This window comes from Cyrtonyx montezumae, unplaced genomic scaffold (genome assembly GCF_038088225.1).
Source record: "Cyrtonyx montezumae isolate F1298 unplaced genomic scaffold, pur_monq_1.0 scaffold_8, whole genome shotgun sequence".
In the NCBI taxonomy this organism is placed as follows: Eukaryota; Metazoa; Chordata; class Aves; order Galliformes; family Odontophoridae; genus Cyrtonyx; species Cyrtonyx montezumae.
In genome coordinates this window covers 76,563,707-76,822,574 of record NW_027072089.1, presented here as the reverse complement: position 1 = coordinate 76,822,574, position 258,868 = coordinate 76,563,707, and the positions used below count along the sequence as shown (strand labels likewise).

Below are 258,868 nucleotides of genomic sequence, written 5' to 3'. Positions count from 1 at the left end.
GCTTGCAGAACACCGCAGCGAAGAATAAAATGTGTTTTAATTAGAATTATGCAAAACAGCATCCCTAAACTGTTTACAGAAAAAAAGTGTGAACAGTCAGTGCTAACCCTCTTATCTATCTGTCCAGAAGCTGATTGTGCTGCAATGAAAGAGCCTATTTATTAACCAAGTAAATGTCATGGAGATTATAATAATCTTGCGTGCATCATTCAGACTTGCCACAGAGCATCAGTCAACTCTTAAATGTTGTTTACACACTAAACCATATCCCAGTTTCTCATATCCATGTGGCTAGTCCATGGCATTTTGTTTAAAAACAAAATAGACTTTAAGGTACTGTATGTTAGGTTTCTACTTTCCTAATGGCTGTTTTGTCCTCTTCTAGTGACACAAAGACTTGAATCAACAAAGCTCTCCTCTTTCATTACAGACTGTGAGCAGAAATGGAGCGGAGAGTGGGAAATCGTTCGAGTCTTACCACATCATCCCAGATTGCTAGCATTTCTTAGTTGGTCCCAGGACAAGGAAGGTGAAGAGTACACATTAAAAAGCTGCATAAACCCATTTTATCCTTCTTTATTTTATGCTGTTTTCTGTTCTCTGCTTAGGGCCTGATGGGCTCACGAATCATTCCAAATCCTTACAGTTATTTGTCAGAGCAGTTATCATAATACCCCAGGATAATATTTTTTCACATTGTCATTACAAAATAGTAATTCTAGAATTACGGTTAATTCTAGTCATGTTGTTATGGTTGGTTTGTTGTTTTTTTTTTTTTTGTTTTCTTCCAAACAAAAGTTACTGTTGACTATCATAGAAGATAAGCCAAATGGGAGTTGTGAATGCCTCAAGACGAAGCTTGAGGTTTCTGCTTAATTTGAATATAGCTTTTCTATCCGAATAAAATGTGCAGGATCAGAGTTAAATGGATGCTCAAAGTAACATTTCTTATACTTGGACAAAATGTGATTCAAATGAAATGCAATGCTTCCAAATAGGAAGCATAGGAAGGATTACTTGCACAACAACACATCATCAGTAGGGTAAAACTAACCTGTCTCACGACGGTCTAAACCCAGCTCACGTTCCCTATTCCCTGTTCTCTCCCACAGAGAGACAAAAATGAATTTAATGTTGGTAGAAGAGGACAAAGGGAGTGAGAGCAAGTCCACTGATCCATTCCAAAAAGGTAGGATAAATAGTATGCACGTGAAGGTAATGGTTGAAAGTACACTCACCAAGTCTGGAAAATACTTGAGCGTGTGCCTACCTCCATCCCAGTCTGTGATAGTTCCCAAGCTGATACTTAGTTTCATAAATAAACTTATGAATCTGATTAACTCAGCCCTGTTTTGTTTCCCTTTTTTAAATGGTTTAAATTATGTTACTTGAGGAAAACAGATTTGAAAGATAGGAAAAGAAAACCAGGAAAACAAGTAGTGGGGGAAAGGAAAAAGAAGATATTCTGAGTGAGCTTAGAAGCATTTCTGTAGCTCACAGAGCTGGCAGCAAGGAGAAACAGGATAATGTGGAATGAGAACTGAAACTGAGTGTCCAGAGGAAATGAAAGTGAAACTCAGGGCTGTAGGTGGAAGAAGAAAGCAGTGGGGATATGCATGAATACTGATGTGACAAGCTGACCTTGAGAGGTTTTAACCTGATTTTCTTATTAACCTGTTAGAGGAGATGAGAGAAAGAACTGCAGCTTTCTGCAATACACGCCATAGTCTCAGGGGAAAACAAGGGCAAATCTCTTGAAGCGGCTATTCACTAGCTGGTCATGGTGCAGTGCACACAGAGGGAATAATTTGACCAGAGCAGGAAATACAGATCTCTGGGAGATGTCTGAGAAGTTTTGCTCACTCATGATTTGTCTTTTTTGTTATGATAGTTGGCATTTTTTTGAGTATCTTACCTTTTGTGGAACAGGTGTCCATTACATTTTAGCTGTGAGAACTGGAAGAAGAAAGCCTTGAGAACATGGTAATTTGAAATTCACTGAATACAAAGCCTGACAAATCAATAGGTTATTACCTTTTTTTCCTCATTGTATAGATTCTGAATATTTGAGCTCATCTGTTCTTTCCTGTGTCCTGTTTTTCAGCGTGAGCTGAACAAGCTTATATTCTCTTGTGCATAACAGGCACACATGGGATCTAATGTCTTGGAATAAGGGAATCTGGTGGCACATGGAAGGCTTAGGATATCTGCATCACCTCTGAGGTTGGCTCTCTCAATCAGAAAACAAGTCGACAGAACAAATGGTGGCATTTACTTAACAATATTCCCAGCTACACTGCTTGTAGCCTAATCATATTTTCAATAATAGAAGGATACATTTAAGTGCTCACTTTAATCACAGATCTTCTAAATCTGAGATCATAACTTCCTCTTGAAATAAAACTGGTATTGGCAGGAAATTTTATCACTTAAGATTAGTCATGTTGGATGGACCATTTCAAGGTGTATTATTAGGCACTTTTGAAAGCTTAAGCTATGTTTAAAAATGTTGTTGTTTTTTTTCAATACACATGTGGAATGAAGACAGGTGTTTCTACAGCTTAATACTCAGTGTGACCAGTGAAATGCAAATGACCCTTAGTCCTAATCACGTTTGCATCCCATGCAGGAACAAACATATGGATTTAAGCAAAGTTTAAATCATTCACACATCATTTTCAATTTAAAGTTACTGAAAAATAAGTCTAGAGTAGGCAGAAGGTGTGTCCCCAGGATTAACATGATTATGAAAGACAATTTCTAAAGTCAAAGTTGGTTACTGATTTGCAAAGGTCACCTGTCCCAGGCCTCTGTGGCAAGCTGGCCAATAAAGTTACTGTTATGAAACACAGCCACAAAATTCAGTTCACCATTCAGGGAAAGCCGAACTGAGGCTGCAACCCTTTTTTTGCATAACTATCAAAGGTGAATTATTACTATTTTAAACTGGATGCCAATCAAAAATGTATGAAAGATCAGAAACATAAAGCTGCAAAGATTTTGGCTTATGTGCAGGTGGAACAGGCTACTTGCCTGCATGGGGTTACAACCCATGGTACAAATAGCAGACTGCATTGGTTACTCATCTCTGTGTAAAATATTAAATGACAGCTAACAAGGGTGAGTGAAGAATACAGGAGCTGGGATATTTGTCTCCTTTGGATCTTCTGGCCAGCAGTTTTCCTAATGGAAATTCTCATTGTGGCTTTACTGCCACAGATCACAGACTGTGCTGATTTAGATCACAACTTCAAGCAAGTACAAACTGAGCTGGAACTGGAATTTACACAGAGAACTGCCTAAAGTAGGTGAGAATTCATTCTGGGGAGAACAAATGCAATTTCCAAAAACATTCAGCTCTGTGCTTTCAAATTTTGCAGAGGACAGTGGTGAAATGCCAGTGACTGGAAAACTGCAAGAGAACCATTGCTGTAAGCTTTCACAATGCATGTGGACGATCTGCACACACGGTTCAGCCAACGCTGGGGTTTTGCTATCATGGGAAGTCCTATTTGAGACTATTTGAGCACATGCCCAAATCATCCTCTGCTCTAGTTAGCAGCGAACTACATCCTTAAGTACAGAGCGGTGAAATTTGAACACCTACACATGAAATAAAAGACCTAGGCCACCTTAAACATCTGATCACAGTTAATTGAAATCTGTTCTTAAACGAGGGCCTGCAGGAGGAATGTAGGTGTGGCTCAGACACGCCAGAGCCCAAGCATGAGGCCTGCTTGGCGTTAGTCATGTACATGATAATTATGTGTGCATTTAGGACCCAGGAATCAAACTCCCCTGAGAGATTTATTGGCTGGATTATTTCATCACCTCTATGCTTGTGCCAGCAGGAGAAGAGCAAACTCCTGGTTAGACTATAAGGAACTTCCGTGCACACCAAACGTCCTGCAAAACAAAACCCTCACCAAGATGGACTCAAAGGTTCTTGGAAAAGAAGCATTACATCCTGACCTTTAAAATGTGCAGTCACGGTTACAAAGACCAACTGATGCCAGCATGAGCTGCAGAAGAGTCATGAGTCACTTGTGAAATCTCTGCTGCAGAAGGAACACATTATCCCTTCCCTCTACTGGTAGTGCCAGTCTCTTGCTGTCTTAAGAGTCCCATCTGCTGCTGCCCAAATTAGACACGTAGTTCTCACCATCACTGTACAAAACAGTCGTTGTCAGTGCTCAGAGGATGGAATTCTATGCAGCCTGAGCATCTTAGCTACAGCCAGGGAAACCCCTCTCTTGCCGTGTGTGGCTTATGTCCCATGGAAGGCTTCAAGAGGGGAGCTGCTGCTGCAACTGCCAGAGCTCATTTCTCATCACAGGGACATTGCAGGTTTTAGCCAGCAAGCCAGGCTGTACAACAAGAGGAGAGATCTTCCTCCAGGCTGAGAGTTGCCATCATAATCCTGCGGATGAGATGAGGTCTGGCAAAAAAAAAAAAACAAAAAAAAAACAACAAGAGGAGCTCCTCAGCTGCACATTTCACAGTATTACTTGAGGTGTGGGGTACTCAGCTGCTACTGCTCATCTGACTCCAGCTCTGCACACATTAGCTGGCTCAGGGTGCACACTGTTGCTGTTGATAAAAAGCTCAAGCTTCAGCTGAGCTTGTTGCGCCACTGCTTTGAATCCACAGCTCACACGAACCTTAAAATAGTGCAAGAATGCTTGCCAGACCAGGTGTTGCACACTGCCATTCAGTTTAAGTACACTGTGAAAACACATAAAGGCAAAGAAAGAACGCTCACTTTCCCCATGCTGTCTCCTGCAATGTATGTGCTCACGTTGAGAAGTTCATAGTTCAAGTTATCAGTCTATGAAGGCTTTAAAGTTCTGTCTTTGGGGATGTCCAGTATTCAGTTCAGGCGTAAATCCATGCTACTAACCTCTCCATTTAGCAATCCTCTTGAAAATAGAACAAAGAATTGGAAATCTCTTGATGACTAGATGTTTCATTCTGGAGATGCTTCTCATTTTCTAATTCTGAAGAATGAGTAGGTTGCACTGAAATAATGACACTTGTGTAAGCTTTTTAAGTCTGATATATATTTATTAGGACTTTACAGCACATAAGTGGGATGGCTTACAATCCGGGCTATTTGAGGAAAAGCACCACAGAATCATTCTGGTAAAAATAAAATAAAATAAATCATTGAAAAATAGAGTTGATACCTCCTAAGGGAAAAGAAATCTAAATAAATTCCTGGTCCTACTGAAACAGATAGCCCCACTTCAGAGATCTTTGAAGGTCCAGTGTATCAAATTTGTCATTTAGTACCAAAATCAAGGAAGCTGAGCAAACCTTAAGTGGGAAACTGTTTTATAAAAAATGGTAGTGCATCACCATTACTGTCCTCAGCTCAGATAGTACTGAGCTGTAGCCCCTAGAGTGCCTACCTCAAGGGATGTTTTAACGGGATATAATTATCACCCAAAGTCATCTACTAACTCTTGAAAATAATGGGCTAGTCATCCTTGTTTGCGATCCGTACTTCAAATAGGAGCACTGTTCCCCCAACCCATGATCTGGAAAGCATTACAAGCTCTGAAAAAGCTAGAAAGCCTGGCTAAAGAGGGATTGGTCAAAGGCTTTAATAACTAATGGTTTTAAATTTTCTTCTGTCAAAAGAACTCTTAGCACCTTCTTCTCAATTAAGTTAATCCCAGGTTTACTGACTTCATCCCATTTTTCTCCTCTTTATTTCATTTGATGCTTCACTGCTCTTACTCCTTTAATACTCACCATTACATACTGATGAGATGCCTTTTGATGGTCTTTGAAAGACACTCCTTTAATAAATCTTCTCTTGGCCCAGATGATGTTTTCTTGCTGTGACTTGTGCCAGATACCTCAGTCCCTCCGGTTTCAGCCTCAGCATAACTTAAGAGCAACTTTGAAGAAGGCTGGAGAACAGAGATGCCAGCTGACACTAAGGAGACCCCAGATCTGTGCTTGAAAAAGGTTGGTAGCCTGGGTGCAACTAAATGCGCACCTACACACATCAGTGACCAGTTCTTGCAAGTTTCAGGGGCCTCCATTTCCTCCTATCACTATAACCTTTCTTCTCCTGCAGTGCTGGCCAAACAAATTTGCTCAGTACCCCTTCCCTAGAGTTGCTAAGATTTGTCTGCTCCAAGGGAAGACATTATCTGTAGAAAGCCATGCTGCTGAGAGGACAAGGTGAATGAGGCCTGCACTGCTTCCAAGATGGGCAGTGATGCTCCTTCCAGAGCTGGCTGGCTCAGGTCTAGTGTGGACTAGTGTGTTTGCCTGAATCCTCCATTCAAGAGCTTCCTTTTCTTCCACTCTATACCTGAACCATCCGTTTTGGAGGTAAACACACCTATCCGTGACAGAGCCTTTCTCTGTATTTGTGCAGTGGCCATGGCATTGATCAGGGCCTCTAGAGAGTAATAACATACAAAATGAAATAGTAATTATAGAAATTCTTAGAAATTATAGAAATCCTCTCTTAGTTAGGGACACATTTTGCTTTTATTATGCCCGAAGGTGTACTTTGTGCTGCTAAAAGAATAACAAACTACAATACTTTGAGTTTGCCTAGGGTTGATAAAAAAGCCCCGATGACAGAAAGCTTAAATTGGAAAATGCTGTGAACATGCAGTCCACAGTGCAGCTTTCTTATCTGTCTTGGCAACGAGCTTTATCATTTCCTAGAGAAAAGGTGGAAAAATCAATTAAACCACATGAATTACACTGCTGAAACCTTTCTGTGGGATCTCTAAAAAGGTGCTCCAGTTCCTTGGGAAGGGATGTTCTGTACCAGGATTTTAAATCCTTTCACAATCTATTTCTTTAACAATTTAATTGCTAGCTGCAAGACAGTTTTTGCCCAATTCTTTTCTTCTCTTCCTTTCCCATTTTTAAGGTTCTCCAGGAAACACCGTTCTTCAGCTCTGAACATTCCGTTTAAACTCTTCAAAGGCAAAAAAGTTCCCAAACCCTTTGAAATGTGAATGTCTAGCTTGGATAGGCTGCTAAAATCCAGCATCTTATGAATTCCAATGGGTTCCCAGCTCCATAAATACCTCTGAACATCACACTCTGGCTAATTTTAAATTTATGCTGTCCAAAGAGCTCAAGTTTTTGAAGCACTTATAGAGTGCAATAATGAACACGAGAGAAAAGCCAAAGGAGTGTGACAGATACATGAATTTCAGACTGCAAGTGCCAGAAACGTGAACGTGTCTTTTCCTTTTAAAGCTCACAATCATAAAAGGAAAAATAAATCTGCTGAAGCTGATTTGAAACATGCAGCCTAACAAGAGGTTTCCTCTCACCAGAGCTCTGAAAATACTTTGACTTCTTTTGCCATCTGCCAAGTGCTTTTCAGACACTGTTTACTTAATCTTAACCCTCTCCTGGGGGACCATTAAGAAATCACTGAGTTCTTTTCCAAGGTGCAGAAATCAAAATAAACATAGTTAAGCTTCATCATTTACAAATTAATTCCCAGCAGATGTAATCTCTTCAGCAATTCTATCTTTGGGAGCTATGGCTGAAGGAAGCAACTGGAGAGGACAAGAAACAGGAGTTTCCAAAGGAAGCGAGCAGGGATGAAGGAAGTAGAATGTGATAACCATACCCTACAGTGGGAACCGCTGTTCAGAAGCTCTGTAAGATGCCTGGAAAGTAAGGCAAAATCCACAGGGGCAGTGAAGCAGCAGGAGGTGAAGGTGGTGCGTCCAAGCAGTAAACCTTCCCTGATGGAAGCAAGGGGCAATCCACACAGCTCGTGACAGCCCTGCGCTTCACTCAGACCATTCTCAGGGAGTTCTGTATTCCTAACCTGCATTGCTCTTTGCAGAGACCACCAAGCAGACATCACAGACATAATATTAATTAGATGCTACATCTGAGAGTTTATTTAATCTGGCAATTTATTTGGAGCAGACCTAATCTCCTGTTACACACACTTTGAACTACTCAGTCTCTGTTTTCAATGTTCTTTGCTTAAATCCAAGCAAATCCAGAGTCTTTCCTGAATCCCAGCCCACCCGTGATACAGAACTATCAAAAAACTTTAAATATTTTCATTTGTGCTCCCTTTTCAAAGAAACAGAACATAGATGTGTACCATACTTGTATGTGCTAGCACTCAAGGAAATCATCCTGCTCTACTTAAACAGCTGCAGAGGGAGTTTCTTGATTTGGAATAGTAAAGCATGTGCAGCCATCCTCAGAGGTGCATCATGTCACCTCCTGCATCCTCTTCTGAACCATCTTTTCCACTTGCTGCCAGTTAGGGATGCAGCACTTCAGCAGCGTGGTGAGACGAGAACAAAATGGTTGCCACTGTTCACTTGTGCTGACTTCTAGACCAGTTATTAACTAGTGTAAATGTAATTGGTACAAAAAAATAGTTTGCTAACCCCATTAACAACACCCAGAAAGAAAGGATATGTCCATGCAAGACTATAGAATCACAAATGTCCTCAGCTGGGAGAGACCCAGGAGGATCATTGAGTCCAGCTCCACACAGGATCACCCAAAATCCAAACCCCATGTCTGAGAGCTCTGTCCAGACACTCCTTGAACTCTGGCACTCAGGCACTCTGGCACCCAACTGGCAGAAAGCCATGTCTTCTGTGTTCCCTGTGGCCTCTCCAACTACAGGAACCAACCCATCCTGGTCTTGGGCTGCAGAGGGAACCCTGGCTCCCTAATGGTGTCTGACATAAGCAGGGAGCACACTTGTGGGAGGTGTGCCCAGGGAGAAGAAGACAGAGCTCCAGGGAGGAGATAGGCAGGCTGAGGGGCATCACAAAGTTGTAATGAATCAACTGGTGGGATTGTGCTCTACCATTCCTGAGACAGATGTATCAGCTGCTCACAACACAAGATAGAAAGGATCCCCTCTGCTGCTAGATAGGAAGACCTAAGAGGCAAAGTGAAATGGCTGCAAATTTCTGCCTGTGGCAGTGGGAAAATCCCCTCCATACCTACCTCACCCTCCGAGGTGTCTTTATACAAGGTACAAGGATGTGGAACTCAATAGCCTGAGTGAACAATTGTGTGAATGAAGGTTCATCCAGGTTGAAAAGTTCATGTAGGGTTAGTCAGGCTGTCCTTCGTATCGTGACTACAAAAGAGAACTGTGGTCATAGGTGACTCCCTTCTGAAGGAAACGGTAAAAGACATTACTGAAAAACTCTCCGTCGTGGTGTGGCCCTCTGATTATTATCGAATATCTGAGAGGTCCCAGTCAGCTGGAAGCCAGTAAATATTGTCCCACTTCTCAAGGATGGCAAGAAGAAAATCTCTCAAAATTACATGCCGTTCGGTCTCACTTCATTGCCTAGGAAATTGAAAGATTATTTGATTTTTGTGTTGTCCTATGCAGAGGCAGAACTTGGAATCAACGGTCCATGTGGGTCCCTTCAACTTGGGATATACTATGAATGCAGTGATGGCTAAGGAGAGGTGGCGGAATAAAACTGATGAGATGTTCTCCTACTTCCCATAGCAATAAACCATAATGCAGAAACTTAAAGAAGCCATACATAGTGTGACATGAACAAGCCAACTCCACTCCTGGTAACAATAGCAACACAAGTGTGTCAGTACAGGCTGAGGATTGGCACTGGCGGGTGCTGACCCTGCCCTAGTGCTCCCCACACAGCCTGAGCGTCCTCCCAGAAGTGGGCCCAGGCCCTGTCCTGGTTGGAGGACATCTTTGCTGCAGGACAGGCTGGGGAGAAAATCCAGATTTGCTGGACAATAGCTAAGATAAATGAGTGGGTTTTGTTGTTTTTTTCCTATCCCTGAGGAAGAATCCCCGCCTGTCACTTTTAATTAGCCAAATCATGGCTGTCATTGTGTTCCACAGCTCATTAAGTGCTAGGAGTCTGCCTCAGACATTATGGGGAAACTACAGAGCCAGATTGCTAAGGCTCCTTCCAATCAGAAGAATACATTCCCCTGAATTACACCCATGTTTCACCAAGCTCATCTTTTTCTCTTGCATTACACCTTTCTAGTAATAACTGAGGACTTCTGTACAGCAGTGCTTTTATCAGGAAAAATAAATAAATAAATAAATGAAAATCAAGAGACAGACAGACCTCTGTTACCAGGCTTAGTGACCTCTTACTCTTATTGCTGGGACACCTGAGTACTATGTATGTTTTCTTCAAGATATCTTACTGTTTTTCTATCAAAGGTACAGAGGCCGTGTACCCCTGCAATAGAAGTTCCCCTCACTTGCAGGGGTGTATGAGGTTTTGCTTATAATTGTGGCACACGTCACTGCTGTAATTCTTCCCTTGCATAATGATATATCTGTCTATTGGGGGCAGCTGCAGGACAGGGCCCAGTTCACAGTGAGGGTGACGGAGCAGTGGCACAGCTGCACAGAGAGGTGGTGGAGTCTCCTTCTCTGGAGACGTTCCAGACCCGCCTGGACCTGTGGTTACCTGTGCAACCTGGGCTAGGGAGCTGCTTTGGCAGGGGGGATGGGCTCGACGACCTCTAGAGACCCCTTCCAACCCCTACAATTCTGGGATAGCGTGTTACAGAAACAGGCTATGCCTTCCCACACTGATCATATTTTTTTCTCACCTTGCTGTTCCTCTAAAAAAAATACAGCTCTGAACCCGATGTACACATTCCTACCAGAGCACACATTTATATACAAAAAGCACAAGAGGAACCACTGAATAAAAGACATCTGTCTGTGAAACCTGCATTGAAATCTTACTATATCCACAAAAAGAGTTGCTAACGAATATATTTCAGTTACTCTTACTCGTGTGTTTAATTATGGAAAGTCTTTGAGATCACAGGCAAGGATGCAGGTTCCATTACACACAGCACAAACACAGAACAAAAGGACAGCATGTGTGCAGCACGGGTGTAAGGGTGGGCACAGAGGTCAGGCAATGGGGAAATGCACAGAGGCAATGAAGAGATATTCATCAGTGTGAGATGTTCTGATCTCAGCGTCCTTTTGGCCTAGCCCTTGTCATTTCTTCTTACCAGCATTTCTTAAGAAATCAGTCTCACGCACGCCTTTAGTAAGAAAAGTAGCATTGGAGAAAACCTGACAGCATTGATTTCATTGTCTTTTTCAGGAAGTGGAAACAGCAGCGCCTATGGGGATGCAGCTTGAGGGGCTGGCCATTGTGGTGGGGACAGGGATGGTGTGGCTCTGAGCATGAGTGCAGGAGATGGCAGAGGAAGGGAAGAAGCAGTTCCAAACCAAGATCAGGGAAGACAGACAGTATGTCATTAAAAACAAATATGCTCTTTACTCTCTTTTCCTTAGAAATACCAAGTCTCCCTGGGAAAGTACAGTTTCTTTTACAAAATCATCACTACAAAATTTGGCAGTTTTAGTCCCATCCGAAGCCCGCGATGAAGTTAAAAACAGAACCACGTGCTTCCTGTTAAAGCAGAACACCGTGCCCCACCTTGGAAGGTGCACTCTGGTCAAGTGCTGGCATTTAGCAAAGCAAATTAATAGGTCTGGTGGGGCAGGGGATATAAAACCTCTGCTATGCTATCCGCTCATTTACCGGGGCTGCAAACAAGATACTGACCTATTAATGAAATACGTTTCAGTTTCACTTTCTTCAGGGCAGAAAAACAAAAGGAACCCCTCCCCCTCCTCCGCAAAAAAAGAAAATCTTTTCTTTTTTTTTTTTTTTCATGTGCCTGAATGTTTGCCTGGTCATTTTCAGAATCTGCTTTTATTTATCCTCTGGTTTGCATTGATCTCTAGTAATAAACTTGCCAGCTGAGAGAATTTACTTCTAACAGGCGACTCTTCCCTCTGCCAAAAATGATTGGGTTTCCTCTCTGAATGGTGCTCAGGAGCCTTCAGCCAAATTGAAATATATCTCAATTCAAAGGACTATAACTAAATTAAGTACAGCTTTGCTCACAGAGATTCTACTTTAAATGATCTTCAGAGTTTGTTCTCATTCAAGTTTGTGGACAGCATGTGTTGTTTTCTGAAATCCAATGCAAGTTTCTCACCACACCTTTGGGTCCCACAAAGCCTCCTCCTGTTTCCTCAGACTGCCTCAGCCTTCCCACCTCACCCTCCTTGGCCAAACACCTCCTGCTGTCCCTCTTCTCACTTTCTGTTGCTGTTCCCAGACCCAAGCGCTCACTCATCATCCTGCTGGCACAGGCACCTCCACATGCTCATCAACACAGGTCCCCAGCATGGGAAAGAATGCCCCAAAGCAGCCATAAGACCCTTATCCTGAAGCAAACATCAGCTGGAGCCTGCATGCTGCTGGCTTGCTACTCAGGAGCCCCACACCCGATGGGTATGAGGTGAAAAATAACTTATCATGGTCTTGAACAAACAAACATAACCAGCCCACCTCCTTCTTTCTGCTGTTGGTGAATCCCTTTTTCTGTATCCTCTACTTGGTTTTCCTCCTGGCCTCTCTTTGTGTATATTTGGATATTTTCTGACTGTGAGTGTCTCAGAGTGAGCTTCCTCCCAGCGCAAGGATTTGAAAAACCCATTTGCAGTATAGGAGTTCATTCAGTGCCAAATCCCAAGGAGCAACCAATTCAAATATTGGTTATTGAGGGCTATAATGTGCTTCTTTTAGCCTAGATTTCACATATTTGCACGTAGCCATCCCCACTCCCCACCAAAATAAACAACCCATGGACTCAGTGGCTGAAATGGCTCAGTGCTGCACACCACAGAATGCCATATTTGCAGCATGGCACGTTTCATTATGACACTGGGGACAGGGATCCCATGTAGGAGAGCTCCTACATTTGCATACCAATACTTCTGAACTTTCACACTAGGATCTCTGAATTTCCCCTATGACTGAGATCTATGAAGTGTGTGTGCATGTGTGAAATCAGCGCTTGCCATGAATGTATTTCTACTTGGGGTTTCCCCAGCTCCTCACTTCTCTGTCTGCTGTAATGAAACCTCCCAACCCAGTTAAAACAGGAGCTGTAGAGGGTCAAGTAGCCCAGCACAAAAAGCAATAAGCAACATGAGCACTGACTATGTTTCAACAAACTGGGAATTATTTGGGGGTCATTAGCTAGCAATGCCCCTGTCTTTATTGAGGAGTTCACAACTTGACTGTCTCTGCTTCTGGCCGCTTGACACCACAACATAAATGTCCCTTGATTGGGGCTAACAGGGCTTTCTGTATGCAGACTCTCATGGTTCAAGTAAGAAAGTGAGAGTGCACCCAGCCAGGAGCTCTCAAGCAGCACGAGCAAGCTGAAGCCCAAAGGTCTGATGCTGGCAGAGCTGAGCATAGCAGGGGTCCCTGGCCCACAGACAGAGGGGAGCTGAGCGGGGCATCCTGACCCTAGCTCACATGGGAGGGCGGCTGCTCCCCATCGCGTTCCTGAGGAGGAGGATGTGGAAGCAGACTGACATTGTTTAGCTTGGCCATCCTCGCCTCCCGCCACAGCCGCTCTCTGAGCCACTTTCCTTCCCTGGCTGCATCCAGTCATTCCCACAGTAAGCTCAGTTTGGGCATGGGATGCTTATGTTCAACCATTGCTTTGGGTGTAGCTGAAGTTTTCATGAGGAGTTCAAGCCCGTACTTCAAACCCTTCACAGCTTTGGCCAGACAGGAGCAGGTTTCCCTGGCAAGGCTGGAAGTGGCTGTCCAGCATCCAGCCCTCCTCCTTGCTGAGTGGTGGAGAGGCAGAAGGTGTGAGAGCTCTTCACAAAAACCCACAAGAATCCCACAGTGGAAAGCGTTGGCAGCTGGAAACACAGGATTCAAGCCAGTTGCCCTGAATGTGGAAACAATCTCCTAGTTTCATACCCTCCTCTGTGTCTCTACAGCCTTGTGGCACAGGTGGGCTGGCATTGGCCCTGCTCCATAGGCAGAAGTAGACAGAGAGATCCAAAAGCCTACAGCAAATCAGTGAGTCACATTCAAAACAGACAAGTACATAAACCCATAGAATAAAAGCAAAGCACATTTGCCTGTAACACTGTTTTTTCCCGAGATCTCTGTGTGAGCTGCAACTCCAGCTGATGATTTCAGGTCTGTGAGTAGACAGCGGATTCACAGCGAGCCCTCATTTCCTGCAGAACAGCACAACGGAGAGATGCTTGGACAGAAAGAAGCAGCTTGGATAGCAGCTACCTGACCTGAAATGGGCTTCCTCTGTTTCTTATTTCACGTTGATTTAAGACTTTGGAGTTTCATAACAATTGGCTCATAACTTGTTTTACGTAAGTCACCACATCTCCATCTCCTGTGAGAAGGAGAAGACTCATTAATGGTCTGTCTTATCCTTTCTTAAAGGAAGAAAGGAGGGGGAAAAGTATTTTGCTCCATTAAGAAAAGGCACAGCCTCTTAAAATAACATTTTATAAGAAATTAAACACTGGGTAGACCCCCACCCTTGTTCCAAGTCCCACACAAATACCACCTGTACAAGCACACAGATCTGCAAGATGATACGGCAACCAAACCAACACAGATTATCATCAGCAGTGGCTCTGAATTATCTGGGAATATGGCAGGATCACTCCTAGAGCGAGCAGTCCTCTAAAAAGAGCAGTGCTCTTTTTATTACCAGAAACGAGTTTCATGGCAGAAGAGCAAGCTATGCTTTTATTGTTTGTCACACAGATCCCCCAGCACTGTTTTGTGTAGCTGTCCTCATTAGTTTATGTGCAGAGATATCATATCACTTGGCTTAGCTGCATCTTCCAGCAGCAGAAATACGCCCGTAGGACAGAAGCCGTAACTTCATTAGCTCGGCCAGCAGAGGGAACTGCTAATCAGCATTAATTGCTCTCACAGGTCTTAAGTGCATCCTGTCCAGTCCAGTAAATACCCAAGAAGTGACCGTACTTATCACATTTTGCGGTGTGTCAGACCATGCCAGTGCCCGAACACCCTCCATCATGCCCCTGCTGCCCTTCTCCCCTCACCTCCACCTCACAGCTTAAGGTGTGATGAGCTCTGGAGCCAGCTCTGCACAATGACATTTTTGTGTCTCTGATCGCTTGAGAACTCAGCCAAGCTGAAATCCTGGCAGAAACACGCCAAGTTTCCACTTCCCTCCTATACTGCTCCCTGCCCTAGCACACTTGGTGACCCAGCAGCTGTAACTCAGCTGAACTTCTGCAGAGCCAAGGTATGACATACACGTCAGAGGATGTGGCTTAGAGATGGGACTCTGTCAGCCGGGCAGGTGGTTGGACCCAAGGATCTCGCAGGTCTCTTCCAACCTGGATGGCTCTATGATGCCAGTGGGCTGGGCTGCCAGCTGGTGCCATGGCAGCCACAAAGACCTGGGTCCTTCTGCAGTCTTCCCCCAGCTCTCACAGGCAGACCCCGCTTACAAGGGGAAAAACACCCCTGGCACTCACGGTGCAGGTGGCCAACAACCACCAAAGGTGGTTGGCACGGTTCATGTGCAGCCCCATCCCACCTTTGGCCAATGCACTTCAGAATCACAGAATATTCCAAGTTGGAAGGGACACACAAGGATCCTCAAGTCCAGCTCCTAACTCCACGCAGGGTTTGGGTTTTGGGTGGTCCTGTATCCAAAGACTCCTTGAGCTCTACCTCTTGGGGCTGTGCCCCTGGGCAGCCTGTTCCATTCCCACTGCCCTCTGGTGCAGACCCTGTTCCTAACCCCCAGCTGCCCCTCCCCTGACACAACCCCACGCCATTCCCTCAGGCCAGTTCCCACAGCTCCCTGTAAGGAGATGCAGGCCACCATGAGTCCATCCCTCAGCATCTTCTGCTGTGGGCTGAACAGACACAGGGACCTCAGCCACTCCTCATACTTAACGTCTTCCAACACCACTGAAGGCTTTCCAGTGACTTCTACTGCTGCATTCATAGCAAAGGAGGCAGCTGTGACGGCCCTCAACTCCCTTCCTTGTGCCACTCCCTTCCCTGCACACAGGGCAGAGCAAAGAAAAGGTATTGGTGGGTGGGCATCTAGCCTGCTGCATGCAAATAGAGCCAGCAGGGAAGCTCTGTTTGGAAGAATATAATTAATTAACCTGGAACTGGGCCAGGATTCAAGTAACACTAATTAGGGGTTTTAAATTAATGTAACGCTAAGCACCTGCTTCCCTCAGTGGTGAGAAAGGTTTCCTGAAAGGGTGCAGTGCCTGATGTGTGCTTTGACAACCTTAGGAGGGAGGGTGCTTTTACCGCCTGAATTAATCCTCACACTGGACCCTTATGTGGAGCTGTCCCTTGCAGGAGGGAGGGAGGTGCAGGAGTGCAGCTGCAGTGTGATGCTCACTCTGGGATGTGGCAGCACCTTACCAGATCCACTCTAATTTTCCTCATAACGCAACCATGCTTTGGAGTTTTCCACCCTTCCTTTTCCTCTGCAGCTTATTTAAACAAAACATGCCTTAGCTGCTCCTTCTCCAGCTTGACTATATATATATGTATATTAATTATTATGATTTCTTTCTTTTTCCTGCAAAAATTGATAAGGACAGCCACGTGCTCCAAAAATCCCTTCGCAGCTCTTCTGTGGAGGGAACTGGCCCTGGGTAGCTTAGTTCTGGGCAGCGAGTTACAGCACTTGTCATTCTCGCACATGTTGATGCTATTTCAGTGCCTTCATCTGCAACATCTGGTTGCCTTAGATACACGAGGTAACTACGGCAACTAGATATTACAGGGTGAGGGATGAGGAATGCATCAACACTGCTGAATTTGGCAGGCTCTAAAATAGCTTTGCTGTGGGGCAGGGAAGGAGGTCCGGCAGCGCAGAGCAGCCTGCAAGCATCAGTGATGCCGGGGGTGCTCGGAGAGAGGCACCCAGCAAAGGAAGGAGCTAGGAGCTGCACATTTCCTCCCCGGTCTTCCAAGAGAATGGAGGAGGTGGGAGGGTTGTAGTGAGCAGGATTGCTGTGAACCTGAACAGCTCACATCCCAAACGGTGCTGCTTTAATGGCACCTTGGTGACAGCACAATGCTGCAGAGCAGATCACAAAAGCATGCACAGTTGCCATTTGCTGATTTTAATAATTAGTTAATACGTGAGAAGGTGAGCAGCTCTCGGGCTGTGCGTGATGGGCTGTAGCCCTGCAGACGGTTGCTAAAGTGCACTGAAACACCCCCGTGGCCTCTCAGCTCCAGACAGCAGGGAGGAGTGGGTGTTCTCAGAGCTGAGAGTGAACCAGCCGAGGTTGCCAGAAAGACGTGTTTATGCCCAAAGTGTCTGTCTGACTCTTTTTTTTTTTTTGGTTCCAGGAAAAGCTTTCTTAATAAATCCATGTGAAAATTTGGATCTGTGTGCTGCATGAATATCCTTCACCAGGATTATTCCTACACAGAATTGTTCTCTATGCGGTCAGGACAAATCCTTCATTTCTTACTTGACTCAGTATTACAGACACTGGGAAACAGAAGGAAGCCAGTGCTATGGTGTGATGTGGTCATCACAAGTTGGGTCGGGGTGCTCAGACAGTTCACCAGCACCAGTCCTGCAAATGGAAGTCATCCCTCCTTAGCCCAGGCAGCATTGCCTTCAGTCACAAAGGGCTCTGCTTCATTGCCTGCATATGAAATCTGAGTGCCTAAAACAGAAGGTCCCCCCTTCTCACCTCGGCACGCCGTCTGAGTGAAGTCTGCATGGACTTTTCCATAGGATGTCTTCCTCATTACACAGGCCAGTTGGTAACAAGCATAAAGCCATACTTCTCCTGGTAAAGTGCCCTCTTGGAATTCTTTGCTATTATCTTTGGAGACTTGAACTAGTTAGATGAACATAAATTAAATTTGGTGTCAGTAAATGCAAAGTAATCCAGGCTGGAGGCGTAATGAGAGCATTTCAAGCACCTTAAGGGCTCTAAATTAACTGTCTCGGTTTCATAAAGTGACCCAGGTGGCAATGCCGAGCTCAACAGGCAATCAAAAACATTGACAAGACATTAGGAAGTTTAAAGAGTGGGCTGAAAGATAGAAAACAGATTTTAAGGCATTTCAAACCGCCAAGCATTAGGCAGATTCAGAAATAATACCTTGCATTTGCTGCTCCCCAGATTTCACAGAAGGTATTATCACAAAGGCTTGGGGAAGTTAAACACAACAAATGTGAAACCTTCCCAACTAAAGAGAGATTTGAAGGAGTGAGACTACATGCCCTGCAAAGCAGAAAAGCAGGAGAGGTCCTGAAGTGGGCAATGAGAAATGGAGAACAGACATCAGGGGCTTCTCGTTTTCCTTCATTGCAGAACAAGGGAATATCCAGAAAATTGATAGATGGGAAGTGAGCACAGAAAACAAGAAATATTTTCTCACAAACCATGCAGTATAGGTCCCTGGAGATGGCTGAGAAGGAGGTTACTGTCTGGCCATCCTTTCCTGTTTGGTACCTGCAGCGCAGTCCCAGGTTCTGGCTCCATGGTCACCCCACATCACAGTCTGGCTCCTTAGCTCAAAGCCAGGGTGAAACTGGCCATGTAGCAAGGTACATAAGGTCTGGCAGCTCTCTTCTGCTTAGCTGTGGGGCTGAAAGCCACTGGCAGAGGTGTAGTAACAAATATGTGATGATTAAGAGCTATAGCTGCTGGCTCAATGAATGTAGGTCAGAGCTGCAAAAACCTTAATCTAGAGAGGAAGTATGAACGTCAAAAACAATCAGATTCATGGAGGATTGCAAGTTGTGTGGGTAGTCTGCACCCTCAGAGCTCACCAAAATTAACTGACAGAGGATATATCTGTTCTCAAGTAGATGTGAATGGACTGAGCAGCACGACCTTCTGCACACACAGCGACCTTGTCAGGTACTTTGTGAAGATTACAAACGTCTTCCATTTGACTCGCAGCACGTGGCCTGGACCTTCCAACAGCAGTGCAGCAAACAGACTTCAGCTTTACGAGACCTCTATGAGAGCATTTTTCCTGACATGTGCCAAACCCCACATGGGATTCCATCATATAAGTGGCACGGCTGGGTGCAGAACACCTAACCATTTCAAAGGAGACGTCGTGTTTGGGCAGCTTGCACAACCTGGGAACCCTGAGCTACACGCAAAGTCTTTGCTACTGTGTCAGCCTTAATATGGGATAAGCTACTCTAATCAGACACCCACTCAGGGAGGGAAAAAAGAGCCTTTGAGATTTGCTCTTTGCAGACATGTATCATTCTCACTGTTAATCTGAGAAGTGACGTTGGTTATCACCTCTGTGTGGTGCCATCATTACTTCATTTGTATGTATTGAAGTCTACAACAAGAACTTTTGTGAAAAGAGCCATAAATTGTGGCCATTCCCTGATATCAAGGACATTAAGCCCCACTTTTGTCTACTGAAGTGAAAGGGTAGCTTTGCTTTGAGTGATGGGACCTGGACTTTATAGAAATGGATTATTTAGACAGGTTTGAACTCGGGGAAGGCAACTGATTTTTAACCTAGAAGGTGACACAATCAGAACTGTAAATACTCCCAGTAACCTCTTTGTATACAAGGAGGTCTGCAGTGGTGCCTGCAGACTGAATAAAACAGCCCATGTATCAGAGTGGGAGTGTGGCTGCTGCTCAGGGGGCCGCCATGCAAACCTGGCCCATTTTACAAGCCCATAAACACTGCAAGGTGTGTCTGCTTCAGTTAGTGATTTAGATGATACTGGTTCATTTAGAGGTGGTTTGCTGCATGTAAAAGAAGAAGAAGGGATAATCTGCTCTGAAACCAAGCGCTGTGTAACCTCAGCTTTGCTCAGCTGTTAAAATCTATCCTAAGTGAAAACAAGTCCTGTTTGTGGTGTTCTCCATCAGATCTGAATCTGAACACAAGTGTTCCACCAGTTCCTGACACTGTGGAAGCTGTTCATGCAAGGGAAGTCCATAAGGGTATCAATCATTCGGCTTCCAATCATCACTTTAAAAAAATGCATTTCTACAGTAGCTGTGTTACATTCACATGCTATTTTTTAATCTCAGTAAGTAGTCTTTGCTCACAAATCACCAGGCTTAGATCACTGTTTTTTTTTAGACTTTGAAGTGGAAAAAATGTCCACAAGTACACTCCACCTCTGATACTATGTATGTCATCATTCAGACTCTGCAGAAGTTTTGGTAGGTATTTCATAAATTGAATTGGTTTTGTTGCATTGTGCAAACATGACTTTCTCCCTCACTTCAGGGAAGGATGCACAGGTGGGGATCTGTGAGTGAAACTATTTCTGTACTGTGATTTTCCATACCGTGTATTTCAGGGTCCCTTCTCTTTTAAGATTCCCCCCCCCCAGAATTTCTGCTCTCAAAGGCAGCTCAGAAATGAGAATACTTCGAGGAAAGGATTTCAAAAGGAGGCAGCTCGCGCCCCAGCAGAACACGAGTCAGATAAGAACGCTTTAATACCAGCACAAAACAGTCTTTGACTTCAAAGGTTTAATTTTTAGCCGGCACAAGATGGATAAGACCAATCATTTCCTCCTCAGATTTTGTTTTCTCCTAATTGAATGTCTGCTCTCGCAAAGCGTGCTGGTGAATGGCACGCAGTGCTGGCTGCAGCCCAGCTTGCCGAGCTCCTGCTTGTATCTGTCTGATAAAACACATAACTGTGCACATTGTGTGCACGCAGCCCAAGGTCCCACTGACTTTGACGACCAATGAGATCTCTTTTGGAGACCATCAGCATCTGTGAGGGTGGTGAGACACTGGAACAGGCTGTTGTCCTGCGCCTAGTCACGCCTAATACAACAACAGGTTGTCCAGCGAGGCTGTGAATGCCCCCCCTTTGGAAGCATTGAAGGCCAGGCTGGATGGGGCTGTGAGCAACTTGCTCTAGTGGGAGGTGTCCCTGCCTATAGCAGGGGGTTGAAGCTACATGGTCCTAAAGGCTCCTTCCAACACACACCATTCCTGTGCAGGCGCTGCCCCAGGGCTCCACCTAGCGGCGCCGGTGCCGTCTGGAGAGGGGACAGGATGTGTACTACGCTGAAATCACAGAGATGGAGGTTTCGTCTCCTTTTGCTCCGTTTTATTTAAGGTCTCCGAGCCTGAAGAGTCCTTCTGAGCTGCCTGGCAGCCCGAAGCGATGGGATCACCCCGATGGCCAGGGAAGGACTGCCTGGTGGATGCCAGCCTGGAAGAGATAATTAACTCCTCGTGCACACCCACAGATGGGGCTGTTAGGGATGTTTACATGCATCATGGAATCAGAGTCACTAAGGTTGGAAAAAAACAGAGACCACCAAGTCCATCCATCAGCCCTACACCAGCACCACACCCACTAACCATATCCCGCAAGCTGCTTGTTTCAACTCAGCCCTGTGCGGCTACCAGCACATCTTTGCTCAGGCATGCAGCTCGCAAACAATCCCAGGACAGCAAGCACCCACCTCCACGTGTACCCACGTGGGTATGGGGAACACACACACACACGGGGACTTCTGTGCTCCCACACTGATCACATTGCTCAAACATGAGAGTGAGTCATCCACCGCACTGACAGCCACGACCTTTGGCTCTCGCTCGGCTGCAGGTCGAGGAAGTTGCTGTTGGGTTTGTGTGCTGTGCCCGTGTGAGCTACGGGGGCTCCCATCAGCAGCCGTGTTCTGGTGACAGCGAGGCAGAGCAGAGCTGTGTGTGTCCATCTGGTGGAAGACTCACACGAGTTTCATATGGTAACACCTTTAGCTTACAGCAGTCCTGCCCCCCTGCAGCAGAAAGGGGCTGTGAGAGGGCAAAATGGTGGCACCACCGTGCTGTTCGCTGCCAGCATAACATCTCAGCAAAATGCAGGGATCCAAGAGCTAAAAACTCTTCAAGGCTTCTAAAAACAGTCCGAAGGAAAGAATTCTCGAGTCTGTTTTTCCCATGTTCAGTCTCCTCCTAAAGAATGAAAATATTAAGCTGATTTCTGATATGTTTTTTCTTCACCAAATCATCAGCTGCAATATTTACTATAGAACAGATAAAAGCGAAATGCAATGGACCCAGATGGGACCCGATTAAGAAGACAGCTCTGGGAAGGAAAGGAAAGGAAAGAGTTAGTGTGGCAACATTTACGTGTAGCAGGCTGACCTGGCTGACACGACCCCGAGCACTGAAGCAGGTTTATTTCCATAATGGCATCTCTCTGTGCCATCCATGCAGCGTCCCTTCAGACAAAAGACACAGCACCTTGCAGAGACCATTTTGGTAAATGAAGACCATGAGCTGGATGAGCTTCTGACGTGGTGAATTGCTGCCTGCCTGGCAGAGCCGTGTGCTCCGCAGGGTGAGGTTGAAAAGAGCGGGGCTGCACAGCGGGATGCCCTTACAAGCAGCCTGCTGAGGAGATCATTAGAGCCATCCACATCCATCCCATCTGCAGTGCTCCCAGAGGGCATCCTCAGGAGGAAGTTTGGCTGCGCACCAGCGGGCAGCTGCATTTTTAAGTGGACGCCCCTGGTAAAGGACCGCTTTCCACCTTACAGAGGGAGCTCTGCCATCTGTTGTCTGGCTCATTTATCACCAACTGAGCTTGCAAAAAGCCCAGCGAGGAACTGAAATGATGCAAAAAGCTGATGTCCTTAGGGAAACGGTGCTCTGTGTTCCCTGCAGGGAGTGGGAACTTCTGTACTTTAGGACACAAAAAGAGAAATAGATGCTAGGAAGAATCAAAAGCGGAGGAAGTAAAGAAAACAAGCCGCTTCACGAGGACTAATTAAGAACTTTAATGTCAAGCCCACATGCTGAAAAACACCTCCTAAATCCTCATTTAAGGAGCTCCAAACAACTGAGACTTCACTGGAATGGTCTGCCATTAAAATCCGGTGCAGATCAATAGGAAAAGCCTATTAGGGCCATGGTTTCTGCATCTGGAACAGCTGCTCCTCCTGTGCTGCCTTGTGATTCCTTCTCTTCCACAGCTGCCTATGGCCAATTTCACCTTGTTTTTGCTACACCGATCTTTTGAGAGAGGCACAGATGGAAACCTGAGCCACCTGCTGGCTGCTGAGCTCCTTCCTGAAGGACAGGAGAGCAGCTCTCTGCGGGCTTCACCTGGCATGGAGCACAGGGGATGGCAAAGCTGAAACAGTGCTGCCACCTGCCCTGCCTCCACAAGAGGCAAAACGTGCACAGCATGGTTGAACCAGCATGGTTCAACAGTGGGATGCTGAGAGAACTCAGCTGCAGAAAAGGAGTGAGAGGTATGGAAGAGAGAACAGGCTCCCAAAGGAAAGAAATAGTGCTGAGGCACACAGAGGTGCTGACTGGAAGGCTGAAGCCAGAGCTCAGACTTCCAAGAGATGTCAAGAGCAGCGAGGAAGCACTAATGTACTGTATGTATGCTGTCATGCAGGTCAAGGAGAAGGCAGGCCCGTGCAGCAGCTGAACGGGCGCTCAGGTTAATTACAGATGACAAAATGTGAAGGTTTTCCTTCAGGCCTTCTTTGCCTTGATCTCCACAGGTACAGTCAGCATCCTCTGTGGAAGCAATGAGAAAGCAAATGGTGAACTCCTCTGACAGTGGAAGAGGGCTGGGTTAGCTGAGGTAGGCATTAGCTTCTCTCTGTTTTCTTCTTGGAAATAACTTTTATGAGAATCTGCTCCATAATTTTTCCAGGGACTCAAGTGATGCTGACTCATCTGTAATTTCCCAAATCTTTTTTTTGCACTTGTTGTGGATGGGTGTAATACATGCCCTTTTCCAGTCATCTGGGACTTCCCCTGCTACAAATGTCAAAGCATGGCTTTGCAGTGACATTGTCCAGCCCTCTAAGCCCCCTCAGATATGTGCTACCAAGGCCCATCGACTTGTGTACGCTCAGCTTGCATGAGTGGTCCTGACACTCCTGAGCTTCTTCAGCCTCCTTGGCAGCTTTCCTCAGGAACAACTTCCCAGAAACTGGGTGCAGTTTCCTTGAAACTGGGTGCAATTCCGTGTATGATCTGTTGCAGATAATGCTTAGAACCTTGAGTCTATCAGTGGACACGTCAGATACAACAGACAACTTTCACACTAACAAAAGCTAGCGCAATGTCTGCAGATCAATCAAGTGGTTAAGCAGTATAAAGAATCCTCAGCCAAAATAAAGAGGCCGCAGCCAGATAGCCAAAAGGAGAAAAGGCAGAGTTAAGACACATCCAATTGGGCACTCTGGGTTCTCATCCACCACAATGGGGCACCCAAGCATGATGCTGCGCCCTGTCATTGCCTCCCTCATAAGCCAGGGAGAATTGTAGCGGTGCATTTCCCTGTGTTCTGGCCCATGTATGGTCACACTTTACACAAAGACACAACAAATACTTGACAATGTGGAGAGCTGCACTGGTGGGCCCTGAAGGCAAGACTGGAGAGGCAGCCAGTCCAGCTGTGGAGAGGACACCAACACTGGTAGCCAACAACAGCTCTGAAGCCCCACAGAAGGCAAAACCAGGCAAGCAGACCTATGGCACTGAGAGCAAGGGGAAATGTATTGGGCAACTGCCAAGGAGAGAAGACCCTCGTGGTGTGACTTCTGAGGGTGCCATCACTGGGTGACAGCACAGGCCTCCAAGGCTATGCAGTAAAACTGCACACTGCTCATCACTGGTCACTAAATTGTCTTCTAGAATGGGTCTGAAGGTATAACAACGACTGAAAATAACATTTAATCAGCTTAAATAAATCATCCCATATACAGTGGAATTGGAAATAATGTATGAAAAAACGTTTAAGAACAGGGAGAAAAAATGAAAAGAGGATTTTCTCCTGCACTATCTCCTCGGGAAGGGATGCCACCTACAATCAGCATCCTAACAGCAGCAGTTCCTCCTCTTGTCTCGAGGGGGAAATGCTGCTCTTTGCTTTGTCCCTCAGCATTTTTGCTGATGTGGACTCAGCAATCACACATAAAGAAACATCTTTTACTGTGTGGATGGATTGGATAGACTGGAACTAAAAGGAGCTGTGTGAATGCATCTTCCCTACTCCAGTCTTCCCACTCAATAAGTTGATTGACATCACAGCACAGAGGCAGAACAAATTCCTATGGCAGAGCTCTGGGAGAAATAATTTACTGTATAGAATCAACTCACTCTTCATTCTAGAAAGTAATACAGCACCAAGGAAAAGAGGAGAGGAGAAGCACATGCCATGGCAATCTTTCACTCTGAAATGGAGCTTATTGCTGTCAGCACTGGGCATTCAGGTGCCCGTGATGGTCTCAAGATGAGCAGTACGATTTTCCAAGGGATGCAGGAATGCAGATTGCATTCAGCATCCTGTGACAGTGCTGGGTGAGAATCCTCCACGAGATCAACTTCTGCCTGGCAGAGCTCTCTCATGTCCACATTTGCAAGTGAGAGTGCTGCAAAGCACTGCCCTGGGCAGGCTGAGGGGAGCGTGTGCCTTTCAGGTCAGGGTGAAAGATTTCCAACGGACCAAAAGGATCCCTGGGATACCCAAAAGAGCCACAGCCATTCAGAAGGAGCCCAAGAAAACCAACTTGTAAAGTTCAGAGCGGTTCAGCCTTCCTTGCAAAAACCTCAGGCAACGTGGTCAAGTGCACTTCCATTTTCTGGTGGCTATAATTAAGTGCTTATTAAGAACATATATATTACATGCTCCAGAAATATCTTTTCCACACAAGGAATTTGCAGTAACTTACCGTGTCCGCTGGCGTGTGCTGACAGCAAGGAATTCTCCAGATGCTGTAGATGGCTCTTAAGGCAAATTACAGTTTTACTACAATACCTGATGAGCACAAGGTCAGCCTTCAGCAGGGTTCTCTCTTCAAACACACACAGCAGTGTAGTTGCTGAGGTACTGTTGCTATGGTAAGAAGGGAACCTGAAGGAAGGGAATGGGAAGGTAGAAATGTCAAGATTTTAGCAATGCTCCTCCCAGGTGTACAGTGCCCTCACAGAGCAATTTCTCATCTGTGCCTGAATGTGCAGCAAGGCACAGAGATTGTGCATAGTGATCTTTTTTTTCATTGCTGTAGTGAGGGAGCAGACTGTCCAAGAGAGTCTACGCAACATCAGTGTATGTAAATCCATGGGCCCCGATGGGGTGCATCCACATGTACTGAGGGAGTTGGCAGAGGTGATTGCTGAACTGCTCTCTATCATCTTTGACAGGTCTTGGAGAATGGGAGAGGTGCCTGAAGGCTGTAGGATAGCCAATGTTACTCCAGTCATCATAGAGGGCAAGAAGGAGGGTCCAGGTGACTACAGACCAGACAACCTCACCTCTGTCCCTGGAAAGGTGATGGAACAGTTTGTTCTTTATGCCACCTCCAGGCAAATGGAAGATAAGAGAGTTATCAGGAGTAGTCAGCATGGGTTCACCAGGGGGAGATTGTACTTGACCAACCTGTTGGCCTTCTATGTCATTACTGGATGGATGGATATGGGGGCAGAGCAGTGGATATAGTCTACCTTGATTTCAGCAAGGCATATGACACTATTTCTCACAGCATCCTTATAACAAAGTTGAGGAGGTGTGGAATAGATGAGTGGACAGTGAGGTGGGCTGAGAACTGGCTGACTGGCAGAGCACAGAGGGTTGTCGTTGGGAGAGCAGAGTCCAGTTGGAGGCCTGTGCTTAGCAGTGCTCCTCAGGGCTTGGTGTTGGATCTGGTCCTGTTCAACATCTTCATGAGTGACCTTGATGAGGGGATAGAGTCCATTCACAGCAAGTTTGCTGATGATATAAAGCTGGGAGGAATGGCTGACACACCTGAAGGCTGTGCTGCCATTCAGTGAGACCTGGACAGGCTGGAGAGCTGGGCAGAAAGGAACCAGATGAGGTTTAACAAGAGCAAGTGTAGAGTCTTGCACCTAGGGAGGAATAACTGTGTGCACTGGTACAGGCTGGAGGATGAGCTGCTGGAGAGGAGCTCTGGGGAGAGGGACCTGGATGTCCTGGTGGATGACAGGCTGGCCATGAGACAGCAGTGTGCCCTGGAGGCCAAGAAGGCCATTGGAATCCTGGGGTGCATTAAGAAGAGCGTGGCCAGCAGGTTGAGGGAGGTGATCCTCCTCCTCTACTCTGCCCTGGTGAGGCCTCACCTGGAGTACTGTGTCCAGTTCTGGGCTCCCCAGTATAGAAAAAGACAGGGATCTCCTCGAAATAGTACAGCGGAGGGCTACAGAGATTATAAAGAACATGGAACACCTCCCTTACGAGGAAAGGCTGAGAGATCTGGGTGTGTTGAGCCTTGAAGAAAGAAGACTCAGAGGGGATCTGATCCACGTCTGAAAATATCTAAGGAGCGGGAGGCAAAGGGACGAGGCCAGACTCTTCTCAGCAGTGTGTGGTGATAGGACGAGGGGAGATGGCCACAAACTGAAGCATAGGAAGTTCTGCACACATGTGTGTGGGAACTTCTTCCCAGTGCAGTGACGGAGCAGTGGCACAGCTGCACAGAGAGGTGGTGGAGTCTCCTTCTCTGGAGATGTTCCAGACCCGCCTGGATGCCTACCTGTGCAACCTGGGCTAGGGAGCTGCTTGGGCAGGGGGTTGGACTCCATGATCTCTAGAGGTCTCCTCCAGCCCCCATACCATTCTACAACTCTGTCATTCTGTGACCTTCAATCTCATACTGATTTTTGGGGGGATACGAACGGCTGCTCCAGTGCCCTTGAGCAAAAGCCCTCATTTTCCCACAGTAATACAAAACTTTCTGTTAAAACAATTCCAAGTATAAAGAATGTTACAAAAGCCTATCTAGGAAGGTTTTTATATTAAGGATTTATTTTTGTAAAAATGAGCATGGGCAAATAATAACATATTTGATTCTCTCCGTTAATTCAAATCTCCGCTCATTCTCAAATAGGCCTTAAGATTTTCATTACCATTAGTTATGTGTATTACAATAGCAGCCAGAAGCCTCCAAGTTAGTGCCCAACACACAAGGCCCCATTGTACAAAGACGTGTTAAACACCAGCCCCTGCTCCAACCTGACAGTATGCGAAGTCAGAAGTCCCTTTGGGGTCCATGTCTAAGCAGCCAGGTAGAGACCTGGGGAACACGTGGCATGCTGACGACTGTGATATGACTTCTTCACTTTTGGACAGACTCTGGAGGAAGACTAAGAACTGTGTCTTTCAGTGTGTTGTGCTTCCCATAAGGGAGTGGCCACAGTGCTGAGATCCCGATGACCCTTTTCTTCATGCCTGCTGCTGATCCCAGTTTCAAAACCCACTCAGCAAGATCCTACAATTCAGCAAGGGAAAAACATTTCCTCACTGAGGACACATCACAGTAAACTCCCCATTGTCTTCTCTGACACCAGGATTTTGAACCTGCTCCTGGTGGTGCGTAGAGACCACAGGATGGAGGAGCCAGATGTGCAGGCAGTGGTTCACCCAGTGCTGCTCACACTAATTCAGTCCCTCCTGTCCTGTAAGTGGGGCTGCCTGAATGCTGTCCTGGATAAACGCTTTCCAGAAAAATACAACTGCAAAACTGAAGTGGGAAAGAATCTGCACCAGCTGGCATGAACCTGATGTGCAGCTCTGCTTCCTTGACCCCACAGCACCAATGTCTGGAGGATACAGACACAGGCCTGAAGAAACTCCAACGAGGTGGCTGCAGGATCCAGTAGGAAAGACAAAACAGTACCACAGATAAGACAGCCCCAGTCTCATACCTCCTTGGAAGAGGTAGAGGTAGACAGAGGCCATCAATGAACAGCACAGCCTTCCTGCCTGGCTGAGCCTCAGCTCAGATGATCTGCTTTCCTGAAGTCCACACAAAGGTGAAAGGCAGTTGGGTTGGTCGCATGCCCCTCCCCCAGCCACTCAAGAGAGAGTCTCGCACATCCGTGCTGAGCTTTCCACCCCAGCTATATAAATAATGCAGAATTATTCTCCTGAGAGGTGAGGGTGGCTAAGGCCATCCTTCTGTTCTGTGGATGAGAAGTTCATCATGGCACAGTGGTCAACCTGTTAGCTTCATGGGTTCTCTTCACCCTCAGAGCAGTACTACTGCAAACAGAGCAGCTACCTGGAGAGAAGCCCTCCCTGCAGAGATCTTTTCCATCAGAGCAGATGAGAACATGCTTCACTAGAGGTCCCTTCACTCTGGTAGAAAATAAGCACTGTTCTTCCTATACATTCACGCTCCTGCAACTCTTGCACACACAGAGAATTAACCCCTGGTCAGGAAACATTAAAAAAATACCATTATTTCTTCTTGGGGGTTCCCTGAGGCTCTTTTCCCTTCACCTTTCCACAGTGGCTGGTGGAGGAGGCTGAAGGATACTGATCTGAATCAAAGCCAATTAAGTAGCTGAGTCTTGACTAACAACTGCTATTGCTCTTTAAATGCAACCCCTTGGTCCCATGGCTCTAAGTGTGATGGTGGTTACACTGATTTCAGCTCAGGCAGCCTGAGCTCTGGAAATCATTTCATGCTGACTAAGTAAAGCTCTACTTATTAATGAAAATATCAGTGAGAATGACAAACTTGTTTGGGCAGATGAAGGAACACGTGCCTGACCCTGATCAAATTCTTCATCTTCAGGCACTCTCTACTCCTCCTGCCACTTGGGAAACATCTGCAGCTAGCTGTCCGAGATCCTTCCTCCACCTGCTAGCAGTTCTGTGGCTTCATGTCAGTGACAAGATTGTGCAACAGAGCGCTGGGCACACACTGCTAATCTTCAGCTTCAGGGGCTTGCGTTCCTCAGGGGAGATGCAGTAAGGTGGCAGCGAATCAGGGTTCAAAACTATAAATGCTACTTCTTCAGGATTAATCTGATACACTTTCAAGGCGTATCAGTGCTAATTTGCCTGTTATTGTAACCCAAGGCAGTGCTACACCCATTCACACCCATAAGTTAGCAAGGGGCAGACAAGGATCTTGAGTTTCACGCTGGCTTAGGACTGGAGCTCCTGCTCCACTTTGATGGGAAGGGCTGGAGCCACCGACTCCATCCCTGCCTTGCCAGATGGGCACCAAGCTGAGCAGCAGAGGTGGCCATTGCTTCCTTCCCCCGTGAAAGGTATGGAGGAGGACTGAGGTCCCAGTGAGAGGGATCACCTTACACAGCTATTAAAATTCCCACCCAGTAAAAAAACACCCTGGCCTGGGGCCTCTTTCAGCACCCTGCCCCTCTCCAGGAGGGGATAACTGATGATCCACGTCCTCCCTCTCACCAAGTCCCCCAGCGCAAGGGGTTTCCCTCAGCTGTCCCTCGCTGCTGTTGGGGAGAGGCATGGAGAACTTGCCGCCCCGCTGAGGAGACGGGCAGCCCACAGGGCCCAGCTCCCAGTCCCAAGTCTCCTGGGGGACCCCAAGGCCAGCAGCGCTCTCGGAAGAAATGAATCTGTCCCAACAACTGGGATCTGGGGACGACCCCCTCGTGGGATGGTGCCTCACATCAGTTCAACACCTTCTCCGAGCTGTGCCCCAGCCTGCTCTCCTCCTGCACGGGTGGTGAGGCCTTGCTGTGTCGCGCCAGGCCTGGCACTGGGGCTGTGTGCTGCCACGTCCCACTGCTGCCCCCTGGGATGGCGGCATGCAGCTCAGCGCACTTCTCCTTGTAGTGCTGAGCATTGCCGGCAAAGGTCTCGCAGCGGCTGAGGTTCTCCTCCTGCACCGGGCTGCCCACGTTCTCCTCGGCTGCTCCCGAGGTCGCTGCTCCCTCCTGGGAGTTTTGGCTAAGGTAGACAACGATGATGTCTCCCTTGAAATTCATTACTTGTCCGCTGGAAATAAACGTGGAGTTACTGTTTCCAGTCACATTTCCTGGGGGAAGAGGGGGGGGAGAAAAGAAGACATGCATGATTAATATTTTCTCTCATGAGGACAACGTTTAGCATGGCGAATTCAATCCACTGCAACAGCTTTGCTTTTGTTCCATGATTTTATCCCCGTGACATAGGGATGCTCTTATAATCAATGCCTTCCACTGAGCTTTTTCACCATTTCCACTTGTGCCTCCTCAGAACGAAGCACACTGTGCTCCTGCAAGTGAGACAGCGTGATAACCACATCATCCCCCTGCCTCCGGACACACAAGCAACCCCTAGACCACCTCCAGTTCGTGAGGAAACAGCTACTGTTTCTAATTCCTATACGCTTTTTAAAACCCCGGGAATCATGTTGTTTTATTTCCCCCTGATACACGATCACTTCTGCCGTGTGGGCAAGGCAGCAGGTTTAATCAATAGATGCTAAAAGACCTAACATCAGGCCATGCAGTCACAGTGGAACGGAGCTTATAAGATTACCTCACGCTGTCTGATCTCCCACTCCTACACACCCAGCACTCACCTAGCGCCTGCGTGGATTTATTGGGATATATCCTGCTACAGGGAACAGACAGTCTACATACATCAAACTAGCAGTGTTACGGTTTCAGCAAGTCTCCCTGTGGTCAGAGATTTCTCAGTATGAATTCAATCTTTCTCTAAGTCAAGGACTGGGTCACTGACTCAAGTGGCAGCAGGACCAGGCTGTGGAATCAATAAACTTCTCTCAGAGCAGGAAGATAATATCCAAAAACACACTTTCAACGACAAACTAACAACCTCCTTCAAAATGAAACAAAAGTGACCAAACCAACCCAAAAAGAAACTCCTGACGCCAATGAACACCACTCCTTATAAATGGTCATTTTCTTAATGCTCTTCTAGCCATGAGAGGCACTGAGCACGGCCCACCCAGAGATGTGCTGTCTCTCCAGCAGCCAAGGGTGCTGCCTACATTCCTGGGTGTTGTTCACACACCACTGCTAGATTCCACCAGAGCTGAGTGAAGACCTCATATGATAGCCAACTTAGCTCAAGTAGTGCTGGAGCATCTTTCTAACAGCTCCCATCAGGCAATCCTATTTATTTCAGCTATTTCAGCTATTGTGTGCCACTCAAAAACCGTACTGTAAAAGTTCACCTGAGCTTGGTACGAGATTAAGAAGAGCAAAATGGACACGAGAACTCCCTGGGTCACACTAAGAAATGTGCTTCCAACCAGAAAAGCATAAAGCGCTCCTTCAGAGTACAAGTGAAGGCACTGCTCTCTGCAGCATTTCAGCCTTTTGATCTCTTGACAATGTTCATTACAAAGACAGATTAATTTCTGTGGTAAGTGTTCACTAGGAATTGGAACAATGCAAGTGGATAATTTCCTCAGAGCTGTCTGATGTTGCTTCTTGCAGCTGAACTGGGAAGGGGCAGGCTCTGGATGTGAAGGCTCTGCAAAGCCATGAGTCACCAAAGCTCTCCACCACTCGTGTCTTATGCTCAGGCCCTGCGCAAGGTTTGAGGTGGCCGTGATCCAGTGCTCCACGTTCTGAGCTTCCAGGCTCAGGGAGATTTGGAAAGCCTTTGCCTGAAGGCTTATGTTAATTGCTATCCACAAAGCCTGGACTGGCACCTGTCCAGAGGTTTGCTTTGGTCCTCTAGGGTCATTTCACAGCTGGGACAGATGTTGCAATTTCCGTTGTCATTCTGAGTACTAAGAAACTAAAACTAAAAGTTCATGGAATTTACCCACATCATTTTTCTTCCTATTTCTTCATCCACCCACTTTCATACAGTTTTGCCTTAGCTCAGCTGCATCCGAAGTAGTTGCCTGAAGAAGCTTTATTATGCATGCATATTTATTCCACCTGGGCATTTCATAAGGCCCAGAAAAATCAGTGATGCCCCCACAGCTCCACCAGCAGCCTCAGCATCAGTTGGGGTGGGACACACCAAGGCACACCATCACACCAGTGAAGCACATCAGCTCCACACTGACTAAACCTGCACTCTTTCACTGCCCACTGCTCAGCCACTACCTCCAGGCAGTCATGCCAAGGTTGGGGTAAACCAGGAACGCTGTATCTGTGCTCAGGGTTCACCAGATGGCACTACAGCAAGCACACAGCCAAAGGTACTGAAAATCATATATAAAGAATTACAGTGCACAGTGAAGATGGCGTTTTCCACCACGTTACTTAAGCCAGCTTTCCCTCTTGTTTCTTACTATTCTCTCTTCCTCTTCTCAAGCAATTTAGAAAGAAAAGCAGTACTTCTGCAGAGCCAAATATGACTTGACTCCCAGCAGTACCCCACAGTCACTCTCCAGAGAAATAAAATCCATCTTCTCTTCGCTACTGCTGATTTCTGTACAGATCAAGCAGTGAAACTGCTTGAAGTATTCAGGAAACTGAAGCAGCAGGAAGTGTCTGCTCTTAGAAAGATCACTGCACACTTTGAGATTCCCGCACAGCACTGTATGTTTAGAAGGGAAAGGCCTTCAAAATGTCACTCGTGGGTCTTTATAAAGTGTTGCTTTTGGTCTCTGGCAGACTGACAAGAATGTCTGTGTAAGAAACTTTAAGGCGTGATGTGGTTTTAAAGAAGGGCAACTGCTTATGATCACTCTGTGTATTACAGTAATACTTAGATGTCCCAGACAAAACTAAGGTCCCGTTAAGTTTGGCAGTGCACAGGCAAATAAAAACAGAACATCTGTCTTCAGGAGATTATCCTCTAAAATGACTAATAAGATATGACAAAAAGATTGCAGGCTTTTAATAACGAAGGAAATAGATGGAAGTTTCATCCAGAAAAGGCTCATAACTTCCCTTCTTCGGTTTTTATCCTTGCTTTCATTTAACTATTTTGCTGTATTCACTGAATTAGTAAATTAGGAGCCAAGCAGTAAACTGGAGACATCAGTGTTTCAGCATTCTTTAAAGAATGAGAGCTTATATTTGGAGAAAAAATGTCTGTATGAAATTATTTTCAGATGAATTGCAGAATTCACCTACTTTTTGTTTATATAATATACATATGTTTATACATTAGCAATTTAAAACAAAGAGAAAGAGCTAAAAGCAAAAAAATGGATCACAGCCCCTCAGACCCAACCACGACCACCAGGTTACACCTCCAGCCAGTTTCACTGACCACCACATGATTGTAACTGGACTGCAACCTAATGGCAAGGACAAAAACGCATACGCAGGCTGCAGAACGGAAAGATGTCCTTCACAGTTCTGCATCTCTTCTCAACTCAGCCTCTCAGTTCTCTACTCTTTCTAAGACTTCTACAGTTATTGCTTGTAGTGCTCACACTACACGTGTACACACTTCACTACAAACCAAATGGCCTTCCTATTTCAGTTTTATCTTTCAGATTAGCTTCAGGGCAACTAAGTGAAAAAGCATCATTCCATTCTTTTATTCTCCCACATCAGAACTGAAGAATAGCATGAAGAATAGCAAACAAGCACCAGAGATAACCCTATACAACTGTTCACAGGTCAGGCCTAGTGGGCTTACCGGATGCTGGAGGAAGGTCTGAGGCGCCGCTGTTTGTCCCTGAAGTGCTTCTGTTTGTGTTCTGGTACTTTGTATTGGTACCATCAGAGGACGCATCTTCCATACCACGGTCACTTGCTAGAGTGCTCTGACCAGCAGAGGGAAAATTCAAACCACAGGTGCACTGTGTGTAGCATCCACTTTCTGGGGAGGTGGAGGCACCGTCGACTGCAGCACAACGGGGTCTGCTCCCCTTTCTGGGAGTCTCCCTGTATGAAATGCCACACCTCACACAGATCTTCTCTGAGTCATGGTTCATTGCAGAACCATCTGTGTCTTTGCTGTCAATTTCCTTTGGGCAACCGTAGGAACGCTGGCAAGGTTTCTGGAGGTATTTGTCCATGGTGGCATGTGCACCATCCACACTGGAGGAAGGGTCGGAGCCTCGGGGGACAGACACGTCCTCTGTGCTCCCGATCCCTGAAAAGCATTGATTTAAGCTATCGTTCTCCCCTATCTCCACTGGTTCTGAAAACAATGACAAAGTTTTACTGTCAGGCTGACTCAGTAAGGGTAAATAATCAGCAGTATTGAGATCCTTATCCATATATTCATCTTCTGTGGGAACGGGTGGGAAGTGGTCATCTGTGGTCTCAGCTCCCACAGAGATCTCCTGGAGGTTGCCCCCAGCCCCACAGGATGCTGAGCCCAGGCTGCTGTGCCCACACGTGGAGTGAGCACAGGGCAAGCTGCAGGCGGCAGGGGAGCCAGCAGGGCTCAGGAGACGCACATCTTCGGAGAGCTGCGGGATGGCAGTGTTCGTTATGTTGACAGTAACGTATGCGTCTCTAGATGGCTCCTGAAATAGATTCAAAATAGAACTGTATTTAATAAAGAAATTGGCTGAAGCTTATTCTCGGAATGAAGGAGAAACAGGCCTGCCTTAATGTTTCCTCAGCGTGGAGCTGGTGGGATTGAGTGGCAGTGCCAGACTCGAGTCTTGAGAAGCCTAACTCTATTCTGTTGTAAGAGCTGTGACTCAGCTGGTGTTCCAAAAAATATCTGGTGTCTTGTGGGATGATAACATTTAATTTCAGTGTAACAGAGTTGCTAGCTCTTAAGAATCACAGAATCATCTTGGTTGGAAAAGGCCTTCAAGATCATCAAATCTGACCATCAACCAGTCAAGAGGGCACTGGAGAGCTGATAAATAGAGAAAGGTTGCTGGATTCTGTGCAGCCTGCTGAAGGGAGTCTGCTTTGACGGAGGGCTGGACTAAATGATCTCTAGAAGTCCCTACCAACCCTTACAATTCTGTGATTCTGCTCTTTCTTGCAGACATCACTTAGATCTTACCTAACTGCTAAAAAGATTTGTAACTCCCCTAAACAATCTACATTTTTGAAGGGCTGTTGATCTGTGAGGATCTCACTGTGAGCAAAATCTTTACTAGCAGTAATAACTGATTTGAACACTGTGTTCACTCAGAGATGTGCTAGAAACAGAAGCCAACAGACAAGGTTGCTTTAACCTCGAAAACTTTAAGACAACAGATGCAAAAGCCCGTGACATCACTGCCAGCAGTGTTACAGTTAAGTTATATTTTTGGTGGAAGCTCCATAAAAAAAAAAAAGGTTTGGGAAATACTTAAAGGGTTCCCTTCAGTTCCTGCTAGTCATGCATAATGATGGGTATTTGGGAACCGCTACCTTTCATTTCTAGCATCTGTTCCCTTCCTCCACGGTGGAGGACACAAAGGAAATGCTGCCAGCCACTAATTGCTGTTGATTCACTCCTCTGTCCCAGAGGATCTGAGCAGCTGCCAGTGCAGGACACTGCAAGAGCAGTTACAAGACAAAAGAGGAACTGCCTGCTCAAAAAGTTGCTGGGTTTGTTTTCCTTTTTGTAGCAAGGGGATTTGAGTGTTACCACATCTAAGCTAGACAGAGCTCCTGGAATGGCAGGTGGGGCAATGGAAGAGCATGCACCTGGGAGCTAGGGGATGTCAGTCCATGACCCCAGTGTCAGTCAGACAATGCACATGCATATGAATCCATGCTCCAAACCAAGAGTTTCAGGCAAGAGCATGTGGAGCTGTTCTAGAGCAAAACCCTTTGCAAGGTCACATGCTCCTCACACACAAGGATTTTCATGACTGACAGAATTCAAGGGGATTGTGGCCATTTCCGTTAGCTGATGGCTATGTTCTTAGTTCCTCGGTGCTGTCTCAAATCCAGGTCTCTCTCCCGTGGGGACTCCAGTATGTAAAAAGATGCAAACACAAGTTAAGCTTTTCCCAGCTCCAGCATTCAGAAAGGCTCTCTCCTAGGTGAGAGTATCAGGTGTTCACTAACATGGGCTCATGTTCAACTTCCTCTTGTGAGTATTTAATCATCACAGAGACTGTTACCACTGTTAAAGCTGGCTGAAACCAGAGAGCAGGTTCAGAAGCTATTTGAGAATGGTGATTTCATAAGCCTCACATTTACAGAAAACCAGACTAAAAAAGCCAGAGCTGTGAGTGGTTTTTGAGAAATTTAAAACTCGTTTTCTTGTCCAAACACTAACATGAAGTCTAAAGTAAGGAGGGGTGTCAGGAATGTTGTGAGGAAACCATAAAACATAGGGAAAATCTTAGTGTCACTGATTTTACCTTTGTTCCTTTTATTTGGCTGCACACCTCGTTAGCCCAGTTCTGTAGATCTGCTGTAAGGAGAACAGAAGAGTAGCTGTAACACAGAGCAGGCACTGAAACTAGCCATAGACCTAAGCACCCACAGTCATTCAAGATCCATAATATTACAGTCAATGAAAACCAGCAAGACTGTTTTTACTGACTGTTCAAGTGTCCCACCATCAGGTTAGCTGAGGATTCATTCTAACTGGAACAGGGATATATTGCTGTGGAACAAATGTTTCCAAGTTCCTAAGACAGATCACGTTAAACTGCGTTCCACATCAAATGGGGTTTCTTTCCTGGTCATATGTCACCACACTATGACTGGCCCTGTACCCATCCACTTACAACTGCACAGTCTACTTCAAGAGAAGTCACCCGGATGGCACAAAGACCATTCCCAGACAGGAGTGAGCAGACTGGAGAGAAGAGGGTAAGCCACCGAAACCACGGGGTAGCAGGCTCAAGTATAGTGCATTCCACGTAATGGAGATGTACTTGATAGGGAAATGCAGTTAATCAGAGTTGTCTCCCATGGAAAAGCTTCAAGTCCAATAATGCTCGAGCTGTTTTATAGAGTTAGCAACTATTCCTCCTTTCTACTTATTCTTTCAGGACATTACGCAGGGCCCAAGTTTTGCTTTAGGCTTGTGCTAGTTTGTATATCTGAAGACAGTTAAGCTTCTTAGCCCCTGCCACTTCCCAGCAATGACTCCATACCTCTGATGTTAGGTCTGTTTGTTTAAAATCAGTCCCCAAGCAGGCAGTTTCTTCCTGAGCCTGTAAGGCTTTGGGACCCTAATTAGCAGGATCTACCGTGCAAAGGCAATGGAGGACTGTCACTGCAGAGCAGCAGGTCAATAGGAATGTTAAGCAAAGAGTGCTCTTCTCTAACCTGCTCTGAATCGCAAGTATTTGCTTTGCAAGGAGAGTCACCATTTCCTTCAGCCCATCCCAGGAATTCCAGATTTAGCACAACCCATGTTTAGTGTGGTAGAGGCAGCATATTTCTAAAACATGGGCTGAAAAATACTTCACTGCCTTTCCTTCCACTGCTCCCAAAACATTTCACAGATTTCTGGGGTTTGGGAAAGGAGATCAAGGGAAAAATATAGTAAGAAATGCTTTTCATGTTTAGGAGAAGAAAATAAAAAAAAAGAAGAAAACAATAAGACTGTGTCCTTCACTGTGAAGACCCAGATCTTAACACAGATTTGAGTAACTGCAGGAGATCTTTCTGTGCTATTCACCGTGCAATCCAGCGCTATCCAGAGTATATTTGCCAGATTTAAATATATATATATTCACTATTTACGCTATTCCTTCTAGGATTCAGCTAAAAACATTTCCTCTCTCACATTTTAAAACACACATCAGTCTTAAAATCTACATTTTAACCCATCCAAATGCAGTATTAGGGGAGGAAGGAAAGCAGGAAGAAGGAGGCAGGAGGTGGTGAAGACTCTACAAGTGGCCCCCTGCTTCCCTCTGGCCATGAGCTCTGCTGTGCCAGACAGCACAGTTGCCATGCTGATACCAAAGCTCCCATCACTGCCCCTACATCGTCTGTATGTCGTGGCTACATGCACCCTGAAGGAGGTCACCCTACTGCCAGGGCTGCAGGAAGATGCTGAGCACAATGCATTATGCATAGGTGTAATATAGTTCCTGACTATAGGAAGGTTTCTCAAGACTGGCTCTTCGCCAGTCAAGACATTCATACTGGACAGGACTTCCAGAAGAGTTCCTGAGTTTGACATCTCAGTGGGTACCTGTAAAAACAGTGTGTGCAAAGAGACATTCAGCTGTCACGTTCATACGTATCATTAGCTATCATGTACCTGTCAGCTTTTTTCCCTTATTCTTGTAGTACACAATGAAGATGACAATGCCAATTAGTGCCACAAAAAACAAGATGACGATCAACACATACAAGATCTTGTTTGTTCCTGGAAGATAGAAGAAAGATAATACCATCAACATGCAGCCTGTTCTCAGTGGTATGACAATCCTTATTCCTGTCACCTGCTTTTCCACAGGAGAGGGGTTTTGCTCTTCCTAACTGATTTTCAATTTCTACAATAATGTCCAGAGCTCTAGTTCTTATGGAGTTCTCTGACAAGCAGCCTCACTAAAAGTACATGGTACAGAGCCATCTTGGTATTTAGTGTCTGAGAGAGGTGAGACTCAGCCACACTCCTCTGAAAGTCCTCCTGCAATCTGCCTGCAGCCTATGGGCTGTGCTTGCTCTGCCTCAAAATGAGAGGGACACATCACTTGTGGAAGCTACAGACTTCAGCCAGCAAAATTTTGCCTTCATCTAAGGATCACTGCATGCCTCACAGGAGAGAAAGGAGAGCAACTGGCAAGAAGGGAGAGCTGAGAACATTAGGCACTGCTAAAAAGGAGACATGAGGAGAAGCTGGTGGCCTTTAAATAAATAACGTACAAAAACTGGCAGGCTGACACATGAAAGAGCAGTAAACGTGATGGATATCATGGATGTGTAACAGCAACACTGCTCACCATGCAGCCTCAGGGAGAGGTGTAAAGCACTGCTTAGCACCAGGCATTGGGCCCTAGAGCTGCCAGGCTTCAGGTAGTCTTTAAAGGTAAGATTTTGCAAGAGCTCTGTCTTGGTCTAAAGCTGCTTCCCTGTCACTCATCCACAGTGGGAAAGGAGTTAAACCAGCCAAAATCCCTAGTAAACATACACTCCTCCTCCCTGGTACTTTCTAATAGGTAAGCTCTATACAGACACATACCATACTCCGGTTGCTCAACCATCTTCCGTTTTGCACAAACTGCATCTGACTTATCAGTCCCAGGGACCATTTCTGCCAATCCCAGAGACGTACAGCTAGAAAGGAAAGACAAAGAAGCTAGAATCCCGAAGAGGGAGCTCATTGTGGCTCCTACACTTATGCAGAGTAATACTTCATGTTGTAAAGTACTCTTGCATTCCTCCACCCTGAAGAAGCTCAGATACCTTCTTTATCTTCACCTATATCAGCTCAACAGTTGCTGTCCTAGATGTCTTCCTCCCACCCTGGAAAGACTTGAGATCCAGCATGAGAATATCCTTATTGCTATCCAATCTGCCCAGATGCCCCATACATTCCACTGAGAAGCAGAGACACTGCCCTGAAAAGAGTGTTTGCTCAAGCTTCTCACTGCCCTGTGGCCATAATAGGTTTTTTGGAAGGCAAAGGGACTTACTTGGTCCAGGATTTACACTCATCAGTGGATGAAGCAACCTCTGAGAAGTAGCCTCTGGGACATGGCATACAGTTTGTGTCCTTGTCTTGTTGCACTGTATGTGGCAGAGGAAGAAAAAAACATCACAACTAAGTTTCCGTGGGTTCTTTCCCGGCGGGGGGAGGGCAACTATGCCCCCCCAGACCACCCACTCCACCCAACCCCCAAAAGCTTCCCTAAGGAGAGAAGGATCTAGAAGTCTATTAAAGCAACAGTGATAGTCACACATAAAAAGAGCTCGGGTACGATGAGCATATTCCCCTGCACAATCAGAATAAGAAATGACCAGGCACCATTTCCAGTTATTGCAAAATAACATGCTGTTCTCATATGAGGCCACTTCCATTAACTTCCTCTTGTCAATGCTACAACACAGGCAGTGACGTTAACTGGTATTGTCACTTCTGTGAAGCCACAATAAACCAAGTGCTGTATCAGGGTTTGCTAGATTGCAGGGAAATCACCACCACTCTGCTCCAGGCCCATGCAGCATTTCATCCTCTATCGCTCTACTGTGTGCTGAATTTTTGGTGCTCCTTATGCTTGGTACAGGTGTTCCCAGCGTCCACTACAACCCTGAACTTAACCACACACAAAATACCTGCATTTTGTTTTCAGTCAGACTTTGGTCTAAATTACACGTCTGTAATAAATTCTTGCATTGCATGTCATCTAAAGCAGGGAATACTTGCGCTGTCTTAAAGGTGTTTACTGCTTTTAACTCATAACACCATAGAATGGCAAAACAAAGCCATCTGACAAAAGCTGGTGTCAAATCTGACCTCAGCAACAACCACCAGTGGACCACTTCTTTGAACCTGGGAGCAACGCATAAACTAACGATCCACAGCCACGCACCTCAGCAAACATGAGAAATGCACTGAGGACCTTGCTGTCATTGCCATGCCCGTGTTAAAGCTCGATCCAAGATTCCACCTAAACTACAAAGGCAGAAGCCTTTCAAATGCAAACTGTCCTGGAGCGTTTCACACAGCAGTAATGGTGTGAGAGTCTCCGGTATCTGCTCTTTAGTGTCACAACCCACATGATGCAGGCCCGAGTCAGGCGTTTCATTTGTACATCCCCTCTCTGTATCTTACCAGGATGCCCAACTCCAAACCCCGGAGCACAAATGCTATTCCGCTGACAGCAGTCGCAGTCCTCGTTCCAGTGGTAACCTGTGGTACAGGCACACTGCCGCTGGAATGTGCTGTTTCCTGGGTTTACCTCTCTCAAAGCTTTCCCTAGAAGAGAAAGCAGATGGCAGTAAGTATCTCTCTGATAACAAACCTTGAGTTTACGAACATCCTGTTCTACCTATTTACTTTGCTTGAATGCCAGAGGTGAAACCATTCATGCTACAGGAATCTTTCAAGAAGCGTGGGAGGCCCTTGATCAGCATGGGGCACCTCACTGATTGGGCTCCTGAGCAATGCTTTTCCTTGTAGCTCCTGCAGAAAATAAACAGAGCTTTTGCAAGAGTGAGACAAGGGCAGAAGCAAATGCCAAGTATGCTAGGCAAAAGGACAGCCTTTAAGATCCATCTCACAGGGACTGAATGGCCTGACTGAAAATCTTATCAGCATCATGAAGACTATAGTTGCAGTGTTCAGCAGAGAACAGAAGCAAAACTCTGGTGTCTGGGGACTTCCCCATCCACCAGGTTCTTGTGCAAGCTCAAACTTCATTACCACGTACCCCAAAAGGAGTATATTCCCTAGATCCACTCGCCCATCTCATGCTTCACTAATTTGGATTAAAGGTTTCTTCAGTATGAACAAGCTCACCTTGATCACATATTTTATGCAGCAAGCATTTGTCTTCCTCATTCCAGACATCCATATACTCGTTTGGGCCACATGGCTGGCACACACTATCAGAAGTCTCAGTGCATTTAGCAGACATATACTTCCCTGTGAAGGAGAAAAGGACAAGCAGATAATTTGCAACTTGCACACCATTTCTCTGAGCACAGGGAAAATGAGATGGGCTAATGGTGACAACCATTTCTTCCTCCTGCCTCACACATTTCCTCACTCAGGTGACCAGAGTGGCACCAAAACTTCCAGATGACATGGGAGCAATCCTATCTACGTGGATGAAGACCAAGCTACATTACACCATGTACAGTAGATAAGTGCAAAAGAATTGCTACAGCTTTTGCTGAGGTCAGCGAGACTACTCCTACTAGAAGGCACTTGTGGGCCTGAAATTATGCATTTGCAGTGGTATGTGCAAATAGATCTGTGGAGTCATGAGAGCAAGTTTCCTGGTTGACCTCCAGAGCTGTTTGTATGGAGCTTTTCAATTACTGAGGCAGTACAGCCCAGCACTCACATACCTGGCTCACACTTTTTGCAGCACCGTCCAGAGTATTCATAGTGTTGCTCGCTTTCACACGGCAGAGTGCTTTGTAGTGACAACTGAAGAGGAAATGAGAGAGAGGACATGAGACCCAATATACCCAGAAAGCTTCAGGCCTATCCCATCACAGTGCTGACAGAGAGCAGGAAAAATTTTCTCCAGCATAGCATTTTGGGTAGCTGAGCAGTAAAACATTACACAACGTTTATGACTTCAAAGGTTCTTTGTAGACAAGTACATGTATGCACAGGGACCTGTGATACAGCCAGGGGATAAATCAATAATAGCACAATCCTGCAACTGTCATGAACTCCTGGCATGCTATTAAAGCTATTTTTTTACAATACTCTTATTTCAAACCTATGACTTCAAAAAAAATCTGTAAAAAAAAAAAAAAAAAGAAACTAAAAAAAAAGCTGTTGATGTAATTCTGTGGTCTCTTCCATGTATATGACCTCAGAACAAGACCTGGGCCACTGACAGTTTTAAAATGTGGCATTTGGCAAACAAATAAAGTGAATTATTTATACGCTTTGAAAAGAAGAAGTTCCCAGCTTCCCACTGCAATACTCAACACCCCTGGCTAGTCCCAGAAAATGCTGGACCTTATTTCTGCAGCTTTTTATGGCTCTCCAGGTGTTCTGCAAAGGTGACTTCACTTAACCGAGGCAGCCATCCACCAAAGGGCTACAAACTAAGACAACAGCCTTCGTTCCTCTCCAAATCCAAAAAATCCATCACAATCAATCCCAACCAACCAGGTGAAAGTGCCACATGAGAGGCCCTTGCTTTGAGTTTGCCTGGAGCATCAGTGCCAGGAGGCAACCAACGTTTTATGCCTAGTTTTTAATCTTCCCATTGGTAAAATGACTCCTAATCAGCTCACAGCAAGAAATTACTCGTTATGGTTGAATGCTGTTATCAAAATCTCATTTACTCAATTTTTGCTTGGAGAAAGATGCACCAGGACTTCTGCTGCTGCTCAGCAGGAGTTTTTCCTGTCTAATAGTATATAGAAGTACTGTGCCTGCTGATAATGGTCTCTATTCCTCTACCTAATATTCTACCCTGGTTTGCTCCATGTCTTTTCCTCTCCTCCTTCCTCCTTCTCTAGTCAAACTGACTGCAATATCTTGGATATAAACTATTTTCTCCAAGCACCTTGATGTCTTCTAATGCTGGGAAGGGATCTTGTGACTTAAAAATGACCAAAGAGGATGTATTTTTTCTTTAAAGCACCACCTCCTCGCTTGGAGACTGAGCCATGAGTTGGTGTGTAACTTGTGTTTATCAAAATTGTGCCTGAAATAGAGTAAGTGCCTCAAGTCAGAGCTCTTGAGTTTTCAAATTTTTACAGGTTACTCTTAGAGCCATTTTTTATCACCACAATGATGTCAGGTGAAATTAAGAGTTCAAACTTGCAAGAACACATCTTTTGTTTCATTGTTTCCTTGTCTCTTTCTTTGCCCTTATTATCAGTATCTTGCTTTTTGATTAGATCATATGTTTCTTGGAACAAAGATTGCACGCCATGTTTGTGCAGCACCTCACACAAAAAGGTAACCTACCATAATGTAAATAAGCATTTGCACGCTCCCAAAAGCTCTCGTTCAGCTTTGGCTTCCTGACAGCCACTTTGTTTGTCTTCCCAATTACCGGGACAGTGACCAGTGTTGGTGAAGCAACAGGTGATCTAGGAACAGAAAGCTGGCCAGGATGGCAGCTGAATGGTGATGCTGCCCAGCACCCCAGAAGATGCTCTTGAAATTCTCCAGTATCCACGGAGCCAAAAACAAGATCAACAGAATGGGGCTCACAGTAATCTGCTGGACTGAGCAGCAGAGAGATCTTGAGCAATTGATTCCTGTTTCCAGCAGTCTGAAGTGGTGAGAAAAGCAGTGAGACCAAGAATGAGTCCAGTCACTTGCTTTATCAACAGAATGTTCTTTTCTTCCTTGTTTGCTCCATTTTGAAAGTTCCTCTTTAGAAGACTAAGAAATTACTGAAGTGTCAAACAAGGGCAAAGTTGTCCTGTTTAAGGAAGGATATGCAAATCTGCTGAAGGGCATTCAGTGGAAGGGTTTGGGATCATTTCTGAGAACCAAAACTCGTCCTGAACACAACAAGCAACTCCCTTGCGTGGAGGCCAGGAGCTAATTGCTCACTACCTTTGGTAAACTGCTTTGGACCTTCCTGCTCTGTAGCATGAAGAGGGCTATTATTGCAAAATGCTCCCAGCTGCAGCTGCGTAAATCTATGCGCTGTGTCAATAATCATTCTCCTCTGTGACTACGTCCTTCCCCTTTTGAGACAAGGCAATGCATTTATAAAGCTGCAACATTCCCTTCTGTGATTTACTCTGTGTCCATTCGCTAACTTCCTCCTGAGCCCGGTCCCCTCACGAAGGTGGGAGATGCTGGTCGGATGTGGACTGGCAGAGGGTGGAGAGGAACAGAACCTTCATATCTTCCTCAGGTAGCTCCAGTGATCTCAGAGCCTTCTTTTAACAGGGCCCCACTGAAGTCAGATTGTTCCTTATTCAACCATGTGCCAGAGGGCTGCAGCGCACTGCCAAACAGGGCATCAGCTTTCCATAGGTGTCCATCTGAGCTAAGGATGTGTAATTCGCTTCACAGAGGAGGAACTCACACCCAGAGGCCAGACGGCTTCAAAAGGTGGCAGGAAATTAGTGACAAAGCAGGAAAGAGAAGCAAGCCTCCAAAGTAAACCCTAGGACATCCTTCCTCTCCTCAGGCAACGGTGATTTTGACATCATGGAGCTCTTCTCTTAAGAAATGGGGCCTTGGCGAAAGCAAAGATGCCAGCCTCATCTGAATTAATAAAGCAGAACAAAGACAACCCAGGCTGGTCATTCCCTTAAGTCTTACTATTGGTAAAAGCTTGCATTAAATACCACCATAAGATGTCAATGAATGTTTCAGAGCAGCCTAGGTGCTTCTGCGCATTTAATTTGTCACTTAAAGTGTATGCAATGCACACAAATTTGTACCAGTTCCTAAATAAAGTTAGTTCTCCTTCTCTCAATTGGTCCTGGACAGACTGCTCCAGGGGCCCTGCTGGAGCAGGGGGCTGGGCTGGATGAACTCTGGAGGTCCTTTACCTCCTCAGCCGCACTGTGATAAACACTTCCTCAGAAGAATACTCAAGAATACTCAACAGGCGAAGAATCCAGAGAAAAAAACAGCACATGTCCTCTGGGCTCGGTGGATCGTCAAAGGCTGTTAGGTAAAGCATGCCAACACCTGCTTACCTTCAAGCACATGAGTAGCACCACTGACTTCCTTGGAGAAACATGCGTGCTCCTGTCAAGGTTTGCAGGAGGAGTGTGTTTTGGTGCCAAGCTCTTTTTTTGTTGAAAAGGACGCTAAGCAAGAGCGTGCTTGTGCTCAGAGGGTCGGAGAACTTCAATGAGTCAGCTACAAAGCACAACCACGTTACTCAGACCTTGAAAACACACACACACACAGGTGCTTCTGAAAGGGGAACCAGCAGCATTCAGATTCCTGTCCTCGGGCTTACGGAAATATTTATTCTCGGTGCTGTTGAGCAATCGGATGACAGCAGAAGCTGTGTGTCATGGATGCTAAAATTACTTTCTCACTCAGATGAATATTCAGACAGACATTTCAGAGAAGATAAAGTTGCACGGGCCTCTTTCTTTTAAAAGAAAAAATCTGGAAGAACAAGCTCGGGGGTTTCCATGGCCTTTTTCCCATGTCATCTCTGAACAAGAACCTGAGGCCTTAATGGGGACTGCTCATTAGCGATAATCTTAGTTTAGAAAAGCTGAGATGTAAAGGGACACGCCAAGGCCTAACTACCTTGAGACGACACCTTTGTGCTCAGTGTGGTTGTTTCTGGAGAGCATTCAAGACATCTGTCATCATCTCACTGAGCAAAGCACATTCTTTCTCAAGTTAGTACTGCAGACCCAAAGTACCTATGGGAGAGCAAACCCAGGTGGCTCCTGCCTTACACAACACTTGTTCTGGGATCTGAATGCATCCATCCTACTCGCATTTGAAACTGGAGATCTCCAAACTTGCTGTAGAACTATAATATTTCTGTGGTTCCTTGGGATTCATCTGCCTCTGTCAACAGGACTGAGCTTTGACCAACAGTTTCTCAGCCAATCTGAAGTAGACCCTGCAGCCTCAGCACCTTGGTCTTCAGCAAGGGCAGGCTTCACTGCTGATAAAAAACCAGGACAGCACACAAGTCACCACCACACAATTCCAGTTATTCACTTGCAGGTCTGTAATTCAACACAAAAATTTCAGATTGTGAATGAAATGCTTTTGGTGATGTCAACTTTCCAGTGACCAGTAAACCACATCACAAAACTACCATCACGTGGTAAAATACAGCCGGGAAATGGCAATGGCTACTAACTAAATATTATTTCAATCTTAAAAATAGGTCCTTGAAACCCTGCTAGAGCCTGAATACCTAAAGAGGACATAAGGAGTGTGACAAATAAAACATAATAAAAAGACTTAAGAGAAAAACGTAACTTGCAACCAGGAAGTGAAAAAGCAGCGGTCAAAGCCCAATCCTGACTATTCCCATTGCCCTTTGGTTTTAATATGTGGCAAAAAGCAAACATCTGAGCAACAGGTGCTGCTCCAAGATGAGGAAGGACCAGCAGTCAGTGCTGCTTCGAGCAGGCAGACCATGCAAAGAAGTGCTGCACAGACCACACTGGCAGTAGCATGCTGGGAACCTCAGGAATAGCAGATGGAAGGTGGATGAGAAGATAGATGGCAGGGCTGAGAGCAGCCAAGTGAGCGTGTCCATCGTGCAGCTGTCTTCTGCAGGCTGAAAACTCAGCACAGCACAGCTCATCCACTTGCAAAGTCACCTCTGCAGAACAAGCTCCAGGCTAGGATCTCTCTGTGTACTGTGAGTGGGTCCTCGCTGCCATGGTCACTCAAAGACTGGCAGCTGCTAGGTAGGGTGCTTTAAAGATGAATCAGAGAGCAGAAACCAGAAAGCCAACGAAACCAAAACATTTCACAAAGAGGGCTGGTGGCAACACAACAGTCTCTAACAAGCAGGAATAAAAACAACAGAGTAAGGACATAACATCATAATAATAATAAGGCATTAGAGACACCTTTACAGGGAGTACTTTCCCCTTGCATTTTAGTTCAGAAGAATATTTTTCCATGCTTCATCAGCTGTAGTTGAATCTTAATGCAGAAACAGTCACAAGAGATTTCCAGGGCCGTTCTACAGTGCCTCTATCAAGAAGGAACTGGTGTTTTTACCAGAAGAGCACACTGGGCTGAGAAATGGTTAATTTACTCTTCCAGTGTCATCATGAGGAACCAACTCCGCCAGGGTTCAGCCAAGTCAGCAGGAATACCCCTCCCCGATTTGATGGGGCTTTGGCTGATTTCCATGATAAGCCTGCTTTACCGCACGCGGTATTACAGCAGGGGAGAGCTCTTTTCTTCCTGTGAGGACAGATTCATGGGATCATCTCATTGTTCCTGATGCCGTGCGACGAAATGTTACAGAGAACACGATGCTCGTAAGGCAAAACTATTTGGTGCTGCAAAATAACAGGCTCAAAATAGATTCCCCTGTGTGCTACATAAGCAATTTTTAAGCCTTCATATGAACCTAGCAGCACATTTTTCCCTATCTGTACTCCAGATTAATAGGTTGCCTAACAAAACTTCACAGTTATTTTTTTTTCCATGTGAGACTTTTTCTTTTCCCTCCATTTTGACCACTGACTAAATATACTCTACACCAATGTGCAGTCACAAATGTTGTTCTTTGCCATTCTTGAACAGATCCTATATGCTTCTTTTTCTTCTGGAGTAGCCACAAAGTGGTCAGGGTGAATGACCTCACTTTTATTTTTTTATTTTTTACCCCTCCTCAGCTAATTCCTCTTGCAGGGTGGATTAAATCGGCCAGCTTGACTCCAGCACCACGTGCAGCCTCTCCTGGTCCCTGCCACTGGGGTGGGGAATAAGAGTGAGGGCTGGGAATGGTACGGTGTCTGTGGGCTGCAGGATATATCTGCTCCCTTCCCAGCAGGCCTCCCTGTGACTTTGTTGAGAAGAGGACAGGGCCCTAACCTGCCACGATTAATGAGCCTTCAGTTGTGTTTGCAGCCATGACACCCTAAGCACTGTGCAAACAGAGAAGAAAGCCAAACCCTCCGCCCAGAGAGCTCATGCCCGGCAAAGACAAACAGCAAGGAAGCAACGCAGAGCAGCTGAGGTAGGCATGCAGGCATGGGACAGAAACCAGGGTGTCCTAGGGTCTCTAGCAGCAATTAGTATAGCCTGTGGAGAGGGGCTGAGCCCAGTACAGTGCCTATGGCAGTAACAATACCATATCCCAGGCATGATGCCTCAGTGTGGTGACAAATGGGGAGCGGCCCACCAGGACACCTGTGTTTCCTGGAGCCCTGCCATGTAGCCATGGCCACCCCTGCAGCCCACCCTGCAGCTTCCAGCTTCGGGTTGCTCCATCCCACATCTGTGTGAACTTTGGGCTGCGTTTAAAGAAGAGTAAGTCATAAAACAGGGCAAGTTCTTGCAGGCAGACTATTGCATTACACAGACTGAGGCCTACCCTAGTCCATAGTGCAACCTAGTTAAACAGCACTTAATTTTTATATTGCATCCATACACACAAATGTTTGCCTTTGTGCTTTCCATCGGTAATAATGAGCCACTCTCAGAGCAGCTGCAGCAGAAGCCAGCAACTCGAGGGGTGGCATGTCAGCCTTCCAATGAAAGGAAAGGGCAGCCTTCTCAAGAACACAGCTGCAGCTGAGGACATGAAGAACCATATAGTCCAGTTTCCCTCTTCTCCCCGCTGTCCACCTCCTGTGAGCTAATCAGACTCGTATGGGTTGGAAGGAACCTTTAAAGGCCACCTAGCCCAACTCCCCTGCAATGAACAGGGACACCTACAGCAAGATCAGGTTGCTCAGAGCCCCATCCAGCCTGACCTTGAGTGTCTCCACTGGCTTGGTCACTGCAGACACCACCAGGAGCCCTGGTCACACTGAGGGGAAGTGGGCAGGGAGCAGCAGGACAGCACGCGTCATGTCTTCATTGCATCTACACGTGTCCCTGCTACAGCTGGGCTTACAGCATTTGAATTCTGAGGGACAGATAGGTAAACACTGAGACTCCTCTGAACAGCACGAAGGCATAAATGCCAGAGGGCGATGCTTTGAGGTTTCTGAGCCCCTCTGTGCTGTAAACGCTGAGGGCTAGTATTGCTACAGACAGCTGACAGACTCTGAATTCTACTGACTTGTGGAATGCGGTGAAGGTTTGTTTTGGTCCTGTCTGTGGGAAAGTAGAAATTACATCAGGAAGATGATGCTCAACGTGAAAAGAGAAGCAACAGCAGTTTCTTAAACCATGTGTTGGTTTGGTTTTATACGCAGTGCGTTATTCCTCTTACATGCGGTGCTCTAAAACGTAATTTCAGATTTTTCACAGGACCCAGGGGAAATTGTAAAGCAATGAAAAGTGTTCAGGTGCCTTTCTTGCAAGGGCATTTGGACAAATAAACAAGCTGAACACAGGCTGCTTTTACACTGTTAACACCAGAATAAACCCAAGGCTTTGGATGAGCTGTTACAGAAGTTTTGCTCTATCGAGTGATTCCTTTGGTCCTAATCAGAGCAGGAACATGGACCAGGAGGACATTTTTATGCTCTGTTTTTTTTCCCTTCTCACCCTAAATAGAGTGCGTTTGAGTTAACAGATGTTGAAGTTAACAGATGTTGACCAAAACTCTTCTAGATTATGAGAACTTCTGGAAGCTTTCACTGAGCAAACGTTCCCTGTAAAGCGAAGACTGAGATAGTGGAAGAATCCTGTTGCCATACAGGAGAATAAGAAAACTTGGCATTACATCAGGCTACTGGGATACCATGTCCATGTAAATGCTCATTCTTAAGGGCTTTAACCCCACCTGACAGAAACAATTAAGCTGTTCCTCGCTGTGAAGCAAGGAAAGGGATGCGACTATTCTGCACAAAAGACAGGCAGATTGTGTCTCAGAAAGCCAAACACCTTGTCCTCTGACAGCTGCCCAGGATGCATCACTTGGAAAGATCATCTTGTGGCTGAAGCACAAGACAAGGAGGGTGAGCTCTGCTCCCTGCAGTTCTGCTCCATGCTCGGTGTGTGACCTACAGCAAGTCACGAATTCTCTGTTCCTGTTTCCTCTTTGGTGAAAATGATGACGATGATAATGCCTATTCTCAGCAGCACTTATCAGTACCCATTAACTTACATTTGCAAGTGTTTCTCATTCCTGACAGGAAATACATTGCCAATTTCACTGTCGTACCACCACCCATATTGGTGATTCTATGTATGTGTTTTTTTTCCATGCAAACTTAACGCTACAGATTCCCTGGCATCCCTTACTACCTTGCTTACTTGTCTAAAGCATTGGCTATGTACTTACAGACTCAGAACTAAGCACATGTTGAAAGCAAAGGGAAGACTTCACATATTCATCCCAAGTAAACACAAGTTCCCTGTTTTGCATCCTCTTAAAAGCTATGAATTGACAGACCTACTGGCTTGTACATCAAGGCACCTAAAGCATGGGATCTGACTTTCCAAGGCTAGAATACAGCAGGTTTCAGGCAACGAGGAGATCCCAAAGGAACAAGTGCCCCAAAACAAAACAGCTCCAGAAGGAAGAAAATGTCATGGGAGCAAAAGCACAAAGACCACTAAGGTCTGCTTGCCACAATGTGTTGATCATAGTTCTGAAGAGCAGGCAGAAAAGGTAGATAGAGGTTACAGACAGGAGATGGGAGAATCCACCCGAAATCAGCAACAGGCAAGTCACTTCTGAAACATGCAGGCTTGCTCCTATACATATGGAGGACACCTGGAAAGCAGCTATTTAAGAGAAGCCTAAGGGGTAAGAGTGGACAGAAAGAAACATATATTTTGGTGGGGGAAAAAAGGCTTGTGCGGTTTCAAGGCGACATATTTAGGAACAGAGATCCAGAGGGAAGGCTCTCAGGGCCATGTGGTCAGACATTAAAATTGTAAGCTGCAGACAGCAGAGGCTTCTTTTTTTTCATCCGTAATCTCTTTTCCTTGAAGCTGCACCTTGCTCTCAGGGAGCCCAACCATGACCAGCGCAGCTCTATGATAGCACTCAGTTGAGGGAGGCACTTAAAAATGACACTCGCACGTAATCAAGAGTAATGAGACAGAGAAACTGTAGAAGTTCAAACGAACGAAGTGCACATGGCTGCCAAACAGCAATTAATGGGGGGAAACAAAGCGTCTGTAGTGCAGGAGTGATGAGAAACCCGCTAGTCTAAAAGGCCCTAAACAACCTGGAGAAAATTATTAGAAAAAGTGAGAGCAACGCCCTTACGGGGAAAGGCTGAGGCCAGGGACTGTTAGGCCTGAAGAAGGCTGGGGGGGGGTCTTATCAATTATTTAGAATACCAAAAGGGTAGAAGTCAAGCAGACGGGGCCAGGCTCTTTTGGATGTCCTGTGACAGGCAAAGAACTGCAACATAGGAAGTCCCATACAAGCACGAGATAAAACTCGATTCCTGCGAGGGTGCCAGAGCGCTGAAGCAGGCTGCCCAGAGAGCCTGACGTCCGCGCACACCAAAAGCACTCGGTCGCACCGAGGCTCTGCAGAGCTGCCATCCAACCCGTGCCATTCCGCGGGCACGGCGGGCCGGGCTCTGCGAGCCCACACGACACGCGGCCACAGCCCGCGCCCTTCGGGCGCAGCTCACCACGGCGAGAGCCGACAAGCGCGCTCCGCCGTGTAAATCCTCTCGGCAGGGTGGAGCCCGCCTTATTCTTCGCTCTCCGCGCAAACGCTACCCCCAGCAACCCCACCGTCGGCCGGCCCCGCCGATCCCCTTGCCTTCGCCGGGGAGCTTGTTCCCGCGGGCCCCGCGCTGCCCTTACCTGCGGGCGTCCCGCGGCGGCCAGGCAGAGCAGCGCCAGCCAGCCCGGCGGGCCCGGCATGGCGCCCGAGCCGCGCTACCGCCGGCCGGCACAGCCCCGCGGAGCGGCACGGCTCATGGGGCTGCCTACTTCTGCTTCGTGCCGCCCTTCCTCTCAGCTACGCGAGGGGAGAAGGAGAAGAAGGAGAAAAAAAAAAAAAAAAAAAAAAAAAAAAGAGCAGCCTGGCTGTAGTTCCCACAGCATTTCCTCAGACTTGACGCGCAGGTTTTTTTTTTTTTTTTTTCGGTGTGTGTGTGTTGTTTTTTTTTTTTTCCCTCCCTCTGGTTATTTATTTATTTCATTATTCCGCCCCCCCCCCCTCCCTTCTCGTCCCTCCCTTTCCTCTCTCCGCCCCCTTCTAAGTCACCGTGTCCCAGCCTCGCTCCTGCCCTCGGGCACGTCTGTTGGGCGTTGTGCCCACCTGCCTCCCCCTGTCCTTCCCCAACGCCCACTCCTCGGCCCGTGGGACGTCCCTTTCCACGGGGTTTCAACGCGACGATCCCTTCCCACTCGGGACGGGCTCTGCCTGTTGAGCTGGACACAAGCCAGTAGCGTGCTTGCAGCCCGGAAGGCCGGCAGTGTCCTGGGCTGCAAGCAGGATGGCTGGCGGGGACAGGAAGGGATTGTCCCCCTCTGTTCTGCCCTACTGAGCCCCACGTCCAGGCCTGGGAAACCTCCAGTGCCAGAAGGATGTAGAGATGTTGGAGCGGGTCCAGAGGAGGGCCATGAAGATGATCAGAGGGCTGGAGCGCTTCTCCTACGCTCAGTGGGCTAGTTCAGCCTGAAGAAGACATAGACCTCAGTGCACTAGGGACATGTGGCAGTCTGCCTGGAGGGTGATGCCCAAGGCCTCCCCATCTGAGCATGTTTCTGCTTCCACGGATGGGCCTTTCTGCCTAAGCCCCCTCCGGCACCGCGGGCAGCTTGCAGTCCCCAGTGCGTTTTGAAGCATTCGTATTTGAGATACACAAGGAAATGTTTCTCTTTAAACAGAACAGTTTTATTAAGGCTCTTCCCCTTTTCACATTTAGCACAATACCAAGGCTATGAGCAGTGTTTATCTACCAGCTGCTCTCTAACCACAGGGTTTACAGGATCAAGCTGGCTGCTGTAAGCAGTTGGACGTGTTATCCTGGGCCCAGGGAGGTGCTCAAGGCAGCTCTATGCTGCACAGCAGCTGCAGCATTTCTGCACTCTGATCCCTAACCCTGCCTGAAGTATGTGCTGTTCAGGCTGGAATTTCTTCCTTCCACACCCCCCCCCACACACACACACACTATGTGAAAACAGTCTCTTTTTGAAAGTTCAGACATTTTTTCTCTGAGTTAAATGTAACGTTTCTGAGCCAGAACCCACAGAAGCCACTACTGGGTGCTTTATAAGTCCCAATCATGTACTGCAGTAGATCGTTAGAAGCTGAAATGTGAATTGAATGCTTGGAAATACAAACTATGGAATGGATCGGAGAAAGTGCCATCAGTGCTTTTACACTTATTGCATATATCGTTCTATGTAGCACAAATAAAAATTTAAAATTTACACCCTAAGTGTCAGCTTTTGTTTCATAGAAAATATAATTTTTGTTAATTATAGTTGATTTTTATTTTTTCTTTTCAGATGTCTTTGCAAAATACCAATTCTGAATAAAATGGAAATGCTTGAAATCTGAAAGTTTTGAACTTCAGATGGTGCCTGAGTGCCTCCTGTTTCCGTGGGGTGCAAGCCTCACCTGGGCCATCCTTTTTGATGCTCTACCTTGAGAAGAAATGGAAAACCATGGGCAGGCTTACAGGTGCAACAGAATTGAAAGGCTCTGATCAGTGTCAGAAACCCTTCCTTAGTGAAGCCCTCAGTAGAAGAAAGCATGAGAGCAGTTGATAAGTTAGCAGTGCCGTGGTCAGGATGGATCTCTTCTTACCTCCATCCTAGCGTGAGAAGTGGAAATTGCAGAAGAGCACCTGCCTTTCAGTTGGGACAGGTGAGAAGTCCAGAGCACCCGCAGAGCTGCCGGAGCAGCAGCAACTCATGCAGGGAACCAGGGAGAAAGGGTGTGTTGGCCGCTCCTCCACCCACTGCAGGGAGAGGCCCTGCCTTATGGTGCAGGGTGTGGGCTTGTGAAGAGAGGGAAAGAAAAAAAGAATAGACATGTCTGCACATGCTTAGCACAGAGGACTCTAATTTCAGTTGAGATTTCTGGCTGTTAAAATGAATCCATTAAAAAGCTGTGTTATTTACCTGCCAGAAACCCACACACAAATAACGCCGTCAACTTGAAACTGTCTTCTTCTTGCGAGGTGCATGTTTGGACAGCAGATGGATGCCCAATCTGCACACCGTGCATGCTTCAAAATGTCATGACAGAGCAACGTGGGTCACATCAAACACACTCCTGGCAGACCCACAAAAATGTAGCAGTGCCGAATGCCTGTCAGAGACCTGTGCTACATTCAAAAGAATAAAAGCTCCCAGCTCGCCACTGTGAATGTGCTGAATATTCAAAGTACACGCAGGCACGAATTGAGCTGATATGTTATCACCAGCCTCTGTGGCCATAACGATGCTCATGTAGTTCTGCAAGGAAATACAGACATTGTGGTGAATTTTTAACTTCGAATTTTTGTGCTTGTGAGAGACCAAGCTGATGATCCTCCAAGACTCCAGTCACACAGCCATCCTTAGGGCAAGAGGAATGGGGAACATTCCTTGCACCACTCAGGACACCCCTCAACCTCCGTGCAGCTTGGAGCCCCCGCCAGCCCACCTTGCTGTGAAGATGGGCACTGTGACACTGCTCTGAAACACCAGCTATCAGTTCCACAGAGCCATCTGTCAGTACTCTGAAGCTATGGTGAACTTGGAAGTTTCACCTGAATACTTAGGTGACGCATACTTGGATCGATGAGCACACTGGTTCCTCAGCAAATGATCAAGCTGAAACTCTGTCCCCACCCCAGTCCCCACACAGCATGTGTAAAGGGAAGGTGTGACCGGCCCAGCAGAACAACACACAGGATCTTAGGTCATGATGCCTGCACCTCATCTGCACCTGGAGCCAAGGAAATTTCTCAGCTATTGGGAGATAGGAAAGTTCCTCAAGGTCACAAAATCATTTTTGGAATGGCCATACTGAAATGCACAGCAGGCAGTCTTGTTTGTGTGCAAAGTATTCAGACATCAGAATAAAAGGCACCTGCTTCTCGAATGGTAATGCTGGAGGTTGTCCTCCTGGGGACCCTGCTGTTCCAAGGGCTTTCACAGGTGAGGGTATGGACCAGCCCAAAAAGGCAAAAAGGACCAAGGAGACACTGAGGACTGCATCTAATGTAAGTGCTGAGAAAGGAAGCAGGCAGGTTCACCACAGTCACATTTTCAAGTCACCGATTTCTGCTGTAAAACTATTACGATGAAATTTTCTAGCAAAAAGAAAAAGACATCTTCAGCAAAACAAAACCTATACTGGAAGTATGACACAAGTTCCATATAGAGCGTGGATGCCTCCAAGGAATCACGCTGTTTGCCAGTGATGCCAGTGTGTCTTTTGCAATCTCCGTAAGCAGAACTGTGTTTTCTCACAGCTTACCTGTAGCACTGGAGAGCATCAAACCTAAAGGCACATGGCACTTCAGAAACAGTATTCTTGGAAAATGCCTACTCATTCACAATTACCTGTCGAGATGAGCTAACACATGCTGCGTTCTCATGCACTGCTAACATCCAGGATCTCCTTAGCTTACATACTCAACAGCAGCACTACTCCATACCTTTGTTGACTCATCTTGCTGCCCAAACCAATCTCGTAACTCCTGTTGTCTCATGATTTCTAAGTGCTGGAAGCGTTAGCCAGATATGCTCACTAAACCAGCAAACCAGTTTCCTTCAAGTGCTGTTGCCTGGCACTGTACTGTGCTCAGCATTAGCGTGCAATCCAACTTAACATGTCCAAGATGAATGCCATGCCAGTCAGCCTGTTCTATCAGCATACTAATGACTTTTCTGCTCGGTTAGGCTTTCTTTTGTTGTTCACAGTGTGATTGGTACATTCTTCACAGAAAATTACTTGCTGAATGGAAGACTTACAGAACATTTCTACTAACACCATCACAACAGGGAGTACAGAAATACCGCACACTCATTTTTCTGCACCATTTTAAATCTTACCTGCACGTAGCAATAAATTACCGCAATACTACAGAATTCCCCCCTGTTCTTCACAAGAGATATTGAAAGAAAAATTACCCGTGAAACCTTAACATTTTAATTTGCAGTCTTAATGACTTAATGCCATGTTCCTCATTTTCTCCAGCCTTGAACTCTTCCATACTGTTTTCAGTTCTCCTAACCAAATTGTACTTCTTTGCTCAGCAATAGGAGGATTTTTGTCCTCTTCTTGATGGGGAGCGGGAAGGGGATGACTAAAGAATGTGCAGCTCTTCAAAGACAAAGTCAAAAGACAAAAACTAAACCCCCTGCAACCAACATATACTAAAAAGAGACATGAAATTAAGGAGCTGAAACTCCTGAAGACCACTCACAGAAAGTTTGTTGAGTGCAGAGTGTTGGTTTTCAGCTTGGATTATTACAGTAGAGCTGGTCTTCCTGGGGTTTCTCAGTCCAATTCCACCTTGAATCGGCGAGTGTAAAACACTGACTAACAAGAGCTAAACTTTGCAAGGCGCTGGACAAAGATACTACGTTTGCCTTCATGAAATAAAGAGACTCTCATCCCATTATCACCACAGTTAAATGGCTGTCACAGCTTTTTGGCTTGCTCAGACCAGCAGGTTTCCAAACACTGGCAGAAGCTCAGTGGGGGCTAGGAACCATGCTCACAGACAGGCTGAGTGCAGCGGCCCTCCCATCAAGAGCTGTGCCATAACAAGTCCTTTTGGTCTCAGGATTACAGCGCTACAACCTCAAGCACTGCAACTACTAGCACACGTAATGACAAAAAAATCAAGGCTAAAGACGTTCTGTGTACGGACGCATATATATACACACACACATGTATATATAATGTCTGTTTTGATGTGACTCTCTTTTTGGAGAAGACTGTAAGTAACAAGACAAGGCAGGTATACAAAACTTTTTATTGACAACGGAACAATAGAGAGGAAACATCACCACTTCCCATTCCTCAGGAATGTGCCCATTTGACAGTCAGTCTGCTAAAAGCATACTTTCATGGTAACAAGCAACAAGAAGGCATGGAACTGTCTGTAATCTCGAGAAAAATGTTTCAGTGCAGTGTAAAGGGACTGACAAGTGTGCAGCAGGCCCTGTCACAACACAGACATGGCAGGCAACCATCTATGCAGAGCCAGCAGGCACAAATACGAAGCAGGCAGAAGCCTCAGGTGATCTTACTTCTGAGGGCAGTATGGGAAGTGCTGCCATCTATATTCTGTCTTGGGAGACAGTAATTTCTCCCATCACTCCTTTTGCTTCGCTATCCTTAAGATGTTCATACGTCCAACTGAAGGGCACTGCATCAGAGAACGCCTGATTCTTTTGTATTGTACCACGTCTTACCGGTTTATGCATGCACTTGAGTTTACCCTCAGAAGTTTACACTGACATAAAGGAAAAGAATAAGTGTTGCATAAAAAACGAATGGATTTGATTCTTAATGCTTCCTGGCTAACAAAAACACTTGATTACAAAATACTCCTTTTAATTTTTCAGTCTAGCTAATGCTTGAAAGAAACGGCGTGTGTCAGACTCAGTGCAGTTTCAAATACCCTGAAATGAAATGTGAACTGAGATTTAAACTAAACAACTCAATCTTTTAATTTTAGCTTTCACAGTACACAGAACTGCACAGTGAGTGCAAGATGAAAGCATTCTTTCTCCTGCATAAGGTTACTCTGCCAGCAGAACTGCACCGGGACCCCTGTAGTGGCTTATACATTTGTTAATATTAACTTATCACATTTTTCCTTTACTTAAGCGTATGTGTCTCTGGATGTATACACTGGTTGTTAAAGTGCTTCAAAATAAAACAAAAAACTCCAGCAAAACAAAACATCCCTCAAAAAACCACAACAGATGTGAGAACTTTATCTGAAGGATTTTGTACAGCATTTACAATGTCAGCATAAAGCATCTGGAACATGAGCATTCCCTGCAGACTGATGCAGTGCAAGCAGTCTTACACATTAGATACTGCAATTCCTCTGGATTCAAGATGCACAATACTTACAAAAACAACCCTATAGAAGCGCAGACAAATGCTGGTGGCTCCTCCTCTTCATTTTAGAAACATAATAAAAAAATCTGCATTACTCTTTCATAATTTAAATACATAAGTAATCTTCACTTTTATTACTTCATGACATTGACTTCAAATTTACATTATTTTAAGTACCATCATAATAGCTCCATGTATAATACAGATATTTGCTGATATCCTGTCGGAAAATAATAATAATAAAAAAAACAAAAACAAAAACAAAACCCTTCCACTATATAAAAAAATGCTGGAAAGACAAGAACACAGAACAGGGACTTGGTACAGACTATGATTTCAGTTTTATATCAACCACAGTTAACCCAAAATTAACAGATACGCAGCGATATTCAAAAGCAGTGCAAATATCTTTGGAGGTTAGAATAAAATTATACTACAAGAACATAAGACAGAAGAAATTAAAAGGCAAGTACTTCAAGTACGGGAAGCAGTCTCTGTGAGGTCCATCTTAGTGTTAGTTGGGAGCTCCTTTTCCCACCTTACTTCTTCCTCTGGAACACATTAGCCAACATTGCACCTGATGTAGTCAGCTGGCCCATTTTGTTCAAAAACTTGGTCTTTGTATCCTCACTCACAAGGCTCGCAGCAATTGACATTGAGCTAGGAAAAGTCAACAGTTAGTTACATAAGATTACAAGCAAAAAGGACGTTGTGCTCTTATTTAATAAGCAACTGAATCGTCTTGGCATGTTTATGGTTTCAGGAGCATAAAAGGTCATTTCACTGAGAAGAACTGAAAAACCATCAACAGTAAGCACAAATGCATACCATTAAGAGAATGATCATGGCCCCAAGAACAGCCCCAGTGAAAAGGTGTACAATATTTTTATGCATGCTATCTCATATATACATGCACACACACACATATTTAACTAGATCTTTCAGCTATGTGTAGCAAGGGAAAAATCATCTGGGAACAATAGTACATTCCAAGCAAGAAAATAAAATAGATCTCTTCAAAAAGAAAGTCCCAGAACTGGTGTCAAAGCTGCAGTTTTAAGCAAACTGGGTTGTGTAATGCACTTGAATAAGCCTAAGGAAAACCAGGTACTGCACAAATGACTTCTGAAACACAGCCTGGGGTGATAACCACTATTGTCTTCACACTGATAACATTTAAGAACTAGAATTCTGGTTCATGTTCCCCAACATTATGCTACAGTTATCAACTGAATATTTAGATGAGGTACAGCACTTGGATTACTTAAAAGTCAGTATGTGCAAAACAATACTTCCGTTACTAAAAAAACTGCATACTCCAATGTAGTAACAAAATCAATACGAAATCAAATCATCTGAATCTCATGTCTTTAAAAATAAGCAGAGAACCCAAAGAGGCACTGACATACCTTGCCTAAAATGAGTACTCCTATAGGAAAGTCCTTGCATTTACATAATTTTAGAAATTAGAAATGCAAATGTCAAAACATTATTTATTTTTTTACTGGTGTTGAGATGGATTATATGCTGCATAGAGTTCTGCCTCTTGTAGGGGAAGCTCTGAGTCAAAACAAACATTTATGCTGGACATCTTATAAAAATCAGTTTGCAATAAGTTTTTACCTGAGCTTTAAGTATCTTGTTAACTGCAGAAGAAAATGTTTAACAAGCACATTGCTATAGAAAAGATCCAGCTTTCAAAAAGACACAATTTAATTTTTTGTTATCCCATATTATTTGACATAGCTTTTCTTGCAGCAAGGGCAAAGATATGGTAACGAGCATTATCTTACTTTTGCATCAAGGATTTTAAAAAAACTGTAAGTTATGTCCTAGTTGCATTTAAATCTTCATCAAACAGATATTTAATACTAAAACTAGGAACTGGTATCAGTAGGGGCTTAGTGATAAAAAGGAGATTCATGTATAGGAAAAGGTCATTTCTTCAGTACTAAAATATTATGTTAATTTTGTGCAGTAGAAGTCTGCAACCATAGCCTCACTCTGAAGAAGAAAGAGGAAAGAAAGGCCAGGACAGAATGAAGCAACAGAAAGACTAATCTTTTCCAAATCTTACAGTCTTCAGCAACTGCATTCTAAAAGAAAATAAACTGGAAGTTGTATCATGTTTGTGTTTATCTGTAATGGCTTAATAGTACTAACTTTGGTTTCAGAATATTTTCATAGGGGGAATTCTAAGTAGTAGAAACCTCTCACATTAACAAACCACATTAATATAAGCTAAAGCCAGGTAGTCTAAAACCTACACGAAACAAAAGTTTACCATTCAAACTGCATCCACGTAGAGAATAATTTTCTGAACTAAATTTAAAACAACTTGAGGGATATGACAGCACAAATTAGACTCAATAACAATCCCCCTTGTCCCCGGGTTTTTTTTGTTATAAACATATAAAAATGAAGAAAAAAAAACCTGGTCAAATGAAGAGCACCATTTGAGAATTCAGAAGAGCTCAGTCACAGCATGTTGTTTGGTAACCTTTGGTTTTCCCGTTCAGTTAATACAGGTTAAGATTCTAGTATTTTTCTTTACCTTGTTAAAATCTGGTGGCTTTTTGTTTTACAAATAAAATAATTAAAATGAAGAAAGAATATCAGTGAGTCTAACTGCATATAAGAACAAGTCCATAAAACCCAGGTGAGGGAAATATTTGCAAAGTAATAGATGCCTGTATAAAATATACACAACCAGTTCTAATGACTTCATTTGTTAGCCAAAGGCACTGCTTAGGTGGAGAGATCCTAGCACAACTTGGTTAGTGAGCACCTACAGCGACTGTTATATCCGCAAAGGGCCTGACTGCTGATTCTGTCTGATCACAACTACCTTTTGGGCACCTACCTATGTAAGGTACAGAGTATAGCAAAGACCTAAATAAATCTACTGCTTACTGGCAAAAAGTAGGACAGGTTTAGTGCTGGACACTATTAAGTTTATATCTTGCCAGGAATTGTTATTGCTAGGTAGTAATTTGAGGACACTGATGAAAGAGAGGGAAGCATTCACCATTCTTTAAAAATGAAAAGGAAATACACAGTTGCTGAAGAATCTGAGGGTGAGTACACAGGTACAGATGTCAAAGAGCTCCTCTGAACTGAAGGCGAAAAGGAAAAAAGCAAAAACAGTCCCTTTCACCTGCAGGCAATCCCCGTGAAAGATGGCTGCAGTGTGCACTGCTCTAAGCTTAGGCTAAGCACCTCGTGCTTTCTCAGATTCAAGACAGAGAGTCAATCGCTGTTTTCTACAGATCAAAAACCTAAAAATAAGGTAACATGGGAAAATGAGAACTTCATTACTAGGATACAAATAGAAGTGTGTTGCTCTGTGCTTCATACTGGAAGCAGAAGCAACCACAGACTGAATAGAAGTTCCTAAGATGAGCTTTTGTGCGGGATTTCTGGTCACAAGCACTGGACACCGTTATGGAAGACACTTTACAGAACATTATGCTGGAGCCACAGAAAAAAGAGAAGTGGAAGTCTTACCCCTGCGGTTCTTGGACGGTCTTATTTTCCACTTTCTGTTCACACTCTTTTATCATGGAGCTTAAAATAACCTAAAGTGCATAAGGAAGACATAGATAGGATGTTTTTTCTTTTACACCAACACTTGGTACCAAATCTGCTCCCCAGCTCATTCTGACACCAGCAGAACAGTTTTGGAAGATTCCCCCCTGTTTGTGAAGTGCATTTACATGGCAACTATTTGATAATGCCTTGCGGCTAGAAACAACAAAACCATTCAAAGTACTTTAAGGAAGAAAAGGTTTTTGAACCCGCTACAAGAGTTCAAAACTCCTCCCCATCCCCCATTTATTTATTTTTAAATAGAGTCAAGCTGAACATACTTCTGTTATACATCTCCATATCTTCCCTTTTTTAAAGCAATAGTTTTATTCATTAGCAATTGGCTTTCACATATATCCACGTTCTGTGTATTTCCAAGCACATTTTAAAATTCTTGTAATTACCAGTGCTGTGCATAAAAGCAATGAAAGGAAAGAGAAGGAAAAAATGATAGTGTGTAGAGGCAACATCTTAATGGAAAGGGAGAGCTAAAGCAAACTTGAAATTTCATTTCACTGATGCCTTACAGGGTTTATATGAATCAAGATTTTTTAAAATTTTACTTCAGCAATTCCAGTGTTAAAGTTTTCCACAGAATATTTTAGACTCAACTTCCCTGCTTGAAAGACAGACACTAGAACTAACTGGGTCTTTGTCGTGGTTCCTACAAACACATCATGCCACAGCAAGGAGCAGATTAAAGCCTAGATTTCCATTTCTGCAGTAAAGTTGTAGTGAGGTTTCTAACTCACTGCAGCTGGAGTAAATATTTTAAATGTTATGCTTTCCTTGGGATAAGAAAATAAAATGCTTGGAATAATGCCTCAAGATAATCAGTCACAGTGAGGAAGAAAGTGATAAAAACCACTCCCAATCTTCTCTTATTTATTTTTTAAGCCTATGTAAGCTTTCAGTTCCTTCTCTGACTACAAGTCTCAAACTGAATCACATAGACTCCTTTGTTCTGATTTAGAATATGCCTCCAAATCTTAGAATTTTCATTAATTACTATACAAGATGAAGTATTAATATTTTAAACTTATTTCATTAGTCAATAGGACAGAACAAAGAAAATTAAACTAAATCCAGCTTTTATCCACTGCAGCTTTCAGGTATACTCTTACACTTCACATTATACACGTCTCCCAATTCTCTCTGAATACAGAATACTAAGATGCATTTGATGGATGCTCAGATTGCTCTTAGTGCGACTGAATGCCCTCTAAAATCACATTCTTTCCTTCTGAGTTCTGAAAGTCCTTCACATTAGTTTATCCTCAGTTCCACATACCATAAACAGTGTAAAAATAATATAACAACATAAAGGAAACAAAAGAATGAGACTACAGATCAGTAGACTAAAAATGCAACTGGAAGAAGGGATTTTGTGACCAAGTATGAGAATTTAGTATTCTTGGAGAAATACAGTACAGTCTGAATTAAGTCACCTTGCAAACAAAAACTAATCACTGTAGAACACTGTTAGCCTTCAAAATAAAAGACATCCATATGGAAATACCTTTCTTTACAGACTTTGATTGAACTTCTCCCTCCATCACTTGAAGCATTCAGACTGTCAAGCTTCCCCTGGCATGCAACCAAATTACTTATTTTTCAGCTTTACTTCTATATGTCAATCCCTATTATTGTTCATCCTCTTTAAGTACTTCAAGAAAAGACAAGCATATGATTAAAATGTTCAAGTTTCTCAAGTTAGCTTCTCTAGCTACCTCCTTCAGTACTGTCTGGGAAGTCCATTTACTATGGAAAATCTTCACAGTTGCTATGTTTTCCTGTCTACTTATTGGAGGCCATCTAGTCCAAACCCTCTGCTCAAGCAGGGCCACCCAGACTATGTCCAGATAGCTTTTGAATACCTCTATGGAGACTCCACAACCTCTTTGGGACCAGCGCTTGGTCACCCTCACAGTGAGAAGTGTTTCCTCGCATTCAGAGGCACCTACTCCATTCCAGTTTGTGTTCATTGCCTCCTGTCTCGTCCTCTTTTCAGGCTCTCTCCAGCTATTTATGCACACTGATGAGATGCCCGTAGCCTTCTCCTCTCCAGGCTGAACAGTTCCAACGCTCTCAGCCTCTCCTCATAGAGGAAATGCTCCAGGTCATCATTGTTACGGTCCTTTTCTAGACTCTAGCATACCCCTCTCTTGTACTAAGAAGCCCAGAACTTCTCAGTAGTCTAAACATGAAGTTCATGTCACTTATTTCAGGACTATGTGTTCCTCATCCCTTTTCTTTGCTAAGCTTGCTTAGCATTATTCTCCTGCACTCCATTAATTTTCATTTCTATTTCCTTGGACATATCGTGGCTACAGATTTTAGTATATTCTTGTTTTAATGAAAAAACAAGATCATAAAAACATTTTATTTTTCTTCAGTCTGTAAACATCTGTGATCCTACTTGCATTTCTGACCTTTCAATATTTCTCTGCAGAGTTACTCAGCCTAAAAATGCATTTTAAAAGATTTTGCATCATGGAACTTATTCCTTGTCCCAAACCCCTTAACGCTATATACTGTGCTACTATTTATGAGTAGCTCTTCTTAACTTCTAGTTTTAAATACCATGACATTTCAGCTCTTACTGCCACTTCCATCTCATACTCAGTAAACATTGCTGCTCACCTCATGCTCTGGTGAGAGATGTTCCATGTCAATTCGTAAACACTTAAGTCCTGGTAAAAAGTGATTGACCATCAAATCCTCTGAAATAACTAAAAAACAAGCTGTTAAGGTATTATAAAGATGGCCTTTTGAAATTGTGTATTTTTTTCACTCTTCTGATACTGTACAGTTCTGTTCTACTGAACTCAGAGACAAGCTACAGCAGCAATACCCAAGAAAACAGAATTGATACTTCCAACAAACAATAAGGAAAAGATGTCTGAAACACATTTAACTTCATACATGATCAATTTTTTCATATATATACACACATACATATACACATAGAGGTACAGTTTCAGTTACTAAGATCAAGGGATATTTTTTGTTCTGTCTTCTGTCAAAATCTCATCTTTATACTGAGCAGGTCATATTTTAGATCACACATTCAAAGCCAAACTTAGTGATTTCTCAAATAATCATCTTCTCCCCCTACAACACAATCAACGACACTTTGCCTTAAAAAAGGATACAACAACAGGAAAGAGCACTGTAGGCTTCAAACAGGTGGGTAGCAATATCCAGTCTCTTAGAATCCACAGACTGCTGGTTGTTGACCAAGGCTAATTTGTGCAAGTGTGGAATAACAACTGTAAAAGTAAATACTAGAGTAAGTATTTCAAATTGCTTTCCATACAATTGCTTAGCATTAAGAAGCTGCTAAGTGATAACTGCACGTATCTGAAGCATCACAAATCAATGTGGGATAAAAGTTGCAAATAACAGCTTTTGATAGGACTTCTCACGCAAATGTGACTGACTAATGTAAACTTGAAATAAAATTGTACTAAGAATATCGAAAAATAAAAAAGGTAGCTCAGTGTAGCAACCATTTACAGAAAACATGTTGTGGTATTATTCCCCTAAACGCTGAAGTATTCTGAAGTACGTTTCTACTAATGGTTTTAGCCTGCTAAACTAGCTGCCTACAACTGTGGGCATAATAGGTTTCCATGTTTTGTTTACAAGCACCTCTTAGACAATCTAATAATGAACTTTGTTCTTGAATCTGCTTTACATTACAGGACCATGGAAAAAAAAATCAAAAACAAAAACACAACCCACAACCCTATCTTGTTAATCTGGTCATATTCAAGATGCGTGGAATACTTCCTATTTATCATGCCAGAGGCTGTGGTGTCAAATAATTGTACAACAATAAAAAAGGCAAATTTAGATGTATTTTGCAGCTAAGTGACCAGTGCCCTTCAGCTCTGAAGATTAATTGCTGCACGCTGGTGTTCTGTATGTATAACAATGTCAGGTAAGGAGAAATTTAATTGGTAAGGTAAAATAAATAAATAAATAAAGGGATACAGGCACATCAAACTCTGAATACAAAAGAGTTTTCATTGATGCTTTGGTAACAACAAAAATTAATATAACCAGGAAACTATTAGTTTTGCATCAGAAAGAAGAAGAAAACATCCTCCTGCTAACGCAACTTACATTCATCTCTAAATCTGGGCTCAGCATTAGGTCCAACTCTTCCAAATGTTTTTATAATTTCTGTATGTAGAGAATGTTGGTCTTGATATTGAGGGTCCTCCAGGAAAGACGCTAGCTGCATTTTTACCCTTTCCAGAAGCTTAAGTTTTAACAGAGAAATAAGTACAACAAAGAGGGAAGAAGTTAGAAATCATTAAGCTCAGAGTATGTCTATAAAGCTTATGTAAGTCAGATGATAAGCCCTGGATTTTCTATTAACTTACACTCTTTTCTGACAGGATGTTCCAACCTCTGGTCGCTGTTCCCTATTTTGAAGACTTAACAGTGTTTTATTCTAAACTATCCTTAACTACTAGATATGTGCTCCTATATAGCCCATCTCTTCCTGAAGTTTGCTTGGTTTTGATAATCACAGTTTTTACCTACTGTAACTTCCCTCATTATTAATAGCTTTGGAGTTTTCTTGTTTAAATAGAACTGAATTCACATTAGTTGCTTTGAAATACATCTCAAAAGTATCCTTTTTTTTTTCCTTCTGTAGAAGGCAGATAGATAAACATCATAAAATCAAGGGAATTAGACAGATTTCTAAAGGGTAGGAAAAACTGAAACAAAATTAAAGTAACTTTTCTAATACATTTTGTAAGAAGCTGTCACTTCTGTACTCTAGTTTATTATAAATAGTGCAATGAATACAGTAATTTCTGTGTGGTAACAAAACCATATTCTTTCCAAACTGATTATAGGCATGCAATCCAAACTATAAAATGGTAACTTATCCACCTTCCAAGTACTTGTGAGTCATCACTGACTTATTACTCACATTTCCTCAAGCGCATTCTTTTCGAATGCATCAAGATTACAGGAAGAATGCAAGCTCTGCAGAATGCTGTGAGGACTTTACACAGAAATCTGGTTGTACAACTATTACGTAAAACAAAGCACAGGATTTCTACTACTTAGAGCAGAACTTCAAGTGTCTTTTTCAGTTTTCTGATCTAATAGCAAAGTGTCATCATTGAAAAAACAGATATTGCATATCTACGTTATCCTCAAGGATCACTTCAGTTACTTCTCTTCAATTTCTTTTAATGTCATTTTGGATATCATGAGCTATCTGAGATGGCTGCAGAGGACCAGTAGACATGACATGACATGAACTTCAAGTGATCTGTGCCCTTCTAAATTAATTGGACGCCAAGCTTGACATCCTATGCAACCAGAAAATGATATCATACATACACACATGGAAGCAAATGATTATCATCGTGACTTTTTGATGCGCATATTAAAGTTAAGTTACCTCTTTAACTTAGAAATAATGGATTTGGATTTCCTAACTGAATGTCCAAGGGAATGTTTAAAAAATATTTTATTCATCGTTTTCCCATCCTCTAGCACAGGCCTCTACCCATTACACGTCTCTTTTTGTTGTTGTTGTTTCTTTTTTTAATGTTTGGCTTGATATTTATAAGTAAATGTTTTTCTTAGTTGAAAGAGGGCTTATGTGATTTTTAAACACAATCAAAACAAGAGAAAAAGACGAAAAACCCAACAGCACAGACCAATCAATCAAAAATGACCTCTGCGAAACCAGGAGGCATTTTAGACAACAATACTACAACAACAACAAAATAATTTACATTTTTTCTCTTTTTTTTCCCTCCAGAATTAATTATGAAGTTAATGAATGCATCAAAAAAATCTCCCACTTATTATTCTACAAAGCAAAGGATGACAATAGGACTGCTACCTCTCTTTGTGTAACAGTTTCCATGATGGTCCCAAAAGCAGGAATTGTTGCAATCCTCACTGAACTACAACAGAAAAACATTGTCTTTAATTGAGCATTAAAGAATAAAATTGGTTAAAAATAGAGCAAAACTCAAAGATTAGTACTTTTAAGTTACATTAGTTTCTAACAATAACAAAACAAAAAAAGCAGACCAGGAAAAAGACAGACAGGATTAACTCAAGGTCTCAATCTGAAACTCACAATTCAGGATCACTGGACAAGGTAACAAGGGCCGGTGCAACCCGCTTGTCAACTAATGCTTCACTCATGCCTCGAAGAGTCAGCTGTAAACCAGTCAACATGCAATAAAAAATGGTTTGGTAAACTGGAAGGAGAACTGGATTAGCTGTGGCTGAGGATGGGCAGGCAGACTCTTGGGATTTATCTTGGTTTAGTCACCACACGATACATTAAAATGATTAAGACACGTCATGCTCTAGCATTCATTGGTAACAACCTGTTAGATTAGCAAAGCATCCCTCCTTAGCTTGAAAGAAATATCACATCAGAATAGTATAGCTCAAACATGCCCAGAATTGAAATGTTAAGGTTGTCTATCAGAAATTAAGTACTCCCAAGATCATTTCATATTTTGACATTTCCATATTTAATTTTAAATAATATAATTGTTAGAACTGCCCAGTAAATTAATTTGCAGCTTTCTGCTAGAAATGATATAAGCAAATTTCAAAATTGAAAGTATGAAAATGTTTTTTTCAATAACATTTATTTAGGTTTCTGTTTAAAATTTATTCAACAACTGTATTCTCTTTAGTTCTATGTATTGCAATAAAACTTCATTATTACAGACAAGTGACAACCATGTTAAAGTTACTTTTGTTTAAAAGGAGTTTCCTTATTTTTCATCTTGGATAACAAACACAACTGATGGTTATTTCTTCCTAAGTATTAAGAGGGATGCTAGGTGTATAAGACAGTCAGAAAACTTACATTTCAGGGTCACTGGAGAGAGTAATGAGAGCAGGAACAACTCTCTGAGCTACCAGAGTTTCATGTACCCCCTTCACCAACAGCTGAATGGTCGGAGCAGGGGGGTATCACAGGTGATGCACGGAAAGAGCGAGCACAGTATCATGGGAAGAAGAACGGCACAACCAAGAGAGAGAAAGAAAAAACACAAAAAGCAAACCAAAATTAGAAGCTAAGCAAATACTGCTACACAAGTGCTTCCTATATGCAAAGGCATGAAGAAAGCTGAAGTGGTCTGGTAATCAGCACAAACCTGACTAATTTAATGACACAACGTAGTCTTCTCTCTTTTCAGCCATTTTATAACTCCAACTCTAGAAAGTTTAGCAAGTAATTTATGTGGTATACTTCAGACCTGTTAAAATACTAAAATGATGCCAATTGGAGTTTGGCAGCCTAGTCTAAAAGGTGCTCTACCTCAATGGAATGGTGTATGTATGTGAAGAATGCAAAGACTGCCACATGCCAAATAAGATTTCATTAATCAGGCCAAGTATGTGTGTTTTTCCAGCACGGAGCGACACCTTTCAGACTTTTCACAAGGTGATAAACAGTCACTAAGCACTATTCAAAGTCATTACCAACTATTTCAGATTTAACAGCCATCCAAGCAGTCTATACATGTAACAATTCAAGTTACAATTGCTGGTCTATGCAGGTAGAAAACGGGTAATACCTGAGTTAACGATTATATTAAAAACTGAGATCACATTGAAATACATGTCATTACCTCCAAAATGTATGAAATTGCTTACATTTAGAATTGCACTACTCATGTGTTCATGTATGTATAACTATGTGTGAAACAGATGCCCTTTACATGTTTTCTACATACACTAGAAACTTGAGTTTTAGAAAATTGCAAATTCTTAACTTTCCACTTTAGAAAAACAGTTGTGGGTTGTCGCTTTTTATTTATTTATTTTATTTATTTTTTAAATCTGTATTAGTAAAAAATGGAAAGCCTTGGTACTTATATCTCATGTAACAGAGTCTGCATGTACTTTCTGTTTCAAGGATAGGCATAAATGGTTTGTCAGCAACTTCTGAGAGAAATATGAAATATCTTCTCAATATTTAACTATATTCTAATAACTCATATTCCATCACGAACACCAATTAGATTCGATGGCATAGGAAAAGCAGCATCTGGTACTGTATCATGCAGTGCTGAAACAAGACAATGTTTATACTCTCTAATTAGGGTTTTACAGTATGCTATTTGTTTGAGCATTCCATTTTACTGATTGAATTTACAACATTAACTTCATGAAAGACTGTAAAGACTTCCTACACAAAGCAGTGATTTCTACTAAGCAGTATTTAAGTGTGCATGTGTGTGGTTATGTTCAAAGATGCTGCGAACATATTGTGGTCTTACAGGTATTAACTGGACAAGGAAGCACAGGGGAGAGAATAGTTAAGCTGTGTAAGCATTACAGCTGCAAAATACCCGGAAGTATAAAGCTGCAACTTTCTAGACTCACAAAGTACTAGCAATGCCATTTACTGTACTACATTTTAATATTAATGCATTTCATAATTATTTACAGTAGCAGCAACTTATTATTTGTTGATGCATTCACCTTAAATTTGATGACTGGTTGGATACATCAATGTAAGGTTGATGTATTCACCTTCAGATTGATGCTAAAGTCAAAACACTCTGTTCAGCCATGACAATCTTTCTATCATAGTTTTCCCACTGTCTAAACTAGACAATGCTTTCTGTTTTTAATTAGGGACAAATAGGGACATGAGTTTTCTTAATCAATTTTTGTTTTGAGAAAAGTCTGAAGGCCTGAATAAAAATTCTTGGGATGTGAGTAATTAGCAAACATTTTAGAATGATCTCAACTCCACGACTGTGTGCACTGTTGCACTTCTAATCATGGTAAAACATGGTAAACAGCATCATTCTGTCTTAAAGAAAATAGAACACAGATCATAATTTAAGTGTCATTTTGAAGAAAAGAGTTCCTAACCTCGAACAGACCAACAATGCTTGTAACAACTACATGCTTCATTGTTCAAACCAGCAGCAGACAAATCTGTTTGCATCAGCATTCGAATAGGAAACTACTGACAGAAAACATTAATGCACAGGCACAAAGAAAACAGCTGGATGGGCAAAGCCACGTTGCAGCATTTAAGGCTACAGTGAGACAGACAACACAAAGCTTTATCCTCTTTCGATTCTTACCAAGGAATGCATATTCATTACTTCATATATACCACACCTTAAAAACCATAGCACAGAGCTTCCTGTCCCCAGGGGGCGAGCAGAAATACACTGGCTATAAATCACTTGTGTTCTAGTCCAGAACAGACTGTAAGGGTTTGGTAACATGACTTGGCAGGCCTAAATCACAGCAGTCTCTGAACTGCTGCAGATCTCTGTACTGGTTTAAAACTTTGCAGTACATGTACAGCTGTCCAACTCGTGACACACTCTTCTTATTATCTAATCATTACTGTCTATCTCACGAGAGAATTGCTGTGCTTTGCCAGTGAGTGACCTCTGAGACATCAAAATTCCTTGCATGAAGGATTCCTCCAAAATAAAATGGACTGTTTCCATCTCTTTCTACAGTTAACTTCCAAAATTCACAGAATGCCACATATAAATACGTATGCTGCAGCTACAAAATGGCAACACAATAAAAGCCAGTTTTCAAGTGAGAAAAGCGTCTTCAGTGAAGTTGCCTATGCACTAGTAAAAACTGGAATATGTTAGAAAACAAGCAGGTAGCATGCAAAACTACCCAAAAATAATCAATTTGCAGCTGGAACATAAAAGAAACCGCAACCAAGACAACAGCTTGTATTAACTGAAGTTTTTTTACATTTAGGGTTAATGGTTACACAAAATAAACATTTTTACAAATATGAAATATAAGCCATGTGCTTGTTAGATTTTAAACAAACTAGAATGTCCTACGGGTGACCAAAATTGCCATCTCTGTTTTGGAGGAGGAAAAAAGAAAAAGAAATGTGGACATTTTCAAGGGAAGTTACACAGTATGTCTTAAAGTCACTGCTTAGTGCTTTATCAGCAATGACTTGTACAGTTGCAGTAGAGATAATGGTAATAATGGTTTAACTAATGGTAATGTTAAATACTTTTTTCCTCAAGGCAGACTTGAGATTTGTTTTCAGAAATGGACACAACATGGCAAATTCACCTAGAGGTCAACAGCAAAGCTAACCAGTGAGTCAAGCTTAATAGAACTGTAAAGGAAATAAAAGAAAATGGAATTTGATTTTTAAAAAGAATTCTCAAAAATATGAAATAAAAAAAGATACTCTTTGTTCAGCTAGTGTGGCCGCAGTCTTTTGGTAAGCCTTCTCTTATTAGCACTTGATGAACAACTCGGTCATGGTATGGAAACAAACAAAAAAATTACTAGTTACATTTAGCAGCCTCTCATATGATCTATAAATCTGTTCCAGTAAAAAGATAAACTTGCCAGACTGTGGTAAATTAAAAAATCCTATACTTTATCAATATATACATTTTTATTTTTGGTGTCAGTGGAAACTTGCCGGAGTTACAAGTGCACTATTTGTATACTGAAGAAGGTATTTAAAATTGCTAACTTGTAAATAACAAAAAACAAATGTTAAAACTCACAGAGAGATGATTGCTTATGTCTACCTACGGATCTATGCAAACACATTTGATGATATATTTTGTTCTGGTTTGAACATAACTTTGCCAAGAAATTCATTTTCATCCGAAAATGTTTTTCAGCATGCAATAATCAGAATGCAGCAACGAAGTCAGCAGTAGATCAAAAAACACACATGCAATTACTACAGAAACATCCTGCAAGTGGCTAATGACAAATTGTATAATGAGATGTGCTAGTGAACACAGAACAGATAGAGAAACAACTGTACAATTTCTGCTCCATCACACAGTACGCAATTTATTCAAGCCATGCATAAGTTTTAAGAACGCATCAATTTCACCTGAATCAGTTTTTAAAAGCACATGTCTGTTTCAGAAAAGTAAGTGAAAAAAGTCTGGATATCGCTTACCTCAAACATTCTTGCTGCTGTGCATCGAACAAGAGCTGAAGTATGGACAACTCCATACCATAAGACAGTTAACAGCAACTCATGATAAGCTGGGTTTGCACTAAAAGGAAACAGTTGGGCAATCATAAAAAGAAAAAAAGGAAATTCCTCCTAACCTTTGTGGATCTTTAGCCTACAAAAAGCTGTCTCAGCAAATCTAACAATGCAATTTTTATCCTTTATGAAAGAAGCATAATGTTTACTCCATTCCAAAGGACACGGAACATGCTGCTGTCTAGAAAACAGGTTGCGTTTTGAAGTTGATTTTAAAAGTTCTTCAGAATATAGATTTCAATATATTACAGTATCAAACAGAATGAAAATGTATATGAGAATGCACAGTAAGAATATGGGAAATACTACATCAATTTCTATTTTTATCCTTAGTGAGGATTTTTCTGCATTTAGTTTTTCTCCCATGTGTGTTTTTCTTGGTTTTCCTTTTTTTTACACATGAAAGATGATTATTATTTTTAATAAACACTGAATTTTTCATTCAGGAGATTACTAGTTTAAAGTTTGTAAAATGTCCAGGAAAAACATAAGCCTACTCATTATTCCCCTGAGGCAGCACAGTGAATAAAACTAATGCCATATCAGGATGTTTTAATAAAAGCTTCCAACATATTCAGATTTATTCAAGACCAAGGTTCTTTACCCCAGTTCCACAAAGGAAGCTTTCAGGCTATCAAGAGGAGCATGGGATAGTGAAAGCATGGTCATGACATCTTCCAAGAATCCAACTAATAGTTTGCGGTCTTCTTCCTGAAAGAAATGCAATATTAAAAGTAGTACAACTGTTACGGTTTGATGACGTACAGCTATGAAAAAGGCAAACTATGAGAGAGAGCAGACTAGATTTAGCACTTAATTTTCTTAGAATTTCCAAAAATATGCTTTTAGAACAAGAACATTTTAAAGGAAATACAGGACTATTTCTGTATTTTATCAGCTAAGCTCATACTTAAATGCACAGAATTCTGCAAAGACATTTACTAAATAAACTTAAAACCATTTTCATGGCTCCCAACAGTGAGCAGTTGCTTACAGTCCACTGTGAGGAATGCAAGTCCATCTGTGAGATGATGAAGGGTTTAGTTTCCCTTGTAAGTCATGTATACGCCAGTTCGTAACTGCTGGCTACTGGAGGATTAGGTAGTGTTATTTATGGGGTGTTTATTTTAGTCCTAAATAGTACTAAAATTTTAAGACTCCAGCTGTGCCCAAAATAGCAATTTATCTGCTTATTTATTTCAGCTGCAAAATTCTGACTTGTAAGGGCCACAGCTAAATGGCTGAGAGCCCATTTACTGAATATAATTAATATTTTGGATAAAGGCACAGAACAGCTGTCATCATCTGAGAATTAGCAGTGCTGGCAATGCCTGATGTCATTCTAAGGTTTACTGAATTCAGTATCTTTTAACACTGATGGCTATCACCTAAATGTAGTAGTAAATGTAGTACCTAGGAAATTTAGTTTTTAAATAAGTTTAGGGCTGCCAACTTAATCTACTTATCTTCAATGCATGAGAGCACTAGAAGTTAACAAAGAGAACGTTAAGGTGGTGGATTTTCTTTTTCTTTTATTTTGATAGAATAATATGTAAAATCTATCAAATAAACAGAAAAAACAAACCTACCTGAATATAACACGTAAGGACTCCTGTTGCATAGATGGGAACTGTAGCTTTTGTTAGCACTCCGTTACCTGCTGTGGAATCTAATGAAACACATTAAAGAACTTATTTTTCATATGTATATATATATAAAGTAAAATATGTGTATATATTTACATTTATGTAAAGAACGTATACACTCAGGCATACATACATACACACTAAAATAATGCTCCATTAATGTTTGGATTTAGGAGTTCATTTGTAATTTACAATGTGCAACTTTAGGAGTGTTCCATTCATTAAGATTAAATTTTCTACATTTCAGAAAAATGACAAATTTGAGAACTGTAGCCTGAAAATCTTATTCAAACAGGAGAATAACATTTTTCCCCAGCTGCTTTTAGGATTGATTTTATTCATGTGAATAAAATACTACTCACCTATGTTTTCCTCTGACAGTCTTAGTATTTCCTGAAACTGTGGTTTTACCTACACAAAGGATTATGAAAACCACATGAGAATGCTTATTACTAATATCTATTAATTTACAAAAAAATAAGACAGAAGACATTTTGAAGATACCTTTAAGAAGTGCAGCTATTCTACCAAAATTCAAAGTATGACAGAGAGTAAGAATTTCTAGTGAGCTGCTGAGGTAACAGCATTTAGCACTCTGAATGCTAAGAGTTGAAGCCTTTTGTCACTTTGCTTGGTTGGGGTTTATGATTCCATCATGCTATATGTAAAATCAATCAATCAGTAATAAACTTATTTTACTTCCTGCCTTTGTTGTCAACGAGTGCTCTCTTTGAAAATACAGTTGTAGTGATTTTTATTGAAGAAAGAATTGTAAAGATAAATTACAGATGGGGCTTTCAAAGACTGGAGAGAGGTTTTAGTCCCTTTTGAATCAGCATGTAGGAGGTAGCATGTAGCACACAGAATGCTACCCTTGTTTCATTTTATCTTTAGATAGTACTGTACTGTGTCAGCATTTCTCTTTAATATATCCTCAATTAATATTAAAAAAATATCTTGCTGAGTAAAAAGTTAGGATACATCCTTGATAAAAAATATCTACATATAACCCGTGGAAAACATTTTTGGCAGAGAATACTTGTTTTAAAATTACCAGTGAAGTACAGAGTGGAGTAAAAATGGACAGAAAGCTCTTTTGAAGGAAGATAACTGTGAAATCACTAGAATTAGAACAATCTCTAGTTTTTCTCAACACAATACAAAAGGATGCAAATTGAGGTTTAAAAATATCCTGTTTAACAGTACTTATGGAGAGCATTAGTATGGCACATCAATAGAAACATCACGTGAAACACGAGTACTCGAACACACCATAAAATATAATATATACTTATTATCAGTGTATTATGTTGGCATAACATTTAAGGTACTACCTTACCTTAGTGTTTGTAAAGATTTTCCCAAATGTCCTACAAAGTCTCCAGAAAAATCTGGAGAACTCATGCACACATGCGGTGGATGCTACATTGATCTTGCCAACTATTTCTATAAGCTGTGGTAACCTGCAAATTGGGAAGAAAAAAGGATACTGGCCACTATCCTCATCTTTTGTTTCTCTTCAGTTATATTAGTACAGATTTACTGTATATGCTAATAAGTATACATACAAAGCACTAAAAAAATTATCTATATGTTCCATACAATTGCTAAACCTTGAAGAAAGCGAGGTTTAAATCCAAGGAAAGTCTGACATGCATTTTTAAACATCCGTTACTGAGGAACAGCTTATCTGATGAAATAATCAGAATACAAGAATCTTCCTTTCAACAGAGAATTGAGAAAAAATTTTCAGGAGTGAGCAGTTGACTGTACATTCCTTTAGCTAGACATAGCTTCTGAATAAATCAATAAAGTCAATTCAGAATATTTAAGAAAAACCATAAAAAACCCCAATCTTCATCTCTGCAAAACTGAATAAGTCTTAAACACAATCATACTTAAAACCATGAAGTTCCAACACTGCTAATCATAACCACTGATTAAGAATTACTAGTTTTGACAACTTTTAGGAACTGTAAGGTACAAATTAACTCACAGTTGATTGACTACCCATAGCAAAGTCTCCCAGCCTGTGGTCCCCTCATGTTCTAGCTGATGGTTGTAAAGCTGCAATAATACTGCCAACTGCTCCCGACTTCCGATGATGATAGCCACATCCTGAAGAGGTGATGCAGGTCGGGGAAATCTAGTGACTGTATAAGCAGAAAATAAGCAATCAGGAACAAAACAAGAAAAAAAAATGGCTCAGAAGTCACATCAATAAAGATAGTTAAGAAAGTCTGAAGCTCCTTGGTAAATTCAGTTTAAGATTATCTAATTGCCTTTTAAAAATCCATGTGTTAAATCCAACTCCAAAGAGATTACTAACCCCCATTTTTAAAAAGAGAAAATGCAGAGAGAGTGGATGACCCCGGAGATCATGCTGTAGATTACTGTTGAATGAGTATAAGACAAAGTCTCCCAAATTCTGCTAAACTATACACTATCTCTTCAATTATTTGCATCAATAGAAAAATTTACAAAGAAAAAGCAAGAACTCAAAAAATTCTAGACAGTAAAAATATCTTGGGATCAAAAGTCTGCTACAACATTTCTTATATTGTATTCAATTTACGTGAAGAATACTTAAGATTATTCAGTGAATATGTTAGCTGCAAGTACATAATCTTTCCTACTGTGGAATTCAAGATAAGCTTGCAGATCCAACAGTGCTATTGTATTAGAGCAAACATGGAAAGTGTAGGAGATTTGTTTCCTCCACTTATGTTGAGGAAGCAACTGCCAGACTCCAATGAAGGCTGAAATTCTTGAATTCCTTATTTAAACACTAGCAATTCAGGGAAAAAGTGCTCATCTTCAAATGACTCAGGTCAGCTGAAAGAACTTTACTGTGGCATGGCTAACATTTTTACATTCATGCATGTAACACCACTTGCTCCTTTCCAAATTGCCTTTCAAATGTAAGTTTCTTAAATATTCTTTGACTCCTGATGTACAGAAATACTACCAGCATGTAGCAGGTATCACCAACAAAATCTTTAAAAAGTATTTCCAATAAAAGGAAACGTTGAAGAGGCAGGGAGTGCTGATTTAAGCGTGTAATTTCACTTAAGAGACCATTCTGTTTGCCAAGATGCATAACAGATGGTGAAGCTCCTGCACCAGGATGTATTCTTTCCACTTGTTACAAAAAAAAAAAAAATAGTAGTAATTCCCTAATTCTAAAGACAGCCTTCTTGAGCTATTATTGTCTATCTGTAGAAACCAGTTGTTCGAAACTCTATAGGAAGTCTAATTAAGGACTGTTTTGCTTTCTCAAAAGTTTCTTTTGTGAATGAGAGAAAAATATTGAGATTAAATAAAGGAAAACATTATTTTATTTTGTTTTATTGATAATTATTTTGTCATTATTGAAGTGGCTCAGGCGTAGCAGAGAATGGAATAAGGAAGCGTTATTTAAGGATTTGCTAAGAGAATCCAATATGAAAAAAAATTACGGGGGAAATCAGAAGTTAAACTTTTTTTTTCCCCCTCCACAATTTATATGGTGTAGTAGGACAAAAAAGTGCTTTGTTGCAAGAGGATTATGTAAGCCACTCGGCACAGAAGATATTTTGCCTATAACGGACAGTATAGAATACTGCTAAATAAATACAGAAATTTCAGCCAAAAAGAACCTAAAAATACAATCTAGTTTTTTTTTCCAGTACTGGCAGTCATTTGGTAAATATTCATGATTTATGTATTTTTTTTCTGTAAGAATTAGCTGATGTCTGTAATTAGTTACATTTATGACAAGAATATTTCTAAGACTTATTCCTTTCATAGCAATGAAATCGGATAGGGGGGGAAGAAGGGAAGTAGAAAGACTTTTTCCCCAAAAAGGAAAAAAAAAGAAAAAAAGAAAAAAATGTCATGACAAATCTTCCTATGTTGGAACCTAGCTTAAAAAAGATAATAATAATTCTCTCCATCAACTCAGTCACAGTGAAGGAAATTCATAACATGACAAGAGGTTCCCTGACCTTTGCTCTTGCTATACCTGAAAATACAATATAAAAAGGCGTCTTAGAAAAAAATGCCTGGGGACAGGAACTTATTATTTTATAGATGTGTTTTTAAAAAAAATGTAAAACTTACAAATCCTGCAACTTACCTTTATCTAGTAACCTGAGGTATGTGTGAGTTTCAGGTAAACGTGAACTATTCCTGAAATTCTTCCTTTGTATTTAATACTGATTTGAGACTTCTAACTGAATTATACTTGTGTTTCCAAAAAATTCCACTTAACAGAAATTAATTTACCTTCTATTTGTGGTACTTCTCCCTGAAGTTTAGCCTTGCTTGTGAAAGGTGCATTCTGTAGCACCAATGCAAACAATGACGGAATCAGTGACTGCAAAGCAGATAGATACATGTGGAGCTTATGTTCATCCAAACCGTGTTCTCCTTCCTAAAACGAACAGGACATTTAGTAAACATTTTCAGTTTGTGATGAACTACCCAGAAACACTAATTCACAGCCATTTATCCTGACCACTAGCATACTTCGTGTTAGAATCCAAATGCTCTTGTCATTCTTAAGGCACTTCTCAAAAGAAGCCATCAATATAAGCTTTGGCATTAAGTGATTCACATTATTGAACATACTGATAACTCTGAAAGAATAATTTTAAGCACATTTTGGTAACAGGATTCCCTGGTCTCAAGGATCAATGCATCTAAAAACTGAATGAGTTATCTGTTCTGTGAAAATAAGCATCTTGGTTAAGAGACACCTACTCTGCAGAATTTTCCTGACATCTACCAAAATAAGTGTGTGCAGCAAAAAAGACACAAAACTGCACATCATTTAACTAAACCATTCAACTACACTTTTTCTTATGTACAATAAAGGCTGAACTTTATTAAAAGTGATACTACGTGACACAATTTAAATATAGGATAAATGCATTCAGAATAACACACACCATCTGGTCACAGGCTCAAGAAAACATTTTCTGAAATGTACATTAAATAATCAATCACCTATGAAGCAATATACTGTTAGAGGAGAATCGGATTTGTTTGGTTTTTGTTTGTTTGTTTTCATTCCCTATCAAAGCAAATGTTACAGTTACAAGAAAAATCTCCAGAAAATTTCTCCCTCACAGAACTTACACATAATAAAGCTACAAAGAGAATTTTCCAATGTAGAAACAGCTAAACACATACCCTGAGCAGTTTTTCAATTTTACTGAGCAGTGTAGGTATAAGATGGAACTGCAAGTTTCCCAGCTCTGTTGTCCAGGCAGCATAAGCAGGTAAAAATACTTGGTGCGTTGCACTAACTACACGTTCTGAAGGGTCACCTAAAGCTGAAAGCAGCAGTTCAAAGCCCTGGAAAAATAAGTAGAAAATTAATTATTTTTCTACAATTTATTTTAAAGGTTACTGCACAAAGCATACACAGACTAGACTTTTACACTAATAAAAAGTAAACCAGGGTAGTACGTGGAGGTCTCTCAACTTACATTTCTACCTCATCCATGATCCAATGATCTCGCTAGCATTTCTCTACTGTTATCAGAACATTTACAAACATGCTTTTACCATTCCACTTTCAAAAATTTAAAAAGAGGAATTCTTCACTTTCGTGAACCTGAAATACTATTAGCCAACATTAAGAACTACAAGTAAGCCTTATTGCAGCAGATGAATCTGTTAGCAAGTGATGACATCAAAACAGCTAATAGTGGCAGGTGGGCAATGAAGTGGAAAACACCTAAATCACAGGTTATTAAAGAAACTTCTACGTGAGGCTGACATCTGAGGTTCTAATGATATTTGAATGTATGTGCTCTCTTTTCAGTCTTAGTGATGCAATAAAAGACATTAATACAAAACAAACCATCAACATTACAATTATTCAGAAGTTTTTAATGTAAATACGTAAAAGAATGTACCCTCCTATTCAAAGAAAATATAAAATACTTTCCATACATACAGAATCCAACTAAGATTGTACCTGTTGATATTTGTCTGGATCATCAATATATCCCATAATGATGCCAAGGCTTTTGATCACAGCTTCTCGTACCAGATCTGCCTTATCTTCCATTAGCATTTGTTGCAGCATGGAAAGTACTAACGAACTACGAATTTCTTTCTGAGTGTAAAGAAGAAAAACACTTGTTCAATCCAATGAAACAAGATCTGCTAGTTTGTATCAATTTCTATAAAAGATTTGCAATTCTATTTAGTGCTTACAAACAACAATCCCTTTCAACAGCCATGAATCTCCCAATGAAAAATACATATTCAGCTGTGACAACAGTAGATGAATGAAAATAAAGTGTTAGCAGCCTCATTAGAATCTTTTGTTCTGGAGTCTTTTAATTAACATAGAAGCATATATCAAAAATAACTAACAGTAAAACACTACTATAGGTCCAGACATGGCACGATTACTTAAACAGAATCTCCAATCGTTCCACTGCTAAATTTGAGAAGCATGCTTTCAATTTTGGTTATTTTCATCTTCCTCTGAAGCTTCAGATTTCAGTTTGCCACTGACTAATCTTTGCTGCTGCTTTTGACTAGCAGCACTCTTCACTTTAAACATTTCACAGTGTCTGAAGATGTGCGCCAATTATTTTTTTCACTCAAAGTATGAAAATTTGCTCAATCCACAGTGGTCATTAAGCCATTTTATAGGCAGACTAAACTGCCCTCCTTTGTTATAATCCAATTCCTCTTTATTGAATTTCATGTGTGTTTCATGTTAATATAGAACATAATGTTCCTGCCTATAAGATCCACCTTTTTTGAAAAAGATAAAGGATGTTTAAATTATGTAACAGATTTTAACCTTGGTTTCACTAAAAGTATAAAGGGTCATTACTAATACTTACTGGAAGGTAAGGTGCTAATGCTCCACAAGATTCTGCTACCAGTAGCCGTCTCTCTGGGTATTTGTGGTTGATCTGGTGAAGACAAGGAGAATGGCTATTTGCTTTGCAGTGATCAATATTCAAAACGTGGGTTAGTATGAACTACAATAGAAGGATACTGGAAGATAGAAGGTTACTGGCACAGGCTGCCCAGGGGGGTTGTGGAATCTCCTTCTCTGGAGATATTCAAGACCCGCCTGGACGCCTACCTGTGCGACCTGGTGTAGGGAACCTGCTTTGGAAGGGGGATTGGACTTGATGATCTCTACAGGTCCCTTCCAACCCCTATGATTCTATGATATGCGTGCATCTCTTAGATAAACATTAGCTGTGCCTTGTAGAAGTTGCATACAGCTTTGAAGCAACCTCTAACTTTTGTACTAAGGCATAAAGACAAGGCAGATGCAGCCTTCTCCAGTTGTACTGTAAATCAAAGCTTACAGTAAGAGAATATTCTGGGAAGCGTGTATGCATACAAAGTAAAAACGTTCATCTAAGAACCACACGACTGCCCTCTAGTGATCTGAGCCAACCACTGTAGCACAACTGCCCAGGTCTTGTTAAGTAGTAAGGGTCAAAGGAGGACACAGGTACTAAGCCAAAAGTATTTCATTTTTTTGATATTCTGTTTCCAAGCCTAGACTAAAGGTATCCCGTTTCTAAGATAGGACTGAAAATAGTTCCTGTTCTTAAGCATCTCTTGTTCCTGCACTGCCTGCCTCACTTTTGCACTCGAAGACCATTCAAGAACTCTGCCATTTTTGAAAGAGGTTTACTTCTGTAAAGTCAGCTTTAGTGGTCAGTAGAGAGAAGAGTGCTAACGGTTGCACAGTAAAACACAGGTGACACATTTCAATATACCCTGTGAATTAAAAAAAAACATTTAGGGGAAAAAAAAAGGCAATGAAAAGTGGTTTCACTGTGTCAGATAAAACAGGATATGCATCAGGTGAGACAACTACTTTTTCTCTTGCTGTACAGAGAGTCAGCTATTTTACCAAGGCAAAAAAACCCAACATGATAGTCATTGCTTTCTTTGTCTGGGACATTACTGGAGATGCTTGTCTTTAGCAATCTCAGGCTCCTAAAACCCAAGGGGAAGTATGGAGAAAGGAAGACTTATCCTTGGTAGAGAATGATCAGGTTAGGAAATACTGAAACAAAACAGACATGCATGAATATATTGAGCCTCCCTGGGATGATAACTGAAAGAGTTGTGGCAATATGTGAGGTTCCCAAGGACAGTAAATCAGATACGACTGCTATGTTCAAGAAGGACATGAGAGAAGGGCCAGTGTCCAATGATGTTGATTCTGAGAGCAATAATGAAGATGTGCAATAAAGTGCTGCAACTGGGCAGAAATAACTCCCACGCACAGGAACAACTTCAGAGTCAAGAGGCTTGAAAGCAGCAGGGAAGGACTTGGAGGGCCTGCTGGCTACTAAACTGAGCCAGTAACATACTCTTGCAGCCAAGAATGCTAAGAATTCAGCAGTAGCAGTACGATGAGCGTAATCAATAAGAAAGTGACTATTCTTATAGAATCAAAGAATCCTTGGAGTTGGCATGGACCTTTAAAGATCATCTAGTCCAACTTCCCTGCAATGAAAAGGAACTAGATCAGGTTGCTTAGAGCCTGATCCAGCCTGGTCTTGAAAGTCTCCAAGGATGGGGCATCCACCACATCTCTGGGCACCCTGTTCTAGTGCCTCGCACCACCTTCACTGTAAAAAACTTCTTTATCTAACTTAAATATCCCCTTTTATTGTTTGAAACCATTTCCCTTGTCCTAACACCACAGACCCTGCTAAAAGAGTCTGTCCCTTCTTTCCTGTAGCTTCTCTTTAGATACTGAAAGGTTACTATCAGATTAGCTCAGTCTTCTCTCCTCCAGGTGCTGAACAGCTCCAGTTCTTTCAGTCTGTCCTCACAGGAGAGCTGTTCCATCCCTTGCAATGTTTTTGTGTCCCTCCTCTGGACATGCTCCAACAGATCCATGTCTCTCCCACACCACTGAGGACTCCACATTTGGAGACAGTACTCCAGGTGAGGGCTCAACAGTGCAGAGCAGAGGGGAAGGATCACCTCCCTAATCCTGCCGGCCACACTTCTTTTGATTCAGCCCAGGATACAGTTAGCTTTCTAGGCCATGAAAGCACATCACTGGCACATGTCCAGCTCACCATCCACCAGTACCCCTAAGTCCTTTTTATCAGGGCTGTGCACAAGTTTTTCATCCCCCAGCTTTGTACTAGTAGTAGAGATTGCCTCAACCCAGGTGCAAGACTTTGCACTTGGATTTAGTGAACCTTGTGAGGTTCTCCTGGGCCTACTAGTCAAGCCTTTCTAGGTACCTCTGGATGGAAACCCATCTCTCAGGTGTGTTGAAATGCACCCCACAGCACTTCCCTGCTCAGCACTGATGGTACCACAACTGGAGTGCTGCATACAGCTCTAGGCTCCCCAGCTTGAGAAACATGGAAATAATTGGAACAAGACCAGCAGAAATACACAAAGATGATTAAGAGAGGAGTATCTGATATATGAGGGGAGGCTGAGAGAGTTAAATTCATTTAGTCTTCAGGAGGGAAAACGCTTGCCTTAGTCATGAATAACCTAGTTCAGTTGACTCTGCTTTGCATGGGGAGGGGGAGGGTGTGCACTAGATGATGTCCAAAGGTTTCTTCCAACGTCAGTCACTCTATGGTTCTGTTAATTCTATTGACTTGGGAGAAACTACAAACACACACTAATAATCAACTTTGGACAACTTTTTACTCCCAACTTCTTTGCACAGCATGCTGCACAGTAGTATCTGACAATTGCTGTCTATTAATGCCTTCAACTTTATCACTTTCCAGGTCTGCTATCACCAAGAATTTCTCAAGAAGAAGAAATATTGCAAGGACCATTTGAAAGACACTCAGATGAACAAACCATCAACCTCAGGACTGAACTTAAGTCTGAAGCGTGAAATAACCTTTGAGTCTTTCTGATTATCTTTTTCTGATTCATCCATCAACAGGACATCTTCAATACTTCAGAACCACAGAGATTTCATAGACAAAAAATAGGGACATGCAGCAAGCTGCCTGAATAGCTGTTTTATCTTTGTCTTTTGTGACATTTTGCTCAATGAAGATACAAATACATTCCACCTCCTGAACTTTTGCCTATATAAATTCTGTTCCCTATACAGCAAAGACATAATGACATACTGGAAAGAAAAAGGAAAGAAAATACTCAAAATTTTGATAAGGCTTGTCATTCAGGGAAAATTATTAGCCCATAAGAATTTAAGCACAATGGGAAATGGATTATAATTTCTTTTCCTTTCTTTTTACTTAGTAGTATTACATTTTTTGAAGGCCAATTTATCTGTTACTAGCTCTTAAAAAACTTTTAGCATCCATACACTAGACTCAGATGAGCAACTCATAAAATTCTACACGTGAAAGTGTGAAAAGCAGGTAAAAAATGGCAAAGACTAGCCTGATTACTCTGAGTTCCAGAATGGATAGATAAAAATGTTGAATTTTCTGATGCCCTAGTCCTTTACATCTGTAAGTAGATTTTGACTGGGGTCCAACTATACTAACCCCTTCATGATTTCATCACTGAAAGAAGGCAGAAAACTACACTGGTATTTTTGCATTCTTTTGACAAATTCATGGCAATGAGATTCCGATGGTATTTTGCTAGAGAAAATATGCTGACCTGGTTTCAGTACTGCAAACGAAGCCTGGCAAACTGCATTAAGTAAAAGCATGATGTCATATGGCTTGGCAGCCTGATAGGTGGCAATGATACAGCTGGACTGGTTTTTCATGTGCATCAGCAATTATCATGAAAATGGTATAATGAAGATGTGTTCTTACTAAAGTGAGGTTGGTTCCTTTAAAATTTCACGAGAAGGACTAACACAGCAAAATGTGATTTATGTTCAACTGCTATAGGTCTTTCCCTTAATCAATAGACACATCAGTCATACATATAATGCATCTAATTACATGAATGTCACATGAATTATGCATTTAATATGTAACTTGTACAGTCAGAAAGTACAAAGTCTATGAAAGATTGGACTTCATTGCAAAACAGAAAGGGCTAAGTTATGTCTTTGGAGAAACAGTAGACAAGTGCCACACCAGACAGACTGTGTAATCAGAGCAAGCATTACCACTCTTGTCATGGATTAATAATTCATCGTCTTTTAGGCAATCAATTCCCTTTTCTTCTTTATTGCAGGAAAATAAATACATTCATCTGAACTCATGTTGTCATGTTGTCTCTCCCTTTGTTGTCTTAGATGAAAGAGAACATTTCAGTTTGGTTGTTCAGTGATTTCTATTAATTTACTGTACCTGTGGAAAAACTCACTGGAATTCTGGAATTCATGTGTAAGTTTCAGGTTCATCTTACACATAAAAATTCATCTTCATCTACAGGGATCTTATTTCTGACTACTTTCACCTTTAATTTCCTGTTTAAGAATTTAAGCTAGCTGAAGTGTAGACACTGCCCCAAGGACTTATCACTTACAACATAAAATCAGTAAACGACATCTTCGAATGACAGTGGAATCCAGTGGATTTGATTTAGTAGCTGAGTGGGTAGGGATGGTGATAGGAGGATGGTTGGACTAGATGATCTTGTAGATCCTTTCCAACCTACCTAATGTATCTATGTATCCCAGTAGTCTGGAAACAATGGTGTGAAATTTATAAACACTCCTGCTTGGCAATAGGTTGGGTAACACTGCTGACAAATGCACAAATATCTGCATCTCAATACAAAGCATGCAGGTATGTGACATGCAGGTAACAGCCTCCAAATACACCTTCAAATTTTCTGTTTATGAATTCTTTTCCATGCCATAAAAATACATATACGAGATCAAAGAGCATCCAAATACCCTTCCGAAAAATATTCTGAAGTCATTTATTGAAAAACAAAACTGAAAAAAAAAAAACCCTTTCAAATAAACAAAACTCAACATTTATGAAGTTGTTAACTAGTTTACCAATGTAAAGCACAAAGTAAGCTGTTACCTGTTCCCAACACTGTGGTAAAAGCTCAGCTTCTACACGTGTTGGTCCAACATGTCGGGCAAATGCCACACAACCCGTCAGTATCATCTGCCTGAAAACATAAATATAAAACTTAATTTCCTTATGAAATAAAGTTCTATAATATATGCTGCATTAATTCTTTATGTTAGGTAAAACAGATACCATCAAGCAACCATTTAGAGTCAAAATCTTACACCATACACACTGACTCATCTCAAATTGAATGCAGACGCACTGTTCTCTACTTAATATGTCTTTTCCAGAAACTAGAAAGATCCAAAACTCCATGAACCAGAGCCTGAGACTCTCTAATCTGGGAGTCTCTGAGCACTTATTTTCTAAAATCTGGGACTGAGAGTTAGACTAAATCTCTGATTTAAATCCTATTTTTGAATACTATGATTTGCCATGCAATAAATGGATCGCAGTTGCTTAACACGCCCTACTGTTTCTATTTAGAAGCATCTGTAAAATTTAATAACCTTCAATTCAAAGTAACAACTATTTTATGAAATGGTTTTGCAACATCCTAATGTGCAAGTTATTGACATCTCTTCCACCATACTGGGTTCCTGTCAGAAATTTCCTTCTAAAGGAAATAAGTTAAAAGGAATATAATTAATCAGTAATGTCTATGATCACCTGAGTTATTTTATTTATATTCTTGCTTATTTTTAAATTCATAAAAGAAAACTTCCATCAATTAGCAGGAAATCAGAGGTATGTAGACATATTTAATGTTTCAACAAGTTTTTACGAGATATAAACATACAGACTCTGATTTATTTTTTATTTATTACTAAGATCCAAAAACCTGAAAATATAAATTGACCCTATGATCCAGCCAATGAATGCAGCTGAGTAAGAAAATGTGGGGTCAAAATCCCTCATTATTTTTCCTATTATCTTATCTACATTTAAGCTGCTTGAAGAACCGCCTTCCTCACAGGCAGCTATACATAAAATGAGGTTCTATTTATATTGCAGATTACTGTAAAATTACACTAAAAAGTAGATGTATATGGAAAGATTCAAGATTCAATTTATTGCAAAGTACATAAGGAAGGAAGTTCGAAGGGATGGGGCAAAATGAGATCAAACTACAGGCATCTGCAAAACTGTACTTTGTGATATTTAACTTCTATTTAATGAGTGCTTATTTTGCAGGGATTTTTGAGTTTGTTAATTCTCCTGTTAATAAAATGAGAATCATTTCAAATTTGCATGCAATTTACCAGTTCTATCTAGTTTTAGTACTTACATCAGAACTTAGATAAGTAGTTTTAAATAATAATGCGTGGACCAGAGACACTCATTTTATCATCTTTGCAGTAAGATCAGAATACCACTGTGAATCTGTTCATTATTACTTTGTGGAAACTAAGTTATAATTAATTTGTTATCATTTTTGTGTCACGTTCTAACTCCCAAATATCACTGCAGCTAATAGTATGCCCTTAAGGTTGAAAGGCAGAGATTCTGCTGATCATCTCTTAACCAGTAATATAATATATTCCATCAAAAAGTGATATGTTCACTTCCTTAGTATTTTAAAGAAGAAATAGTCTACTTAAAAGATTTTTTTCCAGCATTCTTTAAGCCAAACAGAACAACACCACGTACAGAGAACTAGACCTTCGATCAAGGTAAAAAAAGGTTCAGGGAAAACCAAATAAATGATTAGATAAGGCTCAAGATATCAAAAGCTGATTTGTGATAGCAATATGGAGACAAAAGCCTGTAGCAATTGCAAATTCTATGGCATATAAAAGAAATACTCAAGAGCCTACGTTTTGCTTGATCTATATGCTGCACCTAATCCCATAACTAGGCAACAGAACATACTTTCATAATGTATTAATAACATATAGTAGGATGCATAAATCATCTGAAATCTACTGCACTAGAAAAAGGGAAAAGAAATACACTGTTTTTTACACTAAGCCTTCTAAAAAATGTTTAATGAAATCTCAAAATTAGGTCATTTTTTTTGCCTTGCTCATAAAGTTGGGAACTTTCAGATGTTACAAAAGTATTCAAAAACAATGTTTTGAATATTTTAATGTAACCATCCTAGAAGCATATGACAACAGCTAGTAAACTAGAACTTCAAGGGAAGGAGAGTAAAGTTCTCAATGCTAGGTCACTGAAACAAAGTTTGTTAACACCTAGCTAATGCAAGAATTGCAGCCTAGAGTGGAGGAACATCTTTCTAGTTACTGTCATGATTCCTTTCATTAACAAGATGCTGAGAAGGCTCTCCTCCAATAACTCTCTTCAGGCCATGCACTTAAATCCACTAAACAGGAACATAAAGAAAGCAAGTCTGTACTACTCAGTAGAGCATTACTTTGCTTCATCAGTACAGAAAGCAAAGCAAAATCAAGAATGACTAAAGGAACATGTCAGAAGTTTGAACAGAACACAGTTTAATAATTCATAACTCTTTCTAGAGGTTTTGTAAAGTGGTTGTATGCACTGGTAATTCAATTTTTTTTTTTTTAATAATACACAGTTCAGAGTCTTTAAGTCTTTAAGAGTGCTGTTTCTATATGTATTACCTGCAAACCTTCTCATAAGTTCACATAACAAACTGTGTTTTAACCTTGTTATAGAAGACCCTAACATTAATTTGCTTTCTTCATGGGTTCATAGCTTCCTAAAAGTAAAACTAAGATACATTTATTCCTTTTCAGAAGAGAATTTTATATGCATATAGAAAATCCAAATAGCATATTAATGAGCAAAGCCCTCAGGTTAAAAGTAGGCTTGTTAAATATAATAAACTTATGAAACTATGGCAAAATGCTACGCTTGCAAGCACCAAAATGTCTTTCACAGAGGCAAAAGTACAACACAAGTTTTCCACATAACTGTTAACATACTTTACAAACCAAATATTTATAGTAAGTAGAAGTTTTATTTTGATGTGTTGGTTATTATAAATGTGATGCCATGTTCCAGTTGCTTGTACTTAACAAACTAAAAAAGTCAACTTTATAACACCTGCTACTTTAATGTAGAATGTAAGCCTAGATAGTGTGGCAAAAGGTGAATGAGTAATGTAAGAACTAATTAACATAACTGTTCTTGTGATAAAATGTGAATATCTTTGTGCACAAGAGTGCACAAGACTGCTAAAATATTACCTAAACTTATTTAGATAAAAAGCAGGAATTAATAATACACTTTCACATAAACACATGATTTAAATATATACATATGTATATATTAAAAAAAGACGGAAATGAGTTCTGAAAAAGCATTCTTTAAGTTTTATTCAAAATTTATTTTATTTGATGGAATGTTACTTATTCTTCAGTCAGGTGCTATGGCTACATTAAAACAAACCACAATTTATGTGGATGCTAAGATGTGTTATGCATATATGGCATGTTCCTTCATAATTCCTGGAATGTGTGACAGAACATTGTCCCCATATTTCTAATGAAATTAAGTTATTCTTAGATATAAATCTCTACTTCACAAAGAAGAATGAAGAGCTTAAAAGAAGAAAAAGCAAATTGGATTTGCCTCTTAGCTGCTGGACATAACACACCCATAAGCAGCTAAACAGGCAAATCAAAAATCAACTTGACAGGCCACAGTCTTGCGACAAACGAACTACAAGAGATTACAAGTGACAAGGAACTTCCCTCTCAATCACAAAATAATTTTAGCTTCATAGTCTGCATGGGACATTCAAAACGTATTAGATAACAGCAGAATGTTCAGAAGCAAATTTCTAATGCATTTGAAGAAGAACAACGACTGCTTCTTGATGCAACTTCAATCTGCATGGTACTACCACTACAAGCTGTTTTTATTAATGCCTGTTTTACCATGGAAAAAGTTTAGAAAAAGATCTCAGAATACTGGAGTTCCAGAGAATCTTCAAAAGAAACACTTTCCATTTATTTCATTCAAACCAGTTTTGTCTAAAGACAGAATAGAGCAACAGTAAATACAGATGCTTTACCAAACATCTTGTAACAAAAAAAAATGGAAGAGCTCTACATTGCCAGACATGAAAAACGTTTTTGCGATTAGTAAAGATGACATGCCAGTCAGCATACTGTCTTTCAACCTTAAGGATAATCTTGCCAACACTGGCATAAAATCAGACTTCCTGATTAAAAATAAAAAACAACTATATTTATAAGACACAAAAGAAAGTATTCTTTGTTCCAAAGTCTTAAAGTACAAAAATGCTCCCAACACTTGTGAAAATTAAAATTAAATTAAATAATTGTTTCAGTCAACTGAATTTTTATCACTACCACAGTACTGAACTACTAAACAGAAAAAATACTATTTTTTCAAGCTATTTTCCCACACTACACAAGATAGTTAACTTACAACAATATAGATAGGTTAGATACAGTAAGACAGTGCTTTGATCTCTGTAACTACCATTACTAAGAATTATTTTAAAGCATATTTTAGCAGGGAACATTCTAGATCATCTTTAAGAAAAAGAAACGTCAAACTGCAGCTTAGCGCATTCCTGAGTTTCAGTAACTAGAAAGTACAGGTTATGAAAATGCAAAGTCTTGTCCCGCAATACACAAACGCAAACACACCTTTGCTCATCATCTGGTCGTTTGATCAAATTGAACAGTATGTGTAGAAGCTGATCTCTCTCTTTGGGTTCAGGATGAAGGCAGGCTGTGCACAGTATGAGTGGGATCAGTTCCTAAAAAGTTGCAGGTAGGGGAAAACCAAACAAAGTAAACATGCTTTGGGCATATATATATATTCATTAATGGCAAAAGAAACTAAGACTAATCTAGCCACATAACATCAAAACAGTTAGAGAAGATGTTCTGGAGTCTTGACCTCTTAATAAAGGTGGTCTGAGAAAGTTAAATTTTATTTTCCTGCTAGGAAAGATTTATATATAATCAAGAATTCTGCAAAAAAATTACAATTAACATACATAGGTCACTTTTAACCAAAGTTAGAAGACTATGGTATACATTTCTCCATTACCTAATGAACTGAAGAAAGCTCCACAGACATCTACAGAACAAAGCTAATGTGGAGTTAAAGGCAAAATCACCAGTTAAGCATGTGCATAGTTCTATGCACGAATAAGCACTGAGGAACAAACATTAGTAAAGATTATTGCAGACAAATGTCCCCTATTCTGTGTTGACTGGAAAGTATATAATTAAAGGTATTTCCCTTGTTGTTGTTTTCCCCCTCCCCCCCGATACAGAGGTAAGATCTGAGGCTGAATTTTTTTTCAAAGTAACTCAATTTTCTTATTGAACAAATTACCAATAAAACACAAGTGAAATACTAATTAAAAAGAAAAATAATCTTTTTCCATATATGCCTTCAAACCAAACTGTTATTAATTCCCAGAAGAAAGAAATGTTAGTAAAACATGGACTGGAAGTCCATAACATGGACTATCATGGCCACAGATTTCAAGAGGATTTTATTGTCTTATGGACAGAAACATTGCAATGGGAACTCTTGTGGAAAAGATCAAGAAAAACCAAGATGTCTGCAGAGAAAAAAGGCAAGGATCCAAAAGACTTCCCCCGTGCACACTCTGAGCTACCTTCAACAGACAAGCTTTCTGCAAATTAATAAACAGTGATAAGCAAGGAGGTGACACTGGTAAACACTTATTTAAATCACCAGGAAAAGCTATACAAAGCCTAGAAAAATACATAGTACCTGTAAAAACTTTAAGAAATTCTGCTCGCAGACATTCAAAGGGACCTATTCTTGATGCTCTGGAGAAGTAAGCCTATTAAGCAAGCTCAACTTTCATTTTCCTAAACACCCAGCGCCACGTTTACTATAAACAGAACAATGCTCTGTTTTTGAGTATTGCATTAGATTCCAGTTTTTTTGTCCCCCACTGAAAATAGTCAAGATATATCATAAAGTATATTTCAACACTCTAGGAGATATTTCTGCAACACTTAATGCAACAATGGTGTCGATTAAGGGGATTTACAACAAGACAGAGGAGTGCATGTAGAAATATCACACTGATCACTTGAAAAATCTAGAAGTACAGGAGAAATGAAAAATATATCTGAGCAATTTAGACATTTCTCTTTCCCAGTATTGTACTATGAGCTAGCTTTTGGTTTTGTTTTCATGAGTTTAGATCGGAGTAAAATAACATGATTTGAAAACTTATATTTAAAGCTAAATATTGCAAACATTAGTGCAAAAAGACCTAAACAGCTTTCTTTGAGTGAAAGCTCCCTTCCCTCTAGAATTTGAATGTTAGGTTTTATTCTTTGCATACTTAACACTTGGTATTTGCTCCTGCTTAAAGTTCTGAGAAGGCAGGAATTTTAACCTATTTATATTTTTGTTTTGTACTTCACAGAAGCATTTTTTCACTTGCAAACACTGTTTTAACTCAGAAAGACTCTAAAAAATTAACTCTAAAAAATTACCAAAAAATGCTACTCTGAATACCAGTACTTATAGATAAAGACAAAATCTTTTTTAAAGATGAACTCAGATTGCACTTTCTATATACAAAACGTCATTTCTAATTTCACCATATTGATTATAGCACTTGGAAAACATTTATACAAAAAAATAACTATATTACTCAGCTGATATATCATTTTTTGCAATCTAAGTTCATATCATACTAATAAACTTGCAAGTATTCCTAAATATTTTTATAAAGATTTTATAAAATATTTGAAATAGGATGCATATTGCCATGGTTCTTTTGATTCATCTGTTGAAACCATCGCCCTGACTCCACTTTCCTAGTATGTTTGAGTACCTACTACTCAAAAATCTCAACTACTCACTTAGAATTTCCAATACATTTCATGATTATTATTATATTTTTTTGAAAAGTTTCTTTTCAAATTAAAGGAAGTTAGTAAAGTTGTTGCATTTTCCTTTTCTCTGTTGAATCTGTATGAAGGGAAAATGTTCCTGAATATTAACCTAGATGAAGACTAATGAGTTACCTATTATCATTGACATGGGGGCAAATACAAGGCTGATTCTTTACCTTGCAGAAAGCTGGTTATTATAGCTGATGGAATTAGCTGTTTTTTCTTGTCCATTGGTCATTCTTTCATGCATACTATGGGAGAAGAGAGCGTTCTCTGCATCGTTGCATCAGTGCTGCTACAGTTCCTTCTATTAAGGTGAGCGGAGAAAGAGTGAGAAGACTTGAACAGTGCTTTGTGCTTCCTATATACTTCATGGATGGGAAGATAAAACTGGACAGGAGAGGGACTCACTCTAGGTCAAGAACAAAATTGCTCTCACAGATGGACAAGATAGGCCAAGTTAAATCTTTTGAAGGCTTTACAAAAGGGACAGACAGATTCATGTCACGATATTCAGGATGATTTAGAATACAGTTGTACAAAACCAACTTACTGGCAGGTTCAAGCTCATTCCTTTCTGCTGTTAAGGGCCATTCCTTAGATATATACTTTTTTGATAAATCCCCTATTTTTCACTCCCCAAAACAGTGGAAGAACACTGTAGAAAACTGCATATTTTCTAATAACACAAAAATGGAATTAGCAATCGTCTAATCTAGGAGAGGATTTCCAATGCTGTTTGAAGCATTCTGCCTTCCCTGAGAAGGAGGAGCAGTTGTGCACATAGTTATACATTACAAAGTTAAAATCTCTTCTCCATTTAATTTGAGACTACTCCTAAATGTCCAGTTCATTACCAAAGTCACCATTCCTTTTTGCCTATGATTTAGGAAAACAGTTTTAGTGCCAATAAACAATACCAGAGTGATTTTAAGAACTGAGATTCTGTTTTCTCATTAGGTGCCGAAGAGATTGTCATTATGTCAATCCCAGCATTTGTGACACAACAAAAAAGCCTGGAAATAAAATACTACATGCCGGAGGTCTTACTTCCACTACTGAAAACTTAAGTTTGCATTTGATACAGTTTGTATCTGTGAGATATCCAATTACAGAAGGGAGAGGAACAAAGTTATCTTGTCTTTTACTGGGGAATGAGCCACAGAGAAAAGTCTCCTGCTCTCATTGTTGATATGCCTGTTGGCAAAACTATTATCCAATGAATAAATGCAATCAGCATTAAATGTCAAGATTGGTTACTTTCACAGCTATGAGAAAGCTCCAGAGAGACCTCACCAAAGCTTTCCAGTATCTAAAAACTACCTACAGGAAAACCGGAGGAGGACTCTTTATCAAAGTGCAGCAATAGGACAATGGGAAATTGCCTTAAACTAACAGAGGGGAGATTTAGGTTTGGTTCTTTTTTTTTTTTTTTTTTTTTGAAGAAATACTTTACTCAGAGGGGAGTGCTGCCCAGAGAATCTGTGGATGTCCCGTCCCTAAAGTCACTCAAGGCCAAGTTGGATGGGTCTCCGAGCAGCCTGATTCTGTGGGTGGCAATGCTGCCCACAGCAGAGGGCACTTGAATTGAATAGACTTTATGGTCTCTTCCAACCTAACCCAAACAAAAATTCTATGAATATGTTCTTCTTAATCTCCATTAGTCAATGTTTAAATTGTGAACCAGTGCTACATTAAATGCTTTCCATAACATAACAGCTCGATCCACAGTGTGCCCTTGTGCCCAAGAAGGTTGACGGCATTAAGAAGAACGTGGCCAGCAGGTTGAGGGAGGTGATCCTCCCCCTCTACTCTGCCCTGGTGAGGCCTCCTCCAGCATACCATGTCCAGTTTTGGACTCCTCAGCTCAAGAAAGATAGGGAGTTACTAGACAAGAGAGTCCAGCAGAGGGCCACAGAAATGATGAGGGCCCTGGAGTATCACCCTTATGGGGAGAGTCTGGGAGACTTGGGACTGTTCAGCCTGGAGAAGATTGAGGAGGGATCTTATCAGTACATATAAATGCCTGAAGGGTAGAAGCCAAGTGGATGGGGCGTGGCTGTTTTTGGTGATGCCCAGAGACAGGACAAGGGACAACAGGCACAAACTGGAACACAGGAAACTCCACATGAACATGAAGAAAAATGTTTTTCCTGTGAGGGTGATAGAGCATTGGAACAGCTGCCCAGAGAGCTCTGGAGACTCCTTCTCCGGAGATATTCAAAACCCACCTAGATGTTTTCCTGTGCAACCTACTCTTCGGAATCTCCTTTAGCAGGGGTGATGGACTCTATGAGGTCCCTTTCCAAACCCTACGATTCTGTGATTCTGTCTGTGAAAGACAGTGAAGCAAATGAAATTTTGAATGAAGCAACTGAAACAGCTGCAGGTACTACTGAATAAATAGATACATCCTTGCACAAGAGACTATATAACTCAGAATTCATCCTTTTAGACAGAAAATGAAAAAAAACCCTGTAGGATTAATACATGACTCAGAAATTTGTACTACTTAAAAATAACTAATTCTAATTACAGTTCATGGGATGACACTATTCCAGGATTGAAACTAAGACTTCCATGGATCTCCAAAGGATGCTGTTACATAAGAATCAATGCAGATATAACCATACTAAAAAAAAAACAAAAAAAAACCCAGCACAACTGTGCTTCTTTGTTTATAACTGCTTTTTTAAAAGGTTGCATACTGTAAAAATAGTAGTAACTGGCAATTCAAGTCAGAACATTAAATACAAATGCTTGAATCCATTAATTGTGTATATTTCATTCAAGGACATAGTGCTGAAAGACTAGAGATGAAGAGGATACTTGGCAATCTTCAGCTATTTAATTCTAAGAAGACTACCTCACCAATTCATACCCTGAGATGGGAACTAAAGAGGCAAAGTGACTGCCTCTCTTTTATTTGGAGAGAAGAAAGTGAAAAACAAAATACATATATGGGAAAGAACCAGCAAACAGGCTCAGGCCAGCAGAAGAAAGAATGTATAAAAGCACCATCTAAGAGCCTACCTCAGCCTATGCTGTACTAAGCATTAGAAAAATTCATTGCTCATTAATTTTTTCTCTTCTCTTTTATTACATTTCTTTATCCCAACCCTGTTATAATTCTCCCCTAAAATAGAAAGTTGTTTGAAAGTGAATGATGGCTGACAGTTTTCATGCCTGGGAATTCAAACTTCTATACATTTATCAATACACAATCATAACAGTCATTACTGTTAAAAATCAGCACAATGATGTCTTAAGAGACAAATATCTATAATACCTTTCAAAAGAAAAAAGGTACCTCAGTAATGTCTGCATACAGTTACTATATGCTCATGAAAACAACTTGAGATCCACAGCATTACTTTCTTCTTGCAATGAATGGCAAAGTTTGCAGATTCAGCATTACCTTTTCCTTCAATTTCGCAAACAGCACAACTATGCTCTTAGTACATTCAACTCTACACAAATAGAAATTTCCCAATACAAAAAAAAAATTAGTGGAGGACATTCAGTAAGCTATTACTGTTATCAACTTGCTAAGTTTGCATTACACAAATGAAAGCTTACAAGTTAGACAAACTAACCTTGAAATAAGTGAACTGAAGGATAAGAATAGTCATGGAAGAATGTTCCTTAAGAACAAGATCTCCCAATACTAAACCTAAAACTTCACCATGGCCTAAATTCTGCTCAAAGGCTACATACTGCAGAACAGAGAAGTTAAATATACAAGCAAGGTACTTCCCATCACATGAGAGAAAGACATCGATTCTTACATCTCATTCAGGTTGACAGATCAATTAAGGACTGATCATTATTTGTGGATGTGAACTGCAAATAATTATTTACTGTAAAAAATAATTAACTTTAAAAAACTAAATGACAGCTTTTATCTAAAATTAAGACAAAGGAATCTTTTTAAGTTACAGCTCCAGACAAACACAAACAAGGTGATCATTTGATTTTAAATGTACTTTTGTTTTAAGTGGCAAACGCATTTCAGGACTGAGATTCTAATGCAGATGAAATTTTATTAACTCAAGCTGCTCATCTGCAAGAAGCATTACTGCAAACTACATACCCAGAGGTTTTTTTTGAAGTTTTTTTTTTTTTCATTCCATTAACTTTTGGCTTGCAATATATCCATTACAGGTGAATGCACATATAGATTTAAACGCACACTCATTTTCCAGCAGTTACGATAAAGTGTAATTTGGATTTTAGGGGATAAATTTAAAACTAAGCTTTATGTTGACACCTGGAATTTTCATTGCCTTCATTATGTGTTATTGATTTTACCTAGTTGAACTGGTCTTTCAGAAACAACTAAAATCATTTCCATAGCCACCTTGTTTACTACTATGTTTTTACTGCTTTCTGATCTTTCATCAGAACCTAAACCACCAACATCAAATAACAACCAGAGCAGTACCAATACAAAGAATAAGTCATTTCAGAAATGTGCCAGCTGTTCTGACACTAAGTAGTTGCTCAGATGTCAACTATCACATTTACTGGACCACTTACTACCAAATCAGGAAGGTTGCCACTGACTTCTATGAGTGTGAAAACAATTGGTGAAATGGTCTCTAAATCTCTGGTTAGGGACAAGACCTATTAAGAGATCGTCATCCTCCACAAAACAGTTTCTTCAAAAAGGAAATAGACAACACAGCATGTTTAGCTTCAGATTTTGTAGTCAATCTGATGTGATGAATACTTAAGGAACAAAGATGAGGGGAGACCTCAGAGATTCATCACAAAACTATGTTTAATTATCACATTCAACACACCAACAGTGTAAGATCTTAAATATCACCACTATATAATTTTAGCACAGCCTGGTGATCACTTATGAAGTATATTGCTCAAATTGAGGATTTTTAGTACTTTTAAAAAACAATTATCTATAAAATTCTGCTAAGAATCTTTAACAGTAATACTGCTTAGATAAGATCCAAAACAGTACCTTGTTGAAGAGAGCTTAGTTCTTAATTTGGCTTTTCATAATGCTAAGGTTCAAAAATACTAACAGATGGTCTACCCAAAAAGTCCTTCAAATTCTGTAACTACGCCTAAAGGAACATTATAATAGTTATACTGATGAGTAGTAACTAAGCATAACTATTTTTGAAGAAAATTTCAATTCTCAGAACATTAAGCATCCCATGCAATCCAGTTACAAAATCCTCAATTATGAGATCTTCAATCAAATTGAAACAGATGATTCATTTAAGGCAAAAATATATGTAATCAAACACATTTCAATTGTAACTAAAAGATCATGGAAATATTAAGCATACTGCACACATTATGCTACAAGCTGTAATAAGCCAAAATACCACATCCTGCCAAGCACAGGGAAGGAAAGGAGTAATTAAGAAATCAGAAATTAGGCACTGATCCTAGAACATTCATAGAATTATTTCTGGAAGACTACTAACAAAATCTTTACCATGAAAAGTAAACAAAAGTCCTGCTGCACGCACCCCCTCCAAAAGACCGTCATACAGTTTATATTCCATGACACCTTCAAATACAGTACACATCTGTAATCAAAGTGTGGTGCAGGTCAAATTGATCATATCAACCACTAATGATTCCTTGTATGTTACTAAATTTTACATTGTAGGATCAGTACAAATTTCTAAAGGAGTTAAGCCTTAAAACAAACTTATGCAATATGCCCTACTAAATGTACCGTACTGTAGGTCCCCTCAACAAGGACTGAAACTTATTCAACAAAATGGTCATTATGGTTTTCTCCTTTGCTGTAATTGCATCCTTAAAATAGAGATCTCTTAGACTTTTCATCAGCGCTGACTCCTGGAATGATGAGGGCAGTTGATGATGATGTTTTTAGTTTGCTTTGTGGTGCTGCAGCTTATTGCTGGTGCTGTGCTTGGAGGCTGCACTGTATTGGAGGATCCTCTTGTTCCCCTAAGCAGCTCTAGATAATACTGCATCAGCCCATTTAACAATAAAATAACTCATTTTGTGTTCAAGTTCACTTCAAACATACTATGTGACTTCTCACTGCTGTCAAGCAAATATATATGCTAAATGGGCTAAGAATGATTAAAGATGCTTCTGTTTTTCTGTTTAGTAAGTACTTTTCTTGACAGTAGACTTGAAGCCTCATGGTTTTCTTGTAAGAGATGTTTGGTGTTTTTTGTTGTTGTTGTTGTTCAGACAGAGGAAAAGGACCTTAGTTCTACTTGATGAGCCTGAACAGTCAATATTCAAGGTTTTAACACACAAAATTGTATCCAGTTTTCAAATCCAATCCAGCAGCATCTTCCTTTGATATAGACTGGTTGCTTTTATTTTATTTTTTTATTTTCTCCTCAGCCAGAGTTGCATCTAAATGCCTTTTGCAACATTGTTGGCACCTCTAATGAATGTGGCAATGCGTAGATTAAATGTTAAATCTGTGAGCTTTTAGGTTTATCTGAGTTAATGGATACCTAAGCAGAAGCCCACAAAAATTGTCTGCAAAATAACAGCTTGAAGTGTCACACGTGTGACATACGCATGCCACGCTGCCCAGGAGGGTTGTGTAGTCTCCTTCTCTGGAGATTTTCAAGACCCCCCTGGACACCTACCTGAGTGAACTGGTGTGGAGTGCTGCTTTGGCAGGGGAGTTGGACTCAATGATCTCTAGAGGTCCCTTCCAACCCCTACGATTCTGTGATTCTGTGACAATATGCTATTTTAGTCCCCTTCTTTGGGATTAAGTATAGGGCAGCTGAACTTCTGCTTAATTTCTTTTTACATGCTTTTAATAGCATGCAATACTTACAGCAAAGTGTAACCAGCATTCTTTTTTCCCCATCCTCAATCACCACCTTCCTTCTACGTTACACAGTGTGAATAACTATATGGAACACTAACTTCATTTAGTATCAAAACAAACATCACATTTTCTTATTTAATTTCATTATGAATTTAAGGCAAATGTATGAATAAGATCAGGTATTTTCTTATGAAGAGGTGCTTTTGATGAACATTGTCTTGGCTGATATATGGATCTTCAAGAAAAAGACTAATTTTTTAAAAGTACATTGCGCTGCAAAATAATCTTCTGAGTAAATAAACTCAATTTAATTTTTGAACTTATATCCTCTGTTCTTTGTCACACACGTGAGCCAGAATCTTCTCTAACAAAAATACTTGTGCTACCACAAACAGATGGACCTACAGTAAGAGTTAGTCTCGCTGAATGCTAATGGGTGCCTTAAGCAAAAGAAGAAATGCTAGGATACCATGCAGGTTTACTGAACTCACCTGACAGAGGTGTAAAACCATTCTCTAGAAGTAGAGACGCATGCACAAAAGTGAGAACATGATTGCAAGTAACATCCTTCAAAATGAAGAAAGCACCCTGGTTAAAATAAAAAGCAAAATTCCCGGGTTGCTCACCTCTCTCTTTGCAAGCAGCACATTGGGAACAATATGGGGCAAGCAGCGTCCCAACATTAGCATGACACTTCTTTCACTGTCTGCAATTCGAGATACCTAGAAAATCAAGTATATTTACATAGTTTAAAATGATGCACAGGAATAGAAAAACATCCTTTTTGATGGGTTACTCATAGCACCTTGTAAGCTTGGGTTTGGTAACTGATGGGCATGATTCAAATCATGAGTCCACTTGTTTAAACTCAAAATTTCCCAGTAATTATGTAGCTAAAACTAGGCAACATATTTTAGCTAAAATACTTCCTTCTTAATTTTCAGGCCCATAAAGTTATCTTTCCATTTACCTTAATAAGTCTTGAAACAAAACAATTGTTGGTTTAACTACTGCTATCATACAGAATAATACAGAATAAAGTATCTCCTAGTCTATGCCAACTGGGAAACGTACCTCTGATCCCAAACGACTGTCTGCTGACATCCGACAGAAAGACAGTAGTGCTTGATGGAAAGCTGGTGACAATTTCCTGAAATATCATCAGAAAGGGAGGGTGAGGGAAAACACAGATTAGAAAGGTAATGACTTCCATTCTGGTTCAGCCAGCTACATAAAATAACATTCAACAGCATGTTTTCAGTGGAGCAGAATTATTTTAAACTATCATGCAATGTTATGATTTTTAGCTTGTAACAAGAAAACAAGAGATGTCCTAATTAACAAGTCACTTTCATTTCCTAAAAATGTAATATTTTTTCAAACTGCTTCACAGACAAAAATAGGACCAAAGCTTAAAGAAAAGGAAGTTTTAGCAATACAAGAGGAAGCATACCCATTTGCTAACTGAAGAAAAAAATACTGCAAGCAAACAGCAGTTTTTGCTCAGTGCTATGATTTTGTACATTGGATGAAAATGTTTGAGTAGTCCATCGTTTACAAGTTTCAGCATTAAATTCAGACTGAACTGCCACTCTAGAATTGAAGTGTTGGATTCAGATGGATAGTGAAATCCCACCTTAATTTCCTGATGTGTTTCTCTAGAATTACCACATCATGGTCATGCACAGTACCAGCAAACACAGTCCAGCTACTCAAAGCCTCAAGTATAAACATTGAACTCTGATAAGAGTCCCAGGACTATTTTGTCAAAAGAGGATAATTTTGGCAGAAAGGATCTCAGAAAACTATTACTGATCGTTACATAGAACAGGCAAACATTGGTAGCAGCATCCTTTATCTCTGTATTTATGCCTTTATCTCTGTATTCAGGTGCTAATCTAACTGCTTCATCCGCTATGCTTCAAGATAGAAGGAGCATTCGTCTTCAAAGCAGAGGGCAATTCCTTTTTCTTATGTGGAAAATACTTGTTTTAACACTTCAACTCTTAAAACTGCTATTTTGAGAGCATAAGTGAACAAAAGCCTACACGTGTGATTGTACATGTATGGACATAAGTATTGTCACTCAATGGGTTGAAAAGTTATGTTATCCACAGGAAACACATACAGATCTCTAACCAATGAAAGAAAAACATCAAACACCAATGTTAAGAATCTAATTCCTTACTTGAAACTGTTTAATCTAAACCAGAAGGATTTAGATAAATATAGCAGAATAGTCTTCTGACTCTGCTTACATAATATTATAAAAATTAAATTTTAATGAAATCAGTTTATTTTAATTCAAATCAGCTTCATTTTCTGGAAGAGTTCTCTTAAAAAATAATAGAAGATCCAGAAGGTAGTGAGTTTAAAAGGACTCGGTTTAATATTATGCTAGCTCTTACTGCATAAAAACATTATCAAATCCCACATTTGCAGATGCTACTCAAGCCTTCATGTACACTGGAAGAAATGTTGCAAAGCAGTACTGTAATATTAACAGAATCAAAGGCAACCTTTGTCTTGGCTGTTTATTTTTGTTTTATCTTGGCACTCCACACAATGTCAAATTCTCATCCACCTGAAACTTTAATTAAAACACTCACATTAGGGTAAAGTTCTGTCCTTGTTTTGCAGAGAAAGAAAATCGAGTGCAACTACATGTCACTTGAACTTCCCTAGGGGTTAATTAACAGCAAGCTCTGGGCAACGTAGATTCCATGAACCCTACTGCCTCCATTTACATTCTAGAAAGCTTCTTCTTGATGTCATCTAATAAAGCTTCTCACAGAAACTATGAAAAAGCCAGGCTGCTTGCACCAAGTCAGTAGAAAGCCTTTTCAAGGACCAACAGATGCCAGTAACAAAGACGTTCAAATATAAGAAAGCACAATGAAGACAAAACGTAAGCACTACCCTTTCCCCTACATCACCAGGAGAAAAGAGTCAATTTGCCAAAAAAAATTTAGGCCTGACTGCTACAGAAAACACCTTGTACTACTCTACTATACAGAAAACACTTTGTATTTGGTTCAAATTACCAAACACCTAAAATGAGTTGAATAAACATATGCGATGGAGTCTATTTAAACTTCTGCTAGTGCTTTCTCCTGCAATCTGTTACACAAGGCACTTTTCCAAGGATCCCCCAGGCCCTCATTTTTGGGCATGAACGTACACCTGTTCCTACTGCAGTCACACCAAGCAGGCTCACTTGCGTTTTCCCATATTCTTTTCCCATCTGGTCAAGACTTCTGCCAAGAATCCATCTTCTAGCTACAGCAGTAACTGTCTTGTCTTTGAGAACTGAGTCCTAGCTTTTAATGCAGCTTTTTAACACCTCTTGAATAAACTGTGGTAATTGTTTTCTTCAAATAACTGCCTTAGACTGAACGAAACAGATATGCAGTACTTAAGTATCTTGAGATCTGTGGGAGAAGCAGCATTGTTTAAGAAATAATATAATTATTTCATGAAGTCATTCAGAGATATGAGTCTATAAAACACTATCTAATATTTCTTCCATTGATCCTTCACTGATATGTAAGATAGGAAATTTGGTATCAAAATAGCAACATATTACATACACATTACTTATTTCTGTAGCAAATGCTGTATCAGTGGATCTCTAAAGTTAATGGAGTCAGTAGAGTCTGAAGGTTTTATTCAATGTAGATGTTTTTCTAACAAAATGCTGTAGCAGCCGTAATTCACTGCATGTGGACTTGTGAGCCAGCAAAACAAATTAATTTTGTTATTCAAGAAACTTGTCATATGTTCCTCTGGAATTCCTTCCTTATTCATTAATCTCATCGTATTGTATTTTAATACCCATGCTTTACTATCTCCAAACCATCAATCTACTATTTGTCTTAATTCCTCCCAGCACTCCCAATTACTCTGAACAAAAGAGAGGCTTGCAAGGCACAGTGAAAGCAAGCATGCAAATTTATAGTCATAAGTGTATGACAAGTATAAATTTTGATTATTACTCTGCCTCAATGTTCAGCTGGAATATGAAAAAAATATAAAAATCAAACAAATCCTGAAGGTTTAAATGGAACCACTGAAAATTTTTCATATAAGTCTCAACTGAGTTCTACTTTCTTACTAAGCACTAACTTCATCTGTTCTAATTGAACTAGTCAGAAGTAACACTCTAACCTACTGTATTTAGAAATTAAATAACTTTCATGCTGCTCTACTCTAAAAACAACACTTTCATCTCCTAGAATTAATATGAGAATTTACAAGACGCTTAGGATTTGCAAGCAAAGTTAATTACTAGCAAGGGTAACTGCTTTCCATTTATTTATTTATTTTTGAGGGGAGTGAACAGGGGAGGTAATTTTCAGCTCCTATTCTTTTTTTTTAAATCTGCGCAGAATACCACACATTCATTTCTGCTTGGTATCACTTTCCTATGCATGCTCTCAGTTGTACATACCTTACTATCTCAGTGGCCCACTTAACTCCTAATAGCACACAGTTGATTGTCTGTTACTTCCCCTCTTCACTGTAATGCTTAAAAAGCTTGCATATGTTGGGGAGAGACTTTCCCAGCAACGCTCAAATGCACAGACTCATAGTTTTCAAGTAATAACATAAAAACATTCTTTTAATTAAAAGAATCATAGTTACCTAATGAAGGCTAGCCTCAAATTCAAACCTCAAAAAGGAGAGAGATATTAATTGATACCATTTATTGTTAAAAAAAATTCTAATTTTTTAAGTAACCTAGGAAAATAACTATTAGACCTTCATCTCCAGACAGAAAAACTAACATTTTTCCAACAACTCTTCAAGTGAAATAGAAGAGATTTTATTTCAAAATTAAAGTGTAACAGAGAATGCAAATAACCTGTTTTCTCATTCATCGTTTTTATTTTGGCTTTTTATTTTTGACACAAGGATTATAGCAAGTTTCAGAAACAAGTAGGAGGTAAAAAGAAGCCATTACAGTTGATGCTAAAAATTCTCTTCCCTCAGTAGGAACACTACATGAAAGTATCATCAGTGATCAATAAAGGCATGGTAAGCCTTTCATTTGTATTCAAAACACAAATGACTTACGCCTGTTGCAAGGCTGTGTTAGAAAAACATCTATACACTTCTTAATTAAAACACTTCATTTTAAAACTAATCACTCACCTATTCGGTTTATCAAAGTGTACTGCAGTTTTAGTTGATGGAGCACAAGAGGACACTTTCTCTGTGTCTTTACAGGGCACAGAATTTAGTGTATCATCTTTAGAAGTCCTTGAATCATGTTCAGCTGATGAAGAAAGGCTTTTTTCCTCAGTGCTTCCAAGTTTATTGTTGTTCTCAGAACTCTTGATATCCAAGTACCGTCCATTGTCCTCTGAGACTGTGTGAGGCACTTGCTTTAAGGAAGGATGGGGAGCTACACCATAAACTGTAGACACAGCAAAGTTTTCATTCTTGAGGAAATCTATTTCACTGAAAAAGTTCAAACCAAGATTGAAATATTTTTGTTACTTTCTTGAGAAGGTTGCTAGAATCACAATGCAAGTGCAGAAATAAGGACAACATACTGAACAGTTCTTTCTTCAACTCCAGTATGTTCAAAGTTGCCTTTAAAAGAGATAATTTATATCACACAAGTTCTTCAGTCAACAGTTATTAAGAAGGAAAAACGCTGCATTCAGAATAAACGATTCAATGCTATAAAGAGCTAGTGTTATAATGTTTCTGGCTGAATTCTGAGTGCTGAAACACAGTGTAGAGATACAACCATCTATAGTCCATCTCTTAAGAGGAGTGGTACCTTATAGCTCACAGAATCACGTTTTGACCAAACTTTTAAAGACTTTTTAAAGACTTTTTTGTTGTTGTTCAAGATCTTGCAATTTCTACTGCCTTGCTTTTTAGAAAAAAGAACAACTACATTGAAATAAGTCATTTAAATAACAGTGTTTGCAACATATACACAGTACAATACTGCAGAGTGAAATACAGCTGACTGAAGAGAAAAACCTACACAAAACACATCAGAACTGATTCCGTTTTCAGTTACGTAAATAAAGAAGTTGCACTGAGAGAACAAAGGTAATTACAAAGTTAAACACTGTCAGTAATCAAAAGGGAAATACTTAGTTTCAAGTCTCATTTTTTTCACCAATCAAATACCATATACTAAAAGGAAAGACTGCACTGTTTCAAAGAATTGTTGGCAATTTTATAGGTAAAAACTGTTTTTGTTTTGATATATGCACTAGAAAAACACTGACAAGTTATTCTAATATTTATTAGCAGTTAAGCAGATGGATAAGTACATACCTCTCAAGCCTTTGTATTTGTTCCATCAAAGACCATTTCTCGTTGTTTAACACACTAATTTGATCTTCTAATTTTTGCACTATTAAACATTGCTAAATACAAGATAGAGACAAAAGAGTTTAGTACAATGAAGTCAAGTAGAGATGCAAACAGTTGAAATTTCTTGTGTGCAGCCTCTTACTTCTATTGATTGCGGTGTTTCAAATACTGGAACAGTCCCAAGTATAGGGGTAGCAGTCTCCAACTCATCATCATCTACACCAACTGATACATCCACCATATCTCTTGTGGTAACATGATGGTTTCCAAAGTCACGATAGAGTTGTAAAAGGTCAGGAGGTTTTGGAATGTTCAATCCCACGTCATCCCACAATTCAAAATCCTTCAAAGGAATATGAGAAACCAAACCTCGTTTAACTCAGGCAGAGTTCATATTTTTTTTTCCTAGGATGCAAATATTTTGAGAATCAAATGATCAAATTCTAGCAGAAGTCAGTAAACATGGTAGAAGACCTTCTACTGATAAGGCTATCATTTTGTTCCCATCTCATTCACAAGTACAAGTATACTCTTCCAGAAGAAGACAGTCAAATAGCTCTGAAGACAAATGATAGTGTATATTTTCAGTAAAATCTGGACATAATTGTATTAAATGTATCCTGATTAATACAATAATACAGTCTTCCATCTCAAACTGCTTCGACTTGACCTTGCTTTTCTCACTGTAACTATTCTACTATTACAAGATTTTTCACATTCATATACACCAACAAGCACGTACACTGTTATAGAGTTGTGATGCTCTCTCATTTACTGTGATAGTGACCAAACACTGCCACAGGTTGCCAGAGAAGTCATGGAGTCTCCTCCTTGGAAGTCTTCAAAAACTGTCTGGACATGGAATTGTACACCCTGCTTTTGATGGTGTTGTCTGAGCAAGAGTTGGACCTGATGAATCGCAGAGTTGCCTTCCAGCCTCAAAAATTCTATAATTTTATGATACTAAGCATTTGGAAACTGGCTTTCTAGATATATAAGCTGAATAGTGAAATATAATTTGAGATAGTTATCGTCACCTTCTTTTGCTTCCATTACAAAAAGCAGACTATCTCCATCCTACAAATTTTAAGAACATACCTTTCAAATGGCTGTGTTTTCAAACCATGGTTTTTATGTGAAAATGCCAACATTTAACTCCTAGAATCCTCATCCTAACATCACTTATGCTCACTTGAGCTGATGAGAAGATTTGAATAAGGAAAATTTACATGTAAAAAATAATAACAACACAAGAAAACCTTACCTGATCGTGGTTTTCATCTGAAAACGTTATTGATGTAAGCTTGTAACTATTCTTCAATAAAAATTCATTAACTAGGAAGTTTAGAGCTCTTTTCTCAAGAGGTCTGATTGGCTCCTGGAAAAAAAACCCACAATACTTTGCATCTTTGGTTCATCTTGCTCCCAGCTACTGAAACGTATCTGTACACAGAGCCATGCAAAGCTGAGTTTTCACCAGCCACATACCTGAATTTCAGGACTTGATTTATAATTTTTTCGTTCCTGCAAAGGAACTTCATTTTCTGGAGAGGGAAAAAAAAAAAGTAACTAAATTTTACTCTTTCAAACAGGATGAGCTATGCTACTTCTACATTGTTCAAAGTAGAGACTTAAGAAAAGGTTTATGTACACCACCTGCAGCCTGAGTCAGGTTGGCTCGGAGGGCCTGTATGGTCTCCTTGGCTTTCCGTAGTTCAAACTCCAGGACTGGACAGGGATTTGGATTAAACACACACAGGCATCCAACCAAGGCAAGGGAAACAAAAAATAAAATATAAAAAGCAAGGATGGGTATGAAAAAAAATATACAGTTTGTATTAAACAGAAAGCATGCAGTCTTCATGGAATTATGAACACATGCAGCAGAGTTGGTCAGAAAGCAAACTGGTGAATATTTTCCGTTATTTTATTGGGTTTAATTAGCTAAAACAAAATTTCAAGCTGTCTGACAAGGACTCGCTGTAGGCTGTTTTGATTTTATTGGGCTGTTTGTTTTTAACTTTGCATTACTGGAAAACGTTTGTTATTTCTTCTTCACTTATGATCAGCTGATACTGTCAAACGTTTTAATTTCTAAGCGGTAAGGGACTAGAAGGGCAATCAAAGATCAGATCTAAATAAAGCAAATACATGTTGGTGGCAGTGTTAGCTGTCCCCATGTAGCAAAGCTGAAACCTTAATGTGAATGCACTGTCCCATTGAGACTTCTGATTTCTTTGAAAATAAATTTATACACTTAAATTACTGAAATATTAATACACTAAAATATACAAGTTTAAAATGGCAGAATTTTAAGCTTACCTCACTTCCTTACTAAAATGAATCTCTTTATATATTTTTTTTTGTTTTACTATACATCTTCAGGAATATGCTAGAAGTAGTTAAGATTTAGATATATTCAGTGAAATTCTAAGAGATGCAAAATATGAAAAAGCAAAATCTGCAGCACTCTCAGTGCTTACAGAGAAGCCTGCAAGAAAAATATCTTTGCTCCATTATTCCTAAAAGATTCCAGTGAGTCTTGGGTATAAAACTTTTTTAATCATTAGTGTAAGTTTTAGAGACTTCAGAATACAAAATTCTAGGTGACACTTTTACCTGCTCTCACCCCTATTACTGTTGTGAGCTTCTCATGTTCTGTCATTTTCTCTGACAGAGCCAGGAGTGCTTTGCTTGCACAGGCATTCCACATATTTTTAATTTTAAGCCACATGTATACTATGGCATCACATTTTAAAATCTTGTATTTTGCAAAACATATAGTAAATGCCTTAATAGTTATTTACAGTTACCGTAAAGAGAATCTTTGTAATTAACTAGACAAGAGAAGCTTACAACAGCTAAAGTACCATAGCTTTAGAATATTCTAAATGGATGCCTAACATTTACTTAATTTTTACTTCAAAGCAGAGCTAAAAATATTGTAGCTGTTCTTAATAAGATTATATTAGTAAGACTTTTAATCGTTGCCTGGAAACAATTTAACATGGCATTCTGAAATACTTGCAGAGGACGGCACATTGCAGAAGTACTGCATTGCCTCTTGCCTGTAAGAAACACGACTGAAGGCTACAAATACTGGTTCCCTTTTTGAAACATCTGACTAAGAACTTTTTTATCAATAGCATGCGTGGAAAAAAAGATTCACTCAGTTTGCATTTTTCCGTAAAAACGGAAGGAGTAACTACAGTACACCACATTTGCTACATGAAAGGAACTTGTTTGATGCACAGAATGTTACTGCAGCGATATAAAAACACAACCAAGGATATGATGAATAAAATATGCAAAATATCTAGTATTCAGCAATGCTGATCTGCAAATACTTCTGTGCAACAAAGTCAGAAAGTGTTCTTGTAGTGAAGCATCTGATCATTTTAGTACTTCCTTGCATTCACAGTTAAGATTCTAAGTCAAAAGCTACTTGTTTTTCTTTTAGTTTTCAAAATTTGCAATGAATTCAAATTGACTGATTTGTCTGATGGAAATGACTCTTAACATTTTATTCTCTGAAAATATTATCAATGATCAGAACAGTTGCAGATCAGGAGTGCCCTGCACTAGAATGATAGAAATTTAAAACAACAACATAAAAAGTTAGAAAACCAACATAAACTAGAAAAACTCAGGTATCTCATCAAGGAAAATAGGAATAAGACATGACTGAAGGTATAGAAAGCCATAAAATAATCGTGTCAGACAAACCCATGTCAGACGGCAAGAATTACTTTTTTAGTGAACTCTGATGACACCGAAAATTCTTAGAAGCCACAAGGACTTCACCCAGTCAACCCCAAAAGAAGATTACTCTGCTGCATGTTTCTCTGTATTTAGTGGAAGATTCTCAACGTGCCACATTTCTAAAGAACTCATGTCACAGCCTGTCACAACAGCCACGTAATTCTGCTACAAAAAGCACACTCATAATTGAACCTCATTCCTCATCTTAGGAAGGTAAATGTTACAATTGTCACTATACAAAACATAGTGCATCTGGAAGACACAAATTCAGCTTTTACTTGAAGAATTTTGTTTCTATGGTTTAGTGATATGTACAATGCAATTTTAATAGCTTTGTATTACGACTAGAAGCTTTTTATTTTAGAAACTATGCTGAAATGCAGTATTTTGCCAAAATATGCAAAGATTTTTAACTCAACATGTGCACTAATGAAACAAACATTGGAAATCCTCATTTGTTAATGATTTGACTTTTCTTTGTAATCATTTACCAAGCAATGGTTTATAAAAGAAAACACTTGGTCCCTCTCTCCCCCTCCCTCCTTCTCCTAATGTTTACAATGCTTAGAGAGGTTAACCCTTCAAAAACATTGATAAAGTCAGCTGAATTTTAACTTAATGCTTGACTGAATTCATATGACATATAGTGCATTATAGTACTTAAAGAATGCAGCTGAAGTCCCTAAGAATGAAGTACAAAATAATTTTGTGTCAGACAGACTAGGAAAGTAGAGAACTAAACTAACTATTTATTAGAAAGGCAAAGAACAGTAGTTAGGAGCTATAATGTTGCATAATCTTCCTAGAAGAGTGCATTCTGAATTTAAAGGGCTCTCTTGCTTTTTCTTTTTAAAGAACTCAAATCACTACACCTACCATCTGTGGGGGAAAAAAATTACTTAGCCTTATATAAAAGGTTTGAGTCTTTCAAGAAAGCAACTAAGGATTGGAACAATGAAGTGCCTCCATTTTTATGCAGCTACTGAAAGACACCTTAAAAATGAAGTGCATATAGGAAACGGGAAGCTCACCTGCACAGCTTAGAAATTTAAAAATGAGGCATTTTCAAGGATTCTATTCACCCACATTTTAATGACTGCAGAAGTTACTGAACCACACATCAAGAAGTTAACTATAAGGAACAACTTCTGATTTGGGATACTGAACAATGAGATGTACAAAAACAGCACTCTTGTTGGTCAATGGGAAATAAGTTTAAAAATAAACATATTCAGTATTTACTTCTACTTACATGACAGTAATTAATTTTATTACTGGTGAAATAACAGCATCACATTTCTAAAATGAGCAGATTCTCAGAACACTAGATGACAGAGATAGTTTAACAATGTTAAATATTTCAAAATACAGAGAGCTTTTAGGTCACAAACATTCCTGCAGTCAATTTAAGACATGGCAGGAGATTCAGTTCTTAGATTGAATGTCAGATGACCTATTTACACCAAATACTGCAGGTATATGACTTCAAATAGGTTTTCCATTCTCATGAAAACAAGTATTTGGAAAAGGTTTCCTAAGCCTCATAAATCCTTCAGTACTGACCTTATCTTAGTACCAACTGGTTCAGCACTTAATAGTCTTACAGAACAAGTTGTTTCATCTAGTACACTGTAAGCATCAATGATGCTTTTTTTTGTTGTTGTTAAATCTTTGTGAATTACGAATGTATTATCCAGTTTGTTATACAGTGTTCTGCGTCTACATTGAGAGCCACATGATGTCAGGTAGATGAGGAAGACAATAGATGTTTACTACTACAATTAGTTCTGTGATGTTTATCCACACCCTGACTGGCTTTGGTGACTTAATAAGTTCAGACACGCTAATGACAGTATTACAAATGAGAGTCACTTAGCATCCTTTGATTAGATTTCCCAAATGACAAGTTCATGCCATCTCTTCAAAACACTTTCGCTTCTAGGCTTTTTAATGTCAGATGGAATGAGCTGGACTAACAGAACTGAAATACTGAAATTACTTTAAAAAAATAATCCTAATTATTTCAAAGATTTTTTGGACTGCCAAAAGGAGAAGTCTGGCAGTCAACTCTAACACCATCCATAAGAGCAAAACCAGAAACATGACGGCTTTGAATGGCCTATGTGGACGTTTTTCTAATTTGATTTTTCAAATGTGAAAAAAGTATTTGTAACTGGTTATGTAATAGCTTCACTTTAAAAGTACTTCTGAATCAAGATTAATTTATTTTAGTGACTGATAAGCATTTATTTTTTCATCCTTCACTTGACATTTGCTAGGAAACAGATAACAGAAATCATGGATTCTGTCCAAATGGTTAATAAAAAACCAACAAAGACAAAAGTGCGAGAAATGTATTTTAAAAAATAAACTATTCAAAGCTAACTCTGAGAATTATCAAAATATGTGACTATCAGATTGAAGCCTGTAGTTTTTGCAATAGGTTATCATTTTTAACTCCTACGCATCAATGCTCTTTGATAGGAAAAGAAAAAAGATACGGTAAGACGCAGAGCAGACATATTTCAAAGCACATTTGCAGCTAAAGTTGACTTCAAAAGTAGTAGTTAATAGCCAGTTTTTGTTCAAAGAAGGAACTGAGTATATAAAGGTTTTGCAGTCTCTACTGAAATATTTGTCAGTTTTCTGAAAGGACTTCCACGAGACAGTTTACTGCTTAGATAGGTGGTTTGATACAGAATTGATACAAGATATTTTAAGCAATTACAACTAGAACTATTATGTTTTGGAAAACTTCAAGACTTTACAAGCAAACAGAAATCCTATCTCATCTTGCTTTGATTCTTACATCACTTTTAGCAGCTCATGGAAAAATGTCTCTGAAGAACAGGCACATAATTTAAATAATTCTGACAAATAATTTACTTGTCTATTGTATGACGATAGTCAATTAATATACTGTAGTCTTTCAAAAATCTTTGTTCTAGGAAACAGTTTATTACATTCAGTATTTCATTTATAGATGCATTGATTTTATATTGTAAACAATCGATATTTTGTCATTAAAGTTCCACCAGAAGATGAATGGTTCTGTCAGATGTCACTTCTGCCCTGTTCTTACTTTCAATAATCCAATTCAATCAGAAAACACAATCCAAGCAAAGATCAAGCTAGCTCTGTCAGTAATAGCACAGGCAATAAAGATTGCCTAGACACAGAAAAAAAATGTCAAGACAATGAAAATTTTAAAACCCCAGAAAATGTTTGCTTTTGTGTTGGATTCCAGAATGTGGTACAGAGATATCTGAGTTCCTTAAAAACACTGTTTAGAAAACCTGGCAGTTTTCATATAACCCAAAGACGAATCATTATCTATAATTACAGACCAGAACATCAAAGTAGCTGAATCTGCTTCACATTCATGATGAAGCATGGTGATAATGATGAAGCAGAGATAACAGTATGGAGCAGAAGCGAGGCAGCTTCCATCACTTTGCGCTTCATAAAGCTAAACTGTGTGAACAAAGGTCAAAGCATGGACAAATGCCAGATGCTTATGATACTGAGTGGTACTATTTCACAGAAAATAAACTGAGCAGCAAGTTCTACAGAGATTTTATGGTTTTCTCCAGAGAAGCTGTGAATAGCTAAATGACTAAACTCGGGAAAAAAACTGGATTATAGCAACATAGCTCATGTGAAAAAAGAGATTATAATAACAATTTAAAAGAAAGGCAGCCTCTGCCTTTTGTGAGATATCTGAAAATCCTGATATTAAAACTTCCCAAGATTCTTAATTCAGAACTACAAGAAGTGAAAAGCTCTATCATAAGAAAAAATAAATCTAAAAGACTCTAGAAATCAAACAGTTAAGATTTACAGTAAAGATAACTTGAGGAACTGAGAAAATCCAAAATTCGCTATCTGTTGGGAAATTCATATTTGATCTACACATAAGCTATGTTTTACCAGATATTTCACTGCAAATCTTCACACTAGAAAGCTGCTATCTATCTAGTAGCCATGGAGTGTTACACAGACTAATTTTGGAGTTGTTTCAACTACACGCTAGCAGCCAATAAGCAGCATCAAAACACTGTTCTGTTGTCTGAGATTGGTCCCAGTTTTCAAGTATTTTCTTTGCTTAAGTCATACAGAAGCATAACTGCTTGAATATTTACAGTCATTACAGTACAACATCTGAAATCTAATATATCATTAAGTGACTATGCAAACCATCACAATGAAGTCTTGGCACCTTTGGGAATATTTATTTAAATATTGTTGCTAAAAAGAAGCCAAATGGCAAAGCTGGCAACCTGTGATTCCTAAATCATACAAACTTACCTGCTACTCTTTCGTCCGCTTCCCTATTGCCATCATCGGAGTATCTTGCAAAATCTAAGGAATCAAGAGTACTGATGCTTCCAGCGCGATCTTAAGAGAGAAGAAAGAAACAAAAACCAAAAACAACTTAAGAAGTCCTGAAGAGTTGACTAGCTTTAATAAAGACACAGCATCTCATTTCAAAAACTACTAGTAAATGGTGATCAGGAACAGCATACAGAAGCTCCTTCCTCCCCTTTTCCACCAGGGCTAGAAACTCTGCTCCAACATAAATGAGTACAAAGTAAGAAAAGAAAAAAAAAAGGATACAAACAGCTTGGTAACAAGTTGCAAGCATTTCTGTTCCCCTTTTTAATATTTTAAGTCATATCAGCACAGCAAAATGATTCTCTGTATTAAATTATCCATTAAATTCAGTACAGATTCATTTAGTAGAACATTAACTAAGGAATGTGCTGTAGCAAAAACGAAGGAAGACAAGCACAGTTCATAGTACTGCAGTTTTAATATTCATGATTCAGAATTTAATTTTTAAATCAACAAATCAGTAATGAGCAAAATATTTCGATCTTGTCTCTACCTTTTTCTTCTCCTCCTTCTTACATTAGAAAAAATGTGCGATGAAGTTGCACAAATAGCAACAGAACCCAAAATAAACAGAATACATTCATAATTTGCATGTCCTACCGTATTAAGTACTTTACATGGCACCCCTCCCGTTGAAATTGATTTATATGTACCTCTTCAGAAATAATTTTAATTATACTAGAACTGTTGTCACTTTAACAAAGAATAAATTCCATACAGCTGTCAAAAAAAAAAAAAAGCAACTGCCAGCAGGAATAGAAGCAATTTCATCACTTGTCAGTCCCATTCTGTCATGACTAACACCATGGAAAGCATTTAAAATGAAAAAGAAGTAATTCTCTACTGTGTTAAAATAAAGAATCTATTAACATTTGGTTTTTTTTTTTTTTTTTTTCACATTTGAGCCTTACATTGACCTGTACGGTCTCGTGACAATTTCTGTACACATAAACCAGCACTAGAAGGAAATCAGATCATCTGGATACAGACCATTCTGCTTACTCGCAAAACTTTAGAGAACAAGTTTCCTAGCTCTATGGCACCAGAGTGAAGTGCCTGACAAATCTGTAGATATATATAAACACACACGCATATCACAGTTAGAAGTGATTAAGTTCAAAAGAAAACATGAATTTTGATCGCGTGGCATGAAAGCCTTTAGATCCAATGTTTCAGAATGCCTAATGCTGTTCAGCAAGTACTGTCCCATTTATTTCATTCAAGACCAGAGGTTCTTAGATAAAACTGAATTTGAGACTCAAGTTAAACAAAGAAACAGCATATAAATAAAAATTTCAATATATTTATATAGAGAAATAAAAATTTCAAAATATTTATATAGAGAATGCTGATTATTTAAGTGTGCAGAGATCCAGATTAGCATCTATAAGCATCTTTTTCTTCAGAGAAGGCTGAAGTGCTCTGACACTGGCAACAGAAGTAGTGTACAAGCAACCTGATCTACCAGAAGTAATTTATTTGACAACAACAAACTCTCATCACCAAATTAAATTTTAATGACTTAGGGTTTCAACCTTAACAAGGTCTCCTTGACATCAGAACTCTAAGCTCCACTTCTCTGCAACTGTGGATTTAAATTACTCTTCATTCTTGAACTGATCATAGAAAATTTGCTTTGCAGAAGAAAAAGAAGAGTAAAATAAGGAATCACTCATATTTGATATTCTTATGAATTAAAAACCTATGATTAACCAACAGATATGCTCCACCTTTAAAATAACAGCAAATGAGACTACAGATTTTATTAACAACGACACAAAGTAGTTGGGCATTATAGATGTCAGAAAACTATGCAATAATAGCTGTAGTTAAGAGAATGAGAAAAAAATCCAACTATAAGATACTCACAGGCGCACAAGAAATAAAAAGCTAAAAAATACTTCTTACAGTAGAGATTTTCAACCTACAATCCATAGTCTGTTACCAAGATAAGCTTTGAGATTACTAAAGGTGTGATTCTGCGCAATTTTAAGAGATTATCCTGATGAGTTGTGCTATCATTCTGAGTAAGCTCTGCCTCCTCCCAAAAAACACACGCAACCTTTCTTGCATGGAGGAACCTCTGAAAACAAATGCTGCACTCAAAGAAAAATCAGGTCATACAGAGAGCAAAGGAGCTTTTGTGGTTTTTTTTTTTCAGTTGTTTGTTTCTAAGTGGTCAGCCAATCAAAGACATTGTAAAACACTTCGCTTCCATTGCTTCCATCTCAAAAAAAAAAAAAAAGAAAAGACCTGTACTCTGGCACAGAATCACAGAGTTGTAGGGGTTGGAAGGGACCTCCAGAGATCATCAAGTCCAACCCCCAAATGTCATACCATTGCTTACTGTTTCACTTAGGATATCCAATGTAATTTGTAGGTAAAGATATAGGCATGCCAGCAAGTACTCCCATATAACAGATTCCAATTGACAAGATTTCTTCGAAACTACTTGGATCTGCTGCTTTTATCCTTTTTCCCCTGTGCTACATGTACAATACAACTGTTAAAGTGGAGGTTCAGATCTAAAACAATTCGAGTGTATGAATACACATTTTAGATCTGTTTATGTTGCTGCTAAAGAAGTTGGCAGACTAAGTACCTCACCTACCTTAAGTATTCAAAACACAGTAAACTAGCCCTAGCAGTCATGGAATGGATTTCTTGCTTTCTTCTAAAGGTACTGGCCTACAGAAACACATCCTTGAACTTCCCCTTTTGCCAACCTGCACATCACAGGCAGATGGGAGAATAAAAAAAAAATATCAGAGAAAGACCATGAGGGAAAAGGAGTTAACACTTTCCATCATTACATCCTTGTATTTGAACTCCACACAAACACCACACTGCAAATACATAAGTGAATAAACCAAATTGCAAGAGGGGCTAGCATTCACAGATGGGCAATGGTTTCATTCAGAAACCTGAACAGTTTCATCGGAGGATTTCCTACATTAAAGAACCAGACAAAAAATTAACACTTCACACAATTATCAATTCACATTGTATATCTGAGGCTCCACTATGTAACAGCTGAAATAGATAAATTGTGTAATATAATGCGCAATATACATGAATAAATTAGTTGAGCTATTTAATTCCCCATAACTGATGCAGCAACTTCCTTTGTTGTAAGTCATACCAGATTTCGTAAGACAACTGTGGCGCAATATAACTTTGAAAAGTCTTAACTAGATGCTGCACTTAAAGTTTTAACCTGTTCCTGCACTGCTGGATCCCTCAGCAATGCAAACCAGATCCATACTTCACCTGGTGGAAAACCTGAGGAAGAAACAGACTTATTGGTCATGTTTTTTAAATCATTTTGAACTTGCAGAAATCTACAGCAGATTAACACGCTACACTAACTCTGATATGGAATCCTCTAAGACATTCATCCTGTTGAGCACTGAATTGTACACACCCAGCCCACGAGCTCTGCTTTGCTACTGTAAGTTAGTTACTGTTTCTTCTGTCCACTCCCAGTCACTCTTGCTAAATGAGATCTGACGAATTTTTGAAATTGCTATGTGTTGGAGGGAAGTTCTCAGACAATCATCACATTAAATGGAAAGTAGATTAAGTACAGCTAGCAGAATAAAATTAACTTTCAGCTATCAGAGCAATTTATCTACAAGATACCTAGAATTTTTAACAGGTGTTCAGGATGATACTAGTCCATGCAAGGAAATCCACACCAATTTGAAACCTAATTCATATCACTAATGAGCTAAGAAAACTTGTAGAAGGTATGTGCGAGTAAAACACTAAAACTACTTGGAAAAAAAAAACTAGTCCATGATTCCTGACCAATTTAAATCAACAGTACATGTAACAAATACTTTGCTAGACACGTTACAACAGTCTCAGAATGGAAGCACAGTAGAAGCTCACATGAAGAAAAATAAAAGTGGAAAATAACGGAACTCACACATTCAAGAGTGACTTGGGTTAAGACATAGACACAGGTGAACCCAAGCTGACCACATGAAGAGCCATACTGACAACAAATGCTCTGCTTCAATGGGTAGCATACTGAACAGACAAACCTGTGGAGAACCCAAAGTGAGTCCCAAAGAATTAAGCTGGCCCTGCTAAAAGCCATTTGAGCACTGCTGCAGCAAACAGAAATCCAGACAGCATGGTACCCTGGGGAAAACACCAAACCCAGAGTGGCTCCCTGTGATGTGCTTGAGCTACCAGAGCTTCCCAAAACAAGAGCCAAGGGAGGAGCATGGCACAGGGGCACTTATTCCAGCTACAGACCCCATCTGGCTTCAGCAGAAATTAGAAAGCATCAAAAGAATTGAGTTAACTCCATATGCTCAGCTGCAGCACTGCCTGGCCTCAAGCATATTGATCAGCTTGCATTACAAGGATTTTTTCCATTCTCCATAGTAACCCAGATTCCTGTTATATTCTCTGGTATCAAGCTAAACTACCTTATATCAATCCAGTCTAGAGAAAAAAAAAAAGACTAAGGCCAAATCTCCTAATTGCATACAAAGGTCTGCAGGGAAGATGCAAAAATGGGCTCCTTTCAGTGGTACTCAATGCCAGGAGCAGAAGCAATGGGTACAACTGAAACACAGGAGCTGCATCTGAACATCAGGAATCATTTTCTTACTGTCAGGGTGACTGAGCATGAGTTTGCACAGTGACTGTAGACTCTCCCTCCTTTGAGGTATTCAATAGTTGCCTGTCAAATGAGAATATCTTCCTGTTCCTCCCCTGTCCCACCAACAAACCTACATGAAAAGTTACTTGCTACATAAAGAATTTCTTATGAGAGTTTTTACGTGATAATATTTCCTTCAATTCAAAAGCAAAGTTTTCAGTTGTGTCATCATCATGCAGCAGTATACTGCAGGAAGCAAGTAAATTGCCTGTTCCCTATGGTGCACAGAGGGGAAGAAACCTCAGTATTTCTCAAAGGCTTTTTCATCTTGGGCTATTTAAAGCAAAATAAAGAAAACAAAAAAAATCTCAATACATTTATTTCATGTCGTAGACATGTGCACCGTAATTAAAATTACAAGCCTTAAAAGCTTTACTGAAATTTTAAGCTTATGTCAAAGGGGCATCCAATGCAGTTTATCAAATCTGTATCTTTATCAGAAAAAGAAATACAAGTAATACATTTAATGTACACAGTTGCAAGATAGAAAACAACAGAATAAGACTTAAAGAGATGCCTATGTATACTGACGGGAAAGACACTTCTGATGCTATATTCAATATAATTCCATACATAAATAACACAACTCAGAACATGTTAGAAATTTTTGTTTAGTTTGAAAGTACAATAACTTCCTGAAAAAACAGATTTTTTTTCCCCCACATTTCCATTAATACTGAGTTTATAAAATACACTAGGTACAACATTTAAATTAACCACGATGGACTTCACATAGAAGCCAGCTTCCAATACCCTGGTACCACTACCTAATTTATCATGCCTTGCCTGCAAACACTAGACAAATCTTTTAATACCAGGCAATGAATCTTGCATAGAATTCCAGCAAATGCTCTCTCAGTGGAATAGAATTTACATCTACCACAAAACTGTTAATTCTCAGAGGAAGAGAAACTTCAAGAAACTCCACATGCTTTATAGAGAACTGAAATTACATACAGGGAAGCTTAAGAAGCTTCCAAAAAGCTGCTCTCAACCACAAAGCTCTCACTAATCTTCTTGCCTTCTCCTTTCTCTTCTTAAGACTGAAACTGGTAGGAGGGAACACTCGCTGTTTCAGTGCAAAGTTTGCTCACGTTGCTGCAACTTTCAAGCAAGGCATAGTTAAACTCACACATAAGTGAACTAGCTACAGCACAGCTTATGTGCAAAGGTTCACTTTTGATGTCACCACACAGAACATTAGCAGCAGCTCTGGCACAGGAACAGGAAGCCCAGACTCATGCAACTACATTCCCCAGAGGGTATCTGTAAACCTCCTAAGCGAATAAGAACACATAAATCAGTTACTGCAAAGTAAAGTATAATCTAAACATAAGGAACACTTGCTACTCAGTGATAACATGATGCCTTGCTTTACCCAACACTGTCACACTTTGTGCTACCTTACTTCTTTGTGTAGCTACATCATTACAGATATTACCCTATCTTCAGGTCTACCAAAGCATCCCAAATCACTTCAAGACAGGTATCAGCCAAAGATTAAATTATCCACTCACTGACTGCAGCCAACAAAAACTCCATTGTTCCTTCTTTTGGCATTACTTAAAAGCATCTTCCTTTTCTGAACAGTCTTACATACTTTAGAGACAACATTTGTTATCTGTCACTACCAACAGTTTTGGCTCCCTCTTCACCTACACCCTTCTATCCCATCCTCCACAAAGGGAGCACCTTTCCTACCGCAGGTACTGCAGCTACCATCTTACCCACAAATCACACGACCTCACAGCTCCGGGAGGGGTAGCTAACAAGATCGCAGGTGATTTGGATTGCTTTCACAAAGAAACCAGCGAACATTTAAATGTAACAAAAGCAATAAAACAAACAAAATCAGCTACAACCCAGAAAAAAAAAAAAAAGAGACAACCCTGCCAGTCAAAGAACTGAAAATGACAAGGGCTCATACACAGCCACACTGCCACTGTGCCTGCAACTCAGCATTCAGGGATGCTAGGAAGACATCCTTTTCCCATGGCAGCATCATCAATAAGCTCTTCCCATGTTCAACAGGATCCAACTAGATTTCAAAGGGTACAAGCAAAAACAGACTGCTGTTTCACTATAGCTGAAACAAACAAACAAAAAAATACCAAACCACAAACAAACCCTGGAGTTTACTACACAGCAGCAGAATTAAATTAATATATCTGCATTTGCAGATAACATAATTGGAATCAACTCCCTGGAAACTTACAAACAACTTGACTTGGAAATACGGAATAAAGCATCTCAGGAAATGTCATATCCAAGTTTAACCTCTTCCTTTATGATTTTCATTAAAGTCACTTCAAATTAAAAAAAAAAAATCTTTACAAGGAAGAAATTAAAAGGCACATTCTAATCTGCCTTTAGAAATAAAGGTAGTTCTAAGAGCATAAGTTGCATCCCTTCAGGAAACAGCATTAACCATGCATAGCCCACGATGTTTAAGCCTGAATTATGGCAGTCAACCTCTAGGGTTTACTGGCACAACATATGAATCTGGGCAACCAAGTTGAGACATGTGAGCCACTTCAAGTTTAGAAATAATTCAGTATCACTATTACACTGTGCAAAGGTGAGGTGAAGGAGACGTGTTTAAATTTAAAACCTAGGTGATAATCCAATCCTTCTAAGAGATCTGCAATACTAAACAAAGCAGGGACTTTCAAACTATACCATTCATAAGACCAGCTTTAGAAAAGTGGTTTCAGAACAGTCTGGCAGATGTTGGTCACTGCTACTGAAACCAATGAAGAGGCAGATATGAAGTTTGGGAAGATCTAGCTGAAATAAATGATACAAAAGATGTGTTGTCCAACTAAAGGAACAGTGCTGGCTGCTTCACAAAGCCAATTTGTTTTTGATTAGAAGAACAGAAGCATTCTTTCCATATTTTTCCTCTTAATATAGCTTAATCTGTTTGCAGCTGTGACACTATCATTGCTGCAAAACAGAGTGGCATTTTTAAAAAAAATACAAGAAAATCTACTCATCTGACTGTCAGCTGCCCTGTAAGCAAGTTCTCTGAGGCATGGCTCAGAGACAAAACAGCTCCTAAGTCCCTATCTTACCACATTATGCTAGTTGCTTAATTGCTGTGATATTTCATTACATGTTCTTTGTAGTAGTCTCTAAATATTAAAAAAAAAAAATTAAATAAAACAAGAAGAGAAAAAAATGCCAGTATGGACAGTAATTGAATATTTAGCTTGCCAATGAACACCTGCATTGAAATTCTCCCATTCTGTACATGAATGAGCATACACTGCAAAGCTTCCAGTTGCTCCACAGAAATCCCAGCGCAGCATTCCAAGCATGCTTTACATTCACTAACAATCACCAGTCACTTTTTTCTGCATCCACCCAAATTATCAGAAAATTTCAGCATACAAGACTCACCTAAGCTGGGGGTGGTGGGAGAAGGTATAGGGCCAGTGCTGAGAATGAATTGCAATCCAAGGTGTCAACAGAACTTCTTCTATTATATAAAAGTTGACCACATGACTAATTTTTCACTGAGGCATAAAATTTGAGTGACCTTGAAATGACAATCATGCCTAATTCCACTACTTTCTACACCAGTAGTTTCTATGAAGAAAACTACTGTTTCATTCTAAAACCCATTTAGGCGTGCTGAACAGGGAGAAAGTAACTGGAGCATCTTTGCAGAAATTCCCCACAAGTGTCCACAAATGCAGGAATAATTACCTGCACCTCTCAACAGAATTGAAATTCATAACCAAATCAAATGCATAGACTTAATGCTGGATTTGATCTGTGGCTTATTTCTCTAATTAAATACAATACCAGATGCTGAAAAGGAAAACAGAATCATAGAAATGTTTTGGAAAGGGACCATTAAGGCTATTTGGTCCAACTCCCCTGAAATGAAGAGGGACACCTACAGCAAAATCAGGCTGCTCAGAGCCCTGTCCAGCCTGACTTTCAGGACCATCCACCACCCCTCTGAACAACTGTTCTAGTGACTTACCCCACCCTTATTGTAAATATATTTCTTCCTCATATCCAGTCCAAATCTCCCCTCTTTTAATTTGAGATCATTTCCCCTTGTCCTATCTCAACAGATCCTACTAAAAAGTCTATCCTCTCCTTTCTTATAGCACCCCTTTAGATACTGAACAGCCCCAGCTCTCTCAGCCTGTTCTACTAGGAGAAGTATTCCATCCTCACACAATTTTTGGCCCTTCTCTGGATGCTCTCCAACAGGTCTACGTCTCTCTTGTCCTGAGGACTCCACGTCTGGATGCAGTACTCCAAGTGAGGTATCACCAGCGCAGAGTAGAGGGGCAGGAGAAATAAAAAGCAGTCTTGCAAGGATCTGATAACTTTCAGCCCATCAGTCTTTTACTATCTCTTTTTTTTTTTTTAACATTTGCAAACTGACATAAATTCAGACACGAGTCCTTATCAGTTCTTGTTATCATCAACCAACTTGGCAGTGACATCAACCAACAGCAATGACACAATCGCTAGCTCTGTGCTAGATTCCAGACCTCAGTGAAGTCTGACATTGACCACAAGTTTGAAAATCTTGAGCTGTGCAAAATCAGGTTTTTAAAAAAGTCATTCTGGGTCCAATAGCTTTCAACATCACTTCATATTAATTGGCTTTTGAAACATTTTGGAGACAAAAAAGTACACTCTAATATTCTATGATAGATAGCAGGTTTCAATACTCTTATTCCTAACCTTTAACCTAAGGTCTAATGCGATAGTTACTTTTATGATACTTCAGTACTGTCACATAGTACCAAAAATGTTTTAAATCCTCTTCTCCTTTATCCTTTTACAGTTCTTCTTTTTTAATAGAGGCAATCTTCCCTTACTTATTCCCTTATTCAGCAGGTTGACAAAATGATCATTAAGATGCTTTCACATAAATATACACTAGTCTAGAACTCCACAAAGTCAATTTATTGAGTGCGTTAACATCACAGTTACATAGACCGCTGTTCTTCTAATTCTAGTACAGATGTGACCAACAACTAGAAACAACACGTCAACAAAGCGCAGAGAATGTTTGATCAATTGGGTGAATTGACTGGAACTCCTAACGATGCTGTTTTTAAGGAAATAGAAATTAATGTTGGTCCACAGCCTTGAAGCAGAGTTTTTCAAACATTTACCAATCTTATCACAAAAAGAACCTTACTGCAGGTTGGACAAAGCCAAGTGTGAAATTCTAAGTATTTGTAAACAAGATAAGCACAGCACGAATAAAAAGAACCATACTACTTTCAAAATATCTTTAACAAAAGCTGAAAGCTCCTCTGTCGCCTATTATTCAAGCCATCTAGATACTATCAGCTCTTTCCATATTTGAAATCTTAACAGCATCTCCTTGAAACATTTGAAACGTTTTCTAAAGTGAATGAAGTGTAGGACTGTTTATCAAATGCCTCTAGGCATTTCAAAATACACACATACATTATCAAGTCTTTCGCTGCTGACCACAACCCCTCTCACATCAATACTGTCCATGAGTTCACGCCCAGCCACCTGACTCAAGAAGTCAGGTGGTTGGGCAGCTTCTCTCTCTCAAAATGACTTCCATAAGCTACCAGGTTATTAAAACTGGCCTTGAAAGTAGTATTGTTGAAGTACACAAGCAATTGAATTGTTAGCCACCTGCTGTATTAAAACCCAAAAGCTCCTAAGGCATGTCACCTTCATGACAATTTTCCAAATGTCTTTACCACTCAGTACTGCACAACCTATACTTATCTGCTCCCCCTCTTTTCAATCCCACAATGGCCAGCAATTAGAAAGCCAGCTAGTGATTGGTAACACTTCTTTATGCATATGACCAAGTAGTACTTGTGAAATTCAGCACCACCTTTGGACGACTGAGCCATTGTAACACAGTGACAGTCTATTCTTGATAGTTTATAGACTTCAAACGTATACACAATGGGTGTAATACAGAAGCTGAACTCCCTTTCCTAGAAGGGCGTGCGTTTATCTTTTGAGAGCGGGTGCTAAAGAAGGCACAAAAGTGCCCGCTTCTAACACTTCTCCACGCCTGGCACACGTGTGACCTTCACGAGATGCCCAATCATGTCCGAGCCCAACTCAGCACAGCCCCGCTCCCAGCCCCGCTGCCCGAGCCCCGGCCAGAGGGAGGCACTTACTGAGCTGCCCGGAGCCGGGCTCCCTGCCGCCGGCCCCTCCGAGCACGCCGCCGCCCAGGCCCCCTCCGGCGGGCGGCGTGCCGCTCTGCCGTTCGAAGTTGCCCGGGTTGGAGAAGAAATCCCGCAGCCGGGGCAGCTCCCGGCCGCTCTCCAGCAGCTCCGTGTGCAGCTCCAGCGCCGTCAGCAGGAACTGGTCTCGCAGGAGCTGCGCCGCCATCGCGTCCATCGACACCCGCGGCGGTTCCCCCGCGGCGGCCCCGCCGCCCGCCCCCGCCGCATCGCACGGCGCCCGCAAGCCCGGCAGCTCTTCGGGGCTACCCACGGCCGCCGCCTCCTCCCGCCGCCGCACCGGGTACGCCGGTCCTCCCGGCTCGGTACTGCTGCTGCTGCCGCCACCGGGCCTGGCTTCTTCAGGCTCGTCCTCCTCCGAATCGCTGAGGAAAGGGTTCACGCTGCTGCCCCCGCCCGCGGCCGCCATCTTGCACCCCGACGCGGTGCTACCGAGGCGCTACCGCGGTGAAGGCCGCGCAGAGCAGCAGCAGCAGCCGTTTCTGGCGGGGCTGGGGCCGGGCCCGCCGCCAGCTCCCTCCGATACTGCGGGCGCAACCGCCGCCGATTTCCCCCGACAGACACCGCTTCCTCGGGCTCCCGCAACAGCCCCGCTGCCGCTTCCGGATCCCGCCTGTCGCGAGAACTCCCCGACCAACCGCGAGCAGCGCCGCGGAGCTCAAGCCCCGCTCCGGGGGGCGGGAACGGCGGAGGAAGCGGAAGCGGAAGCAGATGGCGGCGGCGCTCGCGGCGGGAGGCAGTGAGTGTCGGCGCCTGCGTGCTGTGCGCTCCTTGTTCACGTTGGGTGGGTGGCAATCAGGGGTCGCGTGTGGGGAGTGCGGCTCAGGGGCTGCTTACATGTTAACCTCTGGGGTTTTAGCTGTCCGGGCCTGGGATGGGTCCGGCCCAGTGTCGTGCGGGTGTGGGGCTGCCTGAGGGGTGCCGTTGTACGACAGGGTCAGTCCAGGATCGCATGGGGGAGAGGACGGTTGTGTAGGGTTCTCCTGTATAACTCAGCGTGAAAAGTACAGACTTCTTTTTTTTTTTAGTTGTTTCTTCGTTGTCCTTTGAGCTTGAAGAAACATGTGCTTTTTAAATTATGTTTTCATATTTCTAGCCAAATTCAGCCCCATCTGTGCCTTCCTGGCCCACTCCCTGCAGTCCTGACCATATCCCTTTCACGTTCCTGGGATACGTATTCCTCTCTGCTCTCCCTTTCGATTTTGTTTTACCTTGTCTCGCTGCCCTGACTTAGTCATGTAACCACGCTACAGCCTAAAATAAAATGCAGAATATTGAAAAGGCTTAAACCACAGTAAAATAAGAAAAAAAAAAAGTATTCGGTGTTGGTACTTTGGAATAGGAAACCATGAAGAAATCTTACATTTCCTTTTTGCGGAGTTAAAGCATGCTCAATATGAGCTTGCTACAAGTTGGGTGTTTGTCTGCCTTTTTTCTTAGAGGGAGAGTAACTGATGTCCTGTACCACCCTCTAGTGGTGATGTGCGATGTTTACAAGGGATTTGGAGTTTATTGGTGATGTTTCTTTGAAGGGGCTCTAACAGAAAGTTGTGAAGGTTAGCAGTTCAGTTTGTGAGGTTGAAGGACAGTGTAAGGAAAGGGAAACAGTGATAATCAAGTATGAAAGTGGTCATTAAGATGGTCATGTAAAGTCATTCAGAGGTTTAAAAGTAGTGAATTCACGCAAGAAGCTACATTGCCTGAATTTGTTGATGTCTATTTTCCTGATGATTTCTGGAGGTGAAAACAAGGTTTGAAATTGGAAAGGTGTGGGTTTTTTTCCTATTGCTACAGAAGCTTGCACCACCAACTTGCAAAGATGTTACCATGCTGAATGTTTTCATTGTTCAACCTGCTGTTCTTCAATCAGGAAAGTGTGGAGGAAAGTGTGATAAAAGATACTGAAGCAAGCCTGTAATGGAACTTATGCATTGAAGGCTATGATTTGAATAAATGGAATACAAATTGGAAAACGAAGTAGGAATCTGAGGACATGCTTTGAACATACTGAGTTAGCGCAGTTGGGAGGAGGTGTTTTGTCCATTTGGTAACAACAGAGGTTTATTTAACGAATTAGTATGGTGAACTAAACTTGAACTAAGTTATTTCCATTTGTTTCCTTGGAGTTATATTCAGTTGAGAATTCTCCAATTTGCGTCGGGTTGCAGACAGCTGTGCCTGCCGAAGGGAGAGCTTGGTATGGCAATAAGTATTTGGGAGCAGGGACTGGGCAACTTTCTGCAGCTGAACTTAGTTTTTCTTGCAGAATTTGTGACTGAGGACCTCTTGATCTGCTAACGGCTACTCTCATGTCAAGTATTCTTGTAGAGAATACAAGATTAAGTATTTCACTTGCTGATTTTACATATTTGGGAAACAGATGCTTTTAATTACAGAAATGTTCCTACAGATGGTAGGATACGGATAAATAAGTGCTAGACAGATGTTAATAACAGGCTTTTTCTGTCATTATAGAATTGCTTATTTTCTCTGTGATAGCTGATACTTAATATAGGTAAAGCTTGCCTTTGTGTTCTTATGATGAAACAGTATCTGTGTAATAATAGTCTGCTCTTTGTAATCATCTACCTACCAGTGTTGCCTCACTTCCTTGTTTTGCCAGCAGGGAGATTGGGAAATTACAAATACCTGTCCATTTGTGACAGAAAGATGTCATGCAACTTCTTTGCATAAAGATCCCTTGATAAGATCTCTCACAGTATCCCTGATGAGGTACTGTATATACTTATATTACTAGTTTAGAAATTAGATGCTCTTTGAAAGTGATGCAATCTGTCCTTTAAGTGTTTTTCTTCTCTTTGTGATTTGCCTATTGCAGCTTCTTTCCCTCTTTGTACTGGTTTATGATAAAGCTGTAACTACTGAAAGCCTGGTTTTAAGATGAATTTCCCTGGGGATGTAGATCTGTAATTTTGTCCATGTGCTGCTGGAGTGGAGGCAAGATCTGAGACTTGAAGAGTCTGAGATGCACATGTGGGATAACAAAAGGAAGGAATTAAAGAATTTACCTTTCAAAACTCCCAACGAGGAAAGCTGGGAGTGAGGGAGTCGGGCCGTGATTCACCATTTCAGCACCTTGGAGAGCAGCCAGACACTGCCCCGCATCTGCGGAGTGCTAGGTTCTTCCCAGATCGACAGGTCTGTGAAGTAGCCAATTGAGTTGAATAATCGGATACAATGCTACTGGCTAGTAGATTTGATTGAAATAGTGCATTTGTTTTCACAAGCTCGTAAGTTGGTTTAAGAAACTGTTCTCTGAAAGAGTAGGAACCTGTGAAATCAGAATTTGACTTCAAAGCATTGAGTGATACTTTGAATAATAAAGACATAGAATAGGTTTTCTAGTTGCCCTTCTTCTCTGCAGCCTGAAAATATATATTTTCATAAAAAGGTAAAATATGCCTATGTGCAAGATCCAGCAGATGAGTGGCTTCTTACCTTTGGATGTTGAATGTTTTTGGGTAACGGTTGGTGTTGATAAGAAAATGTGACTTACTAAAACAAAACTCTGTGTCACTTTTTAAAACCTTATTCTAGCTTATTTAAACACCATTTTCTTTCAATGTTTTTCTCTGTAAATATACAGAACAAATTTCCAAGCTAGATTTATTTGCAAGGTCATCTTCTATCGTTTTCCTTGTGTGTTTTTTTCCCTGTGTGCTGAACTTTAATGTTTGCTGTAGAACTTTGAAAAGTTCAGTCCTTCTGCCCTCTATTGCTAAAGAGAGAAACTGTAGTGCTTGTATCTTGCCATGTCAGTGTCTTACTGTGTAGTTTTATTGTCAATTTCTTTAAAATCATTTCAGCCTTGGGTTGTTCGTGAGGTCTCCACTGAGACAGCAAGACCGCTATGGTTAGCTGTCATCAATACAGTTGTGTTCTTTTCAGTGCTTGTTTCTTGACCATAGCAGTCCTGGTGGCAGATGTGCTGGATTCTATTAGATGTTCCCAGGTAACATTCTAGCCCCCAAAATATCCTATGAAACTTGTAATGTGAAAAATATGTTTACAAGTCTGGCAAGTGAAGCTTAAAAAAATGAAAATAAAGTCTATTCTCTGCAAGAATAGAGAAGTCACACAAAGGAATGCAAAACTCTTTTGGCAGGACAAAGAACTAAATAGTCCATGTTGAGATGGAAATATGATGTTTAGCTGTAGAACAGTGGTGCCTGAAAATGAGTTGCTGATAGAGCTTAGCTGTATGACTGAAGTAAAAAAAAAATACCTGAAAAGGAATTGTGAATACCTCCTGAAAGCACATAGGTCACCCAAAATACTGTTATCAGTGAAATAACCTATTTACAGCAAAAACAAAACAAACAAACAAAAAAACCAACATGGCACTTGTTAATGTTGAGTTTTACTTTCTCTGGGATCTTACCTTTTATCTGTCCGCATGACAAACAAATACAGTACTGCATTCTACTCTTCCATTTTTCTACACCTGGCTGACAAGTGTTATCAGAGGATGATGCTTTTGTTATCTTTCATGCCTCAAAGCATGAAAAAAACCCACTGTTGTCCTTTCTCAGTGTTCTCTTGCTGTCAATGTTCTTGAGTATGTTTCTATACCTGGGAGGTTTGTGGAAACTTCTTCCATGTTTACAGCCCAATCCACAGAAAAATGTGTACACTGGCTTACAGTGTACTTACAGCTTACTTATGCTTAACTGGTAAGGTGTTACCTTAACAGTTAAGTTCTCTTGGTTATTGTGACTTGTAGTCTGCAGTCAGGCATCTCCTTGGAATGCTTTAGCAAAAGAGACTTATTTATTTATGTATTTATGTTTAGGCAAAGCAATTTTGTTTATCAAATGATGTTAAAAAGAAAATTAAATATTCCTTGAGCTCTTTGCCTCAGGTTTGGGTCGGCTTTACTGAACAGCATTTACAATTTAAAACAGATGTAATTTGCTATTATAATCCATAAAATTAGTGAAAGTGTTGAACATAAAATAATTTTAAACAGATGGTTTAAATTACCAAAACCACATCCATACAAGAGCAAGCAAAAATACTGTCACTGCAGCTTTGCTGTTTGACAGAGCATATTATGCCTCACAGGAAAGTAAATGGAGTTTGGGAAAGGAGGAAAAGGGTCTTGATCATTATCTCACTTCTATTCTTTGTATGTGGGAAGTGAAGGTGGGGTTTTGGGATCTCCTGTGTCCAAGTATTGTGTAAAGATGCAAGAAAGCTTAATCTGAGACTGGCCAGTAAGCCTGTATAAATTCATGTAGTCAATATGATATATGCTTCGACAGCAGGAAATCACTTGCTTGTATTGCTTGTCTACAGTAACTCTTAAAAAAATTTACATTACTAAAAGTATAGTGTAAAGGCTGCGAGTGCTGTCTTGGATGATATATAATTGCCACACCGTGCAAAATACTGACACGCAGCAAAATTTCCATTTTGCTTCCCTACCCTAAGCAAAAGGATCATGTTTTATATGCAGACAAATTGTACAGTCACAAATTTGACAGTTTAAATTATGTAATGTGCTATACTGTTTAGCTGAAAAATGTATTCATCAGCCAGAAACACAGCAGACATTCCTATCCATTTCTTTTTTTCTATAAAACATTCTTACCAAGGCCATTGATGCTTATTGAAAATGCCTTTCCAGTGGATTTTGTTCATCTTGCCCAACTAACTTGACAATATTTAGTGAGGCGTGGTGTCTCTAAAAGAAATGACTAATGTGTCTCGAGCTTCTTCTCTTGACATTTTATTATCCTTAAAAAATATTCCTGCCAATGGGGCATATTCCATGTAGTATTTTGTGGTTGTTTTATTGCATATTTAGAGTGGGGAAAAAAAAGCAGGGAAAGGGAATGTAACACTTCTCACAAAGAACTGTACATTGCAGGGCAAATAGGATTTTCTTTGTCTAATTTATAATGCAGAGAGGTTATGACTTCAGGGAAATAGAATTTAGATGTTGATTCCTTTGGGTAAAGTGCTGCATTTCCTTAATTATATCAATATTCCTGTTAAGTTTTAAGAGCTCTGATCTTGTATGGGGCTATGGATACTGGTTGTGTGGCAGTCAGAACTGGCTGCAAAGGAAGTATTGGACTCTAGCACAAGTCAAAAAATATGTTGTTCTGATGATATGGATCATATTGTAAGGAACAAAAAGCTAATGTGAAATAAACTGCCTGCTCCTTGTCTTTGATAGGGCTTTGGTGGCTCATTGTGGCTGTCTGGTTCCCCTGCTTCTGTCACATTTTGAGTATTGTAGGTCTTGCTCTTATATGACCACTAGTGAGGAACTTGAACTGTAAGAAGGCTTTCTGCTGTGTTTTTGATATGTGTGAGTACAAAGAGGAAGGAGGTCTCTTTTGTTCCTGGCTTGGGGTGAGCTTTCTCTCTGAGGATTCATTTCAAACAAACAAACCCTTTCATCTGTTCTTTCCCCTCCCCCCTCCACCCAAGAAAAAATAATTAGTTGCAGCCAGGAGGTTTTTGCTGCTTGTCTTTAATCTTGTAGACTTTAGGAAAATTGCCTGATTTAGTCTTATCTTCTCTTTCAGGACAAGTGCTCCCCTTTCATCTATGTGCTCTTTCCTCTGCTCACATACAAGGTCCAATAATGACAGAAGTGGTAAACACTGATGAAGCCCACAACATAGCTCAGTACTAATTTCCTTTTTGCTCTTTTCCCATGTACAACTTAGATTACAAGCAATGAATGGCCTGATGGATCTTAAGTACTTTCCAGTCAATATGTGAAAATCTGTTGTTGGTTCCAGATTGTTTGAACAAAGTTTAAGTGTTTAAATTTTAAAACCAGTTTATGGTTTAACGTTTAAAACCACTTTAAATGTGTGGTTTAAATTCTGACATACTGGAGGCTAGGCAGTGTCATTATTGGCTCTGCATTTAGTTTAAGTAGGTGGTGATAGAAGGAGGAAAATATATATAAATAAAACAAGAAGTCTGAGTCTGATACACTATTTACTACTCTGGGTCTGTAGAGGAAATTAATTGGCTGAGCTGTATTATTATAAGTAGCACAATTGCATGGACAATAAGAAATAGCACGTGACAAATAGATTGCAGTGTACTCCTGACTCTCAGCCTATTGTTTGCAAGTCTAGAAGCTGTGTCCTTTTCTCTTGGTATGTGACAGGTAATGACTAAACAAAACTACACTGAATAGTGAAATCAGGATTTGGGCAAAGATTACATCTTCAGATTTTGGGAGATAGTGTACTGTCACTTGACTACCTGGGAAAGTATCAGAGGAACATAATGCTTGATGTCTTTGAGTTAGGTTTTATTGACAGAAAGATGTAAGATATGTCTTGAAGTGTCAGTTTGTTTAAACACTTTTTGGGTGACCAGGCCCATGAGAGCATAGATTTTGCACGAGTAATAAGTGCATGGGTCTAGTCACTTGTCCTCCAAAGTGAAAAGGGCTTTGTGTGTGTTTAATGTAATTTTTTCTTCTCTTGACATGTTTTGGCTTCAGCTTTTTTATAAATAAGCTAATACTTAATCTACACTTCTTTTGATTTTAGTTATTTCTTCCTTTTAGCATGCCTGGTATGGTTTCTGTCTTGAACCACCAAGCGCCAGATTCTGCTGACAAATTTGCTTGTGATGACCTTTGCAGTAGGTGGAGGGAGAAGACCAAGGAACTCTATTCCTTTGTGTGGTACTCTGTAAAAGCTGGATTTTATTTCTGTATCTTGTGAGATGCAGAGGCACAGTGCTTAGCATGCTTCCTGCTGGGGTGCATGCATGGATGCATGTTCCTGAGAAGTGTTACCTATGCTCCTCTGTGGCTAGAAGGCATGAAGGCAGAAGTGGCTGACTCAAGGAGTATCTGAGTTGTTCTGGGATAGCTGTTCCCTGCTCTTCCTAGCAAGAAAATCATACTAGGGACTTGCTGGGCACCAAGAAGGTTAATAGTGAAGCTGTAAGACTAGTGAAGCTGTCATCTGATGGTGAGCTGTCAAATCTGTTGTGACCAGAAAAGTCTACTATAATATGCTCAAACTGTCTTGCAAATGAACAAGTCCTTTTTGTAATTAATTTTGTAGATCGCTGTAGATCTGATTATATTAAACTTGAATTGTGATTGAACTCTTACTGCTGCGAGCTAGGTCTCAGGCCTGGGGAGAGTTGAAGCAAAGAGAAATAGCTAGTGGTGAAAACAGTTTATGTTACTGTTACTTCAGTTGGAAATTAGAATATATTAAGCTATGGAACTGTAGCACTGGAAGCACCCAACAGCAAGAATCTGATTGAAGTAACATACTTTGTTTAGTAGGGTATTTCGTCGTATTAGTTTTAGGCCTCAGTAGCTTGGATTCTCTTTTCAAACAGCAAAATAAAATTATTTCTTTTGACTACATCAAAAGAAGAAGCCCTATGGAAAATAAAATACGTAAAACGAAGTCTTGCATTTAAATTAGTGGTATTTCTGTGTTTGTGGTTTTGTGCATTTAATTTCCTGCAGGAACTCTACTTATAAAAGCAATAAATAGATACTTCAAAAATACTCCAGGTCTCTTGGAATTTCACTTGTAGATGCAGAAGTGTGCAAGTTCCTGCTTAATTGATCAAGGCATACTCTTTACTGAGTGTGACTACTGGGTGTCTCTTTGAAGTGCTGTACCTATCTCAGTATTGTTTCTTTTCTTCTCTCAAGCTCTGAAATTGGAAATTGATGCATTAATTGTTTTGATTAAGATGGAGGTTGTTGCATCTGTATTTTGATAGGCAAATTTAAAGGAATTGTAACTTGCAGTTGAGCTCCATAGAGGCCTGAATTTTATTTTGACAAGTTATACTTAATTTAGATTATTTATTTATAAAACTTTCAAGTCTTTTCCAGTTGGTGGACTTTATCCTCTGTGATTTTCCTGACTCTTTGAAATTCATTTTAAGAAAAGAGTTTTTATCAGAATTAGTTACGTGGCAGTGAAGCCTTTTTTCTTCATTTGATAATAATGCCATGTGATAGGTGGCTATCTGTTTGTGTTTCTAACTACTGAAATTTTGTAAGCAGCAAGATAAGAAATGTTATCATTTAGGAGCAGTAAGTACATTCGGAATAGTTTCTTTCGGAGAGAGGTGTGTACATACATCACATACACAAAGTTGTATGTTTCTGCTGCACCTTCCAGGCTATTAGGAAGATCTGTTTCTAAATTAGTAAATTGAGGTGCTGTTTGGGTAGAGCTGATAATTAGCTTCTTTATACAATGAAACTGTCAACTTTGACTGAACTAATAGTCTCATTCAGATGAAGTCCCCAGGCTTACCTGGATCTGTACATGTTTGCATTGCCTTCAGTAGGCGCCATGTGAAACTCTCAGTGGGGACACATATGGTTTCAGTGTATCTAATATTAAGCACATTGGTATTCCTAACTTGACTTCTAAGATTGACTGGGTAGGAAAAGCATTATGAAAGGGCAGATTATTATCCAGCAAAAACAATTCTTCATCTGCCATGCTTTTGTCATCTGTTTCAGAAGAGTGTTCTGCATTCGCACAAAGCATCTTTGTTCTTTGAAAATAAGATTTCTGTGTATAAGGAGAGAGAAATGAGCCTAGAACTGATGGTAAACTTAGAAAAAGCAGCTTTGTATCTGCTTGCTGTAGGATAGCTTTCCCTAGCTGTCTTTGGTCTGTACTTATCTTAACAACCGCTTTTATGCGGTCGGCCGGTAGAGGGTAGTGTGCTCGTGGAGACGTCGCATTGTCCGGCTCTGTCACTGCAACAGGTAACACAAAGCCGCTGCTTGTCGCAGGAGCTGGCCTGATTTAATAGTCTTCTGAAGCCATCTGATATCCTCGTAAATGCCAGAGATGTGTGGTTGTGATGTAGCTGTCTGACAGTCTGAATCAACAAGCTGATGACCACAGCCAGAATTTCTCTGAAAAAGTTTCTTTATGTAAATGGATGTTGGTTATGGGCCTGGGTAATGACTCTAGTTATGGTAGCAAATGATTTAAACATGAGACTTGGTTTTTATTTATTATTATAAATGACTAACCGTATTTCTCTTATTCCTTTCTAGTGTTGGGCTTTGCCTTCCTGGCCTCCAGTTTCCATGGGTATACCAGTCTTCATACTTGCTGGCCTCCTTGTGCATTTTGTCTTCTTGGTCTCTATTTTTGACATCTACTTCAGCTCCCCCCTGGTTCATGGTATGACTCCTCAGCAAACTCCACTGCCACCTCCAGCAAAGCGCCTCGTACTCTTTGTTGCAGATGGTCTGCGGGCAGATTCTCTGTATGAATTGAGTAGCAACAATACACCCCAAGCACCTTTCCTGCGGTAGGTCCATCCAAAAATACTTTGGATACAGAAGGCTTAATTTCTGAAAGTAGTTCTTTGTAAGGCTGGAAAGAGTTTTCAGGAGAACAAGAGAAACAGGGGTAGCTGTGGTGTCTTGGTACTTCATTCTGCCTTTGAAATGACACATTTTTGCAGTTGGTCTTTTGCAGCATCCCCATCTCTAGGAGCAGTAGTATGTAGCAGGTAGGAGAGGATATTCTTGCCATCAAGTGTCTTCAGTTTTTCAGTTTCAGTAATTCAGCATTACGGTACTTTCTAGTGATAATACAAGCTTGGGTAGCAAACACTTGGGCACTTCTACTGCCTTTGTTTTACTTTGTTCTCTTTTAAAATTTGTTCAAGTCAGACATTGTCACTGGTGCTGTAAGGATGTGGAAGAGTGGAATGGAAAATCTGCCTTAGAAGAAAAGATGCTGGTGGGTCACTGGAGTCAAAGAATGACAGAGTGGTTTGGGTTAGAAGGGACCTTTAAGATCATCTAGTTTGAACCCCCTGCTATCGGCAGGAACACCTCCCACTAGAGCAGGTTGCTTACAGCCCCATCTAGCCTGACCATGAATGCCTTCAGGGAGGGGGTGTCCACAACTTACATCATCTGGTCATTGATGTAGAGAGCAGCACTCCCTCCCTTTCTACTCTTTCTGTATTTCCTGGAGAGTTCATACCTATCTACTCCTACGTTCCAGTTGTGAGATCTATCCCACCATGTCTCAGTGATGTCAGTAACATCATAGCTCTGTAGGCATGCACATGCCTGTAGCTCTTCTTGCTTGTTACCCATGCTCCATGTGTAAGTGTACAGGCTATGTATCTCTAGTTCTCTCTTGTGTGTATATTAAAAACAAGTTTGAGCATGTACATGTGAGATAATGAAAAGAAAACACTGCAGCATGCTGTGAGCTGTGAAAGGTAAGGCAGTCCAGGGCACATAAAGTATGTTTTTTTGCACACTTGTTGCTAAGTTCCAAGTGTTAATTCGCTTATTTGTTTTAATTTGCAGAATAACAGACAGATAATTTCTCATGCAGGTATTTTGTTAGGGAGGAGAGATTGCCTACAAATGAACAAGAACTATTAATGTAGTGATATGCTATAAATAAAAGCAATGTTTTTTAGTAGGTATATAAAGTTAATGAAGATTCATTATGCTTGGAGCAGATTGCTGCTTTATGTATGCTTAGTACCCAGGCTTTTCTCCCACAAATATTCTTGAAAAATCTGTTATCCATCAGTGTTCAAGTAGCTGCAGGAGACAGCAGGTGGTGTGTTCTGAACTGCTGTGATGCTGCTGCTAAGGACTAGAAGGAAAAGATTTTAATCCTTGTCACTCGTATTTTGTATGTATTACTATATCATATTCATCACTTATGTGTAGCTAGTGTTTATACTGTCAAGCAAATTATTGTTTTTTGAATTTCCTCTGAATGAAAGGCTTTGAAATAATTCAAAATGACTAAATGAATTTTGAGAAGGTATATGACATTCTGGCTATATTCTGCCTTGTGTTATTGTTAACTTCAGGTTTGGTAATACAACCTCACAGGAGCAAAGATAACAGATTACTTTCTGACTTGAGCAAAATTGATTTGGGAAGTAATCCAAGGGATAGAAATCAAAGTCTAATTAAAACAATTTCCTACCTGTTGTGACAGTGAAGTGAGAGGAAAGCCAAAATTGTTTTATCTTTGTCTCAAGTCTGCTGCTAATGTAATGCATCTTGATCAATCTCCAGTGAGAATAAATTAGAAACCACTTTAGCTGATGCTTAAGTCTTTTTTTGAAAATAGTACCTGTTTTCAGTATTACGTATGTTAATACCTGACTGAAATGGTAGCTAGGAATAACATCAGAACATTGTATGACCTTTTTCATTTTTCACTGCAACATTTGAACTATTCCAAATAGTCTTGTGAACTTTAAAGTAGGCTTGAGAATGTGAGAGCCGATATGAGTATAGAAAAACAAACAACTGTGAATCCTATGAGCATATTGAAGCCTTACATTTTAGCTTTTGGTTAGATTCTTATTTCATTAATGAGAAATATGCTTGAAATTTAATGTAAAGGTCTTGCAATTTACAACTGTATAAAGTCAAAATAGTCTGTTAAAAATAAAAGTGCAAAACATGAACTTGGAGTCTTGTTAGTCTGTATTCATGTTTAATAACACTATCACGTTTTGTGACTTATACCTCGAAGAACAAAAATAACTTTTCCTAGTGATTTTGACTCTTAAAACTGCTTCGGATTTGTTCAGAAGATTCTTTTTCTTTTTTTCCCCTCAACATTAGTATAAGATATGTCAGAGTGTAATTTGTTTACTTCTCCCTTTACCCCTTGCCCTGGCAGTGGGCAGTGAATGTTTCTCTGCTTCCAGAAGATGGAGACAAGAAAACAGCATATGGCAATGCTCACTTGCTTGTTCTCTGACGTGTTCCAGCTGTTTGTGTCTTCAGCAGACAAGAATAGTTTGATGTTGTTTCTTATATTTGGGCTTTGTTCTCTATTTTCTTTGCTTTTTATTGGTTGTAGCTAATCCCTAGGCAACTTCTGTACTTACATATACATGTGTTGAGAATGTACATCATTGCATCTGCAAAAAGTCCATGTTTCCTTGTATTTTCAGTGCTGCTCAAATGATATGCACCTTACATTTGCATTTGGTTTATATCTTCTTGTTGCTGGTTTCCAAGATTCAGCACAGATAAAAGAGACAGACATGGTCACAAAAACTAATCTTAGCTGAGCATATTTAGTGAGCAAAGGACGATTGGACTTTCAAGCTAAGTGGAAAGAACAAAGAAAAGCAATGCCAGACAGCAACAATCTGAGTGTTGGAGTGGAGGTTACAGCCATGTTAGAAAGCAGAAGGAAAAAACACACATTAATTCTGAATTCTGTAAAACATCAGCTAGTTTCTTTGAAGTGCTGATGGTCCACACAGTGGCAGTGTTGTCTGTGGAGCATTACAATACAGAGCTGCTTGTAAGTTAGTGTTCAGTTTGTATTCCTGCACAGCAGGCTAAAGCAAAAATCTGTTTTAAATCTAGACTTCTTATATTTCCCACCTACCATTTGCATGTCACTCCTTTTGTCTGCAAATCATTTAACTTGCAAGAAGTTAGAAGCATTAACTGCCTTTTATCTTGTTTTCAGTGCTATTCTGGAGAACAATGGCAGCTGGGGCATCTCTCACACGCGAGTCCCTACAGAATCCAGACCAGGGCATGTTGCGCTGATAGCTGGGTTTTATGAAGATGTCAGTGCAGTTGCTAAAGGTATGCCTCCCAAAGTTTTGAACCCTGTTCTCCAAATTAAGTATTTTAGTGATGTGGAAAATTTCTTATTCCATATTTTTTTCCCACAGTCGACAGTTATAAAAATAGATGAGTTAATGTTTTGTAACATAGTAAAACGTAGCACCCCAAGTCTGAAAGCAGAAGAACCTTCTGGATTCATGTAACAGTTTTAATTTGAGGTGTAATGGATGATGGTTAAGTAGATGTTGCAAACAAGTACAAACTGCAGTGTTGTAGCTGAACTTTTGTTAAATGGAGTTGATGAATTAGCATCGAAAAGCGAAAAATCTGAAGTCTGACAGAGGTTGCTCCATGCTTGGTGGTCAGTAATGTGATACAAACCTTCAGATTACTGCCTTGTTTCTTAGGTGCTTTAATGCATTCCTTCAGGAACATTTGCAATGTTGTGTGCCTCTTTTGGAAAAGGGGAAGTAAAGGATATATCTGATCTTGTCCAGACTTATAATTAAAGGATTCTTCCTTCTGACATCTGCTACAAATGCAGGATTGGTATGAGTTGCTGTTAAGAACATCTCTATATTTGTTAGCTGCTTTGTCACAGGAAGAAAATCTTGACAGTTTCTTTGTGAAGGAATGGAACATGGCTACTGGTTATGTAATACATGTGTGTGTTACTGCATAAAATGTCGAAAGCTTCAATCAGATAAAAGGAGATTTAGAAGTCAGGAAAGTTACTGCTTTGTAGAAGGTAAACCGTCTGTGTTTTATGTTTGAATCCTTGAATAATGTGATTGCCTTAGGTTTTCAGCATATTTCTTGATGAATAGGAGTGTACTGCAAATACAGGTAAAGAGAAGTAAAACAGATCCAAAGGTGGAGTTTGTTGTGAACAAGGAAAACTCTGGATCTAAAAAAATTGCGTGGACTATTAGTCTTAGCCATTAGTGAGATCTTGGGGCAATCTCTTTGATATCCTTGTATTTTTTTGAATAGGATGGAAGGAGAATCCAGTGGAATTTGACTCAGTTTTCAATGAAAGCAAATACACATGGAGCTGGGGAAGCCCAGATATTCTGCCAATGTTTGCCAAAGGTAGGATTTAAGTTTATTCACAGTTATAAGATAATGTGCGAACCGCCCGAGGAGTGACCCCGGCGGACGCTTTTTAACCGGGGTGGGGGTGGGGGTGGGGGGGGATCTTTTTAATTTATTTGGGATGAATGTTCTGCCGGGAGCCGGCCCCGGGCAGCTGCGGGGATACGTGGGGACGGCGGGGCCGGACGGTGCCACCAGGTGTGGGGCGGGCTGGCTCTGCCCCCTGCCGCCCCCGCGGCCCCGGTGTCACCCACCCCCCGCCCCCCCCCCCCCGCCCGCTCCTCTCTATGCAATGCCCCACTCCGTGGGGTGGCTGTGGGGCAGGCCGGGCTGTGCATGGGGGGAGCTGGTGTGTCTGTGCTGTGTAAAAGCCCTTCTGTAATAAAGGGTCTGGCCGAGGGCAAAAAAAAAAATAATAAAAAAAAAAAATAAATGGCCACAAGTTGCGCCGGGGAAGATTTGGATTAGACCTGAGGAAGCATTTCTTTTCTGAAAGAGTGGTCAGGCACTGGAATGGCCTGCCTAGGGAGGTGGTTGAGGCACCATCCCTAGCGCTGTTCAAGAAGCGTTTAGATGAGGTGCTAAAGGACTTAATTTAGTAGTTGGGTAGAGATAGTGATAGGAGGATGGTTGGACTAGATGATCTTATAGGTCCTTTCCAACCTTATGAACTTATGAACTTATGAACTTATAATAAAATAGACATGTTTGCTCAAGTTAGTGAAGAAGTCGAATTACAAATTTCCAGTTTGTTTTGCTTATCTGATTTCTAATTTGTGAATTGAAGACTACGTGGAGAAAAAGGAAGCTTTTTAAGATGTCCTTATTTACATTTAAATAGATTTTACTTAATTCTATCAATACACTGAAGGAAAAACACCCATAATTAAAAAAGACTTGATGGTTTTCCTTTGGTTTAAAGTTCTTACTTGCAGATCTACAGCTTAGGCTTTTTTTTTTTCTCGTGCATGCAGTTTCCAGTGAGTCAGGTGATAAAATTGGAGCCATACTTCTTGAGTGTCTGCTGGAGAAGTGACTTACTGCAGGCTTCAGTTTCAGAACAATAATGGATAAAGGGAAGAACTATGGGCTAGTTGGAACTGCATGGTACTATGTGTGAAATTTGATATCTTTTTAGTGTGCAGTGTGTTAAAAGTCCTATCAGCCCAGTGTGCTTGGTCTCTGGACATACAGAGTACTGAGCGATACTTCAACACTTTAAAAGGTCTTCAGGTTTAATTTCATTCTTCTCTGGAAAGAACGAGGACAAGCTAGGGGCATATACTGCTGTTTTGTTTAAGTGTTGACATAAATTAGCGAAATATGATTGGGAGGAAAGCGGTAGAGTCTAATATTGGTTTAGAAAAAGCATCTATCACATTTCTCAATCACTGAACTTTTTCTGAACTCCTGTCTCTTTCCATCCTCCCATGTATCTCCTTTGCTGCACACACACCTCTTTTCCCTGTTCCTGGGTTGATTCATATAAATTTAAGTTTATGATAAACTGCTAGGAAATATTTCTACAACTTATGCTTTCCCATGACCTCAGATTACAGCTTTTATTTAAAAATACTGTTATGGTGGCTGGGGAGTGAGGAAAGATTGTACACTGCCCTGACACAGATTATTTATATTTCTAGAGATGTCTTGGGAAAATATTTTAAGAATTCAAGAATTTCTCAAAGCCCTGTCCTTTTGCGGGTTTTCTTTGATAAGCAGGGGACTGGAAGCAACTTTAATGTTTTCTGCAGTGATGTGCAAGGGTGATGCTGGATAGTTGCCTTATTTCTCAGTGTGGCTTGTGGGTGGCGCCAATGGAATTATTTTTTGATTCCTCCAAAGGTGAACTATCCAAGGCCTGTGACCGCACTACTGGAGGAAGGTTTAGTGCAGCACTACTGGAGAAGTAGATGCTGTTTATGAATCATTCTGTCACAATAGAAAGGTGGTTTAATTTTTAGTGGAAAAAGGTATTTTTCTCCTTCTTCCTTCTCTCCAATATAAACCTTATCTGTAAGAAATCTATTTTTGATCATGTGTAGACTAAAGATATTAACTGTTTCTTTATAATAAGCTTCTGCAAAAGAGAGAGATAGAGAACTTTGGCTTTTATAATGCAGAAATTAATGGAATAAAATATGTATTAATGTCTAGATTTCACTTCTTTAGAAGTTCAAAAGATGAGTGAAGCGTGGCTTGAATTCTCTCCCTCTTTTCACGCTGGAAATTACTAGATCTTATGAATATTTGTGTTGGTTTTGTTATCGTGTCAGAATGTTCAGAATTTTATAAGCTGTTACCTCATGATGAATAAGGAATACATGACAAAACCTGAGTTTTGTCAAGGAGTGAAAAATCCTGTTTCCTGTCATAAAAAAAATATTTCAATCAAACAGTTGTAGATTCTATAGAGAAGGTAAATAAAATGCTCATGGATCTCAGCACAAAACACATTCATGTCTGACTTGTGAAAGTCTGTGTGATTAGAGCTATTCTAAGAAAATGACTGAAATATCTTTGAAACTAGTGTGAAACTTACTTAATTCAAGGTAGAATTAGAAGGTGTTACTTTCCAATAGTTAGATTTTCCTAAACTATACTGATTTGGTGTTTTAATTTCAATCTTTTTTTCCTATGGTATTTTTAGATTGAATTTGACATTATGTGAAAATAATGAGTCCCTTGAGCTTGGGATATGCTAGGATTATGAGTTATTTTTCTCTCTTGGAAACTAGGAGCAGGACTGAAGTTGTTGGTTTTTCAGCCCTGAGAGTGGTACCATAAAGACCAGGAGGGCAGTCAGGACACAGCTTCATTGGGGTTATTCTGAAGAGTTTGTGCCACCTCAGTATTTGTGTTTGGGTTGAAATAGACCTGTCAGTCTCCTCTTCTTGTTGAGCTGTAGGAACAGTGGGCTAGAAGAAAGCCACATTTCTCACATTGCTCTTCTCTTTGGTGGCAGTTCTCTAATGGCTGTGCGCTGTTGGCTCAGTATCTTACTGTCTTTGCACCTTTAATGCTTTTTTTGCCTCTTTTGTTCATGTAAAATTTGCCAACTATACTCCTGCTAGTGTGGATTTGGATGACACCTGATAGACTTGTCAGACACAAAAACTTTCTTGCTAGTGGAATGATAGTTTTGGTTTCGTAAGAATGTAATTTTATTGTAGGATGATTTTATTCCTGATTCTAATAGTTGAATCTTGATATTAAAGGCTGGGATTTTGGGCAGAATTCTGCAGTAGGGACAGCTGATAAACTGTTACGAGAGTTTCTGACACCTCCAATGGCTTCCATTAGTGAAATGACACCTCCAGACAGTTGAGTTCTGTGCTTCTAAAAAGATGTTTTCATCCTTGACTGCTATCTATTTCTCTGTCTCATCTTTGTTTCCTTCTCTCATGGTCCTCAGAATCAGGTATATTGTTACCTACTACTTCTTAAAAAACAGAAGTACATTATGAAATACCTAGCAGGTTGTTTTCTTATTTCTTGAAATTGTTTTGCAAGACCTCCTAGACATACCAAAGCTTTCCTGGTATGGCCTTATTTTACCACTGTGTTTCTCTTCAGCAATGCAAGATTGGTGGTTTTTACTTACTTATTTATTTATTTATTTGTTTATTTTCTATGGTAGAAAATGGAATGAATAAGTACCTGATGTATTCCTTTACCCATTCTGCAAATGGCATGCTTTGGTATTGTGATTCATAAAAACACATCTTCAGATGTCCTGTAATGCTGTCGAAGAAAAGTACAGAACTCTACCCTCTTTAAACTGTAGCCATTCTTACAGTGATTGCCAGAGCTTATTTCTTCTTTTGAAGTCCTTTAATCCACCAAATTGAACTCCATAATTCATTTCTAAATGCCTTGGAGTATTTTCTTTTTTTTTTTCAGACTGAGAACTGCTATGCATGTTCTGGTTTATAAGCAGTAGTAACATCTCCTGAAGGGCAGCCAGGGGGAACTGCACCAGAAGATCTGTGCTGGCTTTCATCTTTCTGATCTGAAATACCTGCATAACTTGCGTGGGTTTGGATGTAATCTTAGTTAAACAGCTCCCTTATGCTGGGATTTAGTCCATTCATGGCCTGGAAGCTTAAAAAATTGCATTATATAATTGTAAAATCCAGGAAATCAGCTACAAGCTTGCTAGCCTTCAAGAAGAACATTTCCCCTTTGGGAGTTTATGTAGTCAAAGTAGAAATAGCATCCCCAAGCTGTAACAGCTTAGCCACTGACAGAAAGATTGCATTAAACTGCACCTAGTTTCAGATCTTTCCAGGACTTCAGAAGTTAACTTTCTTCTAGATCTTCATCTTTTTCCATCTTTTTCTTCTTTGCTTTTTGGTAATTATTTTGTCCAGATGCTGTGTTCCCGCATCAGTGGACATTGTGCTGTACTTCATGCCTGAACATAGTCCTGTACTTTTCCCCTTCAGATTTTGAATCCATATTTTAAAGATGCCGACTTTGGTCTTTTTGAAGGTGTTTCTTGATTTTGTCCATTTTGTTCTCAATACTACATCGTCTTCAAAAATTAATATACAGTAAAGTTGCATTCCTCCTGTTGGCTGCCCTGTACATAGTATATGATGATTTCCTTTGCAAAAGGCCCAGGCATTTTGCTGTTGTCTGGTATGATTCAGTTTAACAAGCAAAAGCTTTGTATGACTTCTTAAACAAGAAACAAGGAAGAAAAAAAAGCACAGAATTTATGTGCTGAAATGGGACTCTAGATGTGTTATTTCCTCTGAGAAGTTTCTTAGTGAAGTTCCTATTTTCAAAACTAATTTGTTTTACTTGCTTTAACTGGAATTAGTTCAATTCCTATTTACTTTCCATGCTTTTTCTTACCTGAGCATGCTAGATAACATAGTTCCTTACCTCCTTCAGTGTTGCTAATAAGCTAATGAGTTAAAATGGTATCCAGGCTTAAAAATGTAAATATAGGAGTAATTTAAAGAGAGATCCTTTGAATTCTCATAGGATTGTTGTTCTTAATGGATTTCTGCTCTTATGCGTCACTGTTACTGTATTGTTGACTGATAGAAGGGAAAAGCCTTTTCTTTCTGTTGTCTCCTATTCCACCTGTATTGTTTTTGCAGGTGCTACTGGAGATCATGTATATACATTTTGTTACACAGCAGAAAGTGAAGACTTTGGAGCTCAAGATGCAGCCAAACTTGACACTTGGGTTTTTGATCATGTTAAGGTGAGCCAAGAATCTTTTTATACTTCACCTGTGTATAAAAAGCACAACTGGATGACTTTATCATGAGTAACGACAATTTTACCCTAGATCTAGAAATAGAAAAGTTTTTGAAGACATCATTTGAGGCAGTAACTATTAAAAATAAAAAAAAAAAAACCCTTCAATTAATTATCATGAACAGCTAAATGGATTATAGTATGTCATTCAATGCAAATTACACTGACAATAAGCATTCCCTGAAGAAAAGCTGAGAATATTCTTAAACATAAATTTGCATGTTATCTCAAACCCTATCATTTTAGAGTACTGGAAACCATTTTAAATCTTGTGTTTTAGTTAATTTCATAGTACATATTATGACATAGGTTAAACAAGTCTTCGTTAGGAAATAAAATGGACAGTGTTACTGAAGTTAAGTTCTATCCACTCTGGCTATAGTGTTTCTTGTTCTGATACATGTAGTTGAGTTCTTATTATTTGTTTAGGCTCATGCTATGCTGTGGCTACCAAAGGAGGCACAGTTAATTTTATGGAAAAGGCAAATCAGGCCCTGAAGCAGGATAACTCATTCAGGTGGTGCTCTGCTCAGCTTGACAGACATCTGTGATACTGTCATTGTATTAATATCCAATGCACATCTGTATCTGTGTACTGTATCATCACAGTATCTGTGATTTCCTTTATTTGTGTTATGTTGTGCTACTTCACCTATCCTGGATTAAGAAATGCTAATAGTGGCTATTTGTGTCTAAGTATGTATATAAAAGGAGTAATTAGGTGAGGAGTTTTAGCTTTCTGGATCTCATAATAATGTTAAATGTGTTTTTATAAACTTCTTCCACAAGATGTTTGGGCTATATACGTAAGCTAACTAGTGTAAATCAAAACTGAAACCATATAAAGTAATATTTAAACCAGATCAACTTTAATTTGCATTAGGAAACCAAGGCTGTATCTACTTTAAAATTTGATGTGAGGTGGAAAATTTTGTTATATCTTAGAGTTTCCAAAGAAAGTGATTTCCTGAGTTTGCAAGCAGAAACGTGATGTGTTTTGTTTTTGTTTTTGTTTTTTTTTCCTAAGCACCATCCTTTCTGAACTTGCTCTTGTCTCAGGTTGTGTAACATGTATGAGTAATAAAAGTGAAATGAGTCTGTCAATTACTCTCAAACAGTTGTCAGAAAGTTAAACCCTGCTGTCATTATTTGGCGTTGTGTAAGTATATGTGGGTAGTGCTTCCAAACACCTAATGGCATTTCAAACGATGTTGGTACTGATGACTTTCCTTAGAACTAGCACCCATCATTATTTTCAAGACCTACTTTGCTTATCCAGATTTCATCCTATGAATGGATAGGATTTGATTCCATTAATCATATCTTCAATTATACATCAGTAGTTACTTCAGAAGTGTGAAACTTGAGGCTGCTTGAAACCGATGTCACTCTGCTATTATAACTCAGCAGCTGTATTAGCTATGCTGGTGAGAATATGTAGGTAAATAGTGATAATTTGCTCAAGTCTAATGTCTGCTTTTTCTACAATGTATTTTTTCCTCACTTTAATTTTATCTCAAATACTTAATGGCATATCATTTGACTTTGTCCTGCATCTCAGGTCCCTGCATTTCTGTCTCGTACTCTAGGAAGTAGAATGAACAGGTGTGTTCCCTCTTTGTTATGTAGTCAGCACGTCCCATATATCATGAGTACCTTCTGTGACTTCCTCTGCCCCTCAAAAAGATGGAGATAAAATGGAAAATGGTTTGGACTGCTAACTCTAGCTTCCTGAAATTGCATGTTCTCTTCAGAATTGCTAAGTAGCAGTAACTCACTCAGTCAGGAGATGTGTAAACTCTTGTCTTTATGCCTCTAGATTTTAAGCAGATCACTTATATTAAGAATGCAGGAAAAAGATGTATTATTCTTTGTAGTTCCTATCACGTCTTTTCATTAGGGTCTGAGAAAACTGAGCATAGAGTAGATGATGTGCATTTCTAATCTGCTACTGGATTAAGACTTTGTGAAATTGTAATGTAGTAGCTTGTGGGTGGCCCAAAGCCACATAGGTATGGGGCTGTTGGTGGTCTTTTTTTTTTCTTTTTCCAAAATTCTTCAGAATAATTAAGGCACTAAATGGAATTTAGCAGGATGTGGTCCATCAATTAGTTGGGTTAGTTAATAATCTTTATGTGGATCATACTTTGTGCTGAAGAGAAATTAGGGAGCAAATACTGTAAGACTAGGCTAACAGTAAAATAAAGAAAATAGTTTTTTTATTATTCATTTCTGATTTTTAAAAATATTAATTAAAACAATTTCTAAGAGTGAACTCATATACTTAGGACAAAATAATTAAAATATTGTAGGTATTCATGAAGGCTTGGAGATGAGTCTCAGTAGTGGTCTAACCACAATTTATTAAGACAACAAAGTAGAAAACACTTTAAAGATATTGAGTTGTCTTCTGATTTAAATGGACATATAGATAGCAGTCTTTTTTTTTTTTTTCTTTTTTCTTTTTTCATGACTGTTGTACATCTATGACCCCTTCCTGCTGGAAACAGGCCAGGCCAAGCCTTCAGACTGTGCCTTGTATGTTGGGGGCATATATAAGCTGGGGGTTGGAATCAGAACTGGATCATGTTGAACTTTGAAGTTCTGCAGACAGTGCCATGACCTGATATGGATTTGAGTACAAATAGCTTTGCTCTAAATAGCAGTATGGTGGTTGAATGATTTATTTCTGTAATGTTCTTGCATAAACGTTCTCTATCCAGCATATATATTTTTATTCTGCCTTTGAACATTTCATTTGTGTCTAAAAATGGGCATAACCATTCAAACACTCACGTGAGCACGGATCAGAATACACAACTTTCATCATCCAACTTAATTAAGATGTCCTGGATTTATGAGTGAAGAAGCTTTGTGGAAGGAGAAAGTTTTAGTCTTTCTTTTTTTATGCATCCATGCTATCAGCAACAGTTTATCAGCTCTATGAATAGATAGTGCTTTCAAGGAGGGCTCAGTCTGGGGAAGCAAGGTGTCCCCAGCAACTTGGTAGACACCAATTGAGTCTGACTTTTGTTCAGACATCAGTAAATCAGGATTTGCTAGACCTACTGGGTAGTAGTCTTCTTATTTTCTCTTATCCAAGAATGGATATGATACTAGCATTTCATCTGATAATAAGATTAGTGATGTTATAACCAAATTTCTCTTGTAATATTTTAATTAGTAGTTGTATTACAAGCAACCTTTCAGTTTATTGTGAATGTTTTAATGGGAAATTTATTACTAGTCTTACTAAATTGCATATCAGTTGTAGCCAGGCTATTTGCCATAAAAGTAGAAAGTTGGTTGGATTTGGGAAATGGAGATATCTGCTCCTTGTAAAACTTCTCATTAGTATAACTCAAAGTTGTAGGAAAAATGAAGTTGAAAGAGATTTCTAGTAGTAGCTCCTGCATGAAGGAGGTCCAGGTAAAGTAGGATTCTAACTACTAACATAATTAATATTGTTCTATAATTAACATATAATGTTAGCTTGGCAACTTTTTGCCATAGGTTTTGAGATTTTGTGAATGAGTACCAAAAAAAAAGAAACAGGCAATGAAGGCACACAGTTTGGCAACCACTAGTGCAAAAGTAAGTGCTTTTGCCCCAGCTGTTCCGTGTCCTGCTTATCAACTTGTCACCTTTAGCAGCCCAAGATAACTTTGCAGTAAGTTTCCAATTTCCTTCTTTTCAGTATGCAATTTTAAAATTTTTCCATGGGAAAAAGTTTGCTCTTTGCTCTGAGAAAAGATTCTGCATCTCAAGTTACACTTTCATTCCTCTTGTAGTCTTACTCGTAATTAGCCTGAGGTCAGACAGACTGTTTTGGTTGCTGCTACTCTGTGTTGAGAGGTGGCTGATGCTAGGGAGTGGGGGTATTTTTGGAATAATGTGGGAACCTCTCTGATGAGAGAGAGAAATCTTAGGCCTTGCTTTCCTCATGAAAGTTTCTTTTGCTTGCTTGGGTTTGATATTCTAATATTTATCCATATTTTAAGATGTAATTTCAGGAATTTCCTTTATCTGTCCTGATACGTTATTTAATTAAAAATAAGAAAGCAGAATAGTACTATCTCCTGTAAAATATTAATGTGCACTTGAAGACTTCTTTAGTTTACTATCATGTGCAGAAGGTCAGTTCCATGTGGGATGTGAAAACATCCATAAAAGTAATCACGTTGCTTTCAAACCAATTTAATCAATTTTTTTTTTTCTTGCATCTCTATTTAAAACATCTCTATATTTAAAACAGCGTAAAAAATCTTTTGTAAGATTTTTTTTTAGAAGAACTGAAGTTGGCAGCATGAAAATATGAATCTGTGACTTCTGTATATTCAGGGATAAATGGGGGAATTGAATAATATCATGGTATCCTGACATACCTTGCTATGGGACTCTTGCTGCCAGTTTGGTTTCTGCTTGCTACCGTGATTTTAGTTTACATAAGGCATGAGCTTTAGGTTTTAGCAGCTCCACCGTGGTTGTGCAGGTATGTGGTAGGTTGCTTTTTCCTTTGGTGGCAGAAATGGTTCATTCTGCCAGCATTTTCCCTAGGCTCCTATGTGAAATTCAAAAACACTTTTCTATGTGTTACTGTTACTTTGAACTAAAACTTTACCCAACTTTGTTTCCTTGGGCACTTGACTGACTAGGGAGATCATGTTGAAATAGCTGTCTGCCTGCATTTTGCATTGCTGTAATGTGCCTGTTCTAACACTGAATAGCCATGTCAAGACTCATTCAGTCTCAGAAGATCCCAACCCCCCGGCATCTGCCTCAGGGATGCTTAAGTAGGACATATGCAAGGCAGATGCACGTTCTGTAGTTCTTGTATTTCCAAAGCATGTCTTGTTTTGTTTTGTTTCACATTGATTTCTGTAAATGAGTTGTAGCTTGGTATCTTAGTTTCACAGAACCTGCTTCCAAAGCAAGAGTATTGAGAACTTTGCTTCTAGCTTGAACTCAGTAGGTATGTAAAACTGTTTGTGTAGCTCAGGAATGGTGTATAGTCATGTTAACGTAGGAGGCAAAGAAGGGATGCTATACAGTTACCTATTATTTCTACCTAATGAGGGTAGGAAAAGGAAAGCAGCAAATCAAATTCTCAAAAGTGTATCCTGTCTTTGCTTAGTTGAAACTTTGGACTGATTATATTGATGGTGGCTGTCCTCCAATAAGTAAATCAGGAAGCAATCTTTCTTTCATAATTACCAGTATTATGACACAAAACCAGCTGCAGTTTAGTTTTAATAAGCTGCCTATCATCTTTTTCCATTGTACTCAGATTGATATCTATTTGGCTTATTCCATGCAGAGCTTCTTTAATTCTTCCAAAAGTAATCAAACGTTGTTCTCTGCACTAAATGAAGAAAAGGTGGTTCTGTTCTTGCATTTGCTTGGCATAGACACAAATGGACATGCTCATCGGCCGTACTCAAGGTAAGTGGAGAGGTTAAGGGGAGAGGTCATTCTTAGTAGTGCTTGGTGCATATAGTACTCTTCAGGGTCCTTTCTATAGGCCATGAAAGTCACCATGATTAGTTTTCGGAGAGTTGTTTTAAGCTCTTCTCTACAGAAATGACTGATTATTTAGCTATATATTGGACTCAGAGCTGGACTCGATGATCTCTTGAGGTCCCTTCCAGCCCCTATGATTCTATGATATCTTACACCAGGTTATGGTTCTTAAATCTCATTTTTGAGGAGGTTCTGTAATTCACAGTTAATACATGATGTAGAGGATATGTAGGGACTTACATTTTCACATGCAAAATTTGAACTCTTATTGGATTTTGCATAGCTGAAAGAGTATGCCAGATTTACAAAAAACAATAAGTTCAGAAAAAATGATACTAGAATTTGTCAGCCATGGTTTAGTTTTTGCAAGGCATTTGAATAAAAATTTCAGATTATTAACAGTAGTTACCACTGATTCACCTTCAAATGAGAACTTTTGCTTTTACTTCCTCACATGCTTTGAACGTAGGATTTTGTACTTCTATTTTCTCTTGATCCTTTTGCACTTTTGAAATCCCTCTTCTGATATCCTACATCATTCCCTAGTTTATACTTGCTGCATGCCTCATGCTTTTTTTTGTTTGTTGTGGTGTTGAAAGATGAAGTTTTTAAATTGACTTTAGCAGCAGTAATAAAAGTAGAAAACTAGTTAGCCAGAAGTTAATCCTTGTCACTGTCTCTAGAAAAAGCAACTTGTTTCTTGGTTTGGCCTCTGTCTCAGACTCTGGGATCTGTGGTAATGTGTGAATAATCTCAGATTGGTTCTTGAGTTGTGAAATCTTCAGAAGTTATTTTAAGCTAGTTATTAACTTGCAAAGGTGTTTGATTTTTCCAGAATTCCTTATTGTTTGCATTGTCCTTAACTTAGAATCACAGAACGGTTTGAGTTTGGGTGGACCTGTATGGATCATACAGTTCTAGCACCTGTAACATGGGCAGGGCCACCTCCCACCATATCAGGTTGCTCAGACCTTGTCTTGAATACTTCTAGAGAAGGGGCATCCACAGCTTCTCTGGGCAGCCTGTGCCAGTGCTTCACCACTCTCTTTGTGAAGAATCTCTTCTTTATGTCTAATATAAACCTTCCCTTTTTCTCAGTTTAAAACTGTTAATCCTTATCTTGTTGCTGTGCTCCTTAATAAATTTACTTAATTGCTCTCTGTAATAAACTGTCTACAGTCAAGAACAAGTCAGATGTGTAATAAAGATAAAAATCTGTTGAGACCATAGTTCCAGGGACTTTCAATCAGCAGTGTGCAGTATTTCACATTAGACTTAGTGGAGGAGAGATTTTACACCTAGGATGCCTTTTGTTAGCTTGAGGCTCTGTGAAAAGTGAAGTGTATAAAAGCAAGGGACTGAACATAATTAGCATAACTTACTTTATACCAAATGTAAAAGGTACCTTGAATCTAGTAACCTTTTTTTTATTTTTTTATTTTTTTTCAGGGAATACAAGGAGAATATTAGAAAAGTTGATGAAGGTATAAATGAAATTGTTTCAGTACTTGAAAGCTTCTATGGAAATGATGGAAAAACTGCATATATCTTAACTTCTGACCATGGAATGACAGATTGGGGTGAGCTTTTTTAAATTTTGATAGTCTGCTGAGTTTATGGTAACTAGCTGGGTTACATGTGAACGCTCCAGACACCCAAAGTTGCCAGAACATGCATTATCATGCAATGTGTGAATATGAATGAACACTTTTTACACATGTGAGCATATGTTGGTAAGAAATGGAGAAGAATGGGTGGACATGTGTGAACATGTGGACATGCCATTCCTTCTGCTTACTGTTGTTATCAAGTGACAGAACTCCTTGGAGGCTAGGGCTGTATGAAAAATGAAGAATGTGCAGTAGGCCTAATAGCCTCATGTTTTGACTGAGGCTTGTGAGGAGTATAATAAGGTAAAAAAAAAAATTAAATTACAGATTTTCATTATTATTCAAGCTTTTTGTCTTCTGTCACTTATTGGTGACTCTTTTTGCATACAGTTGTGTCTTGAAGCCTATTGTAAACACAGTATTAACTGCAGTATCACAAGATCTTGTTCAAGGCTAGGTAGAAAATCTTAAACTTTTCTGACGGATAGCATGCTGTCTTTTTCTGTTATCTGAGATGAAAAAACTATTCATATTTATTCAAAATTGGCCTAATTATATTCTGAAAAATTGTTTTGATTATTATTTACTCTTGAGCTGGCTGTCACAATAATGCATAAATTCTGATGCCATTTTTTTCAAGTAGTAATTTTTTAATATACATGCTTGTGTAAATGCCTGTGTGCGTGTGTATATATATATAATAATATATATGATCAAGAGGACCTCAGGATGTCCAACTGCCTACTCAGTGGAGGGCCATCTTTGGGATCAGGTAGGACTGCTTGGCTTCTATCTAGTAGAGCCTTGAAAACCTTGAAGGATTGAATCTATACAACCCCTTTGGGCAACCTTTTCCATTTCTTGACTGCTGGTCATGGATGGAGGAAACACTTCTATCACATTCAGTCTGGCCCTCTGTTTCAACACATGCCTTTTGCCTTTTATCCTCCTCCCATGTTGCACAGCATGGTCCTGACTCTATCTTCTTGCTGACCCACTTACCCTGGTATGCAGGCAGGTTGCTTTTAGCTCCCCAAAGCTATCTCTTGTCCTGGCTGAACAAATCCCAACACCTCAGCCTCTCCTCACAAGACAAGTGCTCAGTGTAGGGCCTTCCACTGAGCCTGTTCCAGTTGTTTCTCTTCCAGATGTCTATTCTGTTCTGGGAGTCACAAACTGGCTACAGTGCCTAGAGGCTGTTCCACATGGCCAACATGACCAAGGAAGAATAATACCTTTCCTGGATCTTCTCTCTTGGCTCCTGTTAACAAAGGCCAGGGTGCTGTTAGGCCTTCCTTGCTGGCGCAGCTGGTTCATCATCAGCTTGCTGAGTGTCCTATATGCTCTTAAGGAAGTACATATGTAAATATAGAACGATGCCATAGTATTGTATTCAAAGACCTGCCTTTCATCTGCATCAGCCTGGGTTGATTTTGCTGTCAGTGAATGAGCAGACAGACCTGCGTTTAAAAAAAAAAACAAACCCAAAACAAACAAAAAAAGATAAAAAGTATTCTAGGTGTTCTCATTATTATGTACCAGAACCTTTGAAGGGGGAATAAAAGGTGACAGGAGTAAGTCTTCAGGCTTTGAGAACTACTGATCTGTCATAGTTTTGTCATCCCTTTCTGTCTGAAGTGAAAGCATCATCTTCTGCCAGAAGCATGAGTGACTTTCAAGTTGACTTCAATGAATACAGCAGCTAACTTCATGCTTAAGGTCCATAGCTAGCCTTCTGAAGGCAATTTCAATAGCTTCTTATTCAAATTCGTAGTATCTGCAGCTGCTGTGGTCTTTTACAGACCATTTGAAGAGCAGGATGGAACAGATTTAGATAAATAAGAGGATTGGGAAGATTTCTTAGGGAAGAGAACGTGTTCTAAATTTGACAAAATTAAAGAAATCGTGGTTGTTAGCGAAGGTCAATAAAAATCACTTGGTTTCTCAGTCTGACTTCAAGATTCAGCTTTAAGCTGACATCAAAAGGGCTTCCTCACTGACACAGGGAGTCTCACACTCATGTCTTACTTGGTCTTGCTACCTTGCTGGCATAAATAGTTCTGTGATGTATGCTGGATCAAAGAATGGAAAACTAAACCAGCATCACCATCATCTTCCCTTTCTCCTGAAAAAAGTGTGTGTTTGGGAAACAGACCCAGCTGAAAATTGTTTCTTCCCTATTGCATAATTTGGATTGGGCTGAAACCTGGCTTTTAAATTGATGAGAATGGATACAGCTGCCTCTCTCAGTTTTACAGAGTTAATGGAGGCACAATCTCAATAAAATGCTGATAGAGTTAGTGGCTCAGCTAAAATGAAAACTTACCAAAAATTGTACTTTCCTTATGTAATAGAAGGAAATAAGTGATGCCTGGAGGATGGGGTAAGTGTGGCCTCCATCTGTTCTTTTCCCAAACTCTGTGAAGACAAGTATTTGCTGCTTTCAAGCCCAGAGAACTCCTCCTTACAAAGGATTTCAGTGTCTGAAATCTTATTTTCAAACCTGTACGCTTTTAAGCTTTGAGCTGTTTAAAGAAAACAGATCTGGCTTTTCAGTTCTGCCATAGTTGTACAGGCAGCCTCTGTTATTCCCAAGTTTATACCTAATTATTTCTTAACAATAATTCTTAATAAAGTTGCCTTTGAACCAGTGCATTAATCTCTATCCTCTACAGTGGTTGAAATATATATACAAACAGGATATACACACATGCAGACAAAAACAAAATATGCATTCTTGTAGAGTCAGACCAGCATAGTTTGTATAACAACCTCATTGCTTTTGTGACTGGATTAAATCCCACTGTGGCACCTCACCCACTGAATTCAATGACGAAAGCTGCTTTCAGGCTTGTGTGGCTTTTGCTTCAATGCAGCTGGTATTGAGATATTTCTAAAGTTTTTTTTTCTTCTTTTGGCAACTGATATGTTAATGTGAAGGGAATCTGGTATGCTATTTCATCAGTTCTTAAGGTTTTAAAGCCTGATAGCACACTAAAAATGAATTTGCATCACTGAGAAAGAATGGCAGTTGCTTTGTTTCTTGTTTTTGAAAAAGAAGTCTGATGATTATTTGGGTATCGAAGAGATCAGTCCTATGTGATTTCTAGGCACTTATCTAATTGCTCAAATTACCCACCTCTGATTTCCATGGAACACTTAGAGACAGGCAAATGCAATGTTTGAACAAGTGACTCCTCTGTGCCTAAAGCCTTTTGACTGCTTGAGTTTAGTTTCTGTATTAGTGGTTTCTTCTTTCTTTTTTTTTCTGTGTTCAACATTATACCTTTACAGGCTTCACCTAGGTGATACCACTTTCCCAACATGGACCTTGAATTCTGCCTTTATTGTTAGTGACAGAAAAAAAGCTGTGAAGCTGGGTTAGGTCCTCTGTAAGAGGATCCTATATTATATTATAATAGAAACATTATTTATGTATGTGTAAATATATATAACTTCTATGTGTTACACTATGCATTTTAAAATTTAGGCTGTTTTTTTTTTTTCTGTGCATCTTAGGATCCCATGGAGCTGGTCATCCCTCAGAGACTTTAACACCACTGATTGTTTGGGGTGCTGGAGTGAATAATCCACAGAAAGTCACGTCCCAGCTCTTTCAAGACAATTTTTTGAAAGGTATTTAAAATATGAAACTTAGTCTGAGATTTTGGCAGAAAGGCTAATGCTCAACGGTTTTATCTGTTAAGCTTCACTAGCATCTGTTCCATTACTGTGTGACTTGCTTTTTGCAAGAAAGTGTGAAGAAAAAAAAAAGGTGACAATGCACGTATATGGAAGAGACAGCGAAGCTGGGCAGGTAATATGAGAGTAATTTCCTGTGAGCCATGGAACTGAAGAGTTTCTGTTTGGGTACAGGAGACTATTCACACTCCTGAAACTTAGTTCCAGAGATTTAATTTTTATGAAGACTCCCAGAGGTTAAAAGCTGTTTGTATCAAAACATGAAAAGTTGACGTGGTGTAAGATCTCTTTCCAGCTACACAGCAGGACCCTGGGAAATTGCCAGGGGAGCCCTATCTTGCATTCATCCTTGTGGCTGTTGTGAAAATGTAAACAGTCTTCCTCAATGACAAACTGTGACTCTTGTATTTTTCCCCTATGTACTTTAAGAAGGGTAAACATTAATATTTAAAACATTTTAAAACAATCAAATTTACTATTTCAAATATATTATAAGTGTCATCCTATTGGCATTTTCTTGGGATTATAATACTAGTTGTGATGAACAGCACTAGCTCTTCCTCTTTCATATGTTTCACTTTTATTGCCTCTTCTCTTTCTTAATATGTCTCTATTCTCTCAGGTTCTTACTTGGGCTCAAAGAGGTAGTGACTTCCTATTTTTCTGGATTTTTTGTCAGGGTACATAGATTACTCCAAAAGTAATGCCTCCTGTTTATTTCCATGGAAGTTATAACAGGATAAAAACACCATCTGATAGAGCAAATTCTTAGCTATAAAATACTATTTTTCAGCATAATTACTGCAGTTAGCTATGCATTTTTGCCAAAGTGTCTGCATGCCATGCTTATAAAAATCTGCATGACTGCCCAGAACATGTATTGTCTTTCATGTCTCTGTTGTCACTGCTGAAATGCACCAACCACCACCTCACTGTGTTCAGGTGATATCGATGATTGTCAGTGGGTGCTATTTTTTCTGCATGGTGGAATTTGATGACACACCTTTGTTTTGTCAGCACTTCCATGTCAGATGCCACTGTGTCAGACTGCCCCTCTGCTGCTATTGTCATGTGGCAATAAAATGTAATGGAGTGTTGGTGGGCTGTGGGGTGGTTCAATCTCTACTGCCATATCACTAACATCTGCCTCTGATGTCATGGGCCAATGTAATTTTAGAATCATCAAGGTTGGAAAAGACATACAAGATCATCCAGTCCAAGCATCTACCTACCACCAATAGTTCTCACAAAACCATGTTCCTCAACACAGTGTCTAAATGTTCCTTGGACACCTCCAGGGTCAGTGACTCCACCACCTCCCTGAGCAGCCTGTTCTGGTGCCTGAGCACTCTTTCAGAGAAATAATATTTAATAATAAATAAAATAAAAGGCATTACTTTTGCATCAGCCTTCATGCATTGGAGAAGAGAAAATGAGCAAAAAAATAGTTAAAACTCAGGTTGTAATCCCACCTCCTCATCTGAGGGTATTTGGTAATTAAACAAGTGTAGGTAACACACACATTGTGCTCATTCTTCTCTCTTGAAAATCACAGTATCTGTCATATAACTAAAAAGCAGTAGAATAGAATAAAAACAACGGACTCTGGAGCCTTTGGCAGTTGTTCTGCAAGACTTCTAAAGACACTTAGTGTCTCTGCTTATCCATAATAGCAGGTTTTTATGACTGTCGCAATTTTGATTCTTAACTTCAATATAAACTTCAGTATCTGACTTGAAATAATGTCAAAAATGCTGTGGAGCACTCCAAAAAATGTGAGTATTGAGCTGATGTCTAGATACACAACTGGAAAACTGACTTGGCTGTCACCTGTTAGAAAATGTTTATTTTCCTTAAAGGAAGGAATATGTCTGCAGCCTGCTGTGCCTGCTTCATATTTCTTCTTGTACTGGTGTTTTGGTGTTGTGGTTTCTTTCTGTCTGTCTGTCTGTCTTTTTTTTTTGTTAAAGGCAAACACATGATGCTGCCTTTTGTTCTAGACTTGCTTTGCAACTTTCCAGCCAGAGAGTGTGGTGTTAATTTGGTTTAGACACTGGTTACAGGTTCTTAATTGCCAGGAACAATCTCTATTTGAGTTCTGAATTTGTGTGAATATACTGAGAGTTTTAATCTCTCTTTGAATAATAAGTGTTCTCTCTGTGATAGCATATTACTCTGTGGCATTTTATTAGAGCTTCCAGTAGGCTATGTAGCTGGGAATGTAAAGAAAAAGTTGTTGAAATTGAACTTGACGCTTAGGTCAGTGCAGTTCAGGTACTTCATTAAGTTACAAAACCATATTTTTTCATAAAGCCCAGGTATGTGAGAAAAATTTTGAAAGTAGTCTCTAAAAAAGTTATCTGAGCTTGCCTTTTCTGCTCATAATAAATAAAAGAGAAACCATGCGCAGGTAAAGAATGCATTTTCAAGATTGCTTTATTACAGATGTATGCAAGTGGCAGATTCCATTTCAGATTGTACGTTCAAATTCTTGCATCTTCTGACAAAATCCTTCCTAAGTTCAGAGTTACAAGTTCATGGAAGCAGTGCAGTATTTTCAATGCTGCCAAACTTATGCTCTGCTCAGTGCAAACAGGCTCTAGGCAGCCAAGTGAATCGTCTCCTTCTCATCATTGCCATCAAGGGTAGATACCCCCAGAGGCAGTGCTGACCGTCAGGGCTCAGTCCATCCAATTTGTCATGCAATGATCAGTGTATTTCTTGGGTGCCTGAGGGACGCAGTGTCTGCTCCAGAATGACAGCAGACTCCTTATCAATCCCTTCACCTGTGCTTTGCCTTCCCTCAAGGCTGTCCATGCAATTGTTTTGGAAAGATTTGTGATGGCAGAGCTGCATCCTGTGGGCAATGCACAGCATTACCCATTTGGCTACTGGCTTGAGCCTTCAAGGCAGAGAGAACGTAAGGTTCCTTAGCGTAGACCCTGCCCGGTGGCCTTGAAATGCCATTCCAAAGCAGACTTTTAAGTGTGGTGGTGGCTTTCATCTACAGACTTCCCTGTATCAGAGGAAGCTCAGCCTAATTTGCTTCACCTGAAGTAGTAGCTCAATGTATCCCTTTGTTATTTCTGCTTTTGTGAGGTATTGTGCAAGTCTTCCTTTGGTTTGTGTAGCTTCATGCTTAGCCTTTCTTCTTGAACTGGCACTTCCCTGCAGTTCCTTGGGATTGTTTGCATCTGACAGCTCAGCAGGCTTCAGCAGCAGTGTGACAAGATGAGGAAAGTATCTTCTCAAACAGACAGAACTGCTAAACACCATACAAGAAACCTGGACAGCAAGCTTGAGACACCTACAAAAATAAAATAAATAAATCAAGGACAACATCTAGACCCACCTTCTCTCATTTCCAGCAGTGCAGCCCAGTTTGGCCAGTTTGGAGGAGAGTCTCATTCCTTGGGAGTGCTTGGATCTAATATGTTACAGCTCCTGGTCCAAAATCCTTTTAATGTTGACAGTATCTGAATAAGGAAAGCAGAGATGTAAAAGCTCCTAGGTTTACTGGCAGAGTTGCGGTTCCTTCTTGCCCTAAACACTATTTAGATAATTTTACCACCTTTTTGATTGGAAAATGTTATTAAGGAAAAACAAGCATTGCTTTTGTATAGTAAAAATATAGCAGAGAATCTCTCTCTAGAAATAACTATAACTCTGCTTCCTGTTCTGGAAAGCAAAAGGAAACAGCCGTGCTCATTTTGATGCAAGTTTAATACAGAATTCATGATTACTACTGATAATACTTTCCCTTTGTTGCCATGGGAACTCATTTCAACTATTTCTTACTGTTGTTAAAATGCATTACTGCTGTTCAGGATGTTCTTATTACATAAATTACAGTGAACTTGTAATCAAATTCCTGCAGCTTGCACTGCTACAAATTAATTGCAGAAACTTCAGTACATGCAGTACTCAAATCAGAGGTTTTTTCCATCCTGGTCAATTTTCAGCTTACGTGTGGGTATGATGTAGTCAGGGTGTATTGAAAGTCAGAGAAGGATTGCAGTCTAGGATTTGAATGCTTATTGTTGTTTGGAAAATAATGCGGGCATGCCAGAATTTGCATTATGGTTTATGAGTGCTTTCAATGAAATCTGTTTCTCCTTGCATGTAAACTTTAATTCATGTCAACCCAGAGGTTGTCGTTTGTTGTTTGTTGGTTTGGTTTATTTGCTCCTATTGTTGTTGTAGGTATTGGGTCACCTAATTTTAATCACTGGGAAAAGACATGAAAAACGAACCCTCCTAAACTAATTTGAAATAGCTCTCCCCTCCCAAAGAAAAAGAACTACTACTTAATTTCATTAGTGATTAATGGGGAGCAGGAAAATTCTGTTTTGAACCAGCTTTTTGTATGATGCACCACAGCTTCAGGGGTTTGTACGCTTGGCTTTGTCATCATTGTAGTTGTTCTGATTGCTAAGTTATTGAACTTTTTCCTTTTGCTCAGTTTAGCCAGTATTGCATGTGGCAAACGTATTGTATTTGTACTAGTCTGTGCCTGGTATTCAGGGGACCCTGAGTTAAACTTTTCTTTAAAAGACAACAAAAACCTTATTGAAAAAAAATTCTTCTCCTGAAACTGAGTTTCAATCATTTAGTTGGTACGGAAGATCACGTCATTTTCTGTGCTGTACCAAAAAAATTAAAAAGCTTGAACTTTCCTCTACTTGTCTGGGTCACAATTGCAGGCAGCAATTTATTCTGGTGGATAAAAGAAAATGTGAAACAAAGTAAATACATTATATTGTTTCTGCCTGTTGTGCTGTCTGTAACTGTTCTTCAGCTAGCATCCTAAAGCCAAATTATATTTTTCTGCCAAATTATATATTTTCCTAAAGACAAATCGTATCGTATTAGCAACAACAATTTTTGGGAAGTGGCAACAAGATATTAAGTGTCAACTGAATTATCCTTTTCAAATTTATTTAGTCTTTCTGTTCATGTGCTCTGTTATCTCTTTGCAGAATGGAAGCTGGAGAATCTGAAGAGACTGGATGTCAATCAGGTATCAAACGTATCTAAATTAAGAACTCATAAATGTTGAACTTCAATTTTGTGCAATTTAAACTAATTGAGGGAACTTGAATGAATAACTACACTCACTTAATGTTTCCCTGGTATACATTACTTAATTTAATAATTCAAGATCTTGTTTCAGGACTGCCCTCTGAACATTTTGAATGCAGTACAGTGTGTCAGGTATTCCTTGGAAGCTCAATACCACTTTTCTGAAAGTAACTTAAATAGCATCAAGTATCTTTTTAGAGATGAGTTGTAATGCCTACTGTAGTGGAAACACTAAGTCACAGCTTGAAGCTGTGATTGAGCACCAGGTACTCAATCACTGGAAGGGCCAACCCAGGGAAGCTCAGGTGCAAGCAATACACCTGAGTGTCCAGCCACCCCTTCCCAGACCTCATTTAAGGGTTGGCAAGGATGTCTTGCTGGAGATTTTTGTGTACTAGAGGCCTTCTGAAGGTGTGCAGCTTATTTCCTTTATTTCTGTGCCTCCAGCTGTCGCATTTGAGCAAATCCTCACTTGCTGTAGCCTGGGATCATGCTACCCTGCTGCACTTTCTATCACATTACACCTACCCTCTATTTTCTACTTATGAACTATGAACTTATTCCTATGGAAGCACCCAGCTAAATGCGAACTGTAGTCTGATGACTATGTTTCCTAAGTTAGTTAATGTCTGCTGTGTGTTTTTTGCTATGCTTGAGGTGGCTTTATTTGTTTAGTGTTGTTCTTCAGAGCTATTTCAAAATCTGTATTTTTATTACTTTTTCCAGAACTTACTGTTGAATCAAAACTAATTTTTGCAATACTGTTGAATTGTTTTATTGTTGTTGTGTTTTACAACAAGATCTGTAGTTATGGCCTAGCCACTTGGGTGTTTAGACAAATATGTGGTGTTGTATTGCAAAGAAAAAAAGATGACAACTCAACTCTGTTATTAAATCAGGCAAGCTTTGGTAATTCATGGATATGATGTACATTTCTACCCTGACACCTTGCTTCTTACTTCATTCCATCCTGTGTACCCCAATATATGAATAAAATAGTCCCAAGTGTGCTAAAGCAAAGGAAAGATACTTGTGCTGGAAAGTTAAGGGTGGGATAGTTCTGGATCAGCTCTTTCAACAAAATTCTTATATGAAAGTTGAGATGGATTTTCATCTCAAGGTTGTTAGGAGTTACGGGGATGTCATTTTAAGACTGCATCTTAAAATAAATGAAGAATCTTGAATGTCACTTTGCTCCTTGTAATGGACTTCCCAGTATTCTTTAGTGTATGTGGAATTACAGGTAGTAATAGTAAATTAGATTTCTGCTTTTATATTGACATATGTACATGTTGTCCTCTAAAAATAACAGTTTGGAGTCTTGCTTCTGCACAGATGTGCAGCAGTGCCTTGGATTTCTGCAATTTCTCCAGATTCATGGTGAAGGAATTTTTATGAATAGTTCTATGTTAAAGGAAAATATGAACCAAGTGAGAACTAGTATTTATCATCACAAGTAGAAGGTAATGGTAGCTTACTTTCTGAGAAGCCTTGACATAGATAAAGGGGCTTCCTCAAGAATTAACTATTGAGTGAAGAAAACTCCCAGAGTCCTGCTTTGAGGGGGAGGAGTAATCTTCACTGTGAAAATATGGGCAGAGGAGTGTTTTGAAAAGCAATATATTCCATGCATTGTCTAGAACTGTAAATATGGAATTCTTTCTTGGTATAAATTGTCATAAAAATGATATGCTTCTGAGTGCAGTGAAGAAGAAAGATATTGAATTCTTTCTGATAAAAAAAACATGGACTAAATATATTTGTGAAGCTTTGTCAGTAATAGAGTCTCATGTTCTGAATCTAACCATTTCATGATGAGTACTGGAAACTGTAAAAGAAATATTATTAAGTAGTTTTAACTTACTACTTCACAGTATGATATCATTAACGTATCTATATTTGTAAAAGTTAAAAATGAATGAATTTATTCATTCTAGAAACTTTATGTTAAAGTGAGGATGCTTCTGTTTGCACAGGCTGACATAGCACCACTGATGGCTTCCCTTATTGGTGTTCCTTTCCCCTTGAATTCTGTAGTAAGTATTACATTTTACCATATTACAGCAATCTGCTTGGAGTCTTACAGGAAGGGATTTTGGAATTAAGACATAAGCAGAAAGTTAAAAAGTCTTGGAAATTACTAGAGGGTATGAGACTGCTCATAGTTTTAATTCTCTGTGTATGAGTTTGGAAAGGCAGCTGATTATTTTATAATGTGCAACTTCACAATGTTAAGCTAGAAAGGGTTTCTTTTTTTTTCTTTTTTTAGGGATGGTAGAAATACAATATGGTTTGAATAACTTGATTTTAATGGCGAAACAAGCTGATTCTTGCAAGTTAATGTTTAATTTAGTGTGATGTGTTTTTTAGATGATATCTTGTGGCTTTAATTTAATGAACAGTGAGAATCTGCACTGAGGTGGCTTTTCCTTTGAATTTACTTCCTCTATTTTTTGGATATTCCAAAGTTTTTTTAATTAAATACCTTACTGATGGTTAGCATTACACTCTTGTACTATCATGCTTCTTAATTTTGCATTAAAAACATCTAATTACAACACATTTTCAAAATATTTTTCTTACAAACTCTGCCCAAGAGCTTGTCCCCCTATATTGTAGTCCTTACTGGACATACAATCTGTGAGAACAGATGGTGGCATTTGAGCTGCTCACTTGCTCATCATGAGTGCTGAACGAGTCAGGACTGAGTGTGGGTTTGGATGGAAAGCTTCTAGGTATTTTAAAAATGGCCTCATATTAGTGGTTGAAGTCTCATTACTCTATGCTATTTAGTAACAATTTCCATCACTTACTTTTTTTTATGTTCCTGTGGGAATTGAGGTTATTTGAACAGTCTCTGTGATGTTGGGAAACGATGTAGAGTATTTGGAAGGTATTACGGTAGTTATTTATGTAGTACTTCGAAGCGCTCTTATTGCCATTTTGGCCCACCATTCAGTGTGGAAAAAAATCACATTTTCCCTTATATATATATCTCTTTCAAAAATTTATATATAATGTTTTTTTCTTCCCAGGGAACCCTGCCTCTGGAATACCTGAACAATAGCGATCATTTCAAAGCAGAGAGTATGTTTACCAATGCTGTTCAGGTTCTTGAGCAATTTAAGGTAACTAAGTTTATGTTGAATAAGGAGAATATGTCTTTGAATAATAATTATTGCTGCTCTGTATAAAATAGTTTTCTGGGACATGCGGTATATATGGCATGTTGTAATTCAAAGGACTAAAACTGTGTGCATGTGCTATAGAGGTCCTTCTGAAAATGCCCCCTATTTCTATGGAAACTACAACAGATACAAAGAGCAAAATAATACCATTTAATAGTGCAAATTCTCAGCTACAAAACAGTTTCTCAATATAATAATCACCATTAGCTATACATTTGTGCCAACAAAGAACAAGAGCCTGCATACTGTGCTTGTAAAAATCTACACCCATGGAGTTAACCAGCTGTCACCACTGCTGAAACACACCACCCACTGCCTCCCTCCCTGTGCTCACAGCCACTGTTTGATCTCTGTAAACATTCAGCAAGAGTTGATGAATGTTAATGGGTGCCATTTTTAACTCATGGAAGAATTCAGTTCCACACTTTTGCTTTGTATGCATTTCCATCTGTCTGTCACACAAGAACAAAGCATAACGGAATATTGATGGGAAGGTTCAGCCTCTACTGCCATACCACCAACATCCACTTCTGATGTCGTGGGCCAATGTAATATAGGAGGCATTACTTTCAGAGCAGCCCTCATAGGTGATCTGCTTGACAAGTGGTGAAGCTTATCTGAAGAGATTTGAAATATTTTAATTAATCTTTTTTTTTTTTTTTTTTAAGGAAAAAGGTTTTTTCTCATTTCTTAAATTAAATGTTGATGTTTATTGATATTAGTGTGAACCAACCTGTAGACAGTATGTAGATAGGCTTCAAGCTGAGTACCAGTTTCTGTTATCAGAGGAGACATTTCTTTTCCAACTGTGTTTGGAAGACAGGGCTCTCAGGCAGAATCAACAAACAGATCAAGAAATAGCAGGCATGTGTCCATGAAAGAAATGAAATTAGTGGGTTAATTAACCTTTAACTTATGCTTTAGTGTCTGTTGTTTTGTTCAGCTTGTCTCTGCTTTCTGTCTTGTTTCATCTCATATTGGATATTATAAGGATGTGTGATCCAAGCAAACAAAAAAAGGTACTATTTCACTAGATGCTGTCTAATTATGGAGTAAGAAACACTCCCAAATCCCAAAATCTCCATTCTGACAGAAAGCAGAGTCATGCAGGACTGTCAGGATATGCATGTGACAATAGCAGAGCAAGGAACTGATGTGAGGTCACCTGTAACGTCATGATTAGTGCCTTCAGCACCTTCTGTCCCTTGAACACTCATCTTCCCAAACATAGTTTGTGTGGAAAACGGGCCATGTCAACAGCAGAGTCATTTCCAAATCTGTGATGGAGAGCTGCCATGAAGCAGAGGAAGTGACTGGCTGGATGTGAAGTTGAAGTGTGCTGGTACAGCATTCATGGTTGGAAGAACATCTGCTCTAAGTATTAAAGATGTAACTTCATTGGTTTTTTTTTTTTAGTTGTCTGGGGCAATACTTAAGTAGGACAAGAGCTACCAATTCTTTCTCTTCTGTAATTATTCTATAATTCTGTAGTGTTAGACTATTTCCTTGTTAAGTAGCTTGTTTCTAGAATTATTTTGGAGTTGTTTGAGAATTTCTTTTGCATTTCATTGCTGAAGTAGAAGTAGTGCATTGGATTAGACATGCCAAGTGAGTTTTTACTTTTTCTGTGATGGAGTGACCTGACCACAGATTGTACTCCCTAGAGAAAGGATGTTGTATTGCACGGATAGGATGAGACATGTGGGCTGCTACTTCAAGCTGTCAGATTCTGAGAGCACTCTGCTAGAAAGTTCTCTCTGCTTTATGCCATCAGTCAAACTCAAGTCAAACTGGTGCAGGAGACCTTAAAGATGTTTTGAAGGGCCTTGGGCAAAGTGACTCTGTCATCAGAATCTTCTATTTTTATCCAAGCACAGGTTAATCGATCTAATAGTATTGTTCGAACACTGTAGCAGTAGAGTTCTAGTTCCTGTCCAGCATAATTAATAGCACTTTCATAAGAGACTGTTGCTGAAGTCATTTATTATTTCTATCTGGATCTTTCTGTTTTCCTAAAAACTGTAGAAATCCTTCTATAAAAATCACTGTGTGAGGGAGTGGGGACTGTGTTTTATCTCCACTGGAGCAGCTTTGGTTTTCCAGAAACACTGATTCAGTGCTCAGAAAAGTTGCATAGATAATATATTGACAACTTGATTTTATTCCTATTCCTAAAAGTCTTCCATTCTAACACTTCACCATACAACAGTCTCTTCTATGACTTAGTTTAATGCCTCGTACAATTTTTATTCTTGTTGCAACTTGCTTATAATTATTTAATTTTTTTTATGCAGGTTAAGATGAATCAGAAAAAGGCAACTACATTTTCGTTTCTGTTTACACCATTTAAGTAAGTGCCTTTAAAACTTAACTTGATTGCCTTAACGCTTTGTGTTTCCCTGAAATACCAACAATAGAGAAATCTGGTCGCTTCAGCCTGTATTAAATTATAGTGTTTATGTGACTATGAAACTTTGCATTAAACAGAAGACTATTCCGTTAATTTATATCTTGAAGTTTACATTAGATGTAGATTTCAGGGGGGAAAAAAAGTTTAGTTCCTTACCCTTAATCTTGTTTTAAGGGTTATTTGTTTAAACTTTTGACAATATACCTTTATATAGACTTCATGGTGACATTCACATTTGCTTTGTTCTTTTAACATTCTTTGGGAGATTAAAGTCACTATAGGATTAGAAGAAAACAATCTGTTCTCTTCCTTGTTTGTATGTATATTGAAGTTGGACAAGAATTGTTCTTCTGCAATTTAAGCTCTAATGAGAAGCCAATAAACAAAATGTTTTACAGCCAGAAATGAAATGCATAATTTTTAGAATTTGTGCTGCCTAGTATTGATGCTTCCAAGTCCATTGATGAGTTTTTGAAGAGATCTGTTGGACTGTGAGCTCTGTGTTCTAGTGTGCAGAGCTGTTAGTGACCTTCTCACCCTTCAGTTTTATCCAACTAAAGCTGCTTTATCCTATTTCCATTCCCCTGCCCCTAAAGGCTTGAGAAAACTTTGCTTTGGGTTCACAGGATCAGTTCTGCTTTTACTATATGGAGTGCTCCAAGAATTCTTTGTTATTGAACACAGTTGTTTTCCTTTGAGACATAAACCCAATGTTAAGATCTTTATATCATAGATTCAAGTACTTTACTGCTCCTTTCCTTGTGAAGCACATTTAACTGCTAAATAAGACTGCTATCTTTCTGAGCAGAGATTTATTGTGTTGTTTTATACCACTAACTTCTTCTAAGGGAAAGGTTCAAAGACACTTAGTCTCTGCAACCACTGTTAAGTCAATCTTGGGCACATAATGAATGTTTTAAATAACGTTCTGATTAAGAATGATGTTAGTATTATCAAGGAACTTACTGATGATATGGAACAAAACTTATTTATGGAACGGATGGTCAGTCATCTTTGGTTATGTGGGGAAGACTTCTAGATCAACTTTACAGCTCCTGATTATATTTTACCTGTCTACAAGAAATATCTGTTCAGTAGAATAGGATGAGTTTTTCTTTATTCTAGACTATCTTTAAAGGAACTGAGTGCTACTAATTACCTTATGAAGTAGTGTTTTCCTCTTTTTTGTGTTGTATTGTTTAGAGTTGAAATGCTTGAGAACTCATCACTTTGAAAATGTGACAAAAACTTGTTATGAAAGTATTGTTACTTTTTGACATGATGCATTGGAAAAAGTAAATTTGTTTTACTCTCTTTAGATATACGTAAGTAGCTTCTAAAATGAGAATTTGGGATAAGAGTTTAATGGGAGATGTTTTTACATGAAACCAAATAGATTCCTTGAGTCTGTGAATTACCTTACAAAAGGTACCAATGACTGCTTGTTATGAGAATAAAGACTTTATTCAGTTCCTTGAGAAAATAAATTTGTATCATCACTGTAGGAAAATAGGAACAGTTTCATACCACAGACCATTATACATTAATGCAAATACTCATTCAGTATATACTGTACAGTGCTTGGCTAGATGCTGAATAGTATTCACTGCATGCCTTCACTGCTGGAAGTTGGCCTTTGAGTGAGAAGCTACCAAGAGGCCTTGTCCAAGCAGTCATTAATAACTGTGGTAAAGCATTTGAGAACAAACTTAAACACACAAATGATTCCTAGTAGGAAAAAATATCAACTGTAGGAAAGCCTGAGATAATTCTAGATATGACACGTCTACTGGTGCCTTCCTTTGTGTGTAGGTGGCTGTGAGAGCAGCGAAATGTAAGCCTGAGCTTCAGCTGTAGCTGATGGTCTACCATGTTAGAGTAAGCTAACACTTATCAATAGTTTAAGTAAATTTTGCTTGAACCAAACTGAAATGCTTAAGGAATGTATCCACTTCTGATGGCTTTTCCTGTGATGCTGTAGGTCAGGTTGTGTGTATTTGGTAGGAAGGGTATGTGTTTCAGGTCACAGCTAGCTTTGTCCATGTTAACTGTCAGAACCCTCGGATTTGTTAATGTATCTGAGGTTTTTTGCTCTGTGCTGACAAAGATGTTTTGAAGGATAGAAACCCAGAAGGCAGCAGCAATGTTAAACTGTTGATCCAATACCTGTTATTCCTCTAATGCTACACTGAAAAAAAAATATTTAGATGGAAGTCTATGTATAATTGTCTACATATAATTTTACATTTGTAACCTCTTAGAAGGCAAAAGTCTCTGCAGATGCAAAGTAGTATTTATTATTTAGCATATAAAAGGGTATGGAATGAAGCAGTTTCTCTACTGTTCTCAAGAGAAATTAAAAAGGTAAAGCTTTGGATAGCTTCTTTTTGTATCTGAAGTAAGTGATCTCTTGGTATGCTGTTTCAGAATAATTTGTAAATGCAGAAATAAAACTTCTCTACAGAGGTATGCATTATTTGGATTTGTCAGCATAGGTATGGAGGGCTTGCCCACAAATGTTTTGTTAATCTATGATTGACCTTGCAGTTGTGTGTTTTGACTCCTACTGTCCTTTCAGCAAGGTGTAAGTAGTTTCTTCTACTACTGCTCGGTTATTTGAATTTTTGTAGAAAGGAGTTAAATATGCTTTTAAAATATTTCTGGTGCTGTAAATCTGTATCTTGACGCTCAGAAAGCATAATGCTTTATTACTCCCCAGTTTATTGGAGGTTAGTGAAGCATACTTCATGGCTTTTGGGACCATCAACTTTATGTGGAAATATGAAATGTAACATTCTGTTTTGGAATATTAGAGATTCTCCTTCACCATCATGATAATGGAAAAATAAACAAAGATGTCTCAAGAATTGCCTTTCTTTAATAATTTAAATGGTGTAATTGAATAAATGTTGTTCAAGTTTGTGCAACAGAAATGTGAGTTCAAAGAGATACACACATCTAAAACTTCAGATTGAGACATTCTATTTTCAGAGAAGTTGATTCAATTACTATTAAAGTGGTATACAACTAGGGGGAGAGAGATATCTTCACAGATAACATATTCTGTAGAAAGCAGAGTATACTGAAAAACCTCAGCTTAGTTTTTCAGCATGAACAAATGTATTTATATTCAGTGGTGAAAATCCTGTTTCTTAGCCTGAATTTTCAAGTGTATTACTACCAAGTGGCTAGAAAACTGTTCAAGTCCTCAGATGCAATGACTTTAAAAGAAGTGTTTGAATTGTATGTGGAATCTATATTACCAAAAACACTAAACTAGTTCTTATATATTACAGGGCTGTGTTTATGTCTAATTTAGACAGTATTGTCAACAGATTTCTGTACACTTGATTTCTGTAAGGAATCCATCCTCTAACAGAGGTGTGACTAGCTCAGTGAATAGGGAATGAAGGAGACCATTGGAAACATTCCCCTTTTTACATAGATCCAAATTGCATCCCCTAAATCATCTGTCAAGTTTATAAGGGTGGGGAGGATGGATCTGATCATTGTTGTACAGTGGAAACTTCAGCAGAGTTTACTTGATCATATTTGAGGGAAGGTAAGAATTTAGGTAGTTGAATCTATTGATAAGGCTGACAAGTAATTTTTTTTTTTTACGTTTAGTCCAAGTTCCTTCATCAAGGAGCAAACCTTTCTAAAAGTGTATCCTGAGGCTACCTATTTCACAGGTATACATTTAGAAAGGAAGTATCTGCAAGTGTCTGAGGATTCTGCTGGGCCAGGTGCACAACCTGCTCTCATGGGGGGTGAATATACAAAGCAGAAATGTCCCTTACTTATATGTAAGTTACTTGTAAGACTTGCATTGAATAATTGTTTAAAATATTTATAGTCTACTCCTGTTGATTGCCTCAAGGGATTTACTGTCTGAATTGAGTTTCCTTCCCACTTCCTTCTACTTGATACTTTTTTCACTGTTTATGAAAGGCAAGGAAGTCTTCAAAAATTACTTGCTTAGCAAAATCAGAGGCTTTTCTTATCAGGATGCTGAGAATCTGGCAATATGTTCTGACCTTTATACGTAAGAAAGGCAGGTACCAAAATGCCAGATGCTTTGCAGGAAGAGAGAGGGAGAACAAACCTGAACACTGCTGACAGAGGAAAACTGATGTCCAGGATAGTGAAGTTTTTATTAGCATTCTGCCCGCTTGATATACCTTAAGGCAACTGCAGACCTGGCATAGTTTGAAGAGGTGTATGCCAAGGGGCCAGATGCTACTACTGCAAAAGCATTCCCAAAGCTGGCATCTCTGGGCTGTGAAAAAAATTCTAAGAGGAGTAGAAGGGGAGGACTGGAGTAGTGAGGTGATTAGTTGCATGGAAATCTTCTTAACCAATGAAAGCCATTTGATTATTCAGACAGGTGCAAATGATTTAATATATTAAATAACACAGAAGCGCAGAAGTGCTTTTTGTGTATGTACAGTGCATACTGTGTTTTTGGGGAAGACTGTGCTTCCAGCTGTTCCGGTTCTGATTGACACACAGTGAGATGGCAGGAGCATTAGATTAAGAAAAATTGTATACAAAGAAGATGAGCAGCTGGATTATAATCAGAGCTTGCTTTCCTCTAGCTGTGTTTATTTTGATATCTTCAGTGTTTGATATCAATAAGGTATTTCTTGTTTGTTGCATTGTTTTTCAGGAAACAGCTTAAGCATTGTTTAATGTCAGATCAGTGCCTTCACATGTGTGAAAAATCCCATACCGTGTTGATGATACGTGTTGAAAATAACTTAATTGCTTGAATACAACATCTTAATCATCCCAAGGACATATTTTTTGTGTATAGTCAAGATGAATTCCATAGCTGTAGCTCTGTAGAAAATTTTTGTATGCTGTGTACAGCTATTAAAACATGCTTCTCTGCTGTATTAAAATGCAACTTTTCATTCTCCCTGTTGTCCAAGATGAATTGAGGTATGACTACCTTAAAAATTTGCATGGGTTTGATGCAGGGAAGTATCAATCACATAGATGGAGTCCTTCCACACTGTTGATACATCATGTACTTGTCATGGTGATAGAAAATAGTTCTTTCATAATGTCTTTGAAGATGTACAGCAAATTCAGGAAATGCCTTATACATAAATATTTTTTTCTTCCTTTTTGTGACTAAAGGCACAGCACCATGATGCTCACTCTGTCTTTCAAAACTGATATTTCCAGAAAACTGACATTTGGATCAAAGTGCAACAAGTAATTTCTCCTCCCTCCTTAAGGGACAAGGTCCTTTAAGGTCAGCGATCATAGCACATCTTTTGAAGCATCTTGTTCTTGTTTTGTTTAAATAGATGGCATTTATTTAGGAAGGTTGTAGTACCTGAGATGTAATGTGATGGTTTTACATTTATGATTAAATATCAGGAGGAAAGGTTGGAACTATCGCAATAGGAATGTGTACTTCTAACAGTGATTAATCCCCTTGTTCATTTGTATAAATACTTCGTGTTTCCAGAGGAACCTTGATTTATCAAAGATACTGCTAAATTCATTGGGGAAGACATTTCAGGCCCTTTTATTCTGTGGTCAAGAATAAGAGACAGCATCTTCTAGTAACAGCTAGAAAGGTTTGGCAAGGCAGCTGGCCTTTTCTTTTTCCTCACTTGATCCCTGCTGTGTTACAACATGGGGATCTCAGTGTCTGCTTGGTTCTGGGATAGCCGGTATAGGCACTGAACACGGGCACTTTTAGACTGTTGATGTCAGCCATGTAGACCACGGGGCTTTACCTTCTGTTCTTAGCTTTAGAACCAGTGTATGTACACAAACAGAAAGTTAGGGTGAGCTACTAAGGAAACAAAAGTGCTCAAATGGGGAGAAGGGGGGAAGCTATAATACCAACTTTATATATTTTTTAAAATGTCACCATTAGATGTACTGTAAATGAGTACCTGTGCTATAAAATGCATGTGCTTTGGCAAAAAATGTGAGCTTCTGTTTCACAGAATGTCTGAAATTTCTGTCTGAAATGCTGAAAAAAATTATTTCTGTCTGAAATGCTGAACACTGATCAGGGAGGATGCAATCCTCTTAGAAGGTGGGCATCCTGCTGCTCTCAGGTTTCAGCAGCACACCCAGAAGCTTTTAGTTTTTACATGAAAAGCTTACTGGCAGTGGCTTCTGTGCAGGAGGACTGAACATAATTGGATTTATTACCCAATGGGAAGTAGGTAAGGTTTTTAGAAGAACCTAAGAGGCTAATCTGTAAGATAATATATCTGAAGATTTATATGTGTTTCAGTGTTTCCTTGTGTAAATCTGTTTGGTCTTTTCTTGGAGTTTGAGGCTTTGTGTAATAAAGATGGGGGTCATAACCAGGACAGGCAGAGGCAGTGGAATGGGGAGGGCAGGGGATATTCTTCAACAGGGAAGTGAGGTGAGAGAAACAGCATGGGGCTTGGTGGATCTCAGTGAGAAAGAAAATAGGAAAAAAGTAAATCTATAGGAAAATAGTAAATCTAATGCCCCTTGGGTTGCTGGATAAACTGCCTCATGCTTATCTATGAGGACCACTCTGAAAGTAATGCCTTCTATTTTGTTGACTCACAACATCAGAGGTGGATGTTGGTGGTATGGCTGTAGAGGTTGAACATTCCCACCAATATTCCATTACATTTTGTTGCTGTGTGACAGGTGGCAGCAGAGGGGCAGTCTAACAGAATGGTGTCTGACATGGAAGTGCTAATGAAGCAAAGGTGTATCACTGAGTTCCTCTGTGAGAAACAGTGGCGCCCATTGGCACTCATCAATGCTTGCTGAATGATTACAGAAACCAAATAGTGGGTGTGAGAACAGTGAGGTTGATGAGTTTTAAGTGTTGAGCATGAGGAATTATGGAGCTGAAGAAAACCTGTTGCACAACGTGGCATGCCATAGTACTGGAGAGTTGTATCATACAGTTCACAGTGGTTAGGACTGTCTTTCAGTATATAAAGGGCTTTATCATGCAGTCAGCATGTGTGCCCTGTGCTAACTGAAAGAGAAAACTGTAAAAATTGATCATTTCTGTTCCTTCAAGGATCTGCATCTTCCCAATTACTGTTTCCTTTTCCAAAGTTTCTGTATCCTCTCTCGCTGATTTTTCTAACAAAACACCCTACCACTGAAAGATCCCTGCTTCAGTTCCTCAATTCCTCTGAGGGCCAGAGGAAACACTTTGGAGCATGGCCTCTGCTTGTGTGCAAGTCCTGCAGCAGTGGTTTGCGTGCAGACTCATGGTGTCTGCAGCCCGGTTATCTTGTTTCTTTCTGTTCAGTGAATTGGCAGCTGGCACTTAGCTCCTTTTCTCTCATCTTTGCTATCTAAAGGATTTACATAAATATCCTCAGGCACTTTGCTGTTGAATATATGAATATGCTTCATCAGGGATGCTGAACTGTGGAAATAAAGGCTGTTTTAGTTTTTAGGATTTGACAGCCTTGAATTAAACCATTTGCAGCAAGACCACTTCTTGTGGTTCTGGTGATGTCCTGTTTCTTCCTTTATATGTTTGCAATTTGAATGTGAAAGCGTAAGTGTTTGAAATGTATCAGTAACAATGCTTATTTGTATATGTGGAAGTGTGTATTTTACAAACACTCAGAACTTAAAATGAGAGTCTCTTTTTGCCATTCTTACTTTTCTTTCATTCAGTGTTTTTTTTTTATTTTTTTTAATGTTTGTTAAAGAAAAAAGACAACTGAATACAGCCCTCCAGTTTGACTGATCTGCCCTCTGGCAGAGTAGTTGGAAAACCCAGAAAACACAAAAACCCAGCTGAATTTTAGACAGTACAAAACTGAAGCTCCTGACGGTGGAAGAGGGGGAGAATAGAGAGTACTAGGTCAAGGCAGGAGTGGGGATATAGAGCATCCTGACCCTTACACAGATGTGATAGAGGGTGTTAACCCTTTACTGTGGAATACCTTTTCTTTAAATAAGCACAGCTTTAGCACGCTGCAGTGTTGCCATGATTTTTTTTCACTTCTATATTAGGTGCATCTTCTGAATTATGAGAACTAAATTTCATAGGACTTGCCTGTTTAGTAGCTTAGCAGAAGATGTTTTAGTAAATTGTTAATATTCAGTCTATCAAAATAGATTAAGCATCAGTGAGTTGCCTGCTGAGTCATTTAATCTTTGATATTCTACTGTTTGATCACTAAAACATGCAGAGGAGTTTTTCTGTCTCACAGTATGTGCTTTCAGCAGATCTTTGGAAGAATACACAGTAACACAGTTCTTTGAACCAGCATATTTGAAGAACTGGAACACAAAAATGGAGAAAATCAGTTTCTGAATGAATATTAAAATTAACATAAATGTGTCATTTGGTGAAGTCCATGAAACTGAAATACAGTCATTTTTCCTCATCATTGCCTCTAGTAGCATCATGTACTCTCTACTGTACAGCAAGTTCAATGGGAAGTAAACATCAAGGTTCCAGAATGTGATTTTTGAAGTATTTATTTGGTTTATTTTTCCATGGTTCACTGAATGAACTCATGACTTTGCATTGCTTGCAGTTCACTTTCTGATGATTCTCCGCTCTTGATGGAAAAGTGCATATTATGTACTCTATTCTGCTCCTCCTAAAACGTGATCCACAATACCCATGAAAGAAATTTTAGGTTAAGATTAGGCTAGTTAATTAACATTTTATATCAAATCTCTGCTCTTGCAGGTTGCTTTTTAGTGTGAGCTTGTTACAGATCAGATATAAGCATGCAGTCATGTTTCTATCAAATTGCTCCTTGCATTGTTCCTTTTCAGTGTCTTGCTTTCTCCTTGCTCACCCAGAGTTTTATGAGATGTTGTATGCTGGGGGTGTATGAAAGCATCTCTCATAGGAGACTGTTTTGGAAGCCCATTGCTGTTTTGAAAAGAGCTGTAAGAAAGTTTTGTTCCTTTACTGGTACATCTTTTGAGTAGAGGCCCAGCAAAATCACCAGAACTGTTTTATGTCTATGCTTTTAAGATGCCACTTTTCCAGCAGCAGCGATGTGGATCAAAATAGTAGTAGTTGGTCCTCTAAGTACTATTTCAGCTGATTGCAGGATTGCTGAACTGGAAGCAATCTGTCCTTCTTGCTGTGGCTCCCTCACAGTGGGATAGATGGTAAACAGCCTGAATGTATTCAGCTGCTTCTTTTGCTGGCTATTTTCCCTCCTGGTGAGAGCAGAGATTATAGTGCTGGCCCCTCTGTGCCTACATCATCGAAAAATAGGGGTGTCTGCCATGCAAGCTTGGGTTGCTTGGTTGGTGGGATGGTGCCAAATAGAATTTTGTGATGAGAGGGCCATTGTTAGCTCAGGACAGCTTTTTTTTTTTTTTCAGGTTGTAATTTGCCAAAATGCCAGAAATCTTCTTGAGAAGAGGATAAGAATCTGTGTCTGTTCAGCCTTTTGACAAAAGGGTTTGTTAGGATTGTTTGGCAGTCACCCATCTGATGTCACTTTACCTGCCAACTGCATAGTAAAGCAGAAGAGAAGGTCTCCTGTCCCACACACTCAGCGTCCTAACAGGCTTTATTCCAATTGTCTTTCTCCATCTTGTTGGGGCTCAAGGAGTTGAGGTTTAAGTAACACATCTTTACCTTCTAGATCTCAGATTTCCTTCAAAAGGAATGTTTTGGTCTTTTTTCCCCCACCTCTAAATGTACAGTGTGAAAAGTTGAAGTTTGTTGAGCATCTACAGCTGTTGCTGCTGGTGGATATGAGTTGTAGAAATGCAGTCATTGCTTTCCACAGATCTTGCCATTCTCATAATGTAGGATGCAGGGGATGGGTGTGTTTGTATATATATGTATAATATTTTATATGATAAAGAAGAAAGTAGGGAGCAATAGGATGTAGATGTGCATGAGCTGACAGTGCACATCTGCGCATTATGAATCATATATGTCAGGTTTGTTTTGGAGAGATTATTGAATTGTCCTGCAAGAAATTAAAAGCTCTCAAACTAAGTAGTCAGTTTTACATACAAGTATGTGTGTGTATTTGGAGCAAAACAGTTGAAATAAATTTGTTTTCAGTTAACAGTAAGCTTACAAAAGCTTAGCTTTTTTTAAATAAAAAAAAAGTTTCCCTTCTCCATGTGCATCTTTGACTTTCATAATTAAATCTGGAGCGTTTCAGTGTTAAACTACTACAGATCCTAAGGGGATACTTTTTTACAGCCTAATTCCGGGAAGTTTACTAAATGAAATAATGATTATAAATCATTACTCAAATAATCAGACATAATAAAATTAGCATACTAGTAATGGAGGGTAAAGATATAATTGCAAGATGTCTCTTTCTGTTCCAAGATTTTTATATCATATTTTGACTGTAGCATGCTGATGGGGATGCTAATTTTTTAGCACAACGATAAATAAAACTTACTGGTCAAAGAGAGGTCTCCTTGACATTGCTATGGTAGCCTTCCTTTACCGCTATCTTGTTATGAGTGCTGTCAAATGATTTAACTTATATAAGACATGAATGATGTGTTGGAAAGATTAATTTTGTCAGGTATGTTTATGAGAAGGGTAGCTAACATCTCATAAGGGATAGTTTATGAGCACTTGCACAATTAGCCCAATTTTTTTTGTTTCATAATTAAGTACATTTATTCATGGATGAAGCTGTGATTTTACTGTCTGGAGCTAGAATGATCATTTCTGATAGGTAATTTTGTTTTTCAGGGTGGCTTTCTGATAGTGCTGCCGTCATTTACTGTGGAGAATGTAATTTTAAATCTTTACAGTCCTTACACTGTCAATGTTTATAATACAAATCATATGTGACCATTGAGTTCTTAATTTTGTTTGTTTAAATTCATGGGTACTTTACAGTACATGAGTGATGTATTCTGTAATGCTTTCTTGTTCAAAGGAAGGAGAGCAAATTTGAGTTGACTGACTGCATTCCCTTTGTGCATTTTTGTTAATAGAGAGAATGAAAATTCTCAACTGTTGTTTTGTTTTGGAAAAATACTTCATTTTACTAGATGGGCTTCTTATTTTGTATTTGGTAGAACTGGATTTTGGTCAAGTGTAGCTGGAAAGAACATACACATCCATAACTTTCTTTGTTTCTTTGTAGAGTTTTCTGTGTAGAGTTCATTATCCTTTTAATAATGATCAGTAAATTCATTTCTTGTCTATTAATATTAATGGCACATGTGTCTTAGATGACCTTGAGAATACATTATCATCCTAGTAGTGCCTCTGGGTTTTTGCATACTAAAACACAGGGAAATAACTGATCAGTTTATTCTTTTTCTCTAACACTATCTGCTTAGTATTCTTAATCTTCTATATGGTTATTTTAGTTAAAATTAAGCTACCTGATGTTATCTTCTCAGACTCACATTTGCTGTCCAAAACAAAAACCTACAAAACAATTTCCCTATTTTCTATTCTGATAATCAAAGTTGAGATAGAGCTATCTCATAAGTTTGGTCTGTAAAACATGAAATTCCTGTTACATCTGATAAATTTTGTTCATTTGCTTTCTCAAACTGAAATTCTGCATATGTTTACCTATTCCCAATCAACTGTTTTTGCTTAATGTGGAAGCAAAAAAAAACAACCAAAGACAATGATAAATATAAGACCCTTGTATTCAGGGTGTAACTTGCATTTTGATACACGTATATATGAATAATCCTTAGTTTCTGGTCAAATTCATAAACTTAGCAAAAACATATTCTATAGATAATTACAATTTCCACATCTTAAAAAGCATGCATATGGAAGCAAGGTAGAATGTGTGTTATGATGTAGCTATGGAGAATTATCAGTGCTTTTGCTAATGGCAACCCCATTTGCCAAATAATTGCATTCTGCATTTGACTTGCTGAACCTTTACTCTTTTTAAAAAATAGCATTTATTTTGTTACGTCATTCCACGTGCAAAGATACTAGCAGCTGTTGTCTAAGAAGGAGTATAAGTAAAAACTATAACTTGCTCATTAGTAATAAAATGATTATTGAGAGTAGAAAGATAATTAAGGTGTTTATAGGTGAATGACTATATGGAAAGGTATAAAGTAAAAGATAAAAATGCAGCTTTTCTAGTACAATAAGCCTTTGCGTTTAATAGGCTGAGAGTAAAACTGGCAGAAAGTCAGATCCTTATGCAACAATAAAATTTGACTCAGAATATCCCTGGCTGGAAAGGAGCCATAAGGGATCACAGAATTGTAAGGGTTGGAAGGGACCTTTAGAGATCTCGAGTCCATCCCCCTGCCAAAACAGGTTCCCTGCACCAGGTCATCACGGGATCATGGATCATCCAACTCCTGGTTCCACACAGGACCATCCGAAAATCAGACTATATGACTGAGAACATTGTCAATACTCCTTGAACTCTGTCAGTCTTAGTGCCGTGACTGCTGTGCAGGGGAGGCTGTTCCAGTGCCTAGTCACCCTCTGGTGAAGAACCTTTTCCCGATATACAACCTGAACCTCCTCTGTCACTGCTCCTTGCTGCTTCTTCAGGTTAAATTGAGACAATGCACATTGTCTCATGCTTCTGATGTTTTCAAGATCTAAATAAAGCTGCATAATATTTATTCCAGACTTTTAGAATCCTTATCTAAGAGTTAAGTTACCACTTTTTCTTCCTATTAATCATGCAGTGGAAACTCCCAACTTAATTTGTTTCCTTGCACAATTTCCTGTGCCAGAAGACTTCAGCAAAGCTGAAGAGATCAGAGATTTCTTTGAGAAGTACCAGCATCTTCCTAGGCTACCATTTATCATTAGCCTTGGTGCATGCTCTCTGGCTACATGCTGGCAGCCTCTAGCTATGTAGCCTTTGGGACTGTGAAGCTGGGACATATCAGGAAGGTGCAGAAGTAACCAGAGTTTACTCTTTACTCTTCAATGCTGTTTTCTAAAATCCCCTCCAAAGTTAAGATAATCAAATGCTTGCCGTCATCTTTTCCTGCTCTGTTTCTTATATATTTCTGAGTGTATTGAATTTCACAGTACCTCTCTCCCTCTGCTCATTTATAGATATCATCTTTGGATTTTTTTAGATTCCAAATACATGAATGGCTTCTTATTTAACCTTTCGAAAAGTAGGATGTACTTGTAAGATGCAATTTTGAATTTTGCTCTCATTTAGAAGACTCCTTCACAGTAAGGCTGTGCAAGCAGTAGCAATGTAATTCAAGATACTATTGGGAATAAAAATTCAGATTGATCAAGCTCAGAATCCTTCTCATCTATTTCAGAAAATTTGCATAATCGAAATGGGTGGGAATGCTGACATTAAAAAAAAAAAATGCCTCAATGAAAAGTTCTTGGGGGTATATTGGTTGGCACAAATGTTGACTCATGCGGAAAAGAAATGACTTATTCAGAACTTCATCAGAAGAATACTTTTTGTTGAAGTCATCTTTTATTATGAAGTAAAGTTTTTGTGCCTCTTTCTCTCTGAAAAGTGTTAATGTTAATATGTATGTTTTCTTGTACAGACCACTTTCTGATTCTGAACAGATCAACTTTTTAAAGAAAGCAAGACTATATATTCAGCAACAGAAGTACAGTGAAGCAGTAAGTGTCTTTGCTATGTATCTTCTAGAAATTGAGAACTTCTGCTATATGTAAATATATTTCAATTTGTTTAACTTAAATGAAACTTAGAAATAACTTTTTACATCCTTCTGATGTACATCTCGCTTATAAAAAAAAATCCCATGGTATGTCTCTAAAATTTTGCATTTTATGACATCGGTTCTAACAGGTAATTTTTACTTACTCATTTTTTCCACTTGTTATCATTTCTCAGTATACTAGCACACAGTGTTTATATTTTCCGCTGTTAAAAGAGTGCATTCAAAGGGAAACTAAGGAGTGTAGTTCATAATCATCCTCCTAAGCTGCTAGTTGTATGAAAAAATGTCTCGTTCCATCATAGACCTTGTTTTGTTTTGCAGTACTTTCACCTGAACCAGCTGTTCATGTTTTGTATTTCATGTTTCAGTTTGCCAGAAACTGAAAGCCATATGCAGAATCATTCTGTGCTCCCCAGTTTTTAAATACCTTTCTAAGCATTTGCTGCCACTCACTGAGACAGGGTACTTTGTGATGGCAGTTCCCCAGTGTTTGCATTTTGAAACTCGCAGAAATAATTTGTGGGGCTAAATATTCTAAAGAAGTCTTCTATTTTAACGTTCAGCTTAGTTACTACTGTGTTAAAAAGGAAGAAATATAATCTCTGAGATTGCTTTTAACCTGACAATTACATAGCAGAATAATTCTATGAGGTGCTACAGTACAGCTCCTATTTTTTTTAATCCCTTTATGAAGAGTGCCCAACCATTCTTTTGGAGAAGTTTTTCCTGATGTCCAACCTGAACGTCCTGTGGCACAACTTCAGGCAATTCTTTCTCATTCTGTTGCTAGTTATTTGGGAGAGGAGGCTCACCCCACCTTGGCACAGCCTTCATTCAGATCGTTGTAGGGAGCAGTAGGATCTCCTCTGGTCCTGCTCTTCTCCATACTGAAAGTCCTAGTTACCTCAGCCTCTTTGCATGAGAATTCTCCTCCAGAACCCTTTTATCGAATGGAGCGATATGATTTTGGTGGAGTTCATCCCTTGGCAGACTTCTGGTCGATGTATCTTTTTCAGTTGATTATTGCTGGGAATTTTGTCCTAACGATGTGGCTTAAATAGCATCTATCACCTCACTTCAACAGGTAGCTGCAAACAGATGATATCAGCATTCTGCAATTCATTTATTTTGAGGAATTTTATCCCCTTTCAAGAGTTATGTGTAAGGTTTCTTCTCAAAGAAGACACATGTTAATATTATTACCCTTCTTCTTGTACCTGATCTCTTATCTGACTGGGGCAGGTCTGCTGAACAACTTTTTCTTTTTTTTTGAGATATCCTAATATTTTGTGTCTCATAGAGAGTAATGACATTATTGGTCAAGGTTTTCTAAAAATGATCTGGAACTGGAACTCAAGTGCTCAGATTGAAAAGAATATTGCTTCTACTGTGAGATGGATGTGGAATGTCCTCTAATGTGCCTAGGCTTGAGAACCGTACTGAGTGAATTCATATTGTTGATAATAACTTATTTAAAAAAAAAAGAATATTACTGGATACCTAGGCATAAAAGAAGCGTCATCATGAATGATCAGATTCTATTATTTACATCCTCACAGTTCTTTCCATTAACCAGAGAATTCTTTGTGTTCACAAAACGTTCACAAGTTGCACAGTTGAGTTTCCCATCTTTAGGAAAATCACTGGGGTCAGCACGCCCATATGTGAGGAATGACACTCAGAGGGAAGCCAGCCATCTTTATCAAAGTGTCTCCCCAGCCATCACTAATTGGCAAGGGAAGTACTGACATCAGAAGACCTATTAGTATAGAGAATAAAACTTTATTTGCAGCTGCTTCCATAGTCTTCCACCTATTTCAGTGTGGTACCTTCAGAAACTCAGGACTGCTTTTTTACTGATTCACTTCTGAAGGTCAAATATGTTCAAATGCTGATGAGAAAAACATGTGTTTTATAGTAGATTGTGTTCAAGATCTGCTGCTTGCTTAACTTTCATCATCTCACCACTGTTGTGGCTCAGAAGGGTGGTGATGGAGCCAAGTGATAGTTGATTTTGTATCCAACAGGAGTCTGAAGCAGAGCCTACTCCAACAGCCAGTGTTGGCCAAAACATTGCACCTAATTGCACACACGTGCCAAGAGCATCAATGCTGCTTGAGCTCCAGCTGCTGTTGGTTTGGTTGTTCTGCTTCATGGAGCTTAGGCTACTTTAAACTGATGCTTGTATATTTTGTCTGCCTCTAGGTATCTCTATGCAAAACCCTGATTAACCTTGCTTTGGAAGGCCTGTCATATTACCATACTTATGACAGGTTATTCCTGGGACTAAGCATTGCAGTAAGTTTTGTGGGCTGGACAACTTACGTGATTCTGGAGATTATCAAGACTCACACAAATCTGATTAAAGCTACTCAGACTAATATTAAGGTAGGTTGGAAATTTGCAGGGATTTCTGTTTCCAGCATTATGCATATGCTTGGTCTCTTCATGCAGGAGATCAAACTGCACACCTTCCACTGCTTGATTCTCTTTACTATACGTGGAAACTGAGAAGTTGTGGATCTAGGTGCTCTAATCCTGCCTGGTGTTACTATCTGGTCCATTAATCAGAATCAATATTTCTCTATATTGTAAGTCACAATGTGCATTACTATGTTTTCTTTTCCTACAGCTAAGCGTTTTACTAAATGCTAAGGCAAATGTAATAGTTTAAAACTATTAGAGGGTCTATCTTTTACTATAAATTAATTATTAGCATTAATTGTAATAAAGTCAGCAGTCTATTAGTAATAATAGTTTTTTACAGTAATACAGACTTTGTACTTCCATTTTGATTTTTGCTCTCTAGTGTAAAGTGTGTAAATTATGTTCCTGTCCTCTGTGCCAGTGAGTTGTCAGCCTTCAGGATCCAAGCAGTTCCCTGATGTTTTGTTTTTTTCATTTATAACTAGTTTTAATAGAAAAGTGAACTGTGATTTCATATATCAGCTTACTTTTTTGTGCTTTATGATTTGCAAGAGTGGAGCAGATGACATCAAAGCTGAAAAACTTTTTTTGAAAGATTATGATGGCTTGATTTTTCACAATGTACAAAATGCTAGGAAATTCATTTTTGTTTCAGTCATTCATCAGAAAAGAGTTACTTCAAAAAGGTGAACAGGCAAAAGGCATTTCACTAGGGCAGGATTAAAACCCTAGGGAAAAAATAAACACACCCAGACTTCTAGAATTTTTTTTTTCAGAATTAACAGAATTGTTTTATTTGGTCATATAAATGAGAAGATTTACTTACTTAGCATCTTTACTGCCTTCAGTATGTTTCTCTGAGAAAATTCCTATCGTGCTATCTTGATGTTTTTACAACTGGCTGAAGAGAGAGTCTCAGCCTTTAATGAAAATTATCAAACAAAATTGATATGGAAAATATTCACAAGTGTTGTGCATGACTTAGGATTTCTTTCATCAAGTAATTGAGATGTTAGATATGAATGAAATCATTACAAAAAGTAGACAATGTTAGTCATGTTAATCAATTAAGTAAACCCATGATATTTTTAGTCATTGTAAATGCTTTAATTCTAAAATAATTTGATTCATACCATTTTTGTGATTTCACTGAAGATTCTACCAGTAATACTGGTAGAAAAAAGAGGCTAATGTTGTGTATAGCATTTTCTTTTTGCAATTTTAGCTACAGACCCTTTTCTGAAGAAGCATATTTTTTTTAGTGTTGCTGTATGCTTAGGAAGTCACAGTGTGAGACCAATACCTCTTACATGGAAGTTATTTGGTTTATAGATAATAGTGGAGCTACTTAAAGAATATTGCTGAGAAACTAATCTACCACTGACAGTCTTCTGCAAAGTACAGCCTTATAAAATCTGGTAGCAGCCTTTGAATAATGAAACTTCATATCCTGTATATATCATCTATAAAAGTTTGTGGCTTCTTGTGCTAGTTATGAAAAAAACATTTCTTTCTTTTAGAGTAGTGTGTTGTTTCTCCTAGCAAGAAGCCTAGCCTTTTAATCTGCTGCTAAACATTCTGGGAAAATGCAAATCTGATTTCCATCTCCAATGCATGGCCAATTATTGGATTATATAATCTTTGCTTTTGCATGAAATAAAATGTTGTTTGTTTACTCATTCAACAATAAATTATATTGTATGCCTATCATATCTATATCTATATCTATATTCATTCATTTTGCATACATGACTGCAAATGTAAAGTTTAAAACTAATAAAACAAAATTGCATTAGATCAGCTTTCTCTATGGCATTTTTTTCCTTAATGGCGCATCTTTGCAGAAATTTTATTCTAAAAATCGTTTAGAACTTGCATTTGCTGTCAGTTTAGATCAGGGCAGTTTTATATCAGTTACAGTAGGGGAAAACCAGGAACTGCCAACTCATCAATGTGACCTGCTAATTGAGTGTCTACTTTTGTTGAGCATATTTAACATAGTCACGTATCTTCCTAAACAACTCATTCTAAGCAACTGATCATACAGAAGAAAGTAGTTCCTTCAGTCATTGCCTACCCATTATGCTGGAGGCTGCTGTTACTAAAGCTGCCTTTGCTACCTCGAATTGCAATGCTGAAAGATAAAATTCTTTGAAATTGTACATAATCTTCCCTTACCTCAGTGTTCCTACATAAGGAAGAGTAGTTCAGTGACCAAGTTTTTTCAGTGACCAAGAATTTCAAATCCTACTGTCAGTTTTTGCATTTTGCTAGAGATAACATCCAGAGTTGTGTTCATAGTCACAAGGCAGCTTGAGTGGTGTTTTAGTAACATTTGCTTTAGGGTTACTTGCAAGTAGAAAATAGCGTGTTGTTTAAACCATTTTACTGCTGTTTCAGCAATGTTTGCCAAACTATTTGTTTTTCAGGAACATACTGGTCCCTTGTATGGTTTTACATTTGTTGGGATGATAATAGCGCTGTTCCTGTTGATTCAAACAAGCCCTTGGACATACTATGTATACTGTTTGTTGCCAGTACCCATTTGGTTTGCAGTTGTGAGAGAGTGAGTAAAGAATATCTTACAAAGATTGATTTATAAAACCATATCCATGTTTCCTTTTTGTTGACAATTAAATTATTCCTGGAGGTTTGGAAGAAAAATAGATACAATTTTATTAAAATTGCTGAAATGTTTTCTGTGTTTTTTTGAAGTATACTGAGGTATTCAGAGGTACTCTGGTTTGTATTTCACTTGACATGTTGAGCAGTTTCCAAACAAATTAATACAACTGCCAGTTCTAGAATATTTCTTTTTTATTAAGAAACATAAATTCATGTATTTCCAAGATGAGATATTTTCAGAACTCTGGTTGCTGAAGCAAACAAGTGTTAAAATCTTGGGCAAATTACTTATAGCAGCTGACTGGTTTTGTAAAACGGGGTGGGTTGTTCCCTTTCTTCAGCAATTTTTAAGTAGCGTGATCCTGCAAAGCCTTGGGTATGTGAACTACATTTGCTTTTGGAGAGGATGTGCCAGTCGTGTTGAGGGTTGCACTGTGGTATTGAGACAAACGTGTCTCGCTTGGCTCTCCTTTAACTTCACTGAACGCTCCACATCCAAAAAGATTTGTTACTTTCTGATTTCTATTGCTTCCATAATCCACTGACAATTCTGTAGATACCAGCTAGGTATTATTCAGGGAAAATGAGACCAACTGCAGTTAGATAATGAGCTGCCTCATAAAACACTGGAAGAGCTAACTGGGGATTTTTTCTCTCTCTAAAGCTTGTGAATGTTTCATCAGTTATGACCAACATTAAGCACAGCATAACCAAAAATGTTCATAAACTCAGAGTCAATTTGGATAAAGAGCAATCTGATCTTTGTCCAAATACTCACAAAAATATGCCAAAAATGGGATGGAAAAAAACCTGAAAGGTTTTATTGTAGGTTTTATATCAAATTCAACTGGGCAGAAGGTGCCTTAGACCATCACTCAGTCTGTATCCTAGCTGCAGGCAATATCAGTGATACCTTAAGCACTTCTTGTGCTCTGACCCTCTAGCTCTGCTTTTCAAAGCTAAAATTCTGTATTATTTCTGTTGTATTAAAATAATCTTTGTCTTGTTCCACTGTTTTGAACAGACTCCATGTTATTCAAGACCTTGCTGCAAGTCTCTGGTCACTTCCTATTAGTCAGTCTGTAGGCTTCCTCGTGACTTGCATATTGGGAATTGAAATACTAGTAAGTATTGTATTCATATGTATCAATGAATCAACCCATTGCTAGCATTTTATCTTTTTGAAGAAATGTAAATTTTATCTAATGTGTGTGGCTTTCAGTCTTACGCTGGATTTTCTTTGTTAGGTTTTCAGCTTTTTCTACCGCTCTACACTCACTGTGGGTCTACTTGTCTTTGCTGGCTGGCCAACAATCACACAGCTGTGGGTTCAAGCAAAGGTACTGTATTTGCTTTGCATAACAAGCAAGAAGACATTTAATAGGGATGTTGTGTTTAGTCTCTGGTGATTCTTGTAAGTTGTGCATTTGCCCTGTTCTCTGCTGTCAGCAGCATGTAGCAAAGCAAAGGAGTTTAATATGATCTGGATAGATTTCTCATAGATAGGATAAGCAAGAATGCAGCTTAGGTATCAGAACTGATTTGTCTGATGCATCGTGACTGACAGCTGAGATTCTAGCGTGGTGTTTTTATGGAAGAACAGTTGTAATCCAGAAAGTCTGACAACTTGCTAGATTTTTTTCTGAAGCCCTCTATCACAGTTGTCATTATCAGATATCCTGCTTCTGTCCTTGTTTCAGGATAGCAGTGAGTTAGCTATTTGTTTTCTGTTGTTAATGATAAATAAGAGAAATGGTTAGCTTAAAAATGAAATGTACACCATTTGTTGAATTACCACAGTGACAAAAGCTTTGGCGTACATGATCAGTGAAAGTTCCACCATTTAAGAAGAATGTTTTTTATTTAACTAAAAAGTGCTTCTGTTGTCATTATTGTCTGCAGTCCGCTGGCATATATTGTTCCTCAGAGGTAGCTTCCTATACCATTTTTCACTGGAACAAACTCCACTTTGGTTGATATGAAAGTTAAGTGGGGCACAATCTTTAATATGAAACAGTTGTTCCATTTGTTCATTTAAACTCTTACTTCAGACTACCTAAAACCTGGTAGTCTGGGACAGCATTAGCATTTTAATTGGAATAGCAATTTGGATACAAATTTATAAGTCCTGCTTTGCAAGTACTTTTGAGATGTAAGTTTGTGCTTGTTTATCCTTTTTTTAATTATATCTGAGTAATCAGGTAGCATGTCTTAAAGTGGAAGAGGCATTTTATAGCACCAAAAATATCATCTTAGGGTCTAGAATCTCACTTGAGGTAGAAAAATTTAAGTGATATTGCTCTTGTTGACTTCATTGAGAACAAAATAACTGGGATTTTTTTCCCCCTAGCAGAGAATTTCAACGACTAGTTAGATTATTATGGTGGGTAAATCAAAGGGCATTCAGATACAAAAACTGGAAAATATTATTGTATTACTAGAGAACTGCTGATTAGTTAGCTGCTGCAAAATTCTGATGAGATCAGTTTTATTGCTGTCTTCCATAAGGCTACTTATCAGATTTTTGGTGACTGCAGTGTGTATGAAGGCCGTGCTTTCTTTAAGATTAGCTTTAATTCTGATTGTCTTCAATTGCATTTTGACATTGTGGAAATTAGATTATTTTCTCTTAAATCGAAGTGCTGTAATACGAATGACCTTGTGCCCTTTTTCAGTTAATTTTGTTATTGATAGATATAGGGTGGGGGGATATCTGTTGGGAGGTGCTTGTATCTGTTTTTAGTTCAGTGTACATTTTTTTTCTGTTAAAACAATAGTCTGTCCATATATGACCTCAAAATATCCCATGTTTCTTTCTTTCCTTTAGAGAAAAACATTGATCTGGATTCTTCTGTGTGTGCTCCTGGCAGTATTTCCTTTAATGCCTGTTGTAGGAAGAGAACCAAACATTCCTCTGGTGTAAGGATTTCATCTTGTTCTTTAAACTTTTCATTTCCCTCTTTGATATTCAGAATTTAGGCTGACTTGATATATGTGAGAAATTATATTATTGAAATCTGGCTGAGGCAGTTATTGAAATTCAGAATTTAAATAACATGATTATAGAGACCTCAGTTATTCACTAATGTGAAAGAGAAGAGACTTCTAATACTCTTGCAGTACTTCAAAGAAAGCCACATCCGTTTGCTTTTTGCATTATTCTGTAATTTCTTGTGGAGGGAAATATTTCTTACAGTACTAAAATCTGCAAATTGTACATGAAAATAAAGGTCATTTTTAAAGGAGGAGCTTTGTTGGGGTACAGACATGGTAAATAGTGGTGATGTGAATAAGAACATTTTTTCAAAAGCAGTTTATTTTGACAAAATTTTTCTGAATTCCTCCATCTAATTTTGAGTAGTAAGTTTTTGAATAACTTTTTGTAACTAATGAGTTATTCAGGGAATCAGAACAAGTAGGGTAATGAGTTCTATCATGTGCTACTCTTTCACTGTGCGGGCATTCTTTTATATCTGGCTGCAATCCAGTTGGTTGGCCTGAAGGAGTTACCTTTTGGCATCCTTGTAGCTACTGCAACAGTTTCTTCTGCTCTCTGACAGAAGATAGTGTGCCCCATCAAAACCAGGGTGCCTGATACTCAGTAAAAAATGGGAAGAGAGCAGTAATATGTGATTGCAGATAAAATTATGAGCCCAGATATTTTCCAAATCATTTACATTCTGCCTCAGTACTTTTCACTGTAGTTTAAATCTATCCATTGAGAACCCTTCCTGTTTGTGGTGCTTAGGAATGGTAGAAACATGCAAGACATATTTGTGATGGCCATAATACTGGTTCTTGGCTTTATATACAGTTTTTGCTGGTTCAAACTGGTGTTTTTGTATTCTTTATAACAACCTAACGCAGCTTAGAAATCAAAATGAAATTAATATTACCTTTAAGTCTTCGTCCTTGACATTTCTTTACACTCACCTTACCTTGACTATACATGTTCTTATTTATTCTTCTAATGAAACGTTCTACCTCTGAAGCATTGTGCTTGTCTGAATCTTTTCAAAGGAATTTTGAAGTTGAAAAGGTTTGAAGTAGCAATGAAAAAAATATATATAGATGTCACGCTTCAGGATATTGAAGATAAGGAGATGGTGGAAGAAAAGATACAACAGGATTAAATTATAGTGCCATTGAGAAATATGTGCATTTGTTAAATCTGTTCTTGAACAGGGTCACTATGGTCGGGACCAGGGCCTCTTCCATACATTAATAAAACATGTATGGTGTGAACAGGAAGCTCCTAACTAAATTCAGTAGTTAAAAGGAAGTATGGGAGATGAAAGCAGAATCATATGACCAAGGAGGAGTATAGAACTGCAGTCTGAATGTACAGAATGAAATTTGAAAGCCAAAGCCCTGGTGAGAGAAGAGTGTAAGGTGCAGCAAGATACTGCAGAAGGATGAAAGGAAAATTAGGGAAAATGTGGCTCTGCTCCTAACTGGGACAGGGGACTTGGTGGCAAAGAGCATAGAAGAGGCTGAGGTGGTCCTTGCCTTCATCTTTACTGACAAGCCTGATCTTGGATCAAGGATCCCAAGCTTTTAGGCCCCTGGTATTTGTGGGAACGTCTGGAGTAAGGACTTACCTTTAGTGGAAGAAGGTCAAATTAGGGAATGCTTAAACTGGACATGTGAGTCTGTGGACCCAAGAGTGCTGAGCTGGCTGATGTCATTGTGAGGTCACTCTTGATAATCTTTGAAGAGTTCTGGCAATGGGATGGGAAGAGTTTCTTGAGGACTGTAAATGTCTCTGCTCTCTTAAAGTATGAGGCAGAGGATCCATGTAACTACAGGCTGATCAGTCTCATGTTAGTCACTGGGAAAGGTGATGGAACAACTAGTCCTGGAAACAAACTATTTCAAAACATATGAAGGAAAATAAGATGATTGAGAGTGGTCAGCGTGAATTTATGAAGGAGAAATTGTGCTTGACCAACGTGATAACTTTCAGTGATTAGATAACTGGCTCAGTGAACAGGGGAGAGCAGAGAATATAGTTATTTATTTTAACCTCCTGTAACATTTTGCAGGATCAAGTCCAGAAAACAGTGGTCAGTGGCTCAATGTCTAGATATGGAGATCAGTGACAAGTGTTGTCCCCTAGGAGGTCAGTGCTGGGATGGATACTCTTTAATATCTGCACTGACTCTTTAATAGTGACACTGACAGTGGGGTCAAGTGCAGCCTCAGCAAGTTTGCTGATGACACCAAACTGTGAAGTGTGATCAACACACCAGAGGGATGGGTTGCCATCCAGAGGGACCTAGATGGGCTTAAGCAGTGGGCCTAGGTGAATTTCATGAGGTTCAGCAAGTCCAAAGACAAGATCTGGCACGTGGGTTACTACCAGGTACCCCCCACTACCAATGCAAGCTGGGGGATGAAAGGATTGAATGCAGCCCAGTCAAAAAAGACCTGGGGGTGCTGGTGGATGGCAGGCTGGGCATGAGCCAGCAATGTGCCCTCATGGCCCAGAAAGCCAACCGTATCAAAAGAAGCATTGCCAGCAGGGCAAGGGAGGCAATCCTGCCCCTCTTTTCTGCATTGGTGAGGCCTTACCTGGAGTGCTGCATCCAAATGTGAAGTCCTCAGTACATGAGAGACATAAACCTTTTGTAGCTCATTCAGAGGAGGGCCACAAAAATATTGCAAGGGATGGAACACCTTCCCTATGAGGACAGACATGAAAGAGCTGGGGCTGTTCAGCCTGGAAAAAAGAAGGCTCCAAGGTGACCTGATACTAGCCTTTCAGTGTCTAAAGAGGAGCTACAAGAAGTTAATATAGGCTTTTTTGTTTAGCAATACAGATCAGTATATTAATTTAAGGACTGCTATATTAGTTTAGCAAAAGGAATCAGTGTCGTATGAACAAATAAGGGGACAGACTCCTCAGCACGGTCTGTTGTGATAGAATAAGTGGAAATGCTTTCAAGCTTAAAAAGGTAGATTTAAGTTAAAAGGAAAAAGTCATTTACAATGAAGGTGGTATAAGACACTGGAACAGGTTGTTTGGAGATGTTGTGGATATCCTGTCTATTTAAACATAAGAATTTTTTTTACAGTGAGAGTAGTCAAACACTGGAACAGATTGCCTAGACAGGTTGTGGATTTTCCATTGCTGGAAATACTCGGCACCCAACTGGGCACTGTCCCGAGCAGCCTGGTGCCTTCCAATCTTCATTCTGTGACTGAGTAGCCTGCAATTGTGTTCCTGTATTGGATGGATCATTAAATGAAAATTGCCTTTGCATTATGCCTAAGCAGACTGTTTCTACATATGAAGTAGTTGTACGTTTTTGTAATGTTTGAGACAGCACAAGGAGTAGAGCAGTCACAATTGGACATTTTGGACAGTAGTATCTCCACGCTGATGCCAAATGTCAAATGGAAGTAATTGAAAATAGCTAAAATTGATGGGTAACAAAGCAGATACCTATCCAAAATGGTGATTTTTGCCTCTATGCTTCTAAAAAACACATAGGTGACTCTGGATTTTGTTTTTCAGGTACTGAATGTTAAAGTTTCTTTAATGTATTTTGTCTTGGTAACTGTAACAAATTATTTCCTCTTAGTGAAGAATGCATCTATGAAAAAACCTGATTTGGTACTTTTTGGTCACATTTTCTATTATTTTATTCCTTTGTTTTTATAGAATAGCAGCTGGTTTGGTGACACTTTTGATCTCTTGCTTCTCCTTGGCATCTTTTTCTAGAAGTGAAAATAAGTACCGAGGTAAAGAAGACCTGAAAGTATATTTTTATCAGGTAACATGCTACTTTTCAGTAATTCTGAATGTTAGTGTTTTTACCTGCAAATTTTTGCATGCTTTAAGAACCTTTTCCTACCAAAGCCACAATTTTCAAGAATAAATTGATTGTCCAGTTTTTCACTTTATGGTTGTCTTCAAGAAGACTGTATGCTCATGGTGATGTTCATTTTATATACAATAATGTTGTGTTCCTAATGCTTGTCCTGTGTACATGTTTATTTGCACCAATGCATAGATGTGCATACACATTTTGATACTCTGCTCCAGGAATTTGAGAGTTTATCCTGCTTCCAATCTGTGCATGTAATTCCCACTCACCTTTGCTTGAATTGTCCATGCACACTAAGGGCAAGTTTGTTGGTTCAAGTTTTCCACTTGTTAAATCTTTTTTCAGATGGAATTCAGGATTTTTCTTGTCAAGTTCATGAAGTAGGTAGATCTTCTCATAGCAGCTGCTAATTAAGTCCTAGAAAGCTTTTAAGATTATAATGCTTTGCATATCTGCTGTCCTCATTGTTTTAAAAACTTGTTACAAGATAATGGTTTTATTTTGGGATTACTAATGTTTCTTAAAAGCTTTATTGATTATTACTTATATGGTGGAATTTCCTATTGAGCTAAGAAAAACACTCATTATATTGTTTTGTTTTTTGTTGTTGTTTTTAAGAAATGGAGCTCAAATTGGTTAAGAGGATAGGCAAGAATATTAAAGTTTTAAAATGCTTTGTCCTGAGTGCCCACATGTTTATAGCATGGTGGTGGTTTCTCTCAACTTTTTGAGCTTTCCTTGGAAAAGAGATATCAGCTGATGTCCTAGCTATTTCCGGTTTATATATACTCAGTGATGGACTTCTCACTGGAAAGCTTGGAAACAGCTGATACTGGATGAGGGAGTGTGAGTGCCACTAGGTGGGCATCTGGCAGCCAGCTGAGTTTAACCCACCGCATAATGGCTACAGCATCTCAGAAGGATAATTTCGTGGAGAAGCTCATAAATAAGGAGGTGGAAATAGATTTGTAGTCAGAGAGTAGTAATAACATTTGCTTCTTGAGCCAACTTCAGAAACTCAAGAAATTCTGCAAGCCCTGAGATACGTAATTAGATGACAAGATTTTGCCTGCTTTATTCAGGGAGAAACATAAAGATGTTTCTCCCAACCTATAAGAGAAGATGAGAAAGTTCTTCAAATTTTTCTTTAATCGAGGGATGTTTTTACAACAGTGACATCTAATTACTAGTCTCTATTAGTTTTTTATTTCAAAAGCTTTCTTAGGAATGAAAAATATTGGATTCTTGCTTCACTCTGGATGAAGAAAGGATAGGGAAAGAAAAGAGCGTTCAGACTCAGAGGGAGAAGAACATTAAAGGAGCATTATGCATGTTCGTCAGTTAAGATCTTGTTTTGTGGTTAAAACATTTCTGGTTGCTCTGAAATGTCAGGAATGCTAGCAGAAAATGTTTGTCAAAGATTTTTTTTTTTTAGACAAAACAATTATTTTGTTTTCCCTTTAGTTTTAGTTTTGAGTTGGGAGGGTGAGTGGTAGGGCAAATTCTCAGTTTGGAGCATTTTGAATTAATGGCATCCTCTCATCAGATGAAATGTACCTATTTTGCAAAGACAGGTGGTGATTGGGGCACTGGTGTTCACACGTGATCAGGTTTCTGCTTTGCATCTGACAAGGGGTTACTAAAGGACAATTTTTCTAGAACTCACATATCTATTTGTTGGAGACTGTCACTGAAAGTTATGCTTTCCTCTGGTACATAGTTACTCCTTATACAGAAAAATAAGACTGGTTGTTTGGTTTTTCTCATTTTTGGGAATAAGAGGATAGCCTGATTTGGTACAGTAGTTTCTTCTTTGTGCACTTCTTTCCTGTCAGTCATTGTCTGAAGTAGGAGTTAAAACAGAGTATCCTTTCCTTACAAGTCATTGTAGTATGCCTTGGGATTCTCATAGCAACTTTGCTAACCTTTTTTTGTAGATTCACCTCTGACCTTTGAATTACACAATGGCAAAGGAATAGCTGGTGGTTTTAGCTTTTCTTCTTAATTTAGCCAAAAAAACATTCTAATCTGGCCTAACTTCTCTTATCAGGGTTTACTGACTCCTCTTTTATAAGTGCTTTTCCTTTGTTAGTGTCTGTGTGCAAAGTCTTGAATCATTTCACCTCATCTCTTTGTAATGATTATGGATTTCCAATATTATCTTAACCTTAAAGGAACAAAAAGGAACGCCTTCTTTGCTTCTGTCTTCAGTGAAAAAGCTCTCCCTAAGGAATCCCAGCTTTGGCAGGGGATTGGTCTCGATGATCTCTTGGGGTCCTTTCCAACCCCTATGTTTCTATGATTCTATGAAAAACGTCCCAGACAACCAAACATCATGATAAAAAAGATTTTTCAGTGAAAGAGTATAAATAAGAATGTAGATGTACAGGCTTAACTAACTTAATTATGATTGCATTTGCCTTTCTGTTATAAAATCTTCAGTTATGTTGAGACCTAAATTTGCAGTTTTTATATATGTTACTACTTGCTTGAGGCAGAAGATACTAATTACTTCCTTACCTTTTCTGACAATTGCCAAGAGATTTTTCAGGTTTTCCTTTAATATTAAAGTAGGAGTAACATTTTGTTACTGAATTTTCTTTGTTGTGGCAAGGAGAGTGTTGGTTTTTTGTCATTGCCATCTCTATCTTAGAGAGGACTTCAGGAATGGTGAAAATTGAGTGGTTTTTTTTGTTTTTTTTTATAATCCATAAGCTAAACTGATAAAGAATTTACTGTGCAATTTAGTTTTTTTTTCTGAAGTTTATCTCTTTTCCAGCAGTTTCGTAGTTGAAGTCCAGTGTTTGTTGCACTAATGAAAACACTGCTGTTACCACTGGCTGTCAATCCTGGACCAAACGGTTATTCCTAGGAGACTTGAACTTCATGTCAGTTCAAGCTGACAAATTTTCTCCTCTAACTTAAAGCTACAGTAGGAATCCATGTCCTAACTGTGGAGTTAGAGAACAGAAGAAATCCAATAGATGATTCTGTTACTTGTACTATTCTTTCAATGGGTTGCTATTAGATATGGTGCATAGGAAAGTTGCTGGCAAAGAGGTGCTAATGTCACCTGTGGTTTCCTCTTCTTAGCTGAGACCTACAGATGGCTAATTCTTAGGCTGCTCAAGAATAATCTCTGAATTTCATAGAAGGTGTTAAAGGAAAAAGAAGACAGATTCTTAGTTGGAGATCTCTGCTTACACATCCAAGTTACTTCCATGCTGCTCTGCAGCCCTGGAGATGTCATTGAAGATTGGGAGCAGTTTGAACATTAGTTGAACTGAGAATACAGAAGTCCCTGAAGCACATGCCAGGGATCTGGCATAGATCTAGCAGCAGTAAATGGAGTTTACTGACATGCCCTGGTCATCATGAACCTTAAAAGGCACAAGTTACAATATGGGTGATGATTACGAGTAAAAAGTGACCACCAGTGACTAGGAAATAGGGGATTACCAGGACTTGCGATGCTGAAAGAAGTTGAAGGAGAGATCTGGCCTCAGTACAGCAAAAAGATGCTAAGTAAGCATCAGAAGTTTAAACGGGCCATTTTTCTGAGCTTTTGAAGGTGTAGTGCTTTGACCTAGTTTACCGATGTCAATCGTAAATACAACTTATATATTCTTGAGCCCTGAAATTAAACTGAACGAGCAGATGCTGAGTACCTCTGAAATAGGGTAGAAGGAAGACTGACTGCCAGGCAAGTCCTCTGGGCAGGGTACCACTAGATGTCAGTGTGTCTAGATGGGAAATGGCAGCTATTCATATGGTAAAAAGTGAAGGCAGTGAACACTGTAGTTGCTTCTTACGGTGCCATTTTAAAGCACATTTGCAAAGTGCTCTGTATGCTTGATTTGGCTTTCAAATGAAATTACAAAGTTGTGAACAAATAACAATAACTGAATACCTGGCTCAAACATTTTCTTGAATAATTGTCTGCTTACAAAAGTAACTAACTCATGGGGTAATTTTCACTTTTTTTCTTTTTTATCCCCTGCACATACTTGATGACTGGTTGACATCTCCTGTATTATCCCAAAACAGAAAACCTTTCCAACTTCACTGCTTCTCCAGAGCAGAGGCTTCTGCTTGAGGTGGCTCAGATTATTTCACCTGAGCAATTTGCTAAGACTGCAGCTTCTTTTTTTCTTTAAACTCCACCTCCATTTTGTGCTGCTGCCGTCTCTTCTCCCAAGAACTGTGCTGTCTGTACCTGATCCTGCAGTGAAGCCAGAAGTTGTGCTAATTCTTCATGGCTGGCAGTCAAAGGCATGTGCTCCTCTGCCTGTTGCATCTGTTTGTTTTGTTTGGTTCCTTTAATCAGAGTTGCACTTATTTTAATAAAAAGTTGTGGGTATAAAAAGGTAGAAATACTCAACTTGCACATCAGAGTCTTCCTCAGGGCTCCTGTTTTTCTGTTGATTCAGATGAGGTGTTTATGCAACTTGAAACCATATTTACATATTTAATATAGAACAGCAGAGATTTCCACACTAATTATGTGTTTCTTTGATTTTCTTCTTTCTAGATGTTAAGTATTGCACTTTCAACATATGTTGTGAGCAGTACCCATAACAGTCTTAAAAACAAACAGGGATTGCCTGTACTAAATCAAGTTATCAGTTGGATGACTCTAGGTAAGTATCTTGCTTCCCAAACTTGTTTTCTGATATTTTTTAGGGTTAGGAGTTGGGTTGGGAAGCACTGACACCTTAGTATTAACATCTTATTTTTCCACATTTTTCTTGACTTCTTAAAGTTTGATTATGTGTTTACTAAGTTAGGTTTTTTCTCATAAGTGTGTTTGGAAGTTTTCTAAAACATTACTCCTTTTTAGGGTTGTAATAAAATACTAATAACTGAGTTACAAGCAACTTTATCTTTTGTTTTGCATATCCTTCTTAGGGTTATAATAATACAAATTTTTTGTATCATTTTTGCTTTACTTGAAGCCAGGTTAGGGTGATCTGAGGTATTCTACAAAGTAGCTGGTTAAAACATGGGGAAGTGAGGAAAAGAAAGTTGCTGTGTTTCAGTAAAAACCAAAGCTGCAGCTGATAGCAGGGATCTTTGGGTTACTGGATGTGCTTCTCAGAGCTGATTTACAGAATTTTTTGATTCTGACTTACAGAATGCTTGTGAACTAGTAAAATTAGTATATGTTTGATATCTGTTGGAAGCTAATTATTAAAGAAAATAAATTACAAATCTGGATTTTTCACTGCTCTTAAATTAAAACTATAGGATCATTAAACAGAGCAAATGTAATTATCACTGGGGTTATGGAATATAGTAAAGTAATTCATTTAGTATTTCAGCTATAAAATAATTTCTGTATGGCTCCATTAGAAAATGTAAGGCATTATTTATCCCTGTCTGATCCCAAATGAAAGAACATCCCCTTTAAGGTTTGGGAGCAGTAGTCTTTTAAGTCAGGACCTATAATTTAAATGTAGCTTAATGGAAGAATTATGACTTCTGTTCTCTAGTTGCTGGATGTCTTGTATATTGTATATGTTCCTTTACTGGTGACATTGCTGCAACTTAATCAGATCTTGTCAGTTCTAGCAGTCTTAATTCTGTTTGAGCACACAAATTCAAGACTGATACGACTGATTGTGATCACTGTGTGTGTAGAGAATACTTCTTGTAATGTAGTTTTCTTTCCATCATCCTTTTCTTTGTAGCCTACTAAGCTAAGTGCTTGTCTCTGTGTGGATGAATTCCTTTCAGGTTTAAAGTCTGTGAAATCAGTGATGTCCTGTTTGTCTTACTGTAGCAGGAACTGAGGGTAAAGGTTATCATTCTTTTCTGTGTGACAGAGAAAGAAATGTGCTTTTCATCTAAGAGATTATTTGGAAAGTCAGAGAAGTCTAGATTTATTAGGTAAAAGTGTATCAGAAATTCCCTTTGCTGATAGTGTTGTTTGTATAATAAAACTAAAACTAAAACGAGGTAAACTACATACCGTGCTTGCTGCTATGGAGGTACTGAATATTTTAGCAAAATTTTTCAGACTGGAAGTAATCTTTCCAAGTGGATATAATATTCAAGGTAGGAGCTTTATGCAATTGTTGAAGTTGCTTTACATAATTAAAGACAGGACTAAGCAGGTAAAAAGCTGGGGCATCTGATGGAATGTCCTCAGTACTCCTGGTGAAGGGAGATTCCTTGTCATAACCTCAACAAGCAGTTGCATAACTGCAAACGGGCACCTGCCTTGTCACTAGCATCCATCATAAATGTGACATAATAAGAAATAAGGTGCCATGATCTACTGTGGCTTTCCCAGGATTTGTGACACTATAAATAGTGTCTATTCATCTTTTTGCTTACTGGAAGTACTAAAGGAACAGTGCTGTTACTTCTTAAGCTGACATTTTGCCCCTCTCTATTTATATACACCCAGATATACAGTTATTAGTATTTATTCAAGGTAATGTTAAACTAGGTATTTCTAAGGTTTTCTAACAAATTATTATCCCTCTTCAGATAGCTGTTCTGATGAATGTGAAGCCTACATTAAAACAATGATTTTAGGTCTAAATTAGAATTTTAAAGAAAAACTGGTTTGGGAGAAATCAATCGTATTACTCATGGGTGTGTGCCTGCAAACCTGAAAAAAGTACCTGCTGGCTTCAGCTGTTAGGCTGTGTGGCTGTTGCAGTTTCTGTGTGGTAAGCACAAACATACAGAGATAAGTGCAGGAGGCAGAGTGAATCCAGCCACTTCCATGTTCTTCAGAACCTTCTTTTCAGTGTTACCAGATATTTCTACATCAAAATACGTTATATTTTAAAGTTTTAATCAGCATACCACAGCAACTAGCCACATTTTGAGAAATTTCATATTATACTTCTACAAGGAACATGTACTGACACCTTGTAGGTCAGCCAGAAATGTGCAACTCTTTTGGTGGTTAATATTTCATGTGTCATATTGTAGTGGGAAAGACTAATTATCATCTGCCACACACACATCTGTTTTTGTCTGTGATTGTGTACAGAGAGCAATGCACATCTGATGCACTAAGTGTCATTCACAGAAGCTAGTTGCCACACTGAATTTCTTTCCAGCAGCTCTGGCTTGCAGTGAGTGTCCCTGGAGTTCCTCCTTGAGTGGTACCTTCTGTAAGCACAGAAAGCTATGAGTGATGCTAGAAGGCTGAAGCACTGTTGAGATGAAATCTCTTATTCTGTAATTGTTGCAGTGGCCAAGGCAAAAAGCCAGGAAATGAAATGGTGACCCACAGATTACAGAAACTGCCTCATTACTCTTTCATAGACGTGTTTACTATAAATAAAACTATATACCGTGACAATAAACACAACAAAACAGGTGTACTTTCTGTATATTAGTTTGATTTCTGTTCCTTAATAGAGTAATTAATTATGACATAATGCTTGTGCAACCTTTGAGTGTTACTGTATAGTGAGGGGACCTTAACACAATGAAGAATCACACCAGCGTTATTTGTCCACTCACTTCTTTATAAGCACATTATATGAAATTTTCACAATTAAGCAAACAAAAAACCCACAAGTTTAAAATGGCCAAGTCACAGCACTTCTTTTCCTTCTTCCTTCCCCCACTTCAAGCACATGGATACTTCTCTACATTTATTCCTGTTTGCTCACTCTCTTCCAGGAGCTTGTTTCTGCTTTTCTGTTTTTCTCACCTCCCATGAGCCCCTGGGGAAGGGCTAATGAAAAAAAGAAAAAACCCAAAATTTGGGCTTTCTTCAGCAAAAGTAACTTTTCAAAATAAGTAGGGCATGTATGACCAATATAGTGTTTTTGTATATAAAGCTGTCAAGATTTGAAGAATGTTATCTTGTTACTGAGGAGGAAATGTTCTGCATGCAGTGACTGACAGGTCTTCTTTTATTGCAGCTTCTTCCTCAGTGTTGCCATTACTGAGTCCCACGTTGCTCTTCCAGCGACTGTTCAGCATACTGCTTTCACTGATGGCCACCTACCTGCTCCTCAGCACAGGGTATTTCTTTCTTACTCAATTTGCATTGTTTTTGCATATGAAATTCAGGGGCTAAATGTGAAATTGTCTGCTGAATCTTCTGAATGTTCCTGTTAAAGATGTGAAGCTTGCTTCCAGCTGTAATCTCATTGTTTATTTCTTTTTCAGTTCCCTGAAGAGTATTTCAGGGAAACTTCCGCAGTTCTCTTTGTATTTATTATAAGCAGTCTGTTTTGTTGACATTCCTTTCAGTTAGACCAAGCAGAGACTGAAAGGATGCATATTCAAACAGTCTTACACTAAAATAAGAAATTCAGTTTTAGTTTATATCTTCTGTTGTTTTAGTACGTGCTTTTCTGTTCAGAAAGAAAAGAAGTAACTTTCTTCTCAGTTGCCAATCACTTGTGTCTACTTATGGCTTAAAGAACATATGGGAAACAAGTAGCCCTAAAATAAGGGAAGTGTGGAAAGTCATGTAAGTAACTTTTTTCACAAGGGTGCTAGGTTCCCAGAAAGAGAAGAGCTTGCTCCTCTCTTGTGTAAAAGACAACCCTCCAGAGCTTTAAGTGAAGAAAAGTCCATGTCAGCCAACTGACTTTTTGTCCACTCAGTAGCTCTTAAAAGCACAACTAGAGGGGAACATAGGAACCATCCCTTTCACCTCCCCTCTCATTTATCCTCTGGACTTAATTACACTGGGAAATTAAGTGGAATAAAATGTATTACTGCAGATATTTTGCAAAAGCTGTCTCTTGTAGCTATGCTCATTTCAGATCAAGCATCTTTTTTATTTTTGTCTCCTGCTTGTCCCTTCCTCCCAGTTCACCACTGAGGTTGTGATCCTAATCTTCTGTCATCACACACACACTTGCACTTGACTTTCTTAACCTGTCCTGGCTGCTGGATAAAGCATAAACGTTGTTCTTCATGAGAGTGCCAACCTCCTTTTTTATGCCATGGCCCTGTACCAGATTACTTAAATGCTGGCTGCTCTCTGCTGCTTTCCTACAGCATTCACACAGACCAACAAATTCAGGAAATTCTTTTAAGAAAAGAAAAGAGTCACAACAGAATCCAGGTTCTGTGTTTGTCTCCTCAATGCTCTGTTAAACTGTGTAACAATAACCTGCTGCCTTTCTTGGCTAATTCCAGCACCTTTCTAGCTGTAGCTTGTATTGATGCCAGCTGCAGAGCATAGCTACTTACAAGTTGTCACTGACTCAGTTGAAGACATTCAGTTGTGGGCAAGCATAGATGATTGTGAGGCTCACAGGTACTTTTGCTAATGACAACCTAAGTGCTGTCATTTTTATAATTAAAATAGAAAAGTCCAAAATCTTTTGTTCTGGTTTGAAAGCACTTCGTAGCTACACCACCAGGGAATTATAATATAGAGGCTATGCAAGGATTAAATGTAATCTTTTTCCCAATTTTAGACAAATTAGTGGTCTTGTCAGTATTGTTGTTAGAGTCTCTGCTGGTTTTATAATTTTATCTTGAAAGAAAAAAAATGAAAAGCACTGAAGTGCAGCTGGAACATAGAAGGCAGGGAAAAACAAGTTATATCTGACAACAGTCTATACTCTTAAGTTATCAGGGTATTTTAATTTCTCAGATAAATACATTCATAGTTTGCTATGCTGCATTGCTGTACAAGTCAGCAATACCCCTCTGGGACAGGAGGTCTAGCTGCTAGAATAGCTGAGCTGCCTTGATAAAAGTTATGACTTAACACTGCTATTGGACTGATGTTGCTGTTGGAATAGATTGATATGTAGGAAAGAAGAAAAGACATTTAAGTTCAGTTAAATGGGATGTTCTGTTTATTACATGACTGCCTTTCTCCTGGCAGTCACCAGAATTGGCAGCTGGATTGAAATCACCAGAATGAGGTTGTGTGATTAGATTCTAAAGAGACACAATTTCTAGATGTTAAGTTGGTCTGAACCTTCTCAGTTACCAGTAAGTCTTACTGTAACGCTTTCCATTTTGATGAAAACAAGTGCTGGTTCTGACTTTTTTTTTCCTCTTCCTTTTTAATTTTATTTGCTTCAGTTTTATTAATCATAACAGTGGGAATTCAGCCAACGTTGTGGCAGCAATCAGATAAAAAAATGGATGCAAAACACAACTGAGCAATACTGAGGTATTCTGCCTGTCCTACTTGTACAGTTCAATTGCTTGTGGCTTTTAACTTCACCAACCAACTGTTGGTACGCTCAGAAATGGTGGCAGGGAGTGCTGTTGTGGCTTCCATGTATTTGGTTAAAGAAAAAAAAAGAAAAAAGTAAAGAAAATAAAAGAAATGTGATGGTATTTAATGTTAAATGGTTGTTAGTGACTGCCCTTACTGTGATTATTATGTTGCTACTTAGATATGAAGCTCTATTTCCACTGGTGCTCTCTGGTTTGATGTTGGTGTGGATACAGATGGAACAAGAAGCATTGTGGCACTATGGTCTTTCACTCAAACCAAAGGTAAGAGTTCCAGATAGTTATATCAGTTTAATTATCAGAAGTATCTTCTTTTTCCTTTAGGTGTAATAAATGTTCTGAGTGATTTTCATAGAGCAAGCCTGCATTTTCTTCTTTTGAGATTGGGACGCCAGTAACAGCTGTCTCATGAAATGGGAATGTGACCTTGTTGAAGATGTTTCACTTCAGAGCCATTTCCAGGAATGCAGGAAATCATTTTGACTTAGCAGTATGTTCTACCACATACAGAGCTCTCTTCTTTGAGTGTAATGCTAGTTCAGAGTAAGGCCCAGTAACTCTTCAGATCAAGTGCAGTGTCACTGTACTTTATTCTGATGGCAGTAGTGAATGTCAATGTAGGAGACTAAAAAGTGTTTCCGTTTCTGAAATGACCTGCAGAAAATGCAAGAAATCTTGTTTGAATGTGTCCTGCCACTTTCTTTCATCAAGGAAGACCCTTTATTTTTAATTAGCCAGACAAGGAACTGGAAACTAAATTGGAACTAATGCATTCTTGGATTTGTCTGGAAGAAGAGTTCTGTAATAGGTGTCAATGCAGTTTCTTTCACCCTAAAATTTTTGAAGCTATTTTCAAAGCCTGTGCTGCTCACACTGCTACTTTTAGATTAGGTCAAAGTTTTAGCAAGCTGTGGCGATGCCATTAATTTGGTTAGAGCCAAAGTGCCTGTTGCAGAGCTGTCTGGGTGCTTGAAGCCAGGCAAGCGTGCAACATGGTTCTTCCCTAGTTCTCCCAACTGTCCCCTCCTCAGTGCTGGTCATGGAGAATCTGGGTAAGAACGCATGGGAGTGGCAGTTTCAGAGTTGCTTGTTGAAGTGGTAGTACACATCTTTCATGACAAAGCAGTCACCAGAGTGGATCTTTTGTTTTTCCCACAGAGGAGATGACTTTATAGCTTGAGAGAGAATGGAATTTGCCAACTTAAGGCTGGATATCAGAAATTAAAATGGGAATTGCTTTTTATTTAAAATATTTAAAATATTGAGATATTTTATGTGAGGATGTTTTGTAGCATTTGGAGTGGTGCTTACCTGGATGATGGTGATCCGATCTTCTAGTCATTTTTCTTTTTAAATAAAATTCTATTGAACAATGTATCACATAGATGACTAGAACAACGATGAACACTTTATTGATCAAATGCAAATTAAACGAATGTAAGTGAGCTGCAATTAGTGTTTATATTGTCCCTATCTGTATGTCATCTGACTTTTGGTTCCGAGTGAAAGGAACAACAATGCTCAGTCCTGCTTCCCACTTTTAGATTAGAAAAAGAATCTCTCAGATGCCTGTTAATACTTAGACAAAGTAAATATTGTGCTTAAGAATCCAGCTCAGCTTTCTGATGTGAGATTAATTTTAATTAAATTGTTGACAGTATTGAAAGTCTGTTATTTGAATTTTTTTTCTTTTCTCTATGACAAGGAGTTTGCTGGCTTCTTAAACTTTATGAAGGCAGTTCTTTTTAGGTCAAGTGCTATTGTGATGAGAACTAAAGGAGGTGGAGAATATTTTAGTATATTCTCCCTCACAGCGTAAGTCAGCTAAGGATAATCGTGGTCTTTAATTCTGTGGGTCTTTTTTCACATGCTCATGTGAGCAGTGGAAGTGTTTGTGTGTAGGAGGAGGAATATTTATGATGGAAAAAGATGATAAATCTGAGGCATAGACTTTTTTTTTTTAGCACAGATAGTAATGGAAGCTCTAATGTGTTCATTTGATCATCTCATTTGTAAAGTCTTTCTGGCAGATTCATTAAAGTATAAGAAAAAAAGGAAAGGTTGCATTACTTATCATAACACCACTCTAATAACAACTACTAGGGAATTAGGCTTACTTCTCATTAATTTCAGTAACAGTATGGTGGGTCTGTCAAACTACGTCAGTTATGTTAGGTATTGATTTCTTCTGCTGTCTTTCCAGCTTGCTGTTTTCAACTTTGCCTATGCTACTGATATAACTCAGTTTCGACAGCTCCACCTAGATGACATCCGCAGGTCTTTCTTCTTTGTATCCTTTTGTTGGTTGCTGCATTCCAAGGAAAAGATAGGTTTGCTTCAAAAGGTCCTGCAATCAAAAATGTAGACCAGTAGTGGTTGGAAACAGAAGCTAGTGAAAACTATTTATCTCATGTTGCCCAAAAGACAGCTGTCTTTATGTTGTTTTTGATGCATCAGTTAAAAACAAAACAAACAAACAAAAAAAACCACCCTGTAATTAACTGTGCTTTTTTTGAAATCCGACTTCTAGCCCACTTTGCAAATTTCCACCTCTTATAGAATCAAAGAGTCATTAATGTAGGAAAAGATGACTATTACAGTTGAGTTAACCTTTATTCTAAGGACACTGGTTCTCACTTCGGTGGTGCTTTTTATTACATTTTGGCTGCAGGGAATTCATTCATCCTTGATTAATTAATTGGAAAAAGTGATATTAAAATTATTCTTGTTTTGTCATCTTTAGAGTATGAGTGTATTAGGAAAAATCTATTAAGAGGTGGGTGTTGACCATGTCCAATCAGAGAAGATGAGAAGAAGAGCTCTTGCAGACTTGAACAAAACACGTTGCCAGATTCTGGCCAGAAAGGATGTTGTGATACACTTAATTTTGCTGCTAGGAGAGATTTGTTCTTGAGAAGAAGAGCTGCCTGTTTATTAGCATTACAGTTATTTCACATTACTGTAACTGCTACTGCTGATGAGATTTTTTTGTTGTTGTTGTTTTCAGTACTCTAAAAGCTTAATAATATTACATATTTTCTCTTTTGTTGTGGGACAGCAGTTCAGTGAAAGTATTTTGGCAGAAAGGGTAATGAGTATTCAAGTGGGAGAGTCTGGAATGAGCCAGACTGAATTATACAAGTTTCTATCACAGGTGGGTTGTCACAGATGGAGGTTGGATGAAGCTGCCTAAATACTACTTCCAGTAAAAACAGGCTTTATAGTTTGTAGAATAAGCAAATCTGATAGAGTAGGTCAGAATCACAGAGACTGTGTGGATTTGATTGAATTTGGGAATCTGCAGAAGCACAAGTGAGATGGTCACCTCATTAGAAAGGCAGTTCATTGCTAAAGAGGGTGGCAAGATGACTATATGCTAGGTGTTGAACATGTGTTTTCTAACCAGTGTATCAGAAAAACAGCTTATCAGACCTTGCAATGAGTTCATCTATTTCATTTGTTACTTTGCTGGGTTTTAAATAAAAAATAAGCTTGTAGTGAAAGTATTACTTTCAGATCCTAAAAATTAACCCCCCCTCAAAAAAAATTGTTTTTGAAAACTTCAGAAATATCAAACACTTAAATACAGAACTTCAATCTCATCTTACTTGAAAACATTTGAATGTATTCCGTTCAGGTCTTGAAAAAAAATAATCTGCTGTCTCCCTTGCAGGGGTAAGGTAAGATGCATTCTAGCTCAAAAGGCAGAGTTGCTTTTTTTTTTTTTTTTAAATTTAGATATGTTCAACAACTAGCAATGATGTTTCAGAGACCTTTTTATTGAAACAGTCATGTTGCATCTGCAACCCTGTAAGTTTTATATCTTGAAAATAATCTTCAGACTTTGTATATGAGGCCCGAAAGTCAGCCTGCACTGAGAGACCTTATAGCCTTACCTTCTAGAAGAAGATTCAGATCGCATATGCTTAGTATTTTGATTAGTCCTATGTACCACTGTATTTTTTTCTATTTTATTACAGAATTGTTGTTCTTATAAATCTCAACTGGCAGATTTGCGCTATGCTGTTAGACTGCTGTGTTACTAAACTTGAAATGATGTGATACGCTTGGGAGGTATAATTTCTGTAGTTATGCTGACCTAATCTTTCAGAAATACTGTGTGCAGAATCGCAACAGTTCTGCTGAATAGTTGGTAGCAAGCTGTTTATGCAGAGACTTAAATGATCTGATGCAGTAGCTGTAACAGGAGTGGAAGGACCCAGAGGGTGTTCTAGCAGCAGGAGCCATTGTCACAAACTACTCTGCCTGATGAAATGAAAAAAATAAAATAAAAAATAAAAAGCAGTTAAAACCATTATTTGACCAAAGAGATGCGAGTCATAATGGGTCTCAGTGAGCTCAGAAGGTAGAAGAATCTTTCATGGGCTGCAATAGCAGCAATCATCATATCTAAATGAACTTCTAGCTCTACCAATTGTGCAAGAGTTGTCCTACCTCCCCCAAGTACAGAGTTGCTGGGAGTCCCATGTTGCAATGGATAGGCTCAGCATAACCTTTGGACAACAAAGCTACGGGAGGGATAGCAACCTTTAGTCTTGTTTCATGGCCAACTGCCTCTTCCATGTTTGATTCCTCGATAAAACCGTCTATTTTGTTTGGTGATGCAAAATGTCAGCGAAGATGTGGGCTTGTTTATGTCCAGGTATGTTCCTATTTTACTAGGAGCCCAGAAAACAAGCTTCCAGTTTTCTGACAGGGGCTTTAAGACAATCTCTAAAACGTTACACGTGCAATTTCTGTCAGTAAAATTTGACACAATCATAACTGAAATCTTGGGTAGAGCTAGACAGTGCTTTGTTTGCCTTCATGCAATGTAGAACTGTAATAGTGGGTCTGCTTCCCGGAGTTTCATGATAGGATTTGGGAAGCAGACTTCAATGAAGGGGAAAATGCTTTGTTTTACTGCAACTGTTTCTGTGGTGTGTTTTCCTTAAATACATCTAGGTTTTCTTCATAGTGACAGCCTTTTTTGGCACTGGAAACATAGCCTCCGTTAACAGGTAATTATTATTCATTCATTTGAGAAACAGTAGGCTACAAAAATGCTTCCTACAGTTGATGTGCTGAATATAAATTTCGTCAGCAAAATCAGGGCAGAATTAAAACAATATTCTGTGATAATAATGATAACGAATGGTACTGTTTCTGCTCTATGTAGCCTGTTCCCTAAGAGCTGATCCTGGTTACAAGGTCATCTCAGTTTCTGTTATGTAGAAAGGAGTAGAGAGGACGCAACTGCTCATCAGCAGCATGTCTCCCCAAAAAGACACCAGCAGAGAAAATTGTAGAGAAAGAAAAGTGCAGTGTAAACAGTCCTTGCTAATTCAGTATTTGGGCAAGAGAAGAGAAATCTGGAAGCCTTGTTTAAAAATGTGTGCACACAGGACTAACTAAATGCTATGTTTTTAAATGCAAAATGCCATTTTGAGGACACGCTGTAATGTCTTCTTCATATTTCTCTAGTTTTGATCCTGCATCTGTCTATTGTTTCCTGACTGTGTTCAGTCCCTTTATGATGGGAGGCTTGCTCCTTTTGAAGGTTAGTAATAATACCTTAGTGAAATTTTCTCAAAGAACTGTTTAATAAATGATCTATCACGTACGTAGTTGTTACAAAAACATATATCTTTATTTGAGCTTCATTAGCCTTTTCATCCATGTGTGAAGTCTTCAGCCTTTATAGTGTTCCTTAGAGCTAAATTCTTCTGGTTCCCAGAGGAGAGAAGCTAAACTGTATGGAAAGTATAATTTAACTGCATTAGATTGGTTTATTATATTGAAATGGAAGTTTCAAATGTTGAGAAGACCTCTAAAGTATTTTTTTTAATGGTAAGTTGTCCCTATGGTATAGTGTCTACAGAAACATTGAGGGAATATATACTTTTTTATTAGTTTAATCTATCTGTATCTATTACATTAAATACGAGCTTTGAATGCTGTACTGATTAGGCTGCCATTTTCACAATAAGTACTATTTTTAACTTTTTTTTTTAATATCTTTAAGATCTGTTAGAAACTGGATTGCACTCCTTGCTTACTGTCAAGATATGGGAGCTGTTTTCTGATACTTAAGTGCAGGAACTGCCCAAGGCAGAGGCAAAGAGGAAAATAGGAAGGGAAATAGGGAATTAATGGATTTCTTAATATACGCAGTAGTTTCTGCCTCTGCCTTTGTGTTACTTCTGTCCAATGGAAAGCAGACTTAACTTTACAGTTATACTCCAGGACACTAGTCAATAAAAACCTTTTGGATCTTAGGGAACAGCTTTTGGCCTGTAAGAATTGTAATGTTTTCACACTTCTAACTTAAGGAACGCAAGTCAGCTTTGGAAGAAGCAAAAAGCAACATTCATGTTTCTAACTTTTTTTTTTTTTGCTTTGATTTCTTCTTAACTTACAGAACAATTTTCATTTGCTTTACTTGGGTTCCAAGGATGAACTTTTCTCTTGCTGAATACATGCTGTATTGTGTTTTTTAACTTTTTTTTTTTCTGTTGGCTGAGATGGACATATTTTGCTTGGAGCTCTGCATCCTGTCACGTGAGATCTTGCATCCCACTAATTTTTTCCTCTCTCCTTGCTGAAGTGTTTATCATCAGTGCTAAAATGTCTAAATGAAGTGAGGGTCATCAAGGTGTTTTAAATATAGTTTTCCATATTGCCTCATGGTTTATTTCATTGCAGTTCAGCTATGATCATGGGAGGGATTTTCCTCGTTTATTAAGCATGCATTTTGAAGAATGTGTTTGCACATTTTCTTGCCAATGTTTTTCTAACATACACATTCCATGATAATTTCAAAATCCAGAAAATATTTCCACAACCTGCCAGGTTGTTTTGTAAATACAGTTATTAACCAAAATGTTGTTTGTTTTTTAATCAGGTTGTAATACCATTTGTTCTGGTGTCATGTGCTTTTGAAGCTGTTCAAGTCACAACGCAGCTATCTTCTAAGAGGTACAGTAAGTACTCTATTTCTGCATTAGTGAGGGTTTCATACCTATTCTGCAAGAATTCAAAATGGTCAAATCTCAATCTAGATTTAAAAGAAAAAAATAGGTCATACTGTTACTTTTACTTGTATTGTTTCTATTTTTTGTTCAGTGATTTTGCAAGCTCACGAGTTCTTTTCATCATGATAGATGATTATAAATGGAAGTGTTAGCCCTGTCTGAAGCGATGATATTTAATATTCTTCCTTGATAACACACAGAAGGAGCACGTTTTTTTCCTCATAATATAGAAAAATGAGAGGAACCTAAAGTTTGACTTTTGTTTCACGTTGCAACTCTGCCTATAGTACAATATTTTAAAAATAACCTATTTATAATGTAACCAATTCAGTGCTTTGTAGCACTGACCTCAAAATGAACAGCGTTTAAAAAAAAAGTCTGAATCATTGAATGGCTTATGTTGGAAAGGACCTTAATACTCACTCAGTGCCAACCCTTTTCCATGGGCAGTGCTGCCACCCACCAGCTCAGGCTTTGAAGGAACAGCACAAGGCTCACCATCCCACTAAACCTTTTTAGCCCCATGCAGTCTGTGTGAGCTGTCCCTGGACCTCCAAAGAAGGCTATCCACCTTCCTTGCTAGGGGTGATATAGGAGCAGAGATGCATTGTGGAACTGGGACTGTTCAGGAGATCAGCTAGCAATTTATATTTGTAGGGATCAGGCAACATAAAGGTCAGTGTTTCCCAACTTCTGAATGCGTGTGTGCCAGAGTTATTGCAAGCTTCTATGAAACGTGCACGTGTGTGTGTGAGAGGGGAAATTATATGAACTTCTAAAACTGTGAGGCACAGGTACATCTTTACAACACCGAGACTGTGGCTGTACCTCAGGTTGGGATTTTTGCTGGCTTCATTTAACTGCTTAGGTAACAATAGCAAAGATACTGCCACAGCATCAGCTTGGGAACAAGACAGAAACCACAAGATGTGCCCACGTTCCCAGGAGAGGTTGTGCTCTGATTGTCAGTGCATCCCAGAGATTGTACTGCACTCATTATTGCTCTTGCTGCCCCTGCTAGCTAAATTAAGCCATCACAGACAGCAATCTTGTTTTCGGAGTGTTATAAACATGCCCTGAAGTTTGCGTTGCCCTTCCACTGTGAAAGTTTTCCCGCAGTTCAGAATGGCATAAAGTAGATTTTTGTGATCTCAACAGATTGCTCCCAAACTCGTTGTTTGTAGATAAAAGAACTACTCTTTGTTTCTTGCTGTTCATGGAGAATATTCTGTCAGGATGTTCCTATAACTTGCCTGTGAAATAAGCCCTCTAGCTGAGTGCTTCCTAGACACTGCAAGGCTGCAACATCCAATCTGAGCCATAGGTAACGAGAAGAGGGCTTTCAGTGAGTCTGAGACGTAGTAGGTTTGTAGCATGCTAGTTCACCGATGAAGCATAGCTGATTTAAGCAATAGGAGAACCTCTTTCTTGTCAGAAGACATCAATATGAGTGTCCCCCTGCACAAACTCATTCAATGCTGCAGCAGGGCATTTCCTCCCTAAAAAGCCTTTGTGGATTTATGATGGTACTACTGACAAATCAGCTGTATTATACTTAAAGACTTCTTTGCTAATGGGTCAGTTTCTTGCTACATTGCTTCAGTGTCATTAACTAGAAACTAGTTTTAACCAGCAATAGTAATTGCTTTCATGCAATTTAGGATTTACATAGTTTAATGAAAAGAACATTAGGTTAATGGGGAAAAAATACCTTTACGTGCTCCCTTCTGGTTCGTTTTATTGGCTGCATTCTAATTCCCAGAAGTAACCTGCTGCCTGACAGCAGTCTGGGTGCATGCCATCAAAATGCTATGCCTTGCTTGAAGAGTTTACAGGAGCCCAGAGCTCTGAAAAGGAGGCATGCACTTTGTTCAGCAGGGAGGATGTCAGAATAGGACCAATCAGCTCAGTTATCTGTCTATCCAAAACGGTTTTTTTCACTCCTGAATCCATTCTCAAGCTTCTAAATCAGCTTTATTTGGCTTAGCTGGCGCATGAGCTCCCAGTGTCAGGAATGGGCAGGCGCTGTTTCCAACATGCTCTTGTTCTCTGCTAAATGACTCGTGTTAGGTTTCTCTGTTGCAAAATTGAAACTGCTAATGTGAAATGTCTGTTTCAAGCAGGGTGGGATTACAAATACCAAATGTTCTAGTCATGTATTTTAATTCTCTAATAAATGCAAAAGTAGCTGAGTGGTGGAAAGGCAAGCACAAGAAACAGTATCTTATTTTAATTTCGTTGTGGGGATGTTAGTAAGCTTTGTGATGTCTGTGGCCATGAATGCTGGATGATAGTCTGGTTTTGTTTTTTTTCTTTGCAGCCTTTTCCTCATTGTTCTTGTGATTTCAGACATTATGGCTTTGGTAAGTTGTTGTTGCACATTCTCTTCAAGTAAGACGAAGCCAAGAGGGCTCTACTAACTCCATGTAGGGATCTGAATTTGTTTCAGACTTCTAAGTTTTTGCAACCAGGGCAATGAATTGAAATCCTAGCATAATTTAGAGATAACACTCCTGCAATCACCACTCTTTGTATTTCATGTAATTAAAGCTTCTGAAGAAATAATGCTCTTATAATAGCAAGAGACAAAAATGAAGTAACAACTTAATCTGAGTTTTTCATGTGCTTTCCAATCAAATTCTTAGGCAGTATTTAAATCAATTGTAGCTTTGTGCCAGCCTTAGTTAATTTTTCAGGAATGTGAGCCTTCTCCTCATGGCCCCCCACTTTTCCATGAAAAAGGGACACAAAGGAAAATATGTGTTACACATCATTTTCATTGTTAGAGTTGCAAGAATCCAGGAGATCTGCAAAGTCTGAGAAAAAAGACTTTGTGCCCTCGGCAATAAACTCTTAGGGAATGAAATCTTCAGACAGTTTGGGTCCACAAATGAAGCTAGTTGAAACAACCCAAATCTGAACAATAATAACCCACTATAATTTTCACATATTGATAGTACATTTTCATAGTTTTCCATTAACAGTCTTCAACTTAGCAAGTAGAGCCCCTTAATATCTCAACGCGTGAGTTCCCCTTTGGTTCCTTCGATTCTCTCCCCAGTTACACTGGAAAGGAGGGGAAAAGTGAGCAAATGACTGGGTGGTGCTTTGCCACCTGCTAGGTTAAAGTACAACAGTATCATTAAGTTAACAGAAATCTTTAAGAATAGCAGGTAGAGCTTGCGTTTTCACTTCATATATGCTGGTTTAGTTTAGCCACTTTGGAGGAAGCATTCCAGGTGTGATACCATTGTAAATTGCAGTGTACAATATATTGTGATCTCTGGATCTTACCTCATAGGAAAAACAGCAAATACAAAACCAAATGACTATTTTGTCTGTAGAGTAAGAAAAATGAGAAGGTGTAGTTTTGCTTCATTCCGAGCAAGTCTTTTGACTAAACTGATTTTCGATAGGTTTCATAGGAAAAGGATTAATATATCAGTAAACAGCAGTCAGTGTTTCACTAACAAAAAGGTCAGTCTAAAAGGAAAAGAGGAATACAGGTGTGTACTGGTGTGTAGCAAACCTCAGTATCTTGTACCTCATATATTCTCCTATTTTGACATAATAATTTTAAAACAACTAGTAAACATGTGCTTGGTGTACAAAAAATAAGTCTGACCAAAGAGGTGTGATGTGCAGGAACTTTGTGTGTACAAAGCAGAAAAAAAGTGGAAAAACATTTGTCTGTGGTCTTGAATCTTGCAATTGTTTCTTGTGACCATCAGCTAGAATTCACTAATAGTTTAGTACTGTCTTTTCCTGACTTTATTGCCATTTTGCAGATGAGAAACTGCCAGAGTTGTCCAATATTTGTGGTAGATTTCTGTGAAAACAATATATACCCTTCTTTTTGACTTTAGTTGTTATTTGGGAACCTGTTATTTTAAGCAACAAGGTGGACTGTCTTATTGAAAAAGTTGTCTGCTGGTAATCTCTGCTTCTTGCCAACAGAGAGAGAACTTGATCCATCTTTAGCTGCTCATATTTGATACCATGTTAAGTCTGTTTCTGGCTCTTAGAGTATTTTTCTCTTTGGTCCAAATGAATATTCCTGGAAAGGTCCTGCCCTTGTTCTACTTGAGTTAGAAACTTGGAGTAAACAACCTGAAAACATTGGTTGTGATTTTGTGTTTCAAATTGTGCATCGTTGATTTACTAATGAAAGTTGTTTTATTTCCTAGCACTTTTTCTTTTTGGTTAAAGATTATGGAAGCTGGCTTGACATAGGAACAAGGTACAGTATTTTTTGCTTCTGTTGCATTTTGAGGAGGCACAGAGGTTAATGTTGTTGTTTACTCTTTGTAATTTTTTCCAATTACTCTCCTTAATCAAATGCTTCAGTGATGATCCCTGTACTTAAGACATTTGTGCACGTGTATGTATGTGCCACGTACATACTCACATGCACACATAAATATATCCACAGCTAAAACTCCTGACTTAAAATCTTTGCAAGAGCAACGTGGAATAGGCAGCTAATCTAGCATGACAAAAAATCCTGTAAACAGTGTTTGTTTTATTTCTAAAGAACAATAATTACACAAAAGCATCTTAATCACTGATTTGCACTGTAATTAGTCTTTATCACTGTTAAAATTGTAATTTATCCAAGTTGTTGATTGTCTTAAATCTAATTAAACTTCCATATAAGATCCATCTTGAATTAATGAACGTTTAGCAAGTTACGTTGGTGGGTACCAATGCTTCAGTTAATCCTACCTTCAGCTTGGGGAGAATAGATCTGTGGCATTTAAACATACAACTCACAGTTATAGAAAGTGAATGTGTTCTGCACAGCGAAGTCCTACAACATACATCACCAGGTAGATTTTCAACCATGCATTCTTATTTGTGAGTTGCCCAGAAACAGAAAATAGCTTTCAGAGTTACCTTCCCTGAGTTATGGGAATAGATTATAATCTGTATTAAGTTTAGAAGGGAATATGTACAAAATAATCCAGCCAATCTGGTAGCCTGAAAATATCATTTAAAGAAATGTTGAATATTGATTCATTGTTAATACTCTGTTTAGTCTGTGTTTACCCTGTGCTCTGCTGAGCCCCTTGCTTTCTTGGGCACATGCATGCCTGTACAAACATGCATCCACACATCCCGCCTCTTTCCTTTTGCAATTTTGAAATTCCTGCTTATATGTTTTGAAAGTTCCTAGTAGGAGGATGTTGAGCTAGATCAAATAATGGAAACAGCGCTTTAACTTCATCACACTTCCTTCTTGCTGTCAGTCTGTGCTAAGTCAGTTGGCTTCATCCTTTGGCTGAATTCCTTTGTAGTTTAATGAGGATATAAAGACCTCAGAAGAGCCCTGCTTAGCTGAGCGAGAAGCTTTCTAATTGGGAGTTGACAAGCAAAAACAAAAAATGTCGCAAGTAACCAAAAACTTTGTTTCTGATGTACTGTCTTCATAGCACAGCCATTTACACTTGGGATAGATTGTTGGATCTGTTTCCGCTGGAGGTACACTTTGTTCCTGAGAGCTCGGGGGAGCCTATTACATACATATGTAATTCTGCCTCTCAATGTGTGTTTGAGCACAGAAGAAAGCATTTAAAGAATTCTTTTGAAAAAGTATTTGTGATTAATTTTTAATGTGGTAATGCACAATGCTCAGGCCGCCTTAAATTTGTCATTAATTCACTTTTGACTGCTTGACTTCACAACCTACATCATTACACTGGAGTCTGTTTATGTATACACTGTGTGTGTGTGAACGTAAGTTAAAGCTGACTTGGCTGCTTTAGAGAAAAGGTGAAGCTTTAGGCAGAACTGAAGCAGTTCTTCTCTTCCCTAGCACAAGCAGTGTTCTGACCCCTGAACCTGAGCAGATTTGTCAGCGTTGTCCTCAAGCTTCGCAAAACCAGCGGGCAACAGTAGAAGATTCCTTTTTGTTTATTCCTGAAAAATGAGCTTCGTGGGGTTTTGGGCAATTCCCAAAATCAGTGGGAGAGAGATACTAACATGGCTCTTTCCTGTCCTCTTCTTACAGTCCTTGTGACAGTTCTGTGGCATTCCTCTTGCAGTGTTGTCTGTTGTTGCTTTGACAGCAAGATCTGAAAATATCCCCTCACAGCTGACATTTTAGATGTTGCCAATATTTTCCTGAGAAGACTGAGTCAGTTAAGGAAATGGTGGTCGGTTTTTTTTTTTTTTTTTTTTCCAGCCATTTCTATCTCAGCAAAACCTGTGTGGAATTTCATGGAACAAAGAATAGAAGCACCCTTAGGGACAGCTCTTGACAGCTTCTTCTTTTCCATTTTCTTTTCCTTTTTTTTCTTTTTCATGTGGCACTGATAGGGGGGATACAATTTTCAGGTTCATTTTATATTACTACTTTACAAGATCATTGAAATCAGATTGGAAAGCAGCAATTTAGTCGCCTAGTGAATAGCAAGAGATTGGTTCCTTTGAAGTCCTCTGAAATGCCATATATCTCGCATTTGGAAAGTTTCTGATGTATATTTCCACTCATTCTTTTTTGTGATGATATAGTTCTCTGAATTTTCTAAGTACCACACCTCAAAATTTTTGAATGTACTCTCAGTAAGAATATGCAAGTTCAGTAGGAAATGCTCATTAAGTAATACCTGGGTTTTTCAGTAGCACGCCTCACTATGTTCATGTGAAAAATCTGATTTCAAAAACCTCAGGGAAAAAAATAAGACTTTCATTGTTATTTTATGGTGGTGTTTTGTTTCCTAGGGGATCTCTCTCATTGTTTGGAAGTAGTTTTTGCTTGCTTAACTGATACCTTTTTGTTTTTTAATTTCACTCCTGGCTGTTGCATCTCAGTCTACCATGCCTCATATCTGCCTTAACAATGCCTTTATTCTTCCAGTTGAATATGCCATACCTTTCAAGTATTGTGTATCAAGGGAAGAGATTTCTACTTTTCCCTTTCTTCCAGATGATTAATGAAATGCTGAACAACAACACATCTAGCACACAGTTCTGTAGTACCACATTCAGCAAATCATAAACCCATCACTGATTGCCTCTTCTCAGGAAATTATGAGTAACTGTAATTGTTTATAGCTTCTTAGAAAGTATTTGAACCCCTTTGCTTAATTATGGTACTAAATTCAGCACAGACTTATTTTTCAGAGAATATAATCTTCAAGTGAATGTAGAATTCATAGCAGTTGGTTATGCAAGCTTGTGAGGTCTGCTAGCTTTACCCTTTACCTGTATGTATGTTTTGAGGTAACCGTAAATTGTATCATAAGCTGTAGGAAAACCCAATGTTACATTTCATAGATAGAACAGTGCAGACTTCCCAGTACTCTTGATTTATCAGTGTTTATTACGTGATCATGGGAAGTTTCTGACAGATTCTTTTATTTTTGAGTAACAGATAAATGGAATGGATAGCTTTTCACCTTCTTTGCCACTAAAGTAGATTCCTCTATTGCTTAAAAATTGTTTTATCTATCTAGCTCTAAAAATTGAGATATGTAGCCTTTAAAACATGCTATAGCTGTATAGTATGTGCAGTTTGTAGATAGCTGTTTAAACAGATGATAAAGATAAACCCTTGAAACTTATTTATGTGGCAGTATTACATAGTTTAATCCAGACATCTTCTGTACTACTTTCCCAATCTTTTTGTATCAGTTGCTGGAAGATACAGAGATAAATATAATCTGAACTGCTCTTCTGCAGTTTCAAAGGTCAGTGGATGTAAAGCTTCTAGATAAAGCATAGATAAGGCAGTTTATGGTTTTCCATAGTCGAAACAGTTTTAGTTCTGGGATACGTGTGTTCTCAGTCTGATTATTAAAACAAAGGTATGGGGGGAAATAGTGTTCACCAACAATTTCTAAAGTGAGGCACCAGCACAGACTGTCCAGAGAAGCTGTGGTGCCCCATCCCTGGAGGTGTTCAAGGCCAGGCTGGATGGGACTCTGGGCAGTCTGAGCTGCTGGTGGCAGCCCTGCCCACAGCATGGGGTTGGGGAATGGTGGGCTTTAAGGTGGCCTCCAACCCAAGCACTTACTGAAAGCAGCACGTCATGTGAAGGTAAAGTCCTCAAACTCTTCTGGAAAGAGCTTATCCAAGTCCTTGTGTGAGTTACTTTGTTGTTGTTTTAATTTGGTCCCAAATAACTTACTCTGTCTTCTTAGTTTTCAGTCACGTCTGTCATCTTAGGAAGTTAACGTAACTTGAGAGAAGAGGCGTGGTTTGATGCAAGACTATTTTGGTCTCAAATATCTAGTGATAATTGATTCCTCTTTTCTGGGACTAATACATCTCACCAGTATACACTGTCACAAGCAAAGCCAAGAGAGGATATTACCTCATAGTCTCTTTCTGTTTACTTGTGACTAAAATAGGCCTCTCTGGGTGGGACACCAGGTTTTCCTAGCACTAACTTCACTTGCTCACCTTGATCCATACATAAAGCAGTCACCTTTCTGTTGAATGGTGCTGCCTTACCTTAGTTAGTCCAGTTTCCCTTACAACAGCTGCTGTTTCTTTTACCATTCCCTGTCCATGCCTGTCTCATCCTTCATAAGAATTGCCCCTGCTGTAGCCCCACTGTGCTTAATATCTTCCCTTCCTCCATGTGAGTCAAACTTGCCAGGAACCTAGAATCACAGTCCTTTTTCTTGTTAGCTCAGATTTGACTTCCAATGAAGGAAGCTCTTTCTGAGAATTACCTGCTTTACTGTATTTACTGTAACTACAGATCCAGCCAAGAGTGTACTTCTGTGTTGTCCAGGGATCAAGTTTTCCACACTGCTGTTGTGCTATGTACCTGTAAGATTCTTGCTTTGTTTGTTTAGTTACAACATTACCCCAGCCTGAGAACTAATTTAGTAAGCAGGGCTGCCTGCAGGCACTGCAGTGCAAGTTGCTGATACCCCCAGAGATGCTGGCTGTTTGCAATTACATGACAAGTTGACTGAAATTGTTTTTAATTGTGCTCTGTGGCGTAATCTATACATTTTCCTTTACTCTGAATGTCTAATATCTTGATAAAGGGGTGTAGCTATTGCACCTTGTGCAGTATAGCAAGAGAAAAATGTGTGTAGCACTCTGTTCTTCATGAAAGCCTGAAGGACCTGTCCCTACATTGACAGGTAGCTAAGCAGAGTTTGCATACTTTTTACTTTGAAAAAAACTCTGCAAATAATTGATAATCACCCACATCTGGTAAACCTTGAAGAGCAGAGGGGAAATCAAATGTCTGTAAGTACTGTGCTGATGGCAGCAAGCCTTCAGCAACAACTTATCCTCTGATGACTGTTTCAGAGTGTCTGTAGGAATAAAAGCAGGGCCCTCATTTGACTTAAGATTTTCAGATCTCACATTTTCCAGCTAGAATGTAAGTATTTGTTTTCACTTGTGTGAAAACCTAAAATTTTGGTGCCATGTGAATAGAAAAGCTGAGGTATTAACAGTAGCACATGAAATATTAAGCCACACAGCTGTTCATCGGAGTGGCTGTTTCCTTAATGCTATGCAAGCTTCTGTACCTGTAGTGCTTGTACAATTCCCCAGGGCACATTACACCATGAAAACAACTGCAGTGAGAATTTGACTTTGTTGGCAGCATTATGTCCTTTCCCACAGAGCCCTGAAATGCGGACAGAGTCTGCAACACACCCAGGTGAACTTCCAAGGGCTGTTCTGGTGGGAGTTGTGCAATCATACAACACGTGGACAATCACAAATACATTGTGAGTTGCGAAGTCCGAAGTGCGCCGGCCAGCTGAAGGCATGTTTTGTGCCTAATTTCATGCTCTTGCAGTGCGATTTTGTATATTCCCCACAGATCAAAGCGGGGGTTGGGCTCTTGCAGTTGTGCTGCTCTGCTTAGCTAAAGCTAGAGATGAAGATGTTTGTAGGAAAGGGATGTAGGAAAGATGGCTACTGTCAGACAATTTAAATCATTCAGTCATTCACAGCAGGGAATATTGTCAGTTGCACTGCGTACGGGTGAGAGCTGACACAGATGAGAGCTGCAGGGTGTTGGGATGGATTATACTTGCTGAGTTGTGGGCATATTTGTACTGGTGTATTTTTGTGATTGATTACTTAAATGTATCTGTTTTGAGCAAGGTATTTGTGAGATTATAATCGGACTCAACAGAAACAGGAGAATCTCATAGCATGAGTCAAGTTCCTCTCAGCATTCTCCACCCACTTTGTTCAGACCATTTCCTTTGGTTACTTGTATCCTGGCTGCAGAAGAGCTCCTGTTCATTACTGAACTTTCGGGTTACTTTTATTCTCTCACACTGGTTAGTGGCCAAGCTTTGTTAAGAGCCGATGCTTCTCTGCTTCACAGAACTAAATTACGCTATGCTACTGCCAAGATTGTCACAATCTTGGGGTCATGAGGATTGATAGCATCAGTTAGAAGCTTTACTGCTCTTCTGTGGCTAAACTGTCAAACAGAATGAGTCCTCAGGCAGAAATTCCAGATCATTAAACCTGCAAGTATTCTTTGCAATTCTTTTTTTCTAAATAAACTCAGGCTTAATCAAGTCTGAAGTTACTCTACTCATCCTAAGGAACCATCTGCTTTGAAATAGTGGAGACATCAATACCTCTCATGCCAGAGTGCCCTGTATCTTCTGTAGTCCCAGGAATAAACAAACATCTAAACTAGTGGCTCTGGATGCTCTGATGCAGATGACTGCAGCAACGTTTCATCTGAAACTTTAGGCTGAAGTGTGACATCAGATACGCCTTTAAGAGGCTGGGTATGTTGATGCTGGAAGGGGCAGACATGACAGATGGGGAAAGAATGCTCTGGGCAGCAAGCTAGCTGGACTTATTAGCAGAACTGATGATGGGGGATTTCACCTGCTCCGAGGTCTGCTGAGAAAGCAACATGGCAAGCTGTAAGCAATCCAGGCAGTTCCTGGTCCAGATGTTAGACAAACGGACCAGAGGTGAAACGTTATGGACCTAGTGCTTACCAATGCAGAGCAGCTTATTAAAAAGATTGGAGGTAGTCTGGGCTGCAGTGCTTATGTCCTGGTTGAGTTTGTAATCTTGAGGAATACAGGCCTGGCAAAGAGCAAAGTCAGAACCCTGAACTTCAAATAAGTGAAATTCTGCTTGATTAAGGAGTTAGTGTGGGAGTTCCCCTGGGCAGCTGTCCTTAGGGATAAGGAAAATGAGCAGAGATGACAACTCTTTAAGGTCACCTTTCTTAGAACACAAGAGCTCATGTTCCCACGTATTTGAAATCAAGCAGAAGAGATAGGAAGCTGGCATGGCTGAATAAGGACCTGTTGGTCAAACTGAGGTGTGGGAAGGAAATGTGTTGGCAGTGGAAGCAGGGACACGTGGCCTGGAAAGAATACAGGGATGACATCCAGATGTGTATGGAAGAGTTCAGGAAAGACGAGACACAGATGGAACTGAACTTGAGAAGAGATACAAAGAATAATGATAAAGGGGTTCTGTACATAAATGAGTCAGAAAAGAAAGGCCAAGGAAAGCATACCTCCTCTGATAAATGGGAAGAGAGAACTGGCAATAGCAATATGGAGAAGACTGAGGTATTCAACAAATTCTTTGCCTCAGTCTGGTCTCCCAGATCTTTAATGTTCCTGAATCTCTTGATAGAGGGATCTTCCTCCCCCAACCTCCCACTGGAAGCAGAGTTTGAGATCACCTGATGAGACTCAACACTCGCAGGGCTATTGGGCCCAATGACATGCATTCCAGGGTGCTGAGGGAGCTGGCAGCCAGAGGGTTATGGTCAGTGGCTTTGTGGAGGGCAGTGGCAAGTGGTTCAGAGCCTCAGAGTTCCATCTTGGGTTTCGTGCTCTTCAACATCTTTATCAGTGACATAGTCAGTGGGATTGAGCGCACCCTCAGTAAGCGTGCTGATAACATGAAGTTGAACGATGCAACAGAAAGATGGGATGCTATCGGAAGAGGAAGCTGGACAGGCTTGAGAAGGCTTGGGCCCTTATGAACTTACTAAGTTCAACAAGACCAAGTGGAAGGTGTTGTACTTAGTTTGAGGCAATCCTAGACGTGAGTACAGACTGGGAGAACTTACTAAGAACAGCCCTTCAGAGGAGGACCAGAAAGCCAACCGTATCTGTGCTGAATCAAAAGAGTGGCCAGCATAGTAGAGGGAGACAATCACCTCTCTTGATCTGACCTTGTGATGTCTGATTGGGTGTACTGCATCCAGGTATGGGGCCCCCAGCACAAGAAAGACATGGAGTTGTTGGAGCAGGTCCAGAGGAGGGCCACGAATATGATCAGAGGGAAGGAACATCTCCCCTGTGAAGAAAGGTAGAGGGAGATGGACTTGTTCAGCCTAAAGAAGGGCCTGGGAAGAACTTATTGTAGCCTTCCAGTACTTAATGGGAACTTATAAACAGGAGGGAAAGTAACTTTTTACATGATCTGATACTGATGGGACAAGTGGGAACAGTTTTTATCTAAAAAAGAGAAGATTTAGATTAGGTGTGAGGAAGAAATTCTTTACTCAGAGGGAGGTGAGGCACTGGTGTAGGTTCCCCAGAGAAGCTGTGGATGCCCCATCCCTGCAGGTGTTCAAGACCAGATTGGATGGTGTCCAGAGTAGCCTGCTTGGCGTGGAGGGGTGGGCAACCCTACCCATTACTGAGAGGTTGAAATCTTCTATCCCAAGCTACTTCCATGATCTGGAAGAATCCTGATTTTGTAATGGCTTATACTAATGACCAACTTGGTTCAGATACTGAACACAGAATGCTGAATGTTCCAAAATAAAATCTCAGTCTGAAGCAGTAGTTGTCTGTAATGCTGGTAAACATCAGATAGGTGAGGAAGTAGTGCAAGAGTTAGAGCAAGTTGGGAGAACAATCTCTGTGTGTGATCCTCTTAACCATTAATGACTTGAGGAGTTTCTTACCCAGAAGTCATACCTTCATATTGTGTTTGAACTAATTTGTTTAATCTGTTTGAATCTGTGTGTTACTGCAGCTGTGAAATCTGCAATTTTTAGAAATGTTGTGTGAAAAAATAGTGTTTGTTCTCTTGAAGCTTCTTATCACTGGAGAAGTGTTTTCTCTAGAATACTGCAGCTCAACTGACCTAAATATCTGAGTTGTCGTACTACAAGCAATGTCTTCCCAAGTTTTCCCAAAATTCTGTGTTATCAGTCTATAGCATAAACAAATTTTACAGTGGTTTGTTGCATACACTGAATTACCCATTTGGATGAAAAGAATATACCCAGTACCTCTTACTTGCTTGGTACGCATTCAGTTGTGTTTTCTGTTGTCCCCACCATTTTATTTTGCCACAGGCTTTTTTTTCACATGATAGTGCTGCTATAATAGTTGTCTTCTTGGAGCAGCATGTATGAAACATTGTGTATGAAGTGAACAATAATTTGGCCTAATTTAAAAAAGTAAAAAATCAGGAGGTTGTTAAAGTCTATTATTTCTCCTTGGCAATTTACATTTTCTGTTTTCTGTCTGTTTCTTCCTTGCAGCATTAGCCACTATGTGCTGGTGATGTCACTGACCATATTTATGATGCTGATGAATGGATTGGCCCAGCTGCTCACTACCAAGAGACTTGAACTTTCCAGAAGGACTAAGCACCATTCCACGTGATAAAGCAAGAAATGTTCCTGCCCTTAAGTTCACCCTCTGGCTTCCTCTGAACCAACATCCACTTCTGTAATGTAAATATAAGTTAATGGACTCGAGTGCCAAAATCCCATTGTGGACCAGAGTGTGCTGCTGACAGAGATTAAATGCTGTCCTATGACTGAAATTTGCATTTGTTGATTGTCATTTAGACATCAGCAGGGCTGAAACAAACTCAGCTTTATTCTCCAAGAGCTCATATTTTTTGAAAATAAGAATGACTATGAAGTCCAATGTAAAAGAAATAGGCAGTCTTTTTTTGTTGGTTTTTTTTTCCCCAGTTGTTAGAACTTTTCTGCCAGTGTTTGTCTCATGGGCATAGCCTCATTAGGAGTCTCCGAAGTCCTACCTTCACTGCGTGTCTCACACGTGCATTTGATGATCTCTGAGACTGGTTATAACTTCTGCAAGCTGTGTGAACGTGAGGCAGACTTTGTATGTGAGACAGGTTAAGACAGGTATGCTGTGAAGCTCTTGCTGTGAGACAAAAGCTTTTAGCTAACCTGAGTGCAAACTGTGGTCTCCTGCTGCCTCCTCTGCCAGCACTTGGGCAGGCTGAGCACTAAGTCAGATCAAGTAATCGATCCAAATGAAAATGAACCCGATTAAGGAACTGTATAATAGAATTTGGACAGAATCCCTGGTCCATCTCATGTTGGGGGCAGGTAGTAAGGTTAGAACTGCTTATTTCAGTGACAGACTAGAGTTCGATCAGCATAAAGAGGTCATGAAGCTAGAGCTAGTGATTTGCACAGAGAGATGCTCATCTTGCTCTGCAGAGGATTTTTTTTCTTTGTTTCTGTTTCCACTTGCATTCTGGTCGCAATTGCAAGTGTCAGCTTGGATAATGCCAGCACCACGAGAAAACACAGACACAAATCTGCTTTTAATGCTTATTAGAAATGAGAGAACAAAGAACCAGGAGACTTACAGGCTCTGCTATCATGAGCACCATTGCAGCTTTGTGGCCTTTCCAAAAGCAAACATCAGCTTCCCTACCACTAGCCCAAAGTTAATTAAGTAGCTCAAACGATATCACCCACCTGCATGTTGATGCTGCAGCATTCCTTGAAGTCATCTTTTGCAAGAGTTAACCAGAAACAGTATTTCTTGCTCAGCTGGAGGCCTACACAAAGTGATGTGTCCTGCTGTTGAAGTGGCATTTATCATATCGATGAAGTTGCCTCATGAAGCAGATCCCCATGGTGAAGGAAGTTGGAGAAATCTTTATTTCTTTCCCTATTGTGTCATGGCATCACCAGCAAATTCTGCTGTGTAGTATCCCCACGTCACCCTCCCAAGTTGCAGCCAGGCCTTCCTGTCTGAGAGATGTTGCATATGGTGCGTGGTGCTGGCAGCCAAGGTTAGACATTCGTCATGGGGCTGCTCCAATATTCTTTCCAGCCATCTGGCACTTGGCCGTGGTCACACGGCTGTTTAATGTGTTTGGAAACTAGTCATCCCTGCAGGAAGTTTGGCTGGGAGAAGCCAGTCACAAAGTTCCATCTGCTTGCTGAGAGCTGGAGAATATCCTGTCGTGGGCCTGCAGTCATCCACACAGCTTCAGATTGCCTCTTGAGAGTTCCTGAGCACTGGAGAGGGAGACATTTTTTCCGCTAGATAGCGGTCCAGTGGCCCTTCTGAGCACTTTGCTAGCACAGCTGGCCTCAGTCACAGAACATTTTTCACTTTTGTTACAGAACAAGCATGCAGACTTGCGTTTTGGATGGTGGACATGTGCCTGCTGCCAGTCACCACTGCTATACAACAAAGGCAAAAAGTAATCATGAGTATATCACCAGCTGCTGCCAAAGCAAACACCGTGTTAAGACATGGGAACCTGCCATGCTTATCCTCCTCAGACTCCAGAAAGTCTTTGCTGTGGAGAGCTATCCCCACTTCACATCCATGCTGCGTAGCCCCAAACTATAAGGTGCACATTGGGTACCATTGCCAGCTTTTGTGACTTAACTGAACTCTTGAGGCCTCTCTCTGCAGCTCTATCATTTCAGGATGCACAGCTTTTGGCAGCTGTATTAGCATCCTAGCCTCCCTTGCTAGAGCAATTCTTTTGCAAAGCAAAGAGCAATTAACTGATGGGAGCAGATGAACAGCTGGCGTTGCACTGTCATGAAGGAATTGACTTGAAAAGGAGGAATGCTGGACCCACAGGGCTGCCATCCTGCAAGCAAAGTCAGAAGTGCTTGCTATCTGTGACATGGCTAAGTGGATGCACTACCTATCCAACGCAGACTCTGGAGGTATGTGCTGCCTGGAGCTGCAGGCCCCATGAGAGAGGGCATGGAAGCTCAGGCTTCATGTTGTCTTCTATTATCTCAGGGTATGGTAATAGTACATTGGCTTACCCCACAGTGTCTGGTGCTGCTAATAAAAGTAATCAATATATGCTGGTGTGCAGGTGAATGGAAACAGCTGTGTAAAGCACAACCTCTGTCAGTCGCAGAGGAGGCTCTTGCCAGAATCTTGGCCTGCACGGTTGGGTTTACTACAGCACATGACAGAGTAAAAAATTCTCCCACTCAGCCACTTTACGCAGCCTCATGCAGTGTGTTTCAAAGTAGGCTCTCACCTCCTACTGATGTCTGTTCCTTTCCTTTCCAGAAACAAAAGTCCTCTTCCAGCTCTAGGAGCCAAGGTACGGAACAGAAGTCTGTACTTAGGTGAGTTAAGGCTTTCTTCTGCTCTGGTAATAGGTCTTCAGTCCTTCTTTAAGAGTGGGGCTCTGGGCACGGATGCAGGCACTCTGTGAACCAGCAGAACTCTATGGGCCAGGGCAAGCATCAGCCAGCATGTATTTTTTCAGCCAAGGGCTCGAAGGTAGAGCTACCCTGAGCCCTGCTGCCTTCCATCCCTCTCTTGCAGTGGAGCTGCAGATTCTGACTCCTGGAGCAGGTGAGGCTCCCAGCAGTGGAAGTCTCGGGGAGGGAAAGGCAAAGAGTTTGGGCTGCACTGTTGTTTTTTTCTTAATATACTGGTATACTGGTAGTGTTAAAATGATTGCAAAGCTTGTGTGTGCTTGCTTTCAGAGCCATGAATCCCTGAAGAACTGACTGTGAACCTGGAATGCCCATCAGGTGTTGTAAGAGCAGCTGATATAGAAAGGTTTTGTAATCTTCATTGCCAGGAATTGTTCTCTGCTATTGTGTTATCAGGGCTGCACAAAGCCTTTTGATACAAGTCCAGGGAGTGAGCTGTTTCTTCAGAGGAGATGAAGCTTAGATTATATCAAGACCTCTTATGACTCAAACCAAATGACTTCCCACCCTACAGAGTAAATCAGACTATAAAAGCTTTGCCAGTTTCAATGCACCCCACAGCTGTGATCTAAAGGCTGTATCTGCCTTATAACTTCTTGAATAAGAACTCATCCATTCATCAGCTTTCATGCTTTTACCCAAACTTTGCTTTGTAGCATCACCCTTGAACTCCTGAGTCTGGTTTGACCAAGCCACATTACAGGTGTTATTTCAGTCTCCATCTCCCATCTGATCCATAAGGGTGTGATGTTCTTTGCTTCTCAGAATTTTCTGTCCACCTGAATGCTGTGGTCCCTTTTGCCATGTCTTCTCCTCTGGCTGCTTTGTCTGGCAAAGAGGAGAGCGTGACGATTTGGCATTTGGGGAGGACCAGAAAGGGGAAGGTGAAGGCTGAAATCCCATTCCTGTGACCTTTGAAATCAAGCTTGTCAATATTTTCTCCATTTATTTATTGACTTGTGCTTGGCAGTGAACTGCATAACTTTCTAACTTTGACAGTGAGTTGGAATGGAATGGAATGGAATACAAGGAAAACAGTATTTCATTTGCATTTCATTTTGCAGACAAGATGTAAAAGCAAATGCCTTTTTTTTTTTTCTTTTCCTTTGATTTTACGGTGAAGCCAGTGCCCAAGTTTACTGTTTTCTTGAGTCATTACTGCTGACAAGCCTGCTAATGGCTGGATACATCCATTGGCTCCTTTGAGAGAGAAGATGACAAGTTGACATGCCCGACCAGATGAGGCTGCAACAGGAACCACACAGTGAAAGAGCGTGACTTTTGTGCCATCTGCAGCACGGGTCCCATCACCTCCATTGCTGTGAAGTCCCTTTGGACCTGGGCCATCCCATGGTCCAGTGTGGGGCTGCCAAATCCTGCCCTCCTGTGCTCCAGCCACTGGCCAAGCAAAGGATGAGGGGTGCAGAGTCAGGCCTGAGGAATTTGGATTTAAAACACTGCAGGTCTGTCACAGCTGCCTCCACCATTTCTGCCTCCACCATTTCTGCCTCACTGCAAGATGGCAGGAGAAACATGGGGAAGCAATGCACAGCTCTTCATTGTCCTCTCCTCCTTTTCCTCAGTAGTCTGCAGCACGGCTCCAGCAACCCTGGGCTGATCCAAAGGACTGTCATGCAGTAACAAATGCTGCAAAATCAAACCGCTGACATTTAGGGCTGGGGAACTCTCTGACCCAGGCCTCAGCTTCTCTAATTAAACTTAGTTTATTGCTCATGCACAAATGCTAAAGGACAAGGCATGTTGAGCGCACTTCTGATATTGACTTTCTGTGGAGTAACCTTTTATGGATCTCAGTAGATGTGTCCTTTTGTGCTGGACATGATTATAATGCTTTTCTGGCATGTGAGATAGTGCAGGGGAAGAACAGCAGTCATTTCAGCTGGGGTTGAAATTTGGTGGTGCTTGTCCTGGTGGGAATGTGAGCAGAGGTGGGCTTTGAAAATACTGCTATTTTATTGTAGTGTCCATTTTTCTGCAAAATCTGGAACTTACTGTACAGAGCTTTCCTCCCCAGAGTTATATTTAACTGGTCGGATGTTTGTTTCTCTAGATCTCTAGAAGTGGGTGGATATTTTCTATCATCAGCTTTGAGCTTGTTGTATCTGACTTGCTGTGAAAGAAGGTATCTGTGTAACCACAGGGCACTGTGTCATGCAGTGGTGAAGTTCTGTATCTTTTATAACCTGTAGTAACACGTATCCTGAAAGCGTTACAGACTTTCTTGTTTTAGTCTAACTTAGAAATTGACTGGTATTTACCAGAAGGAAGAAACAAAATATGCATGTCATATTTAAAGGATGAAATAATGAAGGAAAGCCTCCTAGTGCTTGGGATGACAGCCAAATCCTTATCCGGGACCTAAATCAAATATAAACTTTCTGAAACATCATCTGAAGCTCCTGATTCCTGGGGCTTTACTCCAGCCCCCAGGCAGTCTTACTGTGAACCCTTCCTGACCCCTGCAGCAAGCATGATGTGCAGCAGTTTCCCTCAAGAGTCCTTTGCCTCGCACCAGCCAGGAAGGCACTGGTGCAGTCACAGTGCCCATGGCTGGTGGACACGTTGGGTCATTGTGGCAGCTGGTCTGTTACCCTGGAGCCTCTTTGCTTGGTTTGCTCCTTCTGTTTGGTTGTTCAGGGTTGTTTTACCTGATTTTTTTTTTTTTCAATTAATGATTGGAAGAGTAGCTGGTGGCCTTAATTCATTTTCACATGACTCACCTCAAGTGCTCAAGCTTCCTCTTAGAGAAAATGGCTGCATGCATTTATTTTTGCAGGCAGTTTGCTTGTCAGGGAATACATTCTTAAGAAATTACTCTACAGAGCAAGGGAATGGACTCTTGTCATTTTCCCTTCCTGGTCCTTGCTCCTCACAGAAGTGTGTGATGTCTGGGGAGAAGCAGCCCTTCCATTAGTGGATGCATGCAGGGCCCCACGGGCAGGAGTGCATAGTAACTGGCTCTGCAGTCTGCAGGTGCACAACTAATGGTGTTTTAAGGCTGTGTTTCAGCAAGGCCCTGCTGCTACCTATCACTCCAACACGATGTATTCAGACTGAGTGGCTGCAACTGTTAAGTCTTTGTGAAAGAAAAATCATGGTAGCTGCGAGCTTTCTGCACGCAAAGCAAACCAGCTAAGGTAAGTGGGGATGACCTCCCCCATAGTTCACAGCAATTAACCTCAGCAATAGAAAGAAAAATTAAAATGGTCACCGGCGTTTGGAGAATTACCTTGTTATACAGTGCAAATACCCTCGCTCTAAGTACTTATTGAACTTAATCTGTGCAACATTAGTGCAAATAGGCTTATTGTGGGTTTGACAGCTTGCTCCCATCCATGCTCCGAGTGGCAGTGTGTGTAAGATGGATCGACATACGCGCTCCGAAAGGAAAAGTGCGTGATGCTTGTCAGGTGAGAGCTAAATGCCATTATTTATTTGTGTGTTTTGCAAACCCGTGAATGTGCCTCACTAATAAAAGCAGGAATGCAGTAATGATTCTGTTTAATTAAGGGAGAAGTAACTTCCTTACCAGCCCTTAGTGCTGTTTGATCTATCTGAGACGTCTCAGGACGGGGGAACTGCAAAGGGCTGAGGAAGCACTATTTGTGCTCGACGCGCAGAGCTTTATGAAAGCAATTTACATATTTGCACACTGAAGCATGACTACCAGCACATAAGCAGGGTGATAAATGATTAACTATAAAAGATTGACAGCTTCGGCAAAAATCCAGCTGAGCACTTAGGCGTGTGCCTAACTTCAGACGAGCTGGCTCTGCTGACTGCAGTGGGGCAGGGTCGGGCTCAGGAAACTGAGCTCAGGAAACTGCTTGCACACCTCAATTAGATGCGTGCTTAGGGGGCCTGGAGGATGAGAATTTGGCAAAGGGAGAAACTTCTGCATGTAACACCCAAATCAGGTGTCCTCATTCCTATTGATGGAGCTGGAGCTGCCAGCTGACTAATTTGCCCAAAAGACTAGCTGCCCATTTCAAGTTTTTTGTTGTTTTGGTTTTAATTTTGGGAAACAGAAACTTATTAAATGTTTTACTGCTATTTGGTGAAAGTCTCATTCTGCTTTGGCCAAATGCTGCTTTCACAAAAGCCCGGCAATGACAGAAGCATCAGCCCCCCAACAAACAGTAACTCTCCCCCAACACTCCCCTTCACACTTCCCGTTAGTAGCTCTGCTTCATCACAACTCACTTTCTTGTAGTAAGTCTGGGAGTTCCTCAAGCTGGAGGTGGAGATGGCAGCTCTAAACCACAGGTGTTACTAAAAGCTGAAGGTCATTCTGATGGTGCTGCTGCATGGCTTGTGCTTTTTGGGAAGATTTTTGACCTATATTTTCAATTTTCTATTCTTCTTCTGCTGATACCATCTATCACAACATGTCTGAAGTTGATGCTGGTTGAGTGGAACTTAAAACACATCAGTATGATTGTGACCTTCAGTCAGGAAGCCAATAATCTCCCTTTTTGGAGTAAAAATGGAAATGAATGGATTCGGTGCCCAAAATGTCCCTGGGTGATTAAGAAGAAAAGGAAAAGGATGATATAAGGATTTTTCTGGGGCCCAAATTCAGATTGACACAGTAAGTTACTTCTGCAAGTGTGCATTTTCCAGAAGGCAGGCAGAAAAAGCTAAAACGCCCATGTGACAGCCAGAAAACAGTTGGAAATGGGACCCTGAGAGGATGGCTGAAACATCTCTTTAAATAGGCTTGAGTGCTGGCTAGAAAATGACAAAGAAATTATCTCTGATTTGATTCCAGCTATCTTTAAGGCTTTTGTACTTCCTTTTTTCTTTTGTGCAAAATCAACGGGGTTGCATAAAAAATACCTGAATCCCTCAGCATTTTCTCCTCCCAATGGAAACAACTTGAAATGACACTGAACAGTGATCAAACAGCATAACATACATTTCCTTGTGAAAGTAGCCATAGTTTTATAGTCAGAAGGGAGAGGGCCTTGAGCTTTCCTCATAGCTATTTAATGCATCAAAAATAGATTTTATGTTCCTCTGATACATGAACCTTAGATATAAGCCAACAACCACCAAAATCAGTAGGAATTTCTCAAAGCCTGTGGAAGCCAGTAGTAGTAGATCAGGTGGTTGATTGCAGTTAGATTAATAGTCAAAATGTCCTCTCCGGAGTGTAACTTATGGGTTGCTTGTTTCAGAATTGATGCAGTGTTAAAGAATTCAATCTTGAATGATAACAGCCTGGTAAGCCTATCATCATTCCTTTTTATAAAGCCAGCTTTGATATACTGGAGCTATAAGGAGGTGTTAGGTGGGTCTTTAGCTGGTATACTGGCAACAGGGATGTGTTATTACAAGAGGCGCAGTGCTATAAGTCAAGGTTGTGGTTTAATGATAAGTCTTCTCATATGCAGCCCACCCCAGCAAAATCCTCCTTTGGCTCTTGTTCCCAGATTAGAGATCCTGACCTTCACTCAAAAACACTTTTATTCTGATAAACCCATACAGAAGGAGCATGGGCAGGAGCAACGCCTGATCAGCTGCACAGAGCTGATCAGAGGAAGAATGGCTAGTGTTCCTTTTCATAATCAATTCCAGTTCCTTGTGGAGAAACTTGTGTTGGGGTGAATTTTATCACCAGTGCATTAACTTGGGAGTGGGTGACGGTTGTGGAAGAGGAACACACAGCTCTTCCATTAACTCTGCTGAATGTTCTGGGCTTGCTTCTGTTACTAAAGGAAACTATCTCTTTTTGCTCTGGACTCTCAGAAAGTTCAGAAATCAGTAAATGACATAAATCACATCAGGAGAGGAAGGTATGTTGTTTTCTTTTTTAAACCAGCTCTTCTGAGTTTTGTCCTGCCTGCAAAATCCTTCCTGCTTCTCAAATGCAAGATAATGGAGGCAGAAAAGGTGTAATGATAGATGTTTAACTGTAGTTTTCATTTCATATTCCAGAAGTAAGAATGGGAGTAAAAATGGATATGTTAATGATCTCCTATCATCCTCACATCCTCTTCAGCAAATATGGGATGAGGACACAAAATGAACTGGACAGATTCTAAGTATATTGACTTCAGTTCTTCCTCAGCTGAAACTGTTTTTCAGTGTGTGAGCACAAAAGGCTTCAAGGAACAATGCATAGAAATACTATTATCTTCAGGAGGAAAAACAAACAAACAATATTCAGCTGACTTGACCATTGTGCAGGTGAAAGCACACCTTGTACCAAAACTGTTGAGGGCATTTGCATGAGATGAGTTAAATCACCTAAGGAAAATGCCCCCCCCCCCCCCCCCCCCCCCAATCTGCCTCACCCTGCACTCAGTATGAAGTGTCTGAATTGCTTTGTTGTACTTGATTTTATCTCCCGCAGAACTTCCCGGTGCCAAAACCCACGGGCTTTGCTGAGAGGGGGTACAGCACACATCAGAACCTCCCTATGGAATGGGATTCATTCCTCAGGATGAGCAGCCCTTGCCCCTTCTCGGCAGTGCTAGTAGCCTACCTGGAAGTGAGAGGCAGTTTCCTACCTGTGCCTTTGTGCTGTGTGCAGCAGGAATCTGATTGCAGTTGGGGTCTCTGGGAATGGCAGCGATGCCAGTAATAACTCCTGCAGCATTGGCTAAATGACATTACCCAGGTTTTCATCGTCGATACGATACAGTAATATTTGCTGGAGCTGAGGCAGACGCTGGCCTTCCCAGCATAGCTTTAGTATGTGCCTGCCAGGATGGATGGGGCCTTTCTGTGGACTGGTTTTGTGTTGTTCCAGAGCCTTCACAGGCAATTTGGAGAATATGTCCCCAGGACATTGTGCTTTGGAAAACAGGCATAGGGGTTGGGATGTGTTAGCTCAGCTGCAGTTTTATTGGCAATATGGGACATGAAATAACACAAAGTTTTCATCTGGCTGTAGAAATGACTAAATAGAAGTACTTTACGACTTTGGGAAAGTTACATTCTTGTCATGTTTCAGCATTTGCAGATACAACAGATGAAGCAAATGAAATTATGCCTGCACTAAAATAATGCATTGTTAGCTTCAGTCTTTATTAACTTGCCTGCCAATAAATAAATACAAGCAACTAAGAAGATATATCTTGAACATTTGGTAGGCTTTTTTTTTATTTTTTTATTTTTTTTTGCTTTATGCCTACACATGAGTATGTGTGCGTACCTATAGGTGAGCTGTCAGTCACACCTGCTGTGCTTGTTACCTGTGTAGGAGAAGCCACATGGCTGCACATCCCTCATTTGCATTCCAGTTGGATACAGCTTTGGCAATTTGTTTATGCGACTAAATGTATGCAATCATCAATAACATAGTCTGCAATAAGTCCCAATTAACGTTGCTGCAGGAACCTTCCTTCATGTTTGTGCTGGCTTCTGTAGATTTAAATGCTCGACCTTAATGATGCATTAATGTTGTTTTCTTTCTCTCTTTCTTTCTTTCTTTTCTTTTAAATGCTGTGCTTGCAGTATCAGGTCCAGCATTTATTTTGTTCTCTTTGCCCAGTGGGGACACTTTTTCCACTAACTGTTTAATAAGATGCTTTCACGAATACAAAAGCCATTTATCTTTATTAGTTGAATATTTTTGTTTATCACTTCTCTTATTTTTATGAATTAAATATTTATTGATTTTTTTCCACAAAGAAAAATGCCTCACCACTCACTAAAAACAATTACGCCAGCTATGTATAGGAAACAAGAACCATAAGTAAAGCAAACTTACATCAGTAAATCATGTCAGAGGTGACAGAAATTGCATGTCTTCCAGTATGGAATCACAGAACAGCTTGGGTTGGAAGGAACCTTGCAGCCCACCCAGTTCCAGCACCCTGTTGTGTGCAGGGCTGCTGCCACCGACCAGATCAGGCGGCACAGGGCCCATCCAGTCTGAATTTGAATGCCTCTTTTAGTTTATTGCCGTTCTCCCTTGTCCCATCACTGTGCAAAAAGTCAGTCCCTTCAAGTACTGGAAGGCTTCCATTAGGTCTCCCCGGAGCCTCCTCTTCTCATGACTGAACAAGCCCAGCTCCCTCAGCCTGTCTGCATAGGAGAGGTGCTCCAGCCCTCTGATCATCTTCGTGGCCCTCCTCTGGACCCGCTCCAACATCTCTGCGTCCTTCTCATGCTGGAGGCTCTAATGAAGGTCCTTGCTCACTTGTGGGGTTTGTTTCTACTGAAGAAGTCTGTAAAATGGGCTGTGAAAGAATGGATCGCGTCTGTTTGTTTCCTTTGACATTTTTTCCTTTTTTTTGTTTGTGATACACGAAGGAAAGGTGAAGGAAGTTTTGTTGTCTTCCCCACTTTTTGATTGTAATGTCATCAAGGGATTAGAACTGGTGAGCATGCAAGTGTCTTTCTGATATATGAAACCTATTTAATTATAACTGAAAGTGATTACCTTACATTTTTTGATTGATGTATTACTTTCAAGGCTTAAAAGACTGCTGTGGTCATCTACCAGATATTTCTGCATGAAACTACAGCTCTAACTGGAAGTCAGTGAAGAAACATGTACTACCTCTGACAGAAAGCTATTAGTTCGTGTAGAATATCAGCGTCATCTGGCAAGTCACCTCTCAAAATATGCAGCTTATTTTCAATCTAAATTGCGTATCTTTAAACTACAGCCATGGAATTTGATATTGAGTCTGTAGCTACAGCATGGAAACCCCCTGAGCAACCTGGCAGGTCATCCCTGTCATTCCCAATATCTCATACAAACTACCAACACACATTTAAGTGTTTGTGTAAACACAGGATTGCCTCCTCAAATTTCAGTTGCAAGCTGAAAACTGTCAAGAATAACTCTAAAAACTGTTTCCTCTCTCCATCAGTATTCTGCATTGTTTGACATTATCCTGCTAGGTATTTAATTATCATGAGATCAGTTTATTCATATAATTAATATAATCCTATATGCTTCAAGTTTGACACAGGTTCAGATTGGATATTAGGAAAAATTTCATCTCATAAGAGCGGTGAGGCAGTGGCACAGGCTGCCCAGGGAAGTGGTGGAGTCACTGTCCCTAGAAGTTTCCAAGAAACGTGGAGATGAGGCACTGAGGGACATGGTCAGTGGGCATGCTGGTGATGGGTTGGTGGCTGGACTAGATGATCTTAGAGGTCTTTTCCAGTTGGAGTGATTCAGTGATTCTGTTATTCTATATAGGGAGCCCAGACAGTGAAGACCTGGACAAGTGGTACCTAAGCCACCATCTTGGCTGTGCACTCTTCCCTTGCATTTCTTGTTCTCCCAGGTCTCATCAGTCCTGTAGAAATTCAATTATTGCTGAGGCTTATACCTCTGGGACTCCTTTGAATTGAGCTGAAGTTGGCTTTGAGAGGGAGTGGCAGAGTGCAATGGAGTAGGTCTTTTCTCCTTAGGACACAGGCTAATGATCCTGGCCTCTGCTTGCTCTTCCCTTCCATCCTACAGATCTTGGCAGCTGAGATTAAAGTGGTCTTGTGCCCCTGGTAGAAATCATCTCCACAGATCACCTTTCCTCAGGCAAATTCTACCTCTGGGGATGCAGCCAGCCCTCTGAACCCTTTGATCCAGATTGGTCAACAGGAAGCTCATTACTGACTCCCTCAAAGCCTGCAGGATGCCCCGAAGACCTGAACTTTTTAACATGTTTTCAGGATGGAGGCAGCTTGGCAATGAAAGGGGGCTTCTGACCCTGGGCCTTGACCTCTGCAAGAAATTCCCTTAGCTTCTATGGGCACACAGCTGAGGCTTGGCTGCAAAAGTTTCAGGTAGTTTCTGAACATCATAGTGTAATTACTTCTTTAAGGGAGCCCTGATTAATAGCTGTTTGGGTTGAATGGTTGCCAGCGTCACCATCAGACTTCTTCACTAGTAAAGGCAAAAGCCTGGACCTTCAGCAACAAGCCAGGAGAGTCCTCTCCAAACTGGCTCAGGAATAAGAAATGAGGATTTCCTTCCTCTCGGCAACAACAAACTGTGCAGGAGATACACTGACTCTCTATCCTTGCTTCAGTGGGCTGCCATGAGAACCAGTTTTTGGTTTGGAGTTTGCTTTTGCTTGCAGTGGAACAGAAACGCTGTTTACACAGTTGTAGTTTTTATTATCTGCACTTTTTTTTTCCCTGCAACTGCAGTAATGTCACCTCCCTCCCACTTCTCTGGGCACAGAGACATCCGTCAAATGCCCACAGCAGGTTTGTCATGAGATGCCTTCTGACAGGAATGGCAGCTTGCAGCCCACAGCTATGAAGGATGTTATGAAGATCGGCGAGAGGACAGTACATGGGGCAAATGCTGAGGTAATGGCAGGCATCAGGGCTTACATAATATTATTCAAAATGCTCTTTAATCAACTCTTGTGGGGCTTCTCCAGCTTTGGTTCTGATGCACTAATTTTTCCCCAGGGCTTGCGGCCATGTCTGTGCTGTTATATCTCATTTTGTTGAAACATTCCTGGAATGATAATTTGCTTGTAACTGGAGCCACACTTCTCAGGAAAATGAAAGGCAGCAGAACTAGAAGAAATTTTCTATGTCCCTTGACAGGTAAGATTTGAGTTAACGCTTTATTGCTGGACTCCTCTGATCACTCAGTCTTATATTTAAGCTCTACTGATATTCTGTCTGTCCCTGTGGCAAGGACTGCCTCCCTCAGGAGCATGCCTTCCTCTCACTGAAGGCACTCACACCACTGTGGAGGTGACCATGCTGTGAGATGAGCACCCTGAGGGACAGGGTCTGCCTGGGGTCCACCTAGAAGCATTGCTGCCCTTCAGTGTTAACATCCACAGCTTGTATAACGTTGTGAGCAACCTACGTCCAAAGATGTGTGTCGTTTTCCTTTGTCCTCCCTCTCTGGAGCTTCTAGAGAAATGAATTGCCATGGGAAGACCCACTCCCTTGGCTGCCATGCTGCTGGCCTGCGCTGAGGTGCACAGTGTCTGCTCCACACTTGCTGCTCTCAACCTGAGCAAAAACCACGAGGTGTCTCCAAAGTGCCTGTGGGGAGAGGCCAGAGCCCTGCCAGCTGAAAGCAGCCCAGCTTCATGTGACAGCAAGTGATGGTGTATTGTCCTGTGGCATTAGTCAAGTCATGGCTTCACCCATGTCGTGTTCATGATGAAAGATACTCTACTCCTCCTCCTCCTCCTCTCCAGGGCTGGCTCTTTGAAAACCAGGGCTGGCTTTCAAGCGCTGGCAGTTGAAAGAGATAACAACATGCTGCCCATGAAAGCTAACCCTTCTGAGTGAGCTCATGGGAAAATCTGATCCAACCTGTCTGCCTGAGCACTATTTATCAACACTGCTAACCAAGGATTAAGCCGCCTGGCCTCGACGTGCTGATGAAAGTCAGTGAAAGCAGCTGTTTATATTTCAAACTTTCTGATGTAGCAGAAAGTCACAAGCTCATACCTTTTTATTTTTTTTTTTTTCTTTTTCGTTTCTGGCAAAGCCTTTAGAGGAACAAACAGCACTTGAAGAATTCAAAATGCTGCTGCCTACATTTATGTAAACATTTCAGGATGCTGATGTCACGTTCTGCACCCCATCCCAACCTCAGCAAACATAAAGACTTCTCTTTTGAGCTGTGAAGAAAAACAGGACTCACCCGACAGACAGGCAGTGATGGCAGGGAGGCTGAGCAGGTTTACGCCAGCTGGTGTGTTTGAGTTGTGGGGACAAGTCAGGTCTGGCCAAAACACAGCTGTTGTACCTCTTTTTGGGTTGAGAGCAGTTCATATAGGGCATCCCTGCATTGCAAGTTTCAGGTGGTCCATTTGAGTGCAGAGCTTGGAGTGTGATAAGAGACAGCTGGGGGATGAAGGGTTGTGTCAGACTTTGTGCCATCTGAGCCCAAGAGGTAGGATTGGTGGGATTCTTCTGCTTATTCTCTTCATGGTGACTCCAGTATTGCTCCTCCTGCTCTGAGCTCCCTCAGACATGTGTCCTGGGCTCTTAGTGTCTGTGGATTTTGTTATATCACTTTTATTGTGAAGTAGAAAGGCTTCAGAGAGTGGATGCACAGTGTTGGGCATGGGGTCATTCCTGCTCCTGTCAGAAGGAGCTCCGTGCCCAGCTGCTGTTGGAAGATTCCTCCTCTCTACCCTAGTGGCAAAGTGGAGCTCTGTGCTGCCACTTTCACAATACCCCAGGGAGCACTTTTTTCAGCTATCACTTATTGCGAAAGCACACTGTTCAGCAGGTCCCAGCCTGGTAGGAATAGTAACTTGTGTTGCTTCATGTTACTTGAGAGTCAGCACTTTCACCAGACGAAACCGAGAGATAAAGAATGTTTATTTAGGAGCGGGGATGTGTGATATTAGAATAAAGTTTATAAAATATAAAAGAAAAGAAAAAAGCCTGTACTTCACCATGGGTTTTTTTTTGTTTGTTTGGTTTTTTTTTGTAGCTCTTCCTGCAGCCCTGCTAGCTCTTTAGGGCACCACATTAGCTGCTTCTGCCATATTCTGGAGTGCTTTCTGCTGCCTCTTCCTACACTCTTATAGATGGCTGTTAGAGAAACTGCTCTGGTCACCCTGTTCTTTCTCTCTGCTGTACAAAAATATTCCTCCTTCCTTGTTTGGTACCTGTGAATTATCTCCAGAACTTTTACGGCTCTGTATGGACTTCTGCCTCACCCTCCACCCTTTTGGGTTACTGCATTTCTGTTGTATAAGTAATGACCGCTTTCCTGGACTCAAGCATCTGTTTGCTTATGAAAACAGCACTGAGTGACTCCATAAGTGATACAAGAAATGCTAACAGTACAGACTCCTTTTATGCTTTATAACTGATAGTTAGCTACAGCCTTTGCACAAGGCCTGAATGTGTGAACACGGACAAAGCGTGACCAGGGGATGTGGTTGCCAACATGGTGCAACGCTTGGCTCCTATTAGGTTTGCAGGACTCCACCCCAAACAGCTACAGAGGAGATGCTGGCTTTTCCATAGCCAATAAAAAGCAAATCCCATGCCCGTTGTTGTGCCTGCTACTGCAGTGTGTTGCTGCTTTTGCAGGGATTTTTCTACATCTGCACCTTTGGCAATTGGATGCCCACAGAAGTGGGCGATCTCCAGCACTTGGCTGGTGGCCTTGAGGAAAGGTTGTTCCAGTTCTGCCATGGTCAGGACCCACCATGGCAATGGCATTTTACTGACATGAAAGAGAGGGCATGGGTTAATGGGATCTGGAGGAAAGAGCTCATATCTGCCAAGCCTGTTATTGCCCCTTGAGCTTTGTGCACGGATGGGTGTGTGAGCGCTCATAAGCTCTCCTCCTCTTCCTTTGATGTGCTCCAAAGTGTCCACAGGGCTCGACTGCCATAGATTCAGCAGTCCCATGGATGTGCATTTGCTGAGGCTACTGAGAGTTACCATTCCCAGCTTAGTTGCTGTGATTAACCCTTTCAATGAGATCAGAGATGCCTAGGGCGCCTCACCCTTATCCCCTGCCCTGCTGCCAGAGGTAACAAGTGATAAAAAATTTTTACTAAACGTCAGCAGAGCCACAGTTCTCAAATCCTGCTGAAACGACTGAGATCACATGAGGGGCCTCAGATGGTTGATTGGAGATGGTAGATAGATACCTTCACAGAATCGTGGTGGTTGGAAGGGACCTCTGGAGTCCATTGACTCCAACCCACTCTGCAGCAGGTTCCCTCACAGCAGGTCACACAGGGAAGTTTCCAAGTGGGTTTTGAGCATCTCCAGAGAAGGAGACTCCACAGCCTCTCTGGGCAGCCTGTTCCAGTGCCTTAAAACACCTATTTGTTCCTCTTTAGAAAATCTAATGAAGATCCTTTCTGCTCCCCCAAATCCTAACATTATTCTAAAGTTCACTTTCCAATCTTTAAAAAGGTGGTTTGGAAGACTGTTTTTAATTGAAGAGTGAGGCGAAAGAGAAAGTGTTTTGCTAAAAAGTGATTTATTTCAGAAAAGCTGCTCTCCTTCACAGCATTCTATATTTAAACACTTATCAGAGAGAAAGCTATTTTTGCAGGAAAGTTTATGTGGAAAAATATGGTTTAGTGCAGAAGTCAGAATCTCAGCAGAGGGTAACTCTTTGCTCAGCTGTATTTCAAAACAAGCCTCCAATTAATTTTCTTGTTAATGGAAAATACTCCCCTTTGCTTGCCGAGCGTGCCTGGCAAATCTCAGCCTGACTGTTCTGCTGGGGCTAAAATGGGCTGTTGCATTGGAGGACAACTTGTGACCTGACTTTTTTCTCCTGTTTCTTCACAACGGAAGCAAATCACTCAGATTAATTGTCAAGATGAATATGAGGGACTCATTTATCATGTCCCTGTGCACGCATATGTTTGCTCTTCTCAAGTAGGTGTGATATTCATGATCTGCAGCCAAGGTTTGCCTGCTAGATGATAACACAATTCTGCAACGAATGTTTTCCTGATGTACTCTTTATAAAAAGAGTATACTGGATTAGAAAAGTTATATCAGAAATCCAACAAAATAGTAAAGCAAACAACCTCATCTCTACCATGATGCTGTACATAGGTCATTGCCCAACACACAGTTGGGTTTTGTGCACCTATAAGAGCCAAACATCTGCAGTACGGGTCATGGGTTATTAAAAACCCAATGCACATTAGCAACATTTAAAAAGCTTGAGCGAGGGTGGGGTAGTTCATCCAAATATCTTGCAGTTATTTACTTGAAAACAAGAGCACCCAGAGTGAAATCTTCTAATGGCCTTGAGGTTTTAAGTTGACTGTGTCAGTGTGAGTAATAGAGCAGTACTTTGTGTAATGGCTAAATGCTAATACTTTGCTTTGTGAGGGTAATACCATTATTCAGACTTATAATTATCAAGCCAGTTTTCACCTGACATCATACAGTACTCCTTACTCATAATCTCCCACTACATTTACATTTAAAAGCTTAAAATGAACTGCCTCCAGTTTGTGAAGGGATGGATTTGTGCTTTTTGGAGCAGCCAGAAAGGCTCATCCTGGTCACTCACTGCAAATCGAGAGGGCTCAAGGGCAACAAGAAGGAGCAAAAATCAGATTGTGAATCTGATTCATGCTGCTGTCATTTGTGTTGGATGTAGGGAGAGATTGGATTTGGAGGGGTGCAAAGATAGAGTACAAAAACCCTTTCCCTGGTGAAGAATCGTTATGTCAGATTTTCATCCTTCAAAATATTCGGTGAGAGAATGATCTTGTTCTCTGTCTTGATCAAAGAGTTTTCTTCTTCAGTCCACTTGCTGGATGATGACTATTGGTAGTAAATTGTTGCCCTTTCATCCTCATCAGCCAGAAATCATATAAAATTCAACTCAAATAGGTACCTGGTATGAAGGGTGTTTCATTATAACAGCTCTTACAAGTGTTTTCAGAAATACCAGCTCAGTAGTTACTCACATTTGAGTTTTAACATAATTTCTGAACTAAAAAGTCTTGGGTGAATAGGCTCTAAGTTCAGAATAAAAATAGACATCTGAAAATGTATTCAAAGCCTCTGTCATTTAACACCTCTTTCTTCCTACTATTAAGAAATGAAACAGAACCTACAATTTTTGATACTGGAATCTGGGGTAATAACTCAGAGAACAAGGAGAAGGGATATGAAAAAGGTCTTGGTTTTATGGTTAGGGTTAGCTCTACACTTTGTAAACTTTAGGTCTGGTCAGTTGTAGTGTTTTTTGTTTTGTTTGTTTGTTTCCTGGAAAAACAGTTTTAAGAAAGGTCCATATTTACTGCAACACTTGAGTGCTACAAATCATCAGTGGATTGTAATGCTCCATCTCAATGCTGATGTGAAAACACAAAGGCTTTTGGGGCTGGGCTTGACAGCTCAGGACTATTTTGTCTCTCCCTCTTCTGTTCCATACTCACTGATGCATCTCTAATAGGAAAAATGCAAAGTGTGCAAGTTGTCTTGGCAGTGTGGCTCAACATCTTGTCATGTTGCACTATTATGTTGACTCTTCTACACAGAGAGAGGGGGTGAAGAAATCCCAGAAGTGCTGTTCTGATTCAGGCAGCCACTAAAGCAATTCCCCTTTCTTGTTGGCTGTGGGAAAAGGCTCTACAGAGATGGGCATCCCAGAGCCAGTCAGCTGGTTTGACTTAAAGGGAACAGAGTGGAAGAAAGCCAGTGTCATACTGCAGACCTAACTGTCCTCACACTGAGCTGTTGTTTCTCTCACCTGCTTTTTGGATGCAGAAGAAGAGAAGGGGCTGCAGAATTCTGCTTCTGAAAACTGGATGCATTGAGGGACCGAGATTAACATAAAATGGGAGAGGATGAAATGGGGAGACTTTACCCCATTAGTTTCAAGATTTTTGAGGGGTGAATTTAATTATTTCTGTGTACTGTGGTTATGCCCATGAACATACAAACTCCTTCAGCTATGTGTGTCTGTCCACGGATTTTTATTTGGGATATCTATAAAGTTCCACTGCTGTGGTAGCTGAGCCTTCCACAGTCCATAGTTCAACACATCACTGATAGATTGGTGATGACCCACTCCTTCTACAAAGGGGACTGAGACAAAGGATATACATTCTGTTGAGCTCAGAGGATTTTCTTCCTCATTTAAAGAAGCACTTTGGTATATGCTTCAGTATTCTGTTCAGTCTATTTGCCAAAGTCTTGAAGAGCCTCAGCACAATGATTCTGAAACATTAAACGCTATCCCTGCTGATGTAGCTGATGCTCTTATAGCTCCCACCTGCCTCATACCCCCATAACTCCTGTAATGCAGCCTTAGCACAGTCTGCTGCAGACAAGAATTGGGACCCAGTCCTTTCCAGAAGCCAGAAATCCTCAGCAAAGAGGAGATAAAAAGGCTCAGCGATGAGGCAAAGGCCTTCACCTCCCTTCTTTCGCTCAGTTACAGAAAGGTTCATAGCAGACCTAAGGCTAAATTCTTTGATCAGAGCAAAGATTTCCAGACTTATATTCACGGGCTGTGCTTGTAGCAATGCTTTATGAAAACGAGTGTGCTGTCTGTTCTACTTAACAAGTGCAGCAGCAAATCACAAGCCTGTTAAGTTGTTGGTTTGCTCACACGATGTGTGCCTGCTGAAAACACTACCTCGGGTCAAAATAAGACTTAATAGTAAATTATATATTAAAGAGCGATGGAACTGCTCACAGAGGGAAAGGGTGTGGAGAACAATGCAGTAGCACATTGGAAAGCACTTGCTACAAGCTTAATTGGAAAAATATTGCAGCTAGTGGCAATATTATCTTCAGCAGCTTTGGATAAGGCAGAGCCCCATTCAGACTCATTCTGCAGTTACTTTCCACCTACAAGATGTGTGGTCTAATGACGGCAGTGGAGGGATGGATGCCTCAGGGGGCTTGATGCAATCTGCTTTGCCATGAGCAGCAGTCTTGTTGCACACTGTTGGAGCAGGGCCCTGGGATGATGCACTGGGGGGTCATTCCCTGCTCTTTGCTGGCAAACCTTGGTTCAGCAGTTCTGATACTGCAGTGATTAGGTTTCCTTAGAAATTTCCAGAGTTACACTTGTTTAAAACCTTAATTTTGGCATGTGTGTCTCACTATTAATGCCTGTAGTGGAGCAATCAGCCTTCCTTCATCTGAGAAGTACAGTAGATAATGAAAGGGTCTCAATAGAGTGGAAACTGTACAGTGGGTCTGCAATCACGGAGCCTTCCTCTGTGACTGTCGTGTCTATGCATCAGCTTGGTGATACAGACTTTGGTGAGTAATTCATACTGGCAGGCAGAAAAGGCCTGTGAAGCTATTGCCTCTCCACTGGAAACTATTTGGGTTCAGGCTGAGAGAGCTGGGGCTGTTCAGCTTGGAGAAGAGAAGGCTTTGGGGAGAGCTGGTAGCAGCCTCTCAGTATCTTGAGGGCTTTAGATAAGAAAGCTGGGGACAGACTCTTTAGTGGGGTTTGTTGTGATAAGGGAAAATGGTTTCAAACTAAGAGAGGGGAGATTTAGCTTAGATATGAGGAAGAAGTTTTTTTAACAGTAAGGGTTGTGGGGCACTGGAACAGGTTACCAAGAGAGGTGGTGGAAGCCCCATCCATGGAGATACCCAGGGTCAGGCTGGAGGGGGCTCTGAGCAACCTGATCCACTGTAGATGTCCTTGTCTATTGCAGGGGCGTTGAACTAGATGGCCTTTAAGAGGCCCTTCCAACTCAAACAAGTCTGTGATTCTCTGATTCTGTGCTACTGTAGTCTTGCTGGAGTGCTTTGGGCTTTCAGAAGCAAATCCTTCCTGCAGAGCACCCTACACTTCATTAGAATCAGAGTCATTTGAGTTGCAAGGGACCTCTAAAGGTCATCTACTCCAACACCCCTGCAATGAACAGGGACATCCACTGCTAGGTTGGGTTGCTCAGAGCCCTGTCCATCCTCACCTTGAGTGTCTCCGTGGATGGGGCATCCACCACTTCTCTGGGGAACCTGCTCAAGTACTTCACTACCCTTATCATAAAAAACCTTCTCCCTTATGTCCAATCGAAACCTCCTCTCTTTTAGTTTGAAATCATTTCCCCTTGTCCTATCACAACAGACTCTGCTGAAGAGTCTGTCGTCTTCTGTCTTATAGCCCTCCCTTTAGATACTGAAAGGCTGCTATCAGGTCTCCCTTCAGTCTTCTCTTCTGAAGAGCCTCAGCTCTTTCAGACTTTCAGCTCTCCTCTGGATGGGCTCCACAAGGTCGATCTCTCTATCCTGCACTGAGGACTCCACATCAAGGTGCAGTTCTCCAGGTGAGGCCTCACCAGTGCAGAGTAGAGCGGCAGGATCACCTCCCTCTACCTGCTGGCTGGACTTCCTTTTGATGCAGCCCAGGATACAGTTGCCATTCTGGGCTGCCTCAGTGTTTTATTTCCCTGCTGTGACGATACCTTAATATTGTTGAGTCTGCATGATTTTATTCTCCCATGTGCCATGTGCCACCCAGCAGCACTGCTAGTCTGGCAGTATCTAAGCTAGGAGGGTCCACGTCTCCTCTACCAACCTAGCTACCAACCCAGCCATCTCAAAGCTGCATGGCACCTTTGCAGGGAAGGAAAGAAGTCCTGAGGGGTTTCAGGCCTAGAATGCCAGGCTGCCCTTGTTTGTAAAAGGGAAATTATTCCACATAAATCTGGTAGCTTGTCTTCTGAAATATTTAATTCCCCAGTGGGTGAAGCTTATCTCTTTAGAGGTGGACACTAAACCCATATAACACAGCTTTGTAGTAGCTGAGCTGCTCCTGTGGCTGGCTCAGAGTACAGGAGCAGATCACACCCTGGTGCTGGCAAAGCATTGTGAAGCTCTCCAGGGAGAGAGACCCATATCTATAATTCACAATGTTTAAGGGCAGAAGGGGCTGTTAGATCATCCAGCCTGACCTCTGTAACACTGGTCATAGCATTCTGCAAGGTAATTTCTGCTTCAGACCTGTCAGTTGTTAGAGCTACAGCATACCTTATAGAGGAACAAGTAGTTTTAGCCGAATGAATCCAGAAATGAAGATCTCGTGTTATTCGGTGGTAATTTGGTCTAGCAGCTAATGGCTCTCAATGGCTTGTGATGAATAATAGAAAAAAATGCATCTTGTTTCCAAGCTAAGTTTCCAATCATTAGATCTCACTGTGCTATTGTCTACTTGAATAAAGAGCTGTCTGCTATCAGATCTTGATCACTTCATCTGGAGACAATGGAGGGAAAAAAGAGAAGCTCTGCATTCCCCAGACGAATTACAGTTTTTTCTGTACAAATAAATATTATGCCTGCAGAAGGGACTTGGTACTTGTGAAAATTAACAGAGCAAATTCCTTCTAATATGTTAGCAAACACAACTTAAAACCTATTCTTCAGCCAGGAAGAGGAATCAGCTCCTGCATTGGAAAAGGACTCAGGTGAAGTAGAAATTGATATTACAACTATGCGGAGCGCTTTGTCAGACCACAGATGCAGCTGAACTCAGCCTTGGGCCAGAGGCTGACTGAGTTCATGAACTTCAGCTCAGGCTAGCAAGAATTCAGCTGTGAGAAATGCTGCTTCTCCTCCCACAGCAGCTTGCTCCTAGCACCGTGCTCCCCACAGCCACCAGTACATAGAGGACCATAGAGGGAGACGGAGCAGAAGGAAGCCGTTTGCATCTACTGCCACCACTTCTTCCAGAGGGAGCATTCAGTACCTCTTCCTCACTTTTTTTCTCCGTGTATGAGGATGCTGTCCCCCATGATGCAGTCTGTTGCCTTGTATTCTCACTGGAGGAGGTTTCAGATTGTTTCTGTCCAGAGGAAATGTAAATAAGCAAAATATTTCGTAACCCATTTGATAGTGTTTATCTGGGGGGGGGGGGGGGGGGGCGGGACGACACGACAGTATTTTGCTGGAACAAGACATCCCTATAAGAATCTCTCTTCTGGTAAATTACTTGAAAAGTGTTCCTTGCATAGACACAGTTTGGAAGTGTCTCCTAAACAAAATGTATAGTGACTGCAAAGTCACGTTACTGCATCTTATGGCTTCTGTTTTTAAAGCATAAAATTTAACTGCTTGCTGCAGCTCTGCTGAAAATTTGACCTGTGGGCCTGCTTTTATTTTGAGAGAGTTTCAGTCCGAGCAGTTGTTGAATGTGGACTGCTGAGTCACAGCCTGAACCTCTGACTGAGCACCTGAAGGAAAGACCAGGTCAGCACTGGGAGCACAGGTGAAGGTAATTCACATCTGTTGACCAGGAGTGGAGCCAGACTCAACCCCTCTTAGTCCTTATTTAAGGGCTGACTTACACTGAGGAAGGATTTCCAACAGGAGTTGGAGTTCTTTCCCTGCAAACTTAGATCCTTGGAGATGGGTGAGCATTCATTTTTCCTTCCTTTTGTGACATCTCCTTGTTTGTGCTCATCCCTTTGCCTTTACAGCTGGCCTGTCTAGTTGGTTGTCACTGTGAGTGAACTGTAGTTAGGCTATTCAGCTGTGAGGAAAAGTGCCATTCTTGATGAGCCTGGTTGCCACTTTTAGTTTCAACCCAATATCTGCTGGTTGGAATAGATGTTCTGAAACCAAACCCAATGAAAAAAGAAACCCGATGGAAGTTGGAGAGAAAGGATAATGTACGTGTGATACTGAGTTTATAGGAGTGTTACAAGGTACTGTGTGAATTGCTTGCTTGTTTGAAAAGCTTAGGTCACAGTCTTGGGAAATCCCGAAAAGTTATGTTAGCCACCAGAAAGGAGATGTGCCCCTATTCCTTAGCTTCTCATTCCTGTCCTTTTCCTTGTCTGGGTACAGAAAATGATGCAGACAGAAATTCAGGTGCTGCTCTGGCTGAAAAGAAATACAGCAAACCAAGACTTGCTAGACTTGGAGGGAGGTGAACTTGGATTACCACGATTGAGAGAGGTACTGATATGAGAACCAGCAGTCTGCTATCTTGATAGTTTTGAGCTATCTGTGAGGAGCTTGCTAAAAAAGCTCCAAAACCTGGTGCCATGGAAAGCAGTTGTTACCTATCCCCCCTGGCCATGCTTCCCTGCGGCTGCATGCAGGAAAGCAAACTGAAACACTGAGCCCATAAATGTTTTGATAAACCAGATGGATCCCCTGCCAGGCCATCCAATTTTATTTGGTTTTATCTCTGCATTTCCTTTATAGCCAATTTCTATTGCATGTTTAATGAAACAGTACTGCTGCTATCTGCTTGGGTAACTGTCTTTCCCCGTGCATTGACTGGCACGTTGGCAGATGATAGATGGCCTCAGGGTGCTGTGTAAAAGACTCAACCGTGGCAGTGCTTGCAGGACTGTAGCAGATGCTGTGATGTTGCTAACGTGGTGTGCTGGGTTAACATTAAGCTGTAATGCACACAAACCGAAGTGCCACAGATTTCATTGAGATGGCTGGCCTGTACTCATTGCTCCAATCCAAATGCTTCGTAGTACTGCATTAAGCATTTCCCTCATCTCACTTGTAACCATTTCTCTGCTATGTGAAGGCCTGTGTAGCGCTTACAGAAGGGTGTTTTATGTGGGTATTTGTTTTCAATAAGTATATAAAGAGATATCCATCTAGATATATAATAAACAGCCCATAAAGCAGCTTGACTCTGCTTGGAAATTTGCAGCTGTGTTTACGTAGCCTGATGCTGCAATATCCATACATCATCCCTTCCTCAAGGAAGTCTTGTTTCTCTTTTATCTCTTCTCATCTTTTAAGGGCTCTGAGTTACAATTTTCTTTGCTTTCACATCACCGAAGTTTACCATTACCCCTCTGCATCTGCTTCTTAGCAGATGTTATGGAAACAAGACAGCTTAATAGTGTTGTGCTAACTCGATCCAACAGCACTTGGAAGAGGTAAACTTGAACTTCAGCACCACTGGTGGGAATGCGACTTGAATTAATGAACATCTGGGTCAGCTTTAGCCCTTGTTTTCCTCGCACCAGCAGGCTGCTAGTCTCGCTGTCTCCTTGGTGGGAGCTGTGTTTATAGGAGATCACTGACATGTTCTTCTCCAAACCTCTCTGAAGATGATAACAAGACCTCCTGTGTGAGGTCCAGTAGGGATTAGATTGTTTCTTTGAGTGAGTCAAGTAGAAGAGCCATGCTTATTTGCTGACGACTCTGTGGTGCAGAGTTACACTGTATGCTTCCTCTAGAGACTGCAAAGTATTTTATGGGTCTGAATAACCTCATTTTTGCAGACAGACACACTGTGGAAAAGGAAGGAAGCGGGGTGCTTCCCTCACAGGTGGATAAAGCAACCTGAGGCACTGTCCAGAAAAAGGGAGTTGTTTGCTGAGATTTAAGTCCAAAGCAACATTACACAGATTGAAAGCATGAACTTGCCATTACCCTAAAGTAAATAGCTCTTCCATATGTTTGCTCTACTCATTCAGTATATTTTAAGTTACGCCCATCATGCTGGTAGTGGCCAGAAATCTTTGTAGAAAAAGCTTGGAGGAAAAGCAGTGCTTCCCTACTTGCCCAGGCCCTGGATGTTTTTCATGTTCCTTGGAATTGCTGATAGATCTCTTAAAAAATTAACTTTGGTTCCTCATCCTGTTCAGGATTACACATTAAGGAAATTCTTTACTCAAAGGGTGAGGTATAGCTGCCCAGAGAAGGAAAATACCATCCCTGGAAATACTCAGACCAGGTTGGAGGGGGCCCTAGGCAGCCAAGCTGGGGGACAGCAGCCCTGCCCATGGCACGGGGTTGGATCTGAGTGGCTCCAAGGTCCCTTCCAGTCAGAGCCATTCTGTGATTCTATGTTGGTATGGTTTACAGAGCTCCACTGCCAAGCTACTTTATTCCAGCTGTTCATGCTTGACTTCTGTTTTACTAGAACAGATTAAATTGCATTTCATAGCAGTTCATAGTGTGTCCTGCAGATGAGGATTTCTTGGTCAACCCCAAAGAAGTGCTGTGAAAATGGAGCATGTTTGGAAGCAGCTTCCAACACATTCACTGTATGCTGTCCCTACTAGCAGTATGGGGTCATGTTAATGGTAGCAATATTCACAAGTGATGTTTTGCAGAGTGGATAAGATGCCTTATTTGCTTAGGGTAGGTATCACTGTGGCTGTTTACACTCATGCACAGGCCATGCAGCTGAGTACTTGCATATGCTGCTTTCTGTAACTGCGTGGTGGTTTCTGTGTGCATTGACTGAAAGGGGATTCTCTCTCTGCTCCTTTAAGATGTGCTCTTCCTTCCTGCCCTCCTGCCTCCTACTCAGCAGCTCTGTGTGACTCTTCCTACTCGGTTGCGTGCTGCAGTGACCGCCAGCTGGTTGCCCTGAGCTGGCACTGCTGGGACCTGGCTTGCAAATGCCAGCCATCGTTGCTTGGGGAATGGCAATCTGGCGGTGCTCCAGTCTTCCTTACTGGACCTGATCCAGCCATTTACTGTGAAACTTCTGATGCTCTTGGACTTTGCAGCAATTTTCATCCCTGTGGGTGATTTGCTTGGTACCAGACAGAGAAATCCAATAAAAAGCCCTGGGAATTTGCTCTGCGCTCAGCAACACATAGATGCTACTGTGCTGAATGCTGTTTCTTCTGCAGCAATATACAGTTGAGTGTAAAACCAATAAAATCTGCTTAAACCTGTGACTACAAATAGTTGGTGGGACTGTGCAGCAGGAAAAAAATAAAGCTACACGTACTGGGATTTGAGCTAGGGTCCAGCTCTGAGGATCAGTAAGTAATGTTAGAAGACAGGTAGAGGAACATTAATTTTACTCTCTGCTTCACTTGTGGGCCAAGGTTGAATTTCTTTCTTCCTTATGTGTTGCTAAGACTCTTCTCCTTTATGTGCATTTAGTATAACAAACCAAACAGTGTGAGTTTTGCTGTTGTTCAGGCAGATCTGCTGCACCCCATGACAATCCCATCCCCACAACACGAGCCATGTGGTGCACTCTTTCCCCACCCTTTGTGCTAGTGTGAATGCCCTCAGAGGGACTCTTCACTGGATAACCCCCAAGGCCATGGGAACCAGAGTTTTAGATGTGTGTTGGTTAGATTAGCGCCATGCAGCAGGCTTAAAAAAAAACTAGTTTTCTTTGCGTGGAGGGAAACATCCATCTTAATGTAGCTGCTCTGACAGAAGTCACAGGAGTGCGTACGAGCTGTTCCTTGGGATGGAAACTGCTGCTGCTGATCTTCGTCATCCTCACATGAGCTACTCTTTTCTCATATATATATTTTAATGTAGAATGTGGGAAATCAAACAGAGACTGAGGCAAAAGACAAGCCTCTGAAAGCAGTGGGTCAGCCAGAAAAACACCCCTTCTCCGTTCCCATGTGGCCATTTAAAGAGGTGAGCCACAGTAGAAGGCCCAGCCACTTGACCTCTCAGCTTTGGAAATGTTCCTGATGTTGGAAGTGAGGATCCAACCAATTCTCACTGCTTTGTGGGCAGTCAGGGATCCAGCTTGTGTCCAGAAATTCTGGCAGGACTGGGGGAGCTGTGAGATCTGCTTATCAGGGAACAGAGACCAGCCAGAGAGGCAATGCCAGGGTGCTGGGGGCCTGCTGAGTGCCTGCACTTGAACCCTGCAATCTCCCAAGTTGGAAGGAATCCAGAGGGATCATCGAGTCCAGCTCCTGGCTCTGCACAGGACCACACAAAAATCAGTCCCTATGTTTGAGAGTGCTGTCCATTTGCTTCTTGAATGTTGGCAAGCTCAGTGCAGTGCCCACTGCCCTGGGCAGCCTGTTCCATGCCCACCACCCTGTGGTGCAGACCCTTTCCCTAACCCCAAGCTGCCTCTCTGATGCAGCCCTATGCTGTTCCCTTGGGCCCTGTTGCTGTCACAGAGGGCAGAGCTCAGTGCTGTCCCTCCGCTCCCTGTGAGAGCTGCAGCTGCCATGAGGTCCCCGGTTCCATCCCTGCCACACAGACCCACAGCCAGGCCTTCAGAAAGGCTTCACAACTGACACGGCTGTTCTTCTTGGTCACATCTTGCTACGACCTTGGATCATCTTAAGCAGACACTGTACACTGCCCCTTTTCCATTATCTTTGATAACGCTTTATTAGTAATTGCTGTGATTAGCTATAATTGCCTATGTCAATAAAGTGCCGTGACTGGCAAGGTTAAGCATTAGGTTGGTTTCTGCATTGTGGAATCCTCAGGGTGGGGGGGGGTGGTTGTTAGTAGTTTGTCACTGCTGTCTTTCATAGTAATGTACTTCAAGTTAATTAAAGCTGCAGCTTATGACAAGGTAGTTGCATTTAGAATATCAGACTAAATTTGCCTTTCTGAATTAGCTCTAACGTCCCTTTTAAGGTGATTCTGGGCTACAGCAGACTTCAAGAAGTAGCTGGGACCCCCAGGGACTACAAGCTGCATTATCCAACTGTGCTTTGAAGAAATGAATTGTATCCAAGAGTGTGTCCATCACTAGCTGTGACCTGAATAATTCATCCAAGGAACAGAAAACTTGCAACACCTGAAGAGGGAAGGAGCAGGCTCCTCGGTTTGCTGCTTTTAGAGAACCAGCCCCAATGTTGTCCTAAGCTGAGAATTTCTATTTCAAAAATCCTAGGCAAAGCGGTAGGGTATCTGAGCAAGAGGCAGTTTATCACAGGGTGGAACAGAATTCCCACCCCAACTGGTTTTGGTTTCCTGGCAGACTCATACAACCATTAAGTTTGGAAGAGACCTTTAAGATCATCTAGTCCAACTGCCAACTCACCACCACCGTGCCCTCTAACCAGATACCTCAGTGCCACATCTAGCCCTTCCTTGAAAATCTCCAGGGACAGTGACTTCCCCACTTCCCTGGGCATCCTGTTCCAATGTATTACCACTCTTTCAGAGAAGATTTTTTTCCTAATATCCAACCTGAAAACCTCCTTTGACCCCAAGCAGTATGAGAACTCGCAGAACTGATACTTGAGTTTTTATCAGAGATATTTCTGGATGAAATCCCTTTGTCCAAGAGACTGCAGCCTTCTCTGAGCTCCGGGAGCTTCAGATCTCAGTTTTTACCCTTCAGTTTTCTTCACTGGGCTAAATCTGTTTTTTCACAACTGCTGAGGTTGAAAAAAACATTGAGAAATGTTTGGCTTTCTGGGCAGAGATAAAGGTAAAGGCTGTGCAGAAAAGGATTGTGGAAAAATTGCATCAATGCAGATGTGCTTTGCTGCGTGCCTCTGCAGTTCATTTTTTTCCAACTACATTAGGTATCTTGAATAGATATTAATTTAGGACTTAAGCCTGTGGTAATTTAGTATGTATGATGCATGTGCATGTAATGCTACCTCAGAATGCCTCTTCATTGGGTCTGATGGACAGTCATGCTGTACACAAAACCGTATGCCTCTCAAAGCTCTGCTCTTCAGATTTCCCTCCTGGGTTACTGGCTCTGTGGTTGCTGTCAGGAGGTGGGTGACTGACGGGCTGACATAGAGGATGGAGGAGGATCCAGCAGACCAATAGCTGCCAGAGCAGGACCTCTACTACTTTAGAGCCATTTTAACTGACACTTTTATCCTCTCCTGAGCTGAAACAGAAATCCTAGCCTGGGGTATCCTGGGAATAACATGCTGTATCCTGCCCTGCTGAAGCTGGGAGGTGGCTCAAAGCCTTTTGCTCAGGAAGCAGCCCTGTAGACCCACAGTGTAAACACCACAATGTGTGTTATTTTAGAGCAGACACCACTTGCTGAAAATATATTTTTTGAGAGTCTGTTTTCCTGTAATGGCATGACTTATTGAAAATGAAATTGCAAAGGAACTGGATGCACGTCTATCTATTTGCTGACCTTTTGGTGTGTTTGCTTTTAATTCATTTGGGGGTTATTCAATGAAATGCAGCTTCATTTTCTTTTCTACCCACTTTCTAGCATGCTTTGCATTTGGGCCCTATGACAAAAAAGCAGATTTCAACATTTTCCTTTGTATTGTTTCTTGGGTTTGAGAAAAGAACCACCAGCATTAGGGGCATTTTTGCTTTTATGTATACCTGTGTACACATTGTTGTTTGTATAGTACTTGCATTTTCAACCAGATTTGTCTTCCTGGTGTCTCTTTCACCCTATTTGCTCAAACCCAGTCATTCTGGACACTTCTTGTTTATTTTATGGGCTGATATTTAAAATAATGAGTCTTTCACTTTGAAGTCTATTCTGATTTCACATAATTTCACCTGACCGTGGTAGCTCTGTGCTGATGGGCTTAGTTTGGAGATCCTATAAGGAAGGCTTGAGCAGTTTCAGAAAGCACTGAGGATCCTCCCTCTGGGAAGCAGATTGGTCACATCAGACACTCAGAATAATGAATCCCTCACACCGTACACCTCAAACCCCCTGGCTTTCCATCTGTGACCCACAGTTGCCCCTAACAACAAGCGGATAAAACCTAAGTGACATAAGAGCCAATTTAGCTTAGAGATTTGTGCGTTTCATTTAGGTAACTGTAGGAGATGCAATGTGCCTGTGAAGAAATATAAAGGCGGTTTAGATTTACAAGCATGCTTTATGCTCATGTCAAGGTGTTTAGTTCCTTGGGAACAAGCATGTACGAGTTGAAAGTTACAGATCAGAGTAGCTTATGAAGGATCTCAGAAGGAAAATCAAACACCCTGAGGAATAAGTATTCTGCATGTTTCTTTTTTCTTTTTTTTTTCTTTTTCCTTTTCCCATTGTTGCTTTTATTTAGGCTTCTCTTTGGATCCTGGTTTCTTCACTCAACAACTCCGAAGCAGACTTTAAATTGATACTCTTTTATGAAAGTGTCTGGCTTAAAATTACTCAGAGCAATTAAGAAAGGGGGAAAAAAAAAAAAAAGAAAAAAATCCCCTGGCATCCTTTGATCTATAAAGGAGCAGCCGTCTAGGTAACATTTATCCCTTAAGGCAACAGAGGAGTACCAGCCTTTAACCCAATCCACTATGGAAAATCCTGTGTTGCCAAAGCTTTTTGCAAGTAGGCAGTGTCTCCTGAACTTTTTGCCCCAGGCTCCCTGAAGGGGAAGACCACCAGACACAGTAACCCTTGTCTCACTGCCCCAGCCATGGGATTTTTTTCCTTAGTTGCCAAATAACTGAGGATGGAGCAGGAAGGCGCATTCATCCTTGATGGATACAGGTTTAAGGTATGCCACAATCACACCTGGAAGGAAGGCCATGATATTGGTATTGGGGATGTTTTTATCACTTCAAAGCATGAAATGGCTACTGTTGCGTGGTTTACCTGCCATAAAAAGCTACTGGTATCAGTTTATTGAGGTTCAGCAGCTAATGGAGCTATTGTTGACTACTGTGTGACTTGCGCAACATTGGCCTCTTGGCCCAGGAGTCACGAGCTGAGGACCAGGCCTTAGGCACCAAATACACATGTTCCTGGGCAAGGAGACCCAGGGCAATGTCTCTTCATTTCCTGAAGCATAAGTTATCCAGGACAAACTGTAATAAGTATAAGGAATTATTTATTTACTTTTTTTTCCCAAAGAAGGAAGCAGGAGGACACTGCTTTCTTGCTGAGGCAGACATGAGGGTGTTAAGTCATACTTTTGATAATGAAGTCTGGCCTAGACAAAACTGCTGCTCATGTTTTTCCAGTCATCTCACCAAGGCTCTGAGATAACACCCTTTGGTTGTAATGATAAGTAGTAGTTTTACTGCTGTTGGGAATCTTCTCAATGTCTTCAGCAAACTCTGACATTTTAAGACACAATAGTGGCAATTGTGCTCTCTTGTTTTGCTTTCTAGCAATTTCTCATATCAGTTAGTTGGAGCCAGAGCTTTTGTTCAGAGCATTCCAGAAGGAGGTATGCACAGAAATTGGGACCAAATAACTGCTGAAATGCTGTTGCTATTTTTTTTTAAATGCAGCATTTGTTGGTAATGAATCTACAGGAATGAGCTGAGATCCTATAAGGCATTATGAGACTGATTCATAAATACTCTGCCCTTGACACACTTCGGCCTTGGGCAAGACATTCAGCCTTTTCAGTTCTGCATTCTAAGAGGTGGTGTAATAACATCTCATGTACCTCACAAGCCCTTCTCTGAGCTCATTGTTAGCATCCATAAAATACCTTGCGGATAAAAATGCAGTTGTCAGCATTTAAGAGTACGATATTGAATCAGCATCATTTCATGGCAATGCTTATCCACAGTTTATTTGTTGGAAGGGTGGAGCCCCAATGTTTTTTGCACCTGCATTCTTCAGCTTCCTTTACTCCCTCTCCAAAAGCAGCCTGATGCTTCCTTTAACATCTTCCTTAATTGCAAGCAAGGGCTTGAAACTTGCCTGTGATCAAAGACTGCCTTTTGACAGCTCAGATGCAATTAAATGTGAGCAGCAAGAAGGGTGCCTGCAGTTTAATATTTGATCTATGCTCATGAGTGAGCATAAAACTAGAGCCACAGCACCTTCTTGCAGACTGTGTTGTTATATACCTACACGGGTCCATTTCAAGACAGAGAAGATTGTGCTCAAGTTACTGGGTGCTTGGAACAAGCCTATCTGACCCTGCATAGCCAACCACTTCTCCAGTAGTTTTTTGATTGGACATGAGTCTCTAAACTTGCTAAAAGGAAGTCAGGGGCAAGCATTCAGTAAAAAATTGTGTTTAATCATGGACCAGACAGAGGGGAGACAGAGAACTGCTGGCTTACAGGTGGTTTTGAATAAAGAATATTTGCAGTATCTCCATCATTTACACTCAAGAGGATTCTCTCAGAGCAAATAGCTGCCTGAGTGAGGAAAAGCAAGATCACATTTGCCTTTGAAATCTGTGCTCTGGAGAACTGGAAATGCAAAAGTTTAATCCACTCTTTAAAAAAAGAAAAAAAAGAAAAAAGAAAGAAAGAAAGAAAGAAAGTGGATTAACTCCATTTAAGTGACATATCCAGTGGGATTTTTATAGGATGAATACCAGAACTCTCCTCAAATATTTATTAGGGTGGAAGTGAAAAGTAATTGTTCTCCAATTTTCCTAGCTCTAGAAGAAAAAAAAAAAAAAGCACACTCTCAGCTTCCCTAATTCTTTTGTAAGTGATATTGAAGGATCTTTACTATACTCAGCAACCAGAGCGATAACTGATGAAAACTTCATGATTCCAGGTTCAATGTTTCTATGGATTTTGTATGAGTTGTGCTTGGACACAGGATAGCAGGTAAGGTTTCCTCTGGAAGAAGCACATGGCTTACTCCATGGCTATCCACTGTTGCTCCTTCCTATCTCCCATCAGAAAATAATAATTTGTACTTCTCTCTTGTGAAAGTAATGAAAATCTTTCCCCTTCGGCTGCCATCTCTTTCTGTTCGATGAATGGGTGTTATGGACACTACTAATGTATTGTCTGAGGCTTAACTCAATAACAAGCTTAAATTAGATTTAAGGAAATGAGTCAATAAGCAGAACAGGAAGGAAACTGGTCAGTTTAAACCTAGAACTCATTACACCATAGCGTAGCTCAGGAATTTAATACTTTTAACCACAAAGTAAAAAAACCTTCATGTGCTATGTCTGTGAGGGGAACCATTCCCATTCTGTCTCAAGTCAAAACATACTAATTAAAGAAAAAATTAAACTGGCATGAGGTGATTGCTTTTGATGAGATGATGACCAGAGAAGGGAGGCAAAGGGAAAATTAAATTGAGGTTGAGACTTTCAGAGACTAAAATAGCAGCTCTGCATGGAGACCACCTGGCTGCAGGAGCACAGGGAAGGTGGGATGGATTCAGAACTGCGTTGGAAATTTCCATCTGAAATAGCAAAAAAAAAAAGAACAGTTTGTCCTGGAAGGTTTTAAATACAAATTTCTGCTCAGCCCATTGCCCAAGTGGTGAGACACAGCCTGTAAATATCGAAACATCATCTGCTTGAATGGCTCGGCTCAAGCGCTGTTGCCCGAGCACTGTGAGCAATGTGTTTGTCAACGTTATTGTAGGGGAAAGCAAGCCAAACAGCAATTTCCAAAAAGCAGAGTAAAAAAGGTATACTTTCTCCTGTGTCAGAGGCTGACTCAGTGCAAGACTTTGTCAGCATGTGAAGAGAAATGTGCCCAGAGACCCCTTGAACCTGCTTTCATTTCCTGCTCCTAGTATTTTACTGCACTTCTATTTAGCCAAGCAGAGGGGGCAGTGATCGGGATAGATGCGTTCTTTCATGGGGTATGGAGAAAGACAGAACTGCTAGAAAAATCTATTAATTTTGATGTGAGGCCTTGAGACCACTTCATCTTCTGATCTCAGAAGTAGTCCCAGAAGCTGAGGAAGCCTCGCTACACTCCACATCTCAACAGTACCTTCTGCTCAGGGTTTGAAGAATGCCTAGAAGACCATAAACAAATTTGAATGTGTCACGAGGTAGCTTTTATTCTGGTTTGCATATTGCAAAACTAGGGCATGGTTTTCACAGTTTCCTGGTGTTTGACACCTGTGTGAAAGGTCTGAGTTTCCGATGTGCTGCAAGGGCTCAGGAGGAACCAAGGGCAACTGCGTGCTCTGGTGCCTTCGCAAATTGCTCCTTTGCTAAGTTTGCTGGCATGCAAATGCTGGTGAAAGGCAGCATGGAAGTTGACAGCAAAGTTTTGAATCATGGCTTCTCAGCGATAGATAATACTTCTCAGTAGACAGAGTAAACTACGATGATAATGACTACCACACTTGGAATAAATCAGTGACATGCAAACTGGCACACTTTTTGGCAAGCACAATTATCCATGAAAATTGTATCATTTTTCTCTTTCTGCCCAGCCTGCCCACTTAGCAGTGTTCTTCTTTCCCTATGGAAAGCAATTCTTAATTTTGAGAGTCGTTTATTGTACTAGCAAGTGACTCAAAGGAAGCGTTATGGGCAGAGGTAC

General features: G+C 40.1%; 3 protein-coding genes across 10 annotated transcripts; 1 reads left to right on the top strand and 2 right to left on the bottom strand.

Annotated features, from left to right (window-relative positions):
* Positions 1 to 29,582: 29,582 nt before the first annotated feature.
* Positions 29,583 to 52,685, bottom strand: TNFRSF11A (TNF receptor superfamily member 11a). Its single transcript, XM_065752453.1, has 10 exons — positions 52,431 to 52,685; positions 42,437 to 42,518; positions 41,883 to 42,008; positions 41,196 to 41,339; positions 40,057 to 40,150; positions 39,603 to 39,697; positions 38,679 to 38,786; positions 36,814 to 36,866; positions 34,182 to 35,019; positions 29,583 to 30,654 (listed from the first exon to the last, which is right to left on the bottom strand). The coding sequence occupies exons 1-10, from the start codon at positions 52,488 to 52,490 to the stop codon at positions 30,287 to 30,289; spliced, it is 1,968 nt and encodes a 655-aa protein (XP_065608525.1). The 5' UTR covers positions 52,491 to 52,685; the 3' UTR covers positions 29,583 to 30,286.
* Positions 52,686 to 58,753: 6,068 nt separating this feature from the next.
* Positions 58,754 to 126,552, bottom strand: RELCH (RAB11 binding and LisH domain, coiled-coil and HEAT repeat containing). 7 transcript variants are annotated; one of them, XM_065752374.1, is made up of 29 exons: positions 125,886 to 126,552; positions 114,966 to 115,055; positions 108,552 to 108,623; positions 108,384 to 108,439; positions 108,160 to 108,273; positions 107,038 to 107,238; positions 106,857 to 106,948; positions 105,708 to 106,016; positions 101,628 to 101,703; positions 101,180 to 101,275; positions 91,493 to 91,605; positions 86,889 to 86,979; positions 81,798 to 81,869; positions 80,912 to 81,052; positions 80,119 to 80,283; positions 79,210 to 79,357; positions 76,940 to 77,096; positions 76,283 to 76,406; positions 75,306 to 75,354; positions 74,887 to 74,966; positions 73,902 to 74,008; positions 73,205 to 73,304; positions 69,122 to 69,204; positions 68,129 to 68,192; positions 66,376 to 66,514; positions 65,400 to 65,516; positions 64,888 to 64,976; positions 62,164 to 62,234; positions 58,754 to 59,316 (listed from the first exon to the last, which is right to left on the bottom strand). In XM_065752374.1, the coding sequence occupies exons 1-29, from the start codon at positions 126,361 to 126,363 to the stop codon at positions 59,196 to 59,198; spliced, it is 3,615 nt and encodes a 1,204-aa protein (XP_065608446.1). In that variant the 5' UTR covers positions 126,364 to 126,552; the 3' UTR covers positions 58,754 to 59,195. The 7 variants fall into 7 exon arrangements, with proteins under 7 accessions (XP_065608446.1, XP_065608447.1, XP_065608453.1 ...); XM_065752375.1 differs by lacking the exon at positions 69,122 to 69,204 and adding an exon at positions 68,372 to 68,454; XM_065752378.1 differs by lacking the exons at positions 58,754 to 59,316; positions 62,164 to 62,234; positions 64,888 to 64,976; positions 69,122 to 69,204 and having other exon boundaries at positions 65,427 to 65,516.
* Positions 126,553 to 126,662: 110 nt separating this feature from the next.
* PIGN (phosphatidylinositol glycan anchor biosynthesis class N) lies at positions 126,663 to 224,418 on the top strand. Of its 2 annotated transcripts, none has more exons than XM_065752383.1 (29): positions 126,663 to 126,693; positions 136,018 to 136,277; positions 139,454 to 139,575; positions 140,551 to 140,649; positions 145,767 to 145,873; positions 151,247 to 151,371; positions 152,899 to 153,029; positions 156,579 to 156,695; positions 161,741 to 161,781; positions 163,820 to 163,879; positions 164,879 to 164,971; positions 167,326 to 167,381; positions 180,918 to 180,996; positions 183,264 to 183,446; positions 185,915 to 186,051; positions 187,135 to 187,234; positions 187,358 to 187,450; positions 188,938 to 189,029; positions 192,778 to 192,889; positions 197,475 to 197,583; positions 200,839 to 200,941; positions 203,296 to 203,398; positions 205,338 to 205,424; positions 208,100 to 208,155; positions 208,619 to 208,694; positions 210,039 to 210,112; positions 212,489 to 212,531; positions 214,356 to 214,408; positions 223,649 to 224,418. In XM_065752383.1, exons 2-29 carry the CDS (start codon positions 136,051 to 136,053, stop codon positions 223,770 to 223,772), a joined length of 2,802 nt encoding a protein of 933 aa, XP_065608455.1. In that variant the 5' UTR covers positions 126,663 to 126,693; positions 136,018 to 136,050; the 3' UTR covers positions 223,773 to 224,418. The 2 variants fall into 2 exon arrangements, with proteins under 2 accessions (XP_065608455.1, XP_065608454.1); XM_065752382.1 differs by lacking the exon at positions 126,663 to 126,693 and adding an exon at positions 135,731 to 135,891.
* Positions 224,419 to 258,868: the final 34,450 nt, after the last annotated feature.

Bases quoted from the DNA above. Each gene is read 5' to 3' on its own strand.
- TNFRSF11A (XM_065752453.1), bottom strand. From the start codon at position 52,490: ATGCCGGGCCCGCCGGGCTGGCTGGCGCTGCTCTGCCTGGCCGCCGCG. The intron at 36,867-38,678 runs GTACATGATAGC...TTCTCCTTACAG, and splicing joins TAAGGGAAAAAAGCTGACAG to CAGATCTACAGAACTGGGCT. The intron at 35,020-36,813 runs GTAAAATCAGTG...AATCTATTTCAG, and splicing joins GCCAAATAAAAGGAACAAAG to GAGCCATCTAGAGACGCATA.
- RELCH (XM_065752374.1), bottom strand. From the start codon at position 126,363: ATGGCGGCCGCGGGCGGGGGCAGCAGCGTGAACCCTTTCCTCAGCGAT. The intron at 81,870-86,888 runs GTAACAGCTTAC...TGTCTTCACCAG, and splicing joins TACCACAGTGTTGGGAACAG to ATCAACCACAAATACCCAGA. The intron at 68,193-69,121 runs GTAAGTTTTCTG...TTTCTGTTGTAG, and splicing joins CTCTCCAGTGACCCTGAAAT to TTCAGTGAGGATTGCAACAA.
- PIGN (XM_065752382.1), top strand. From the start codon at position 135,853: ATGACCACAGCCAGAATTTCTCTGAAAAAGTTTCTTTAT. The intron at 164,972-167,325 runs GTAACTAAGTTT...TTTTTTATGCAG, and splicing joins AGGTTCTTGAGCAATTTAAG to GTTAAGATGAATCAGAAAAA. The intron at 167,382-180,917 runs GTAAGTGCCTTT...TTTCTTGTACAG, and splicing joins TTTCTGTTTACACCATTTAA to ACCACTTTCTGATTCTGAAC.